Genomic DNA, 287,219 nt, shown 5'->3' with positions numbered 1-287,219 from the left:
GGAGCGTGCCGGTCAGGGTCAGGGTCCGGGTCCACATCGCGCACATGTGGCCAGGTCCAGGAAGAATGGCCAGAGCTGCTCACGAGATCCGTGGGAAGGGCCCACACGGCGGCTGGAAACCACAGAAACGGAGGCTGTCCAGCCACGAGGTCCTGAGGAGGTGAGCTGGGTGCTCCGCCCCGAGATCAGGAAGCGCCTGAGGAGTGGACCTCAGGCCGGACGGGGCCACTTGGGTAAAGCTGCCGACCCCCAGCTGCAGCTCCGGGGGTGGGAGGAAGAAGGCGGCGCAGGCAATGGTCCAGCAGGAGGCCTCAGGCGCGTGTGGGAGACGCCGAAGGGAGAAGCAGTGGGGCAGGGGCAGGCGAGCGGGTGAGCCGACGGGTGGGGCCACCCCAGAGGGCGAGGGGCATGGTGACTCCCGGAACACACGGATGCCACCCCTGCGGGCGCCGGGACACTAGGGAGAATGTGTCACAAACTCTTAGCATCTTTTGTAATTATCTCCAAGGTGGAGACAAAACAGAATGATCGTCGGCTCCCGTGAGACTTTATTTCGGGAAGGTATTTTGTGAATCATCAATTAGCGATCTTAACTCCCCTGCTAAACCCCGGTGCGTAGACGGTGTGCCGGTTGGCAGCCTGAACGCAGTCGTTAATAACCGGGCGGCCGCGGACACTTGCCGAGCAAAGTTCCTGGGAGGGAAGCCCAAAAGCGCACGTCCTTAGGGTGCTCGTCATGAAGGGAGGGGTGACATCTGACGCATAAGTCACCGCGCAGACAGCCAGGCGCGAGGAAGGCTGTGTGGGTGGGGGGGGAACAGACCACGTGATTCGGAAGAGACCCCCCCCCCCACTGCCCGTGGCCTCGGACAAGGTGGCAGTGAGGACGTGGGATTTGAGCCTGGCCTTGGAGAAGGGGCCCCTGCCCGGGAGGACGTGGGGGTGGCATCGCCGCCGGCGCCCCCTGCAGGCGGAAGAGCAGCACGGCACGGAGCCGTGGGAGGGCCGCAGCCTGTCTGTTCCGGGCAGACAGGGGAGAAGGGGCATCTCTGCCTCCTGCCATGCCCACGGCTGTAGAAACGGGGAGGCCCTGCTGGATTCAGAGGCGTGTGCCAATTTCCTGGCTGCAGGTTGACTCCTAGTGAGTTATGAATAGCTCTCGTTCTCCCACCGCCATTCTAAGTGAGCTTCATCTCACTGAGCCCTTGCAGCCACCCTAGCGGCAGGTAACAGGGCAAGTCCCCTTTTGTATGGGGCTCGCCTAAGGCCACATGGCTGCTGAGTTTCAGACTCAGGTACAAACCTCAGACCGACTCTCGAGTCTGGGCTCCTGACCTCCATCCACGGCTCCCCGCGCTCGGATCTACCCGAGGAGGGTTGGGATGTGTCTGCAGACCGTCCTCAAGTTTATGGCGGATTCTGTTTTTGGAAAAGACATAAAAAATCAAATAAAGTTCTGTGTTTTGCATAGAAAAATGGGCTATGGCATCAAAGTTTGGAGAAAATTACCTTTATTCTCTTATTTCATCAACTATGCCGGTCACTGAAATGTGCATATTGTTAGTTCATTCCAAATAGCTAATCTCCTTTCATTCTATTCATTTAAAAAAATGGAGCTACGGGCTGAGGGTGGAAGGGGTTGGAGCCCTGGGGAAGACCCGCCAGGTCCTTCCGACGGAAGAGGGTCAGGTCCGGGGAAGGGGTGCTCCAGGGGGCACTGGGTGGTCTGCAGGAAGGGGACCCCGATGCGTCAGGTCTGCAGACGAGGAGGGGACGTAGCAGCAGAGCCCCAGCGTCCTCACGGTGGACAAGGGCCCCAGAGCCTCAGGCGAACTTTCGGAGAGCAGATGAGTAGGACTCGGGCTGTTGTTTCCAGCGGGTCCCGCCCTCCACTGCGAAACGCCGCCGACTGATTTTCTCCGACGATGCCTGGTTGTTGGCAGGTGGCTGCCAGCCCCTCTGTGTGCCCCCTCGATTAGTTTCCACATGTGAGTTTTAACACAATCGGCCTTTTCCCGCATGTACTCGGGCCAACCCCGTCTGCCCAGTCTGATAAAAATCTGAGCCCAGGCGCTACAGGCTGGAAACGTCCTCACAGCACACAGCCTGCCGCCGAGGGCCTCTGTTCTGAGCGCAAAGGGCACACCCGGCGACTGCGCCCGGACAGCCGAACACCTGCGCTCGCGGGCTCAGCCTGGGGGTCTCCAGCCCGGGGCTCCGTCCCCGTCGCTGGGTGAGTCTACCAGGCGCCTCCAGTGCACAGAACCGGGACTGCTGAGAGCTGAGAGTCGTTTGGCCCCGAGCCCAGGGCCCAGGAGCTCGGCAGTGGGTGGCACTCGGAGCAATCGCGGCTCAGTGGCGCAGGAGGCGCCCGCCGCTGGGGCCCATTCCGTCTGCTTCTCCGTGGAAGTTAGGGTGCGGAAACCAAGACTTCAGGAGGGCCCCGTGAGCACTAACGAGGGGGGTGCGGGTACGACGACCTGGGCTACAGATCCGGGGCTACGAGCTGCGCAAGCTTAAGCCAGTGACACGGTCTCCTCACCTCCGTCCCGTTGGAGGCTTTGATGAGGACCACGCAGTACCTGTCATATCGCAAACGTTATCTAGTGCACGGAGTGTAGACACTGTTTATTTTACAGGATTTAAAATACCAGAAGGAGCCAAATGATACAAACGAAAACAATTCTCCTGTTTCATTGCTTCTTTTTAAAAACTGTGTATAGAAATTTATTATAAGTATATTTTTATAAATGCAAAGATGTGGGATTTCATAATACTGTTTATTGACTTACAAGTATACACACACACGGCATCCTTCACTATGTGAAATCTCATTATCTGAACTTGCTACCTGAACTCAAGTACGAGAGGCTGGAGAGAAGAGTATACATAAAAACATGTACACGGTGTCCCGAAACGGCACACATGCGCAGACAGCTGATAACTCACTTACTTTTCACTCCTTTTCAGGTTTAACTGCTTTAAAATAATGGGTGAAGCCAGACTAAGCTTTGAACAAAGAAAATTTATTCTAATGGGCCACTAGAATTTTTTATGGGGACACATAAAAGATAAAGTTTATGGTACAAAACCGACAGCAGGTGACGCATTGAGGGCACAGACACCGACGAGATGGCTCCTGATGTTGGCGGTTCCATTGCTTCGGGTCATCGGCAGGGCCTGGAGCAGAAAGGTCGTCCCTTAGAAAACAGGCGTTGGCAAAAAATAATTATTCATTTCTCTAGATTCTTCTAAATGTTGAAAATGAACTGTATGTTCATAAACACTGACTTTATAGTCGTTCGAAGTGTCTGTACGTTTTTTGGGACCCCCTGTATATATTATACATATGCATAGTGTACATAGCTTTAGTGCTATTGTTTTACAAAAGAGGGATGTTCTACATATTTTCTATATCTTGTTTTAATCAACAGCACTTCCTAGGACTCTTGCTGGGTCAGCTGATACATTGTAATTAAATTTTGTGTCTGTTGGTGGCGTTTAAGCGTTTACACTGTTTCCAGTTTTCTGATACAAACAATGCCGCCAGAATCGTTCTTGTACATACATGCACTGTACTGAAGGTTTACGTCTCTAAGTGAAATCGCATTTCCAGCCTCTAACCGAATTTCATTTCCCATTTTGTCCAATCTGCCCCCCCCCCCCAGTTATTCACACTAAGTGTTTTTGTTGTCACACCTTGGATACCTCCAGACGTCTCTATATCTACTTCTTGAGTAAGTACCTGATGAAGGGGGCAGGGGCCAGTGTTTCGGGGATCATCAGGGCCCCTCCTGAAGAAGCCCAGGTAGGTTCTCTGGGGACCTGCAAGCGTAGCCGGGACGGACCCCCCGGCCCAGTGACCACTAGGGCCCTGGTGTCCTCACCTGAAACTCTTCCAGGCTTAGTAACAGTTTAGCCAAAAGTCAGCTTTACTGAATAATTTCATTAGAAAACACTGTTTTCCAATAAAATAGGTAAATTACATGCAGAATAGCCACTTTAATGAGAGTGTCGAGAGACGCGGCCCGGTGTTGCCTTTACTTGACTTGGAGACTTAACCACATTTCTGCGGTTTACTCAGGGCTGCCCGTGACTGTTGATGAATTCAGCTCTGCGCCGCGGTTTCATGAAGTCAGCGTCCGATGGCACAGCTGCTCCGGCCGTGTCCCCGGTGGTGGGGTTTGGGGCTCCTCCTACCTGGCGCTTCACCTGAGTCACCGCGTGTACGCAGTTGTGCCTCAGGGCCCCAAAGCTCGCTGCTCAGTTCATGGAGGGGGCATGTAATACGTTTAGACCTTTTCCGTTGTTGTTAATCCTCACGGAGAATATTTTTTCCATTGATTTTTAGAGAGAGTGGGGGGGGTAGAGAGAGAGAGAAACATCGATGTGAGAGGGACACATCGATGGGTTGCCTCCCACACGCATCCAGACCAGGGGTGGGGAATGAACCTGCACCCCAGGTACCTGCCCTTGACCAGGAGTCGAACCCCTGACCCTGCGGTGCACAGGCGGACACTCTACCACTGAGCCACACCGTCCGGGCCTGTGTTTAGACTTTCGAGACTACAGCCCAGCTGTTGACTCCTGACGTGTTTATGGAGAGAGGTGAGGAGGGAGCGACTGACACGTGCCCCTTCTGGGGGCGGGGTCTGGGCAGATGCCTGGGCTTGTGTATATATATTTATTATCAGGCTCCCGGCAGCAGGAGCTGGCGTGCAGGGCCCTGAATTTAGGCATTGACAGGTAAGAATCTCTGAAATTAGCAAAAATATTTTGATTAGCACTTATGAAAAAACCAGTTTGGCTTCGAGCAAGGAAACCCTTGTATATACTGTTTATAGAACTTGGGTTAATGTTGCTTTAAAATTGTGATTTCCTGCTCTTGACAACCAGCTTTGTGTAACTGACAGCCGCTCGCTCTGAGCCTGTTTTTATCTGTTCGCCAAAATGCCTGCTCGCTGTTCTTTCATTGAATAAATACTGTTGGCTCTTCGTGGGCCCAACAAATATTTATGGAGTCCTACTGTGTGCCAAGCACGGTGGAGACTGTAGCAGCGTCTGGACGCGTAAGCTGCGCCGCTCTTCCATAAATACGTCTTTTATAAGTTGTAAAAAAATATTATTCGGAGGCATAAAAACAAGAGGGACCTATTGACAGGGTTCTGTTTTTAATATGTAAGTTTATTTTGGGTGCCACGTGAGCGCGGATTCCAACCCAAAGCCGGTTTACGAGAATATGCGAATCTCGCTGTTTGAGTGACTTAGGAGAAAGCTACTCCGGGAGTCAGCAGAAGCTCGACAAAAAGACGGTTAACAAAGTCTGAATGTTGGCTGATCTGTCTTATCTTGTGATTTGGCAAAAAAAAAAAAAAGGCAAATTTTTAGGTCTTATTAGGCCTCAAGCAGGTGCCCCCTGGATGCTTCCATCTTGAGAAGTGGATGGACGCGGGGCTGGGGAGCCCGAGGATGAGCCCAGGGGGTGAAAGGCCGGGCTGTGCCCGAGCTCCAAGGGGCTCCTGAGGTCCCAGGGGTGCTGCTGGGACACAGGCACCCTGCCTCCTACGGGGCGAAGGAGACCCTCGAGTTGCCCCTCAGTGTGCAGAAGAAGTTTGTCCGTGCGAGTGAGTGATCTTCCTAAATTTGTACAAACCACCCCCCGACAATATCGGCTATATTTAGCCCCAACCCAGCACCCGCCAGGTGACGGGAGACGTCCTGTGGCACCTGCCTGTCCCTCCTCAGCCCGGCAGGAAAGGACCGAGGGACCCGACCTGAAGAGCAGCCGCGGAGCACAGTTGGGTTGAAACGAGGTCCTTGCCCATCGGCCTGACCCTTCCGTCCCCATCGTTGGTCAAATCTCACCCCTGCAGCTGAAGTTAAGACGCCCGTTCCCCTGGGGGGCACCCGCCTCGCCTTCCTTTCACGGCCAAGAGTCTCCTGGTCCCCAGTCTCTGGTCTGCGCTGGCCCCTGCCCAGCTGCCAGCCCCGCCACACACGGGCCAACTGAGCCCGGGCCACGTGTGGCCGTCGGGCAGGCGGGTGGTGCTGGTCCTCACCCCCAGCTCCCCCAGGTCTCCCCTGGACAGGACGTCGCTGTCCCTGTTCTTGCTCCCGCTCTGTGTCCCCGGCTTGCTTTCCTCTGCCGCCTCTGAAGTGAAGGCGCTGCCCAGGGCCCTTTGTCGCCTGTTACCTCGCGCTCCACGCCCTCCCCGTGGTCCATCGCCCGCGCGGAGTCCGATCCCGCCGCTCCGCGGGGCTGCCCGCCACGGCCCCGTCCACGCGCTCGCTCGGAGCCCCGCCTGCCAGGCCCTCTTCCCGCTCCCAGGCCGCCAGCTGTTCCCCTTCCCGTGGTGAAGTCATCACCGTCCTCAGCATCTCGGAGCTGGAAACCTGGGCTTCATCCCGTGGCACCCACGGGACCCACCAGACCCTGGAGTTTCGACTGTGGACAAACCTCTCAGGCGCACACACCGTCCCTGCCTCGCGGGCGTCCTGCCAACGCCTCCTTCCTTGGAAACCCGCCTCCTTTCTGCTGTAAAACTGTTTCCAAATTCAGATTTGATCCCGCGTTTCTCCGGGTGAAACCTGTCCGTGGCCACGAGATAAACTCTAAGCTCCTCCGACTGGTGCCAACACCCTCTGCCATCTCACCCGCCGCTCCCCGCATCTCCCGCCCGCCCGCCCGCGCGCCCGCCTGCTGGGCTTTGGTGCCCCTGGACCCTTGTGCACCCCCTTTCTTCCCGGGGAACGAAGTCCGCCCACCTGCCCTCCTCCCGAGCCAACCGAAGGCCTGGCGTCCTTCAGAGCCCCGCAGCTGGCTCCCCCGCAGAGCCGCCCGCCCGCAGTCCTCTCGCTGGCGCTGGCTCCTCCCGGCCCCGGGCAGCGTCCACGCGTCTCTGTGCCCTTTGCGCTCCGGGTCGTTGGCTCACACGTCCGCACCCCAGTGCGCGGCGAGCTCCGGCAGGGGCCGCGTCCCGTCCGTGTGTAGCTTCCAGGTTCGGCAGCCCCAGAGCTGCCACCCTCTTCCGCGCGCCACCTCGGGGACGTCGCCTGCATGTGTGTTTCCCGCCGTAACGTACTGGGGACAGTGCTGCCTGCGCCGTCCGAACGTGGGAATGTGCGCGACACTTCCCCAGACTGACGTGTGTATCCAAAAGCCAGATGTTATCGCTTCCTTGTCTCGCCGCCCTCCTGGTGCGGGGGCCGCCCCGGCATCGCGGAGAAGGGCGGCTGGGCTGAGCCTCGCAGGCGGGTCGGTGGCCCTGAGCACCGGTCGGTGGCCCTGAGCACCGGCTCCGCGGCCCTGAGCACCGGCTCGGCGGCCCTGAGCACCGGCTCCGCGGCCCGGAGAGAAGCATGGTTCCTGGGCAGGGTGTTTGCGTCACTTTCAAGTAAGCGTGGGCTTCGGTGGCTACCCATCTCCGGCAGTTCAGCGATGCCCACACAAAAGCAAGATGCGGTGAATGCAGAGTTCGTCAGAAACGCGGGGCGGGGGAGTGCAGGTGAGTGAGAAGGGTGCACCGAGAGTTGGTTTTTGCCATTAGCTGTGAAAATTGATGGCGTGGGCAAGTCGGGAGGGAAGCTACACTTTTCAGGCACAAGATCAAGTTCACGCTCGAAGCCGTGGGTGTGACCCCTTCCCATCTCGGTGCAGCCGGGGACCCCTGCGTGGTGAGGTGACAGCAGTTATCCGGGGGGGCGGGCATTGGTGTTGCAGCAGGAAGACCCGTCGAGCGGAGCTTCGCTCTGCCCCACACTCGTGCAGGGACGTCCTCGTGCTGTGCGGCTCCCCCGTGGTTCTGAGCTGCTGCCGACCGTCCTCGGGAGGCACCCGAGCTTTCTCCCTGCGCAGCCTCATCCCGAAATGCTGTATTAAATTTTCGTGCGTAAACACTAGCCTTAAAAGGTTGCACAGAAAGACCTGTGCATTCTGTGAAGCCTGGGCTGTAAGAGCCAAGAAGTGCTCCGTGGGGTTCCTTGCACCCCATTTTCGTCTCACGCTCCAGCAAACCCGCCAGAGTGCGACTGAGCACGATTTGCATGCAGAGCGTCTGCGCCCTCCCTTCTGACCCATGGAGACCCCACGGTGTCTGGGAGGGTGCCAAGCGCGGACCACGCGCGCCGTCCACCCACATGGACCACACGCGCCATACACACGCACGGACCACATGTGCCGTCCACCCGCACAGACCGCGCTTCAGTTCCACCCACAGACGAACTTCCCAGATGTTCTCCAGGCCTCCCGCAGAGAGCCATTTATACATTTACATTGTTTCCAAAATAAAGTTTTGTCTCTAATGTTACTGTCTACAAACTGCCTTTAAAAAGAGTTACTATATCAGGGTTATGTTTCTGCGCCAATGAAACGCTGTAGCCAGTCTTCTGTTGTTGGCTCGCAGGCTGTTTCTAACAGCAGCCCCACGAAACCCTTAGGGCCGAATCTCTCTGCGGATCTTAATTATTGTCTTAGGCTGAGTTCCTGGTACTTAGTCCCGGCTTCTCCTCCTGGAAGGGTCTTGGTGTCTTTCCAGGATGTTCGTCTCCGTTGCCGGTAGTGGGGGGCACCCAGCAGCCCTTCCCTGCCCTGCGCCGGCCGTCGTGTGACTGCGGCACTCTGCTGATAGAAAGTTACGTCCTTTCTGATGTCAAGCAGGGCGCCTGCATTAGGGAATCATTATTTTCAGTGGCTCTCCGCGGAGACCCAGGAAGTCGGTCAGGGATGTGGGGAGCGCGGCCGTCTGGCCCGTGGACATGGCTCTGGCCGGGCGGTGTGGAAAGTCTGAGGCTCGCTGGGCGGGAGGCTGTGTTCTCATCGCCAGGGCTGGGGAGCCGGGCTCCTTCCTCCCTCCTGTTGTCCGGGGCAGAGACCTGCAGAGGGAGTGTGAGGACCGGGTGTGTCCCGTCCCACAGCCTGATTTCCAAATTTTGTCAAGGCTACCGGAACCCTTTGTGATGGATTTTCCATTTCCAGTCCTTGCATTGGGCAAGGATTTAGACATTGACATGAGTCCTACGGAAAAAGCCGACACGGGAGTGTTTTCTCAGCACTGAAGGACACAAGCACACTTAGTTCCAGATTAATGGGGCTAAATGGTGTCTTTTGCCCAATAAGAAGGGGCAGGTTTAGCTCCAAACAAGTCCTGGGTGACTTCTTAGCACAAGCGGCTCTGTTGGCCCAAACCTCTCCCAGCCTGGTGTGCAGATCAAGTCAGGGGCTGCACGCCAGCCGGGCCCAGCCGGCCCTGCACTTGGCTCTGCCAGGGAGGGGCAGGTGGAGCCCAGGGCACAGTGTGTTGGAAAAACAGTGTCTGGAGCCAGCCCTCCTGGGAAAACACATGCACACGGGCCGTTGGATGAGATTTTTAAAAAACCTTTATTTTGAGATATAGATTTTTCATGCACTTGTAAAAAAATTAATACAGAGGTCTTCTGTGGCGTCCACTCAGTTTCCCAGGCGGTAGCATCCTTCATGACGACTGTGCAGGTCACAGCCAGGACAGACAGTGACAACGTCCCCAGAGACCACAGGGCTCCCCTGTGCTCATTTGTGCGTCTGTGTGTGTATTTAGTTCTATGCACTGTTTTTAAAAAATATATATTTTTAAATATGTTTTTATTGATTTTATAGAAAGAGGAAGAGAGAGAGACATAGAAACATCAATGAGAGAGAAACATCAATCGAGTGCCTCCTGCACGGCCCCCACTGGGGATCGAGCCTGAAACCCGGGCACGTGCCCTGACTGGGAATCGAACCAGTGACCTCTTGGTTCATGCGTCAACGCTCAACCACTGAGCCGCACGGGCCGGGCAGTCCTGTGCACTTCCCACAGCTGTGCAATCACCTGGCCTCCCCACCAATGCACAGAGCCCCCTGCGGCCTCCCACAGCCCCAGCCCTGCTGCCGCTCGCTCTCCGCCCTTGACGACCGCTCCCCCGCTCCCCGTCTCAGGCCTTGTCACTTCAGGTGCTGTCGGAGTCCGCTGGCCTCGGCCCCCCTCACCCGGCACGTTTCTCAGGAGGTCCCTCCAGGCGTGTGCGGCTGTGAGCGGTGTCCCGGGTGTGGATGGGCTGGAGTTTGACACTCACCTGCTGAAAGACGCTGGATCTTTCTAGCGCGTTTATGGTCGTGAAGAAAGCTGCTCAGGCAGGTGTGCGCGGACTCTGCGTGAACGGAAGTCTCCCTTTCTCTGGACAGATGCTCAGGAGTGGGTGCAGTCACACCTGGCCGAGGGGACGTCCCTTCTGCAAGGGGACCTGGGCAGTGACCGGGGCTGGCTGTGGCCCTCCGCCTGAAGAGCCTGGTTGGTTCGGGGAAAGCAAGGACGCGAAAGACGTTAACACGCACGCGGGCTGCTGTGGGAGGGCCCGGAGCTCCCGCCTGCCCACGTTTACCCCAGAATGGAGTCCGCCTCCGAACTGCGACAACCGGCCGTGTCTGTGGGCAGGAAGCGCTTCCCGGGCGGGTGGGATCTACACTCACGCCCTGCCACTTGTCACGCGCAGGTTCCCGTCACCTGCGGCTGAGGGCAGCTCCCCTTGTCACAAGGCTGCGAACGCATCCACCGAGACGAGGTGAGAGGCCGTGTCACTCGTCAGCGCCCGCGTCCCCAGGGGCCGGCTGGTGCTCCCCGAGGGAAGCCGCGTTCCGGTGTCAGAGGGCAGAGCAACCTGGTTTAAAAATGTAGAGAAACGTGCTCTACGTCTCACTCTAGGGAAACGTGCGAAGACAGGATGTTTAAATCTGTTCTCAAATGTAAAGGGTTTGAGTGCCAAATCGGTTTGTCATCCAGGTAATTCTATGAGAAAAAGCTGTAAATCTCATCGAGCTGTTGGCTGCTGAAATAACTGTCTTGGAAAGGGTCTCTGGCCCGCCTCCTGCAGGCGGGTAGCAGAATTTATAGTCCTTTAAGAATCAATGACATTAAATCTCAATTTGGTGGAAGTTGTTGGTGGCTGGAGGTATATTCTGAATGGAAAATAAGCCAAAGCACTGATTCACTTTTTAAACCTGAAAGTGCATATTAGATTTTAATTATAGATATTTTCAAGACTACTAGTAATTGAAGAATACACGACGGGGGGCGGGGGCGGGGGGGATGGGGCATGTATGAGGCCTGTATTCCCAGTCAAGTTCGCTGTGAACCTAAAACTGCTCTAAAATTAAAGTTTATTTAAAAAAACCCACATACGCCCATGTTTGACCCGGCTTTCCGGAGAAGCCTATACATCGTGGTTACAAATTTCTATAGCTTCTAATATATGGCATTTGAATTTCCTGGGCTCACCCTGTGTTTTCTTACACGACCCCGATATTGTTGAATTTACAAAGTCTTGCTCCTTTGTGGAGTACAAAGTGAATGGGTTTCCGTGGACTTTCTGCATTTATGGGGCATTTACTGGGGGTTGATGAGAAGGAACCGGCTGCGGGTCCCTCCCTCGGGGTGGTCAGTCAGGAGCCCAGCAGGAAAACACAATTTGGAAGGACGCGCGTCCCAGCAGAGTGGGAGTGTGAGCTCCCGGGCTCCTCGGGGAGGAAGCTTGTGGGAGCTGGGCTGGGCAGGGCTGGGCAGGGAGGGGCTGGGCTGGGCAGGGCTGGGCAGGGCTGGGCAGGGAGGGGCTGGGCTGGGCAGGGCTGGGCAGGGCTGGGCAGGGAGGGGCTGGGCTGGGCAGGGCTGGGCAGGGCTGGGCAGGGCTGGGCAGGGAGGGGCTGGGCGGGGCGATGGTGCTGAGACAAGAAGATGGGAGGGACTGGCCTTGGTGAGCTTCGGACTTAGCCAACCTTGGGACCACCGACTCTACAACTTCTATGTGAAATAATAATTCCAAGATCTAAACCATTTTTCCCGGGACAGCCCTCTGCCTGCGCTGAGGACACCCACCAACGCAGGACTTGGACAAGAGAGACGACTCTGCCCATCTCCACGTGGTGGAGGCAGAAGTGGACAGTGTCGGCTAACAGGATGCGGTGTTTTTAACTTATTATAACGGCGATATAATAAATATCAGAGCAAGTCAACATGGAATTTGTGTGACAGCCACAGAGAAGAGACAGAATTGCTGGTAACTGCTGAAGACGCGAAGGGACCAACCAGTGTTTTGTTTTGTTTTGTTTTTACAGTCTTTTACCCAGAGCCACGCGCCCCGGCACGCGGTGCAGAGGAGAGTGGAGGATGCGCGTGGATCGGGCTCGGAGAGGGCGGAGGGGCAGCAGGCGGAGGGAGTGGTCGCGAGGCTTCCTCTCCTTCGTCCTTGGCGTTGGCAGCTGGGTGGTGGTGGAAGAGGCGGCCAGCTGGGGCCGGACCTCACGGCCGGGTCTGAGTCTGAGCCGGTCCTGACCCAGCTGCAGCAGGACCGAGCACGTGGGGCTCGAACGTGGATTCCGGTGGCTGCAGAGTCTCCCGACGCTGACGAACATCTTACCTTTTTGTTACGGGCAGGTTTGGCAGAAACACGTTTGGATCAACAGATTGCAAATTAGGAGCCGGCGTTAGCTCCTACCATCACCGGTGACTTTTTAAAAAGCATATCTGAAGTGGGAGCATTCTATATCCCCAAGCTGATGTTCCCATAGCCATGCTCGCACAGCCACCCTGTTCAAAAGTGACCCTCACTGGCCGCTTTGGTTCTCACCTCAGTTAAAGACCAGCGCCTGCGCCCAGTGACGCGGCTGGGTGAGGCGTTTTCAGGAATCCCTTCATGTAAAAATGTCTTTCCCAGGTGGACCTGAACATTTTAACTCCAGGGTCATCCCAGCCTTTGGATTGCTTTAGAACTACAACCAGAATTAGAAAGTAAAGACAATGACCCCCCAAAAGGTCAAAAATGCTTCTAGATCTGAGCGCGCTGAGTGAGGACGGGAGGTGGGGACCCTCTGAAGCGAGCTCACGGCTGTGGCCCAGGCTTGGCCGTCGCTGTCGACCCGGCTTCCAGGAGAGTGAGGGCAGAGGACCCGGGACCCCGGAGCCCAATTCCCAGAGTTGTGTTGTCTGATTTAACGGCAGTGCCCTGGGGGCTGCAGAGTTGGAGGCTTTGGGGCTGGGCTGGCCCCTGGAAACAGAAGCGGAGGGAGAAACAGAGGCCCCCGCACTGGTCAGGGCAGGGGCCGGACACCCCTCATGTAGAGAAACGGTGGCTGAAGGAGACAGGTCGCGGCCCGTGTGGGAAGGCCGCCCTCCTGCCCCAGCCCTGAGATTTGTAACCTCTCATTCGAGTCCTCACAGGGACCGGAACAGCTTGCAGGATTTCATTAGGTTTTCTTGTCTTATTCTCAAATTATTTCTTATTTTATTATTATTATTATTTTTAAAAATCTGCTTTAAAATTCTTACTGTTTGAGAGAAGGGACGCCTCCTTGGCCTTCTCTCATCCTGGGCCTTGGCTCTCAGTCCCGTCTGGGCGGCGGTGAGCCAGACCTCCCCGCACAAGCCGGGCTCTCGTGCTCCCGGCTGCACACAGGGCCTTAGATAGAGGACGTGTTCTCTTTTTGCAAAAGAAAATAGGTTGTGGACACATGTTGTACGTGTACATTTTGAGGTCGGAGCTCCCTGCTGTTGGTGCAGGGCTCTTTTTTGGTTCATTATATTTGATTATTTTGGGAGCAACATAGGCATTTGGGACAGTGTTGTGTCTTGAAACCAGCTGAATGGTGTTCCATTCTCTCGTTTTCACTCTTGCTCAGAAGCATCCTGTAGCGCACCTGTCCTGTGGCGCACCTGTCCTGCGGGGCACCTGTCCTGTGGCGCACCTGTCCTGTGGCGCACCTGTCCTGTGGCGCACCTGTCCTGCGGGGCACCTGTCCTGTGGCACACCTGTCCTGCGGGGCACCTGTCCTGTGGCACACCTGTCCTGCGGGGCACCTGTCCTGTGGCGCACCTGTCCTGCGGGGCACCTGTCCTGTGGCACACCTGTCCTGCAGGGCACCTGTCCTGTGGCACACCTGTCCTGTGGCGCACCTGTCCTGTGGCACACCTGTCCTGCGGGGCACCTGTCCTGTGGGACACCTGTCCTGTGGGGCACCTGTCCTGCGGGACACCCGTCCTGTGACACACCTGTCCTGTAGTGCACCTGTCCTGTAGTGCACCTGTCCTGTGGCGCACCTCTCCTGCAGCACACCTGTCCTGTAGCACACCTGTCCTGTAGCACACCTGTCCTGTGGGACACCTCTCCTGCAGCACACCTGTCCTGTAGCACACCTATTGTGCAAACAGAGCAGCTGTGAGAGGACTGGGGAAGGCACATGGAGTCCCCTGTCCAAGTCCCAGTGTCTGGTCTGAAATGTGTGTTAAAATGCCCTGGCCCACCTGACTACATCTTCCACACATCTGTGCACGTGGGACGCCTTTCCTTGTGGGATCGGACACTTATGGGAACGTCGACGGGGTGAAACAGCAGTGGGTGTATCTTCCTGCAGTTGAGCAATCAGTAGGATTGAGAAAACAAGGCTGGCCTTGGAGCCCTGGATGGTTCATGTGTCTCACTGGCTGTTTCTGGAGTGGCTCCGGCTGAGCTGGCGACAGTGTCACCGGATACTTTCCCCGCCTCCCCCGAGGTGCCGGGTCTTCGTTTGTGTATCTGCTCAGCAGCTGGGAAAATCTCCACGGACGACAGGGGCGACTTGCCCGCTTAGTGCTGTGAACCCCGTGAAGATGGAAGACAGTGTCCCGGGGACGCCCTGGGACTCTTCACGGCATGTCCTCGGGACTGTCCAGGAGGCTGCGCTCGGCCCCTCCGCCCGCTGAGGCTTGGAAGTGACTTGGAGACCCGGGGGCCCAGGAGGAAATGGCCGCTGGCGTTCTAAGTTAGTTTTAGCTCATTGCTGACGTCATAAGATCGCTGTCACCTCGGCAACGGAACACGTTGCTATGGGAACCTCAAAGCCGTATGATAACACTGCCTCCGAACGCCGACAGTGGGGAGGCCTCTGTGCTGCAGACCAGCAGGGTGTGTATATGGGGGGGTGTTCTGTTTGGAGTATTTGCGTTTAAAGTTTGTTATGTAAACTATTTGGAGAAGAGTCATTTGTGACACTTAAAATATTTAGAATATTGAAGTTTTTGGAGAACTGTTGCCACCCAGCTGCACTAAGAGGAGCCCTTGAGTGATGGGGTCGGAGCCGTCACGAGAGACACAAACTCTCTTCACAAAGCTGGGAGCCACAGGCAGGTGGGACGGCGCCTCTCGCCCGCGTCGTCTCCGAACCGGGGCCGGCGAGTGTTCTGCACGGACGCGGCACAGCCCTTCACGCTTTCCCATCCCGTCCCCTGAGAGTCCTCAGCCTCACTGTGGAGGTCGGAGTCAGGGCCGTCTCCTCTCAGGAAACCGCGACCTAGCCACAGGCCACGGCCGCTCTTGTGCATTTCTATATTTACACGCGCACGTACGCGCGGGCCTGGGCAAAAGCAGGTTAATAGTAATAACAAATAATACAGTCATTAATAAATAATAGAACAAAATTAAACTGTTTCACGCACTCACAACTGTAAACCTACTTTTGCCCCCGTGTGGGGGTGGGTGGGGGTGGGGGTGGGGAGGTGGGCACCCCCATTCCTGGTACCGGTCATGCAGGCACGTGCGAGCACACACACACACCTGTGCCACCTGCAGTTGGTCTCGTCACTCATGCGGCTCTCGTTTATAAAGTCACCGCAGATACTGAACTGGTGAGACCCAACCCTGGCTCTTAGGGGGCCTCAGGGTCAGTTTCCTGCAGGCTTCTGGGCCCACGTTTCTGTCCACTGACCAATGGGTAACTGTCTCACGTGTGTTCGTGTAGAGACGCCTTGTTCACTGTTGTTCGCTGGTTAACACAGCACACGGCCGGCTGCACCGTGACTCGAGCCTGAACGGAGCACATCTGACTTGGTTTCTCCGTGAAGCACTGGGCCGCACTTCAGCAAAAATTCTTAAAAAGCACAAAAACGTGGCCGACGTGGCGCTAAACAGACCACAGAAGGGACACACTGACAGTGTGAGAGCTGGGCCCAGATGGTGACCGTTGCCCTGCGGGCTCGGCCAGGAGGCTCCGATGTCCTCGCTGGGCGTCTGCAAATGGGCCCGGGCACCGAGAGTGCTGGTTCGGGTCACCAACAAATCTTAGTGCGGAGCTGAAGTCACACCCCGGGGACCTGTGGGTGATGCGGGCCGACCGTGCGAGCTTGTACAGAAACTGTCCGTGCCCGGGCACTGGGTGAGCCCTGTGGGGCTCCGGGGCTGACCCCTCCCGGAGCCAGCACCTCTCATACGCCCTTGGCCCCCAGAAGCTCCCGCCGAGGGCGCCCCGGGCGCGAGCCCTCCTCTCCTCGGCTCCATCACTTGCTCCCCTCCCCACAGGGCCCTCGCCACCTGGACGCTGGGGTCACCCATCTCCCGGCGCGAGTCCTACCCTCCCTCCCGGCCGTGTGGACATGGAGGGCGGGTGAAATGTCCCTACAGGGCGGCCCTGGGGGCACACGTCGGCAGCGAACGGCTGTTCCCGTCAAGGACCCGCGCTAAGGCGGGTGAGCCTCAGCAGGAAGGGTGCTCAGAGGCCCGTGTCGCGCATTCGCCGGGTTTACCAGCCGCCCCCGCCCCGGAGCCGATGACACCGCCCTGGTTAGAGCCTGGAGACCAGGTCTGGCTGCTACAACCAGGCCAGAGCTGGGTGCCAGGCTCTCATTTATAGGATGAGGTCATTTGTTTAAGGGAATTCTGCGTTCCAGAGCCCTTTCTGAAAATAAAAGTTCTTTATTGTGCCCCTCTGAGGAACTCAGATGGGCTCACACGCCTCCTAGGAGCCCTGCGCCTGTGAGAGTCCGGGGGAGAACAGAAGATTTATTATTTTTATTTCTCTGTTTAAACGTAGACTCGTTTTATTTATTTATTTTTTTAACCCTCACCCGAGGATATTTTTTCCATTGCTTTTCAGAGAGAGTGGGAGGGAGAGAGAGAGAGGGAAACGTCGAACCCGGGACCCTTCAGTCCGGGGGCCGACGCTCTAACCACTGAGCCGCAGGGGCTAGGGCTGAAGACTCGTTTTAATAAGAAGGATTGTTTGAGGCTCGTGTTGGCGTTTTGGGTTTTTTAAAGTTGTAAGAATCGTCGAGTTCTTGAAAACATCATGATTCCTAAAAATCCTTTCACCACGTGGAGATGAGCGAGGCCGCTGTGTGTTCTAGTAACTGGGGGAGCTGCGCCTGCGAGTCGGAGCCTGTGCGGCGGGGGCCCTCCACCGGGTCCCAGCGACTGCAATCCCATCGGCTCTGCGGGGTGGGGAGCAGGGTCCCGGCTCTTGGACGAGCCCAAGGCTCAGAACAGACACTGAGGATGTGTCCGATCAGCACCTCGAGTCCAGCGGCACCTGCTCCCTAAATCTGCTTTCTTTTTCTTTGGCTTTGTCAGCTGTGACACTCTAAATATATATTAGCTTTTATCCGCATAAGTTGGAATTTTTTTTCGATTTTTTAACTCCAATAGTTGTCGGATCTCCCAGTAGATGACAGTAAGAAATTGAGGAGTAAATCCATTTTACTAGGACCTAAAGAGCTTCGTTTTCCCGCAGAACCAAATTAGACTTCCAAAAAAACACACCCCGGGACGTTATTAAAGGAGATTTTCAAATACAGCTTTCTTCTGGCAGGATCACCGCTAAGCTGGGACACACGCTATGTATGGGCCGCCTGGTGTCTTCCGACAGAAAGCACCGTGCTGAGCACATCCGTCGGCGGTTTATTTAGACGCGGTTCGGCCATCTGATGAGCAATGAAGACGTGCCCGCCCGTTCCTCACGGAGGGGCTGGGAGCCACTGCACCTTCCCCACGACCCGAGTCCTCCGGCAGGCGGGCGGCTCCTGACCAACATCTCGCTCCTTAAACTCCAGCCCTTTCCTGAGCCCTGCCCCCCGGCGGCGGCTTCGTCTCTCCGGGGCGGGATGGTCTCCCTCATGCCATCGCTCCATCCGCTCACCGTGGGTTACTGAGCGTCGGGCTCCAGCCAGGCTCCAGGACCATGGCGCAGAGGAAACCAGACCGGGGCCTGCGGTCTAGTGGGCGGGAGAGAGGGGACGTTCTTCTCACAGTGACGTGTGCTAAGGAAAAGTAGGGCAGAGAAACGGGGTGGGGGCAGGTGTTCCAAACCAGGTAGGGCGGGAGCAAGCGACGGGGACGCCTGGCCTTGGAGTGGAGCCGAGGACACCGATTTGTCCTGTGACCCTCGCCGTTTTTCATAACTGGCCGGTACTCCCTGGGTCTGGACGGAAAGTCTTCAGCGTCGGCCTCGCGTCCTGTCCAGCAGGTGCGTCTGCACATGAGACAGTGGCGGCCCTATGCCCCCCGGTCGGACGTCTTGACTCTTAAGTGACACTGGGGTGGCCCCAGGCGTCTCCAGAAACCCTCCTGTGGTCCCCTCCACCTGTCCTCCTGGCGCAGGAAGGCCCGGCTGCCACCCAGGCGACGTCCCAGTCCTACCCGTGTGACCTATGGGACTGTCCCGACCAGTCAGCCCCCCAGGCTAATTACCCGAAGGCCCAGCGAGGAGCTGGCGCAGGAGGCGATGCAAGCCGACAGAAAGGGAAGAGGCAGGTTGCTGGGCAACCCGGCTCCCGGCAGAGGGGATGCTATTTTTACACCGGGTAGGTGGCTGAGGTGATTTTCCAACAAACTCCCCGGAGAGCCGCGTCCTGCCCCAGCCGGTGCGGCGACCTCCTCGGAACGGCCACGGCGGGCGCGGGGCGCACCCTCGGGTCCCCTGGGGCTCGGCCCCGGGACCCTGCCTTGGGCTCCCCTCAGAGCGTCCTGTCCTCGTGCCGCGGAGCACACGCCGGAAGGTGTCACTATGAAGGCACTTGCGACTCCTCCCCGGACGGGAAGCGCACTGCGGGCAGGAGCGTGTCCCCCGTGTGGACGCCCCAGGACCTGTGGCACCAGCTGCCCCCAGCGGGCCTCGGCCGAGGTCCGGAGAAGGAAGTAATTAATGAGCAGTGAAAGCTGCGGCTGGTGTTACTGTGCCGAGTCTGTCACCAACCGTCAAGTCAAAACGTGGTGGGGAGGGCACATCGCTGATGGCAGCTGTTTCTAAGTTGCGACGAAACCAAAAAACACCTAGATCCCGGCGGCCACGGATTGAGCGCGTCCCCCAACTGGCCACCACACGGCATCTGCGCCACACGGCGTCACGGACCACGGCGCCCTGTCGGACAGTCTTCCAGGCGCAGGGGACAGACACGAGCCCACAGAGACCTTGTCCCCCTGGAGCGCGTGTGGGGAGGAGAGCGTGACCGTGGACGCAGGAGCTGCAGGTGCAGGGCGGGGGAGCAGGCGGGGGCCGGGGCGCCCGGTCAGGCTCCGTGCGGCCAGGAGGGCCTGCAGGCCAGGCGGCCGAGAGAACGCGGAGGGTGCGGGGTGGTGCTCGCAGGCCCAGGGCCGCCCGCCCGCTCCGTCTGCGCCCCCTGCCCCAGGCCCTCCTGTCTTCCCCACGCTGACGCCCAGCGTGCTCTCCCTGCTGGCCACACGTCTCCCAGGCCTCGAGTTTCTAAACACAGCCCTGCACGCGCCTCCCGAGGCTGTGTTATGATCCCCCAGCGCTCCTGTGAGCTCCGGCTTGGAAACCAGCCGCCCGACGCCCCGGCCGAGGCGGCTCTCCCAGCCCGAAGCTCCCGGACAGAGGCCTCGCTCTCCCCCGCAGTCCCTGCCGCCCTGGGACGCCCTGGCCATGAGGAAGGCGTTTGCTTCTCTGGGCTGGGTTCCGGGACCACAGAAAGGGCTGCATACGCGTCCAGGCGACGGTTGAGTGTCTCGGGTCCCTGCTGCATCTCTGTCCGTTCCCGCCTGCGTTCTCACGCTGTTCCAGGCAGTTACTGAGCGTCCCCTGAACGCATGTTGTGTATAAAGCATTGTGCCCGGCGGTTTGGCTAAAACGGGGGCCGTGGAGCCTGTCCTCGGGCACCTCCCGGTTCAGGAGGGAGGTCAGGTTTGTCCCATATTAGCTGGGAGAGGGTGAAATGGCTCCAGCCCAGAGACCCCAGGATGCAGGGGCTCGGACAGGACGCGGGGCACTGCCCCGGGGTGACCTCCGCCCGCCAGGTTAACGCCTCTGAGCCTCGCGCGAGCCGTCAGCTGAGCCGACCGGACACGACGGGGTGAGCGCAGCGGGGGCCGCCCTGCCCGCCTGCGGGGAAGCGGGGACCCGTCACCGGGCTTGTGGTTCAAATAATTCACACACTTTATGTTTTTAGAGCAGTTTTAGGGTCACGGCGAAAATGAGCAGAAAGTACAGATTTCCCCCGGAGCCCTCCCCGCCCCACGCGGGCCCCACCAGCACCAGGCCGTCACCGTCGCCGTCCATGACCCCGGCGGCACATCGCGGTGGCGGCTTTCATGGTTTTGGGATCAGCAGAGGGAAGGGCAGCGACGGGTGACAAGACTCTCAAACTTCCTGCGAGGTCTGCAAGTTTCAAGTGGAATTGAAACTCGACGATCTAGAAGTTGAGTTAAAGAGCTGGAGCCGCCATCCCGGGGCCCGTGGGTTTGTTATTTGTTGTGCCCCTGCCCTCCCCATGTATCTAAAGTTTCCCTGCTCAAAAGCCAGCGCCAGCGCCAAGCACCCTCCAGCTGCCTTTCCTGAGGTGCCCTAGTCAACGTTGGCCTTGGCGTTGGCCTTGGCGTTGGCCTTGGCATTGGCCTTGTTGGCCTTGTTGGCCTTGGCGTTGGCCTTGGCGTTGGCTTTGTTGGCCTTGGCGTTGGCCTTGGCGTTGGCCTTGGCGTTGGCCTTGTTGGCCTTGGTGTTGGCCTTGTTGGCCTTGGCGTTGGCCTTGGCGTTGGCCTTGGCGTTGGCCTTGTTGGCCTTGGCGTTGGCCTTGGCGTTGGCCTTGTTGGCGCCAGTGTCTGCTGCCACCCAGTGGAAGAAAGACCCAGTGGCCCGTCCCAGGCTGTGACACGACTTTTACCGGCACCATGACAGCACAGAGCCGCCCTGGCGTCCCTGGGAGCGATTCCTTAAACTGCATGCAGCTCAGGTCCCAGGGGACGCAGGCAGGAGACCTCGCCCTGTGCAGCCGTGGCCACCATCTCTGAGGACACACCACTGACCCCAGTGCCCAGCATGGAGCCGGAGCTCAGGACAAGCCCATCTGGTGGGTGAGGGGGCACCGAGCAAAACAACTCCACGCCCCCTGGGCCCCTTGTGAGGAAACGTTCCTGGGCCTTTGGGTCTGGAGGGTCCTGAGCGCTTCTCAGTACCTGACGTGGTCCTGATACGGGGAAGCTGGGGGGTTAACAGAGCATGTCCGAGGATGTTACTCACGAGGGGTAGGGACAGAGAAGTCCAGGGCACTGCGGCTTTAGCTGCACGTCCTACTGTGCGCCTTGACGGGGTCAGAGGCTCAGGAAACATCTCGTGAACTGAGGCAGCTCCGCCCAGGCTGGGTGGCTCCCCTCACCCCCGTCCCAGTGTCACCGAGGCAGAACCATCTTTCATTGTCTTCTCTGGGGACCGGAAGGTTTTACAAGAAGTGGAACATCATTGCTGGGCACGTGCCACACAACAGGGGACACGTCAGAAAACAGCCACGAGAGTGTCCTTGGCGTAAACAGCTGTGCAAAGTGGCCTAGTTAAGGCTCCTCTCCTTCCTGAGCCCCTCTCAGCAGCAAGCGGTGCGGCGGTTAACCCCACAGATCGCGTGTTCTCAGCAGGCCCATAGCAGCCCAGGGGCAAGCGGACTAGATGTTACTATATACGTTACTACGCGGCCATCCTGGGTATTTAATGCTCCTGCTGGGTTTTCTTGGGTGTCGCATAGCAGCGCCGACCTTGAATTCCTGGGAGGGACAGCGGCTTGCGCCAGGTCAGGGCTGCGACACTGCGAGGAGGTGTCTGGAGCTGGGGGACTGGTTTGTCGCTCGGTCTCCACCGTGTTAGTGCGTGAGGGTGTTTGCGTTGTATACACGTCCTAACACTCAGGCGCAATGCCTCTCAAATGCTCAGCTAGTCTGTCAAGTCTTTCCTCTCCTTCTGGAACCCGATTAGCCGCGTTAGACCATTCATGCCACCCTCCAAAACTCTTACCTCGCCTTTAATGATCTTCACTTGACTTCTCGTCGCTTGTTGGTGCTACCAATCGGGCAACACTTTGAAACAATATTTGTGTCCAGTTTGTGCTCATGGTGTCGACCAGAACCCAACCAGCCCAGTCGGGGACTACAGGGTCTTGGCAGAGGCATGTTCCTCCCCTCAGAGAACCGAGGCCAGAGGCTGCGTTTCCCTCGTCTCGCTCTGTGGGTCTGATTTTTGCCTTGTCTGCACCCTCACTGAGCACCCTCGGGGTTCTGGCTTCACCTGAGGGCCCCCGTTTCCCACCCACTTTGCAGAGGCAGGCCCCCGGCTCGTCCCATCTCCATCGGGAGCCACAGGCCCCCCTGAGGGCTCATCCAGGCTCCGGGCCTGCTGGGGACGGCATGCCCACCCCCCCGCATGTCACTTATATTCAGCTGTGCACTTTAAAGGACTTAAAAAACATTCCCTCTAACAGTTTTGGTTTGTTTGCAGCAAGTGAGTTTTTAGGCTATTTACACTACAGTCCTTGCCAGGGATGGCTGCAGTTTTATTTATCTGCCCCTTTTCCTTGGCAAAGCGTGCGGCTTATTATAGGCATTCTGTAAATATTAGAGGAGATGGATACACACAGTTATATAAAATACATAAGTTCCCAAGCTTACACTTGGCCGCGCGGCTCCCCTCTCTACATGCAGATACAGTGCACAGATGTCACACTATGAATACGGTGTGCCTGTGTGTGTGCAGCCTCCATATGGCCATTGCATTGTCTTCCTGTCCCTCCCTCTCGGCACACGTGTGCTCACCTGGGTCTACAGTTCACACGTGCACAGGTCTAAAAGAATGGGACATGTTCATTTTGCATTTTCTATCTGCTAACCGCACAAGATATAAGAGCTGAGGGCCCATCGGAATAACCCAGGAAGCTTAATAAAACTGTGGCCGTCTCCACCCGCCCCTTCAGACCCACGATGCTACCTCTCACTTAAAGCTAGTCTTCACTCCCTCCAGGGGGCTCCCAGGGGATTCGGGGTCCCCCTCCCCAAAGCTCCACCATCAACCTGGCCGTATGCACAGGCCCCCCAACAACACGTTTCTGGTGACCACGTTTCTTTATTGCAGCCCCCACTTATCCTCGCCTACATTTCCAACGTTCATCAAAAGAGATACTAACGTGCATTTTAGAATCTTAATACAGCTGGAGAATCACAGCACACACTGTACCTGAGATGCCAAGTTCTGGCCCCGGCCTGGCTCTTGATTTGGTGCGTAGCTCCCTCTAGTGGTTCCCAGCGGCATTAGCTTGCGGACTCGGTCCTGCGGCACCGTCCTGCGAATTCAGTAATTACACCCCACACGACAGGGTCTAAACCTGCAATTACAGCGCCTGCCTGCCACCAGCTTCCCTCCCTGACGGTCTCCCTCCCCTCATTCTTTGCTGCATTCTTTCCAATTATCCCCTGAGCCCCACAAGTGAAAATATTTGCAATAATTTTCCCAAACAAAGCCTAGGGTTCGATGGATCTGACCCATCCTCATGGTTGTTATCAGGACATCAGTGACACTCGATGCGGTTCATTCCCGTGTTTCTCTTTAATTGTTTGAAGAAACATTTTATGTAAAATTCAGTGTAGTAACATCAAGACTAAGTTCTGTCAAACTTTAGATTTCCTCCTGAGATTCCAGCAAGCCCATGCGATTCAAATGGACTGAAGTTGTGGGTTGGTGCATGTTCAAGACACAGTATATTTGGGAATTTCAGAGGGAAGCATGCATGACGGGTGGGGGAAGGAAGGACGCTTAGCTCCTGGCTCCAGCTCTGCCACTTACCCTCCGTGTCCCCCAAACTGTGTGGGACCGAATCCAGACCCAACAGCTGCATTTCTCTGGTTCCCTAAGCAGTAACGAGATAGGTGTCAAATTTGGAAGTCAGAAATTAATGAAAGGGCCTTTTTTTCAATCTAAGTTTTATGAACCTTTTGGAGGAAACGGGATTTTTCAAGTGCACGTCCCAAGGCTTCTGCCTTCGCCCCCAGCCGGAAATGAATGCCACATGTGGGTGAGTGACGTTCCCCTTTCCCAGGAATCCGGCTCTCCTCGGAGTGTCTGCACGCACCCCATCGGCCCCATCACCGTGAGGTCAGGACTCGGGTGACTCCCTGTTCATGCCCTGGGTTTGGGGTGGAGGGAGGGATCGTCCGGGCACACAGATGCTCTGGCTCCCCGCTGGCTGGCTGTCTGTGGCCTGCCCTCCTGGTTGCCTGGCCTGTCCCCTCCTGTCATGGGATTTAGGGTGGGAGATGTCAGAGCAGGGGGGTGGGGGTGGCTGCCATTTTAGGCCTGGGGCTTTCAAAGCTGGAGTTACATCTCCTGAGTCTGCAGGGGGACATAGCACCAAGTGACGCCAGTCAACCTCTTGCATGCTGAACATGCCACGCACCACCTGCAAATTTCTCTCGGTGGCCCACCCACTCCATGTTGTTACAGAACCCAGGTGTTCACCTAAACGCAGGTATTTCTAGGATCAATTCCACGTGCACAGGGTTCGACTATGTACACCTAGGGGACGGTCAGCGCGCCCTGGTCAGAAATTGTGCGGGGGGTGGTCTGGGGGATCACTGACTTCCTTCTGGCTGGGGCAGCAGCTGGGCCTGACAGCAAAGCGAGCTCCAGCCCGTCTCCCGGGGGTGGCACACAGGCTGCAGCTCCGGGTGCCGCCTCGGGACTCTCCCCGGGATGTTGTGACCGCGTGGCCCTTCTGCTCCAGGACGCACAGAGGTTTGGCAGCGGCCCTGAGGCCTGGGAGGCTGCTGGATTTTAACCACTGAAGGCCCCAAATAACTGAGATCTCGTGCGGCGCTGGCTCTAACTTTGGGGAGAGAAAGTATCGAACGGCAACGTCTGGGAACGAGTCCTTCGTGGGCTCTGCTGCCCCCCGTCTGTGTTCTCCAGCTGAGAAAACACCAATGTACTCAGCAAGTCCCCGGGAGGTCGGACTCCACAGCTGGCCCAGCCGTGCCAACGACCGCCAGGGTGTCTCGGTGACTCTTACCCTCAGTGGGGCTCACACGCTGTGCCCGTGTCTTTGCTTCATAGAGTTGTGTTGTTTTCTAGGAAACTGACCACCCGCCTAATGCTCACGTCCCTCCCGACCCTGACCAGTGGCTTTGGTTGGACCCAAGAACCTGGTTGGGTTTGCGCCCCAGGGTGGGAGAGGAAGGGCCCAGGGTCGCAGCACCTTTGGGAGTTCGGGGCCTGCCCTGGGGGGAACCCGGACACCCCAGGGCGCGCCACGGGCGTCACCGGGCATCGCAGAGGCACCGCTGAGAGCTGGACGGAATCTATCAGCGGGCTTGAGACAGTTTAGGTTTTTCCCCCACTTCCTAACTTCAGTCTCGAACGCTGTGGGCTGTGCAGACTAGCAGGTCTGCTGGGAGAGCGCATACAGTGCGCTAACATCCGTCAGCAGCTCCGTCGTGTCCACAGAACTTGCTGACTTTAGAACTAATCTGTAGTCACCCCATAACCTTTCCGGGCCTGGCACCAGCACCTCTTCCATCTCGCGCGAAAGGAGAAGCGCATCCGTAGGACACGCTCCTGCCCAGCCGGCCTCAGGAGGGTGGAGCTGGGGCGCCCCGCGGCTCCGGAGGAATTGCTTTTATTTTTAACGTGGGGGGCAAGTGCGCCGCCAGGAAGACACTGTACCTCCCCAGGCGCCAGCAGGGCTCGGCGCCCAGCCGCGGGCTCGGACGGCGGCTCCTCCCGGGGGCACCGGGTTTCGCGAAGGTCAAGGGCACACGGGGGCACCTGAGCGCTGGGCCTCGGCGCGCAGCTGCGCCGACTCCGGCTCCTGAGCACGTGCGCACGTGAGCTGTGACGTGTGCAGGGCACGTGAGGCGCGGCTCAGGCTGCGTGAGCACGTGAGCTGTGACGTGTGCAGGGCACGTGAGGCGCGGCTCCGGCTGCGTGAGCACGTGAGCTGTGAGTGTGCAGGGCACGTGAGGCGCGGCTCCGGCTGCGTGAGCACGTGAGCTGTGACGTGCAGGGCACGTGAGGCGTGACTCCCACGGTGAGCACCTGAGCCGTGATGACGTCAGTGAGCACGTGAGCCGGGAGGTCCGTCGTGCAGCTGAGCAGGACGCCGGAGCTGTGAGGCGCCCTCCGCCCGCCGCCCGTGAGTAGCCGGCGCCCGCACGTTCTCTCGCCCTGGTTGCTGCCGCCGGACCCGGCGCCTTCGCTTTCTCACAAACTGCTGCTCCCGGGCGGGGTCAGAGCGCAGCCAGGCCCTCGGGGGCAGGGTGATGACGGGATCCTTGGCGCTGTTTCCCGCTCATGGAAGAAGCGGAATTTCCGTAGCTCTCCGCGGAGTTCTAAGGCATGCACGCTTTGAATTCCTACGTGCCCGGTTTTAAAAAAACACCTCAGAATAGTTTATTTTTAGGTACGTATTCTTTGTCCTTCCTCGTATGTGTTTTAATAAATTGGTCAGCAAAATAAGCGGGGAAACACCCACCTTAACTTCGTCATTCAAGTTCAGGAGTATTTTTGCTAGGTGTTAAAATGCACCCTTCGTGTCTCCTCTGACAGCGCGTGTCTTCGAGATACTATGTCGTTATAGTAAGAATTTTGTGTCGCGTCCAAGCACCGAGCTTAATCCTAAATACGGGTGATGTTTTGTTATAAGGAAAGTCCCCTTTTTCCACGTCTTTCTCAATTTTATTCTGTTCGGGCTTAAAGTTTCATTTTCAGTGACGGTTGAGCTGCAGCGTTGCATTAGTTCCCGGCGTGCGCCCCGGGAGCAGACGTTACGTAACTGCGCCGTCGCCCCGGAAACCCGGGGCCCGTCTGACGCCGCGTGTGGGCGTGGAGACGTCGCCGACCGTGCGCGCCGCGCTGCGCCCTGCAGCCCGACGGTTCCCGACTACCCGCCGGTCCTTCCCAGTCCCTTTCCCTTCCGCCGGCCCCCACCCCGTCCCACCCGCAGCCTCAGGATGTTCTCCTTGGCGTCTGCTTCTGTTCCACCTGCTCGCTTGGTTTTTAGACTCCGCGTGGAAGTGGCATCGCGTGGTGCTTGTCCTTCTCTGGCCTCGCTCAGCGCGGTGCCCTCTAGGTTTAGCCCTGTTGTGGCCGATGCGAGATCTTACTCGTTTTTATGGCCGAGTGGTGTTCTGTTGTACATACAGGGGCTGGCGAAAGTAGGCTTGCAGTCGTTCACGTGGAAAATAACACAATAATAATACTACAAAAATAGACTCTGTGTTTTGTGTACTCAGGACTGTAAACCTGCCTTTTCCACCCCTCCGTGCACCGCTTCTTCTATATCCACTCACCTATTGACGGACAGTCAGGTTGCTTCCACATCTCGGCTATTGTAAATAGAGCCGGGATGAGCATAGGGGTGCATGGGCCTTTTTGATTTAGTGTTTTGTTTTCTTTGGACAAATACCCAGAAGTGAAATTGCTGGGTCTTTCTTTGTCTCTTGTTATAGACTTTGTTTCAAAGTCCATTTTGTCTGGTATAAATATGACTACCCAGCTTTTTCTTTGCTTGTTTCCGTTTTCGTGAAATACATTTTTCCATCCCTTTGCTTTCAGTCTGTGTCTTTCGATCTGAAGTGAGTCTCCTGTAGGCAGCATCTGTAAGGGTCTTGTTTTCTTACCCATTCAGCCTCCATATGTCTTTTGATTGAAGCATTTAATCCATTTGCATTTAAAGTAATTGTTGATACACATGTATTTATTTCCATTTTATTATTCATATTTTGGATCTTTTTTCCCTTTTTTCTTTTTTAGAAATATGTTGTTATTGGTTTCAGAGAGAGGAAGGGAGAGAGATAGAAACACCAATGATGAGAGTCATTGATCGGCTGCCTCCTCCACACCCCCTGCTGGGGTTGGAGCCTGTTACCCGGGCTTGTGCCCTGACTGGGAATCCAACCTTGATCTCCTGGATCCTAGGTTGATGCTCAACTGCTGAGCCACGCCAGCTGGGCTAGTAGCTTCTTTTTAATGTTTCTTGTAACACTGGTTTGGAGGTGATGAACTCCTGTAGCTCTTTCTTGTCTGGGAAGCTCTTTATCTGTCCTTCAATTCTAAATGACAGCTTTGCTGGGTAGGGAAATTTTGGTTGTAACATTCCAGGAGGGCAGAACCCCTCCCTGCCCCTTCCCAACACCTGCCCAGGGCCTCACACATAGTGAGAAACACCCATTTATAAGAGGCCCACATTGGACAACTGACCAGCTGTGGCCAGTGCACCTCTCTCAAGTGGGTGGAGCCACTGGGGGAACATTTAAAACGGTTCAAATATTAGCTGACATCTGATGGAACCAAGTCGAGTCTTGCTAAGTTCGAGATAGTTCAGTTGCTTTTCTCTTTTGTGGGAGATCATCAGTGCAAGCTTATCCAAAACCTGAACAACTCTTTAAAAAACTTTCGTACTCACATTGTACCTGCATGACTATAACTCTCCCTGGTGTGTGAGGACAATAATAATTACCTGTATCAGGGTAGAGATACAGGCAGGAAGTCCTCTTTAATGTGAATAGAAAGTTTCCTTCCAGTAATCTTTCTTTTACTTGCATCTACCTGTTCACTTTCTTCCTCTCTCTCCACACACACTTGCATTTGCACATGCACATGCATGCACACACACATGCACATGCATGCACGCTCAGTAGGAACCTGACCAGATGCCTAGACCTGCTACAGAAACTTGAATGGCACCAAGTATTTTTAATCATGTTTAATTCTGACTACATAATCTCGATTCTTTAAAAACATTTTAATTATTGAAATTCAATAAATTATTTAGTTGGGGGGAAAAACAGTTGAAAGCCTTGAATCTGGCCCTAGCGGGGTATACACTTGATATACGGAACTGTGAGCGGACAGCTGGGCGGGTCCTTCTCACGTGCTGCCCAGCCCCCTGCTGACCAGCAGAGGGCGCTGTCCTCCAGACGCTGGCACTTCCCAGGAAGGAGAAAAGCAAATCGGTCCCAGGGAATAAATTGCATTTTGAGAACGTATCATATTTATAGGAAGGCTCGTATAGGTCAAGTTAATCACTTTTACTGTGGTTTTACGGGATGTGAGGGGCATAACAGACTTCTCAGCTATTAATAAGAAACTGAATTCTGCCCCATACTGGGGTCCGTGGCCTGGGGAGCCTGGGACACTCTCGGGGGGGTTGGGAGGTCAGAAGTCTTCCAGGAAATGCCAGGACATTATTTGATCTCTCAGTAGCTCGACATTTGCACCAATAGTGTAGAAGCAAACTGGGTGGAACGCCCTGTCTGCCATGACTCAGGGTCTCCACCCCCTGCACTTGGTGTAAATAAAAACACAGATGAACATCTCACTTAACAGTGCCCATGAGGAAGCAGCGAAATGATTCACTTTGTTTAACCTCCACATTTTGCACATCTTTTTAAATTCTGTGGGATGAAACTGGGACCCCATGTGGAGCCCTTCAGTTGCTGGGGGGGAGGGGGGGAGACAGAGTTGGAGGTGTCTGTTGAACTAGCTGTTTTACATAACTTGCCATTTTTACTTGAAAACAACTGAAAAACTCTAGTCATCCAAACCTGGGTATTTGGCGGATAGTTTCTCAAAAAGCATAGTATTTGTAGTCAGTGATCAAATTCAAGATTTTGAGTGACAATGACAGTTTTGGAAACTTCTATCAGCCAGCCTGAGCTTGACCTTCTCAGTACTTCACAACTTTCTCAGATAAGAGTGGTGGTGATATTAATGAATGGGAGCTTTTTATGTCGTATAAACACATGTCAGTGAACCAACACTTTCCAAATGACCAAGGAATGTTACAGGTCAGGAATGGGGTGAGGTGATTCTGGGTTTTACTGTACTGGGCGGGGGGGAAGGCCATGATATGGGTTCAGAGTCCACACTGCACAAATTTTAAAAAGCTCCCACGTCCTGCGTCCTGGCAGAGTATCAGAGAAGAAGACCCACAATTTTCTGAAAAGGCTATAAATCCCTTTTCCCAAGTACATGTCCTTCTCAGGCAGGTTTTCTTTATATACTTCAATCAAAGCAACATTTTTTTTTCTTTTAACTGCTGTCCAAAAGGCCCCCCAAACAAACACCCCCCCAGGCTTACAGTGTGGGGAGTCGTGTCAGCTTCCTTTAAAGCAAGACCCTTAGTATCAGTGAAGTCAGAGGCAGGCCTGCGTGATGGAAGAAGTCAGCCAATTTGCATGTGTTTCCAAACTTATTTAAGATTACAGCTCCTTGTTTGATCCTAAATTTATCTTCCCAGCTGTTTTTTATGTTCACTTACTTGTTCCCAATTGTCCATCAGTCATTTTTATAAAAAGCAGGGACGTTGCCAGATTTTGTGCTATCGGAAGTGTTGTTTATATTATTGTGCTATAACAGTGAGAGAGGAAAGTTCTCAATGATGATAACAAAGTAGCTAATTGGTCATTAGCCACCAGCCTTTGATACTTTGTAGCCACGTGTCAGCTTCAGTACAGATACTGTGTCGGTTTAAAGGGCCTCCACGCTGTCCTCTAGTAGCCCTGACTATGGCCCTGGTGTGAGCAGCTCCGAGCAGCTTGCCTGAGGGTCCTTGCTCAGTGTCAACATAGTTCTGTGTGAATCCCAAGGGGCAGGAAGTGCCTGCAAACACACCAGGTCTACCTGCAGTGATTAGATTTATATGGGAGAAAAAGAAAATACTTATTTGAGAAGCTGCTGTCAAAACGAGGAGTACTGGCATTGGCAAGTGCCCTGCCGTCTTCTGGAAATAGCTATGCTCAGGGGTGGTTCGGTGTCTCCAGCCTGTACCTGTTACTCAGACGCAGAAACACTGTTGAAACCTAGAAGCCGTGGTCTGATCCTTATGAGGGGCTGTCGAACCCTGGCCTTGTCACCTTGTCTGGACAAGCTTGCAGCTCGGCTCCTCCTGGGGAAGGGAGCAGAGGAGTGCGTGGCTTCGCTGTGCTCCCAGGGTTTGTGGCGTTTATTTCTCAGCCATGTTTGCTGTCATCTGCTTTCCAAATTGTTCATCTCAATTGCTCATATTTCCTCCTTCCACAAACCGCTGAAAGGAAAAACAACCCTCCTTTTTGGAGTCCCTCAGGGAATTTCCTGTCCTTTGTTTTTGAATTGAAACAAAGCTCAGCAACTCCCATGGGCTGACAGTGAACACTAATGAGAAGGGCGGGGGGCGCGGGGCAGAAGGCAAAGGAGACCCCCCTGCCCGGAGGAACAGGGCATCCTTCTCATCCCCGACCCACTCCCACCTGCCAGCCAGGCGATGGGCAGCCAGCGCTGTCTGGGTGGGCATGTCTGCAAACTGAATAATGTGCCGCGTGGGAGCATTTCTCTTTTGAGGACAATTTCCTGGGGTGACAACTTTGTTTACTTCTTATAACTACATCACTCCACAGTGCTTCTGATGGAGGGGATGAAATGCTAACCATGGGCTTCTCTCAAAACCTGACTGTGCTTCCTAGAGCTATAAATGGGGTGTGTTCGCCCTACACACAGATCCCAGCTCCCCGACCTCTGGGTGAAATCTCAGCATACCTCCGACAGTCTGACCTGCTTAGGGACATTAACAGCTCGAGGAGCAAGACACAAAGAGTCCATTCTCTGTTGGATCCCACAAGCCTCAGCCAAGACAAGAGATGAATGATGGGTGGTCGTGCAGTCTGGAAATCTCCCCGAAAGATCACCCCTCCCCCAGAGCGAGTCCCCAGACCCAGACACCTCTTTTCGCGTTTTTCACCTGCAGCCAGCACCGTGGGGAGCGTCTCCTCATGGAGACACAGCTGTCTGACTAATTAATGGTCTGGAGGCCACCTGCCCGCTCACTGGCCAGAGCTGCAGTGTCCTCCAGCACTGAGGAGAGCGCAGGAACGCAGGGAGCGCCGTCGGCTGATTTACGTGCCATGGAAGTCGGATGTCAAACGATACAATTTAGGGCTTGTTTTCCGTATGTTCGGTGGAGTCCAGATAGCATGAACGTTTTCCTCACGAGGTTCAACAGCACATAAATAACGTCCACAGGCAGCCTGCTGGTTAAAAGACCTGCACAGCCCTTGCTGGACCGGCCGCTGCTGTTGGAAACAGTCCCTGGGTCCCGACAGCTCTGCCGGCTCCAGCGCCTCTTCCAGATAAGACAGTTTGCCCAGCAGCGGAGAGGGGAGCCAGCTGGAGGGGTCGCACTGGCGGTTCTCTGCTTTCAGATGGGTGGGGTTAACCCAACGGGTGTGAGCACAATGCTTTGGGTTTTTTAATTGGTTTCTTTTCCTGCTGCCCGGTGTTGAAGGCTGGCCTTTCGTCTTGTTTTTTATTACCCTAATTTCATTTCTTCTCAATCTTTTCTCATATCCGCTTGAATTTCATCTCCTGCCCCCCCTCCCCCCCCCGAATGCGGCTTAAGTCCCTCCGGTGAGGTGCCTCATTCAGAAATCCATTAACACAGCCAATAACCTTCACTTTTGTCCTTGGGTTGTACATTGTAGAAAACATGTAAACGCTGTTTTTCTCTTTTCTTTCTGTTTAGACCGGTACCTTTTTTAAATGTAAAAGTTTGTTGCTAACTCTGTATCACACGGTCCCACTTTTGCATCTCGGGCCACGGGAAGCTCTGTGGGTCAGACCCGGTGGTGCTCGCACCGTCCCTCGCCGTGTTTCAGGAAGGAGGCCGCCTTGTTGGCAGCACAGCGGTGACTCAGGGCGCACAGCCCACGTAGACAGCCAGGAATGCTGAAGCCTGCGGGAGTGCTGGGTTCGTGGTGATGTCTCATGTTTATGGGATAACTCTGGGATAAGCCACCCTGATGTTTAATAAACATCAAAGGAGCCGCACCGGCCATAACCTGCAGGGCGTGGGACCCATGAGCCAGCTTTTTAAGGAGCTCTCGGGCCACTTTCAGGCCGGACTGCAGGCTCCCTGCCCTGCCCAGCGATGCTGGTATCATCACCATGTTACCGCTTTACTGCAGCTCTTTTCAACCCCCCCTAAATTAGGATTAGGAAGTGAAAACCAGAATTGGGGGGATAGTGGGAGGAAATGAAATTAACAGGTCAAAATGGACAGGGGTTAAAGCCATGTCTGTCCTGCCTTATGGTTTTAAAACACGTGGGACTTTTTAAAAATATATCTTTATTGATTTGAGAGAGAGGAAAGGAGAGGGGGGAGAAAGAGAGAAAATCAATGATGAGAGTCATTGATCGGCTGCCTCCTGCATGCCCCCAACTGGGGATCGAGCCCGCAACCCGGGCATGTGCCCTGACTGGGAAAGGAACCCCGATCACCTGGATCCTAGGTCGACGCTCAACCACTGAGCCACGCCCGGCCGGACAATACGTGGAACTTTTAACTTTTCTGTAAAGGACTTCAGGTGTTAGCCTTGTGGTAGCTGATGACCTTTCCATGCTCCTGTTTATCAAGAGGGTGTTCGAGGCTGTGTGTTCATTTTTGGGAATGGGACAGAGTGACTGGAGGTGCCTCAGCTGCCCCCCGAGAGTCACGGTGAGCAGCCTGCACACTCCCCAAGTCTCAGCCATGAGCGCTCACGGGACAGGCTGCCCAGGGCTCCCGGGACTGCAGCCACGGGACTTTCCTCCACCCCTTTCTGCTCGCCTTCCTTTCCGTGACCTGAGGCCCTTCGACTTTACCTGTGACCGTGATATGAGTGTCTTTCAGCCCCACAAAGGCCTGTGGGCTTCTCCCCCCAGAATGACCTGTTTGAGGAAATCAGCCACACACAAGCCAACAGCTTTTGTCTCCCTCCTGCACTGTGCCCCATGGAAGCCATGGGCAAGCTGCTCCACCTCTCTGTGCGAGACGGTGATGGCGATAAAAAGAAATGATCCTGCCGTCCTGGGCTCATAGAAAACCTGAGGCACATGTGAACGAAGTTTGCTGACATTAACATTAAAACCGTCAGCTCTGGGAGGAGGCCTGAGATGAGTCTCCCGAGTCACTGAGCATCCTGCCTGTCATTCATTTTAACCCACCTGGAAAGTGAAGGTGGGTGGGTGTTCCCTGGGCGTCAGGCAAAGGCGTTGGGTTTGAACACGGATGCCTGCACTGCTTCAGCACATGCGAAGATTAACCACCAGCTCCTCACACTCCTAATTACAGAACCGATGAGGGACTCTGATGGGTGCATCCGTGGCACTAAGTGGCTCATTTAATGGAAGTCATGTGGTTACCTCATCAGGCTCGGTGACAATAGAGATCAGGGTTGTCATCTCTGCCTCTGAGCTCCCTGGCTTTTGTCTGCTTGATTGATTGTGACAATCTTAACATTTTTAAAAAAGTGTAAGTTATCTTTGAAGTTTTAATATGCCAAAGTTGAGCTCCTTAAAATTTTGTTTAGATGAAACTACCAAGTGTATATAATTTGAGGGGGAAAGGACCCTACTTACGTTATACAAGGTCGCTTTTTTAAGAGCGTCTATAAAATCTTTTCCAAATTGTGCATATATATTTTTTTCTGCTTTCAGAGTTTTTTTGAAGTAGTTACAAGCAAGTGAGAAGTACTGGGCAGTGGCAATATCACTTCCCAGTGCGGGTCAAGCCAGGGGCCCCTCCCTGGGAAGGTGGTGAGGAGTGGCCTGAGCCGGCCCCGTGGCTTCCCTGGGGCTCTGTGGGGTCCAGTGCTCAGACCAGCTGGACGAGAGGAACTGTCCCAGCAAAGTCCCAGCTAATCCTGTCCTTGCCCCTGGAGTGGGTGCATCTGAAATGCACAGTGACCTCCGAGAGGTAAAGGACAATTGCTGACCTGTGGCCAGCTGAGCAGGGACCAGGGCCTCCTAGACCAGCCACACTTGCCAAAGCCCCATTTTTCTAAAGGGCTATCTCGAGGCAGCCAGGGAGGAGATGCAAAGAAAAATAAGAGTTAAAAACCAAATTCCCATCTCATAATTGCTCAGATAGACTTGAGGTCCCTGGGGCCGGTGGGATGGGCATGGCATCTGGATGAGCTCTGTAATGACGTGCTCAGCTGCTGACACATCCCAAAATCTTCCATGCTGAAGACATTTGTGCCCCCCCCCCCCCCCCCGTGCTCACTCCCATGTCACACCCCTCTGGCCCTGGTGCTGCCTTGGCCACCTCTGTCTGCTCCTTCAGCCCATGTGCCCTGAGCTCTGGCTAGGCCTGACTCCCCTCCCCAACCCTGGCTTCTCCGTGGCACCTCGCACTCGGGAGAGGGACCTGAGTCTGCATCCAACACTGTCTTAGGAGAGGGTTCTTGTTGGGATCCAGTCCAGGCTGCACTGAAGACCAGTGTCTGCATTTCGTGACAGTCGTCCACGTATGTTGTGACCCTCTGGGAATGTGTCCACCGTCAGCATGAGGAACGGAGGAGACCTGAAGTCTAGCCAGCTCTTCATTCTTAGGTGCTCAGCTTGCCAGACAACGTACAGGGCTCACATTTCTCCTCAGGGGCAGAGGTGGGCCTCCCCCCACTGCTGAGCATAGGAGGGCCCACAGTGCGAGGGTGCAGGACTCCGAGTGGCTTCCTGACCCCATGTGGAGGCCTGTGCGTGGCCGTCCACAGGAGTAAGTGGCTCTGCAGCATATTCTAGCAGAGAGCGTCCCTCATATATACTGTAGAGGACTGGCGCTATTTCCGCTGTTTCTCTGATTGTACGTAGCACGGGTGCAAGGTGGAGGCCCCGTTAGAGCTGAAGGAGCCGTGCAGACATTTCTCCTGAGCACCTGGTAATGACCAAAGCTGGTGGGTCCTTCGTCCAAAGCCCGATTCTGAGGCAGCAGGGTTTTCGCAGAGAAGAGTTTTTTTCTGTGAGGCGGCCAGTTGGGGAGAGAGAAGCGGAGAAGACCCAAACCCTTTTCCACAGGCCAAGATCTGAGCAAGGTGTGGAGGGCAGTGTGTATTAATTTTAACCCAGGAGGTAGGACTGGACAGTCCTGGAACTAAACCATCTAAGGCAAGGAACTGAAGGGGCAGGCGGAGCCAAAGTGATTCCAGTGGGCAGTTTGCTTGGTCAGCCCCCTCTGAGCCCATGTGGCGTCGGGGCCCCGGATCTTCCTTACTGACCAGCCTCTGGCTTTTTAATGGGCTCCGATGGCAAACGGCAGGCCTTCTGTTACTGAGTCTTGCAAATCTTAGTCCTGCTATGCTCCCAAGGTCAGCTCAGGGCGCTTGGGCTGCTAAAACTTCTGCTCCAGCCTCTGGGACCAGTCTGACCTGCTGGTCTGGGGGTCCCCGGAGTGCTGTGAGGAGGCCGGGGGCTACTCCAGAAAGACACACACAAAAAACAGCGTAGTTGGCGTGGCTCAGTGGTTGAGTGTCGACTATGAACCAGGAGGTCACCGGTTCGATTCCCGGTTGGAGCACATGCCTGGGTTGCGGCCTGATCGCTAGTAGGGGGTGTGCAGGAGGCAGCCAGTCAATGACTCTCATCATTGATGTTTCCATCTCTCTCTTCCTCTCCCTTCCTTTCTCTGAAATCAAAAGCGTATTTTAAAAAATAAAAATTAAAACAATTTGAGAGAAAAACCCCATTAGGGTCTGGTTTCAGTGTTGGGTCCCTCGGGAACCTCCTGGATTCAGAGCCAGGGCTCGACTGGTCTCACAGTTACTACCAAACCCAACAGGAGCTATGAGACAGTGTGACGATTCTATTTTCATTATAACTTGTCTGTAAATCTTACTGCCATACCTCCAGGTTTGACAAACCATTTCTGCCCCCAGATGCTCACCAGCTTTCCAGCTAAAGGCACCATCTGAACCTCACGTCTGATCAGTTCATCTGTTCGGCACGTTTTCCAGAGAACTGGGTGGGGGTCTGGAGGTTCCTTTGTCCCCACTCCCAGGGAAGCAGGCCCAGCATCTAAAGCATCGTGCTTACCACTGCCTGTGCGGACTTCCTTCCACAAGGGCGCCCACCTGCTATGTGGCTTGGGTGGCCTTCTGGCCTGTGGCCCCGAGCTCTGGAACCAAGGGTGGGCCTTCCACCAGCTCCTGGTGAGAGGGTGCAGCACCCACAGAAGTCCCATCAGGGTGACCATCCTTTTGCTGGAGAACAAGGAAACTGTCCCCTTCACGGTAGAGGCGACCAGGTCTGCCAACAGAGGCCGAGTTCGGGGAAGCGTGAGAACAGGCTCTCGCAGTAAGACGAGACTCAGTTTACCTCTGATTTGGTTGCAGTGCTCCTGGGGAAGATTCCATGTTAGGCGCTCACGGGGCAAACAAGCCGTAGCTGCTCTGTGAGCTGTGTCTGCTTTCAGGTACCATGTAGCGACTTCCTGACAGTGAAGACTCCCTGTCCCTTCGGACAGCAGGACCTCATCTTAGCAAAGTCTCAAGAAGGGAGCCTGTGAGTGTCTCGGGCAGGAAGGATGTGAACCCAGTTAGTGAGTTCTGCGGATTTCTTTTCCCTGAGCTGTTAACACAGGGCTGTTCCCACCTTCCCTGCCGGGCACAGAGCTTGCTGTCACGATGCGGTGGCTGCTCCATGGAATTGCTGACCCCTAACTGGGGACGAAGTCTGGGACAGATCTGGGAAGAGCTGGCAGCAGTGTCTGGGCAGCTCATGGAGGAGCAGTGACATCAGGGCCTGGGAGTGGGCTCTGGAGAAAGGCCACTGGACTTGTCCCAGCTACAAGGACATGGGGGTGCCCCAGCGTCCTGGGGGTGGAGCCTATGACACATTCTTGCCCTTGGACTCTCCTCCTATGCTTTCCTCTTTCTGTGGGGACCCACCACGGCACCCCCCTCCCCTCCTGATCTCTGCTACCCCCGCCCTGACCAGCACTAACCCAGTTAAAGTCTGACGTATCTGCTATTTTTACAATACCTCCTTGACTGACTACCTTGAACTCATTAGCATTGATGCCTTACCTCAAATAAGCCTTTTGTCTCCTGCAGAGTGAGTGCTTTCTCTCTTTAAGGAAATGTCAGGCGTTGGTGAGTAGGGCGATGTTTGGGGGGGGGGGGAGGGAGGGCTGGACTCCTCACCCAGCCCTGAATGGAAAACTGCCCCAGTGTTTAGGGTGCTGCGGCTCTCAGGAGGGTGCTGGGTACCCCTGCCCCCAGCTGGCCTGCTCCCCTGGGTATGCTGAAGGTTTAGCTCAGACTTTGCAAGTCTAGTTACAAGGGACAGGTGTGAGGAATAGACAAAGCTGTGTTCAGATCAAAGGGCGTTTTCTGTAGCTGTGCAAAGTGTTTTATTTAGAGCTTTAATCTTGTCGTGAAGTGGGAACATGAATGTCACCTCAGAGTTGATGCGTGGACATATAGACAGCTCTAAACGGGTGCATATACTTATAATATACTCTACATCTCCCTGCCTTGCCACCTTTAACCTTCCTTAACTTTTGTCTCAGGACCCCAGAGAGCATATTTATTTTACAGACTTAACTTGCTCTCAAGTTGGTGTTGAATGGTTTTCACGCGCTGTACATTGGAATCCCCCAGCAAGGGGTCCACTCTTCTGCTCATATCGCATGTCGACCGCAGGGTCTAGCCCGCACTAGTAGGTGTTCAATTAAGTAAAGGATGATTGTTTCTAACCAAGGAGTGTGCTAAGAATGAACTGCTTTTTCCAGGTAGAACTGTTCATGCCTGGTTAGGGTCCTGTCTGCAGCCTAATTTGGATCATTTCTGGTCTGCCCGTGGGTGAGGGCTGGGGCCACGGACCAGCGTCCTGGCCACCTGGCCACCTGGCGTGGGGTGAGGTCTGTGTGCTGGCCATGCTTGTCTGGATCACATTCCTTCCTGTGAGAGCTAATGGACAACCAACCGTTCTAATTGATCTTTAAAGTGCATTAGAAAGAAAATACACATAAAGCCAAGTATCAAAATAAGTAATATGTGTTTAATACCAGCAGCCCAGTTTTTAGCAGCCAGTGAAATTCGATGGTACTTGGATCCACTGAGTGACTTCAAATCTGTCCCCAGTTTAAATCTATCTTTCTGTAGGTTGCTGGGTGTAGTCCTCTTTGTTTTGGGGGAGGTGGCGTAGGAGGCAGGGATGTGCGTTTTCGTGGGTTGGAAAGGAATGTTTGCGTGGTTTGTGTGGGAGGCACGGGGTGGAGACCCAGTGTGGCCTGCCCAGCTCTGGCGGCCACGCTGTGGGGGGTGATTTGGGCGGGGCCCTGATCTCATTACTGCTTCCTCCTGTCCCAGATGGTGGGGATCTCCTCCAGCCTGGCGCTGTGACCTCGACTAGCCTGGGTGGGACGTGAGCGCTGCCCCTGCCCTGCCCCAGCTTGCAAGGCCACTTCTACAGGGGGTGGTTGTGTCACTGGCCAGTTCTTCCCTGCACCCTCAGTGTCCCTCCCTTCCCTCCTCCTCTTCCTGCCCCCCTATCCCTTTCTGCCTCCCTATATACCCTCAGACCTGTATTCTGTGCCCCCCAATCCCTCCCTGACCATGATGCACGTGCATTCACTGCAGGTTCTGGGCTCACTGTGGGGCCCACTCAGAGCCAGGCCCTTCCTCTGAGTTGACATCAGACACAGCAGGTGACCTTGCCCCCGCCGCCACGTGTGTGACCAGTGGGGCGCACTCAGAGCCTAGGTCCAGGGGCTCCAGCAGGACTGTGGCCAGGTGGCAGGTGTACCCGAGGGCATTGTGGGCTGGATACAGGGACGGGGGGCCCAGGCCTCCCTTGCGACCCTGGGAGCAGCAATGTGCCCCGTCTGCAGTGATGTGCTTCATTTTGAGGGAAAATAGACCAGGGCACCTGTCAGCTCTGTGACTAAAGAAATAGTCTCCTGAGCAAGATGAGGAAAGAAACTAGACTTTTCCAAGGCTGGCGATGGAAACCATTCTGTGCGATGCTGGCCTTGCGGGAGGTGGGCTGAGGGTGTGGGGTTGTGTCTAAGAAGCTTGAGAAGTTTCTCTTTTAAACTGTATCACTGATGAAAATTATGTCTCAACAATTATGTAATCAAAATTATGATTATTAATTACATTTTATATAATAACTGATTATATAATTAATGGCCATAATTTTTATTACATTACTGTTAATCATAACTTTATTATTATTTATGACTATTAACAGTTATATTTTTAGGATTTCTTAGGAAAAAAGGAGTTTCTTGATATTAATTTTAAAGAAAATTGTGGAGATGGAGGACTGGTAGAAAGATAGGCTGCAGTGGCTAGTGTGCCTACCAGTTAGGTTTGAGTCTGACTCAGGTCTTGGTAGGTGGGGGGCGGGTCTTCCTAGTGGGGGCTGTGGGTGCAGAAGGTGGCTGCCCAGGTGCATCCCACCCTGGGGTCCCCAGGAGGACAGACCCCTGCATGCAGAAGGCCCAGGGGCAGGACCACAGGCCGGAGGGACTCGCTGACGTCCCTGGTGGCCGAGTAACCAGCAGGGCCACCAGCGGGAGGGACCTTGGCAATCGTGGTCTTGCTGCTTGCCCAATGGGCCTCAGGCCAGCCTCTCGGGCGGTTGTGTTTGTTCCTCTTGACTGTGGCTGCCCCGATGGCCGGAGGAGCCGAGCTGGAATCTTCTCAGACCCTGTGGAAGGGAGGGGCTCCAAGGGCAGAATCCGGTTTTCCTTCCTCAGATGCCAGGGAATCGCGGTGCGGCTGGACCACGCTCAGTGGGGTTAAATTGGGGCTTGGAGACCACACAGCTTGAGGCCCTCACATCTCTTTGTCCCTTCTTGTGCCACTAAATCTACTTTCCCCTGAGAAATGAGAAAGAGCCCCTTGGCCGTACCCTGAGCTACTTGAGGAGAAGGTTCTGCCTCTGGGCCACTGGCTGAGTAGCCCATGCACAGGTGCCAAGCCCTGCTCCATGACACATGTGATTTTAGGAGTGCAGCCATGAGCAAGTGGGGTGAAGGCCCTGTGCCCCAGGCTCGCAGTATCAGAGACCAGAGGAAAACACAGAGCTAGTACTATACGATGCATTGTCGGCGCTCACAGGTATCATGGACAGACTGGGGTGAGGGTGAGGTGGGGGAAGGTGTTGGGTTGTTTGCATGGTGTTTGTGATGGGAGGACAGATAGGTGACATTTGAACAGAGGTCTGAAGAAGTGACTGCACAAGTCACGTGACCCTCTGCAGGACCAGCATCCCAGGCAGAAGGAACAGCAAATGCAAAGGCTCTGAGCCAAGAGCAGGGGGCCCACTGTGTCTCAGTGGTGAGCAAGGGGGTCAGGAGGTCCTGGCTGCCCAGTAGCAAAGGGCCTGCAGGGCTGGGGTAAGGAGGGCAAGGAGGTTGTCCCTGCAGCATCTTGGGTAGGTGGAGACGGCCTAGACCTGGCTGGTAGGACATGGTGACAGTCACTCAGATGTGTCATGTTCCGTGGTGCTCCCCCTCCGGTGAGACTCACAGCCCAGCCCGGCCAGGAGAGCTCACGGTTTTGACAGTATCCCCAGAGGCCCATTAAACACAGGACACAGCTCTGATTCCATAGGTGTGAGACAGGTACTTAGAACACCTGTGACTCTAATGCAACAGTGTCAAAAATTCAGTCATGAGAGTGAAATAAAAATTACTTTTTTGCAAGAAATAAAGGACAGTAGGTTGTCCTAAAAAAAAAAAATCAAAATATGAAACTCTTCCCAGGAAACACCAAGAGGGCACCCAGTGCTCTGTGAGGTTGACATGGTAACATGTCTCTGACCGGGGTGCTGTCTGGAGACATGCACAGCAGGACTCTGTTCTGAGGTGAGGGCTGAGGTCAGGTGACTTGCTTCAGGCCTGAGTCATACATGTTTGGGAAATTAAATGAATGGGCCACTGGAAGGTCCAGACAAGATGAGGGTGAGACAACATCAGTTGTGAGGAGAGCGCATTTTGAGAGGTTGTGCATGTGACTATAGACCAGTTACATACTTTTCCCAAAGCAAATACTTCTCAGATATTACCCCAATCAAAAGCTCTTTCATAACTGGATCATGCTGATAGTTTTGAAGTTGAATTTTTTGTTGCAAGACATTTTTTGAGGGGGGTGGGTTCCACCTTTATCAAATTTAAATTTGTGACCCTCTGGGGAAAGACTTGAACTTTTTGAAAATTCAGTAACTATTAAACATTTAATTTTACTGAAATGAATCAGTCATGGGAGTAGACCTCCTATGTGCCAGGCACACACTCTGTCTCCTCACGCTGCCTCCCACAGTCCTAAGAGGGGGACACGAGCCACCAGGAGAGGCAGGGACTCTCTAAGGATCACAGGCCCACACATGTCACCCAGGCGGTTCTGAATTCAAACCCCGCAGCTTGTGGACCCGGCAAGGGGACAAGCAGTGTGTATGCAGGGGTAAGAAGGATCGCCCTCCGTGAAGGAGGGCATGTTGCAATGAACACGTGTCACTGAGTATGGAAATCTAAGTTTGGAGGTGTGGGATTAACAGGGAAAGGTTTTGCGAAGTTCAGAAACTACAAGCTCAGAACACGGTCAGGTGTGTCCAGAGTCAGAGCTGACCTTTCTGAGGTCATCTTGCTGCGTGGCCAGTGACTGTGTGCTGCTCCTGCCACCCTTCTGCACGAGGGCGTCACCACTCCTGTCACAAGGCAGAGACACCCAGCAGCTCCTCGAGTCCGTGAGCTGACTCCAGATTTTATACTCTGTCAGAAAGCGATCATAGCGGGCGCATTAGCATAACTCACAGCTCTCTCTCACCTCTATGTTCCTCTGCCGTCTAGTAATTATCAGTAATTAAAATATTAAATGCTTCATCGTCAAAGCGGTTTCCATTTCTTCTCTGTGCTGTCAAGATAATGGCTGTTCGCTTTTGTCCTGAAGGGGCAAAGGGCAGGGAAGGGCAAGAAAGGGCAGGGGAGAAGCTGAAAGGTGAGGGCGGAGCCCAGAGAGGAGAGTTCAGGCTGCCGCAATGCCCTTAGCCTGGGTCTTGACCCCGCTAGGGATCCACTCTGGGATCTGAGCTTCTGGTTGGAAATCAGCTGTGGGTGCTCTGCCTCCACCCTTCATTTCAATTCTGAGAGCTGATGGAGCCTGTCGCAGGTGCTCAGCCTTTCTTCCCTGGATAGCGGGCGCTTGAGCCACTGCCTCCCCTGGCCCTGCCCAGAGCCCTGCCGGTTGCGTCCCTTCTAGGGAAGAGAGAGAAGGAAGGGAAATTTTGTTGTGAGTTTGGAAGAAAGAGCACAGATCACGCTGTCTAAACCCACGGTGCCCACCGTCCCTCACCAGTATTATTTGAGTGCTGGCCCTCTGCCAGGCCCTGGGACTCTGAGCTCCCGCTTTGTTTTCTGAGACCTAATTAGTGAGCGAGGCAGTCGCTGTCCCTGCATCGCACGGTCGTTTGCTTGTGTGTTTCGTGGTTTCTGCAGGGGGAGAAGGAAGCGCTTGTCCCCATTCCAGGTACACCTCTGCCTCTCTATTGGCACAGACTTAACCTCAAACATTTAAAAAGTCTGCTCTGATGGGAAGCTGAGGACCAAAAAGATGCTCAAAGATTCTCTGGGTGGTTCACATATTCATGGGTGCCTGAGTGAGACATCGGGTCTTCTCAAAATAGTCTCCCATCTACGTTCGTTTATGCAGCCATTTATTGCGCATCTGCTGTGTGCCTTGCTCTTTGAACCTGCTTCTGATATGACCTGAGTAAGACCCAGGCGCTTCCTGAGGGGACATCCTGTCGGGGTGTGTGTGTGTTGGGGGGTGGGGGTTATAGGCTAGAAAGGAAAGAAGCACTGATGATGAAGAGCAGTGTTACTGGGGCCTCCTGGTATCGTCTGGGTTACTAATTAAACTTAAGTAGCATCAGCAGAACAAGGAGTCCCTTCCAAGGGATCTCATTGCAGTTTCGCTCCATGTGGTTAAGTACTCGTGTTTCTTATGAGTATGTTTATAATCATTTTGGGGCAGCTGGCTTTATTGTAGAAATTAATAACTGAATACATTTCCTGGAAGTTGGGTGAATGCTCTAGCAATTGCTTACTGTGGGACTGAGATTTGGTTTCTGGGTGCTGATTTCTGATAGGCATAGTTGTAAATCAAACGGGTTTCCTCTTCCACGCTAATATAATGTTTCCCCATTAAAGGCTGGCTCTAAGATTCTATTCCGTACAAAATCCACTCGCACAATATTTTCTTAAGCTCTGTATTTTGAGTGTACTGCTATCTGCAGGCATTACATACTCTTAGCTACGTTTCAATTGTCAAAAGCATGAAGAGATTTACAGTACCAGATGTGATCAATATTTGGTTTTAATCGGTTGAGTTGATCAGCACTTAATAAATAGCTTTTAGCCACATCTGAGCAGCCTCTGAGGTTAAATGCTGACAGTGCCATTAATTTGATTTAAGCCTAATGGAACAATATTATAATGGGTATTGATTTCAAATCATGGACTGGGCTGTCAAATTTATTCTCTCCACTCCTTGGATGTTAATATTTACCTGAATTTTAAGGCTATGGAATGTTAGTGAGTATGAATATTGTGGCTATTACAGGGATTGATTTGGACAAAATGTAGCCCAGTTCTAAGAGCCTGTTTTCAGGGGCAGTTCATCTGAAAAGGTGAGCAGATAAATGACGGAAGCCCTGAGGTTCAGGACTCTATCATTCAGCTTCCTTCCTGTTAAATAGTGGTTTACGTTTTGCTTTTGGTAAAGTAACTTCTTGTGCGAATGCGGCCTTGCATGGAGTTCAGCCTGCAGAGGGAGAGATCCTGGGGCCCTTGGGTCCTGCACCTGCTGGGTGCCTCTTCCCTGTGCGAGGCTCTGAGCCCCTGCAGGGCTGGTTCTCTCTCACATGCTTCCACACTCCATCCAAAAGCACCAGGGAGACTCAGGTTCAAGGTTTTTTTCCTTTTTTTCTTTTTTAAAATTATCTTTATTGTTGATAGTATTACAGATGTCCCCTTTTTTCCTGAGCTGGTAAGACTCACTTGTAGGAAGCATGGAGAGAAATACAGAACTCAGAAAGTCTGAGGAGGAAGGAGAGGAGACAGAGGGTTATTTATGATGAACTTGTGAAGTGATCCTGCTAATATGTGGCAGAAGTTTACAAAAGACTCCTGTGCTTTCTATAAAAATTAGTACATGTTCACTCAAAGAGATTTTGGAGATATAAAAATTTGTAAAAATAAAAATGCTTAATTTGACATTAGTGATAATAATCTTATTAGAACCTTTTCTATAGATATTTGTGGTTCATTTATAAGTATATTTTTCAAACAAAAATCAATTAAAACTACATATGCTCTTATATTTTAATTAACATAGTATCAGAAACATTACATCATTTTTAATGGCTGCATTTATAATAACAGGCATACATTTTTGCCAAGTATAATTTGTAGAATTCAAAAGAAATTTCCTTTAAAAAAATCGCCTCCCAAATTTTATATTACCAACTTGTATTTGGGGAGTTTAAAAGAATTAGTGCCTCTGTGTTACTAAATGCAGTATTAACCACAGAAGAGTAAATGCAAATAGAGCTAAATAACATTGAATAACCTGGTCAGCGTCTTTAATGCTGTTATTTCAACCTGTCATTCATTCACCTCTTCACTCGAGAAACCTTTCTGGAGCCCCCGCCCGTCCCCCATGTAGCAGGCTCTGTATGGGCCCCAGGGTGGGGGAGGGACATGTCTCCAAGCCCCACCTGGATGGGCCCACAGCCCAGGGCGGACAGCACGCAAGGACAGCCACTGACCTGCAGCCTAGTAGGAGTGTCAGGAAAGGTTTGGGCCAAATCCTATGGAAACAGAGAAGACTGATGGGTTTCCAGACAGCTGGGGCGGGGGTCCCGCGGGATACGCAGATGACCACCCTGGGAGGTGTAAGCAGACTGAGTGGTCCCTCGGGCGTGTGAGCACGTGCACAAGTTGTGGGATCTCGGAGAGGGAAACCGTGCTAATGGCAGTTAGGGTGCACGGAGGGGATGGAGTCTAGAAGCAGGGGAAACGTGGGTGGGCACGGATAGTGAGAGGGTCTGGATTTCCCAGTGCATGTGGCATTTTCAATGAAGCCAGAAATACAGGGAAGAAGCAGTGAGACGGGCAGCAGAGGAAATGTGGATTGTGAGAGGAGTGAAAAGTCCCACCAAGTGTGCCGATTGGGTGGGCAGGTGCTGATAGGAAGCACAGGTGAGGGGGGCCGTTTAGAGGAGGAGAGGAGCCTGGTTTTGGAGATGCTGAGTTTGAGGTGCCCGTGGAAACGTGGGACTCCAGCCGAGATGGAGCTTCATAAACACACACAGGACCGTCTGTGCTACTGTCGGCCACACGTGGGCTTCTTGTCAGGCTGACACTTTAAACCTGGAAGGAAAGAAATCATCAAATTCACCCTTGCTCAGGAGTTTAGGTTGATTGGAAACAACATCTGCTGAACAAAACAAATGGAAACGGGCGAACAGAGCGGAAGCAGGAGCAGGGTTGAGTCCCCAACCTTTTGGAGACGTTCCCACCATTGGCTGTAGATTTGCTCCAGGAGAGCGTTCACCAGCCATCCTTGGAAGCACTTCCGATTTTAAAGGACAGGCTCACATGAAATCTGCTGCAATTCCGAGTCTGAAGTGATCACTCATAAAATGTCACGGTGCGTGCTTCTCAGTATGTGAACTTCATCCTTGCATTTCCCACAGGCGGACTGATTGGATGGGCCTCCTTCCCACCTCGAATCTAGAGCAAACCACAGCTAGCAGAACTGTGCGTTTTTTTGTCGACGTAAATTAGCCTACATTTTGCTTTGTTTACATTTTGTATTTGTTCGCCCAGCCTTCCCCTGGGATTGAGAAATGCTTGAACTTATAGACCTTGACTCTGATTTTCGGATTTCATTTCATCGCTGTCGCCAACCAGCCATGTCACAGGAAGCCAGGTGTGTGGGTAGGCAGCCAGATTTGCAAATGTGTGACATCATGCTGCTTTTCTCTCCCCACATGGAAGGCTGCATAGGCCCAGAGCCTGTGTTGGCCTTTACATAAACCTCCCGTGAGCACAGCAGAGTGGGGATGCAGTGAATGACCAGTCAGTCAGTGTTAAACTGAGCGGTCATTCAAGTTTCCTCATCAGGGGCTGGCTGTGCTCTGGGGCGCGGCAGTGTTGAGAGGGCTGGACCTGGAGGCGGGAGGTGGGAGGCGGGAAGGGGCCTGTGTCATAATGAGCTCCAGCCATGGGAGGGCAAACGATCCCTCAGACCCCAGCGACCACAGCTGCCCCCAAACAGTGTGAGAGAAAACAGAATGGGAGAGTTAGAAACTACCCTTATTTTTGTAAGTCCAGTACGTCTATCAGTCTGTGATCTAAGGAAATTGAACTTGAAGTTGGAAAGGCAAATACAATACTCAAGACCAGTCTCTGGTGATGTCGCACTGCCAGGACCCCAGCTCCTTCTTTTGGGGTTTCCTTTCTCCCATGCAGTCTGCCTCTTCTTGGAGTTGAATACTTTGGTGACATTCAAATCCCAAGCCAGGTGACTCAGGGCTCCTGATTTCCCACCTCCCGCCCTTCCCCTTCCCTCTCCGTGATCCATCTTGTACCCTCCCCTTTCTGGGCAGTTTTTCTGCTGTGCTTGATCCCTGTCAAATCCGAGATCTAGATTTCCGTAAAAGATTCCAGACACAGCCAGTTCAGATGTCCCCTTTAGAATTAAAACATCCCAAAGTCTGTGATTTGGGGCAGAACAGCAGGGAAGAGATTTTTTCCCCCTTTGCTCTTGTCAACTGGTTGACTCAGTGGGCCACCAGGTTCTTACTGAGCATGCCCATTGTCCACCAAGCTGGGCGCCGGGCCCCGGGGGGCAGTGACTTAGAGCCCCACCCCCTGCTTATGGTACCTACTTCTCCATGTGACTGTGATGCTGACGGTGTTGATTGTTGTTTGAACAGGCGTTTTTTAAACCTTTCATCTCCTTTCAGAATAAAAGGTGCACAGAATGTCCATTTTCACCCTGTGGTTTAGCCGTCTTTTTGGAGCCAAGGACCAGGGACAGAAACAGCACAATGAGCCTCAACATTTGACTTGGCAGGTCCCACATCAGAGCAGGTGACTGGTCATAGGCAGAGACACAGCCTGATGCCTTGCACGTGGGACCTCAGTCTCCGTTCTGTTTGTCCTGGGCTGGCTCAGTGTCCGTCTCACTATAGTCATTTTCCAGATGGATTTGGCACTGCTCTGAGGTTTCTGTTTTGTTTTTGATTGTAGCAAATAAGAACAAACTGGAAATCATGAAGGAAATGGTTATGAAATAACTTATCAACATAAATATGACTCCTTTTTTTCCCTCTCCATTGGACCCATCATTTAACTTTGGGGTGAAATCTTTTCAGAAATTTATAATCTTTCAATAGGATTTTACCTGTTATTTTATTTGATAATCATGATCATCTTGCATGGAAGGCAGGGCTGGGCTCTTTCATCTCCGTAGGGCCTCCCGGTCAGAGCCGTGGTTTTCTGCCCCATGAGCTGTGCTCACATTTCAGTCCCGTGGCAGATGCTGCTGTGGGTGAGAGAATGTGCCTCAGAGTCTGCGCTATGCTGAGACTTGAGCGGGGCTTACGACAGGAGTTATTTGCCTCTTTAACTGCGCCCAGCGTGGGTAGTGTGTGTGGGGTGGAACAGGCCACTGTTGTCTGGTGTCCACGTTGCTGGTATTGTGTCAAAGAACATTAGCAAGCAACCTTGTCTTTTACTGCACATGATAGAAAGGTGGCAGCCTGCATTTTAAGACGCGGCCTTCGTCGTTGTAAGTGGAGTGGTCTGCTTTCCAGTGGATTGAAACAGCCTCTCCTACGTGGACCGTGCAGAGGCCGTGGTATAAATCAGCCGACTGAAGTGGTAGCTTCGTGGTTCTATTGCCGTGGGCGGGCAAATAAGGACAGGGTCTCTGCCCTGCCAGGAGAGCTGAGCACCGGCGTTTATCTAGAGCTATCCCTAACAGCAAGTCCTGAACGGCACGTAACTGGAAGGAGCAACCTGAATAATTCCTTATGCCCCGCTGAGCAGGAGAGAAAGACGGCAGTCACGAGCGGGAGAGGGTGGGTCATCTAATCTAACTGTCAGCTTTCCAGAGAGAGCAGGCAGGGCCTCGGACAGTTCAGAGACCCCGGGAAGGTGCCCGGGTAGTGGGAGAGGCAGGCTGGCCTGGCCGCCTTACCCCCGGCCCCCTCCGTCCTGGACATCATGCTCTCCCAGTGCAGCTTCTCATCACAGATCTGTCAGTCCATGACTCACGGATGACCCAGAGGAACAGGGTGCCCTTGCAGTAAGTGTGCGGGGCTTCTGGGGGGACAGAAGCCACAGCCTCAGTAGCTGTGAAAGACCTCACTCCCCACAGCAAAGACTGCTGCTCACAGCGTCCAGCTCAGGAGCGACCCCTGACCCTCTGCAGACTGTCCGGGGCAGGGGGAGATGCAGGCTTCCCCCGAGAGAACTGAGCCGGAGGGGAGCCTGGGACCCCCCAGCAGCGCAGCTCCGCAGGGAGAGGGGAAAGGAATAAGGCAGTGGAAGGAGGGAGGGGAATGTGGCCATGCACAGTGGGGTCCCTCAGACTCCTCCCCGCAAAGGCCTCACAAATGGCTTTGAACTAGGAGTCTCCTTTGTAGTGAGCCCTTCCTCTCTCTGTCCTGCGGAAATGCTCCTTCTCCTCACACTGGTGCTTGGATTTGGTGGCAGAAAAGACGTGAATGTACATTGCAGACATGTGGAGCCAGGTACCAGGCACACCTCCCTCCACCCACAGCTGAGCTCAGACCAAGCGGAAAATGTGACTGTCCCGACTCCCACCACCCCAGGCAGGGACCTTCCTGCTCGAGGATCCGTCCCCGCCGGGGATGCAGGTGCTCGTATCTGCAGCCTGAGTCTGAATTTCTCAGAGGACTCCAGGGAGTTAAGCATCGTCTTTTCAAAGGTGTCAGAAGCTTCGAATAAACGGGAGGCGGACTCTGAACCTACCATTTCTCCTTTCCGATTATTGGTCAGTGTTTCCGTGAGCCGGACGGAGCCCTCTTGACCTCACCCCGCCCTGGTCCCTGTCTCCCTGAGGCCTCCGCCCTGAGTCCCCTCTCCAAACTTCCCTGCCTGCCTGGACATCAGATCGTCCATTCGGCTCGTCCTTGCGGCTTCCCTGCCAAGAAAACAGGTTGTAATGCAGCCCAGGCTGTGCAGACGGGGCGGGAGGCAGGAAGGGGGCCGGTGGAGCCCAGAGTGTGGATACAGAGCTGACAGTTCAGCTTCCTGTAAGTGGGGCGTGGCAGGGGCAGAGCAGCGATCGCCTCTGTCACTTAGTGAAGGTCCAGTGGATGGGTCCGCAGGCAGGTTGCCAGTATCCGGAAGGGCGACACGCATGCCAGCCTGTTCCTGTAGCTTTGAAGGTGAACACTGTGGGTTTTTAATGTTTGAGAATCAAATGCAAAGTTAAAAAAATTAGTAGAAACTGACAGAAGGTTCCTCCCACGTCTTCCCCTCAAGTTCTCTCTTCCATGAAATGGGGACAGGCCTCAGGCTCTGGGCGTGGACGCTGGTCCGGAACACTCTGCATGATGAACTGTGTTGTTTTGGACACTGGGATGTGGGCCTCGCTGCCGTGTGTGACACACCCCAGGGTGGGCAGGCCGGCCCCGTAGCTGCGGAGAAATGGTTGTAGGGGACAGTGGAAGCACCTTGGTGATGAGAATTCCTGTTGCTTCACAGACTCTCCTTTAAAGAAAGTGTCAAAACATTTCAGGGTGATAAAGATGGAACTTTCCAGAAAGGACAGCAGTAGCTTTGCCCGACAGCCCCAAGTCCACAGGAGCCGCAGAGCTGCTTGTTCTGTTGCCTGAACTGAGTGGAGGAGGGGTGGAGGCAGGTGCACGGGGCGGGCCTTCCCCCTTCAGCCCATTCAGGATCCCTCTCTCCTGTCCTGTCGCCTTTCGGAAATAATTTTTTTTTTTTTAATGTATCTTTATTGATTTCAGAGAGAGGAAGGGAGACGGAGAGGGAGAGAGAGATGAGAGAGTCATTGATCAGCTGCAGCCCGCAACCCGGGCATGTGCCCTGACCGGGAATGGAACCCCGATCGCCTGGATCCTAGGTCGATGCTCAACCACTGAGCCACGCCCGGCTGGGCTCAGCAATAATTTAAATGTGCCTGTAACTCGAGTTAGGAGAGATGCGGAGCATTTGTGGCAAGGATGGAGAGGAAGGGCTGGGTCTGGAGCTGGGAGGAGCCCTTTGGAGGAAGGCAGCCAGGCGGAGGCTGACCCAGGGCCCCGGCTGGGGGAGCCTCTTCCTCTCCACGGGGGGCTTCGCTGTCATTTTGTCCAGGCATGTGACCCTCTCCCACTCCCCTCCGCCTCGGGGCCTGCCAAAGGGCCCAGTGCAGGTGGGAGGAGATGCCCACGAGGACGCTGGCCCAGGCCCCAGGCACTCACAGTCCGTGCACCAAGTGCTTCCCTTAGGAGCCTTTTCTTCCCGGACAGATGTGTCTTTGTCCTGGGCTCTGTGGTTCACAGCTCCCTCCCCCTTTAGAAGGGGGTCAGGGTTTGTGCACCTGACCCCTGCTCCCTGAATGGCCCTCCCACCTACACCCTCCACACACTGCGTCCACCCCACCACCACCTCCCGCCCTTCGCTCCCCTGTGACCCAGCTCCACTCCTCCCCACGGCCCCACCCGCACCTCCAACTGCCCGCACCTCCTCTGCGCACCCCAGGTTTTCAAGACCCACTGTGCGGATAGGTTCATGCCTATTCAGACGAAACCCAGCCTTTGAGCACTTGGCCAAAGGTCCCTTCTCCCCTGCTGCTTCCCGGGGTGGCTCAGTCGTTTGGTTCCCTTCTAATGGGTGGGTCACTGCCCCCCACTCCTTTGAGAAAACAGCGTGATCGTTCTTAGTATACAAGCAGAGCTCAAACAGGGGAAAGCCGATGGGTGGATGGAGTGGGGAAATGATAGTATCAGGGTGGAGTCTGAAGCGTGTCCCTGTAGCAGCTGCCAGCATCTTAACGTGCACGGGGAGGACACTGCTACAATCGGAGGACCCTGAGTACAGGGTGGGTCATTGTTTTGATGAAATATTTCCCATGAAGTCTTTCCTATCAATCTGCCCCACCGCCCACCCTCCAGGCACACCCGTTTCTGTGGTTTCTTAGTAGTTAGCTTTTCAAACCAATGTTTTCGCTCACAAAGTGAAATTAAGTCGAGAGTGATTCTTGGTTAAACATAGGTTAGTTTCTCCCTTTCATTTTCAAAAGCATCTACCTTTCCATTCTTGGTGTAAAAAAAATGATGGTTCTTTCACTTAGAAAAGGAAAGACAAGCAGAGGCCTGGGATCTGTTGCATGAGGCATGTGGGGTGTGTCCCGAGAAGGCCCAGCTCGGCAGGGGCGAGGGCAGGGCAGCCTCCTGAGCAAAGTCCTTCCCTGGAGAGAAGGCAGAAAATCCCACTAATTCTAGTGACATCCTGCATGCACGGGGCTGGGGGGTTGATAAACTCTCTGTCCAGAGACATCTTGGCAATGGAACATATGGCCCCACACACTTGATGTGAGTTTTACAAATAAAATGTCTATTTTCAGCAATTTACTACAGGAAGCACCTCATACTTTTACGCATTGCTCACTCACTCAGAGACTCATGAAATCCCCACTTTGTTCTGATTAGGTTGTGTGCTGAGCATCTAAAGATGAACAAGGCTCATTTCTGCCTTGGAGGAGCTTCCTGTCCAGCACAGGGGAATTGGCATGAACACGGTCTTTACAATATTAAATTTTTCCTTCCCGCAGATGCACACCTGCATTTGGTTGTCCAGCTTCCCTAGAGACACAGGGACAGGAGGTGTGGTGAGATATATGAGTGGGGGGCTCGGGAAGGTTTGGAGCTGGAAATGCCTATCGAGGTCCTGACAGGTCACTGACCCAGGAAGACGAGAGGATGGAGCAAGGGTGTCAGAAAGATGAAATTTGGGAGGGTACCAGTTCATATTCAAGGTGACTCATCTGGTAAGATTGGAAACCTTGTAAAAGTGTGTCCTTGGCAGGACCGAGCATCGGTTTCAAAGGGTGGAATTATCAAGTTCCGTCCCTCCTTCCAGCTGTGAGTGAAGCATCCGTGACCTTTAACGTGCGCCATGCACCACGGCGCCAGAACCACGAAACAAGCCTGCCCTCTGGGAGCCTGTGACCTACTTGCTGAAATAAACGTAACCTGAAACTGTTGGCAGATTCTGAGATGCCGTGTGTGGTACAGGATCACCATAAGCTCTAGGGCAGTGTGGTGTGGACTGAATTATGTGAAAACCACACAGCTGGGAATATCTTTAGGGAGAAAGTGGGGTGAATGGAGCCAGGTCCGGGTGGGAGAATTTGGGCAGGGAGAGCAGCTTGCAGGTGGAGCATGCAGATCAAACCCTTCTGAGCAAAATCAAAGAGATGAGGGGTGGTGGTGAGGACACCTGCCCTGAGTCCCTCACACCTGAATCGCACCTGGAGGCGGGTGGCCTGTGGGGTCCCCTTTGGGGCTTCATCTGCCGTGTGGGGCAAGAGGAGCTCCCACTCCTCCAGTACCTGGCGGGCTGTGTGGCTGGTTCCTGCAGACGTCCCCAGTCCCCCAGCCACTGCCCGTCTATGTGTCCCCCTCCCATGGTCGTGTTTCCAATTCACAGTGTGCAATTTCCCAATTTCCACACAACTCGGGTCCCCAGGCTCTGGTGACATAATCTCGTCTGTGAGAAGACAGCCTGGCCTGTGTATCTCAGCCCAGGACACATGCCAGAAGGACAGTCTGGGGTGGCTTCTCCCTGCTCCAGTTCCGGGCTCGCAGAGCACTCCTCCTGCTTGGGGAATTGTGTGCACACTGGCTGTTAAAACGTTCCTTAGCCTAGTTTTATGGAACCGTGTGTGAATCCTGGATTCTGAGCCCATCTGCTCAGAACAAAGAGCCAGGGATCTCCCTCTCGAGCAAGGAGTGCCTGACGTCTATTCCTGGGAAAGGAGAAATCCTGGGACCTTCGCCGTCTGTCTTTAGCACAGAGAAAGGGAACAGGAGTCTCCTGCCCGACACCCCGGAGGGGCTGCCAGTTGCACCGAGAGACAGAGACCCAGTTAACTGTGGAGTGAGGGTCGCGCAGCGGGAACAAATGCTGCTGGTTTGTGGGGTCCTCACATGGAGGGGCTCATGGTCCCCAGAGCTGGGGGCTGTCAAAGGTAATAATACCTACAGGAGAGGGGAGAGGCGCCCCAGTCAGGCGAGCTGTCGTCTCATCTGCCTCACAGATGACAGAAAGTGTTCCTCGGCTTCTGAAGGTGGGTCCAGGTTGGTGGGTGACCTCGTCGTGAGGAGTAGTTTGAGGGGGACTGTTAACTTCTGTGCGGAGGCGCCTGTTTGCTGAATGGATGAACTAGCTGCTGAGGGAAACTGCTTTGTGAATTGCGACGCAATGAATTCTGTATAATAGACAATTCAAAACAGAAAATGCTTTTTCAAGCCCCTTTTTGGGAAGTCCCTCCACAGTGAATGGACATAACTGTCATTTGCCTTTTAAGTGGAGGCGGGGGGCGTGGGGTGTGATAAGATGGGGGACACTGTCAGCAGGGAGCAGGACCAGTGGATTATAAAAGTTTTGGCCCTGGCCAGTTTGGTTCAGTGGTTGGAGCGTCGGCCCATGGACTGAAGCATCTCGGGTTCGATTCCAGCAAAGGGTATGTTCCTTGGTTGCAGGCTGGGTCCCCGGCCTTGGTCGGGTCACTTGCAGGAGGCAACAAGCTGACGTGTCTCTCTCCCATCAATGCCCCCCCCCCCCAAAAGGTAATGGAAAAGATATCCTTGGGTAAGGATTCAGAAAACAAACAAAATAAAAAGTTTTAAAAACAAACTGTTGCTCTAACTTTGGCTTCCCTGTGTGGCTTAGGAACCCTACCCAGATAGTCATTCCTTTTGTAAAATTTCAAACCACCCCGCAAACCCAAACAGCCAAAAAAAGGCCTGGCCACTGGCCGGAGGAGGCGAACATTAGTGGGCGCGGAGACCCGCCCTCTGTCTGGTTTTCCGTTCGCTGCGGCCTTTCCCGCAGTTTTTCATTCACTGCGAGGCTGGGTCGCAGCTCCCGATGGGAGGTGGGCTCTGCCAGTTGCCAGGGGAATTCCAACTGTGGGTTTGGGGGGGGGGGGTTGTTTGTTTTTGGGGTGGAAATTGAAATTGGAGTGGCTCACGTTTCCATGGAATTTGCTGTCATTGGTTTTTATCTTTAATCATCGCCTCTTCACCGAGTTAATTCAGCACCTTGGGACAGGCTGCCGTTAAATCAGCTTTGATGACTGATGGCAGTGACACGTTGTAGTTTCCTGTGAGGATCTGCGCATCTTCCTGTCCGTGGTGGGGCCGCTCCGCGCGTGGCGGAGAATTCCAGATGCTGCCCACTGCAGCCACGCCCCTTCCTCCGGCCACCCTGTGAGGGATCACTGCTATTTTGAGGCTCTGGACAATGGTGTGGGTTCTGTCTTCTGCCGTCTTGTGAGGTCCAGAGGTGACCAGAAGGGCTGTGCTGACACTCGCAGGACAGAATGACTCAGCTCGGACCTGCTGGGTCTGGGGACAGCAGCGCACAGACATTCCCAGGCTGCGGCGTGTGTACCTGTTCCCATCACGTCCCTGCTGCCGTCCTGACCTGGCCTTGTCTCCACAAAGACCCAATTCCACAAAATCCACTTTATTTTGTTATTGAGGCAAATGGGCAGAACACAGGAATTTCACTGAGAATTTATAACTCGTCTTGACGATTGTGATATTTTGTGAAATGTAATATTAACAGTTTTAACTTTAAGAGTGACCTGTTTTTGCTGGGCCGGCCTCGCTCAGTGGTTGAGCATCCACCCCATGAACCAGGAGATTGGGTTTGATTCCCAGTCAGGGCACATGCCCGGGTTTCGGGCTCCATCCCCAGGCGGGGGAGTGCAGGAGGCAGCTGATCGATGGCTCTCTCATCACTGATGTTTCTCTCTCTCCCCCTTCCCTTCCTCTCAAATCAATAAAAGCAAATTTTTAAAAAATAGTTACTTTTTTTTCCGTCTAGGCATAGGTGTATTTTTGGTGACGTATATTTCAGCATGTCCTGCAGGGTGGTGTGGTTTCTGCCACACTGAGGGATGTTAGTGATTGTTTCTTCAACTGAGAGAACAGAGGATACAACTCCCGACAACTCCCTAAGCCTTTAACATCAAGCTCTGCCCAGCAATAGAACATGACCTGGGTTTACCGACACCCTTGCCTACCTGGTCTGCTGTGGCCTCAGAATAATTAGATTATAAACTATTAAATGTAGGAGAGAAGGAGCAACACTCACCAACAGTCGTGACAGATGAGCCCATTGTTCTGCGCTCTGCTCAACGCAGTAGGTGTGTAAACATGTTTATCTTCCACGATTTCAAGATCACACTTGAGGAAATATTCTAAATGCTTTAGTCATTTGCAAAATTTTCAGACTGCAATGCACCAAAATGTCTGGTCACATTAAAAACATGCTTGCCATGAAAAGAATAATTATAAATGACTGTAGATAGTGCACTAAGACGGTGGAAGGACAATGCATTGCTCCCCAGCCAAGGCGACTCTTGCCCCCAGCCCTCATCGTGAGCACTGTCCATTAAAGGGAAAGAAGTGACCCTGTCTCCGCAGCAGGGACTGTCGTTTGTCCTGGACAATGAGGGGAAGCTCTTCTTTGTGGAAAAATGCAAGTTCTAATAAATGTCGGATAAACAGTAGATTCAGGAAAGAACCATTTTAAAACTCTTCTCCCAGGGAAATAACAGATTTGACAAGGATCACCGACGGGTTCTAAAAAATTAAATGAAAGGTGCTGGACAGCAAGATATTATCAAGGTAACCCCCCCTCCCCAAAATAATCACCCCTAAATTACTTGTTAATTGCAAGTGGTAAAACCACCCAGTGGTCACCACTTACCCAGGTAGTCAGCATGGCATCGTGATGATGTGGAGCGCACAGCACCACCTGAGAGGCCTTACCTGGGCGGCTCACCTGGACTCAGTGGAGCCTCTGGACCACGGGGCTCTATGTGCCCGTTTGCTGTTTGCACCTGCTTTCTGTGCCCTGTCTGCTCTCCAGGAACAATGGCTAATAAGGCCCCTTTCACCCTCACGTGTTTAGATGACAGATTTTATGGTTACCGTTTAAATCTATCTCGTACAGGAAATGCAGGGGATAGAATGAGCCAAAGGACACCAGGAGGAAACAACCAGTAAAATCCAGAACGTGGGGCATTCTACAAAAGAACCAGCCTGTTTGGAGTAAAGATAAAAGCTATAATAGAAGACATTAGGGAAAATTGGGGAGATTTCATTTTAGATGACGATAGAGAACTATTATTATTTTGTGAAATACATGGGAAAGGGAGGAGCATTGTTGACCTGAGCTGGCCGTTCCCGCCCTCTTCTTACCCGTGATCACGTGGATTTATACCCACCACCCACACTGCGCACTGGGCAGGCTGCTGGGTGAGACTGGGTCCTGCTATTTGGGGAAAATCTCCACTGGCCCAGATGGGTCAGCAAATGGGCCACGGGTGCTGAGGATTTCTCTTCCCCAAGTTTCAGGCAAGTCCAGGAGAGGCGTGTAAATTCGGCCTAGTTGCAGGCACTCCCCTGGGCAGGACAGCCCGTCTGTGCCAATCCAGCAGCTTTCTGAGGGAAGACTTCCTTCAGGTGGACACTGAGAAAACGAAAGCACTCAAGTGCCTATTCAGAGGCAGGCCTAACCTGAGGAGTGGCTGGGGGCGGTGAGAGGGTGCAAGATGGGGTTCTCGGACCTGGTCTGTGTGCCCAGCTCACTGCGAGCAATTTCCAGGGCAGGAGAGTGACTCGCGTCAGAGCTGCAGGCCGCTCACCTCAGCCGAGGGCAGTGGCTGGTTTCACCCCCAGCTCATTTCTCAGACCCTGGAGGAGCCAGCACGGCCCTGGGTCATTAGCTGGAAAATCACTACTGGGGATAAATGTGCTCAGACAGAAACGGCCCATGCAAAGGGCAGGAAAAGTGGGAGAGAATTTCCAGGAAGCAGAACAAGGGAAAAGTAGAGCAGAGAAAGGAGGAGACAATGGCTTTGGCAGGTTCCCCCCAGAGAGGTGCCTGCTCAGCCTCTTCAGAACCACCTCCGGAGAAGTCTCTCAGGTGCGGGCACAGGGAACAATAGTGGGCAGGCCCGGTGGGCCGGGAGGTGAGAATCAGCTCCCCTGACAGGGAGTGACAGCTCTGTTTGAAGAGCTAAAATAAACCGTGTCACCTAAGGTTCTCTTTTATAACAGCGTCTGCGTGGCTCTAGCTTTTCTATTACGGGACTGTGTGCAGCTCACAGTCGGCACACTCATGTTTATTCATCAAGAATCCTGTAGATCTTTCCCATCGGGCTGTAAGTTCCTCCTTCCAGAAAGTTCCCCTTACTCCCAAGTTTTATAAAAGTCAATGATCAGATCATCACTTCATATGTGCCCTTTGAAATATGATGTGGCCGGGGGACCGTGCCTCAGAGACTGTTTCAGCATCGCGCTGCCTTCTTAAGTGAGAAAAAGGCTGTGTGAGTGTTTGAAAATGGGCACTTGAGCATGCTGGAGAGTGTGCTGGTGCGTGTGTGAGAGCATGTGTGAGGGTGCATGAGTGTGAGCACTGTGAGTACATGAATGAGCATTGTGAGAGCTTGTGTGAGAGCATGAGTGTGAGCATGTGTGAGTGTGCATGAGTGAGCATTGTGAGCATGTGTGTGCATGAGTGTGAGCATGTGTGAGTGTGCATGAGTGAGCATTGTGAGAGCATGTGCGTGCATGAGTGTGAGCACTGTGAGTACATGAATGAGCATTGTGAGAGCTTGTGTGAGAGCATGAGTGTGAGCATTGTGAGTGCATGAGTGTGAGAGCATTGTGAGTGTTCATGAGTGAGCATTGTGAGTGCATGAGCGTGTGTGACTGAGTGTGTGTGAGAGCAGCAGGCGCTCGCGGTGGGAACTTATCGCTGGTAGCCTCCATCTTCAGTTCTTAACACTGGGAGACAACATCATTCCATTTCGTTTCTTGTAAAAATTCAGTATTTACTACCACTCACAACTGGGCCTTTTATCTTCAGAAATTATCTTTCATGTGGGTTTAAACGACTGCTTATTCGTAACTTAGTGGCCATAGTGTTTTGTTACACTCCTGTGGGGGAATTTATTGCACTTTATCTTGCGTCTCTAAGAGAAAGCTTCCATTTTATTCATGTTTGTGTTTATTATGTCACCAGCTACGGGGCCTTGTTCATTAAGTGGAGTTTTAAAATACCCATTGAGAACAAGTTGCAGCTAGAGGACTGTGTTGCTAAACACTGAGCTTCAGAAAAATCACTAACATCGTTGCCATAATTACTGGATATGAAGATTTGAAATGAGTGACTCAGCTTGAAATAAAAAAGTCGTATTAGTAGATGTAAAATACGTTTAAAACAGAAGCCACCCGTAAATGTGTAGTTTATGTTCAAGCTGTTATGACTCTTGGGTGTATCCATGTAGAGTTGCCTTAGTCTCCCACGGTCAGGCCGAGAAAACCCGCGTGTATGTTTCTTCTGATGAGGAGAAATCTGATGTTGGTGGCACCAGGTGTCACTGAACTCGAGGAACAGAGAACGAGGTGCCACCTGTTGAGATTCGTCAGCCTCACTAATGTAAGAGTCTGTTGTTAAAAAAGCCGCTGTTTTCTATCAACAATTGAATGGAAAATAGGTTTTCTTTATGCGAATAAAAAAGGATCTTTATTCCTACACATCAATTTAAATGACTGATACTCAGTTCAGGGTTTGCTTCCTGTTCACAGTGAATCAGTTTTGGGAAACCATGTGTCTTTGCCCAAAACCTCATGATTTAGAGTTGTGATTTAGAAGTAATTACGTGTGCAATGATCACTCGCACAGATGTGCCCTGTTTTAGAATCCGAGATTAAACCTTAAATAACTGCTCTAGTCCCCGCATATCAGATTCTCAATAAACTGATTATCCGGCTTGAAATACTGTTCTGGACTGTGTCTCACTAGCCTGTATTTTAGGAAGTTGAAAATCATTCTAAACGTTGAAGAATGCCATTCATATGAGGAGCGCGGCTGCCGCCAATTAAAGTTACTGAGCAGTTTTGGAACAAGTTAGGAAGATGGTGTGTAAAGATTTTGGTGAGAAGCTGTTACCGTAAAGGCGCTTGCCCTGAGCTGTCAGTGGCCCCCGAACCTGTTTGCTCCCCAGAACCTCCTTGTTGAAACACCAGTTAGGGGCTGGAGGGTGTGTGAGCGCGTGACGCTAACCTGTGTTCTGAGCGCCCCCAGTGTGACGCTCGTGCGCAGCCGTGGCGGGAACCACCGACCAGGGCCTTGCTTCAGCCTTAATTCTGTTTTCCTTCCTTTAACCAATGCGACTGTGTTATCAAGATCTTTGAGATACTTTGATTTTGAACGAAATCTCTTTTACGAAGTGCATACATTTGATAAAAGGTTATTTTTTTCCATAGGGCAGCAGATTTAGAGACTGTTAAATTTTGATAATACCAAGTGGATGAGAATTTGTACATAAAGTAACAGCAACAGCAACAATAATTTTTATCACTAAGACTTAAAAATTGAGTCTAGTTGTCTTTGTGAGGATATCTGTAATGTTAATTAAGAACTCTCTTGAGTTAGACTCTAAACTGTATTTGATCAACTGGATATAACTATGGACTCAAAGAGAAAGCAGAGTTCAAAGTATCTGCTTTGTCAGAATTTATGCTCCCAATCTGGGGAAAAAAAGGTAGGGGGAGGGGGGAGCTATTACTGTTTAGAGTAGCTGGGGTGTGTTTTGTGTTAGGCATTTAAGGTAAATAACCTTCCTCAACTTTCACAACAAAACTAGGAGGTAAGTATCTTATACCCATTTTACAGATCAGGAGGCGGGGCTCCCACACTTGCATAAGATGTCTAATGACACCTAACTTGTGACAGAGCCGAGATGAAGAAATTGCGAGTCTGTTTGGTGGTTACAGGAAGGGTGAATTCTCCTGCTGAGTTTTCCATCTTGGATTTTGGAATTGGACTTCTCATAAGACTTCGGGCGACATCTGCTTCAGGTCCCCCCCACAGTTACCAATCCACCAGGAACTCTCCCCGATACTGAAAAGCCCCAGCCCAACTCTACCTGATCTCTTTTTTTTTAAAATTTTATTTTATTATTGACCTTTTTTTTGATCTTGTCTTAATAGAACCTGACGAAAGCAATTGTATCACAACAGTTTCCTCTACTTGTCTTCAAACCCTCTTGTCTGCACACAGTTTCCCACCTAATCCTGTTTCCGGTGATGGCCCCTCTGACGCACCAACCTGGTCCCAGTGCCTCTGGCTGCCCCATGTCCATTGCTGCCCCCCTCTGACCAGCTAGCTTGGCCTTCATGGAAAATAACAAAATGAAAACAAGATCATCGGAGACATTTGAGCTCCATCAGAAGGTGGTTATTTGGATGATGACTTTTCCGGTGTACATTTAAGTAGGCCATTGGGTGCTGCTTGCTACGTTTTTACATTTAGCTCTTGTGAGCTGTCCTGTCTATTGTTTCATAATCCACTGTATTGAAAGTTGGAATTACTTACATTTTTTCAATTGTCCGAACTTCTTTCCGTGTGTAGAAAGGGCTAAAAAATTAAAAAGTGGAGAAGGGGTTCACTCGTCATGTAGAAAGACTCGTGCCGTGAGAAATAAGCAGGAGGTGAATGTGGCTGTGCGGGTGGTTTGGCGGGTAAATACCCCAGACAGCCGACGCAGCGGGTTTTGTTGGACTCTGAGGTGGAGCGTCGAAGTCGGATGAGCGAAGGACCTGCATTGCCACCCCCACAGCCTCGCCCCGCTTTCTCCTCTGATACCTGTCCGCTCATTTCATATCCTCAGACCTGGCTGGCTCTCGGTGGTCAAGTTAAGAAACAGTTGGAACTTGACAAGTCACGTAACCTCTTTTGTTCCAACTTCTTCCGCTCTAAATTGGAACTTAATTGTATGGGTTCTCCTCTCATTGATCTCAACCAATGTTGTCTTTTAGAGTCTTAAGCTGCCCTGTCAACAGCTAGCAAGGGTTTATCAAGCACCCATACTATGACACTTTAGTTCCCAGCGTGAGAGTTCCCTGAGCCAGTCATCTCACCCCACCCTGGGCTTTCCTTCTGGGCTTTCGAGGGGAAAGTGTCTCCTGTCTGGAAAAGAATCGTCCTCTCTTCTCTGCCCAGTGCCTATGACCACTCTGGACACCTGGTTCAAACAATCACCAAACTACTAAAAAGCCTCAGCCTGGAGAAACTTCCTTCTTTTTAGTGTACACATGCATGTTAATATTTTTAAAATATGTTTTTATTGATTTCGAGAGAAGGAGGGAGAGGGAGATAAACATCCATCAGCTGCCTCCTGCACAGCCCCCACTGGGGATCGAGCCCACAACCCGGGCATGTGCCCTGACCGGGAATCCAAGCTTGACCTCCTGGTTCATAGGTCGATGCTCAACCACTGAGCCACGCCGGCCAGGCCACGTGTATGTTTCTCAGTTGTATTCACTCATTCTGTAGAAACGGCATGAATGAGAACTACTGCGCCACATGCATGCCGTGGAAGAGAAAACTCTGGAAGACCTGCTCCTAAACTTGAAAGAGACCGTGTCCTGGTATGACCGGGGAGACGCACATTAAAAGATGGAGACTAACATCCTGACTGGTGGTAACTTGCACTCTATCCTGTAACGGCCGCCTGGGTCTGTGCACCTGGACAGGTGTGATGAGACCCTCTCCTTGATGACTTCACTATGTCCAAGGAAGGGTCTCGGGTAGAATCTATTCCACGAGCACTTGTTAACCAAATCAAGTATTGGAAACACGATTTCGGATTGCCAAGCAGCCATCAAATAGCCAGTGCCTTTGAGGACAACAGGATTTTTTGAGTATGTAAGTCTGTGCTCATTTATTTGTAAGGTGAGCAGTGTGGGGGGACATTTATTTGTAAGGCGAGCAGTGTGGGGGGACACCACAACGTCCGAGTGAAAGGACTGCTGTCCCACGAAGACAGCCTACAAAAATCTGTATTTCTGTAGAGCATTCTGTGCTTTTCTTTGTATTCAGCATCATTTAAAAAATGGTATGTAATTCGGACACAGAAATTGAACTTGGCTTTTGAAATCTGATAATATGACTCCCTGCTCCACGCAGTGCGTGTCGGTTCAGTGGGGCTGTGCCTGGGGAGCCGGTCAGCGGCCGGGAGGCGTCGCTGGGCTTGAGGCGGATGCTGTTCCGATGCTGCTCCAACGGGCGGGCGGCTGTTTCCAAATCCACTTGTGACGGATGTGCCGTTACGTGTGGCCCGGGGGACGTCTGATGACCTGAGTGAGCAGAGTTCTGGGCTCCACAGGAAAGGTCAGGGGAGGGTTGGGCAGTGAGTCCAGTGTTCATCTCTGAAGTTCAAATGGAAAAACAGGGAAACCGCGTCCACTCTACCCCGAGCGTAACGCGCATGCGAGTCAGAACCGCCACTGGGCTCCACCTGCTCGTTAGGTGGCTTGTAACCACTTACTTGTCTCCCCACCTCCGCTGCGCCCTGCCCCTGCCTCGGCTCCCGGTGTCTCCCAGTTGGGCTGGTCAGTTGAATTCCTGTAACTTGGAGTGAGGTGGGGTGTCACCGGCAGGGCAGCCTTCAATTAGCAGCGTGACGTCTCTGAGACGGTAAATCAGATTCGTGAGGATGACAGTGAGATCCCAGAGGACAATTAACTTGTCAGGAATCCACGTGACTGAGTCCTTTTACTGAGCTATATGCTAACTTTGTGATTAGATGTTGAATTATTAAGAAACTTTTGATTTAAGGAATTCGAGGTGAACCCACTTTAATTAGAACTTTCAGATGACACGTCGCTGAGGCTGCAAACCTGCTACTTCACTCCCACAGCCTTGAGGATTTCTCCCCTCTGTGGATTTTTTTGTCCTTAATATTTGGGCAAATGTTTGGGCAAATGACCAAAAATGTAGTGGCCTAAGGCGACATGAATCGATCATCTTGCAGTTCTGTGAGTTTCAAGTCCAGGATGGTCCCTTGGGGCTGAGATCAAGGTGCTGGCAGCTGCGTCCTGGCTGGAGGCTCCGGGGAGTCTGATTCCTTGGCATCTCCAGCTTGTGAAGACGGCCTGCATTCCTGGCCCATGCCCGTGGCCTCATCCCCGGCCTAGCCGTCAGAGCCAGCACTCTGGTCCCGTCTTTCGCACGGCGCCACCCTGGCCGCCTCTTCCGCAGTCACATCCCTCCTGCCTTCCTCTGCTTTGAGGACCCCTGTGATTGCGTTGAACCCCCCTGGATAACCCAGAATGAGCTCTGCACCTCAAGATCCGCAACTTAGATCACATCTTGAAGCCCCTTTTGCCATGTAAGGTAATACCCTGAACAAAAAGAGAAACTGCAAATACGTGTTCTCGGAATATAAGTGGCCCCAGTGCAGGACGATAGGGGGAATTTTAACAAATGATGGACAGGCGCTGGTAAGGTGGGATTTGTTAAGGCTGCAGTGGCTTCCTCCTGAAGCTGAGCCATGGGGGTACTTTGGGAAGTAAACCTGCGGCCTTGAGCCTAAGGCACTGGGCCCGGTAGGCCCACCGCAGGGCATGTCCGGCACGTCTGAATGAGACTGGGTAGGAGGGAATGGTTTGTTTTCTTTTTTTTTCCAGCTCAAATTAATTTTATTTTTTTAACTTTATTGTTGACACTATTACAGATGTCCCCACCCCCCCTTTGCCCATGTCCCCCCATCCCCCTTCCCTCTGGCCATCACCACACTGTCGGTGCCCAGGGGTCATGCACATCAGCTCTCTGCCTAATCTTTTCAGCATCTTTCATCCAGGCCCCCTCCCTGCTCTGACAGCCGTCAGTCTGTTCCATGTAAAAAAATGATTTGTGTCCAAAGAGCTTCATTCTTTCTGTTAGTAGCAAAGCAACACAGTGTAGGCGATCCACACTGGAACTTTTTTCCTAATATCCCCAAAATGAAATTTCATTTTCCCATTTTTGAAAAATCCAAAAAAGGGTGTTCGTTATATTTTCCTCAATCCATTGAGTTTTTTGTTCAGCCCGATGGGCAGCTTTCAGAACTAGCCACCGGGACTGGGCCGTCCAGTCGGAGGAAGCAGGCTTGTTTCCAGCTGATGACCTTTGAAAAGTTCACGACCAGCAAATATTCATCCTGTTGCCAAAATAACAGATGATTTCAAAGAGCTGAGCGAGTTGCTAAGGAAGTGTAGGGGGTGCTATTGTGTGGCCGCAGAGGTTGTGTCCACGTTAGGGAAATGTCCCATGTCCTAAAGCTGGGTTCTCACCTGGCGTCGCTCACGGCCAGGGTCGCATCCACGACTGTTGTAGCAACAGGCAGTTCTCGCAAAGGTTCCTGATGGGGGCTCCTGCTCTCCCACGGACGGTATTCTTAATGGTGCTGCTGAGAGAAATGAGAAAACATTTCCCTAGTTGGCCAGCTGGAAGTATTCACACTTCTGTTTGCTAGAATGTGGGTCGTTTTCAAAGATCACCAACGAGAAGTGTCGGCTTCCATGTCCCTCAGCCGACAGCACCCACAGGTGCTGTCTTCTGTCTTTGCTAAGTGATGACACAGGAAGATGCCAAGCAGTTTCTTCTGGCCTTGGGGAGACCTTAAAATCAGCTCACCCTGCAGTGTGCCCCAGCCAGTGCTGAAGGCTGCTGGCTCTCTGGGAATTACGTTAATTTTTGTAGAAGCTTTTTGCCAGGTTGAGAAAGCTCCCACCCACTTACTGTTCGGAGAATGTTTTCAACATGAAAGGGTTTTGGGTTGTGTCAAACCCCTTTCCTAAATATATCTAGATGACCACATATTTTGGTCTTTTTTTATAACAATATAGTATATTGCATCGATTGCTTTTTAGATGTCAAATCAACCTTCCCGTCTTGCAAAAACTCAAGCCTTGCCCAGCCAGGTGTCACCCAGTGGTTGAGCGTCGACCTAGGATCCAGGCGATCAGGGTTCGATTTCCAGTCAGGGTACATGCTTGGGTTGCGGGCTTGATCCCCAGTCAGGGGCGTGCAGGAGGCACCTATCAATGACTCTCTCATCATTGATGTTTCCATCTCTCTCTCCCTCTCCTTTCCTTTCTCTGTCCTGCTTCTCAATAGACTGTTACCCGGGAATTCTGAGAAGAAACTGCTTAACCCAGACTCTCTTCCGATGGGGAGGGGGGGAAGGTCTTGCTCATCTGGTGCATAAATTTGAGTCAGGGGCTCCTTTGTGTCCTTGTTGTGGTTCCTGGTTGTGTCCTGGTCAAACGTGAAGATCTGAACTTTTCTGACATTTGATTTATAAAATAAATAAATATTTGGAAATTAGAATTTTTTAAATTTTATTTTTAAGTTTCTCTTTTATTTTAAATTTTTTTAATCTTCACTCGAGGATATATTTTTTCTCATTGCTTTTCAGAGACACAGAGAGAGAAACATGGATGTGAGAGAGACACATCGACTGGTTGCCTCCCTCACACACCTCACCCGGTGCCAGGGGTGAGCCTGCAGCCTCAACCCAAGACCCTTCAGTCCGACGGCCGACGCCCTAACCACGGAGCCAGACCGGCCGGGGCTTAAGTTTATATTCTTACTCGAGGCTCCGAAATAAGCAAGGAAGCAGCAGGGATCAGGTTGCCGTCACAAAATACAAGAACAGCTTTCGAATGCTGCCTCTCAGCAATGTAAAGCAGACTTTCTGCGGAAGGTTATTTCGGACGTGGTGACTCCCTAAGATAACTTGTGGCGTCCACGTGCCCTTCTCAAGAGGAGAAACAAGGGAAACGATAATTCCAGGAAAAAAACACTATTCTTTTTGCCGAAGATGGAACAGACCAGATATGCATGTGCATATTTTAAAATAATCACTTGCGTTATTTGAGGAGAAATAAGTAAAAGCTCATTAATTTGAACCAGAAGTATTAGAACATGAAAATTCAGGGGAAGACTCGCTTTCACAGGTCATTCTGCGCATCTTCTAAAAATAATGATTTGGCCCAGAAAAATGGTAAGAACAGAGTGAGGTCGGTTGAGCTTTCTCCAGCCCGTTACCCTATAATTCATCACAGGCCCTCCCGGTGTCCTTACCATCTAGTAAACACAGACGTGACAGGTTGGGGCCCCTGTCTGTCTTTGGGGCCATAGACTGCACTGGGAGCGACAGAGAAAAGTATGAACATATCCTGGGCCCCGCCCACTGCAGTGAGTGTTAGGTTAAGAGCATGAGACTGTGGGCAAAGAGAGGGCGCGCCCAGCAGGGAATGGTGACTGTGGGCTGGGCAGGAGGGCCCATCAGCAGGATGGATGGGGGGGAGGTTCTAGACGGGGGCCTGTTGGGGGCACCCAGGCAGGACAGTTGGGGCCCAGGGCACTGCTCCATAACTTTCTCCTGTAGGTGAAGTCATGACGTCAGGTGGTTAGAGATGCAGTGACACACCATGTTTCAGAGTCTTCACTGTGCGGGCACACGGAGGACGGTGTAGAGCCCGGCCTCAAGGTTGATAAGCGTTTTCAGAGCAGAGGTGATGACCCCCAGCCGGGACAAGGACCCCCTGGGAGGAGAGGCTGTGTGTTGTGAGAACAGGAGGGGTGGCGGGTGGGAGTCCAGGGTGACTTCATTGTTTCCAGGGCAGAAATTCTGAGCAAGGTCTTCAAGCTCCTGATGCCTACATACCTTCCTGAAATAGGAGGCTATTTCATCTAAATATCTGCACAGAGAACTTTCTGGATGGATACAAGGGGAAGCGATTTAACCAGGCAGCGGATGTGGAGACGGGGGCTGGTAGGGGGACTGGCACGTTTTATTTCACACCTTTCTGCACGTTTGATCTCTGTAATAGAGCAAACCCCAGGTCCCGGCACCGGGAAATGTGACGTCACTCAAGGGGATGCTATTGATTTGCTGCCGATGGACTAGGTTGAAAAACCCTGATTTAGTCCCGAGAAAGAAGAAACTAGCATTTTATTTTTCTACTGTGTTTAGCTCTGCTCCTGTTTGCTTTCATTTGGTGATATTTCCATCGTGCTGTTTGCATTTCTGTGCGTTACGCGGGAAGTAGACGTGGAAACTGGGATCTTGCCAGGACTCATTTCCGAGTAAAGAAACTGTTTTCTTTAGGTGTTAGTACACCCATTAATATTTTCAGAAATGGCATTACAAGGAAAAAGCAAAATCGCATGAAAGATTAAGGGTGGCCTTTTTATCAACGAGGAATTTGTGTTTGCATGGTCCCTCCCAGCTCTTGGGTAGCAGCCCTCATTTCCTAATTTGTATACAACAGGGAGAAACGCCCCAAGGCCCCTGCTGAGGGAGTGGGCAGGATGGTCTCAGCCGAGGGCCCTGAGGCCCCTGCCCCTCTCTCGCCCGCCTTGTAAATCCTCGATCATCTCTGTTTATTAGACACTGTCTCTGCTCACGCACCGGCTCATGTTTACATTTCTATCTAAACGTGATTTCCACGATTCTGTGCTTTCCAAGATTTTCACAGGATGTAAAAAAACTATTAGCAGTTAACATTTTTTCTTAAATTTAGTTGCATGGTTGGCAGCGTAAGGGGCCTATTCAGCCAGAACTCTGCGTATACGCTCTTCCTTGGCAGAGAGGGAGACAGTGTTTCCAGCAATATGCCTCACTGTTTAAATTAGCCAACACATTACCTCGGGAGCTATAGCTCAGCTTTTCCTTTTCTGAAAGAGGTAACGATTTCACTAGACTCTTGTCTGCTCCAAAATCCACATGTGCATTTTTAACGCAGGTTCTAGACACCAGCTGAGAAAGCTTAGCAGCCACCAGTTACCTGTGGGAATTTAAATTTAACTTAGTTAAAATGAGATACTATTAAAAACTTAGTCTCTCAGCTGGACAAGCCACATGTCACCACTCAATAGCTACATGTGGCTGATGGCCACAGTAGGGGACACGAATCACCACAGAAAATTCTATGGAACGGCATTGGTCTCGAAAATGCATGTTTTACACAGAGAGTTTAAATGGAAAATTTCTGTAATTTGTAAAGTGTAGTGAAGGTAAGGGTGCAGTTTTATGTGTAGTCTTCACAGAAAGAACATGAAATACACGTGAAAACTAGACAGTTTGCTGTGGCCATTACTCAGCAAGTTACACATAGAGACACGCTGTGACCCAGCAGTTCCACTGCTACATGCATACCCGAGATAACCGAAAGGTAATATTCACATAAAAACTTGTATTCCAGTGTTCATAGGAGCAGAATAACACTAGCCCCAAAGTGGAATCAACCCAAACGTCCATCGACTGATGGGCAGACAAACAAAAGATGGTGTATTTGTACCATGGATGTTACTCAGCCGTGAGAAGAATGAAGCACTGGCACAAGCTGCAGCAGGGACGAACCTTGAAAACATCATGCTAAGCGACAGGCCAGTCCTGACTGCATAGTGCAGGATTCCGTTTATTCAAAATGTCCAGACCAGGCAGAGGCACAGACAGAAAGGGGACTGGAGGTGTCCTGGGCTGGGAGTGGGTTCCCGTGGGCACATAGTCTCCCTGGGGGGTTATGACGCGTCGTGGACTTAGATCCTGGTGGTGGAAGCACAGCCGTGTGAATATATTAAAAACCATCAATTGTTCACTTTCCCAGAGTAAATTTTATGGTGTATGTATCATATCTTAATAAAACATTTTGAAATAAATGTATATTTTTATGAACATAATAATTCTTGGTTTCTACTTGTTAACCACCTAATCTACAACAAATAGTTTTTTTTCAGTGCTATCTGACCCAGTCTTTTGGGAACCCAAGGCCAAAAATAAAAAATAAAAAAAATCTGATAAGACCAAGTGTCAGAGTAAAATGATTTAGCAAAATCAAGTGCATGTTTTATGTAACATAAGAAGGCATCTCTTTTCACTTCAGCTAAAAGTACAGATGAGAAGTGGAGTGTGTTATCTGTGAGCCAGAAAATTCTATTATAAAACAATGAAAAGCTGAGAATCATTAGCATCTTTTTTAGTTGAAATTGCATGTTATATAATCTTTCGGTGACTATATAAATAGAGCTCTGAGCCTCGCAGGGTTTTCGTAGGTCTCTGAAGTTTTGAGTAAGCGGAACAGTTCTGAGAGCCCTGGCCAACTGTTGGCCACGTTTAGTTCCTGCGACCCGCCGCTGTCTTGCGTGTGCCCTTACGTGTCCCTGAAGTGGCTGCTTCTCTCAGGAAGGGAGGCGGCGCCCGGCCGAGCCTGCAGCTCTGGCGACTTCATTTCCTGGACAAACTGCCTGCAGGAAGCGTGTCCCACAAAACAAATAAACAATAAAGGCGGGGGGGCGGGGGTGGGCACAAAAATATAAAAAGTCAGCCAGTCTGCAAAACAGTACAGCTGCACGGAGAATTGAACTTAATTTGTAGACACTTTGAGATTATCTGCTAGGGTTTCCAGTTCATCTTCTCAGCTGTCTGTCGAGCTTTTCATCTGGGTGCTAAACCTTGGTTTCTCTGCCAAATCAGGAGCGAGGAGAGACCAACAGAACTTTAAAACAGCATTCTTGCTGTGAGGCCTTACAAGCGATGTGTGACTAGGTAAGAAAATCACATATAAGGATCGCTTTTTTTTAATTTTTGTTTTTTGGCTTTTTAAATTAAATGTATTGGGGTGACATTGGTTAATAAGATTATATAGGTTTCAAGTGTAGATTTCTATGCTACATCATCTGAATATCGCCTTGTGTCCGTCACAGTACATTTGAACCCTTTACTGTCCCTCCCCTCTCCCCTCTGGTCACCACCACACTGTTGTCTGTGTCTGTGTTTCCTTGTTTGTCCACTTGTTGCTTTCAGTTTTATATCCCTCACATGCATGAAATCACATGGTTCCTGACTTTCTCTGGCTAATTTATTTTGCTTAGCATGATGTTCTCAAGCTGGTGGGAGTGGGAACTGCTGCAGCCACTGTGGAAACAGTACGGAGTTTCCAAAACAATTAAGAATCAAGTTACCATATGACCCAGCAACCCCCTTTCTAGATATCTTAACCTCCAAACTTGAAAACACTTATTCCCAAAGGTATATGCACCCCTGTGTTCATGGCAGCACTGCTCGCAGTGGCCGAGACATGGAGACAGCCCAGGTGTCCTTTGATAGACCGTGGGATGGGTAAAGGAGGTGTGATTCATACGTGTATACGCTGGAACACTGCTCAGGTGTAGGGAAGCGAGACGCACTGCCACTCGCGGGTCACTCTTTCTTGATCAAGGATAGCTCGCTCTTTCTAGGCTAAATGTTTTATTTCAAGTAAATATGAGTGAATATCAGCGTCATACGCAGGATGCATAAAGGAAATAACCCCCCTCGCAGTTCCGGTCACCACGGCCTGTCGATGACGGTTGCTCACAGCTTTCTCCCACACCTGTCCCTTTTCGTTCACAGGGCGCGTCACTGTGGGACAGCAGCTGAGAGGACAGGAGGTGACGGAGGTGGCCACTGGCTGTCGGGAATGAGGGAGTTCGCTGCGTTCACTGATGGGTAGTCTACTGACTCGGTCCATCAAAATATTTTCCTGCACTTTTAGAGGAAATGTTTTAGAAGAATGCGTTAGGTATTTTTTAAAAAAAAAGAAACCAAAGTTTTCAGTGAGTTGCTCTGTTGTTTAATGTAATTGCTCTAGACTATGACAAAGGCTGCATTTGAACTTTGTAGATTTTTCCAGAAGAGGTAATAATTGGAGCAATATCATCCCATCTGCATCCGATCCTTTTGCAAACAGATTTTTAACACTGGAATCTATTAAAACCAGTGTGATTTTCTAAATTGGTTTTAATAATATCTCTCATTTCTGGGGTGCATATGAGGAGAGTGCTAATGTTATCTTCACTCTCCAGATGGTGGAACAAGATTTTAAAAAACATAACTGACAATCCCACGGGCCACAGCTCAGCGTCAGAGAGCTCAGAGCCCAGGTCTGCCCAGGGCGGAGCCCAAACGCTGCCACCGCGGAGCCCGAGGTGCTCCGGCTGTTCTCCCACAGTCTGCCCTGAGCGGAGCAGGCTGCTTGTTCCACCACGTGCCCCTAGGCATCTCGGGCCTCAGTTTTTTTGTGTGTAAAGTGGGAAATAATAAAACAAAAATGACGGTGACCTTTACTGTATGACTGTCGTCACCAGGAAGTGAATTGCTGCAGGCGTCTTGCTCAGAACAGCACCTGGGACGTAGGGAGCGTTCGGCGAGGGAGCTGCTGCCACACGCAGACGTTCTCCATGCCCGAGGCCTAGGCAGACGGAGCCGGACGCACAGACATCGAAGCTGTGCCGCTCACCACAGCGCCTCGCACCCATGACCAGTGCTATTGCTTAAAACCGCGTTATTCAGCCCATGACCAGTGCTATTGCTTAAAACCGCGTTATTCAGCCCATGACCAGTGCTATTGCTTAAAACCGCGTTATTCAGCTGGACCGATAGGACAGAAGCAGGAGAAATGACCAGTGATAGGAAGAATTTAAACAGACTCCCAAACATAGAAGGGGTGTCATGCTGGGGTTGTCAGGAAAAGCACTGTGGCGGCCCCTTTGGGAAGGAGGAGATGGGGGAAGCCCAGGGCCCGGCCAAGGGTGGATGGACAAACGGCGGAAAGGCCAGTGCGGAGCCTGTCTGCACGCAGCCCTGCATCGGTGGCCGGGTCGCCCCCAGCTGCTGTGGGCACATGTGGGTCAGGCAGTCACGAGGTTTGGGACCAAGACTTGTGTTGTTCTGGGGCCAGTTTTCAGGGGCTGAGTTGAGATGATTTGTCTTTTGATTTCCTTTCCCCCCCTTTTCTTTCCCAGTGGCCGAGTCAGTGGCAGAAAGAGAATTGGAGGCCAGTGGGCTCCGGACACGTCCATCCACGCGCGTCTCCACTCCTCTCCCAGGCTTTTCAGAACTGTTGGGTGCAGGTCTCATCCCCGGTCCTGTGACTAAGTGAGGGAACCCCGGGGCTCCGTCGTGGCCCCGAGAGATGCATCTGCCCGGGGCACAGTGTCTGTGTCCAGCCTCCTCCGGATGGCGCTGTCCTCTCCTCTTCCCTGTCGCATCGTCCACCAGCCCCCCCCCGCCGACCCTTTTCCCGCGCAGTCTTCCAGCGTCAAACCCCATCGTTCCCGGCTTAACTCGCTGTTTGTCAGCTGTTCTCCCAAATTACCGGGTAAAGAACAGCTTGGAAGATTATTTCATAATGAAGACGAGACACCTGCGTCTCGTGCTGGATTTTGAGGAAGGGAGTGATTTCAGTCGCGCTGTTCAGGAGCGATGGTGGGTGACGTGTGGAGGGAGGGCTTCTGCGAGTGTGTCACCGCAGTGCGCGCCTCAGATGCCCCCGGGCCCCCCAGAGCAAGTGTTTACTTTAAGTCTTATCAGTGGTTCAATTACCCACTTTAGAGCTGAAACTTGTAATTATTATTTGCAGTGTGTTGATAGTCGGGGCCCTGTTAGCATGAAGTAATAATTGCTACCATGCGATTTCATCAAAAGTGCTCTTTCTTGCGAAAATGCAGGCGGCTTTAGAAAGCGCAGGGAGATTTGGGCCCGGGCCTCCCAGCAGCAGGTCCACACCTGCCCGGTGGACGGTCAGCCTCACCTGGTTTCCTCTTTTCTGTTGTAGTTTATTTACATCCGGTTTTCTGTGGATGGAGGACATGGCCACTTCTTAAGAGGAATTTAACTGAAAAGGAAAAATATCTGTGGGACTTTATTTTTCCTTTCCCCGCCCCTGACAGAATCCCATCCAGAGTGGACGGCGGGTGGGCAGGGGGAGGGCTCCCTCTTTCTGCTTCAAGAAAGAACATCTGAGATGAGTGTCTGGGCTTTTCCTCCTACCACCCCGAACTAGGGGTTCATATTAACACCGGGAAGATCACACAGGTATTCTCAGTGGGTGCTTTACATTACTATTTCAGTAGGTAGAGATACACAGGGTGTCTCCAAAAATGTATACACTACACTTTGAATAATTATAAAGTCGGTGTTTATTAAAACAGATTTTATTTTCAAAATGTAATGAGATCAGTTGTTAAAAGTGTGTATACATTTTTGGGGACACCGTGTATATTTATATTTACGTACATTACTTGTATGAATAAGTTTAATCCCTACTTTACAGATAAGAAAATAATTTTTAAAAGATTAAGTAACCTTCCCAAGATCCCAAAGCTACTAAACGATGGGTCCAGGACTAATGTGCAGGGGCAGGAAGGGCCTGGACGTCAGAGCTCACAGATCCAGGTTTGAATCACAGTTCTGAACACTCACCAGCCAGGCGTGTGGTGCCAACGACTCACCCCTCTTGGTGTTGGCACTTTAACTGGACAGTGGAGACCCCCCATGGGTGTGCGGCTTTGATTGAATTAAAGGAGATTTGGTCTAATGGTGTCAGGGACACAGGAACTTAATGTTTTATTTCCGCTATAAGAAAAATAAATGAGGAATGAAATCCAAGTAAGCCATCCTGTTCCTGGGCATGGTCTTCGTGGCTCCTCAAGACCAGTTTGCTCTTGCCAATGGCCTCGAGCAGTCCAGCCATTGCTCAGCCCCTAACCCCCAGTATGAACGTAGAACTGAAAGAAAACTCCTCAGAGAGAAAGTAGCATACAGAGTGCTCCCTACGGGGGGAAGTGTGCATGTGACCCCCAATCCTGTGCAACATCCTAAGCATTCTGCGCTTGAACATGCTCTTTTGAGGGTTATTTCTTATGAATATGCCTTTGAAGACATTCCCCAAATAACTTTCCTTTAATTGCTATTTGTAAAGATAGTTTTTCACATTTTGACCTTTACGGCTCTTTCATTCACATAATTTGCACATTTTTTTAATTCCTAGAAGCAATACCTATATAACATTTCATATTAAGTAATTTGTAAGAAATTAAAGAGGGTGTTTTTTCTAAGTGACCATTAATGAATATTGTTTGTTGAGACTTCTAGGAGAGCTCCCTCACCCCTCACTGACTGAGAAACATCGGCGTCGATGATTAGATGCCCCTGTTCTCAGAGACCGAAGATGTGGACGGTTGTGGCTTCACTATCATAATATGGCTTGAATGTGTAATTCACATCATTTAAAAAATATTTTCCTCCTGAAATGGATTCTCATTAATAACAGCTCTAAGGAAACAAGGCTTCTGAGACTGCTGTGAATTCTGATTGCCAATTATACTCCTTACAAGCTGCTCCATGGTTTTATCAGGACATAGTCTTTACAGAACTTCAAATATTGTGCATTAACTATGCATGCTTGTCTCTATAAAACCGTAGTTTACTCCTTGGAGCTTTTGTTCAATTTTAACAACAAAGTTTTATTATTGAAACAAAAATCTACTTTCTATAATATCTCTTAATAAAATTCAAGATATGAACATCTGAGAGAAATTTACGTGATTCGATGTAAGGCAGGTGTTCAGATGGGAATGAAATATCTATTCTTGACCCCATAAAAAGTGACCAGCTAGGTGCTTTCCATGTTTTATCTAATTACAAGAACAACATGCATATTGAATCAGGGACTGTTATTGTTGCCTTTATGCAGATGAGGAAACTGGGGCTAAGTGACTTGCTCGAGCTCACTTGGTAGGTGGCGTGGAGATGCAGCTCTCCAAATCGAAATCCATGTGCTTAGCCACCAAAAGTTACATACGTATGAAGTACCTTTTTCTTGCCCATACCTGTAGAACTGCTATGTTAACATTTATGTGTGTGTGTGTGTGTATATAAAATGTATGAACTCTTATGTTAACATTTTATATAAAATGTTAACATAGCAGTTCTACAGGTATGGGCAAGAAACATTGGGGTGAAGTTGGTTAATAAAATATATAAATTTCAGGTGTGCAATTCTACAATAAATCATCTGTATACTGTTATGTGTGTTCCCCACCCCAAGTCAAGTCTCCTTCCATCACCATTTACCACCCCCTCCCCTCTCCTACCCCTCCATTTCCCTCTGGCAATCACCATATATTGTTTGTGTCCATGAGACTTTTGAGAAGAGTGAAGGGATTAAGCAAAGAAAAAAATAAAATTTAAATATTTTTTCAAAAACTACTTCTAAAGCAATGTTTGTGTTTAATAGCATCCTCATTAGTATTCATCTTATTACTAATAAGCAGTTGTATTAGGAATACTAGGTCTTCATTCCTTCATACCAGAAAAATGATTTGTTCTTGTTTGTTTTCTGGGAAGATATTTCTGATCTGTGCTTTAAAAACATTGGAGTCGATAATTTAGAAAAGAAATGTTTTGAAACACTAATAAGAGTGTAAAGAAACTAGGCTTAGAAGTGACCAGAATTAATTTATAAGTGTTCCAGTAGGGAACTGTGTAAAAAGGTACAGCTAACAGGAAATATTAGAGGCCTGAACGATATTTTAGGAGCTTTGACTGTTACCTATTTTGGAATTATTGTTTCTTAATAACTTTACTTGAAGAAATAGTCCATAGAGATGATGATGATGATGATGAGGGGGTGGGGGTAGTGACAGTTGGTGGTGATAGTGATGATGGTGATTACAATGGTGTTGGTGATGACTACGATGATGAAGATGATGGTGATGAAGATGAGGATGGTGGTGATGATAATTATGATGATGGTGATGATGGTGATGTGGTGATGGTGATGAAGATGATGGTGATGGTGATGATAATTATGGTGATGATGGTGGTGACAGTGGTGATGATGGTGATGGTGATGGTGATGACAGTGCAGATGGTGATGATGGTGGTGACAGTGGTGATGGTGATGACAGTGCTGATGGTGATGGTGGTGACAGTGGTGATGACAGTGTTGATGGTGGTGACAGTGCTGATGGTGCTGATGATGGTGACAGTGGTGATGGTGATGGTGGTGACAGTGCTGATGGTGCTGATGATGGTGACAGTGGTGATGGTGATGGTGGTGACAGTGCTGATGGTGCTGATGATGGTGACAGTGGTGATGGTGGTGACGGTGGTGATGATGGTGATGAAGGTGGTGGTGGTGATGATTATGATGATGATGGTGGTAATAGTGTGTGCTTAGATTCCAAATCCATGCTAGGGGCACGTATCACAGTTTTACATCTCTGAGACCTTTCTTGTTACCAAGAGAACAGAGAGAGATCTATGGGCCTTTCAGTCTGTCTTTCCTAGCAGAGGGCTCCTTCTAGGGTCCTCTCTCCGTGGGGGTGTAGCCCTTGAAGAGTCCTGGTTCTAAGCTGATACCCATCTTAGACAGTTAGCTTGTGTGAACCCAAAGCTTCATGCTCCATACATGAACGGGAGTGGAAAGTTGCCTGCACATAGGGTGTTGCATTTCGGATCCTGCATCTAAGCAGGGCTAAGGTGTGGTTATGAACAACAAGCCCCAGTTTCCTTTTCCCCTGGATTGTCTTTTTTGGGTGAACCTGCACAATAACCTTTCATACCTGGAACTTTCTTGACTTCCGTGAAAGTTTGGTGCAGGAGGAGAGATCGTGGGGTACAGTACGTGAAAAGGGAGCATTATACCTTCTGAGACAAGAGAACAGTTTAATTTTCTCCTGTCAAACAACTGGGTGTTTTAATCATCTCAGCCTTTTAAAGTCTCAGACTTTCAAGTTCCCTTACATCTCTGACATGATTTCTCTTTGCAATTCCGCCCACTCCTGGTGAGGATAATAACACGCTAATGTTCTATTCTGCGCCGTGCTTTTTATTCAGAGAACTCCGAGCACTTTATAGACTTTGCCAGTTATCCTGACAACACCTCTGCACGCCCTGGAAACCAGCTTGTTAGGAGAGAAGCCTGTTTGATGGAAAGTGAGGACCTGGTAGCCTGACTCCGACAACACGGGAAGCGTGTTCGCAGGCGTGCAGCCAGCACTTAGGGAGGGCCTGCCCTTTCCCAGCCCACGGTAGCTGCCTTCTAACCTAAGTGATGTATAAGAAAATAAATCGCCGCCCCAGATGTTCAAGGGAGAGGTTCGACATGCGTGTCGTACACTCTTGCTTGATTCTGTTTCATGTTTTAGGTGTTTTTGTCAGTCCTCACTGGAGGGTATGTTTCCCATGGCTTTTCAGAGAGAGTGGAAGGGAGAGTGAGAGAGAAACATCGATGTGACAGAGACGCATCGATTGGTTGCCTCCCGGTTGGGGCCGGAGATTGAACCTGGAACCCTGGTGCATGCCCTTGATCGGAACCGAACCCAAGACCCTTCAGGCCGCGGGCCGATGCTCTAACCACTGGGCATGCGGCCAGGGCTATATTTTAGGTCTGGATGCTCACGGCTGGCGAGGTTTGCAGCGGGCTGAGGACGGGGCCTCGGGGGGTGACTGCAGCGGGAAGGAGGCCGGCGCATCTCCGGTGCCGACTGACATGGTGCAGGGCGAGACAGGCGCGCCATTTCTTGAACGATGCAGCCCGGGTGGCGGTGGGAACCTTTGGAATTTGGAGCAGGTGGTAGTTAGTCATCCAGACAGGCAGCTGGCATCCCAAAGAGCTGCCACTGGGAACCAGGGACGTGAGAGCAAAGCTGCCCATCAACTCCTGTAAAGGGGCTTTCAAAACGTGAGCGACCGCCGGGCGTCATTTGGCGTTGGCGCGAACCTAGGAAACCTTTCGGGCAGGGGGCAGCACAGAGGTGCCGAGCAGCCCAGGCGGCCTTCCAGGGAGCCGAGCCCCGCTGCTCCTGCTGTCAGCTGCCTCCCTCCGCGTTTCCGAAGCCACAGCAGGGGCGAGCGGGACGGCGGGCTCTGGGCAGGGCAGGGCGCTGGGCGCGTGGCCCGTCCCGCGCGGGGGCTGGTGCGGCTGTAACTGTCTCATGAGCACTGGCGATCCCGGCCCCAGCGCAGCCCAGAAAAGCTAGTCTGAGTTTCACACAGAGATTCTGGAAACCACAGGCACGTGCGTCTCCCACAGCAGTTCTACCAGAGATACGGGGATATCTGCTTGGCTGCTTCCTACATCGACCCTCGATTTCAGGTGACACTTAAAAGACTGAGTTTTCTGCAGATCGAACTTCCTGTGGAGACGCCGGCTGACCCTCTGAGCTCTTGCTGCGCCCCAGGCGCGGTGCTGGGCGTTCCCAGGCCTGAGCGCACGCGGTCCCCTCAGCAGCACCGCGCCGGGCCCTCAGAGTGCGGGTGAGGAAGCGGGCACAGGAAGGCCCGAGGACTTGCCCACAGCTGCACCGTGCAGGCGGCAGGGTTGGGGCTCACGTGGGAAGTTCGGGCTTCAGAGGGCGGCCTCTAGCGTTTCCCGGATGAGTGCGGCGAGGGTAGAGCTTCGAGAGCTGTCCCTCCGACGCACCCGGATCATCAGGACGTCACATTGGTTTGCTGTTTCTGTCGTACGGTGGCTCCGGTGTTGTCTGTAAATGTGATGCATGTTGGCGTTTTCCTGCTCTCCAGGTACTGACGTGGCACCTTGGCGTCGTCATCTCACTGCGGATTGTCCTCCAGCCACGCAGTCTTTGCTCTGACTCCCCCACACCAGGCACACCCCAACTTCTGGATTTACTCTTGGTGCTTCTGCAAACCCTCCTCCCCAGATGTTCACGGGGCTCCCTCCTTTGTTCCCTCCATGCCTCTGTTCAAATGCCCACTTAGTCACGGGGGCTCCCGAACTTCCCTGACACCTCAAAACTCTCCTCTCCAGACCGTCCTGTGCGGCGCTCACCACTGTGCCTCACGCTGACTCCCGTATCTCCTGACCGCCCGTCTCTCTGGGGGCCAGGCTTTGCCCCTCATGTGCTCTGTCCCCAGGACCCAGGACGGTGGCTCCCCCAGGGGACACGTGAGGGGACTCCGGCAGCCTTTAGGGTGTGGAGTGTTTGTCCTGCAGCTGGCTTGGGTTCCTGGGCTCTACATTACTGTCATCTTTGCAAATCACACATGTGCTCACATTTCGTATGTATCCTGGAGCTCAGGATAATGCAGAAAATGCTCTGGGATTGCAGGGAGCGATTTATGTGACACGGGGACCCAGGCCTCTGGGAAGACTTCAGAAAAAGTGATTCTTGAGTTCAGCCTTATAAAAATGACAGGAGGGGACTGGAAATGCTGGAATGAGGTGACTTTCACTGAGCTCTCGGTTTACTGGGTCTCAGGATGCCCTACTGGTTTTTGTATCCTGTCTTGCGTTTGGGGTGGGTTTGTGTGTTTTTTGGTCATCTTTACAATGGAGTGCGTCTTCTAGTGATTTTTTTTGAGAAACATATACAGGTGGCATATTTACTGAAAACATACATGCATATATGACTTTTATGTATATATATAAAAGCTAACTGCATAGGTCATTCTATTGCAAACAACAGAAATGGTCCCACTATCTCTGGCGTGTAGGTTACCAGGTGTCTGAAGCTAGTCTGTCTGCCTTTTCAAATAACCTGGGCTTTTTCCTGCCTAATAATCCACAGCCAGTATGGTTGTTTGAGAACAGATATGAGGACTTTCAAGCTCATTCTGCCCTTTACAAAGGGCCAGCTCTGACGTAATTACTACTGTCGGCCTCCTCGAGCAGATGTTTTAAAAAAATCTGAGTCTAAGGTTTGCTAAGACTCTGAATGATCCCCGGGAACCTTGGATCCACGGGGTGGGGACCCCTGGTTACCATCTGGGCTCCCAAGTGAGCTGAGCATTTGGGGTACCGCCCCCCAGTGGTGGGAGCACGTGAGGGTGATTATTTTGTTACCTTTATCTTTAAGTGCCTCCCAACACAATCCTTTTCTGAAAATGGGTTTCCCGCCTTCCGAATCTGAGGGCACTGTAAGTAGTTTACCCCCATATCCTGATGTTCTTTCCATCTCTTCATGTCTGTAAGTTAGAGAACAAAATCAGGGTGAAAAAATCCCTGCGTGTGTCTGGGACTTTCCACGTGAAGGTGGCTGACACTCAGCTTCACTGAAGCTGCATTTTAACTGGAGAGGTTTAAATGCATCCATTCTTCTAACCTCTCTTTAATTAGCCTCATTTCAAATGAAAATTCCTTTTCTTTTTCTGTAACTCTTCCATAGTCTAGCTAATAAAGACTGAGGACCTGGGCCCAGGAGTGGTTTCAAGTTCATCTGGGGACACCCGTGCCCCTGGAGGCCGTAGTGTCCCTGAGGCCGAGGCCACTGCTCCCTGCTGCCTTTCTCCAGGCCACTTTACACTTTAACCATCTACCCATACGATGGACGGCTTAGAAATGCACTTTCACCTAAAAATACCTTCATTACACCCCCCTCTCTTACCACCCCAGCTCTTCCAGGACTCTGACCGTCCCTGTCACGTCACCATCCCGGGGGCAGTGGGAGTCACGCACGATTCTTTGTCTTCAAACCATCACATTTTCCAACATGTGTATTATTTCCGACAAGCTCCAAGTGGAGCAGGAAGACTGATGGTCGCCCTGGGTCAGCGCCCTGCACCCCAAGTCCCTGCCTCTGGGGTGGAGCCGGCGCTGTAGCCGCCGCGCACACGCCCGCCTCTGCGCGGTCAGGATGCATCCAGAGAGGCTCTGCAGGTGCGCCGCAGAGTAAAGGAGCTCGACGATGACGATGGCGCTGGCTCGGACGGGAAGCACCGGGACAGAGCTGACCGCCCTCCCGGAGAACAGACTCGCCTGGCGGGCGGGACGCGGGAAGAAGTCACGCAGCAGAATCCCTGCTCACGGTCCTTGCAGCACAGCGACGGCCTCTTGACCACGTGCATGGTGGGCTGGGTGGGTATTGCTGGCACAGTTGGATTTTTCACTAGTTTTCAGCTAAACACCAAGACCTCGTTGTCTAAGAAGAAAAAAAGTAATTTCTTTCCCTTTTTCCTTCCCCCAGTCTCAGTTTTGCAAACTTACGAAGCAGCTTTGAGTGTAGGTCTTTCCACAGTCCGAGATGAAGAGCAGCTGGACAAAATAAAATGTCTTCATTTTTCTTTGGAAACGATTATTAAAGTCAGGTTTCACTGTGTAAACAAGCACACTGGATGGTTCCTTGTAATAAAGCAGGCGACTGGACGAAAAAGACACGGCTGATTCCTTTCCTGATTTCTGATCTGCTGGCCACCCTCGCCGCTCCTCCAGATTTCCACAGACGTATCGCGTTCTTGAGTCACCACCGTGGCTCTGGCCTTGGGGAAAACAGCCGGAGAGCCGACCCACGCACGGGACACTCCCCGGGCCGTCTGTCACTTAGGGATCAGCTTTCCTTCTGTGACCCCTCCCTGGACCCAGGCAGACGACAAAACATTTTTGGGGAGAGGACGAGAGAAGATTAGGAGCCCAGGATTGTCCTTGCAAAGAGCCCCTGGGCTCCTGGAAGGCCCCTCGTGCTTGGCAAGGGCGGGTCTCACGGTCCCCTGGGTGGGTGTCGGCTTCTCTGCGAAGCTCATCTCGTCGACCTCGAGGCCGGCTCCTGAGTAAGAATCATGACCTGGGGTAAAATTTGGCTGCAAATTTAGTGATTCTGAGGAGAAACATCAGCTGATCCACAGTGCGGTTGGTGTGTGGTCATCACGGCTGGAGGTGCTCTCTGTGGGCGTGGGCCTGCCGCGCAGATTCTGGGCCCGAGAAGGCGGATGGAAGGGAAGGGCATAAACTCCCGGCTCCTGGGCCCTCATACGGACCCTTGCCACTTGGACTTGGCAGGATGGTGCTCTGACTTCCAGAAACAGCCCTGGGCTATTAGCTACCCGGTCACAGGGCCCTCACTCTGGCTGCCCAGGTGTCAGGAACCCTGAGCTTGACCCACCACAGGGAGGTGAGCTTTAACGGACAACTGCGATGTCGGGGTCCCCTGTGTCCCTGGAGAGGGAACCCGCCCCTGCTCCAGTGAGAGGTGACCCTGGACTCGAGGCTGTCCGGTGAATGTTGGGCGGCCTGCTGACTTCCCAGTGGTCACCTGCTGACCGCACCTCAGATTTTCACTGCGTGTTTCCTGCCACCGCCTGTTGGCAATATAAGTAAACCACCTTGGATTACAGCCATTTCCAGTGAGCGTGAAAGTTGGAGCAAACTTCCATTAATTACCCTGGTAAGCAGACCTGAGAGGAGCTATGAGGACCTGGTCGGCAGGATGAAAGAAACTCTGAAATTACACGTGACATTCAGAGGCTAAGTGGCTCTCACGAGGACATCAAAGAGAAACAGTCCTCATTTCAGGTTGGCAGAGACAAGGCTGCCAGCTGACTTTTAGCTGATCTTTTCCTAACCGTCCAGCTATTTACCTGCCAGCCTCCCACAGTGATGATAATGCGGGTAATGACTTAACTGCGTTTACAGAGCTTTTCTTATCTCACCACGCTCCACATCGGTGACACTCTGTCTCAAAACGGCCCAGAGGAGAGCGGGAAAGATTTTGTAGCCTCATTTTATAGATGAGAAATCTGAGCGCCTGGGAGGTTAGACTAGGTGACTTCTACTGTCTTTTCCAACTGCAACATCATAAGTCTGTGAGTTTACATAAAGTCCCCTGGTTTTGCACAGCGACTATCTGGCAAAGTCTCCTGGCGTTAAATCTTCCCAGGCGAAGCCGTGAGCGTGCACCCAAACAAAGCTGATTTCTGGGCAGTGGTTCAGTGACCGCCGCTCAACCCTTTCTCTCAATGTTGATGGACTACATGCTGCAAACCCAAACCCGCAGCGCACAATGAGACACCCCAGCAGCCCTGATTCCGGGATAGTTCACATAATTCAAGGGGTGCGCTTCTCACTGAAATGAAGTTCCTCCCCCTACTTCCCAGCAACTCCGAGAGAGATTTTATTATTGGAATAAAATTCACAGACTAACCTCCGAGGGAAGATAGAGAAATAATCAAACCTTGATTTTCCTTGCTTGTGTGCACACCTTCGATGTTGGCTTAAAACTAAGGGACTGACCGGAGGCAGCAAATCAGAACCAGCACCTGGGTGTAAACAGAGCCCAAGATGAGGGGTTTAATTCCCGGCCTCCCTTTCTTCTCCGGAAAGGCTGGGGGTGGTTCCTTCCCCGCTGCTTCGAAAATGTAGAGTTTTGGGTAAGGAATTGCCAGCAATTCTAGCACGGTGGCTCGGGCCCGGCAGGCACGACTTGGAGTTGCCTGCGCGTTGTGAGCACAGCCTCTGCTGTGCATGAGCAGGGGTTGCATCCGGTGAGGCAGGGCAGCGAGCGCTCGCTGCTTCTGCAGGGTGTGTCGGTTATAAGCATAAAGGCCTTGGCGATCTTTTTCTGCCAGGTAACAAGCCCTCTCCCCCTCTACTGAGAATGCAACGGGACGGGGGGCAGAGGAGAACCGAAGGGAATTGGGGACTGTCTGCAATAAATCTCAGAACTGTCACTTCGATCCAGGTCAGAGTTTCACAGCCCGGCCTGCCTGGGACACTCACCTCCTCAGACCCACTCAGCAGACATCACTGTGCCCCTCACCTGTCCCCTCTGAAGGAATGAGCTGTGTTCATCTCTTGCCCCGGCTGCAACCAGAGACCTGTGGGTGAGGCCTAGTCCTTAGCTTTACTCCCCAGAGCTGAGGGTACCTGGGGGTGTGCTCACATTTTGGTTTATATTGAATTTAGAGGGAGTGTTATGTTGAATTCAAACAAAAGTGCTGTTCAAATTAAGCTTCTGGGGGCAGAATATATGCTTACTTATTCTGGATCAAATGTTAACAAAGAGTTCGTGGCTGGCCTGCATGGCTCAGCGGTTGAGCATTGACCTAGGGTCCAGGCGATCGGGGCGCGATTCCTGGTCAGGGCACAGGCCCGGGTTGCGGGCTCGATCCCCAGTCGGGGGCGTGCAGGAGGCTGCCGATCAATGACTCTCATCATCGATGTTTCCATCTCTCTCCCTCTCCCTTCCTCTCTGGAATCAGTAAAGACGTATTAAAAAACAATACAAAACGAGTACTTTCTATAACAAGTTAAAAAAAAAAGAATTCCTAAGTTCGGTAGGCTATGTTGTTTTACCTGCAGAGGTGTGACAGGGTGTCAACCCTGATTTTCCGAGTGCTCAGTGCCGGTAAAGACTAGGGACTTTGTGCGTTCCAGACGCCCCAGGGTCTCACCACCTGGCGGTCTTCTGGCGTGAGTGTGAGTTAACCCTGACCCCTGACACTTCGACCCGGCTGCACGCAGGCAGAGCAGGGTCAGGGTGGAGGGAGGCACCTCAGCTCCCCGCGGACGGTGGGAGGTGGCAGAGCCGTCATTGCTGCTGCCCAGCACTGGCCCGGCCTGGGAAACAGGCTCCCATAAAGTTTATCTAATACCAAGATGAGATTCGTTACGTAGAATTAGCTGACATACTCGTGTAAATTATTCTGTTCCACTCAAAAATTTGGGGAAGAATATATTCACTTCAATATACAAACCTGTGGTTTTAGTGATTTGCGTCCATCTAAGGAATCACCTTGGCATCCCTAGGCTTGGAAGACGGTGGAATGCCATGAAATCCGTAATTTCAACCTGGACAGTTCATAGCTAGATGTGACGAGATCATCGTTAAGTGGTTCTTCGGGAATTTTCAGCAGCTGCGGGAATTTTATTAAAGCCTTAATTTCTCTTAGTTTATAGATCAGTATCGTCTCATAGGCTGTACTCACTATGAGTCATTTAAAACATTACAGTCAACGAATTACTTAAAAAGGAGAGCAAAATGATTTCTGAAAGTGCCCCCCCCTCCAAAAATAAAAATAAAAAAGGAGACCAAGAATATGAGATGGGCGGTACCTGCAGGCGGGGCAGTGTGCACAGGGGCTGCGAGCTCACGGGGTGCAAAGGCACAGGGCCCCCGTGTGGAAGTAGAGGTCTCAGCGTTGATGAATGTCCGTCCTGCTCCGTGTATTTTCCCGACAAAGGACCTGTTTACCAGAGTAGGCATCTGGATCCCATTGCTTTTCTCTTCACTGTGGACACCGATGGAATATGGAACCACTTAGGACGTCAGAGTCCCTAAGTGGCAGTTAGCGTTGGGACAGGAAGTGAGAATGACAGGCGGGCTCTCGGAGCAGCCGAGGAGTTCAGGTCCACCTTCCTTCTTAGGAAATGTTCTTGGGTCTTAATTCATACCCCAGAGTGTCACATACCACAGAGCAAAAAAGAAGCAATGCAGTGTTTTCAATTTAGGGGGTAACGCGTTGGATCGGGGACGAAACTGTTCTGTCCCAAGCACCCGATGCGAGATCTTTGGCGCGTGCTCTCCTCGGCGAGGTTCAGGGGAAGAGGAAAGTGCCTTCATCATAAACCCTTCACCCCGGAAAGCCAGGGCCACAAAGCTCTCACCAGCCTGCCCTCTGTCCCACCCGCAGGGGCAGAGTCCTAGTCCCAGCAGTGAGGCTAGGGCCCCTCCTCAGGGAACCTCCGCCGCCGAGACATCCCCTTCGATTTTTACCTGCCACGCGTGGGTGTGAGACCAGCCTGTTCCAAGTCTCTGGCCCTCCCGTCAGTGTCCATGTGGCTGCTGCTCTAAATCCTTAGTGGCAGGACTTCCTTTCTGCTAGATTTCAGGCGGTTCCGAATGACGGTGGTGCTGTAGTTTAGCTGTAATTTTCGCACGGTCGAGGGGGGATTCGAGTACCGCGTTTACCTACGCCGCCAGCTTGACCGGAACTCCACATACGTCTGAACCGAGCCCTGTGTCATCTCTAAGATTATTTCTCCTGGGTCACTACTCTAAAACCTCAGCGCCCTGCGGAGTTTCCCTGTGGGCACCGGTGCCGTCTTGATGGACACAAATAACAGGGAGGGTCTCCCAGCCCTTCCCACGACCAGATCGGCACCGCTCGTGTGAACTCACATCCCGGGTGCCTGGTTGCAGGTTCGATCCCCAGCCCCGGCTGGGGCTTGTGTGAGAGGCAACCAATCGATGTTTCTCTCTCTCTCCCCCCGTCCCTTGTACTCTCTCTAAAATTAATGGAAAAAATTGGAGCCACTCTCAGCGTCCACGGGCAAGGTCTGCGCAGGTGTCCTAGCTGACGCACGTTCCTGGCTGTCACGGCTCCGAATCTGTGTGTGTGGGGGTTTATGTGGGTTTGTGTGTGTACCCCCACATCAAGGGTCAGCGGCCACCTTGGTCACACGGTCTCACATCCATAAAGGATCTCTCTGTGGTTGGAGACTCCGGGGAGACCCCTGATTACAATGGGACATTTCTGGAGTAGGTGACATTAATACCACGTCCTGTTCTCTCCAGGCAGCTGCCTCCCCTTCACACTGAAAAGTGGGAGCAAAGGACCCGCCTTGCTGACCCTGAGAAGCAGGACAGACGCCCGGGAGCAGATGAGCAATGAGCCCGCCGGAGGCAGCCTGGACTCCCGCAACGCCTCAGGTACCCAGGGGTCGGCTGGGACTCTGCCCCTGGCTGTTCCCGCCCTCCTGTGACCTTTGTCCTCGCTCTGAGCAGGGGCCTCCTGGGCCGCGGGGAGGACACTGTCCAAGGTGGGAAGGCTGTGGGTCCTCTGGGTTAGAAAAGCACCCGGAAACGTAGAAGCGGCCGAGCGTGAGTTCTTGAAAACCCGTATGGCTGCTTTTCTTTAATTTTGTGTATTTTGAGGGCTTCTCTGACGGATCTACTTATCTCTGTTATTTGTGAGGTTAGGTCAGGCACCTGGATTAACGTCAATGCCAAGTGAGTCATTTAACACAATGTAGTGTCGTGTCCGAGTCCCCACCAGGCAAGAGTGCTTCAAATGCCAACAGTTTCATATTTCTTTTATCTGATAGTTCCTATGGCTAAACAGAGTAGCCAGCAAACAAGTTCCTGTTTTATTTAAAATTATTTTAATGAAATGAGACTATTCATATGTTGGCAACAAAGTTGCTAATATATGAAACAAATGTGCCTGTCCCTGTTTCTAACCTAGAGAGGGTGGTGACCCTCTTTAAAGGTGGTCAGTCTGTAGGTGAGGTACGGTTGCAACAGGAAAACACTTGCACCTTCCGAGCTGTCTGTTTCTGTTATGTTCACACAAACCAGAGGGACCGAGCCCAGGGCCGGCGGAGGACCTGGGTAGCTGGGTCTGCTCGCGTGGCCGCCTCCTGTCCTCCCGCTGCACACGTCTCGCAGCTCCTGCTCTGCGCTGGTTTCACTCTTGGCCCCGAGAACCCAATTAGGGCCAAGATATGGTCCCCGTCTCCACAGGCTCACCTTCTAGGTGGGGCGTAGGAAATACAGAAGCCCCCACATTAGGCCGGGCACCATTCTGAAGACAAGGTTGGTGGGTCTTGCTGACAGGTTGGAGGGGACGTGCAAAGAAAGAGAAGACATGTTCCCGGTGGACTGTTTGGTCTGGTGGTCTTTTTGTCCCAGGTCCATTTGTCTTGATGGGACGAGCAGGCAGGGTGCAGATGTGCAGAGCAGGAGATCTGAGAGCTGTTCTCTTGAGGTGTTAGGGCGAGGAGCCCCTTAGATGGGCACCTGGAAGACGTTGAGTAGACAGTGAGAGGTGAGACTCGGGGGCTGAGGGGACCGACAGGAGCCGAGGAGTCCTAAGAGTGGGGTGTTTGGCGTCACTGTGCTGGTTGCCACGCCGAGAGCGAGCAGTGTCAGAGCAGCCGAGCCCCAGCCGCTGCACCGGAGCATCTGGGATTCAGGCAGCAGAGGCGTCCCCATGAAGGTGAAAGAGGGAGGGGACCAGCTGTGCAGTGGCCCAGAGACCAAGGGGAGGAAGCGTTTTAGGGAGACAGTGAGCAAGTGTGACAAGCCCAGGGGACATGGTGATGGGACGTGGCTTGGTGAATGCCCTGTGACCTCCAGTGTCAGTTTGTAGAACGAAGAGGCGGGATGGTGGCTGGCAGGGGGGTGGCGTCGGGGGGTCTGTTCTTTGTTTTGAACATGGGGCTGAGCCTACCAGCAGCAAACCGTGGTGGCCTCACAGCCGGTGGAGAGTCTCTCCTGCAAGGGGGTGGAGAGCAAAGTGAGGGCGCCTGTTTCAGCCATGTCCTGGGGAGAAGGCTGCGTGTCCCTCCTCACAAACCTCAAGGGGCACCAGGAGTTACACACAGGCAGGAACACACACAGGCGCACACGCACACTCAACCCCAATGTCAAATTCAGTTCCCGTGTGGAAACCAACAAAATGTCCCATTACTGGGTAGCCACCTGCCCTGTGTGCCCGTTATAATTGAAATTTATTAAAACTCAGTGGAATTCCGGTCAGCTTCGCAGTCACACCACCGCATCTCCGGGGCTCGGCGGCCGCGAGTGGCGGGTGGCTGCTCGTGGAAGGCACAGGCGCGGCTGTTTCCACGTCGCGGCTGCCGGATGCCCCTGCTCTCGGTCCCGAGGGGGAGGGGATGGTTCAGAGACCAGCCTGGGCGGAGAGAGATGCTTGTCAGAAGCGGTAACAAAGTAAACAGAGAAAAACCGTCAGTAAAATCCTGGAAAAATGTAAGAGGAACATGCCAAAAGCAAGACCATGCATTTGACGCATTTAGGAAACTGAATCATAGGTCGCCTGCCCGTGAGAACCGAAGCGAAGGCCACGTCAACAGCTACGAACCAGAGCTTACCATCAGGGAAACAGCGAACCCAGAAAACAGTCAACATGTGGTAGCAGAGCTCCAACAGTTATCTTTCAAAATCTAATCTGTAATTTAATTCTTAGCAATGAGCACGGATTCCCTGAGACTGATTTACAGAGGAGCTTTCCACCCCCACCCTCAGCCTCCTTGACCCGTGGCTGGAGATGTGACTTCTGAGGCTCGGAGAGGCTGCTTCCTAAGAGGGAGGACAGCCTGGGGCTGGGTCGTCGAGTCTTGGGCCAGCGCTCTCTCAGGACCTGTGACCAGGGCGTGGACTGCAGTCCAGCAGAGACGGGGGGTCAGTGCCAGCCCCACGTTGGAACAGGACCAGGGCAGGGCTGGGGGAGCCTCTGCGACAGGCTGGCTGCAGGTCCCGGGACCAAAATGGGACATTTCATCACAATTTCAGTTAGCACCATTTCAACTACATTTGGGGTCCAATAGGATTGCCTGGGCTTCCCTCAGCAATTCCTGTAATTTCAAGATCACTTTTTTCATGGGGAAACATTTTCTATGTTTTAAACAACTGATTTGAAGCAAAATTTTGTATGCTAACACCCCTAGATAGGATTACAGGGTTGGCGTGTTTCAAAGACTTCAGTAAACTCGAATCCCCTTACTCTGATAGGAATAGCCCTGGGGTTGAGGCTAAGAGGAGTGTTTCATCTTCTAAAAATTCTTCTCCAAGCTGCTCTTCCTTGAGTGAAACCATGTGAAATTGTTAAAGTCTCTTTGTCCCTAAAATTCAGATGTTAAATGAAAACTAGATCTCAGTATTTTTTAATACTGGTTCCCAAAGGATCCCTTTATCAATAATGAGAATTAATTACTTAGCTTTCCCCTTTTGTCTTGGCTGCCAGGAAGCTCCTAGCAAAATGTACTGATTTAAACCTAGTCTTTGGAGTTTTAATGGAAATGAAGTGTTAACACTGAGGCCAAAGGGAATCACTGGGGTCCGGGGGCAGGATCGGGGGGGGGGGGGGGGCAGTGACTTTGACTCTACCAGTGTCGGATCAGAACCTGAACTTTATCAATTATCCAACAAAATATCAGGCTGCCACCTTAAGTATTCGTCAGAACATTAATTTATTGGCTTATAAAGGCAATAATCCCTTTCTAGTAACCAGAATGTTTCCTGTCTGTGATCATGGAAACCTCTTCCCTGATCTTGAGACACCCAGGACTTCGAAACAATAATCAGGATCTGCTCAGGGAACAGAGAAGGAAGGCGGACAGAAATAGATCCTTGAAGGATGTCTCATCCAGAAAACGGTAACGTCACTGAGAGGCTCTTGTTACTGAGTCAAGAACATTTTTCTAGTGACAGGGATGCTTTTGCTTCTCAGACTGTTCTTCCCGGCTCTACAGAGCCAGACGCTGCGCAGATGTGCCCGAGTTGCCCTCCCCCTGCATTCTCCTGGGAGTGTTTCTGCACCAGCAGGGTTAGATTTTATACCAGGAGGACAGCTGCCCCACTCAGAGGACAAACACTCCCTTTCCCTCCAAGTTCTTGGAGGACCGCGGCCCTGTCCACTCCTCCTCTCTTTGTACCTGTGTTATTTAGGCGATCACGACTGTTTTTGGAAGGAGGGGGCAATTTTGAGTGCAAATAAACAACACTTGCAGTATTGAAATGAAGGCTTCACCATCAGCAAATGATTGCTTTAGTTGTTGTCCAAATAGTGCAGACAGTTGTTGTGTTTAAGTTATGGAGACGTTTTAAAAAATAGACTCCGAATTTTACCCTTCATCAAAATGATCTGTTACTTACATTATAACAGTCGTCTCAAATATCAAAAGAATTACACCCGCCCGGCCGGCGTGGCTCAGCGGCTGAGCATCGACCTAGGATCCAGGAGATTGGGTTCGATTCCCGGTCAGGGCACAGGCCTGGGTTGTGGGCTCGATCCCCAGTGAGGGGCGTGCAGGAGGCAGCTGATCAATGACTCTCTCATCAGTGATGTTTCTCTCTCTCTCCCTCTCCCTTCCTCTCTCTGAAATTAATAAAGATACATTAAAAAAAAAATTACACCCCAGTTATTCAGTTGAATAATTTTCCAACTGAAAGTCTACTTATAGTCAGTCATATTGGAAGTAACCCAGTCATGTTACATTAAATTATTCGAACAATCCCTTGGATTCATGGAATCTGCCTTCCCACCTCGAGGGTAGTTTTTGAAGACCTGGTCTTCATTGAGGGCCATGCTATTGGGAGACATAATGAAATCCAAAACCATCTCTCTCTCTCTGGCTGGGAAGGTTTTGCCTTGGAAAGCTTTACAAGAACTCCCGCGTGTCTTCCCCATGGGTACCTTCTTGGGAGTTTGGAATCAGGGGAGTTGACAGGCGGCTCGAGCTCTCTGTGCTGGGAAGGACCACACTGAAGACCGCAGTGCTGGGTGCTGGGGATGTGGCGAGACCCCTGCTCCGGGATGGAGCTTTGCCCTTGGAGAAGGAGCGCATGAGGACAGTGTGGTTTGCAGTGAGGGGAGGAGCTCTTAGAAGAGACCTAAAGGGTACAGACAGGAGCGAGTTGACTGGAGAGTGATGGGAAGCCACAGATACACACCATAACCGTGTATTTAGCTCTGGACTTTTATCAACCAATGATGGAGTTAATTGGTTGTATTTCTTTTCGTTTTAAGAAAATATATCTTTATTGATTTCAGAGAGAGGAAGGGAGAGGGAGAGAGAGAGAAACATCAATGAGAGAGTCATTGACCGGCTGCCTCCTGCATGCCCCTCACTGGGGATTGTGCCCCCAACCCGGGCCTGTGCCCTGACCGGGAATCGAACCGAGATCTCCTGGATCCCAGGTCGACGCTCAATTGCTGAGCCTCGCCAGCTGGGCTGTATTTCTTTATAGTACGCCTTTTCTGTTTTCCTTGACCAAAAGTATGAGATGGTCACGTTCATAGCAGGAAAGATGTTATTGTTTATCTGTTTGGTTCTCCATCTCTTTGTGTGTTTATTTTAATCTCTCATCTCATATAAATCTGCAGAAAGGGGCGTTCCCTGGTCAGTGAAACCTGTTCACAAGAACTAATCAATGGGGTTTTTTGCTGTTGATTAAATCTCATAGATTCTTCCTTTCCCTCTGTAGTGGCCAACGCTGGTGAATTTGCAGGCGTGATGCACGGTGAGGACAGGAATGCCTCTGGGGGGTTCAGTGGTGACAAATAAGATGATGTGGGTAAACTCCCTGAGGACTCTTCTTGGAAAGTACCCCATAAAGAAGCCAAGGCTGCAGGGAAGTGCCCCTCATTGTTGTCCCTGGGCCAGCTTTCCTGGGCTTGTCTTAGGCACACCCCTCCCTCCGTGGGCTGGGCAGCGGTGACGTTGGCTGGGGTACAGGTTCGGTGGGTCCCCTGTTCTTCCTCCTGTTCTTCTCTCAGGCTGTCTCCCTTCCTTGGAAGGAGCACGAGCGGCCCTCCAGAGCTGTCGCCACTGTATGCATCGCCCGCCTGGCAGCGGGTATCATTCGAGGACCGCAGCCAACAACACCCACAGTGTTTGCTGGCCCCGAGCCTGTGAACTCGAGCCGGTTCCCAAACGTATACAGAGCTTCCCTGCCAGGGACAACGCACTGTGTGTGCCTGCTGCAGCTGCGCCCCTCCCTGCTTGGGGAGCCTGTGTGAGCATGTGGGGGTGTGAGGGAAAATGCTAGGAGCCACGTTTGCCATGACTTGGCTACTCCCACTGCCGACTGTTCCATTCCTTTTCCTTGGTGATCTGATTTGTGACTTGAGAAGTGACATCCTTACTACTATGGACTGGCCACCAACACTCCTTAGAGGATCTCAAGGGATTTGAAAATGAGGAGACCTGGGCCGACTGGGCCCCAGTCGCCTTCTCGGCCCCCCTGCCATCCTGTAGCCATGGGTGAGGGTCAGGGAGGAGGGGGCCAGAGGGGGGCCAGGCATCTGCTGGGAAGGGGTGGTGGTTTGGGGGCACTGAAGAGGCCAGATGGAGACACGAAGATGAGGTCCCATGGAAGCTCAGGTCGCATTTTATTGCTTGTGGCCTAAGACCAAGTTTTACTGAGCAAAGAGCAGAGTGCAGCGTGGTCTTTGGAGTAATTCAGCAAATTGACTGAGTTTCAGAGCTTTCAAGCATGTGATGCTTCCTAACTGTTCTCAGCAGACAGCGTCCAGTCGAGGTCCGTGCTCCTTCGCCTTCACATCCAAACAACTTGTGAACTTTCCTGTGAGAGCTCTGAGCTGATAATTCTCCGCTAGGCATCTGGGTGTCTTTCTTTGGGACTCGCGAGTGGGTCGGGGGAGACTTGGTGAATCAACGTGCGTGAGAGACAGGAGGCAGCCCAGTTGTGCCTCATCTTTCTGGTCTTCGTATGGGTTTCCCCGCAGAACCCTTCGCGGCTCCCTAACCCAGTGGGATGACCCACGTCTCGTCCCGCGGCCTGTGTCTGGAGGTGGCTGAAGCATTAATGGCCCAGCATTCCCCTCCAGTCTCTTTCAGTGGCTTTCTTAAGAGGAACACGCCTCTGCTGTCCTGGACCCCACCCCGGTGTAAGACACCGTGACTGCAAAGCATGAGCTACACTGTTAGACTTGGGGATGGTTATAGTTCTGTCTCATTAGAATTAATGATCTGCAAGGTTGCAAACAACCCGAGAGCCTGGCATTGACAGCAAACCCAGCCTCCACTTCTCCAAAGCGAGTCTGAGTGAGCGAAGTGCGTACCCTTTGCCTCTGAAAGACATGGTCTCCTTGTCGCTAAGCTCTCTCGGCCTGCACGGAGGGCGGGGAGTGGTGGGCATTTGGTGACCACAGGTCCCTGTAGAGGGTGACTGTCTGCTGGTACATTTTCTGTATTTGACGTCTGTCTCCCAGAGCGGGTCCTGGTGAGACTGTCAGAGCCCCTGGTTCCCTGGCTCTCGTGCAGATTAGATAAGGAGAGGGCACGTTAATGTCGGGCCGCCTTCATTCCTCCGATGACGTGGGGACTCTGGCTTCCTTGGGGGCCCAGGGCCCGCTGCGGGCTCAGGTTACTCCGGGCATACCTGAGGGCGGCTGCCGTGTTCTGCTGTTTGGATCTTGGGATTTTGCATGCTTGTCAGCTCAGGAGTCCACACACTGTCTTTCACTCTGCCACAGAGAATTAGTGGATCCTAACAGTCTAGTTCACGGCACTCAAATAGAGTTCTAAAATGTTGTTGGAAATTTCTCTGCTCTTGGCGGGGGGTCTGGTACGTACAGGTGTCCCCAGAAGGGCAGTTCTGTTGCAGTGCAGCGTGTGCTGGCCGGGGGAGCCGCCAGCCACGTGCCAGAGATTATAATCAAGCCCTGAGGGGCGGCCGTGCTGTCCTGGCTCCGGCAAAAAGCCCATTGACGTCAGGGAACACGGTCTGCCTTCATTGTGACACAGAAGTGGACACCGTCAGGAGGAAGTAGGGAAAGGGCAGGGTGTTTTAGAAATTAGTTATAAAGTGTACCTGCTGCCTGCTTTGCACCCACTGGACACAGACTTTTCCTTAAGCAGATGGTTTTGGGGGTGTTTTGGGTTCACCCTACCCTGACCCTGACCCCGACCCCAACCCTGAGGACACTCCATAGTCAGGGCTCAAGCATGGCTTGTATTCGAAGGGAAGTATCTGTAACATAGCTGGTAGGGCCCTGCGCACCTCCCAGCCTCACCCTCCTGCCCTCCCTGCTGCACCTGAGCTGCAGTACCCACGGCCCCACCGCTTCCTGCCCCCCCACATCCTCTGAGAGCACGTGAGTGGCCCTCAACCTGGGGAATTTCTCTTCCCTTCGTTTCTCTAACAGTCACTCTTTGAGACTGGTCCCAAGGCCAAGGCAGGAACGTCTTCCCCAGCCGCCCCCTCCCACACAGGAGGCGGGTGGTCCTCCCCGCCGACACCACAGCAGTTCTTGTATCTCTTGTATTCTGCATCTGTTCCTCCCCCTCCTCTCCAGACTGTGACTCTCCTGGTGGCAGAAGCCAGCTTATTACCAGCGTGTGCCCAGCACCGGGCAGTGCTGGAACAGGTTAGAAATTCACCAAAGCAGTGTTTGTGGAATCAGAGCAAATGGCACGGGCACAGAGCAGCCCAGCAGCTTGCACTCTCGGGCGCTCCTGGGAAAGTACAAACAACAGTGGGGCCACCCATTGTGCTGTTGGGGTCCTGCTTCTGCAGAAACTCAGAGGACAAAGGAGACACACCTGTGAAGGCGCAGAGCCACCCGTGACGGAGGTGGGTGGTCTGCACCCACCACCTGGACAGGATGGAGGGGCGGGCTCTGCGATAAGCTCGCCTGTTCCCGGGAATCCACACTCGGGCACCTGAGTCAGGGCCTTGGTCTGAACGTGTCCCTCCTTCTGTCTGCCTGTAGGATGGCGAGTGCTCTGTGACAGAGCTGTTTATTCTAAAGTGCAACACATTTCACTGTGTACTGTCAGCTACGAGGCACACAAACAATCGAAATTACAAACAGGGGCTCTGCCTCTGTCCTGCAGAAATAATCAGCTGAGTATCCCACAGTTTCCGGACCAGAACTGCCCATCAGCTTGCATCCAGTTCAAGTGCTTTACTTTCTCTCATCCTACTACCTGTGAGATCATCTGCATGGTCATCTCCTAAGAGGAAGGTGATTTAGTAAAAAGCAGTGACTTTTCTCAGAGGTCCTGCTAGGGCACAGAGAACCTAGTTGCATGATTTAAGTGTTGTTTTGGATTCAGAGATAAGCCGGTGATGGAAGACTGCTCATGATGGGCACTTGGTGAGTACTCTCACCACTGACCCCTGGAAGACGGGTTTCATTCTAAGTCCCATGAGTCACGAACCTTATTCTAATAAACCAGGCGTAAAATGGCACAGGACGCACCAGGTAACCAGTTACAAAGTTCATTAAATTCAAACCTGATTGATTAATTCTCTCCAGTTCTGAATCTACACAATATATTGGGTAACAAATGGCATTTTAAGTTTTTTTCCTCCAAATTCCCTTATATCCTGTATGATGTTACCTGCAGACAGGTGAATGAACAGGACATACTGCTAATGTGAGGAACCACCTGCAAGAGGGGCGATGATTTTTTAAAAAGAGCTTTTTTGAACTATAATTTACCATTTGAAGCATAAAATTTCATGATTTTGGGCATAGTCACAGATGTGTGTGATGGTCACCACAGTCCATCTTAGAACATTTTCATCACTTCAGAGAACAGCCTCATGCCCTTTAGCGATCTTTCTCTGCACCCCTCCCCATTTTCCTCCCCAGCCCTAAGCAACCATGAAGCTACTTCCTGTCTGCATGTAGAATTTTCCATTCTGGACTTTCACATGAAAGGGACCCCATAGTATGTGGTCTTCTGTGACTGGCGTCATTCACATAGAATGATGTTTTCAAGATCCATCCATGCTGTAGCCTGTATCAATGCTTCATTCCTTTTTATGGATGAATAATGTTCTATTTTACGGATATGCCACACTTGCTCATCCATCATTAGCTGATGGCCATTTGGTTTTTTTCCACCTTTTGTCTGGTGTGAATAGTGCTTCCTTTCTTCTGCACTTTAGGTTTGGTGTGCTCTTCTCCTCCTAGGGTCTGAAAGTGGAAGGGTAGGTTATTGATTTGAAAGCTTTCTGCTTTTTTAATATAGGCATTTACAGCTATGAATTTCCCTCTACAAGCTGCTTTATCTGCATTACATAGATTTTGGCATGGCATATCTTTATTGTCATTTGTATGGAAGTATTTTCTGATTTTTTAAAAATTTCTTCTTTGACCCATCAGTTGTTTAAGTGTGCTATTTAATTTTCACCTGTTTGTAAGTTTTCCAAACTTCTCCATGTTACTGATTTCTAATTTCATTCCATTGTGGCCAAGATAAAACACTTTCTATTATTTTTGTCCTATTGAATTTATTGAGGTTGTTTTATGGCCTAGAATATGGTCTGCCCTAGAGAACCTTCCATGAGCTCTTCAGAAAAATGTGTATTCTGTTCCTCTTAGGTGTGGTGTTCTATAGATATTTGTTAGATCAAGTAGGTTTACAGTGTTATCCCAGTGTCCTATTTCCTTGTTGATCTTCTGTCTCAGTGTTCTGTTTATTATTGAAACTGCGTATTTAAGTCTCTATTGTCGAATTGTCCATTTCTTCAGTTCTTTCAGTTTTTGCATTATGTGTTTTGGTGCTCTATTGTTAGGTGCATATATTTGTATGGTTTTATCTTCCTAATGAATCGAACTCATTATAAAATGTCCCTCTTCATCTCTAGTAACATTTTTAAAAAAATCAACTTTGTCTGATATTAGTCTAGTCACTCCAGCTTTCTTGTGGTTGCTGTTTGTGTAATATGTCTTTTTCATCCATTTTTTTACACCTGTTTCTATCTTTGGATCCAAAGTGTGTCTTCTATAGACAACAAGTAGTTGGATGTTTTTCTCCCCAAGTCTGGCAATCTCTGCCTTTTGATTGGATTGTTTAATCCATTTACATTTAATGTTATTATTAACAGTTGGATTTATGTCTACCATTTTACTTTTTATTTTTTGTATATCTCATGTCTCTCTTGTTTTTCCACTTTTCTCTCCTTTACTGCTTTCTTTGATGTTGAGTGAATATTTTCTAATGTGATGCTTTAATTTTATTAATGATTTTTTCACTCTTTTTTTGTCTTTCTGATTTCAAACCCCTCTCTACTACATCAGGCCACTTCTCACATTCATGATTACAATTAATGTTCCCTCTGTATGTCCCCAGTCCAGGTGTCTTGCCTTCTCTTCAGTAGCAGCCTTTATTAGGATTGTTTATCCCAGTTTTCATTTTTTATAACAATTGACTAGAATTGACTAGAATTTAAGGCTTAACCTAAGTGTTTCTGCAGAGACAGAAGAGATTGATAAATAAAACCAAGAGGTCCCCTGCTTTTTCTGTGGCTGCTCAACCAAGAGTACCTTGAGCAACTAGTGGTCTTACTGAGTAATCTCCCTGATGTTTGGGGGAGGCATTCATATCACTTAAATTAGCACTCAGGGACTGAGGGAATGTGGCCTTTTTTTTGTTTTTTGTTTTTTAACAATAAGAAGTTGGGACATTGAAGGGAAAGGAGGGATTCACTTCATGAGGTTAACTTAATGGAACCAAGTCTGAAGAATAAAATAATTTCCTGAGGTGCTTATTCTATGGTTAATAGGAACCTACACTCACTGCTCTCAGCAGGAAGAATGACTAACACTGGGATGTTTTCTCTATTTTCCCCTGCAGTCACAATGAATTCCCTCTTATTATGGTAAAATATACATAACATAAAATATACCACGTTGACCATTCTGAATACTATTCCATTGACTGTATAGACCTTGATTTTTTAAATCCATTCATCCATCAGCAGACAATGAACAAAGGTTCCAATTTCTCCACACCCTTTTCAATATTTGTTATTTTCTATTTTTTTTTTCATAGTAGCCATTCTAGTGGGTGTGAAATGGTCACTGCATTTTTTAGTTACTTTTCTGTGATTACTGTTTGATGATATACAGCTTATCAGGAGTAGCTTCCAATTTTTACTAGCTTAAGTAAAGTGAGATATAGAAATGTTACTCCTCTATAGCTCTCTTTTCCTTTTTATTGTATTATTGTCATACATATTGCATCATCTTTATTATAACCCTAACAATACATTCTTTTAATTATTAATTTACTCTCTGTCATTTCCTTAGCAATTACAGCTTTGCCCACATTCACTTACTTTGTGCTGTTATTGGCAAATATATTACACGTGTATTACATTTCTATATGTTATAGGCCCAACAATACATTACACACATTATTTTACATAATTCTTTTAACAGTTGCTTTTTAAGTGAGTAAAGAAAATAGAAAAATATGCATGCATAGTGTCCATAATTACATAATTATTTTTACTGGTGGTCTTTGCTCATGTGGGTTAGAATTTGTCTTCTGCCTGAAAAACTTCATTCAGTATTTCTTATATAGGAGATCTGCTAGCACCAAATTATTTCAGTTTTTGCTTAGGAAAAAGTGTATTTTCTTTCTGATTTTGAAGTATTGCTGGCTATAGCATTCTTGTTAACAGATTGTTTTCTTCAAGCACTTTGAATATTTTATTCCACTGCCTTCTGGCCCCCAGTGTTTCTGCCGAGAAGTCAGCTGTTCACTTACTGGGGTTCCGACGTGCATCACTGTTCTCTTGCTGCTTTCAAGATTTTCTCCTTTGATTTCAGCATTTTTTACTATGATGTATCTATCTGTCTGTGGGTCTCTTAGGGTTTATCAAATTTTGAGTTCATTGAATTTCTTAGGTGTGTAGATTATTGATTACTGTTTCTCAATAAATTGGGGAAGTTCGGCCATTACTTATTTGAATATTTTTTCTTCATTTTTCTGTTTCTCCTGGTTCTTCCATTGCATGTATGTTGGTATGCTTAATGGTATTGCACTTTTCTATGGGGTTTTGTTCATTTTTAAAATTCAATTTTCTCCTAAGCTTGCCTAATCTCTACAGTATCTTCAAGTTTGCTAATTTTTTCTTCCACTAGTTAATATTTACTGTTGACTCCCTATAGTCAATATTTTATTGTACTTTTCAACTCTATAGTTTCCACCTTTTTATTTTTCATAACTTTTCTCTTTTTATTGATATTTCCTATGTGATGCAATATTGTCATCATACCTTCCCTTACTCTTTAATTAGGATTTCCTTTAGTTTGAAATATTTATGACTATTTTGAAATATCCTGTTAAATCACACATCTGGTCACTCACATAGGCTGCTTCTGTTCCCTTTTTATTTATAGCTTTTCCTCCCTACCCGGTGTGTAGGTCATATTTTCCTGTTTCTTTCTTTTTTTTTTTAATCTTCACCCAAGGATATGTTTTTATTGACTTTTAAAGCGAGAGGAAGGGAGGGAAAGAGAGAGAGAGAAACATTGATGTGAGAGAAACAATGATCAGTTGTTTCCCGTATAATGCACCCTGATCAGGGATCAAAATTACAACCTAGGCACATGCCCTGACCAGGAATCAACCCCACAGCCTTTTGGTGTATGGGATGTCACTCCAACCAACTGAACCACCCAGCTAGGGCTCCTGTTTTTTTATATACCTCATAATTTTTTTTTTTTGTTGGAAACTAGAAGTTTCAGATAATATCTTGTAGCAACTCTGGATACCTGTTCTTCCTCCACCCAGAATTTGTTATTGTATTTGCTTATTTATTTGTTCTGTTACTGGCTAGATTATGTTAATGAAGCCTATTCTCTGTCTCCCTCTCCCTTTCTTTCTCTTTCTCCCCCTCTCTCTGTCTCTCTCACATACATACACACAGCATAAGCCTCTGCTGTTGTTCCTCAGGAAAGCACAGCTCTGGGTGTGCCCACAGTCACCCTGGGGTGACAGTGGTACCTACGGGTGGGGTGGAGCTCTTCTGCTTTCCTTGAGGACACACAGCTGTTAAACTCCACTAATTGCCTTGCTGGCTGATAGTTCATTTGTTCTCAACAATGCCCTGGGCCATGAATTGATTTCCAGACAGATCCAAACAGATTCTGGCTACTTGGATTTCAAGCTGGAAATTCTGACCCTAGGGGGGGCCCTGCCAGTGTGTCATCCCGTGTTCTCTCTGTGAGCTAGCTCTAGGCTGTCTCTTCCTTAAAACTACCGTTCTTGAGAGTGCACTCAGGTGTCCATTTCTCCAGGCTGTGTTGTGAAGGAACCAGTTCCTGTGGGAAGACCCTGGAGCTATTTGTTTTACAGCCTGCTTCCCTGCCCCCACCCTACCCCAGGCTCCTCTCTCTCTCACACCTCTGCTCTAGGGGCTGAGCATGTGAGGGGCAGGAGGGACAGGCAGAGAGACGTTCGGTATCCTCTTGGCTTCCCTGTCCTGCCATAGATCTACCGCCTCACAGCTGGGGGAGAGTGATAAGGGCCCAGTATTCCCAGAATGCTACTCATTCCACCTCCCTACTGCACTCACCTGGACACAGGTAGCAGGGGGACAGAATAGAAATACTAAAGTCTGCTCCTCCCAGGAAGACAGCCCTGTAACCAAGAGCTGGGGACAGTGAGCCCTAAGGTCCCGACTGCAGCCACCTGGAGTGGGGTCCCCACCCCGCTGAGCTGGGAGGAGGGAGCGAGGATTCCCTCTCAACTCAGTACCACAGGCACTGCCGTTCTTAACAGATTTCTGTGTATTTTCTTGAATAGCTTTTTCATTTGCTGGTCGCCCTCAGGACCTTTTCCAGGAGCTTTAAGAGTTTGTTCTTTAAAAACAGTTTTCCCCAGCTTCCCTGGGAAAGGTCCTCACTGCATGCGAGGAGCCGGCCTCTAAATGACGTCCTCTGTATTATGCAGTGTTTGTCTGGAGGGAACCCCTCATTTATGTTTCAGTGTAGAAATGTTTTTCACTTCAGTGGGAAGTGTGTTACAGGAATGCGGCCCAAAAGCAAACGTTGTTTTCCACTGATTTCATTTTCAAATAAGATATTTGTTTGGGGGCGGGGTGTGGGGGGCTCCGTAGCTGCTGTGCTGACGGCTGTGACAACACAGGGAAGCTGCCAGCTTGTTAGAACTGTGTTTCCAGGGCTGGGTGTTCTCAGTGACTAGGTTCCTGTTTTGTTTCGGAGCCTGACTCTGATCTGACTTTGCATTTCACTACCAACAAGCACGGCTCCGTCCCAGTTCCAGAGGACCACGGGCTCCTTGGACTGTGGCTGCGGTCATAGTGTGAGCCCCGTGGGGACGGATGCGATTCCCGGACCCGTGATCCAGAGGGCAGAGGTCCCTGTAATGGCCAGTGACAGTGACTTGGCCGCGTGCCGAGGCTTAATGGTGAATCCCGCCCTCAGACACGGGGGCCTTTACCTCTTCATGGTGCAAAGTCTGCTAAGAAGATATGCCCCAAAGTCCAAGAGAAATGTCTTCCCCACTCCCGGAGGGGAACCCTGGATCCGAATACTGGGAGAACACAGCAGGTGTCCCTGGCCTCAGGCTCCTTTGCAGCCCCACCTCCCCCTGTGAGGCTGGGGTTTATGTCCCCCTCCTGTGAGCGGGCAGATCCGGGGGTGCTGGGTGTGCGTCCCGCCTTCCTGTATCTGACGCGCCCTTGCGTCTCCCTTCGTTGCTTCCCGCGCTTTGGCATCAGTGGACTCCAGGGAACGGCCCAGGAATCAGATCCCTATTGGAGGGTGAGTCTTGCTACTAATTAGGCTCTTTTAAAGATCCCATCTGCTAACCTGAAATCGCTGAGCAGAAGGGGATCCACTCAAGCGATGATGCATCCTGAGGACTTCGGGTGCTGTAAGCTGCCTGCGCATTCAGAGAGCGTAAGGATGTAATTAAAACCCACTAATGCAGTGGGCACTTATCTAGTGCTTGTTTTAAAATCTCGGGATAAAATAGTAAACAAGACGACTGGGAGTTCACAGCCAGCAGGGCAGGTGGCCAGGCTGCCTCAGGGCCCCTTTGGGAGGGAGCTGGGAGGTCAGGGCGGGGGACCCAGGCGAGGCTTTCTGGGGAGTCCTGGGCTGACACAGGAGCGAGACCTGGCCAGTGAAGAGCCGGCGTGGAGGGAAGCAGGAGGCAGGAAGAGTCTGTGCAAATCCCCGGCGGTGCCCGGGCGCTGGGCACAGTTCTGTACTTTCGGGGTCCGTAGGTGAGAGGGGAAGAGGCAGGAACTTGGCATAAAGACCCTTCAGGTGGCCAACAAGTCTGCCCTTGCCCCGGATATCGAGAGCCAAGGCGGTGGCCAGCCTGTCACCTCCGGAGCTCACCTGGCTTCATCAGGGAAATGGACTGGAAAGGAGCAAGGCTGAGGTGGGGACACCAGGAGGCAGGCGGTGAGAAGGGCCGCATCTGTACGAACGTCTGCTGTGGGAGCCTGTGGAGACACCGCCAGGAGGGGGTGACGGAGCAGCCGAGGCCGAGCCTGTGCATCTTCTCCTGGGGCGAGAGAGTACGATGCGGTGAGTCCACGGTATGTTAGGCATGGACCCTGCAGGCAGCCTCAGGGCTCAGGTGATGCTGTGTGACGCTGGAGGGAAGAGCGGGTGGCTCGTGGAGGAAGAATTGAGAGCTCTGGTGTGACACAGACCTGGGTTCAAATCCCACCACTGCTGATTCTGCTGTGACCCGCGGGAGACGACAGGCTCCTCACGGAGCAGACACTCAGCACTCCACACCTCGTGGGTGCCTGACAGACGCCTGTGGAATTTCCTCACCGGTCGGTGGAGCTTGAAATTCCACCAGGGTGAGCGTTCTCTGCGGAATTAGCAGAGGACACACCGTGTGCTGAGCGCCGTGGAGACAGAGCCTCGCGGACCAGGCAGCAGCCCGCGCTCAGTGCTGCTCTAGCCGCCTTCCCCGTCAAGGCCCTGACCTGAGCTGTCACAGAGCTCACGTGGCTCCTCCAGGCCACACGGAGTAAGTGGAAAAGCCAGTGTCAGACCCAGGTCTGAGGCATGTGCCACCTGTGTGAATTCTACGTAAATGCCACATTTAAATGTCCTTAATTCTGCATGCGTCCCATCTGTATGCTGCACGAACAGTGCCGGTGGGGGACTTGCTTTTAACACATGACTTGACATTTAAAAACCTGAACTGATCAGGATTTAGGTAAGGACAGCATCGACAGGGACACTCGTGACATGGCCACCTGGCCCGCCACCTTCCGGCCTCCGCAGGGCTCCGGTCTCACAGGGGCGCTGGGGCTGAGGCCCTGAGGGCGAGCCGGCCGAGTCCCTAGCATTTCACGCCTGTGGAAAGAACCCTTTCAAGGTGGTCCCCTGGTCCCGCTACCAAACCTGAACATCAGGTTGCTAATGGACCTTGGGGAGGGTCCGATCGTATTTAGAGTTTGTCCCACTGTAGGGGCGGCTGTTCTGAGCAGAAACCTTTTATTTCCTGAGCTGCTCCATCTGGCAGTGCTCCAATTCTTTTTTCTTTTTAAGCTCACTTGATATGTTTTTCATTGATTCCGTAGAGAGAGGGAGGGAGAGGGAGAGAGAAACATGGATCAGCTGCCTTCCGCAGATGCCCTGACTGGGTGCCAAACCCGAAGCCTGGGTGTGTGCCCTGACCATGAATCGAACCCTCAACCCTTCGTGCACAGGATGACACACCAGCCGCTGAGCCACTGCAGCCAGGGCGATGCCTCTTATCAGAGTGAAGCAGGAGGTCATGGTCCTTGTCTTTGTTTAAAGAACCACATCAGGGCTGCTCAGTGAGGTGCTTTTGATTCCATAGTTCAGAAATCTTCATAAGGAGCTTGGACATACGCCTTCCTCACAGAGCATGGCCCCTGCAGCCCTGCCCCGGGCGTCTGGGGGGGGGGGGCACACAGGTGCAGGAAGGCGCAGGCGGGCGTGGGCGCACCTGGGGCCGGCAGAAGGGAAGCTGAGCCCTGGGAACCGGCCCTGCTCTGAGTTATTCTGGGTGTGCTAAAACTTTGAATAGAGAGAATTTTATGACATTTAAAAGAACCGTTGATTTACTTCTCGTGTCATTCTTGTCACTCTCCTTCACATCAAACTATTTTACATTTTCCAAAGCCTCCCTGAAGCGCACGGAACAGCGCTTACTGGAAAAGGTGGTTCCTTGCTCGGATCCTGCGCAGAGGCAGAGGGGGTGCTAATGCGGGATGAGCTGCTGAGGTCCCGCCTGTGAAAACGCTAATGGCCATTAAAGCCGCAGGCGGCCCACCTGCTGACGCTCACATCTGCGCTCTACCCAAATGGCCAGCGTCTAGTGCACTCTCTAAGGGTTTCCCAAAAAGCACTTACCAAAAATGCAGGAAACGGAAGAACAAATACAAATGCAATTTGTGACTTGATTGGAAAATGGCCCGCTCTCTTCCTCCCACAAGCATATGACATTCCAGTCCTTTGTGTTAGAAATGGTTGTTTTCTGCCCTCTTAGTATGTGATTTAAAATGTTGTCACTGCAGGAATTCAGTACTCACTGTAATGTCCACAACAAAACCAGGGAGCCAGACCCTGGGGGCCGCTGCCAGGCCGCCCCCCGAGCGCCCTCGCGGTGATGCTGGAGCCTCCGGAGCGGACCTCAGACTGCAGCTGCAGCGGCGGAGAGACGGAGAGACGCAGCCGCGTTTAAGGAGAGTGACTCACGGAACCACATCAGGATCTACTCAGTGGGCACCATTATCCACCAGGCGCAGGGACCATGCAGAGGACCGAGACTCAAACGCCGGCTGTCTCAGAACCCCAGGGCTCACGGCAGAGCCGAGGGAAAGGTGTGTTCACACCTCGGTGAGCAGAAAGTGCTTTCGCGGGTGGAGCCCATTGAATGCGGAGACCCCGCCGGCCCCGGTGCAGGAGGGCACGTCCTGGGTTCACAGAAACAGTTAGGCTGGTGGGGTGGATTTCCTCGGTTCAGCCTTACCCTCTTACTGTTTTTCTTCTTAGTGGCTTCTGTCCCCACCTGTCTAACACTGAAGCAAGTGTGTCCTATTTAGATTCCACTATTACACTTTATGTATCAAAATGTCAGAGGCTCCACAGAGAGCACCGTGTGCCCTTCGGGCACTTTTCCCCCTGACCGTGGAGACGCTCTGCCCGCTGCCGCTCGGAGGTGGCCCATGTTGGCTGGTGCGGGCTGGGCTCTGCTCTCCCCCCACCCGCCCTGCCCCAGGTCCTGAGTCTTGGGTGCGCCTCTGTGGGACTGGTTCACTCGCAGTGGGACCTGCGCCTGCAACACTGGTGCGTAGCACAAGGATGGGACAGGCCCGGCGGAGGGTTCCAGGAACTTAGCGCAATAAACTTCCCAAAGAAAAGCATGGTTCTGTCTTTGACCAGTGCCACCAACAGGCAGGCGCTTCTTATTTGGCTTGCAAATCACAGTCAGTAGGCAGGCCTGATGTTTTAAAATTTAAAACTTAAAATTTTAAGATAGGTGATGTTTTAAAAATTAGATGACAGCATGGTGCTCAGTATCAGTCATCTGTAATAAAAACCACCTCAGTTTGTTCAAGCAGGGTCTCAATTAAGGACACCCGGATGAACCCTCCCACGGACGCTCACAACACGTGTGGACAGATGTGACTGCTGAGTTTACTGGGGTCTGAGGAGGGGGCGCGCGCGCGTGTGCATGTGTGTGCGCGTGTGTGCGTGTGTGTGTGTGTGCGCGCGCACATGCCTGTGGTCCTCTGCCCTCCCTTCCCATCCCACTGACGGCTGATTCCCAGGAGGCTGTGTTAGTGAAGCCCAGCCCAAAGGTCTTCAGCGTGTCCTGAAACGTGTTCTTTCTGTCCACCCTGCTCCTTCCACTTATCCTCTGAGATCTGTGTCATGCTCTGGTAATCGATCCGTTTGTGAGTCATTGTCACCACCTGCAGTCTCCCTTCCTTCCTGTCATCCATCCACTCGGCAGTGTTGTTGTGAATACTGCGTGTTGGGGGCTGCGCTCAGCGTCAGATACACAGTGCACGTGGACCTGGTGTCTGCCCAGCTTTTCCCTCCCGTGGTGCTCGGTGAATCCGGCGTCGAATGAGCAGAGATGTGGAAACTAGCCTGGCTCCCGTATGGAGAGTCCCCTGGGCATTCTCTCTAGGGGCTTTCATGAGTAATTTACAGAGTAATTCGAGAGTCTGCAGAATTACAGGTTTCATAGTAATGTAAAGATGTTAGCACAGCCGGGCCGGGCTGGGCCGGGCCGGTGTTGCTCAGTGGTTGAACGCTGACCGGTGAACCAAGAGGTCGCTGGTTCAATTCCCTATCTGGGCACATGCTCGTGTTTCAGGCTTGATCCCCAGTAGGGGATGTGCAGGTGGCAGCTGATAGATGCTTCTGTCTCATCACTGATATTTCTCTCTCTCCCTTTCCCTTCCTCTCTCTGAAATCAATAAAAACATTTTTAGAAATATATTAGCACATAAGAGCATGTTCTTCATGTCACCCCCCCCCCCCCCCCCCCGAAACACATAGCAGGAAGCAGATGCACTCAGGCAGGAGGTGGTATTTTGAAAGGAATTATTTTCGTATGTATGTGTTGCACAGTTGTGGACATTTTTCAAGGTTCCTTTATCTAAAAATTATCTGCGGATTATGACTCAAGTTCAAGGTCAATTTATGTAATCAAGGCTCCATGTCCTGTTTCCCTTATTTACCTGAAAGCGGCCCATCTCCAGGGAAAGCTCCTCGAGTTGGGGTTGGAAGTCTGCCTTCTGGTAAAGGGGAGAGTGAACGATTTTCCAATTTGTGGGCTCAGTGGAGGTCGCTACAACTGACCTGGGATCCTTTTTGGCTTTTTTTGGGGCAGTAACTCAAACTTTAGAACTTGCAAAATATTATCTTAGGTCTGACATCTCTTTTTAGTATATTACTCCCCAAACCTTAGAGAAGAAATTTCACATCTCCCAATTAGATGTTAGATTCCTTGAGAGAAAAACCAAAGAACAAAACCCATGATTGTTTTTGTTTCGATCCCAGTGCTTAATGGTGTACCTAACAACACCCAGTACTGCCCATCGTAGGTACCAGACAGCACCCAACAGTGCTCACTGTAGATACCCAATCGGACTAAACAGTACCCACGATGGGTACCCCAATAGGGCTCAACAGTACCAACCATGGGTACCAACCAACCCCCAACAGTACCCAACCGTAGCCACCATGGGTACCCAACAGTACTCAACTTTGGGCACCAAGTACTCAGCAGTACCTGCCATCAGTACCCAGTATTACCCATGGTGATTAAAAGATAGAGGCTATTCCAGAAGTGCCAGTTCCCACCTTCCTCTCTGCACCCTAAACTGGACACATGGAACCTTGTGGCCCCGTGTCTTACAAGGAAACGGAAAGAGGGCATAGCTGTGTATGAGGCTGAACCATGTAAAAATACCATTTCTATAGGTCAGACAGCTGAACACCAGCAGTTCCATGGGTCCACCTTTACTGTGCAAATTGTGCTGACTGTGAATGGCACAGCTGAATCCGCAAGAGACTGTGAGCACTCCCTTGGCACTGGCGAGCGTGGACAGCTTTGGGGGCCCAGCCTTGCTTGGTCGACAGCAACTTGAAAATGTTTCTGTCGGGAGAGGAGGAGGCAGACCCCCAGCCCCGCAAGGGCTGGGAGACGTAAGAGCTTCATCAAAACCCAGACTTTCCTTTTCCAAATAGCGTCTTCCAGCCCAGCTCCTCTCTGGGGTTGGTAGGAAGGTTCTTCACAACTTTTCTGTGTCAACTTCGATGCTCGTATTTTTTTCCTGCCAACACCTAAGGCTGGTACCTGCAGTGTAAAGACGTCAAGCTAAGGCTCAGGTCATCTGGGTTTAAACCAAGGGTGATCTGCTGAAATAGAGCCAAGCTCCCTCACCCCTCTTTTGGGCCCACCTATGAAGATAAACAGACGGTTGGCTGCAGGCTCAACCCCGGCCCTGGTCGGGGTGCGTGTGGGAGGCAACCAGTCGGTGTGTCTCTCACTTCGCTGTTTCTCTCTCTATCTTTCCCCTCCATTCTCTCTGAAAAACAATGGGGAAAAATAATATCCTCAGGCGAGGGTTAAAAAAAGGACCACTGACGATAAAGTGAGGTGATCGGTACGACAGCCCCTTTTCCTGGACACCCCAGGCCACCGTGGCCTGAACCGAACACGGGCTGCCTGCTCCAAAGGCCTTCCATGCCTGGTGTCAAAACACCCTTGGGAAATTCAGGACCCCAGACAGGTCATGTAACGGGATGTTTTTCTCGGCAACCTCTCGTCTTTCACCTCATGATGTGCACGAAAGGACGTGGAGCGGCCTGGCGACTGTTGCGAGTCTCTCTCTGGGCGGAAACAGACCGGATCCTTGCGGATGACAGTTGACTTGGTGGCTGTTGCTAGGAAAGAATTTCTGCCTCGTGGGAAAAGCACTGTGCCTGCTAATTTATCATTCACAGGGAATTTTTTTTCCTTTTTGGTAAGAGCTAATGTACAAAAACTGTTAGTACAGAGAGGGAGAGGGAGAGGGAGACGCGGAGTGTGGGCGGCGAGGGCTGCGCTCCGGCGCTGAGAGGACCGCAGAGCCTCGCCGACAGCGACACGGGCGGGGGCCGGGTTGGCACGGAATCGACCACGTGAGAGAAGACGGTTTCCAAAGGCCAGCAGAAGAGGAAATGGAGGGGGCAATTTTTAATAACTTTATTTTGGAATCCACGTGAAAGGGCTGTGAGGATCTGAGCTTTCATGACTGTAGTTAGATTTGAAAAGGAAATCCCAGAGTGTGATTGATTCTTAAGGGGTCATAGAGGGTATTTCTCTCCCAGAAAGGTCTGGATACCAAGGCGGTAGCTTGACAACATAGAAGGAACCCTAGGGACGTCTGTCTGTTAGTCAGGGTTCTCCAGGGAGACCACCAGAATCAGTGGAGTGGAGGGAGGGGGAGAGCGAGGGAGACGGGAGGGAGGGGTGTGCACGCACAGACACAGACACAGACACACAGACATACAGAGACAGATACAGACACAGACACACAGACGCACACACAGACACACACACACAGAGACACAGACACACAGACACACAGAGACACAGAGACAGACACAGACACACAGACGCAGACACACAGACGCACACACAGACACACACACACAGACACACACACAGAGACAGACACACAGACACACAGAGACACACAGACACACAGACACACAGAGACAGACACACAGACACACAGACACACACACAGACACACACAGACACACACACAGAGACAGACACACAGAGACAGAGACACAGAGACAGACACACAGAGACACAGAGACAGACACACAGACACACAGAGACACAGAGACAGACACACAGACACACACACACAGACACAGACACACAGAGACACAGATACAGACACACAGACGCACACACAGACACACACACAGACACAGACACACAGACACAGACACACACACACAGACACACACAGACACACAGACACACACAGACACACAGACACACACAGACATACACACAGACACACACACACAGACACACACAGACACACACAGACACACACACAGACACAGACACACAGACACACACTCACAGAAACATCCGTTTGCTGTTCTGCTTACTGAAGCATCATTGGTTGCTTCCTGTATGTGCCCTGACCAGGGATCGAACCCACAACCTTGGCCTATCAGGATGATGCTCCATCCAGGTCAGGGCCATTGTTCCCAGCTGTTGATTGTGAATCTGTGCTTTTACTTCTGGCTTCAGATTGACCCCCACGGAGTCGCCTCCACCTGCCCTTCCTTCACCTGGCCCACCTGCAGCATGATGCTGTCACGGGGCCGAGGACCTAGGACTGCAGTTCCTTCACTCCAAGATGTTTTAAAATGTGAATTTTATAAACCAAAGATTTGAAAAAAGTGTTTAATTTCATTAATTACATTTTCTTCTGAGTTTGTGCCTGGTGACTCATTTCTGGATGAGCTCCCCTGGAAAGGACAGTGCTGGGACCCCTTGGGCAGTGAGCCCCAGGCTCAGTTGCTGGGAGAGGTGGTGGCCACTGCTGTTATCTTATTTTAATCCATTGTAAAGGGTGGGTGATACTCATACCCAACGAAGATGGGTGACCCTGGTGGACCCCTGTGACTTGCTGGAGTGGGTGAAAGGCTTGGTTGGGCTGAAGATATTGCCTCACACCATTGACCAGAGACATACAGATAGTCACGGGCACCTGATGTGATCCATGATAAGCTTTGTGGAAGCTTTTTTCTTTTTTTGTTTTCTTTTTTAGAGACAGGTCCATAAATAAAAATTACTCTAATTATACAATGTCAAATTGCTAAGATTCCAACTGGTTGGGATATATTTTGTTTTATTTTAAATTTATCTTTATTGTTGAAAGTATTACAGATTCCCCCCCCTCCCCGATTGACCCCCTCCACCCCACTCCCACCCCCACCCCAGTGTAGAAACTTTCTGATAAGCTTTGTGGAAATCATTTTTTTTTAAATAACTGGAATCAGGTTCTAAATGCAGGATTCAAGGGAATATTTTAGTGAGCCTGCTTGTGTTATCTCTCTTCTAAAAACTTACTTATATTGGATTTCCTTAAATCAGAGTTTAAGAAATAAAAGCATACTCTACCCGTCTGTTACGGTAACTTAAGACATAAAGTGCGACTGGAGACGGGTGGAAGGTGTTCAGAGCCTGCGTGCCCGCCGGGCCCTGCAGCGGGCCGCGTGGCGTGTGAGCTCGCTCCTGCTCCTGCGTGGGAGAGCGCTTTTAACTGCGCCCTGTAAAGTGACCTCACCTCAGTAAACGGAGCTCCGGGAGTGCTGAGTGTGAACGTCCAGCCGTAGAGAATCACGCACAGGGCGTCTCAAGGGGAAATCAAAAGCCCCAATTTGCCTTCGTAGCTGCTTTTTTGTCCGGTTTATAATCCATGTGCAAAATCTACACCACGGACCTAAATTCTAGCCATCGAGGCTGCCTGGGAGGGCTGTTCCGAGCATTATGAAAGCAAAGTGAGACTTCTGGGCGCCGTCCTAACGAGCACGTTCCTAGGGAGCTACACGAGTCCCCGTGAGGGTGGCCAGCGAGCGACCCTCCCCTCTCCTGGTCGGCCTAACCCCCGGGGACTCCACGTGGAGGGGCAGAGGGGCCTGAGCTGCACGCACGCCCTGCGGTGGCTCCGTGTGCTCTGCAGTCCCCTGGTGCCCGCGGTCATTGTACCCTGAAAGATAAAATTATCAGGCTTACCAGTCTCGGGGGGCGAAGGCTAGGAAATTTTCATCCAAATAGTTAAAAACAGAAGACGGCTCTACCCTGGACTGTCACTGTATGAGAGTCACAAAATCGAGTAGACCTGGGAATTTATAGCAAGGATGGTTTACTCTTTATATATATATATATATACACACACACACACACATATATATCTTTTCTTTTAATTAAATTTATTGGAGTTACACCGGTTAATAAAGTCACATAGGTTTCAGGTGTACGATTCCGTGCACGTCGTCCGTATACTGTGTGCTCCCCACCCAAGTCTCCTCCCGCCCCTCCCTCTGGTCACCACCACACTCTTGTCTGTGTCTGTGAGTTTTTTGTTTTTTGTGTTTGCTTAGTCCCCCCACCTGTTTCACTTAGCCCCACCACAGGCTCACAGAGAACAGCGCGGAGCACAGACTCACGGCTGCCGGGGGCTGGGAGCTGGGTGTGGTGGGCGAGGGGTTGAGCAACAAGAACAACAGCAACGGGTGGTTCACTCTGCATTCTCCAAGAGAGCGTGAGCTCCTCCCCGCCGAAGGGCCACCTGAGGCGACAGGCCGGGAACCGGCGGGGTTTCCCGCCCCACCAGGCAGCCTCTGCTGAGAGGCGGGTGCGGAACCGGGGCATCGCTTGGGAAGGGCCCGGCGGTGGTGGAGGAGGCAGCGGAGTGGGGCCGCCGGGCTGTGTGGTCAGTGTGAGCGGTGTCTCCGTACAGGCCGGGGCAGCCGCAGGCTTACCGTCGTGAGCACGTGCGGCAGAGTTGATTCTTGTGTTCCTGTTTATCAGCGACTGCATTATTTTCCATGCAAACAACTGCAAACCTGTGTATTGGGGCTGTACCATAACCCATCTAAGGGGTCCCCATTCCACTGTCATTTCTCAGTTTGTTTTTATATGTTAATCCCATTCTTGGCGCTCACCTAAAGCATGTGTGATACCCCGAGTTCAGGTGTTCTGAGACCCCAGACATCGTCAGCCCTCTTTCGCCTCTGACCGGACCATAGGAAATATTTACATTTAAGTTACAGTGATTATATCATAACTTGTATGTCAATTACACAAAATAATTACATCAGAGTCACGGTCATTTTTAACTGGGTTTTAGTTGTTTGGTTCCATTCCTTCTAATCAGGTAGGAGAGTCTTTCAGCGTGCGCAGGCTAACATTTCTCAGCTTGTTATCAGATGGGTTGCAGGGAGTTGATAACGTCATTCTGTTTCCAGTGACCGAGGCACGGCCTTTACACTGTGGACAGAAACCAGCTGCTAAAGGGTAACCGTGACGTGATTGCCTTAAAGCCACCCTGCGTTCTCTGTATGTCACTCAAATGCATATTTGGGTGATTCATGTTAAGAGTGGTATTAGGAGAATGTCACCATAAACCACAGGTCCTGGGCTCACATTTCAGGACCAGGGGCCCTCCAGGAGGGCAGGGCGGACAGGTCTATGAGAATGCAAATTACTCGCCATCGAGCCCGCACCCGCGGTTTCCCACGAGCCACCCCACCATCCCTGTGTGGTGAGATGATTTTCCTGGTCCCCTGCCAGGTGGCCCAGCTCGAGCAAGTGCAGATGGTCCCGTCCTGCCCAGTTCAACCACAAGTGGACAGACTTGGGCTGGGGCCAACTGGGTCCTTTAAAAAGTGAGCAATATGACATGGTAAGCAGAACCAACCAATTATTGATGCCACTTAGCTTTGGTGTGTTTGTGAAGGTGGCATTAGCTCCTCGGCCTGAGGCTCCCAGTGCAGGACAGACTAACAGAACGGACAACGAAGGTGTGATGGAGATTTCCCCTCAGGAGAGCATGGCTGGCTTTTCAGTATATTTTTCAAGTCAGGCTGATACACTAAGCTTTTTTTTATTACTGATAGCAGTGGGGGGGTTGCCTGAGCAGAGCTGGGTCCTCACGGAGGGTGAATTTGGACACCCCGATGCACAGTGCAGGATAATGGGGGGAGCACAAGTCTCCTGGGTGGAGATTTCTGGAAACATTCCGGGAAAGTGTCTTCCAGAATGGAACGCTGGAGGGAGAGGAGAAAAGTAGACTTTCTCACAAGCTGGTGGTCACAGGATTCTCACTGGAGACCTGGCCCAGTGCAGAGACCAGACTGGCACTCAGGAGGCTGCCCAGCGCGTGGCCAGCGCCTCCCTCGCTGGCTGCAGCGTCTGAAACCGTGAAACCCTATCAGGTGTCTGCTCTCACACCAGGAGCGTAATGCGGCTGCAGATGAGCTCCGGGGGGAGGTCCCGCTCTTCTGACAGTACCTTTATTGGTGACTACAGTTACCGCCTGCCACACAGGAAAAGAAACTTATTAAACCGCAGCGTGTGAACCAACAAAATGGATGTGTCCAGAGATCACGGGATACATTGTCCCAGTGTCTCCTTCCTTCAACTGCCTGATCGACGTGGGCAGGTTTCTCTGGCTCTCAGTCAAGTCACACAGATAACAAACGGGCTGAAAAACACAAGGCTGCTTATCATTTGGCTTCTGTAATTTTTTCTCATAAGCGTCCATTTGGGTGGGTGGGTGCGATTAACCAAAGAACTGATATGCATATATGCATAACCCACGGACACAGACAATAGTGTCGTGAAGGCCGGGGGGCAGGTGCAGGTGCAGAGGACAATGGGGGGGAAAAGAGGGACATCTGTAATACTTTCAACAGTAAAGATAAATATAAAAAAATATTTAATATACAAAGTTCTAGTTGTAACTCACATGCAACATAGCTTTCACAGGTGCTGGAGGGCGTGTGGGCCAGCAAGGAAGACTGTCACCGTGTAAACAGGGGACTCGAAACATGTGCCCAGGCCCCGTGGGTCCAACACTGCCCAGTGGACGTCATCAGCCTGGGGCGCTGGCTGACTGCATGGAGCTCTCTTTCCTCCTCTGGACACAGAAAGAAACCTGTCTTTCTAAGTCATGGACTGACGTCAGAACAATTCAACCCTGTGAATGAACCTGACCTCTGCTGCCCACCCTTCGATGCCCGCCCAGTCCTGGTCCAGACCGGACAACATGGAGACCCACTGTGCCAGGCCAGGCCAGGCCAGGCTTAGCTTTTTTTTTTTTGAGATGAATACAAAGGAATACATTCTCTGGATTAACTTCGATCCTTGTCTGAGACAAACCTGTAAGACCCAACAATTTTTCTTTTTCCCATAACTGCATCCAACCCCATGTGTAAATGCCAAGGCTCATTATAAAAACATGGCTTTTAAAATAAAATACTGTTTGCAAGAAAAAGATCTCCAAGCCACCGATGGAGACCTGCTTATCCCAAACAATGTCAACAGTATGCCATTCAAATACCACAGGATACTTTGGCCACGGAGGCACTCACCATGCTGGGCAGACAGGAGGAATTTCGAAGGCAACCTTTCAGGAAACGCTGCGCTCGTTTGTGCCTAAGGCGTTCCCAGGGATCAGGACATACCACCTGCAGTAACCGAAGCCATTCCCAGACCCCAGCTTTCTGTGCCTAATGCTCCTCTGAGTTCACATTCTACTCAAATGCTTTAACTGGACGTTGGCTCTCTCAAGGAAACTTCTCTCTTTTGGGCCTATTAAATATACAATAGATTTGCATATAATTCTATCATACTGCTTTTAGCTGACTCCTAAAACACAGTCTTAAGTGAAATCGGAACATCTGACCAGTAAAAGTTTGGTGAAAGAGTGACCACACCTCATGGCTCTGTTCTGATTTGCATGTTTTTAATAAATGAAAACTGCTTCAGGACTCCGCAAGCCTCGCTGGGCTCCCAGAAGGCTTTAATATTTCTTCAATGGCAACATCTCCATTATTTAGTTTGGTGTCATAACAGGGCAGTGTTATGTAAGAGAGCCAATGCTCACTTGGTTACCACAAGAATTTAGTATCGATTATGTAACCTCAGCAGGGCTTTTAACAACAGTATCCTCAGGCTCGATACAGCCATTAAGCAGAGCTTATTTCAGGAGGGAATTAAATGTTGTGCATTTGATTAATGAAAACGTATACTTGGATCTTATTATTTGTCAAACACACCTAGTCCCCTTTCTGGAAGGTATGGAGACTTAAGAAGATTTATTTGGAATATTAATGTTTTAACAAAGTACCTATTATCAGTAATTTCATTAAAAATAGAACACTATTCTGATGTTTTAAAATGCAGAATAATTTATAATGGTTTTAGAACACAAAGCAGTAATGAAATTGTAGTTGGTTTTATAGTTAATTTGAATCATAAAAATAAGTGAAATCAAAGCTCTAGAAATATTTGGGGTAGCTGAAGGAGTTTTGAAAAATCATCTTTGGTCTACTTTCAAGGGTATCTTAGTGGGTTGACTATAATATTTCTCTTACTAAAATGATAATAGCCCCACCCCCTTTAGGCTTGGCTACAGCAATACCGTAAGAATGTGTCCCTCAGTTTACCCAAGACCTGTTAACATCAACACAAATAGCAGTGGGTAACCAGTTGGCACAAAGGTGACCGGTGGGCAGCAACCACTGGGTGCCTGTTGCGTACCAGCCTTTGTGAATGGTTACAGGTGGGTAGACAAGCATGCCCCCTGATACCTATCTGCTTAAAATGGAACTTGTAAGTCAGTGAAATTTAGATGTACAGAACATTTCTTAGAAAGAGGTTTAATGTAATTTGTTCACATGTGCAGATAAAATACATCAGTTCCAGGAGTCTAGACAGCAAAGCTATGACGATGGGAGTTGAGAAAAATTGAAGGATGCTTCCTGGGAAGACAAACATGGAACCTGCAGCGAGGGACTCGGTGGCTGTGGGAGGAAGGGAGTAAATGCCTGGCCGCTGAACTCCGTTCATCACGTGCCACAGGGTGAATCGGTGGTCTTGTTAGAATGCAGAGTCTGTGCGGTAGGTACACCGCACCCAAATGCCGTGCGCGTTGATAACTTACTAGCAATTAAATCAAAAAGTCTCACATGTAAACCCCACCTGTTTCCATTGTGCTTGGGGACAGTAGCCACTTGCTTATGAGTTATTTTGCTCAGACGACTGTATTTTAAATAAGTCGCAAATATGAAAATCAATGTAAAGAAAATGTGGCTTTTGTATAGATTTTATCTGTATAAGTAGACGAGTTTATCATTTAATCAACCTTTGTTTGATATTTTATAACATTTATGAGCATTTTAAAAGAAAACAGATTATTCAGGAATCAGTTAGCAATGTAGCATTTACAGCTGAAAACACCAATATTGAAAGTTGTAAAGTAAAATCAATTAAAACACAAACCTGCTTGTTGGCCAAAGGGTTCATAAAAATGAATGGCATTTATTGTAAATCTCCCTCTTAGGCTCTTAAAAGGGGTGTGTGGTTAAACTGTAAAGAAATTTCATAATTTGATGAGGAAAATCATTTTAAAATTCCTTGGGAATCTACCTTGACCTTTGTTTTAAAATGTTTTTAAGAACATATAATTCAAATTAGGTAATAATCAGGGATTGTTTTCTGTATAAATGAATTCCTCTGCATAAAATACTAAAATACAGAATTAACTCGATTTTAAAGTAATGCATGAGAGAGTGTTTGGAGAATTTAAGTAGCTCGTGGCTGCACAGACGGGCTAAGAGCAAGGTGCCCCTGCCTGTGCCAGGCTCCTGGTAGAGGGCAGGGGCGCACGCTTTATGCTCTTGGAACGTTCGGCCGCTGTCATCATCAGTCTTGGCACTTTCTCTGGTGTTAACTGGCCTCTCATGTTCCTCGAGTTTTCCTTCTTTGCAGGCGGCGCTGGCATCTCCCCCAGGACCGTCCCGTCCTTTATCCCACAAAGAGGGGCGCGCGGCGGGAACCGAGCCCCGAAGCCACAGCCCAGGATTCCCGCCCCGCGCATCGCGCGTCGTGGGACGACGCCCGTCCCTGGGCTGGACGCGGACTTTCCGAGGCGACGGGAGCGCCGAGCTCACCAGTGACGGGCACTGCTGCTTCCCGCAGGCTTGGCGGAGCCAGTGTGCGGGCCGCCTTCCCGCCTTCCCGCCGCCTCCCGGGGAGGTCAGAGAGCAGGAGGGGGTCCCCAAGAAGCGCCCCGTGGGGCTCCCCCTGGGCACCGCTGCGTGGCCGGCCTTTGCGCCCGGCGGTTTGTGATGAAAACCTCCGACTGAGCGAAGTCCCGCGGAAGGGAAGGTGGCGGAGCGCCCGCTGCACCCGCCTGAGCAGAAACGCGCCCCAGGACGCGGCGCGAGCGCGCTGAACCGACGGGACCCACGGTCGGGAAGCGCCCGCTCCCCGCGCCCCTTTTCCGTTGTCACGGTTTTTCTTTCTCGCGTGTCCAGGAAGCCTGTGCCTTCCCTCGGGCGCTGGGGGGATGCGAGGACGGAAAACAGAAGTTTGATTCCAGAAAAGGTTTCGTGACGATTATACGGTTGGCGTCCCGATTCATCAAACTCCGAAGACAAATATTAGATGTTTTCTCCCCGCCCAGCTATGGAGGCTCCTACTCAAGTTAACTGTAAGTTTATTTGTAGCTGAAAAGCACTTGAATGACTCCAGAAAGGCAGCTAAGGAAACAGTCAACGGCAAGAAGAAACTTTTGGCGTGTGGAGGAAGGAGCAGCGGACACGCGGAGGAGAAACGCCCTCCGCAGCCCCGTGGGCACCGTGGGCACCGCCGAGACGGCGCGAGGGGCCGGGGCGCAGCCGGCGCGGAGCCGCCGCCTCCAGGGAAGTTACTAGCGTCGGGCGTGCGCTGCCCACGCGCGGCAGCCGGGAGGCCGCAGCAGACCCCACGGAGTACAGCCGGTCGTTCCCGTTCTTTCCTGCGCGACCCCCCCCAACACAAAGCAAAACGGCACCCCCCCTGAGTAAGATGAGGGCACCGGGTATTTTCTCCATCCTAAGTTTAGGGACTGCGGTCTGTGAGCGCGGGGGGCTGGCGCCCCTCACCCCCGACGCTCAGAAACGCCTGGGTCTTCGCTGCGCCCCGGAAGCCCCACCTGCCCAGCGCGACTGGACACAAATATGCCCGGTTCCGGTCCGCGGTGGGCGTTTGCATGGGAGGGGGAACCACGGACCAGGGACGAACCTGGGGCAGTCATCACAGTGAAAACTCCGAGACCTGGTCCGAGGAGAAACGCGGAGGGGAGCGCGGGCCCAGCCCTGCCTCCATGGCGAGCGCCTCGGCTCTGGCACAGCCTCGCCCTTCGCCCGGGCTGGGCTTTGGCGCGCGCTCCATTCCTCAGAAGGTGGCCTAGTTCAGGGGGTCCGGGCACCCGGCCCCACCCGAGCCCCCGAGCGGCGGTGGCCCCGCAGCGCGCTTGCGGGCCGGCGCGTGGAGACCTGCGCCTCTGCGCTCTCGCCTCGCAGCCTCCAAACTCGGCCCGCTACTACTTAGCGCCCTTTGGGCGGCACTTTTAGCTACGGACTGGAGGCAACCCTGGGAAAGGAGGGGGTGGGGTTGCTGAGGGATTCGCAGGGTGGGCCTCAGGGCCTTGGGGACAGGATCTCAGCTTTTCTCTTGTCAGCCCACATTGGTTCTTCCCATTCTCTGACCCCCCGGGGAAAACGGGGCCGTGCACACGGGGCTGCTTCTGCGGTGGGTGCCCGAGAGGCAGCGCCGGGGTGGACCGGCCGTCTGAGCCGGTTTATTGGACGCTCTGCACGTTGATTTAAACCCCGTTCTAACGTCCAAGTTGGATTTCCTCTCGGGGACCTCAGGGCTCAGCTCAGCGGGCGGTGCTGGCCCCCCTCCCGGAGGGTCCCCGGCTCGTACGAGGGACGGGCACGGGGGGCGCGCGGCGAGCGCACAGCTGTGGGTTTAGGGTCGGGAACAGCGGGCACGGGGGGGGGGGAAGCCGCCCCCCAGCCGCAGGCGCCCCCCGCGCGGCCGCCGGGCCCAGGTGCGCGCTGTGCGCGGAGGTGCCGGAGCCTGCGCGGCGCGGTGCGTGGGGAGCGCTCGCTCCGCCCGTGGGCGTCTTCTGCCGCCGCCACCGCCTCCCCGGCAGCGGCATTGCGGCGCCTTCCCCGCGGCTCTGGAGCCGGGGCCGCGGCTCAGCCTCCGGAGCGCGCGCAGCCCGCGCCCGCCGGGGACACGCGGATTGTGGGCGCCGCCGCGACGCGGGTCCTCTCGCCCCCGAAGTGGAATCACGATGTGAAGACCGGGCCGCGAGGGGCGCGGAAGCCGCGAGAGAGGCCGGGACGGACGCTCGGCCAACCGGCCACGGAGGGCAGGTCCTGCGGGGCGGAGCCCGCCCAGCCGGCCGGGAGGAGGGCCATGGCCAGCGCACCGCCGCTCGCTCCCCGCCCCCAGGCCCCCCTGCCCGCGGCCCGCGACCAGCTCGGCTCCGGCCCCGGCAAACTCCGCCCGGAGCCCCCGCGCGGCGCGGCCGGCGGGGGGAGCGCGGGGGGCCCGGGGCAGCGCGGCGGCGGCGGGACCGAGCGCGCCGCCCCCCCGCGCCCGGCCCCCTCCGGCGCAGGCCGCGCCCTCCCCGCGGGGGGCCTGGGCGCCCCGGCTGCGCGCGGCTGGGTCCCGGCCCCGGCCCCCCCCGCGCCCGCCCCCCCCCGGCCCTGTCCCCTCCCCCTTCCCGTCCTCCTTTCACTTCTGGCCGCCGCCCCCGCTGCCCCCTCCTCCTCGGGTCCCCTCGTCTGCCGCTCCCGTCCCCGCGCGGCGCCCAGCGAGGGAGGGCGCAGCGGCTGGCGGCGATGCCCGCGGGCCCCCGGCGGCTCCGGTGAGCAGCGGCCGCGGCGGGCGGCGGCTCTCGGTCCCCCCCGCGCTCCGGGGCTGGCTGCTCCCCGCGCGCGCCGGGCCCCCGCTGCCGCCGCCGCTCCGGCTCCCGCTCGGCCCCGCCCGCCGCGCGGGCTCCCCCGGCTTCCCGGGCGCCGGCGGGGAGCGTCCCGGGCCCGGCCCCGGCGGACAGAGCCCGCGGCGGCCCCGAGGCGCCGGCTTCGCGCTCGCCGCGGCCGCGCTGCTCTCCGGCGCCGACATGGACGATGGACCTTCCAGCCGCGCGAGCTGCTTCCGAAGGCTGACCGAGTGTTTCCTGAGCCCCAGTAAGTGCCGGTCCCGCGGGGCGGGCGGGCGCGGGCTTCTCGGGCAGCGCGGGCTGGGGGCCGCGGGGCGCAGCGCGGGTCACCCGGGCTCCGCGCGCGTGGGACGAGGGCGACCCGAGGGCTCGGGCGTTGGGGACGGACCCGCCGTCCGCCACGGCGCCCGGCGCGTCTTCACCCCGGCTCCGCGCCCGGCCCGGGACCCCGGCTGGCGGGGCGAACGCGCTGCTTCCCGCCGCCGAGACCCCGGCTGGAGAGGGCCGGCCAGGGCCCCGCGCCCCCGGAGGTGCAGGCGCTCGTGGTCCCCGGGGTTCAGTGTCGGCCCCCGGCCCCCCACTCGTGACCCTGCTCCGGAGCGAGGACGAGCCGGGTGGAGCAGCTGCACCCCCCAGGGGACGCACCCCCACGCGGACTCCACTTTCTGGACGGGGGTAGCTGGCGCTCGAGTTGGTGACGGCGAGACAATGGGCGTCAGGGAGGAGAGGCGCCGCCGCCGAGCCGGCCCCCGGCCCCCGGCCCCCCCGCCCCGGCCGGGCAGGACGCTGAGAGGCGCGGGGCCGGGGGCAGAAGGCGTGTCGCGGGGGGGCGGGGGGCGAGCCGAACCTCAGGCCGAGGCTCGCTGGAAAGCAGAGGCGGGAGATGTCGAGGGAAGACGCGCCCCGCGCGCAGAGGCGGGGACCGGCTTTGTCGGGGATGGAGGGCGAGCGAGGTGAGGCCGGGGGCGGGGCGGGGCGCGGGGCGCCGGCGACTGGGGCCCGTGGGGTCGGGCGCGGCCCTGGCGCGGCTCGGGCGCCACCGTCCACCGCGTGCGCACCGCGCCTTTGTCTGCGCCTCGCGGGGAACCGCGTTTCCGCGGCGCCTTCTCGCGGCCGCGGCTCGGGGCCGGCTGCCGTTTCGGTTTCCTGATCTGCGGGCTTCCCGGCACCGTGGACCCGGCCCCTCCTCGGCTGGAACTTGTCCGGGTGCCTTAGGGGCGCGGCCGGGGGCGTGGGAGCCTGTCCGGATCGCCGCCCGGCCCCCCACACCCCCGTTCACCGCGGCGGTCCTGCCGCCCGGGCTCTGGGGGACAGCGTGGCCCCGGTGGCCTCTCGCACCCTCCTTCGCCGGCTCCAGCCCCGCGGGCTCTGCCCCTACTGGCTGCTTGACCCGGTCTGCTGGGCATGGGCCCGGGCCTCGCAGCTGACCCCCCATCCTGCGCCCCCCTGGTCTGATGGGCACAGCGCCCCAGCATCTGCAGCCCCCCGCCCCACTGCAGGGTTGGTGCTTTTGGAGATGCTGCCGCTAAGGAGGGATGCTGTGGTCTGGACAGGGCTGGCCGCCGCCCTCAGGTGTGGGCCGGGCACCTGGCCCTGGGTGGAAGGCTGGGAGGGTGGCGCCCTCGGCACACCTGGCACCGCTGGGTAAGCTGCAGGCCTGGCCTTCCTCCCACAGGTGCCAGTCCTTTAAAAGTGGACGTCTGCTTTTTAGGGTCGTCAGCTGTGGGGGTGCCTGAAGCTGCCCCGTCCTGCCTGTGACAGCAGCTTTGGGGAGAGGCTGGTGCTGAGGAGACCGGGGTGTAGGAATCTGGATGGAGCCTGTTTCCTAAAACCGTGGGACTGCTGTTCCCAGGTTGTCCTCACTGCCGCCTGTGAGTGTGTTTGGGGCAGGCGGCCAGGGGAGTTGTGGAGCAGAGGAAAGGGGGGCAGGGCAGGTGGGGTGAAGTCGTCCCAGGGAACCCCAGCAGCCTGGGCCTTCGGAAGGACAGAGGACCTGGAGGAGACGGGCCGTTGGAAGGGCCAGGTAAAGGACAGGGAGAGGCACCTTCGAGGGGTGTTCTGTTTGCTTTTGTCCCTGGACCCAGTCAGCAGAGGGTGGCTTGGTGTTTGGGTGGGAACATAGCCACGGAAACCTTCCTTGGAACGTGGCTGAGGCAGCAAGTACAGAGGCACTTCTAGGGGCAACCCCGTGTTATTAGACTCACCCTGGGAAGGTGAGCAGTGGCCAGATGGGTGCTCAGGGAACAGCAGCCAGTTTCTGCTGCAGCGCTTTCCTCTCCACTTCGGGGTCTTTGTTCCTGTCCGTTGCTGCATGACAGGCCGCGTTTGTCTGCATTGCTGGAGTCTCTGAAGCTTGACAGACTTTTTTAGGTATTTGGCAGTAAAAATGAGACTTTTTGGAGAAAACACACACAAACAAACCTAGATACTCTAAGAACGTGCAGATGCCGGAATGCGTACAGGTGCGCCCTAAATGTCTCGCGTTGATTCCGGAACTGTTTCCCTTTCATCGCGATCTCTTGGTCTGACAGGCACGTGGTCGTGCAGAGGCCCTGTGGTCAGTGGCTGTTTAAAGGAATGTCTGTCTTATTTAATCACCATCAGAATGCACGTCCTGTGTGGAAGCTACAACACCCTCGTTACCCTCCTGTCCACTTGGCCCTGCATTTGGTTCACACCAATTCCCTGGTCCACTTGGTCATGGGTGGAACAAACTCATTAGAAGCCCCTGACGCATTCTAGGCGCTGCCCTAACCAGGCCTCTGTCCCGGAGGAGGTGACCAACCAGGAGGAGAGCCTCCTACCAGTGGGTCCAGCACTGGTGCCCAGAGCTCCCAGGGTCAGTGGTCGCCCTCCACCCTTATCATGTCTGACTTCATCTCAGTTCTCCATCTGCTGTGAAGTGCTGCCCTCTGAACTCTTCAGAAAGTTGTTGATTAGAATAGAAGATCTCTGCACAGGGACAGCACCAGTCCCCCGGGAGGGAGGGTGCCAGCCGAGCATCCCCTTTGTAAGGCGTGGGGTGTAAGGGAAGGCCAAGGAATAGTGTGCAGTGAGGCCAGCAGGAGCTGTGTCCAGCCTTCTGGAAAACCAGCCTACCTGTCCCCCTCGGTGCTGGGAGGTGTGGGGCATGCACCCGTGCAAAAAGCACCTGCAGCGTTGAGGTGAGAATCCGCCTTCAGGACTCTGAGCGTTGCTCTCCCTCTGGCCAGTCTGCATCTCTCTCCTCTCCGGGGTGTGTGGAGAGCGGCTGGCTGCTCTGGGTGAGGCGATGCTGTAGAAAAGGAGTCCCGGTGGTCAGGGAGGGGGAGAGCGCAGGAAAGTGAGATGGGACGGGTTTGTGAATGCAGGCTGCAGTTGCTTCTCCAGGCTACGGTTTTTTGTCTGTGTCTCAAATATTCAAAATAGGAAGTGTATGTTTCCAGGATTTGTGGATTTGAAATTTGCTCAGTGCACATCACTCTTGCTCTGCTCCTTGAGACTTAAGATACTGTGTGGCCAACCCTTGAGCAATCTGAGATACATATGATCGATCTCTTTTAAGAGCCAATGTGACTAATGCATAGACGCTACACTAGACTTCACATATAACTTCTTTTTATGGGCCTGGCGGGACTGAGGTTGCCAGGGCTGCGAGGGGTCCGAAGGGTGTGAGGCCAGCAACGCAGCAACAGAAATGGGTATAAGTCCATTAACAGTCAGCTGGCAGGCAATTGTGAGGACCTATTCAGTGCACATTGTTTGAGGGAGATGGAAATAACGATGACTGTCTCCTCAGAGGACCTGAGATGCAGATGTGGACACCTGCCCAGGTAACCAGCAGAGCCAGGCCAGGTGCCAGTGGAGATGTCAGTGACTCGAGTCATCAGAAAGGACTGGCATCCAGAGGGCAAGCTTTTTGAACTGGGTGGAACTATTTAGGTTCATTAATTTACATTTCATGACATTTCTCTTTTAATTAAAAAACAACAACAACAACCCTGTAAGAACAAAGAAAACCCATGAAAGTTTGAGAGAAACAGTGGAAACGGTACCAGATGATGTCTCCTGTCATCTCAACCTGATATATTCACCTTAGATGATTTTACACATAAAACCTTTACTACCCCATAAGGGGAAAATATGCAGTGCCGTAAAACGGATGAGTCCTGGGGGGGTAACGCACAGCGTGGGGACCACAGTTCACAACCCTGGACTGCGTATTTGGAAGTTGCTAAGAGACTAGGTCTTAAAAGTTCTCATCACAGGAAAAAAATGCATCCTACTGGGTCATGAAACGAAGGTGACGGCTGTGTTTACCATATAGCAGCCGAACGAACGTGGCCGATCTCCAATTAATACCTTGTTAATGTTTGTTTGTTTAAAAACAACTCATAAGTGTGATAAGGAAAGAAAAAAGCAATTCGTATGGAGGAATATTTCTCCCTTAAAAGGAAAACTCTCTTAGTTGTAATTCAAAGCATTTTAATTTCCTTTCAAAACGTAAATGGAGCTCCTGGAGGTGGGTTAAGGGGCCCTCGCTGGTGCTGCTCAGTGGTCAGCGCGTCCCCCGTGATTCTGGGTCAGGGGCACGTACCTGGGCTGCAGGTTTGATGCCTCCCCCTGGGTGGGGCACGTGCAGGAGGCAACCAGTCCATGTATTTCTCTCATACCGATGTATTTTCTCTCTCTCTCCTTCTACTCTCTCTTAAAAAAATTAAAAAGTCAGTGGAAAAAACATGCTCAGGTGAAGGTTAACAAAAAAGTAAAGTGGGCTAAGGGATGGCGCAGTGATCGCCGAGGGCGTGGGTCTTGGTGGAAACGGGAGACGCCCACCGTCTGGCCTGATTGCAGCACTGACCGCTCTGGAATCTGGCTCACTCGCTGACCTGCTTGCCTCCTGCCTGCCCCTGTGCGCAAGGCAGGCTACGGAGGGCCTGCGGCTGGGCTCGTCTCTGTCGGGTGGGGCCCTGAGCCTGCAGCACCGGCCGACACATGGAAGGTGAGCAGATATTTGTGTTGGAAACTCACAGATGAAAAGAAACAACCAACAACCTGGTGCTTGTCTTCGCGGAACTTGGAGACGGAAGGCCACGCACTGGACACTGGCTGTGCCTCCGCGCCGGGAGCCGGGGCTCGTCCCCGGGGAACCCCCGGTCCTCTCCGGAGACACAGGCAGAGCTTAGACGCATCACTGCCCTGGTTCTTCCAGCCAGTGGGCCTTGGAGGGGGCGACGCCTGGGGAAGCCTCCCGGCCAGACCAGCGAGGGCAGGTCCAGAGGCTGCCGTCAGATAGCAGCCTGGAGAGGCTTGGGGAGGGTGGGCGGTGGGACCAAGGGAAGATGCTCTGAGGCTAAGGCTGAGGATCTTACAGTTATCCTGTGCCGCGAACCCTTGGAGGACCCGGACAGGTAAGATAGAAAGGCAGGCAGACCACGTTCTGCCGTGGAGCCGGGCTTCCGTGGCGCTGCAGGCGGAGGCTGGTATGTGTGTGGAGTAGCCCACCAGGTGAGAAGTGGTGGATGTGCAGGAGAAAGGGAGAGGCGGGGGTGATCCTGATGGGTCTGGGTGGCTGGATAAGGAAGGTGCAGGACAGATAGCTGCTCAGTTTCTGAGTTGAAAGGTGTGTGTGTGTGTGTGGTGGTTCTGTGTCCAGAGATCAGCAGTATCAGAACACGAAGTGTCAGAACTGAGCACCTACTGTGTGGCGAGCTCAGTTGTTGGTACCAGGATTTCTGCTTGTACGATGCCCACACCTATGGTGTAAACACTAACCAAATGCACACCAACCCCAAACTGCAAATATGAAAATATCGAATGCCACAGGCCATGCGGTGAGCCGAGACTGAGAGTTGTCTGTGTGGCTCCTTTAGTCGGGGTGCACTGTGCAGGCCTCCCTGGGGAGGGCGGTTACGCTGGGCTCTGAATGACCAAGGGCGGCCAGCCGAGCGGACGTCAGGAAAAGGGCACCGCTGACAAACGGAGACGCAGGTGGGGGATCAGAGTGAAGGGTGCGTTGCTCGGGCCTGGGAGCTGACCGGGACGGGTGTGGGATGAAGCCGCGGGTGCACACGGCCGGGTCAGGGCTTCGTAAGTCAGAGGACAATTGCGTTTTCCTGCACGAGCCAGGGGAAGCGGCTGGCGGGTGTTCCGCAGGTGGGTGATAAGTGACTGGTAATCTCAGGAGCTCATTCTGGCTGTGGTTTGGGGAGTGGATCTGGGACACAGCACCTGGCGGCCACCGCGGCAGTCGGGGTAAGAGGCAAAGGTGACTTGGGTCAGGGTGGCGGTGACAGAAGTGAACGTGCCTTCGGGAGGTGCTTGGAGGCAGGTGTATCAGCGGCAGGTGGGTCGGTTTGTGGAGTGACGGCCAGGACAGGAATCAAGGCCGTGCCCAGGTTTTCAGCGGGAGGGGGCTGTGGCCGGGCCCCCCAGGAGCGGCGTTCTGCTTGGACCGGGAAGTTGGGGTGCCCTCTGTGGAGCTTAGCGGACACGGGAAGGCAGCTGGGTGAATACAGTCTGAATATCAGAGGGTTGATGGGTCAAGACGACAGAATAAAGGCTGTAACCGCGGCATTAAAACCATGGGGTTGTGTACCCCCATCGAGAGCAAGTAGGCGTCACGGAACCTTGGGATTTGGGGGTGTAGATGGAGTCGCTTTCTCAACAGCGGTGGTGTGAGAGGGTGTCCCAGCTCTGCAGGTGGTGGTGGGGCCTGCAGGGAACAGTGGGAGTGAGGAGAGGGCAGAGGGCAGATGTGACAGGAGAGGAAAGGACCGCGGACCACTCGGAGTGGCCTGGCCAGAGGAAGGGGATGGGACTGCGCCTGTCATCGCGCTCGGAGGAACCTGAGGACGGAGGGAGCCAGGTGCCCCCGAGCTCAAGTGAGTGACCGGCCAGGATGCCCCGTGTGACCGCTGTCCCGGGATGCTGAGCGCGGAGGCTGAGACGGAAACCTGCTTTTAGTGGGTCGGGGCCGTGGAGAGGCTTCGGGGCATTTCACTCAGTGAACCAGAGAGGGACAGGCGCACAGCCACCGCGAGATAAGAGCGGGCTTTTCTCCCGGTTGCGTTACCTCGAGGGCGTGTGTTTGTTCTGGGACAGGAGTTTGGAGAAACAGCAAGAAGGGGGGAGGAAACCTTCGAGGAGACAGGAGGGGGAGAGGGGAGTGGACACGGAGCCGTTTCCTCGGGAACTGTGGGGACCTGGGTTCAGGTGGACAGGGAGGTAAGACACCCGGGGCGTTTCCGCAGGATCCTGTCTGGGTGGCCGCCGTGGCCGCCTGAGAGTGAGTGGAACCGGGGGCCGGCCGAGGGGGCCGGAGTCGAGGCCGGGGAGCGGGAGTGAGCCACGGAGGCCTGGCAGGATGGATGGGTGGGCGGTGCAGTGAGCGATGGCGGCCCAGACTCCTGGGGGGGGGGCTGTGACTGTGGTTTCAGGAGACAGGGTATCTGTGCTGTGTAGCGGGCCCGCCGGGCAGCTGGCCCAGCGTAAGCGCAGGACTCTCTGCACGAAGTGCAGGGACCAGGGAGTGAGACTCCGAGCCCTCGGGCACCCCAGCACTGCGGCAGGAACAGCTGGTGTGGGGAGCGCAGGGAGCCAGTCCCCAGGAGGTCCTGGCGGAGCCCCGGTGGGAGCCTGCGGTGGGGACTCAGAAGGGCCAGCGGGTGAAGAGCCGGGGCCAGGGCTCCCGCGGAGAAGTGGAAGGGGAGCCGCTGGGGTCGGGGAGGGGCCGGGTCTTCCTCACAGAGGTCAGGCGTTTGTGTGGGGCCGGCGGGAGGGGCGAGAGCGCCGCGTTCCTTCCGAGGGGATGTCACAAGCCACCCTGCGTTGCTCTGCGTTGCTCTGCGTTGGTTGCTGACGTAATTACCGGCCAGCGGCGTGTCCAGACACACCTGTCCCTGCCTTCAGGGGGCCACCGTCTGATGAGGGACAGAGACAAGACCCACCGTGCTGTTGACGGTGACAGTGGTAGAGGAGCGCGTGGGCGGGGGACAGAGCACCGCTCGTGGCACCCGCCGCCCATGGGACAGCCTCAGCTCCTCAAACTGCTGGTGTAACTGTCCACGCAGCCCCCTCGGGTCCTGCCGCGTGTCCCCTCCACTCCTGCCCTGGAGCCTTGCCTCCCAGTTGCCAGCCGAGGGCCCCGAGTCCCGGCCTTCTGCTTGCTGGGGGTGCCCTCCCCTGAGCCTCCCCAGTGCCCGGCGCTGCTCGTTTGTGGGTGTCCCGCTAGCGTGCGGCGTGTCCCTTTAGTTCACTGTCTTGACCTTGGCGCCCAGCGCTGCTGAGCACAGTGCCTGCAGTGAGTGAGTAAGGGAAGGCGTTTGGCTGGGAGAGTGTGATAGTGCCCTTTGAAACCGCGGATTCTCCGGAAAGGAAGGAGGTAATGAGGCAGCGAGCGCCCGCTGCATCCTGGCGGCAGAGCCTGCAGCTTCACGGCACTCTTTACTTGTCATGGGATCCACATACGCTGTTCGGGCCAGTGACCAGGGCCTCTGAGTCTCAGGGAACACAACAGGTTCCTGCGCCTGAGCCGGGCGACGCGAGGGCAGGAGGTGAGTGCTCAGGGCGTTTGGGCGCCTTGGTTTTACCTCCTGAGGCACCAACGAAACGCTTTTCACCTGGACGACGTTTCCTGCACCAGAGGGGAGAGCGATGCGATCGGAGGCTGGAAGCAACGTCATGTGTTTGGAGGTGATGAATTATTTATAAAAACACAAGCCTTTTCGGACTTTCTGAAGTCGGCAGGTACCGTGTAAGAGCAGTTTCGCGTGAAGAGCTGGCCGCTGTGCCGGGGCGAAGACGAGAAGGAACCTTGCGGAGCTGCGGGCGGGCCCTGGGAGGCGGCGGCGGGGGCCACAGCAGCAGCGCCCTTCCTCGCCCGGGACGCAGTTAGGCGTTTCTGTGTTACAGCCCCAGCAGCTTCCAAAGCAGGCCTCACGTGCCCGCCCTGTCCTTGCTGTCGGGGCTTCGTGCATCTTCACACCTCCCTTCTGTCCCGAAATCAGAAGCCCACTCCCAACAGCTTTCTCATCGCCATCATGCCCTGTTAGAATAATGCTGGTTGTGTCTCGTGATTAAATAGATCCTCTAACTGTTTTGAGGCACATTGAAGACCTAGCTGTAAAACCTCAACAATTTAAAAAACCACGTGGCACTGGCACGAGAGTAGACAGGCAGACGGATGCACGGAATAGAGGAGCCTCAGAGCAGACACCTAAGGAGCTCGGTGTGTGCATAGGGCCGTCTCACGTAGGGGGAGTGAAGGCAGAGCACAGGAGACATGTTTGGGGACACCTGTGCAGTCACCTAGAAAAAAGTAAAATTAGGTCCTACTTTAACTACAAATCCCGGGTAAGTTCCAAATGAATCCAGTGTTTATATATACGTTTGACCCTGAACGGCATGGGGGTTAGGGGCACTGATCCCCATGCAGCTGAAAATCCGTGTCCAACTTTTGACTCCCCCAGAACTTAACTACAGTCATCTCTTCACCCCTCGGTATCCGTGGGGTGGGTTCCAGGAGCCCCTCGGACACCCGAGCCTGGGGGTGCTGAAGCCCCCGTATAAAGGGAGGAGCTGAGCCTACAGCTGGCCCCGCGTCCTCGGGTTCCCAACTGCGATGGGCAGTGTGGTTTTGGATTCGCGGTTGGTTGAATTTGCAGATGCAAAACCCAGGGATAGGGAGGGTGGGCCGACTGTGTATTTATTTCTAAAAACCCGCATGTAAGTGGGCCCACGCAGTTCAAACCCGGGCTGTTTAAGGGTCAACTGTATATAGAAAGAAACCCTGAAAATGTGAGGAAATCCCTTTGTAGCCTTGGAGTGGGAAGGGGCTTTACATGTAACTCAGAGTCCGGAGGTAATCAAAGAAAAGATTGATGTTAATCATCATGTTAAACCCCAGCCTTTTATGGTCCTAAGTACCAGGAGCCAAGAGTGACGGCCCCTGCGACAAGCTGCGCGGGGGCCCCGCCCCTGCCCCCTCGTCCCTCGTCCACTTCCTGCCGCGACTTTGAAGCCGGGGCTGCGTAGACTGAGGGGAGTTCTTGAAAGTCTGCCCTAGGAAAGGAAACGGGACGCTCAGGTCCCAGCCCAGCGCTAAGCTCCCGGCGAGGGGGGCGCCGGGAGCGGTGACGACCAGAGCGACCCGGTAAAAAGTAGTGTAAGGGTGTGGACACACAGTGCTCAGGGCTGCGAAGAAAGAAAGAAAGAGCCCGGCCTCCTGCGTGATGAGAGAAATGCAATTTAACGTACCCGGGCACCACTGTCACCCGCTGCTTGCAGGAGTAACTGAGCTACATGCTCTGCTGGCAGCCCTGAGAGGAGGCAGGTCCGCGGGCCCGTTCCGGAGGTCCGGCCGTGTCGGCCGATCTAACAATGCAGGTCCCCGTCGGTGCAGCAATTCCACTTCTGGGGCTTTGTCCTTAGATCTTCTCACACAGAGGCAGAGCGACTTAACGAGGTATTAACATATGGGGCGTCCCCCCGAAATGGACTCACGCTTTAACAGCTGATAACTCGGGTTTCACTCCTCTTCAGGTTTCACTGATTTGAAATAGTGGGTGAAGCCAGACTAGGCTTTGAGCAAGGCAAATGTGTCCTAAAGGGCCGCTAGACCTTTCAAAACAGGGACACAGAAAAGATAAAGTTTACGGTGCAAAACCGACAGCAGGTGACGCATTGAGGGCACAGACACCGCACGAGATGGCTCCTGATGTTGGCGGTTCCATTGCTTCGGGTCATCGGCAGGGCCTGGACCAGAAAGGTCGTCCCTTTGAAAACGGGCGTTGACAAAAAATTTGTTTCTGTAGATTCTCTTAAATGTCAGAAAGGACTGTATGTTCCTAAACACTGACTGTAGTCGTTCAAAGCGTCTGTACATTTTTTGGGACCCCCTGTGCTGCATTGGCTGGGAGAGAGCACCGGGAGCTGCGCTGAGGTCTGTGCACAGGGATCTGGCCAAGGAAGTTCACGGCTCTGAAACTAACGTACTGAAGCTACTCCAGAAACATTCCCGTGTGGAAGAGTATAAAGCAGTGCACACCACACACGTTTGTGTCAGAAATGAGCCATGAAAGTACTTGTGTCTGCCTGTCGTGGCCTAAAGAAGCTGGGCAGAAACCACGGACACGCTGAGCACTTACCTGGCAGTGGGGTAGCCACGGAAGCCACGGAGCCGGGGCCTGGGGGGCTGGGGGACAAGTGTTGAGAGACTTCAGTGCACACCTTTCTGCATTTGGGGATTTTTGAATAATTTATTACCTATTCAAAAATTAGATTTAAAAACAAGAATTTGCTGAGATGCCACTGAGCTAGTCACCGGCTGCTCTGCCGTGTGGCTGATGCGACCTTTCTTGCCGAGTTTTTTACCGTCTGCCTATTGAGATCATAGTTGACTTTCCAGCCCCTGGAGTTTGTTCACTTGGTTTCTGGCTTCCTCTGGCCTCCCACTTACTGCTCCTACACAACAGCCCCAAATGTCAAACCATGAATATTAGAGAAAAACCCCACCCGACACGCATCAATACCCCTCATACTTACCAACCCCTTTCTACGTCACGCACAGATTTAGAAATGGAAAGAGAAAACGTCTCCTTTAATGTAATTTCTGACGCTGACGGTCTGTGGCTTCACGCTGGAGACGTGAGCGATTGTTTAAACTGCTGGAGAGCTGCCCAGCCGGCTTCGTCGGCTGGAAATCACTGCATTTTGGCAGGAAACGGAGTGTCTTCCCTGTGAAAACGTGGGCTTTACATTCTCGTGCTTCTCGAGTGAGTGGCAGTGCAGCCTCAAGTGGTCTTGCCACCTAAGACCACGCACGGGCCACGCCGTTCTTGATAATCTGTTCTAATGTCACGGCGATGGGGGCGTCCACCCGGAGCGGGGACAGTGTGAGCTGCTGCGCTCATTCACCCCCGGCCGGCGCTGGCCCAGCCGCTGTGGGCGTCCTGCTGGGCAGACCGGGTGAGGGACGCGGGCCCCTCGAGACCAGGCCGTCCGTGAGCCGGGACGGCCCCTTCCTTGGCTGTGCCTTTGCGGTGGACCCGATTCTTCAGATCCTCATGTTTGATCTCGTCGCTGGTTTTATTTTGGGCCTGACGTTGACACAGTGTTTCTCTCAGCGGCTAAGTGGGTTCCTTTCCTTTTCCCTCCGTGTGGACATCAGCCCTGGTTATTTTCCTGTGTTCTGTTTATAATGTTGACATTTTTCTTTGTCTTATCACTTATTATTTCCTCCCCGTCCACCCATTGGTTTTATTTTAGCTGCCGCTTCCTTCCCAGTTACTGGATTTCGTGAAAACCCTGTCCTAGCCTTCCACGTCGGCCCCCAGGCCCCGGCAGGCACGTCCGACCCTGCGTCCCTGCTCCCGGGCCTCACGGGGCGGGCGGGCCACGCGCACGCGAGGCCGGGCGAGGCCGGGCACGGACGCTGTTGCGAGCGTGGACTCGGCCTGTCCCCGAGGCGGTTTCCTCGTGGCAGCCTGGGTTCCGGGAGGCCCTGGCGACTCCTGCTCAGGCTTTCTGAGGGGTCCGTGCGACGGGGCCGGGAGCGTGGGCTCGCGGTCCTTTCACTCCGTGGAGCAGCAGGTGCCGTTGGCGGCCTCCTAGGCCCCTGGGAACGTGCTGACGTCTGAGGCCGTTCCTCGTGCCAGTGCTCTTTTAGCAAGAGTGTCGCCTCGCAGGCGACCACGCCGCTGTGGGGCTTCGCAGCGTCTGTGGCCGTAACTGTCCTTTTCATCAGGCGGGCCGTCGAGAGGAGGTCTGTCCCTTTGTCCTCTACAGGAGTTTTGGATTCTTTTTGTTTCGTGTCGGTGCAGTTTTCACTGTGTCCTGGGCAGGCTTTTGAGAGTCAGCGTTACGATGGCGTCTCGTCTCTGGGTTGCAGCGGGAAGCACCTCATACTGCGGAGACGGAGGCGTTCAGCCTGGGGCTCTGGGGTGACCCCAGCTTTGCACGGATGCCATTGTTAGTCATCTGCCTTGGAGACTGTGAGTGTGTGAGTGAACGTGAGTGTGTGTGTGTGTGTGTGAGTGTGAGTGTGTGAACGTGTGTGGGTGTGAGAGTGTGAGTGAATGTGTATGAGTGTGTGTGTGTATGTGAGTGTATGTGTGAGTGTGTGTGAGTGTGAGTGTGAAGAGATGCAAACCGTTTACTCTGTTCCTTCTCCCTTTGCTGATCCCTGGCTGTCCCTTGTCCGTACTTGCTAGCGTTTCAGGCCTGGTGACTTCTTGGTCAGGAAACAGAGGACCTGAGGTGCTGAGAAAGGGGCCTCGGTCCCTCTTTGTTGCATCTGGGCCCCTGTGAGACGCGGGGACATGGGCTTGGAGAGGGAGCCGCGGTGAAGGTGGAACGAGTTGCCATGTGTCAGTGTTGACAGCAGTGCCCTGAGCAGGGCACGTGCCAGGCCGCCTGTGTCGCTGTGGCCTGGACACCCAGGCGCCCTGCGGAACGGTCCTTACGGAGGGGCAGCTGCAGGCCCTGTGGGGCCCACGTGGCGGGAGGTGGCCGGTGGTATGGGAATGTCACAGGGCGGCCTCAGGTGTCCTCCTGGGAAAGGTGTGTGTGTCCCCGCAGGTACCGGGAGCCCAGGTTCTGGACAGGCTGATACCAGGAAATGCTGGGGTTTCACAACAGTCCCTCTTTTTGGCAAGAAATGAAAGGAAAATGTGTTGAAAACAAAAGGGGAGAATTTTTGAAAAGAGAAAGACTGAAGAAAAAGTGGCTGTCAGCAGAGTTCTTCCATTTTGGGCAGCGATTTTCCACCTTTTTCCTCTCACGGCACATAAAATACTGAAATCCTGTGGCACACCAAAGAAATATTTTTTGCCAATCTGACAAAAAATAGGTATAACGTTGACGCAGTCACACGGGACGGCTATTGCTGCGTTGGCTGTGGTCATGTTTTGATTTGACGACCTAAGGAAAGGAGGTCAGTGCCCTGACTGAACAGGTAGAGCATGTTTTAAACATTCCTGTGGCCCACGGGTTGAGCATCGCTGCGCGGGGGGAACCTGTTTGTTGAGCGGCTGAGGGCCCCCTCCCCACGGTGGGAGCCTCTGCAGCCCCGGCAGCTTTGGCCGCTGGTCTCTGTGCCTCTGGATTGCACCCCCCTCCCCCACCCGGCAGACAGGCACCTTCCCACTGGGGCTTCCAGGGGACACTGTCACTTGGATTTGGTTTCTGGGTGTAATTTTTCCCCTTTGTAATTGGTTGTTTATCTACTTTAGAATTTTGTAGATGGTTGGCCTGTTTCTTAATTATCTGCAGGAGTGGCCTCAGTTCCAGATGTGTATTACTTTTTTTTATTTGTAATTTAATTTAACTAGAAGAAAGGAGAGAATGTGCCCGTCAGCAGTTCTCTGTAAAGGTCAATTCCGAGGTTACATTTTAAACCCCGTTAAAATACATTCTACGTCTGGTTTGCATTTATCAGAAAGAAAACTGTCAGTGTCATATCACTTTAATGTAAAACTCTACAGGTAATTTGAGGAATTATGCTTTTATCTGTTATGATTTTTGGAGTCATCTAATACTATGTAGTGGACATGTATGTATTTTTATTTATTTTTATTATTATTTTTTAATCCTTACCCGAGGACATTTTTTCCGTTGCTTTTTTAGAGAGAGTGGAAGGGGTGTGGGGGGAGAGAAAGAGAGAGAAACATCGATGTGAGAGAGACACATCGATTGGCTGGTTCCTGCTCGCACCCTGACGCGGGCCGGGGATCTAGGGGATCGAGCCTGCAACTGAGGTATACGTGCCTTTGGCCGGAATCAAACCCGGGGCCCGTCAGTCCACAGGCCAGTGCTCTAACCACTGAGCAAAACCAACCAGGGCTGTATGTATTTTTAAGTTACGGAGCTGGCCCCTGCCTTTCAGGAGGCGAAGCTCCTCAGCATTAGACGGAATTCCAGAGGGCGCCCCACTGCGCGGCTCTTCCCCTCCCTCTGCCCTTCCTAGGACGCACCTGGGTGCAGAGTATGTGAGGAGGCCAGAAGCGATCGCCTGTCCGTCTGTCTTTCCTTGACGTTGTAAGCATGGGGTTGGCTAAGTTTATATCTCAGCCAGTGAACAGTGTCCAGCAGGGCTCTCTCGCTAAGTGTGCATTGACGGAAAGAGTCCCGAGAAGCTGAGGGGTGCACTGGAAGCATGAATTTTGCTGTGAAATTTGCGCTCAGGTATCAGCTCTGCCAAATTTCTGAGAATTCCAATTTCCTTATCTGTAGAGTGGGTGTAAATGTTCATTTCCCCTTAATACTTTTCCTTTGAACTAGAATTAGCACATCTGTTTTAAGTCACAGAATTTCAGGATTTTCTCGAGTTGTAAAAATTTTACTTCTGTGGTATTTTTGTTTTGCTTTTATATTAAGTATAAGAGGCTCAGCTTATTTTTTAATATGAAAGGAGAAAAAATGCAGAGCAGTTTTCAAAAAATCCTTAATGTATAGCTTTTGGTTTTTTTTAATATGTCTTGATTGATTTCAGGGAGAGGAAAGGAGAGAGAGAGAGAGATAGAAACGTCAATGATGAGAGTCATTGATCGGCTGCCTCCTGCATGCCCCTGCTGGGGATCGAGCCCGCAACCCAGGGATGTGCTCAGTATGGGGATTGAACCGCCACCTCCTGGTTCATAGCTTGATGCTCAACCCCTGAGCCACACCGGCCGGGCGAGCTTCTGATTTTTAAAGGAAACCGTGATGACCTCATGAGAGGTCCGTGGAGAATGTCTTCGAGGTCCCAGCTGTGTGGGGCAGACACAGCGAGGCTGGCCACCTCCCGTCCTGGTGCCACCGGGTCCCTGTCCTGTCCCAGTCTGGCCCGTTTCCTGGGAAGACTCCGCAGGCTCCTATTTTAGGACCTGACCTGCCGCTTGGCTTGCTGGCTGCTTCTGCCCCCCTCGGCCTTGCTTCCTGGCGTGGACACGGACGTGTCCTCCGGCGGGAGGCTGAGCAGCTGTGCGGTGGTGTTCAGTAGCTGTGAGCGGCTGAAGTCAGCGGGCTGTTGGGGAGACCTCGCCCGCTACTTGAGTAGGTTTTGCCAGATCTGAGTGTGGCTGCATTTCTGAGAAACGAGCCTAGATCAGCCCTCCAGCTCCAGTGTTCTCCTGATTCCTCGGTGTCCCTTGAAGAAAGCTTTCCACAAACCCTAGGCTCTCAGTTTGGGTTTCCCTGGAGGCAGAGCCTGGTGCAAGGACAGGTGGCTTCCTGGGAAGCAGGTTCCAACAGAGCGGAGCCAGGCAGTGAGGTGAGGCTCGCAGGCAGCAGTTACAGCCAGTGGAGGGCGGGTTACTGACTTTGCAGTGTGGGCAGTGGGGCTTGATTCCAGCAGGACCTGCCCCCAGAGGACCTGCCCCCAAGAAGACTTGCCCCCGGAGGACCTGGCCCGCAGCAGGGCCAGGGCAGCACGTTCGCCCACCTGGTCCTTTCCCCACTGGCTCCGCTTTCCCACCGCCTCCCTGCTGTGGGCCCACGCGGGCTCTTGAGAAAGCAGGGGCGCAGGGCGCACCTGAGCGGGACGCCGTCGGGAGTGTCACCTGCTGGGAGCAGGCCGTGCCAGAGGCAGGAGTGGGCCGGGTGGACGTGCGCCGGGCACTGGAGGCCCGGCCGCCGACGGCCCTCGGCCGAGACAGCTCTTGCTGACTCTTCCACTCAGAGCGTCTGAGGCACAGGACTTCTTAAAGAGAATTAATTTCTTAAGTCCCGAGATTTTCCTTGAGATCGGCCTAAACCCAAACAGCAGGGCTCGCTCTGCATCCACATTTTATTTCAAGGTGGAATTGTGCGTATCCAGAGGCGTTTTCTTGTCACGGAGAGGCCAGCGCATGTGTTGTGGGCAGTGTGGAAAGGCGGGAGCCTGGACAGGACACACTGTGAAATGGATTTTAGCAGAAATCTTGGAAACAGAAAGGGTTTTCTGGTTATCTCACGTTAAAGAGAATGTTGAGTGATCCAGAACATTCTATCCAGAGAGCACGCAGGTTCCCGAGAGTCTCCGCCGTTCTGGGGTTCTGGTCTTCTGCTTTTAAACCCCCCAGGGAAGGTGGCTTTACTGGTACATTCGGCACGGATGGATTTTAGTTTAGTAAAATATACATATATATATTAGGCACTAATGAATATTCTTTTTTAAATGAAGAATTTTATTTTTACTGTTGACACTGTTACAGATGCCCCATCCTCCCCCCTTCATCTCTCTCCACCCTGCTCCCAGCCCCCCTTCCCTCTGGCCATCACCACAGTAAAAAAGTACTTTTATCATTGTATTTTTCTGAATTGGAATAGTATAAAGTAATTGATTAAGTTATTAATCAATACTATTATCAGTCAACGTGGTGACCACATAAGACGACATAGACTGTTTTAAAATAAATGCTGAAATTAGCACATTTTATGAAAACATCTGTATGAAGCTATTGTCTTTGAACAGGGACAGATTTTTCTGCAAAGGGCTCGATAGTACATATTTTAGACTTTGTGGGCCTTGCCGTGGTTTCTTTGGCAACAGTTTAACTGCCTTGTGGAGGGAAAACTCAGACCGTGCGTATAAGAGTGAGCTTTTTGGTTGTGCTTCAATGAAATTTTATTTACGGGAACTGGCAGGGGTCCCTGCTTTGCGGAGCGCTCCTTGTGTTAGAGGAATATATTATTATTTTCAGCGAACAGAAATTTCTCCCTTTGGATCTTTAGAAAGCCACTGCAAGTCCATAGTTCCCGGTTGGGGACCGTGGACAGCATCTCAAGCCCTGTGGCTCGCCCGCTCTTTGCCCTCGTGACCCACTGAGTGCGGGGCAGGGCCCTCTGCTCCTGGTCAGTCACCTTCGGGGGGAGGTTGTAAGGGCAGGGTTTTCACACAGAAGGAGTTTTTGGCTTTTCTCTCTAGAGTTTGCATCATTGATTTTCATGTTTTTATGGTTTTTCCTTCCTTTTTTAGCATCTCAGTCTTAAACCCCTTCGCGAAGCGTAAGACAGACGTGAAGAGACACGTCAGTAAACGTGAGCTCGGCCTGGGGCGACGTCCTGCGGCTCCTTTGGCAGGACACCTTAATTCTTGAGGTGCGGCCGAACCCACTCGGACGGAGGCCGCTGCGTTTCGTGCGGACGAGAGACGAGTGTACGGAGGTCGATGACGTGGGCCGGAGCGCGGCCACCCCCGTCACAGACGTGCTCATCGCTCCCTTTAGTTCTTGGAATATCGATCACTGCATCTTGTGAGGGTTCAAGTAACGCATCCTTGCTACTTAGAAAATGTTAGGAGAATCGCAGCAGGTTTATGTAATGAATGCGTGTGTGTGTGTGATGTGGAACAGTGCACTGTGTGCATGACATGTTCCTGTCGGAACACAGCCGTGCATCACGTGACGACGGGGACGTTCTGGGAAACGAGCCGTCGGGCGATGTCCTTGTGTGAACACCGCGGAGGGGGCACACGCAGGCCTGGGGGGCACAGCTGCTGCCGCAAGGGCATGTGCTGAGCTTTTGTGGGCCTGGGGCGCGGCAGGTGTGCTCACCCAGCGTCGCCGCAGACACGGGACACGGCGGGGCGTCGGGACTGACCACGGGATGATGTCAGGAGGTGACAGGAGTTTTCCAGCGCTGTTGCAGTCTTACGGGACCGTTGCTCACGTGCTGTCCGCGGGTGACTGGAATCCGGTTAGGCGGCTTGTGACCGTAGGTCACTGTGGGGCGAGGCCTGTGGGATGACGCGTGAGTGAGGTGACGGGCGCATCGAGGGAGAGGCCCGGGGAAAAGCGCACGCAGCTTCCCAGGCGCGTGACGCAGGGACAGCCAGGCTGGCACCGAGTGACGCGCCTTCGCCTGGCGAGGGTGACGGGCAGATCCCAGGCCTGCGGGCGGCTCGGACTGGGGATTCCTGATGATCTGCCGTAGCGGGATGCCCGCTTTCAGGAGGGCGCTCGGGCAGAGGTGATTTTATAAGTCAGTTCCGTGTCCTCACTGTTCCTGTAGACCCTTTGAAAAATGGAATTTCCCTCAGTTTTCCGTTGTTCTGACTCAGGTAATGGGTGAAAAGTCATCAAGCTGCACGTTAATCAAAGGTTATCATCAGAGCGGAATGTGTGGACCTCGGCACCGCCCCCAGGGGACCGGAGTTGCAGGAGCGGGCAGGACGCCGGCCCCCCACCCCTGACGTGGCCGCCTGGCTTCTGTGGAGCGCCCTGCCCCCCCCCTTTTTGGTCCAGATGAAGGTGAAATACTTTATGTGGAAGGTGAAGTACTTTATGTGGAAGGTGAGATACTTTATGTGGAAGGTGAGATACTTTATGTGGAAGGTGAGATACTTTATGTGGAAGGTGAGATACTTTATGTGGAAGTGCTCCTTAAAATTCTGCACAAACCCGAGACATTGTTGCAAAGTCTGGGGACCCAGTGTGAGGGTAACGGGCCCCCCGGCTGTGTAGTGCGAGTGGCACGGCCCTCCCTCCTCCCTCAGTGTGGTCAGTTGGCATCGCCGCTCCCTCCTAGGGAGGCTGCCGAACGCCCAGCGCACCTCCCTCCACAGTGTGGGCATCCTGTGGGCGACTTCACTTTGGGAGGACGAACTTAACTTTTCTAATTTTGACTAGTACGTGGTTAAATGATCAAGTTTTAAGATTTAATAGTACATACTTCTTAAAAATTTTAATTTTTTTTGCATTTACCTGTATAGTTATGTTGTGCCGAGCACGGGGATAGGAACACGTGCCTCCTTGCAGAAGACAGCTCAGCCCTGGCACTGACTGGTGGGGACAAGGAAACTCCGTTTTTCTTTAAAGCTAGATTTTTTTTGATATAAAAATGAGTGAGTCCTTCCTTCTTCCCTCCCTCCCTCCCTCCCTCCCTCCCTCCCTCCCTCCCTCCCTCCCTCCCTCCCTCCCTCCCTCTTTGTTAAAAATCCGTTAGCATTTAGCTTTTATTTGCACCTAGTTTTGACTCCTGCTGAGCTTGAAGTAATCAGAATTATGAAGTGGAAGTAAAAGGGAAGGGTGGGTGTGCTGCCAATTAAATCATTTCCAAATAGGAGAGGTTCAAATAGGTTTTTTTGCTAAAGTAGGAGCCTTACACTGAGGCATTTAACAAAAGGCCTAACCTTACAATCTGATTGGATGTCCACTTGGAGTTGGACCCTTTCACCAGCGTAAAGAAACTGGGACTCATTTTTAGAAGAGATGTTAGTTTTCATTTCTTTTTGAAAATCCTCACTCGAGGATAGCGAGGCACATTGATGGGTTTCCTTCCACCAATCGACCAGGGCCGGGGATCGAGCCTGCAGCCGAGCGAGGTACATGCCCTTGGCCGGAATTGAACCCGGGACCCTTCAGTCCAGAGGCCACCGCCGCAGCTCCCACCCCGGCCCGTCACTGCCGCTCGGGAGAGCTGAGTCGAGGGGCTCCTCTTAGCCTCGCTGGCCTCGCCTGTAAAAGGGAATGCCAGTAACAGCCCCTTGGCCGTAGGATGGCAAATTAGGCACGTGGCGTAGTAGGCGCACAGGACGGCGCACTGCAGTAGTTCCCAGGAACCACGCCAGGAGCGGCCGCGGTGAGCGTGCTGGGCAGGCGGGTTTGGGGCGTCGGCTGAGGCCCACTCGCTGCGCCCCCCGCAGGGACGCTTCACCTCGCCGCGGGGGGCGCGGGGCCAGGCCGGAGGCCGGCGGGAAGCAGGCCGCTGGGTCAGCAGCCAGAGCGGCGCCTGACCAAAGCGTCGGCCGCTCACTGTGGGGACATTTTCCTGATAGAAGTACAGTCTTTGGTTTTCACTGAGTGAACACATGACATATCCCTATTTTTTGTTCATAATTTTTGCGCAGGTGGTTATTAAAGAGGTCTTTTTTCAGTCCTCACCTGAGGGTATTTTTTCCATTGCTTTTCAGAGAGAGTGGAGGGGGGAGAGAGAGACATGGATGTGAGAGAGACACATCGATCGGTTGCCTCCCGCGCGTGCCCCGACCAGCGCTCGGGATCGAGCCTGCAACTGAGGTACGTGCCCTTGACCAGAATCGAACCCGGGACCCGTCAGTCTGAGGGCCGACGCTCTGACCACTGAGCCAAACCGGCCAGGGCAAGATACCTTTTTCCTTGAATGCCCCGAATTACGCCTCTCCCCCAAAACAAAGATAATGCTTTGTTCACGATGGTCTTTAAAATTTTTGACTGGAACAGACCAATTCATTTGGACATAAATGAAACTGTTCTCTAAGCAGGAAATCCAGATCTCTGGAAAAAGTTGACAAAATGCATAGGTAGGGAAATGTTCAGCCTTGTCCCAAGCCCCTTTTGGAATACGTTAGAACAGGTGTGCGTGTGCTCTAGCCAGCACGTCCGCTGGCTTTGCTGCGGAGCGTGGTGCCAGACCTGGCCTGAGCCGCGCCAGGTTAACTGTCTACAAGGTGGACACAAGAGCTGCTGCAAGTCTCTCACCCACTAACCAGTTTAAACGCCAGGCACCTGAGTGGACATTCAGCAAGAAGCTGTGTGTTTTCCAGCGACAAGGAACCTACCCCCGCCCCAGCCCCACGCACTGGACGTCGTGGCATGAAGACAGATACAGTCAGCGACGGTAAAACCGTTGCCTCCATTCAGCCCCAGGAAACGGTAAATAACCACCATTGCTCCTCACAAATGATACGAACGAGTGGGATCCTTTTGGGGCTGTTACCCTCCTCTGATGCGTTTCCTAAGTCCAGTCTCTGTGCCAGGCAGGCACCGTAAACTAGTTCATCTGGGGGCCGTGCCGGCCTGTTCACCCCCCCATTAGAGTGAGAGGACCCTGCCCGACTCGGGGCGCCCACAGGCGCCCCTGCATACGGTGGGGTGGCTTTTGCTAGAGCTCGACCCGGCTTCCCTGCCATCGTAACGGAACATCCCCTCTCCCTCCTTCTCAGCTTGTGATCGGGGCAGGCAGGGCTCTGGCGGGCACCCTGGAGGGGTGCGGTCACCGCTTTCCAGGAGGGGTGACGGGGCTGACCGCCACAGGGAAGCCCGAGTTAAACCAGCGGGGACCCATGGACTCAGCTGGACCGTATCACGTTGAGCCGGTCGGCGGGGAGCATGACTGTCTTGGGGACATTCTAAGCGAGGCTGTGTCTACAGAAGGTTTCCTGTGAACGTCCGGCAGTTGGGGGCGTGCTCATTCCCTTAACACCAGGGACAGCGTGTGTTTCTCCAGAACGAGGGGTCAGCATTTACCGTCCGGGCCCCGCGTAGTGCAGGTGAGCAGCTCCCGCCGTCACCCTGACGGCCCGGCGGCCTGTGGCGTGCGTGTCATTTCTTGTACACGCCTTGTCTTACCCTTTTCTGCCGTTTCCTTTCCGTTATTCCCCCTTTTGTTTCTGTTCAGCGTACACTGTCTCGTTGGCTGGCTGGGCTGCGTGCGCACTGGAACGCGTGCTCTCTGGGGCGAGGCAGGGCACCCCGTCTTCCTTTACTCGTTATTCGGGGCAAGCCCGAGTCAGCAGACCCTTGTTTACGTGGGAGACGCAGCGTTTCGTGGTCAGGCAGCGAATGAACTAAGTGGCCCGAGTGGCAGCTGCAGCCCCCCCGGGCTCCCTGCAGGGGGACCAGCGGCCGCCCGGGATCCGCCACAAACGCCCTGAGCCTCACCGCCCACTGCAGACCCCCGGCCCCCAGGCCTCCGGGCACGCAGCTCAGCTGAGGCGGTTCTCACAGCGCAGGCCGCGGAACCCTGGGCAGTGCGGGCCGGGCCGCACCTTCACTGCGAGAGCCGCTTAGAGGTTCGTTTCAGGAACAGGAATTGTTTTCCTGATGGGATTTCCTTAAATAGCATCCCTTCAGGTCTCTCTGCTCTAGAATTCAGTTGATGAGGATTTCATTGTATGTGTAGCTTTAGGAAAATGCATAATTTTGTGGGAAAAGGGGGACTTTTTTTTAAAGTAAAAGTGATGTAAGTTACTTAGATTCCCCAGTTCTCCTCCAGACTACCTTTCCCCGCTTCCTTTGGAGAAACAAGCCTGGGTTTCCGATGCTCCTTTGTGGGCTGGTCTCCGTTTCATCTCCTGCCCTCTCTCCCGAGGCGAGTTCTCCAGCTTTCTCAGCCCGCGCCTCTGTGACTGTAGAGTCAGCCGGGAGGGAAGATCCGCAGTAGGAGGCCCCGCGTCAGAAGGTGCTGAGCCAGGGCGCGGCCTGTGGCTGGAGTGGGAGCCGACATCCTGTGTGCTCTGCTCTGGGGGCCCCGTCTTTTCCTGCGGGAAGGGCCGGGCCGGGCTCTCCTGCTCCTCACTCCGGGTCCACTTCTGCACAGAGGAGACGGCTCCTGTGTCCTAGGAGCCTCCGCGCCTCTAGGAGCATGCGGGCCCTCAGCGCGGGGGCCGCTGCTCAGCTGCATCCGAGGAACATCAACCTAATGAAGTGAGCCCACGTGCGGCCTTTACTCGTCATTCTTTAATATCTCCCCGATGCTTTGAGGCAGCAAAAGTGCCCGGTCTTGCCAGTGGCTTTGCTTTGATGCCCAGAAGCGAGTCAACATCCCACAGACGTATAAACCAGAGGCACTTGCTTTACTCTGCAGTGTTAACACCCGACCAAGACTTTTTCTACAGAGTGACTGTCTTCATTCTCAGAAACGAGCATGGTGTGCTCTTTACCACGGTCATGAAATAATCTCTTGGAGCCTTTTGATTGACAGAAAAGTACACACAGTGATGGTGATGTTTCTTTGCCCTGTGCGTTTAAGCCAGAGACGTGTTCCTGTCTTGACATTACTGGGTGATTCTTGGGTGTAAAGCACCAAAGGGCAAACCGTGTTTTACAGAAGCATTTGGATGGCCTGGAGCTGGTGTTTCACAGCCCATACGGTCTCTTTCTGTTTTGGGTTTATGGGCCCGAAGGGACACTGGCTCTCATGCTTGTGATTACAGCTCTTGGACACACCCATCTGTCCTGCTCTGACGTGTGTACCAGGACAGCTCTCTCCACGGCCTCTTCACCCAAAGGCGCATAATCTGGGTTGAAATTCTTTGACCAGTGTTTACCGAGATGCTTGGCTCTAAGTCATAGTCCATCTTTTTTGTTCTTAATTTGAAATCACAAGATTAGTATTGAAAAACAGCGACCAACCCTTTCCTTGCAGCTTCTTGTTGACCGGGTGCTGAGTGGCCGGCCGACTGGGGCTCCAGGAAGAAGCTGGGCGGGGCCTCTCTTGCTGCCTGGGTGCCGATGTCTCTATGAAGCTCCTTGCAAAACTGTTTTCAACTTTCTTTTTTTGCAGAAGAAAAAATCCCTTTGGATCTGTTACATGAAAACAGTACTGATATAGCTCTTTCCCCAAAGCTAAGTGGTGTAAAGAGAAACTTGCAAAATGTGGGGGAGACCGGTAACATGGGCAATGGATTCTATAGATGACACCAGAAATGCGACAAAAGAAACAATGGATAACCTGGACTCATCAAAATTAAACACCTGCGTGTGTCAGGGGACACCATCAGGAAGCGAAAAGACCAGCCCACAGGGTGGGAGAACATATTTGCAAATCATGCACCTGCTAAGGATTTACTGTCCATACTGTATAAAGAACTACAATTAACAAAAGGACAAACAACTCAGTTAAAAAATGGGCAAAGGACTTGAATAGGCATTTCTCCAAAGACATACAGGTGGCCAGTAGGCACATGAAAAGATGCTCAGCATCATTAGCCACCAGGGATTCCACGACGAGAGACCACTACAATAGCTGTAATGGAGAAAATGGAAAATTAGTGTTGGTGGGATGCAGAGACGTTAGGTCCATGGTACAGCCAGAGGGGAAGCTAAACATGGAATTACCAGGAGTTCCACTCCTGGGTGTGTGTCCAAAGGAACTGTAATCAGAACTCGCACAGATCCTTGCAGACGAGTGTTTACTGCAGCATTTATTCACAACAAAGGGTAAAAACCACCCAAATGTCCATCAGGTGAATGGATAAACAAAAACGGCCTGTACACACACTGGAATACTGTTCAACCTGAGAAAGGAAGGATATTCTGAACCGTGCTACAGCGGGCGTGGGCCTTGAGGATGTTGTGCCCGACGGAGAAGGGCGAATACTGAGGCCACTCGTACGAGGTGTGTGGGCAGGTTTACCCAGACAGAGTGGAAAGGAGTGTCGGGCGGGAGTTGATCCTTAGTGGTGACTGCTCCTGTTCGGGGCGATGAAAAGGCTTTGGAACTAAATAGAGGTGAAGGATTGAACAGCATTGTTTTTTCACATTTACTGCATTGAATTGTACACTGAAAAATGGTTAAAGTGGCAAATTTGATGTTACATGTTTTTACCACAATAAAAAATTTTGTATGCCAAAAACCATTGAATTGTACACTTCACCTGAATTAATTGTACGGTATGTGCATTATATTTCAATAGTTTTTTTAGAAAAAATGAGCATAGCCCTGGCCAGGGTGCCCGGTTGGCTGGGCTTCGCCCCGTGCGCTGAAGTTCGCCCGTTCGATCCCCAGCCAGGGCCCAGGCCCACCCCTGGGAGGGGGCATTCAGGAGGCAGCCCATCAGTGTTTTGCTCGCTCTCTCCCTCTCCCTTCCTCTCTCTCTAAAAATCAATTTTAGAAAATCTTAAACCCCACACAAATAATATGAATATTTCAATGGACTTAGCCGACTTTACAACATTCATCTGTCTGTAGAAGAAAACTCATCACGCCCTGAAAGGAGGCTTGAGCCCACTGACCCCACCCTCACTCCGCCCCACTTGGGAGCGTTTGCCGGATGCTCATCCACACGCAGGCCTGGAGAACTTTCCATTTCATCCCAGCCTGCCTCCCTTAATAACTCGTTTAATAACGGAGAGGAGGGGAGGGGAGGGGAGGGGGAGGGAGGGCGAGCCCGCGTGCTTCCTTCAAGTCCCTGCAGTTTATTTTAAATTAAATGGGTTGGGATCACATGGTTAATAAGATTATATAGGTTTCGGGTGGACAGTGCCAGGACCCACCAACTGTGTATCGCACTGTGCGCCCACCGCCCGAAGTCAGGTCCCCTCCACGCCTCAGGGCGGACCGTCTCCCCGGCACTGCCCACCCCTCCGCTCCGGTCACCGCCACGCTGTGTCCGTGTCACCGCCACGCTGTGTCCGTGTCACCGCCACGCTGTGTCCGTGTCTGTGAGTGTTTGCGTGTTTGTCCGTGTGCCGCTTTCAGTTCTTTACCCCTCGTATGAGTGAAATCACATGGTTCTTGACTGTCTGTCTTATTGAAATTGTGGAGAGTCACCGAAACCCATTTCCGCCTGATTGCAGCCTTGACACGCGCGCTGACGGGGCTGGCCCGGCCACGCGTGGCTCCTCTGCCTGTACGCGCGCTGGGAGCTTCCAGGGACCTGCGGGTGCTGTTCTCGGTGGCCAGTGTTTCCCTTAAGATTTTTCCTAATTGTGGCTGGATCTTTATATTGACAATGGTGCTTAATTGAAACCAAAATGAAACCTGTACAGTAAAAATGATTCAGTGCCATAACAATTTACTCTGGTTGGTGTTTACGTTGAAAATGATTGCTACTCCTCAGCTCATTAAAATTCTCTTGTGTGCTTTTAATTTAAAACACCTTGTGACTCAAACTAGGCTAATTGAAAGTTGTTTTTAGTACTTTTTTCATGCTTTAGTTGGGCAGTTTGTACACTGATTTATATCTAGTTAAAAAATAAAACGTTTGGATTTGAAAATGTCATTAAATGACTTGTTTTCTGGCTTTCTGAGTGTGGGTATCATGCTGTTTAAACACTCTGGGTTCGGGGAAGCGGTTTTCTGTGGAGCCTTAACGATAGGCTATTCAAGTCGTACCTCATGCGAGAGCACAGCACACAGCCTTCTGGGACCCTCCTTTCCCAGTCCTGTGGTCACCTCGGCACCTGAGAGAGGAGTCCGTGCTCTGCGCTGGGCCGCTTACAAATACGTTTCCTCTGAGTTTTGGTCGGCTCGGTCTGAGAGTAGCTGCGGCTAAGCTGCCCTGCTTCTCGCACCCACAGCTGAATCCCCCACCTTAGAGCCCTTCAGAGTTTCTTCAAGGCTTAGTCATCCCGCCCTCCCACACCGTCTGCCCACTTGCACATTAAAAATCCCGGAATAGTGTCAAGCCATTTATCTCTGTGTTAAAAAACAACAGAGCCCCTGAGAATCATGCCACTGAGATCCTGACGACTGCGATGAAAGCCTGTGCTCCTTCACCACGGGATCCGCTGCGTAAGGAGCTTCCTCAGTGTCTAGATGGTTTTACGTCCAGCGCTTTGAATATTCGGAACATCATGGTCCTGTTGACCGTGAGGAAAGTGCGGTAGCCACACCTCAATTACCTGCCATCGGGGTTCAGAGCAGATTAGGGGTGGGTGAGTTTCACACCACAGAAGCACCGAACTTGAAAAAACGAACCATTTTGTGTCAAAGCAGCATGAACAGACTGAGGAATCTCAGAGATAAGGCGGGTGTGCTGGGTGGGCGGGGAGAGATTAACCAGAGAACTTAAGCCGTGGACAGACGATAGGATGGGGATGGCCTGGGGGCAGGGGCAGATGCGGGTAGAGGCGACCAATGGGGAGGAAAAAGGCGGACATCTGTAATACTTTCAAGGATAAAGATAAATTAAAAAAAAAACACACAAAAACCCTGCTGGGCTGGTGTGGCTCAGTGGTTGAGCATCGACCTATGACCCAGGCGATTGTGGTTTGATTCCACTTGGGGCACGCGCCCGGGTTGTGGGCTCGATCCCCAGTGGGGGGCGTGCAGGAGGCAGCCGATCAGTGAGTCTCATCATTGATGTTTCTCTTCCCCCCCTTCCTCTCTGAAATCAGTAAAGACATATTTAAAATATATAAATAAATGTAAAAAATAAAATTAAAACCAACCATTTTGGAGGGAAAAGTCTTTCAAATGTTGCTTAGAAAATTAGGCGCTACTCTGCCTTCCGACTAGTGTCACTGGAGCTTTTCCTGGTAGAAGGGACGTTGCTTGTTCGCCGGCCAGCAGGCGGTGCTTCTGGTGGCTGTGTCCCAGCCCGGCCCTCCCGGTGAGGAGACTGGCACTGAATGCGGGGAAGGGAGTCGGGGGACAGCTTCAGGACCCTGCGAGCTGGTCCCGGTGGGGCTCACGCTGTGCTCTTAGTTTCTGATCGTTGGAGTTTATTACTCAACTAGGTTCTTTGTTCTCACGGTTTAGGAGCTTTGTGGCTTAGAGCCATTTTTGTTGGTTACGCTCATGTGCCTGGGGCTTGGTTTGTGACCCAGGTAAGCTCGGTGTAGAGTGACGTGTAGAGCAGGATAAACTGAGTTCGGAGAGGGGTGGGCGTCCGGCCTCCCCTCTCCCTGGGGGACCAGCCCACCCCCTCTAGCCACCTACTTAACATGGCTTTTTACATTGTTTCTTTTTTTAATGCTCACTCGACACATTTTCCCTCTCATGTTTCGTCGGCCTTGCACTAACTGCGACTGTCCCGTGAGTAAGACCATTAAAGACGAGGGAGGCCGGTGCCAGCGCCGGGGTCTGGCCGCAGGGAGGGGCGGGGGAGGGGACGGGGCAGAGCAGACTTGGCTGCGTATCAGCAGGACTGTCCTTGCTGGAGGCTTGAAAAAATTGGGGGGCGAGTCTCCGTGTGGTAAAGGACCATGTAATTCTTGGATCCCAGGCTCAAGTGACTATTTCTCTGCCCCTGGTCCCCTCACACAGGCCACTGTCTCAGGATGGTGGGCCGTGTGCCCGAGTCGCAGCAGGTTTCCTGCCCGACGCTGAGGTCGCCCCCTGGGTGTGGGATGAAGGCTCACAGAAGGCTGAGGAGACCACCTCTGTGGGGCCCTCATTTGGGGGGGTGTTCCTCATGGCCAGCCTCAGGGTTTTAGACCCAAGAACTTTGAGCACCGTGAATTCTGCCCTGTTCTCGCCCGTGTCGCCTGAACGTTGGTTACATCTGTTATGCTAACACACCGTGAAAAAGCCCAAATTCCTGCACACACACGTTGGTCTAGGTGGGTTTTAATGCACTGGTCTTATCAGTGTAACAAATACTCATTTTAACAAAACACACAGTACACACACACCCCCCCCCCTGTATATACTATATATTATATATGTCAATTATTTTTGCTGTCAGGGAAGCAGGTCACTGTATTCTTGTTTATTTTATTGGCTACTTTTCCTCACATTTGACTAACGTGTAATTTATTTGGGGATAGGGAAGTCTTCATTTCTGGGTAGATTATTCCACCCCGACAGTTGACCTCACTCCTGAGAACTGAGCGAATATACGGGGATCCCGACAGCAGCAGGTCGGGGCGGTTTACTCTGCTTGTCACGGCGATTTTGCATTCGGTTGACCTTTATCTTTGGTAAAATCTCCACTGCAGCTACCTCTGTCCCGGGCAGGCTGACCTCGTCAGGAGTTGGCCTGGGACTGCCCAGGTTTGGGAAGGGACCCCCACGTCCTGGGAAGCCCTCAGTCCCTGCAGGCCAAGGGGGTTGTCTCCCTGGTGCCGACCTTCCGAGGAGCTAAGGTCGCTGCCCCCCCCCCCCCCCCCGGCTGCCCAGAGGCAGATGCTCCTCTCAGCTGTTCCCGTCCTGAGGGGTGGACTGCAGGGCCCGTCACTCCCAAAGCTGCCCCGTGCCGACTTCTGGGCCCTGCTCCCTCGGACATTCCTTTGGCATTTGCTAGGGGTCGGCTGCCAGTGCGGTCGGACGGCAGGCGGGGACTCCTCCCGCACTCGCTGCCGCGGAGCTGCTCCCGGCTGCAGCCTAGCATGTGATCGGGACCTTTGCTCACCACCAGCGTCTCTACTAGTGACACAGGTTTTCTTGAAGTGGCGCCCGAAGTTTCCATTCTAGGCATCTGATGGGGATCACATCGATTCATTCTACACACACTCAGGAGCGGGCTGCCGGCATAACTGAAAATAAGCTATTTTCAGTAAAATACATCGAAAAAATGATGTGTTCTCAAGTGCTGGTGTGGAGAGGTTTAAGGTTTTGTGAAAATACCGGTAGGATACCACGTATGCGTTTTGCTCTCTTTCCAAATCAACTCTGTTTTCTCTTTCTGCATAAGAAACTGTAGTGAGACTCAGGAGAAACTGATTGTAGTACATTGTCTACTGAGAAAATAATCTGCGCTGGAAGGAGCGAGTCGCTGGGATGCGGAGGCTGTGGAATGACAGGCGGGACATCCAGGCCGAGGGCACGGCGTCGGCGTTCCTCTCTCAGCCACACAGAGCAACTTAGAAAAGTCCACAGAAGCTCTGCCTCCTCTCGGCTGTCTGCCTGAGGACAGTGTTTCTCCAAAGGAGAGGAAGCTACTTGGGGAAACACGTAATTATTTTTTAAAATGAGTTTGCTACCGCCTGCCACGGAGCGGCCTCTTCGTGAACTCGGGCCGCGGCCGACGACGGTGCTCCGGGGACCTTCTGCTGTTTCCTTGCTGACGAGAGGCAGGGACGCCCTCCCCTTTGAAAGCCGGCTCTGTACTAAGGAGAGCATTTAATTTCAGAGTAATGTCATACATCGGTTCCCAATACGAGAGAGCAGTTAATTTCAGAATGATGTTATAAATTAGTTCCCGATAGGGTTCCGGGGAAAACAGAGCACACAACAGCCACTGCTCCCGTTTAGTCCTGTTAACTCATGTACTGTGTCACGTGCACAGGGCCAGCTAGGGGACAGGAACCCATCTGACCTGGAAAGTGCCTTTGGTGCATTTGGAAAGAAAAACAGAGGAAATGAAGCCCAAGAACTTACTAGAAAGCCAGCATTTCCAAACTGCAAACCAGGTGTCAGACTTCACAAAGAAAATGCAAGCTTGTGGGCAAAGCTCAGGGTCTGAAACTATGCATCAATGGACACAGATTTGGCTGGCTTTCCCCGGGTTTGGTCTGGAGGGTGTGGGTCACGCATTCCCGGGCAGTGACTGCTGCAAACCCAGGAGGACTCGCTGAGGTCATAGGAAGCGGAAAACAAAAGTGAGCACAGCAGGGGGAATGGTGTGGGCTCAGGGTGGGTGCCCAGGGACAAGCTGCCCGGGAGGAGGCAGTGTGTGCGTGAAAAGGCACTTGAATCTCAGTAAAACAAACTGAGGAGTAACCTCATCACGTTAGTCTAAACTGACCAGATACATTCTTAGGCATGAAATAACACTTGGCAAGAGGAGTTTTAAAATAAAACTTTCTTTAAATATTTCGATAACCATAGTCTTTAAAAGGCTCTCAGACTCACACATTTAATGTTTCCTCATTAAAAAAAAATTTCTTTAAAAAATAACCAAGTGACCATATCTCCTTGTTTCATTGGAGCCAGGTAATTATTGCCTTTTGCTTTTGTCTGTCTCACCTGGAAAAAATCCAAACCTGTCTTCATCACTGTGGAACCAGAAACATTTGGCACAGTTTGCTGAGACTATCTGAATAAAATATTTCAGAAAAGAGACATTTAAAATGATAGGTTTTACCTAATTGTTATCACTTAATTGGTTACCGTATCAAATTTGTTTTATCTTAACACAATGAATAGAATAAACTCTCTGTGTGCACTGTTGTGAGTTCTGTCCAGGGAGTTTCACACTCGGCACAGATGCCCGTTTCTGTTCTTTATAGTGGGCCACGCCCCTCAGTGCTCCGCACTCCTGTTCCGTTAGGAAGCTCACTCAACCTGAGTGAGGATTTTAACTTTTTCTCTGTTTGAATTTATTTAATCAGTCCTTCAGATATTTACTAGATGACCCCTATGTGCCAAGAACCCGGCTAGCTGTGGAAATACGGCAGTGAACAAATTAAAAACAAGTCTTCATTTGAAAGGGAATCTAGGGAGCACCTCTTCCAGGCTCGGTGTATTGGGGAAAACTGGACTGGAATTAGTCACATCAAAGTGAGGCTTAAAGATAAGTAGGCGCTGAGCAGGCTGGGGTGGAGGGGTGCGAGAGGGAGGGAGATGGGAAGAGGGGAGAAGCAGCTGGTGTGAGGCCAGGCGGGGGACCTGCGGTGGCCTGTCCACGGGGTCCAGTTAAGGAGTTAATTAAGGTCAGGAGGCCAGTGGTGGGAGGTGGAGCTGAAGAGGTGATTTGGGATCGGAGATTTGGAGGCTCTGTGAACCACGTTAATAGTTTTAACTTCATCTTCAGGTGATGGGGAATAAAGGTTTTTAAGGATGGGGGTGTGAGGAATAACATGAAATGAGCATTTACAAGATTATTTGGTGTATCTGAGCAGTGGTTTGGAGGGACACGACTTAAGGCAGAGAGTAACTGGCTGGGAGGGGGGGGGGAATAATGCAGCAGAGAGTGTAGGATCCAGAACCTGACAGAAGGTATGAGGCAGGTGGAGATGGTTGAGAGGTCTGCGGCTTATGGGTGCTAGTGATGGAGATGGGCGCATAGCCCGGAGCCCAGGGCCCTCAGGTATCGGGCGTGGGCCAGGAGAGGGGGCCCCAGGATGAGGGCCCAGCTTGGGGAGGGAGAGGTCAAGTCCAGTTTTGGGCCAACTGAGTCTGAAGTACACATTGGACGGAGGAGGAGAGATAAGGAGTTGGTTATAGTCGTCAATGGAGGCGTCTGGGGCTGAAGAGGCGACAAATAGGACGGGAGTGTAGTTGTCAAAGTACTGCCCGTCTTTCTAGCTTTTATGTTGCTGTTCGGGAGGAACTCAGTGCTGCACATTGACTCAGATAACTTCACACTTAGCCGTGACTAATCATAAGTTGCATGACCTCTGCTTTGCAGTTCTGTGGGCTTCCGTGGTGTCCACAGGGGCAATTTCCTGCCTGTAATCAAATAAGTCTTTGGTTCATTGACGACTGGGCTACGGGGTGTGATGCAATAAAAAAATCCAGTCACATGCAAAGAATTGTAGCCTTGCTCCTCAGAAGGCTGCTTCTGTGGGAGAATGGTCATTATCACCTGGTTGACCACATGCTACGAGGGACATGATGCAGGGAGAGGTCCGTTCTTTAGTGTGAAGTATGAGTATATGACGGGAAGTCAGTAAATATGAAGGAGGAACATCTCCTAAGGAAAGAGAACATTTTGTTTTTCACTGTTTTATATGCTGGATCAGGGCATATTATTTACCTTAAACATTGTTTCTGACCGCAAAGGTAGTAAAGGACTTGGCTGATAGGTCTTACTTCACTCTGCTTGAATTTATTCACTATTGGTTACAGTGGCAATGTGTTAGTTTTTGATGTTACTTTGCTGTTACAGTTATTGAGAAAAATGTTGGGAGATGAGACTCCTGTTGGAAAAGATGTCTTGTGTTCCCCTGGCTGGTGTGGCTCAGTGGTTGAGCACCAAGAGGTCACCAAGTTTGATTCCCAGTCAGGGCTCAATCTCCAGTAGGGGGCATGCAGGAGGCAGCCGATGGATCTCTATCCGTCCCCCTTCCTATCTCTCTAAAACCAATAAAAAAATAAAAAGAGAAGAGCACAAAAGAGTCTCACTTTGCAAATTTCACAAAAATAGGCAATCGTGTGAAATTTTGCGATTTTCACAAAAAAACTCCTATATACCAAGCCACCTGGAACGCTGCCGAGTCCACAGCATGCGCCTGTTAGGTGTCAGCAAATCCTGTGTAACACAGCAGAAGAAAATGCCAGTGTTACGACGTTTGGGTAGCCAGACAAAACACACTGAAATCGTACCTGATGTAAGCCGTGAGCCAGGCTTGGCGGCGGATGCTTAGCATCACTGTGTGTAAAGGATTAATTCCCATCTGTGAGGCTCTGGTTCAAGGACTAGAGGGGAGCAACATTTGAAACACCGGCTGGCTGTACTTGATATAATCCTGGCAGAGGGCGAGGAGGCAGTTCAGCGGGCCTGCAGGCACTTCTGTGGACAAGGGCTTCTCTGTGTCCTTGATTACCTAGCCTTACACCTTTAAGGAGCACGCATCGTGGGAGCAGAAGGTCTGGTGAGGAATCTATGGGTAGGAATCTGCCAGTGGGAAGATCAGTGGGAAGTAGAGAGGAAAAGAGTGCAGAATTGAACACAGGGAGGCTGGTGGGATGGTGCTGGAGCAGCCGCCAGTGGAGACGGGACCTCTGAGTCCATAGTCAGGATCCTGGGACAAGCGTTTGTATACTGTGAGTCAAAGGACACCGTAGAACATTGATGTGAACCCGTGTGTATATGTGCGTGTGCACACACACAAAATTTGGTTTCTTGAGTAGAAGCAAAGACCCTCAAAAGATGACCCCCTTTTCCCCTGGATGAAGTTTTACCCTGACCTTGAAGCCTCACTTTACAGAGGACTCGTCCACGGCCATTTTCCTAGACAGTTGCTCCTTGGAACTGTGCCCCCATCTGGCCACCGTCGCTGTGAAGATGCTGTCCCCCAGCATCCGGGGGAGGCTGTGGCCCCCTCAACAATGCATCCCCGGCAGGTGGCAAAGGAAACGCAGCCAGTCTTCCCTGGGGTCCTGTGAGGAGTGAAGGTGACCCATTGCAAGGTGGCACACTCTCACTGGGAGGGAGTGTGACTGAAAGACAGAGCCTCTGGCTGGGGAGGGCTGTGTGAGGTGTGGAGATGTGAAGATTCTGTGGTCCACTGTGATGTAAGCGGCTTCCAGGGACATGCCTGTCCTCGGCCTTGGCAGTTGGAATCTGTTGGAGGCTGTTGGTCAGTCCTGGCCCTGAGAGAGTTGGGCAGAAGACCCCACTGGTGTGTCAGCTCTGCCTCGGGTAGAAAGGAGGTGATCTGGTCCCAGTCCAGTTCCTGTGCCAGGCCGGTTTGCATGCTGATGCCAGCCCTGGAACTCGGGCTGCCCGACAGGCCAGGTGTCTCTGCTTAGAGGTTCCCTGCTGCGGGCTGGACAAGCGCTCCTGCTGGTACCTTCGACCCTGGCCTGTCCCTGATTACGTACTCTATGGAAAGATTATATGGTGAGGCGGGTGTCTGTTCAAATGGCATAGGGATGAATGCTTGTTAAGCTGTTACTGTGGGCCCGGGTTCTGCTGAGGCTGTTTAAAGACCCTGAATTCCTAAGTGGCTGTTTGATACTGTGCTAATGTAACGGAGGCACACCAATATGTTACTGGTCAATGTGGGTTAAGTGATGGAAGCAGAGACGCCCATGGTTCCTCTGACTTTCATTATTCCAAGAGGTCAGGGAGGCACTGACAAGAAAACAGAAAGGCTGATTGGCATGGGATTTATTGGTGAGAAGCTGCGAAAGAGGTGGGACTGAGGAAGAGAGAAACCGTGGAGGCTGGTGCATTTTTGGGACGGAGAAACTGACCCCTGTGCCAGGGAGTGAGTGCAGCTGGGCAGGGCTACACAGAGATTTGTTTGCCCTGGGAAGGTGAGGGCCTCCGGTTCCATGATCGCCACTGTGTGTTTCCTGGTGTATCCGCTTTTGTTTCCAGTGGAGCCTGTACTACCTGCCAGAAACGCTGGCAGCCCCAGTCGGGGAGGAGTTGGCATAAAATTCATTATGATTGTTTGCATTCTTGAAAATGCCTCCATAATTTTCCTATGACCTGGCAATTCTAAGGTTACCAGAGTGAAGTAGATATTAGACTGTATGAGCGTGTTGATCAGAGTTAAGGCTAAGCCGGAAGCCCTTGCTGCCAGGGGTGTTTCTTGCCTCTTGGGAAGGGTTGAAGAGGCACAGCCAGGTGAGGTGGAGAGTGGGAAACAGGGTGCATTTCGCAGACATTCCTGGAGGTTGCTCCCTCCCCCTTCCTATCTCTGAAATCAATAAAAACATATAAAAAAAAGAATTTTACATCATTATCTTCACAGTAATCCTTATAAGACTGCATGGTTATTGTTGCTATTTCACAGATCTGAACGTTAGGACAGTCCATTTCTCAAGGCAACATGGTGGGGACCATGCCATTTTTACCCAGATTATCAATGAAGAGGAGAACTTTCCTTTCATAATACTGCACCAGTGTCTTAAGTTTGTAAAATTTTAAGCAAAGTTTTGCTAAAAAGTATGTATTTTTCCTGTTTCAAAAGATACTTTGACAATGAGTTGCCAGTGCATTCCCATGTAACTCTTAAAAATTGCACTTTTCAGATTTCCGTGATATTGTTAGTCTTTTGGGGCTCTCTCTCCCCACTATCTGGAAGTAAGGAAAATGGAAGTTAAACATGAGTTGTAAAGTTTGCTTTCAAGTTTTTGCAACAATGTATTTTACCATTCTCAGATGCAGTTAAGTAATGGCTAAAATGTATATTGGTATTTTAGGATCTAGCCAGCAAATTGACAGGTTTGGGGGTTTCCTCCTCAACAAAAAATAAGTGGGGAAAATATTTTTTTAAATGAGACTTATGAGTGGTGTGTTGGTCTGACGTATGACCTTGAGTGAGCCAGGAGCCAGGGACCAGAATGTTACTTGTGCTGGGACAGTCCTGCTGCCATAGTGTTTTTCTCGTGCGTGGGCACCTACTCCTTTGCTGTGACCTGCAGGCCACACACAGCCCTCTGTTGCCCTCTTCCATTGTACTAGCCTCACAGTCGTCCTTCCATTAGCTTCTAATTACAGTCCATGATACGTAGGTGGGGTTTGCCGGCATAGGAAGGGCACAGTCAGGACTGCACGTGAACCTAGTCCCACTCATGATTTCCCACGTCTGCTCGAGCTCACCGATGCTGAGGTCTCGTCCACCGCTGTTGAGCTCTGGGACACATCGTTGTAAGCATCTGTTTGTTTCTGTCCTAGAAAATTTCCCAGGTCTTTATGTGCTACATTTGGACTTATTTGAGGGACTATTTCCTCTTATCAGTTTGTCACATTTAATATCATACATGAGTTACCTGAACACTGTTTTGCAGTCAACTCAGATAACCCAAGGAGAGGAAACATTTTAGTGCCAGAAACCTGATTCTATAGAGGAAAATACTTGGGTACAAATACATCCAAAGCCTTGTTGGCTTACTTTTCTACGGACAGTTTATTTTAGGAGTTGAGATAACTTCAGGACTAGTTCAATATTAAAACCGGGCTTGGATTTAGTCTTCTGTATTAGAAGAAAGCGGCCCACAAGGATACTTTCCTTAATTCATCATCTGAATGTCTGGGTTTGTCATATATTTATTTATTCATTTATGCAACAGGTATTAGGTGCCTACTGTTTTTAAAATTGCGAGTACAGCAGCGAGCAAACAGATTAAGAAGAAGATCTCTGCCTTCCTGGAGAGCTACACTGGCGGGGGGGGGGGGGGGGGGGTGTCGGTAGACAGAAAGAAACAAATAGTGAAACACGTGGTGCCTCAGGCTGGTGGTAATTACTATGGAGCTAATACAGCAGTGGAGGGGATGTGCCGTGTAGTTACACTGCTACCTGGTGAAGGCAGGGAAGGCTGTACCAAGAAGGTAAAATCTGAGCAAAGATTTCAAGCAGGGGAGCCACGCAGACCACTGGCTGGTGACAAGGTTTTCAAGCAGAGGAACAAACAGCAGGTGCAGAACCCCCACCTATAGCATGGCCGGTGTATATGGGGGCTCAGGACCCCATTATGGAGTTTGTCTGTTCTCTCAGTAACATAGGAAGCCACTGAGGGTTTTAAGCAGAGGAGTGGCCTGAAGTCACCCCGGCTGCCGAGACAGGAGGGAGAGGAGGGGCAGAAACGGAGACCAGTCGGGAGGCCAGGGACCAATCCAGACAAGGGTGGTGGTGGCCAGGACAACGGTGAAGGGGGCAGACTGGATAAGTGGTGGGTGGGGTTGTGGATGTATTTTAAAGGTACAGCCAACAGGATTTCCTGATGGATGTGCGATGAGAGATGATGACACGGGTGACGGAGATGATCTGACTTTGGGCTATGGGTCCACAATGCAATAAACAGGTCCTGTGTCATAGAAATAATCGTATTACTCAATGGCATTTAATAAAGAAGAAAAAGTTTTGGCAAGTTTTTCCCCCATGAAGTTTATAAAATGGAGGATCAGGTTTGTAGGAAAATCAGGTGTTTGTTGTTGGACATGTTAACTTCAGGGACTGAATTGGCCTTTGGCTATATTATGATAGAGGTCTGGGTGTTGGTGTTGAAACTGATTAAAATAAGCACTGATTTTCATTTGAGGCTGTTATAATGGATCGCAGGCAGGATTTCATGAATACGTCTCATGGTTGATTGTATTCGGTCATTTAAATTGACCAGAACAATTAAACGATAGTAATCTTTTAGTTTTGGTTGTTCTACAGGCATCTCTATTACTCCTGCAGCACCCATCCGTATGGTAACTGAGCCTTTTCCCGACTGATGCACCGAGACGTCCAGCCTGCGCTGCACAGCACAGCGCCCTTGCACGGCTTGTTGAGGGATTGTTGTTGGTTCTCACAAGGACTGATGTAGGTCAACTAATTTAGGGAACAGGAGGACTGAGATGAGGGGGGAAAGCTGTAGGGCTGGCCCCTGAAGGAGTTGGCCAGGGTTTAAGGGAGCGATCTACACTTGGCCAGACCCAGACTTTAGGCCCAATGGTGGTTTAGGGATTCTGAGCTCCTGCAGCTGAAGAATCTGGGTTTGAGAATCAGACAGAGTTGGTCCATATCCCAGCTTTGCTCATCACTAGAGAACTTGATGTTGAGAACGTCACCTAGCTTTCCCGAACTTCAGTTTCTTCATCCGCAGATTGGAGGCAGATCTAACTTCACGATCCGGGTCTTGTTTACTGTAAACACCAGCCTCATTTGCTGCCATCCCTTTCTGTGCAACTTCTCTTTCAAACTGTGCAGGATGGTGCACGGTTCTCTGGTTTAGCACAAACCCTCACTGTGTCACTTAGCGTCAGTGCTATTTTGGATGATGCTAAATTTGCTCACTAGGTTCAGACGGTCCCTGCCAGATGCCTACTGTAAAGGCATCTTTTCTGCTTTGTAATGAGGACTCAGTGGAATGGCAGTTTGAGATGGTGTGAATATCCTATTTCTGGTTTTGACATTCATTACCTTTGCTTGAATTATTTTGGAGGGTGGGGCTTACAGAATGATGGTGTTTGAAAAATTCTCCTCTTCCTTCCACGTTTAAACCTTGCCTTATCTTATAAAGAGCTCCTCTCCCCTTCCCCTCCCATCTGTTTTTGACTTTGCTTTGGTATCATTATGGACTCATGGGTCCCTTTGGTATCCAATGTTACAAAAATACATTCCCATATTTACTCTTTTCCCTTTTATATTTAATGTGTGACATGCGCTGCTTTGCTGTACGTATTATTTCTGGTCCTCAAACTGCCCCAATTTGGCTGGCGTGAATTCTTTCAGAACTTTTCCTTACTCCTTTCACATTGTCTCCATTAGCCTGAGACACTCACTTGCCCTTCTTCTGGAACAAAATTTTCCACATTTACTGTACGCTTTCCTACCTCAGACCTGGAATGAGGCATTTCTCCAAGGAGCCCTGGTCCTGGGAACAGTCTTTAGTGATTCGGACCTCAGCACTTGGTGTGCTCACTGCAACTTGGGTGATTTTCTTTCCTGGTCCTTTTAGTTTACAAAGCTAGGGGACGTATATTCATAAGTCCCTAATTCTAGCACCAACTGAAACCCACTACCATAGGATCCTTTCTCACTAGCAAGTGGAATTAAAAAATTACAGCAAGTAATCAGCATAGGAAGCAGTTATTAGAAAGTTTGTGTATTATGGGCTTCTGTGATTCGGTGAGTCTCAGCTTAGGGTAAAAGTGTTAATATTGGTGATTTGGTTCACTTAGAGTAATTCCCTTGGTGGGTGGGGTACGCTAGAGTGAGAACTCTGGGGAAAGCCCTGGTTATCCTTGGAATTTTAACTTGATACTCCTTGAATCCTTAACTTACTCAGAAAGACGTATGTGACCAGTGATAATATTAGTGTCCTTCCCAGATGGATAGTCTAGGAGTACATTTACCATTTTAAAATATCTTAGGTTATATAATAAAAATCTCCTCATAGAAACGTGAATGTTTACTATTAAATATTTAAAGAAGTTAAAATGTGGCTAATGACCTTCATATACGTTAGCTGTGCATGTTGCTGATGTAAATTCTGAATCCCGTGATTTATTTCCTACCTTGGACATGTTGAACTTTATCATATAAGTATTAAGGATTTGAATGGAAACATACTAAGCTGCGATGAAATGTTTTTTAATCCTACCATGACATCCGTGTCTACTGGTATTTTAAAATATATTTTTGATCTTTCTGTTATGAACACATAACATTGTCCTTTAAATAAGAAGCATTGGTGAGTGGATGGGTCGGCTTTATGGGTTAAGTTCCTTTCTTCTGGCAAACAGCATAAAATCCATTAAAGGCAATCTCAGATAGGTTTACATTCCTAATTTATGTCAGGTTAATATATATTCACTTAAACTTTCTGTTTTATGTCTTTTGAAGAGCCTTGTTGGTGTGTCTCAAGTTTGAGGTGAACTTGACATTGCCTTTTGGCTGAGTGCAGGGCAGGGCCAGATGAGTAATGCTGGTGCAGCTCCCATCTCTGACATGCCGTTCCGTCCAGCTGTGCTTCTTGATGGGAAACCTGGGCTTTGAGTGAGGGGCAGGAGCTGGGATTGGCAGGTTTACTCCAACAGAGCAGAGCAGAGCAAACATACCCGCAAACCAGTGATTTCTGTATCGACACCCGCTGCAGCGCACTGGTTTTATTTCAAGTGCAAAACTTGACCCTCATTCCAGATTATGCCTTATGAACGGTAGCAGACAAAGACACACTGAAAATCCTTGTCAAGGAAAAGGCTTGAAGTCCATCCCACTATCTTAGGGCTATGGAAACAGCTCCCTTTGCGCTGGCAGCGGGACTCGCAGGAAGGCAGCAAGGTGATCGATTCCTCTGTGACCATGCTCTTTACAGTGACACGTGCTTGCTTTAATTTTCCTTTCATTCCATCCTCTGCTCCTCCTCTTCCTAATAAAAAGTCCGCCTCTCTTGCTTTACTGCCTTAATAATCCAGGTGACCAATATGATATGAGAAAGTATCTGGGCAAAGCAGCTCTTTCCCATTTTTGGATTTATTTTGATTTAAACACTTTGTTATTTGAAGGGAAATAACTCTGCAAACAGAGCTCTTATTGACCTGAAGTTGTTATTTCAAATAATTTTACCAAAAACACTGTTTCCCTGGGCCTTGTCCTGTAAACAGAATCAGCAGCTGTGCACAGACCTGCAGTATTTTACTTAACCCTCACCCCAGGGTACGTTTTAAAAAAACTGATTTTAGGGAGGGAGGAGAGGAGAGGGAGAGGGAGAGAGAGAGAAACATTGATGTGAGAGAGAAACATCGACTGGCTGCCTCCTGGATGTGTTCCAACCAGGAACCAAACCTGCAAGCTTTGGTGTACGGAACGACACTTCAGCCCACTTGGCCACACTGGCAGGGTGAGACCTGTGCTGTTTTAATAGCTCTGCTCTGTGTATTTGCAGTTGATTAGACTTCTATCTTTTTACGTTTTGGACTTCAGCAGTTTGTAGAGAAATGTACGAGTTCATAAATGTTGGCAGTGTATTAATCTGTGTTAAATATATGAGTCTTCTGGCCATGGCTGATTTGAAAGGAACTGTGTAAACTATGCTTTCTTAATGACTGCATTGCATACTAGAATATTTTTTAAAATGACAAATATTTACATATTTGCTATGTGAAAATATTTTTAAGTATTTGTTGAGTACTTCCTATGTATGAAGGCTCCACTAGAGCCTTTACATAACTTATCTCATTTAGCACTCACAAAAGCTTTGTAGTGTAGGTGGGGAAATTTTTCATAGAGAAGTTATGTATTAGTGGCTGAGTTGAAATTCAAGCTCATATTTGTCTGATCCTAGATGCCACGTTTTCTCTACTATACTGGTAATTCAGAGACTTGTAGATTTCGTGAAGTAATCACATTTTTCTTAAAATGGCTAAATGACATAGGTTTGCCCTTTTATTGAAAATAAGATCATCATTTAGTTAAAAAATAGTTTAATGCCTCAAATGTAATGAGACACCATCTTAGCGTAAAGGACAGTCCTTCAGATGGAATAAACTTGGTTTTATGAACACTCATTACTTTGAGGGGAACATCCTATATGACTTCAACACCCAGACCAAATTTTCTCCGTAAGGGAAGGACTTTATTGAGGTTGGTGGTAAAATGACAAATGTAATAGATACAAACTTCAGAACCCAGAAACTAGAGGCTGTTTCATAAGCACTGACGTCTGTGTCCTGTGTACGTTTCGCCTGTATGTACCACCCCAGCCTCAGGAAGATACCCTGTGAGACTGTGTTCATTTTGATTCATGGGTTTGCGTTATTTTTAGAAATTGCTGAATTGCTGTGGTGAATGCTAGAGCATTATATTTTTGAATTTCCCACATTTTATACATTTTTCACGGAATAGAGGTTGGAAACATGAACGTATGGCATTGTAGTTCCCTTAAAGAAAGAAGGTGAGAAAAGCTGTGGTTTAACTAGAGAAGCTATAGACTCATTTCCCTGTTTATGAAAAGACTGTGCCTTTTCCTCTCATGCCTTCTAACAGGGGAGAACAGGTAGCTAAATAAAGGCTATTTACTTTATACGCATCTTGGACTATACTTGAAAGTACTGACCTGAGGGCAGGGACCAGTGAAATCGTAAAGCTCACTTTATTTCCCTCACTCCCCGGAGTTTAATGCCACCAAGATGTTGCTCTGATAGGAAGCCAGGTTTCTGTGGGGAGGTATTTCCCCCTAGTAACACAGTTTGAAATGACGTCAGGCCAAGATTTAAAAAATGCATTTTTAGAGCAGTATTTAGCAACTTTTTAAATTCCCTTAGGAGCAGAAGATGAATTTCTGGTTGATAATCAGAAAAAAATATAAAGGCTAATTAATACTAGTTTAAAAAAAGAGACGAACCACCTAGCTTATTGGAGCGGCGGCAAAAGCGAAGTGTAGCGGCGCTGCCGCCCGGGAGCAGGAGCGTGGCCCGCCCGGCCCGGCCTGGCTGCGGCTGCTGAGCCCCGGCCGGCAGGGGGCCGCCCGCGGCGTCTCGGGGCGCCCCCCCCCGCCCCCCCGCAGACCCCTGGGGAGCCGCCCGCCCCCACCCGGCCTCTGCAGGGTGCGCCTGAGCTCTGAACAGGGAGAAACGACTGTTTTCTCTCCTGGAAAGATGTGGAAGTCATATCTTGCACTTGTTCTTTGGTAAGAACCTATTTTTTTCCGGGAGAGGGCGGGCGCGAAGCTCCGGCGCTGAGCCGGCCCGCCTGCCCGCCGCCCCCGGCTGGACCGGAGGAGCCGCGACCCGCTGGTCCGCAGGCGGGCGCTGGACCCCCGGCCGCCGGCTGCGCTGCGGGTTTTGTTCTGTTGTCTTGGCAACAGCGCTGTGTGGCTCAGGCCCTCAGCACCCCGTGAGCCCGCTGGCGGGGCAGGGGCACCGCGCGGCGCCGGCGGCGGGCAGCAGGCGGGCCTGAGGTCGGCCTCCCAAGGCCCCGACTTACGGTCACCGAGGGCGCGGCGGGAGGGTCCCGGGGCCGCGCGTCCCGCGGAGCGGCGTCCTCCCCGTGCTGCTCGGGAGCGGCCGGGCGTTCGCCGGGCTGGGGGACGCCGCTGGCACGGCTGAGAAACCGCGACGCGGCCCGTCCTTCCGCCGGGCTGGTTTCCGGGGCTGGCTGCTGGGCCGCGCTTCCGTTTCCGGGGTGCGCGTGACGTAACCGGAAGTGCCTCGAGCCTTCCGCCGCATGCGTGCAGAGAGGGCGGGAAGGCACCTGAGGGGTGTGAGGCGGCCTCCACGTGCGCGGGGCTGCGATGCGCCCCCGAGGCCCGCGGCAGGCGCCGGGGCGAGGCCTGGGCAGGGACCCGGGGAGGTGAGGCGCTCGGTGGGTGACGGGCTCCCGGTGGACGCGGCGGCTTAGCGGGCCTGCCCCGGAGCTGGGGTGCGAGGCCCGCGAGGGGGGCGCTCCGGAGCTCGCGCCGGGGGTGGGGGCAGGTGTGCGGGGTCTCGCCGGGCCCTCGGGGCGGGACAGTCAGGGGCGGGCAGGAGGGTGCCCGCAGGGCTCGCCCGCCGGTGGCCACATCTTGAGGCCTCGAGGCCTGAGGGGCGGAGAGTGGAGGGTGCGGTGGACCGGATGGCGCGGGCAGGGGGCTGGGCGGCTGCCCCGAGGGCGCGCACGGCAGGGCCTGGCGCACGCTTAGGCGCCCGGGATTCCTCCCTCTCCAGAAATGCGCCCCTGCGAGTGGAGCGGGCGGGGCGACCCCGCTGGGGAGACTGGCGGGCGGTGGGCCTCTGTGCGTGGGGTACATGCTGCTGCAGGAGAGAATCCCGCTCCCACGGGCCTGAGGCGGGAGGAAGGCTGGTCGTCGGGAACAGCCCCGGGCGGGCTGCGCGCCTCTGACGACGTCTGGAGGCCCCGCGGCCTCTCCCCGCGCTGCGCAGGGTGGTGGCTGCGCAGGCGCCGTAGCTGCAGGCCTGGTGTTTACAAGCCATTGGGAGGAGAGTGGCCTTTCCTGACGTCATCACGTAGGAAGTTATCTCCACGGTTGACGCGTCCCCGTGAGGCTTTGCTCTGGGCTGGGGGCGGGTGGCCCTCCCTGAAATCAGGCGAGGAAACGGTGGCCCCCGTGTCCGGAGCAAAGGCGGTGACCGTGGGAGCGGACGGGACTGCAGGGAGGCGGAGACGCCGCGGCGTGACCGGGACTCGGCCCCTCTCCGCGTCGCAGGACTGCAGGGGGCAGCGGTGCGCAGGCCGCGGGGCGGGGCGGGTCTGACACAGAGCAGGCGCGTGCGGGAGAGGGAGGAGTACAGTGGGGAGGGGTTAAGGGGACAGTGGTCTGATAGCCGCCTGGCTTTTTCATTTGGAAGCTAAAGGTATAGGTGTGGAAGTCACCCGCAGAGGTGTTGAAGGCATGGGGTGGAGAAAGCTTGGGCGGAAGAGGGGGACTCAGTGTTTAGCAGGTGGAGTCTCGAGGTCAGCAAGAGGAGCTTGGAAGGTGGGACGCACAGCACACGAGGGCGGTGCAGCTCTGAGTTTTAATCTGCCAATTTATTAGAAATAGCAACCGACTAAAGTGTCTTTCATTCGTACATTGAAAGCTTTGGACATCAGCCCTTAATGAAACCCTCACAGCATCCCTGGAAGGGTTTTATCGTGTTAAAAAGCGTACAGCGTTTTACACTGGATGGGTTAGTTTTAACAGCTTTTGATGATTCCTGTGAAGTTCTACTTGGCTGTTTCTCATCTTAGATTTTATAGAGTGATTACTCTGTTTCATAACGTATTTGCTTTAGGCAAATTGATTGTTGGGTAACCTGACCTCCTTTGCTATGTCGTGGGAGAAAGTCTCAAGAAAGCAAGGAATTGGTTAACAATATCTGATATTGCTGAGACTGAAGAAGATGAAGACTGAGATAATCATTAAACCGAGATTATGGTGTTTAACTACTCAGGGAAGTTGGCTTATATTTGGAAAAGCAGTTTCACTGCAGTGCTGGTGGCTGATCTCATAGTGGGATGATTAAGGCGTAAATCGGGATTAAAGACATTAAAGTACGCACCGGACTGCTATTTTGACTTTGATGGTGAAAGAAATAAATATAGAATGTCTGATGAGCTCACCAGGCTTGAGGAAGGTGGTGGTGGTGGTGATGGTTTCAGGATTGCTGGAAGCCTGAGCATGGTAGAAATCTCTTAGGAGATGGAGTGTGAAGATAAAGAGAGTTAGTGAGAGGGAGAGGGGGAATAATTGAGTGAGTGAGGCAGAGAAGGAATCTCCCTCCCTTGAGGGAGAGCTTGCTGAGTTCGGAGAGAAGACAGAAAATGAGTAAAAGTTCAGAGAAACATGAAAGAGGAAAAATGAAGGATCCTCTGAGAAAAAAAAAAAAGGAGGTCAAGTCCTGTGCTGGAGATGATGATGTGTGGGTGCTCTAGAGCAGGGGTGGGGAATGCCCGGCCGTGGCCGTGATCACGAGGGCTGACCGTGCCAAGGCCTCTCCAAAGAGAAGCGGTTCCAGCTGCCACATTAGGGGTGACTTAGTTAAATATTTGACCAAATACAGCAGGCTAATTTTTAAGTTAATAATTTTGTATGGCCCTCAGATGATGTTATAAATATCCAAATGGCCCTAGGCAGAAGAAAGGTTCCCCACCCCTGCTGTGTAGCATAATGGAACAGCCTTGGTTCAGCTGCTGTGGGATCAGGATAAGGAGTCTTCTGGGGGGAAGTAAAGAATTGGCATGACTGTGCACTTTTCTCTAAACAGAGAATTGCCAGGGAAGGGAATTGAACGGTTGAGTTTACGTAGTGTTGGGGATTCTGTGGTGGTAGCTAAGTAAGGCATTATTGCAATAATTGGCAAAGGTTTTCAAAACCAATAGGGAGGCAAAGTTAATTCAGATGTCAGGGAAACCAGAGGAACAGGAACCAGAGTGTACAGTTGAGGGCAAAGATCAAAGTCAGTGGAATGAAAGGAAGAGTGAGGCATGAGGGCAGGAAAAGGTGTCTTAGCCTGCTCCGGTTGCTCTAATAAAATACTTAGGCTGTGGGCTTAAACAGCAGGCGTTTATTTCTCACAGTTCGGAGGACTGACAAGTCTGAGATCAGGGTGCTGGCTGCTTCTGTTCCTGGTGAGAATTCTTTTCCTGGCTCCTCACCAGAAGAGATGGCTCTCTTCTTGCTGTTTTCTCACCTGGTAGAGAGACATGGCACCTTTTCTTAGGAGGGCACCAATCCCATCATGACAGCCCCATTCCCTTTACCTGATTACCTACCAAAGGCCCCATTTCCAAATGCCATCACAGTGAGGGGTAGAGCTGCAATATAGAATTTTGTGGAGACATATTTCAGTCCATAGTAAAGGTGTGGGCAGAGAGGGGAATTTTGTCATGGGAAAGCAAGAACAATTTTTCTACTTATTCATGGTTATGACAGCATGACCGCCAAGCTGTATAGAGGTGTATCTGGGTTCAAATGAACTGTATTTTATTCTAAGTTTAGAGGTGAGTGGAAGAAATAATAAGTGGTGGGTTTAAATGTAATTTCATGAGTCTCTTATTTTGTTGGCCATATAACCAGGATGACAGTGTAGTTGTGAAGTGTAGTCTTGTGAGACAGTTATAAACATGGTATAAATACCTACCTTTTTAATGGAGGACTATTTAACATATACATTGAATTGACACTAGTAATTAATAATCTTTAGTTTTGGATATTAAAAATAGAAGTTTATTAGATTAGAAAATTAATTTTTAATTAGCAAGTGTGATGTTGCTCTAAATATTTAAAGTTTCTTTTAGCCCTGGCCGGTTTGGCTCAGTGGTTAGAGAGTCAGCCTGCAGACTGAAGGGTTCCGGGTTCGTTTCCAGCCAAGGGCACCTAGCCTGGTTGCAGGCTTGATCCCTGGCCCTGGTTGGGGCTCATGCAGGTAGCAACCAATTGATATGTCTCTCTCACATCGATGTTTCTCTCTCTCTCCCCATTCCACTCTGTCTGAAAAAGCAATGGGAAAAATATCCTGGGGTGAGGATTAAAAAAAAATAATAAAATTTTTTTTAAAGTGACTTTTAAATCAACTTTTAAAAATAAATTTTGAGTAGCTTTTATAAGGCAGTTAAAAATTTTTCTTTTAAAGTGATTTTTAAATCATTTAAAAAAGTTAATTTCTGGGTAGTTTTTATCAGGCCATTTCTCTCTTCAGGAAACCCTCAGTCCAGTTTTGAGTTATGTGACTAAGCCCCACCTGGTCATTGAGTGTCCCTCTCCCGTCTTGCTGCAGATCTTACGTTTAGAGACGCAAACATTAGCAAACATTTGAAAGCAGTTTTCATCTTACTCTCAACCTCTCAAACCCCCCCCCCCAAAGAATTGTTTTAGTGGAGCTAATGTAAGAGTTACATGTACATTTTCTAACAAATGGCTTTTTCTTTAACTCTTCTAAATGGAATATAATGGAATCACTCTTTTGGAAGTATAATTTTGACACACGTTTGCGTAAGTAGGAGAAGTGGTTGCCGTATAGAGCTAAAGCACTTTGTTTTAAACTCTCTTTTAAGGTTGGGTTTGAGGGCAGAAACTTTCATTACAATTAATGTGTTGGCCTGTTTGTTTTGTTAATAAGTGGCGAAAATCTGCTTAGCTCACAACTTTAACCTACACCCAAACAATTACACACCTTCCTTCCTCTCAGGTTCACAGTAATGGTTGAAGTGCCAGACACTATAACTGATAAGATAAGGAACACATGGTCCATTGCCATAAGCCAGGGGTCCCTCCTGGGCCGGCTGACGCACGCAGTCCCTCTCTGATGTCAGACAGCTGATAAGTAGCACCTTGGCTCCTTTCCCACATTCTGTGCCGGAGTGGGAAAAGGCTCTTTGTCTGAAAAAGCAGCTCTATTGAAGTGTTTTTTAAACTACGTTATTGCTTTTCTTGACTGCAGGCCAGATTCCTGTCTGTTTAAATGGTTCAGTATTATTTCTGAATTGTTGGCGGAAATAAGTGTTTGCTGTCAAAAATATGTTTAATTCATTATGTATGATATTCTGTGACATGTTTGTTACCACTTACAAGTCTTCACATTTGTTTTGTGTGTGTGTGTGTGAAAAAATAAGTGTGACCCATTTGATGAAAGGAGTAGTGTAGTAGGTTTCATAAACTCTTACATGCCCGCTCTGTCTGTCACCAGTGCCTGGGCTCACTCTGATCTTAATAAACCTGGAGGAAGGGAAAACAGTATGGACCAGGATCCAATTAGCAACACTTACATCCCACAGGCTGTTTGTCTCGACATACTTATTGGCATTTACCCGGAAATGTGGAGAAATATTAGGTTCATGAGATTGAACTCTTCAAGGCTGGTGATAAACTGTGCATATGCCCAACATACTCTCTCTACTGATGAAAAAATCCGATAGAACATGCCCTAGAGCAGGGGTGGGGGACCTGTTTTCTGCCAAGGGCCATTTGGATATTTATAACATCATTCTCGGGCCATACAATATTATTGGCTTAAAAATTAGCCTTCCATATTTGGTCAAATGTTTAATTGAATTTATTGCCTTCCAAGTCTTGCCTGCTGTTGCTTTGGCAGGGCCAGCCCAAATGATTATGGCCTGTGGTCCGGACATTCCCCACCCCTGCTCTAGAGCCAAGCTGTCTCGTAGTGATAAAGTATGAGCAGCAGATTGTCTGGTACAGTGTCTGCTTCACTGTATAAGGCACCTTATGAAACCCTAAAGGGTAAAGGTGACTTCCGCCTGCAGCCTGACGCTCGCCTTGCTGAAGAGGACTTCATGGTGCCTCTATCAGAGTGAAAGGTCTGGAAACCTAAACAGCTTGCATGTTATAGATCCCAATTATCAGTTGCTATTTCTAAGACCAGCTCAGGTTAGTGAAATTAAGGTTTTGCATTATCATGTAAACTCTACATCTCAAAATACACACTAGTTAAATGAAGTTAGCAGCGAGAATTGTAGATTGCAGTAATAAGCTCCTATAACCAATTAGAACCATGAAGAATGGTGAAATGCATACGGAGACATTGAAAAATCTGAGCATGACTTGTTTAATGTCTAATTTTTGTTACCAGGGAAACTGAAAAGGAGTGTTTTGGAAGTTTAGAAATGCCTCTCGATTACCCAAAGTCACATTTTTAAGCTGTGATATTCTACCGAGGCCACTTTTCTAACAACTTAGTTGTGGCTTTTGTTGACTGTTACATAAACTAATGTATTTATGTGTTAGCAATAAATAACATTTACTGAGCACTATTTTAAGCAATTTTTATCTATTATTATTTATCCTTAAAACCATCCTATGAGGTACAGATACTATTATTATCTCCATTTTACAGATGGGAAATTGAGGCCCAGAAAGGTTAGATAACTTACTTGGTAAGCCTGTATGTGGTAGAGCTCAGAGACAAGCCCTGGAAGTCTGTCTTCGACAAGTAGAATCTTATGCTGTAATTAAGTGATGTCATTGTGACCAGAAAAATAGTGCCCCTTCTCTTTAGCTGCTAACTTTTTATCATTAAGTGATTAAGTACTGAGAAAGGAAATTGGACATTCACAAAACTTTCAAGAAAAGATGTGCTTTGTTTATATTTAACTATTTCTCTGCTAGAAAGATAAGTGAACACGATTCCGTGCTTTTATTATATCTGTGCAGCGAGTGTGTGTTAATAGTGTGCAGAAGAGATGAAGATATTCCCAGTCTCTCATTTCTTAGTCGCCAGGGAGAGTTTGGCTCAGTAATTGTGAAGAAAGAATTGGCAGCTGTTGTGGGGTTGGGGCAGGCTGTTTGACAGACAGCACAGCAGCAGGTTGAGGGCTGGACATGATCTGAACTGGAAAAGGTGGAATGCAAGGACTTGCTTGAAAACTTCTGTTGTACGTTTTTGCTGCACAACTTGAAACAGTGTAGAGTGACTGCGGATTGTGAGGAAGTAAACATAGCAGGCCGACCAGCTGGGACTGAACACTGATGAATGGAAACTTTTTAAAGAGCAGAATCAGCTTGTCCAAGAGCAAGGTGTGATGCTTCCAAAGGGCATCATGCATTTTCAGATGGCTCGAGTCACAAATTAGAGAACTGTCTTTCCAAGAACACAGTGTGACAGTGCTTGCAGGCTGTCAGCCTCTGGCCGCTTTCCCTCAGAGATAATATGATCCGCAGCAGTGATACTGACTTGTGAGCTTAGGAATGTTTTTAATACCTCAGTGCCGATGCCTGAGCGGTATGTAATTTCTTATTCTAGCTGTTGGAAGGACTAAATAAAGTCCTTAGGTTTCCCAACAGATTGGATGGCCTGCACTGTTTCAGATGTTTCATACTTATCAGCGAAAGTGCTAGTAGAATAAACAAAATAACTGGTGTGCTCCCTCGGCAGGGCAGGAGACTTCTTTCCCACAGACTCGACCTGGGCCACAGCAAATGCTGCTTTTTGTCCAGGTGGGTTCTGTGCCACTTGGGTGTGTCTTAGTGGATCAAAATGATGAAGTTACTGGAAGTTGGGGAGCATCTCTGTGATGATTTTGTTTACTTTCTCTTTACTCCGAAAGCACTCTCCAAATGCCTACTATGTGAAATAGGCTGTCCTTATTACTGTGGGTTCTGTACTCCCCGAAATGTACGTGTAACCCTGGAATCCGGACCCAGGGTGCTCTCGCTGTCGTGGGTGCACGTGTACATGTGTGGAGCAGTGGAGAATGTCAGTCATCCCATATGCATGTTCCCCACTGAGGCCACACAATGCAGCTCTCTGCCTTCTTGTCCCAGCTCTCATGTTCCAAACAGAAGTCCTTTCTGTGGTGTAGTTACTACCATGTTTTTCTCATTTCTGTACATTTTATTGGTAATCTTTGTGTTTTAAGTGGCCCCCAGGCCTAGTGCCGAAGCTCTGTCTAGTGTTCTAATAAGTGTGCCCCATGGAGAAAATACATGTGTAAGATAAGCTTTGTTTAGGCCCGAGTTAGAGTTCAATGTTAATGAATCTACGGTATATACCAAATAAGGTGACTTTAAACAAGAGCACACGTACAACAAGGTTATGTAGTGATCAGTTGATGAAAACGTGACTGGGGCAGTGGCTCAGTACTGACTTAGTGCTCGTGTTGACTTGGTGGAACATAAATACTGCTACTGACAAGGATTGACAATAATTGCAGGCTCTGGGGTTAAGAAAGTGAGTAAAATGTAGTTCCTGCCTTTAAAGACCATGCTGGTGGTGGAGTGAGACTTCATGTTTTGAAAATTGGTTTACTAAACTTGCGACACAGAATAAATCTTTCAGCAGATGCTTTGAAGATGTTTTTGGGTTGAGATGCCAGTTTATTCCTTTATTAAAGAAAACCGAGTTGTTCCTATTTAGAAATTAAGCAGTACTTGAGGAAATTGGTTTTGATTCTGAAAACATCATAAACAAAATATGCTATTTTCTTGATATTAATATACTAAAAGAATGTGAATTGCTGTAATTTCCTGAATGCATATTTGAAAGCAGCTGGTAAAACACATTATTATACGCATGGCATTAATTCCTACTCAAGGACCCTCTCATTTATCTCGATTGTTTTTCCTGGTGGGTGCAACTAAATGTAAGCATTAGAAAGACCGTAGTCATACATTTGCATGTTATCGATATCAGATCAGATTAATAGGGTTGTGTTTTTTTTTGCATGTTTATTGTTTCTTGATACTGTGCAATTGTTAAAAACATGAATTCTGTTCTTTAAAAGTATTTTAGAGCCCTGCCGGCTCAGGGTTAGAGCGTCGACCCAAGGACTGAAGGGTCCCAGGTTTGATTCCGGCCAAGGGCACGTACCTCCGTTGCAGGCCCAGTCCCTGGCCCTGGCCGTGGCCTGTGTGGGAGGCAGCCAGTCGACGCGGCTCTCGCACACTGATGTTTTTCTCTCCCTTCCAGTCTCTGAAAAAGCGATGGGAAAATATCCTCGGGCGAGGATTAAAAAAAAAAAAATTAAAGTATTTCAGAATAAGGGTAAGATTCTCAGAAAGGAGTGGATATTCGCTTGTGAGGGCTGCTATCGAGACACCAGTCACGGTGGATGACACATCGTTTTACATGATCTATTGCGTTTTAGTGTTTTTCAGCATGTAAAATGCAGTCCCCAGTCAGTGACTTCTCAATTTATTTCTTGAGCCAAATTGCCTCTAAGACTGTCCTCTTGATGGCACTCTTCTCTTCTCTGTTTAATATTTTAAGGAAATGTGAGCCAAAAGATATCTCAAGATCAACAGTCACTCCAAAGACTAGTCAACATCATTGTGTAAAGATTGCCCACAAGTGAGTGAATGAGCTCTGGTTTAGCACTATTTGAAGAAAACAACGCACATCTACATTGTGTGTGAGCCCAGCTTGGCGAGTCTAACCGTATTCTCTCGTACTTGTGGCATGCATTAGAGTAGGAAAAGGGTTTTGATAAGTAAGAGTGCAACTTTGCTCTCTTTACGCGATGTGCTCTTTTCATGAAGCATTTGTTAGGCAGAAGTCATGCAGAGCAAGCCAATCTTTAACAGAGGTTTGCAGATTTGGTACTTAAGGTCAACCTGTATGGTGAATTCTTTTGTAAAGCACATCACAACTCACCCTGTTAGTAATTTCAGGTGTTTAAACGCCAGATTTACTTGTGGCCATGTGTAATAGATGTGTGCTTGGCTTTCTGCAGGCCACTCTCTCTAAGGTAACCCCCTGTTTCATTTCACTAAGGCATAAATCTGAGAAAGAAGTAGGCCCAGGAGCCAAGGTGATACACAGTGTTATTACTTTCATCAAATAGAATAAAACTGAGACCTAGGGAGATTAAATAAGTTATCCAAAGTCACACAATTGGCAACTGGAAGAGCCACTTTTTGGGTCCAGTTCTGCTTGACTCTAAATCCCTACTCTTCCCCTAATCAGCACAGTTTTTACATTCCCTGGAACAAAAGCCAGGGCCTGTGAACTGGAGGACAGAGCCAAGCTGCTGTTCTGAGCAGTGACTCTGGGGACTAAAGGCAGGCAAATGCAGTGGATTAAGTGTTGCCCCCCTCCAGCTATGTGCCCCCATCCTAAACTCAGAATCTGTGAATGTTACCTAATTTGGAGAAAGCCTTTGCAGATAGCAAGTTAAGGACCTTGAGATGAGTTCATCCTGGATGACTTGGTTGGGCCCTAAATGCAACAGCAAGAGTCCTTGTAAGAGAGGCAGAGGGAGAGATTACACACCCCAAAGAGGAGGAGGCAGTGTGACCTGGGAGCCAGAGATTAAAGTAATGAGACTACAGGTCCAGAGATGCTACCAACCAAGACAGCGATTCTCCCATAAGGGCCCCAGAGGAAGGGAGTGCAGCCCTGCCTGGTTCCAGGCCTCGGCCTCCATAACACACAGTGAATTTATGCTGGGTTAAGCCCCCAGTTTGTCGTGATTTGTTGTGGCAACCACAGGAAACTAATACAAAGAGCCACTGCTTATTCTGAAAACTGCTGAGATGGGTCTGGCGATCTGACTTGAGTCTCTCCTCGGCCAGTGACTAGCCATGTATTCTTGGGCAAATCATTCATCTTTGTGTGTTGGATGTTTCATCATGGAAGGGGGGCTAGCAGCCCTGACTACCTCAATGCTTCTATTATAATCACATGGAATAGTGTACTAGGTGAACTATAATGTTTTCAAGATAGTGATATACCTTACTTTATATAAATCAAGAGAGCATTATCTGTTTTACATGTGATGTTTAGTGACATACAAACAGTAAAGTCAAAATCAATTTTTAAGTAGATTGGCAAAGTTGGAACATGTCCTTTGAATACTAACACAGTCTAATAACACTCTTTCAGGAGAAGAAAAAAGAATAAATTCACTTCTCTGTGCGGAACCCAGGACAAAGGGTGGCCGCTGAGTGGGCTGTTGGTTTCCACTGTGCATTTTAATAGCCCAAGTTAGGGAGAGAGAGATCTTGAATAGGCAGGGGAAAAAAGTGGACTTTAGAGCAGTGCTGTCCAATAGAAATATAAAGCAAACCACATATGTGTTAACATTTTCCAGTGGCCACCTTAAGAAAATAGACAAGCTGAAATTAATTTTATTAATATATTTAATTGAACCCCAAATAGAAAAATATTAGAATTTTAGCATGTGATCAGTATGAAAATTACTTAATGAGATATTTTACACTCCTGCATGTGTTCTATTGTCTTTGAAACCCAGTGCATGTTTTACACTGACAGCGAGTCTCGCTTGGGAGTAGCAGCTTTTCAGGTGTTCAGTAGCCACGTGTCACTAGTAGCCACTCTGAGGGGCAAGCACAGCCCTATAAACTTTGCAACAAAATAGTGTGGTTTTCATTCTTTCCCCAGAAAAATGTCAGAGTTTCTGGAGCATAGGAGGCACTTGGTGGATATTTGTTGAGTGATCTGACAAGCGCCTATATATTCTAATTGAGCCTCCCCTTTTTTTTAATCTTCAGAGGAAATGATGCCTATTAATTATGTAGTTCTTTTAAAAATCTGTATCGTGTGCCTGTTATGTGCAAGGCGCTCTGTTTAGAGCAGATGATACAAAGGTAAATAAGCTAGAGACTAGACCTTCAGAGAAATTAGAATCTTAAGGTCAAAACAGATCACAAGATCAGTAACAGTAAAATAAAGTGAAAGATGGACAGTAGCAGAAGGTAGAGCTTCAATTTAGATGCAGGAAGTGTTGGGTTTGGGTCCTAGTGTTAGTGCTTTTTATTTAACATTTGAACCCCTGTGTTCTTACTGTGCAAAGGCTGATAAAATGCCTGGTGTTTCTTAAGTCCTCAGTAAATGAGCATATTAAAAATAAGCATTTAAAAAGTAATTTTATCTTTTAATTTTTTGTTGAAGTATAGTTGATGTACAGTATTAGTTTCAGCCGTACAACACAGTGATTCAACATTTAAATACTTTCTAGAACGATTACCCCATAAAGTCTGGTAACCATCTGTCACTACACAAAGTTGTTACAATAGTACCGACTATGTTTCTTTCCTATTCTATACATTGCACCCTCTGACTTACTAATTTTATGACTGAAGTGTGTACCTCACATCTTGGCCACTGTGAACAATGCTGCAGTGGACATAGGGGTGCATGTGTCTTTTCAAATTAGTATTCCCTTTACATTCCCACGAGCAGTGCACAAAGCTTTCCTTTGACCCTCATTCTCGCCAGCACTTGTTCTTTCTTGTATTTGTGATAATAGCCATTCTGACAGGTGGGAAGTAATACCTTATTGTGGTTTTGATTTGCATTTCCCTGATGATTAGTGATGTTGAGCATCTTTTCATGTATCTGATGGCTGGCTGTATGTTATCTTTGAAAAGAAGTCTGTTCGTCTCCTCTGCCTATTTTTTAATGGGATTGTTTTCCTGAAGTTGAGTTGTAGGAGTTCTTTATATATTTTGGATATTAACCTCTTATCAGATAAATCATTTGTGAATATCTTCTCCCATTCAGTGGGTTTCCTCTGTGTTTTGTTAATGGTTTCTTTTGCTGTGCAAAACCTTTTTATTTGATGTAATCTCATGTGCTTATTTTTGCTTTTGTGGCCCTTATCTTAGGAGACAGATCCAGAAAACAAGTATTGCTAAGACCAGTGTCAAAGGAATTACTACCTATGCTTTCTTCTAGGAGTTTTAATGGTTCAGGTCTCACCATTAAGTCCTTAATCCATTTTCAGTTTATTTATATATATGGTGTAAGGAAGTAGTCCAGTTTTATTCTTTTGTATGTATCTGTCCAGTTTCCCTGACAGCATTTATTGAAGAGGTGTCTTTTCCCATTATACAGGGTGGGACAAAAGTAGGCTTACAGTTCTGAGTATGTGAAGTACAGAGTTTATTCTCGTATTATTATTTATTAACTATTGTATTATTTTCCATATGAACAACTGTAAACCTACTTTTGCCCCATGTCTTGTGCTCTAGCTGAAGATAAGCCTAAAGAAGTTATTTGTCTGAGGAGTGACTACCTACCACGACCTGCCCAATTAGGAATTCATCAGATCACCCCATGAGATTATTTTCTATAGGTGTTTTCCTCTTTGGTCTACACTTCGGCATTCTTGGCTCATAGCGCACACCCCCACCCCCACCCCTGCTCGGTATTCAGTGGTGTTCTCTCTGTGTGTGTCTGTCCACATTGCATTCTTTTTACAAGGACCTAGTTGTACTGGATCAGGGCCCACTCAGCTCCAGTAGCAGCTTATCTCTACAAATCACATCTGCCATGGCCTGTTTTTAAGCAAGGTCACAGGTACTGGGGTTAGTACTTAAATATATGGATTTGGGAGGATGCGGTTCAACCTATAATATCCCCTAAGTGGTTATTAGTTCCCATAATTTCATATCAACATCTCTAGCTACATTTCTTTTAGCACATCTCCAAAAGCGGAACTGGGCTACTCTTTTAAAACCCGTCTCTCCTTCATTTTCTTTATTTCTCTCTCTTTCCCCTCCCTCTCTCCCCCCTTTTCTCATTTGTTTGTTTTTGTTCTCAAACCTCTACTTGTGGAAAAGCTGTAGTGTGGATTCTGTCAGCAAACACTCAGTGGACTGGGACTGCTCAGCCTCTGTACTGTGGGCATCTGGGTGCATAGTTTGTGTTGTGAGCCTTCTTTGCTTCACAGGATGGGGAGCAGTGTTCCTAGATGCCAGCAGTGCCTCCCCTCTCCTGTCCTCCCACTGTGATCTATGTCTCCAGACTGTTAAATGTTCTTCTGGGGATAGTCACTGATCTAAACTTCCTATGTGCCAGGTCAGGTCTGGGTAATCCAAGGATTTGACTGTGACAAACTCCTGTCCTCGAGTGACTTAGGTCACTTATACTGGTTACACAACATGGGCTGTGCAGGGCAGCAGGAGCAGTTTGTCAAGGAAACAGGGTGATTCAGGTGGGTAAAAACGGGGGACACAGGGAATCCAGAGGCTGAACAGAAAGTCATCATCCTTAATCGTTAGGACTTTTCCTTAATATTCTCTAGAGTTTTTGAAATCTTTATCTTAAATTGTAGTTCAATTAAATATCTTAAATATTTACCTTAAAGTTATCTTGAGGAAGAGCTAATGTTAATGCTTTAATATAAAATCGTTGAGACCTTTCATATTGATTTAAGAAGGTCAAATTCATTACTCTTCCCCAGGCACATAGGTTCAATAACAAAGTATGTTCTATTTATTAATGAAACTACACCCTGTGAATGGACATTTGGTTTCTGTTTCTTGAACTATCTTAAACATTGTAATTTTTCGTATTAAAATGAAGAACAGCAATAGTGCGTCTAATAAACTGACTACCAGCACTGAGTTAGTTTCTTAGTTCTGTTGCCAGGCACTGCTTCAGGAGATCAGCTGTTGTTCCTGACAGCAGCCTCAGAGAGATCACGTCAGTTTTGTTTTATTTTATTTTTTAATGCAATTACATTAGGAAATAGATTTTCTTATTGTCAGTCTTTCTGATATAATTAAATTGCATTATTATATTTAAATTGTTTACTTTTTTTTAAGTTTCTTTATCTTTATTGTTGAAAATATTACAGATATCCCCTTTTTTACCCCCATTGATCCCCTCCACCCCACATCCACCCCACCCCTAGGCCTTCCCCAGACCAGTGTCTGTGTCCATGGGTTATGCTTATAAACATGTAAGTACTACATTTCATATATGTTTACATTTGTAATGTTGGAATTTTGGAACAACACACAGTGGCACTAAAAATTAATGGAAATGACTTCACACATGATCCAGAAAAACTAATTTTAATGCTTCATAAAACTTTATGTTTTGGGGAGAGATTTTTCTGGGTTTAAATATAGATTTGAAGTTAATATGATTAATCTTTTATGAGTTCCTGTTGGTTAATTATTGACCTAGTGTCATTTATCAGTTGTTGACATGATGTTTGAGGAGAATTATGAACTTGTCATTCATAAGTATTAAGAGCTCTTTCAGCATTGAAAGTCAGAGACCTTTTGACCTTTATTATCCTGAATGGACCTGTCAGTTTTTGTTTGGATTTTCTACTCCGTTTTCAGACATCACTGTGTTAGGGCTCCTGGGCTCCTTGCTCAGTCCTTTCCAATAGGGAGGTGTTGAAATGTGTGAGCAGGCTCCAGAGCAGAGGGACAAGGACTTGCCGAGCAACAGAAAGTTAAGATTTGGAGACAAAGGATAAAGAAATAAAATTGTGGTCTTGGATGAGCAACTTTGAAAGACAAAAGCAGAGCTTTTATTTCTTATGGAGTTTTATTTTTTTTCCTTTTAACTACATGAAGGAAAAAATAAAGCTGTCTTTGTTCATAAGCACCATACATAGTACTGTAGGTAGAAAACCCTGAAGAATCTCCAAAAAACCTACTAGGACAAGTAAGGCATATGTTGTATGCTACAATAAGGCTTATTTCTATGGCACTATTATTAGCTTTTTGGTTTTTATTTTACATTTTATCAAATGCATTACTGAAAACCTCCTTATATAGTGGGAGATTTGAATTCCCCTTGTCATTGTTACTTTAAATGCGTAGGTGGTCCTTGTTCTTTGGTAGCTGCGATGTTTGTCCACAGATTCACTGTATGCGCTGGGGCTGAGGTGCAGAATGTACTCAGTGTGCGGCCTGTCTCCCTTTAGTGCTATTGTCCAACATTTGAGAAATCACTTTCACTTTCAGGTGGCAGAGTTTGATTTTAGCCATTTGGTTGTAGTTACCATGTGGGCTGTATTAAGAACATATTGGTTCTATGTGCTTTTTCTGAAGTCAGTGACTACTCAGTCCTGTGCCTTTAAATCCAAATCAGTTACTTTGGCTCTTCAACCTTTTGAACCATGGCACCATCGTCCAGAAAGAGCTTTGTCTGTCCCGCTGTGTTCAAGGCAAATGCCTCAAACCTTCTTGGATTACTTCTGCCTTTGCCTCCTCCTTTCCCGTCTTTACCCATCTTCTGATTTATCGACTGCTTCCTCCAGGATAGCTCCTCAGTCACTTACAGGTTTTCCTTGCTCTCAGTTCACCCTCTGTGCTCTGCAGGGTGCTGGTTTGTATGTGCCCTTGGACTCCATAGTCTTTGCATGTGTCTTATCCCTACAATTATTGGCCCTGTGGTTTTGGTGTGAGAGAGAACAAGAGGCTGAGATGGGTGAGTGATTTTCTTAGGGAACACAGCCTGTGTTTGAGCATGCGTCTGGTGACTTTGAACCTGGAGGACCAGGACGGACTGTCTCCCACCAGGACCTTGGATGTGAGTGCAGTGCCGAGAGGATTAAGTCCTTTACGCTGCACAGCCCGTGTCTAGACTCCACTCTGGAGATATAATTTTCTGAGTCATGAAAAGATAAATTTGGCGTACTTAAGCTGACTCTTGTAGTTCTACTCGGAAAGCATTGTTGCCATCTTGATCCTGTCACTTTGAGGAGCGTAACTTTTTATTTGGCTTTCTCAGTTCAAGAAACTTTCATCAACATCCTCAGCCAAGGGGAAGCACATAATTAATTTCATGTTGGTGTAGAAGGGCAGCAGTGTGGGGTTCACTGTCTGAAACATGCAAACTGCGAGTGTTGGGAGCACTGTCCTCTCTGCAGCCACGACGCCCCTCCGAGGTGTGCAGTCCCTGGGAACAAGGAGTCAGTTACGTGGCTTGGAGTCCTGGTAGCATGTCCAACCAGGGCTCGTGAAGGGACCGCTTTTTAGGTCATAGACAGATCTTGTTTCAGTGGGAATGTGCTTGAATGGGAAGAAATTATTTAGGCGAGATAGATGGGAAAGTAGAAGGCAAGGATAATTATAAGGCAAAAGCATTTTTTTCAGCTTTACTGAAATTATTGACATATATAACATATGTAAGTTTAAGATGTATAACTTGGTGATTTGATACACATATATATTGAGAAATAATTACCCCAGTAAGGTTAGTTAACACCCCCATCCCCTCACATAATTACCTCTCTTGGGGGGTGATAACTTTTAAGACCTGCTCTGTTAACAGCTTTTAAGTATATAACGCAGTATTGTTGATTACAGTAGCCGTTCTGGACATTAGGTCTTCAGAACTTATAGCTGGAAGATTGCACCCTGTGACCAACACCTTCCCACTTCTCCCCACCTCACTGCACCCCATCCTGGCAACCACTATTCTACTCTCTATAACTTTGACTTCAGCTCTTTTAGATTTCACATGCAAAAGTGTCATGGACTCACCATTATAGTGTCATGCAGAATAGTTCCATCTCCCTAACAGGTGCCCTGTGCTCCACCCATTTGTTTTTCTTCCTCCCCCTCAAATACCTGGCAACCACTGATCATACTATCTCTTTCTATAGTTTCTCTTTTCCCATAATGTTGTATAATTAGGGTTATACAATATGTAGCCTTTTCAGACTTTGCACTCAGCAGTGTGCATTTTAGAGTAATTCCTGTCTTTTCATGGCTTGTTAGCTCCTTCCATTTTATTGTTAAATCATACTTAATATCATGGATGTGCCACAGCTTGCGTATCTACTTTCCTATTGCAGGACACCTTGGTACTTACTGTTTTGGGTCATTGGTTATGAATAGAGCTGCTATCAACAGCTTATGTTTGGACATAAGTCTTCATATCAGTTAGGTAATTACCTAGTAGTATGACTGCTGGATCATATGGTAAGATTATATTTACCTTTATAAGAGATTGCCAAAAAGTCTTCCAAAAAGACTACTATTTTGCATTCTTACTAGCAGTGAATGAGTTCTTACTACTCTGTATCCTTACCAACAGTTGTACTCGATTTCTTTGATTATAGCCATTCTAATAGGTATGTAGTGAAATTTCATGTTTTATTTTACCTTCAGTTCATTGATGAAAATTGAGCATCTTTTCATATGCTTTTTTGCCACACCTCTGTCTTCTTTGGGGAAGAATCTGTTTAGGTCTTTTACTCACTTTTAATTGGGTTGTTTTTCTCCTTGCTGAGTTTTAAGCATTCTTTGTATATTTTGTCAGATAATGCAATTTTGTAATTTGGCAAATAAGGCTTGTATAACAGTGCACTAAGATGAAATGAGATGACAAGGAGGGATGAGTCAAATACGACTTTCTACTTTCAGCCTGAGTATCTGAGAAAATGGAGAATAACGGAAAAAGGAAAGTTGTTAAAATCACTTCGGGAAGAAGTGGGAAGGAGATGGATCATTTAGTTTTGAGTCAAGATGGAGCTTGAGGTGATGGAAGGCTATCCAAGGACTAGAGATCAGAAACATATTGAGATTCCTGATTTAGATTTCCTGTCATCGTCATTGGTTATTGGAGAGAAAGCAGAAGTAACGCACAAATGGGAAGTTAGGGTAAGAACTGTGTAGCGTTGGGTCACAAAAGTAATGGGAGGAAATGTAAAGAAGGAATCAGCTCTCAGATGTCTGCTATATTATGGGGGAGATAATCAGAGAGAGTATGAACGGTGCATTGTCTGTCTGCTTGAAGGTCACGTCAGCTGTCAGTGTCCTTCAGCACCCTGTGCCTTTGGCGTCTGGGACTGTAACCTGCTCTCTTGGGAGCTCTCTCTTACTTACTGAATCTCTTATGTTTAACACCTTGTGGTATTTCTCAGATAGAATTTTACATCATTGGAGCTCTTTTGCAGGGTGAACGTAGACAGGGGCCTCCTTTTAAAAGATCTATTACAAATATCCAACTCTCTAAGTAAATCTATATCTCTGTATCTCTATCTTTATCTCTATCCATGTATATATATATATATTGTTTAAATTGACTGTGTAAGTACTGAATTCATTGAAAGAAATCATTTGCCTTCTCAGTTACACTATTCTGTGGTACAGTCATAACCGCGGTGACTTTTGTCCCTTGTACAATCAAACCCATGACTTCTGTGCCTTGTTTGGTGGGGAAACACACAGCCTGTTTCCTAGAGTCACAGATATTTGCTTCCTTTCCTTCTTTATGCATCTCAAAGTGTAATTTGTTTATTGTCTTTTTCATCTAACCATCCCCAAGGATGGCAATTTTATTGAATCAATTAGAGAGAGGATACAGTCATGGAAACAGTTGCTGTTACTGAGTAATAATTGTGGACAGCTTGTTGTGATTGGGAGTTTATGAAGTGGCACAGCAACACGAAGCACCAAATGCAAAACGCAGTTTTATATAGTCAGTGCAAAGACAGGTGAAGATACTTTGAAAATCCTGTGTGTATCAAAGCACAGTTATCATTAGACTGCAAAAATTATTTCAGTGAAACACTACATACATAGAATATCAGTGAACAAATTTAACATTATTGTGAGCTGAAATCATTGGAATTAGGACCCCTGAGGAAAATAGAGTTTGTGTTGTAAACAGTAAGTAACAAGAACTCATTCATTAAACATTTTTAGGACCTGAAATGTACCAGTGGTACATTCTCCTGTTTGGTACGATTGTTGCAGTTTCATTTACCTTGAGTATTCAATCTATGACAGCTGTTTACACACAACAGATAAGTGCTTTCTAGGGTGTGGCTGCACAGCTGGAGCAGCACCAGTTCAAGTGTAACGTTGACATTTACTGTCGGGAAGCAGCTGCTTCATGACGTAATGTCTGTGGTTTCAAATCACTGAGGTTCTAACTTCTCTTTCTACTGTTTTTTAATAGCAGTAACATATATAACAGAAAATTGCCATTTTAGCCATTTCAAGTGTACAGTTCAGGGTTATTAGTTATTTTCACAGTGTGTGCAACCATCAGTTCATCTTCCTAAACATGCCTTCACTCAAGGTGAAAAGTATGCCTGTTAAGCAGTAATTCCCCATTCTCCCCTTCCTGAGCCCCTGGAAACCCTAATCTGCTTGGTCTCTATGAATTTGCTATTCTAGACATTCCATGTTTGTGGAATCTGATGGTAAATATTTGCCCTTTGTGTCTGGCTTATTGGACTCATTTTCAAGTCTCCTTCATGTTGTACATATGTCAGAACATCATTCCATTTTATGGCCGAATAATATTCCATTGTATGTATACACACTTTATATTCTTTTTATACTTACTACGTTTTAAATCAATCAGTATAATTTTATCTTTTATGTATATGAAGATACCGTATGAGCTAATTTTATTCCTTCTTATTCTTTTGCAGGTTTGACAGATGAAAAAGTGAAGGCCTATCTTTCTCTTCACCCCCAGGTATTAGATGAATTTGTGTCTGAAAGTGTTAGTGTGGAGACGGTAGAAAAATGGCTGAAGAGGAAGAACAACAAGCTGGAAGGTAAGATCTCACTCAGGTTGAGTATGGACAGTTTCCTGTTTCCTACTTTATAGTGACAGAAAGCAGGCATTTAATACAGACTGGAAAGTAGAATGAATAGACATATTAGAATTTTAATTTTGTGGTAGCTTTATTCTGTCTAAAGAGATAAAGTCAGAGGGACAGTGAACACAAAATAAAGATCATTGACTAAAAAAACCTTGGCAAATCATTCTTGAAATTTTATTTAGATATGAACACATTGAAAAATGCAATATTAGACTTGGTTTGATTTAATGATTATTAATGATTCTAAAAGTATTGTTTATATTGTGAAGGAAGCATGGCCTGTTCTCTGACATGCAGAAATGCAAGTTAAATGTCTTTGTTAGTGGAGTGATGGGTTAGGAAGTGGTCAGTTGAAGTATTTGTTTTTCTTCTCTCCCTTCCTCCTCTGTGTTTTATTTTTTATGGCACTTGTTTATTCATTTATTTTACTTTATTTTTATTGCTGAAATATTGTGTTCTCCTCAGCTAGCCCTTTTCTTCTTCTACATCCTTTCAGTGAACACCTCTGAGGAAGACAGTTTTGTGGAGAGGATTTTCAGGGAGTGTTTGTGTTTCCTGCGTGGACATGTAATTGTTGAACAAGCAATATATAAACTTGTTCCCCTCAAGGTCATTGTCTTATAGAGAAGACAGATAATAAACAATCAAAAATAAGGTTATTTCAGACTTGCTGACTGGGTATATTTGAAACTGTGTAGCATAACGTCCAGCAAATAGAAATTGTTAGTGGAATTAAATTTGCTTGACACACTGGTTTGGAGGTGCACTGCATCCGTACACAGCCAGTCAGACTAGGCCTGTGCACTAAGCACCTGAGCCTGGCTGTGCCGTGCTCTGGGCTCCTTGTGAGTCACAGGAGCGAATTTCTTGTCTTTACTGAAGGACTTGTGGTGAGGAAAGAAGGCATGAAGATGTGAAAGTACAGAAATTGACAGCATATGTAACCAGGTGTTAAATGCGAGGTGTAAGTTACCAAGAAAGAGCCAGGAGGGCCCGTGGGGGATGGCTTTGTGGGGCGCTCTGGAGGAAGAGGAGGCAGAAGTCGGCAGGGACTGGCCCTCGCAGGCCTTTTAGGTCCTGTTAGGGCTTGACTTTATCTTAAGGGCAACGTGAGGTTTTTGAAAGGCTTGAAGGAGATTTGATAAGACATATTTTGAATGGATTTTTTCATAATCCCTAGTGTCTAGTTCAGTATTAAAAAATCAGTGAGTGAGGTTGCCTGTGAGTCTGTACAAGTGTTGCCTCCTGGAGCTCATCACACACTTGTTTGGAGGTGTCGTGTGTCAGTATCACTGGTAACATACTTGCAGATGTCTTAACACAGTAGCTCAGTCTTAAAATTGAAACAAAAACTGTTTCCATCAAATGTCTGTGAAATACCAAGGAATAAAGTTTTGCCGGAAACTTTTCATAGAACCTGTCTGACCTGTATTTTCAAGTGGAGTAAATAATTGTCCCTTTTGGTTTTGGCACAGTTTAAAACCCAGCGGTAAAACATTGAATATATGTTGGCAAAAGTGCACGTTAAGTGAACAAGACTCAGGAAAGGGAAAGTGTCCAGGTCTCTAGTCTGTGCGCATCATGAAACATCATCAAGGGTGACTCAAAAAGCCCAGGACAGCAGACAGACACAACAAAGTAAGGACTGTTTTCACATGTCCAAAACCATCGGACAGGAAATGATAAAAGTGATGAAAGGAACAATTCATCTTGGAGTAATTATAAGTGTTTTTGAAATTGATCTTAGGCTAAGGGTTTTAAAAGTCCAGGGTCCTTAGGTCAATCCTAGTCAAAACTCTTCATTTTGGAATTTATATAATGTTTTCCATTTAGAGAGTTTATCTAAAACATATATCAACAACCATATTTACTTTCCTAATTAAATATGTATGAGAATTATTTGAGATGGGCTTATTAATAATACTTCTCTCAGCCTTAAAATATCGCTAGATAGTGTTTTCTAGGAATATTATAATGTTTGGTAAAAATATTTCAGTGCACACTTTGGAATCAGACAACTCTAAGTTTAAATGTGGGTCCAGCTACTGAATACTTAGCAGAATGTGGTGCCTGTATCACTTATTTGTCCCTTGGTGCTGCTGAGTGATATTTATCCCATTTTTCTGCTAAAGCACATTTAGTTATTTTCAGCTTTGGGAAATTATGAATAACATAAATGCTATTTTAAGTAATACCCTAGAAAGAAATTTCATGGGAAATTCTGGATTATAATTGCTTTTACAGAAGTATTTTTCTGTGTTGACCAATCTTGTCTTGTGTTTTTGTCTCTTTGGTGAGATTAAAAAAAAAAAAAATGTTTTTATTGATTTCAGAGAGAGGAAGGAAGAGGGAGAGAGAGATAGAAACATCAATGATGAGAGAGCCATGGATCAGCTGCCTCCTGCACGCCCCCTACTGGGTTCTGAGCCCACAACCCAGGCATGTGCCGTGACCAGGAATCGAACCGTGATCTGGTTCATGAATTGATGCTCGGCCACCGAGCCACACTGGCTAGGCTCTTTGGTGAAATTTGAATCTCACCTCTGATAGATTGAGGTCTGTGAGCCTGCATCCACCTGAGACTGGTGTTAATACGTATGGAAAATGTCCTCTGTCTCATGCTTATCCTACTTTGCTTTCATTTCATAGATATTTTATTTACTAGTTTTTAAATTTTAAGAAGGAAGCATTTAGAGCTCTCTGTGCACTGACTGAGCCTCTTATATCTTATGCAGTGTTTGACATACGGGCCACATTAAATACTTACTGAATAAAAGATTGAATGAGTGAATAAGTAATTTAAAAGCATTCATGTGTATCATGAGATTAATTCTGACTCATGGTATGATAGCAATATAAGGTTGTATTTCTTAGCACATTATGTTAAAAACATAGGTCTTTATATTAATTGGAAACTAGTCTTTAGAGTTATTTATTGCTTACCATAGAATATGAGTCATTTATTAGTAACTAAGTATACATTGTCTAAAGGTAGTTATTTTATTCTACTATGGCCTTGTTGCTGTTGAACACAGTAAAGGGACCAATTATGTATGTAATTTAAAGAGAACTATTATCATGATTATTTTAAATATTACTTTCAATTGCTAGATGTTTCCCCTAATGATTTTATTTGGATAAATGATAGAGATGCATGTGACTCTTTACAATATTGTCTTCCAATCCATGAATGTGGGATGTGTTTTCATTATTTATGTTTTCTTTAATCTCTTTCATTAATACTTTGCAGTTTTTATTGTATAAGTCTTTCATCTCCTTGGCTAATTCCTAAGTATTTTATTGTCTTTTAAGCTATTGTAAGTGGAATTTTTTTTCTTAGTTTTCTTTTTGAATTGTTTATTGTTAGTGTATAAAAATGCAACTGACTTTTGTGTGCTTGCTTTTTATCTTGCTACTTTGTTGAATACATTCACTTTGTTGAATTCTAACAGTTTTTTGTGTGTGAAATCTTCAGGGTTTTTAGAGATCATATGAGATCATATCATCGATAAACAGATCATTGTACTTCTACTTTCATATTTGGATGTCTTATATTTGTTTTTCTTGCCTAACCACTCTGGCTAGACCTTCCTCTGCTGTATGTTAAATGGAGGTGTTGGAAGTGGGCATCCTTGCCTTTCTCCTGATCTCTTTCATTTATCCAAATAAAATCATTAGGGGAAGCTTCTAACAATTGAAAATAATCATGGTAATATAATATTTCTCTTTAAATTACATACATAACTAATCCTTTTACTGTGTTCAACAGCAACAAGGCCATAGTAGAATAAAATTACAGCTACCTTTAGACAGTGTATTCTTAGGTACTAAAAAATGACTTATTTTCTGTGGTAAGCAATACATAAATTACTCTAAAGACTACAGGCCACACAAATACACTTTCTTTGGGTCAGAACCAGTGACCTGGGCATGGTACCCTCAGAACCAGTGGGCCTCAGGTGGAGTCTTGGCCAGTTTGTTTCTTGTACCCTGTTAGTCATGCAAGTATATTCTTGCCTTGCAGCCAGCTCCACAGGGAGGGCCCTGCATGCCTTGACCAGGGTGCCACTGGGGTACATGTCCTATTTTAGCAAATGGGAAGCGCTGGAGTCAGCCCCTATGGCACAGTGTTCATGGGCACTTGAGACAGTCATGTAGGTTGTGTTACTTGGAGTATTACAAATGTTACAGACCTTTTTCTATACATATATAGGGTGACCCCCTAAATGTACACACACTTTAACAGCTGATAACCAATTTTCACTCCTTTTCAGGTTTAATTGATTTGAAATAATGGGTGAAACAAGACTAAGCTTTGAACAAAGAAAATTTATCTTAAAGTGCCACTAGATTTTTTGGGTGGGGGGACACAGAAGAGATAAAGGTTGCCCTGGCTGGGTTGGGTTTCACAGTGGTTAGAGCATTGGCCTGTGGACCAAAGGGTTGCAGGTTTGATCCCTGGCCCTGGTCAGAGTAACACGTGGGAGGCAATCAATCAGTCGATGTGTCTCTCTCATGTCAAGGTTTCTCTCTCTCCCCCTCCCTTCCACTCTCTCTAGAATCAATGGGAAAAATATCCTTGGGGGAGGACTTAAAAAATAAATACATAAAAGTTTACGGTACAAAACCGTCAATAGTCAACCCATTGAGGGCACAAATACCGAACAAAACGATTCCTGATGTTTGTGATTCCATTGCTTCCTGTTATAGGCAGTTCCTGGACCAGAATGGTCATCATCTGGAAAATAGGCATTGACCAAAAAAAAAAACACACATTCATTTCTGTAGATCCCTCTACATTTTGAAAATGAACTGTATGTTAATAAACACTGATGTTATAATCATTCAAAGTGAGTGTACATTTTTTTGGGAAACTCTATTTGAATAAACCACGGTGTAGCCATATTTGCAGGCACAGCCGTTTCATAGGTGATCTTGAAATGACCAGCAAGTTGTGTTGTTATATGTTCCTCCAAAATTAATATGTACATCTAGCTCTAAAGCTATTATGTTTAACCTTTATTTACAATTTTAATAACCAAATTCCTAGATTTCACAAGAGGAAGTGTTACAGAGAAGCCTTCTAGTTTATTAGAGTGATGTGTTGCGTGTTCCAGACCCCACTCTGAGTTCTAATTGTGTTTTCTCCCCTCCCTCCCCCTCCCCCAGATGAGTCTACCCCCAAGGAAGTCAGCAGGGTAAGTACTGTGAATGTCTTCTACCACCATATAAGAAATACATCCTTTTGTGTATTTTCTCGATATTCTAGCATGTTAGAGTATCAGACGGCTAATGACAAAAACTGAGTGCCCTCCAAGAATAAAGTCAGTAGGGAAACATGTTGCAATGTGGGAGAGAAAGGGAGCAGTGGGAGGCGGGTCAGACTGATAGACATACACAGCTGGTGTGTGAGGGTCCTGGGGATGGCAGTCCATTGGCAGTACTTCATCTTTCTGGGATGGTAGCATTAACGGACATTAGTCTGAGCATTTCTGTCTTTCTGTCTGTCTCTGTCTCTCTCCTTCTCTGTGCCTCTCATTTTTTTTCTGTTTCTCTATCTCACTGTCAGAGATTACGTATTTTCTTTATAGAGTCTAGTTTTATCTGGATGAAGTCATACTGCTTTGTAATAGTCAAGAGTTGAGGTTGTAGCATGCATGTTTGAGTTCTGACACACTAACACCAGAGGGGCTAGGACCTCATTCAGCCTGAGAGAGCAATGCTCAGTTTTACATAGGAGGGTGAAATCTATAAAATTGAGCATTTGCTGTATTTGAGGGATATGTTGATAATTTCACACAAGGAATTCTCTCCCTGCTATTCAGATGTTTTGCATTTAATTTGTACTACCTTTATACTTTCTTCTTTGAAACTTAAAATTTCTCTTGGTCAACATTTTTGGTAAAGAGTGCTGGACCCTGAGGGGTTGGATGGTAGGATTTTCTTAATCCACATGTGCTCTTGACATGCTGCATGAGGTCTAGGGAGGGACAATTCAAAGCCATCTTCTCTCAGAAAGGAAGAGAAAACTCTGTAAGAGACATTCCCCCAAACAAGAGGACTGGCATAGTCTGTCCGCCACATCACCTGACTGAAGTCACACTTGAGCAGCATCTGAAGGATGTCGCCTGGTCGGGCTCCATGATTAACAGTCCCTGAGTGTAGACTTCAGAATTTTCACCTGCTCCCATTCATTTTGTCCAGAGCTACTTTTACTCAGTCAAAATCATTTATACTTGCACCTTTAAAACATCAGAGCTTTGTTTCTGAAATAGTATTAACATCACCTTGATCCAGTCAATGATGTCAACTAGGAATACTTCCTCCTAGTCTTTTTTTCACATGAACATCTTTACATAGTAATTATACTGCATATACTGGTTTTTAGTTTTGCTTTTTGCTTTGTACTGTGCCATAAGTATTTTATGATATATGCAGTCTAATATTATCTTTAATGAGTACAAATACCCATCTGTGTGAGAATTTTTTACTTTCTCATTCTGTTGTTAGATCTTTAGATTGTTTCTGATTGTTCATAGGCTGATTGTCTTTATGTGTTTAGAAGTTTTATTCCTGACACAGAAACTAGAGCATTTGGCCAATGCAGTGAGCCTGTTAGTGATGAGGATGACTGGGACTGGAAGGTGATCCGGAGGTGGGGAAAGTCCTTGTTGTAGATGGAATTCTACTTGTATCTGGGAGGTGAAGTTGATAGGAGTTGCTGATTAATTGGATGTGTGGTGTAACAAAACAAAGAGAGGAGAAATGATGGCATCAGGGTTTTGCCTAACAGATGGAAGAATGGGTGGCCATTACTTGGATGAGTGTGTTTGCAGGAGGAGCAGGTCACTCAGGTACTCGATGTAGGATGTGCTAAGTTTGAGATACTTCACAGATTTTTAAATAGAGATGCTAAGTAGTTGGCTGGATTACGAGTTGACCTTAGGGGAATTATGTGATTTAGAGACATAAATTTGAAAAATTTTAGTAATGTGGGTGATTTAAGAGTCATAAATATATAGCTGGTATGTAAGTACTGAGGTCAAATGAGATCACCTGGGAAGTGAGTGGTTGGAAGAGAAGAGAAAAAGTCCAGAGACAGTCTTGGGATGTGACGTGAGAAGTCTGAGCTGGGAGGGAGGCTTTCAGAGAAAGCTGAGAGGATGTGTCCAGGAGGCAGGAGGAGAAGCAGGGGACACGAGTCTAGGGTGGAGAAACACTCCAGGAAGGGCGTCCTTGGCTGTGTCAGATGCTGCCAGTGTGCCCAGGGAGAGGACAGGCACTGAACGAGCACTGGCTTTTGGGTTTGGCAGCATGGAAGTCGGTGGTGACCTGAGTAAGAGCTGTGTCACTGGAACAATGAGGAAGAGCTGGAGAGTGAGATGAGGGAAATCGTAGGCAGCAGACTGCAGACTAATGTTCTGTGGAGTGTTGCTTTAAAAGGCATAATAGAAAAAAAGGAGGGAGGGAGGGGAGAAGGGAGGGAAGGAAGAAAGGAGGGAGGGAAGGAAGGGGGAGGGAAGGAGGGAGGGAAAGGGAGGGGAAGGAAGAAAAGAGGGAGGGAGGGAAGGAAGAAAGGAAGGCTGGCTTATTGAGAGAATGATAAAGCAGATAGGACAAAATGTAAATAACTGATGGCATGCAGGAGTTTCCTGTCCTTTCTTGCAGTTTTCTGTAAGTGTGAAATAATGTCAACATAAAATGTTATAGAAAAAGACAAATACAGGAAAAATTTAAACAATGATGAGACGCTCCTATTCAAAGACTGAGGTTTCTACTAACAACCAAGGGCTATTTTGTGTGTTAAGTATTGATTTGCCTTAACACCATCTCACTAGGTTTGCTAGTTTATTGCTATAGCCTTCAAGATGAGTCAGTGATGCCTCAGAGCCTGGGTTCTCTGGGCTGACAGACAATGGTCTCTGTCTCATTCAAGCTGCTGCTCATTCTGGCTTTGCTCTAAGCTCTTCTGGTGAGTGCTTTACAATCCACATTAAATACCTAGTTCACTTTACCAGGTCTGTGAGACCAGCTCCCCACTTTCCTTCTACACCCTGGACTGCCATGTGCCTCACAAAATGCGATTTCCTTCTGGGTGACAGAGAGGCTGTTTCCTGGCTCACACTTCCAAATGCCCTGAGGCACCATAGCAAACTCATGGGGTGAATTGACAGTGTGCTGGGGCTCACAGTATTAATGTTACACTACTCCAGTCCTTTTGATGAAGTCGTATCTGCAAGTCCCTGTTCTCAGTGGTAGTTCTGGTGAACCGCAAGGGTTGCGTGAGTCAGTGTGGAACAGAAGTGAGGGTCTCGGCGTCTAGTTCCATCCTAAGGCTTAAGGAGTGGTGTGTTGCTAGTTCATTCATGTTGAGTTAGGCATGTTGAGTGGTTCTCAGTATATACTTTATATGGGTTCTTACATGTATTAAACGCAGCAAAAGGACTTTGTGAAGTTAAAAACAAACAAAAGCTCATAGACATGACAATAGTGTGGTGGCTCCCAGAGGAAGGGGGTGGAGGGTATTGAGGGTAAAGGGTTAAATACGTGGTGGTGCACACAGTGTAGTAGAAAGACCATAGAGATGTGCACTTGACGTCTACATAATCTGATTAAACAACACCACCCAATACATTTAATTAAAAACTAAATAATGCTTTGAAAATACACGTTCTCAACAACCTTATTAATATACTGTGGTAAGTTTCCGTTACTCATGCCACAGAATTGAAAGTTTATGTAACTGAACTGAATTATGCTATTTTCATAAGAGCATCTTAGAAGTGCATGGTTTGTATTTATCTCCATTTGTTATCTCTGCCTCTCCTCTCACAGCCATACTCAGCAGTAGCAGAGGTTCATTATTTCACATCTATATATATAATTCTGAGTGTTACAGTATGTGTATTATGGCTCAAATGATCCACCGTGTAGATAGGCCTTTAGTATTTGAGAGTTAATATTACATTAGTATGAATAGTAATTCTAATAAAACATTGCTCTGATGATATTTATGCAGTTGTCATTAATAATCACAGGATTCAGGGTGCACTAACCCAACCATTAGGTTAAAGATTAGAATTTGAGCTTAAACAACAACACAAAATCCTAAAATAAACTGATGAACAAATAAATCCAGAGCCATAGAAGCATGGAACAGACTGAGGAATCTCAGAGGGAAAGTGGGGGTGGGGGAGTGGGTAGGGAGAGACTAATCAAACAACTTATATGCATATATGCATAATCCAAGGACACAGACAAGAGTGTGGGGAAGGCCTGGAGCGGAGGGATGAATTTGGGGTGGAGGTGGTCAATAGGGGAAAAAGGGGGACATCGGTAATACTTTCAACAATAAAGATAAATTAAAAAAAAATAGGCCATAGATTATCATTGCTAGTGTTGCAAGGTATTTTAAAGACCATGCATTCCAACCTTCTTGTTATACAAATGAGAAAACTAAAATCCAGAGATGTGGTTAAGGAAACCTTATGATAAACTGCCCATATCCCAGGTGTCTCTGGTTCTCACTTGTGTGTGAAAACATTTCCGTCCAAAGGAGATGGTGGACACCTAGCCATTAATCTCGGCACTGCACACAGGTCTCAGCAAAGGCCCAATTTCTGTTCTCTCTGCTTGGAGAGCTGCTCCCCAGATTTCTGTAAACCTCCCTTCCTCACCCCTTTCCAAGGTAGGGGCCCTTCAGTGGGATCCTGCCGGATTTTGAGACTGTGAGTTCCAAATGTGTATCTAAAACTGTAATTACAGCAGGAGCTTGAGAACCTGCTGGGGCTCACTGTTGAGATAGACCCGAATTAAAGCTTACTGCTCACCTGGTGTCCACAAGCCCATGGGACTGGTCCTGGTAGAGGTGTGTGGGTCTCTGACAACAGTGTCTGTGTGAGGCTGAGGCCTAATGGTCCCCCAACGTCTGCCCATTTCCCTGCACCCAGAGCACTTGCCCAGTGCAGGTCGCCATCCGGGGAGAGGGGAAGATCTCACTAGACACTGGGCCATGGGTTCAGATCCTTCCTCAGAGGACAGGGTCTCCCCTTCCTTATTCAGGGTCGCCCATCAGTACCTCATGGAGGTGCTTTGAGATGCTGCTGTGATGGCTGTGAGATCCATGTTCACTTAGCCCAGACTCCTGCTTAGATGGATGAGAAGACAGCAGGAATCCTGCACCAGGAAGCCAGTGCTGGCGCTCCCTGCTGCAGGCCATGCTGATGGCAGGCCCGTCTTTGGTGAATTCAGGGCAGCCTGTTGGGGGCACTAGTTCCCACAGTCCTCCCTGGCCCTCTCCATGGAGCCCTGCACATAGGCCAGTGGCCTCAGGAATGCACATCTCACGCCTTGGTTACAGACCTGTGTGGGACATGGATGGGGGCTGGGTAGACAGGTCTCACTGAGTAAATCCACTGTGCATTGCAACCTGGCTGAGACTGGAATATGCTTAGGGAGCTCTGGTGTTTCAGCTGCATATAGTGTCAGCCACTTTGGGGACCGGCTCTCAGCCCACTGGACAACAGGCACATGGAAGCCAGTGTTTCTGCTTAGTGCGGCCGCATCAGAATGCCTTGTCCAACGTTACCCTAGCTCTGCCCTGCACCAGTCCCCGAAGCTCCAGCCTCATCGTTTGTTCAGATGTCACCCTGCTCTGTGGCGTGTGTTGAACGTCCCATTCCTGCAAGTCGTCCTCTACAGGAATTTTCTGAGGTGCCTGCACTTGAGTCCCTCACAGGTCAGAAGCACAGAAAGCTGGGGGGTGACCAGCAGGCCCCTCCTGGGTATGAGGCTCAACTGGGTATGAGGCTCCAGTGGTGTCCGTCCATATGTCCCATGCCACTGAGCCTGCCTTCCCTGGTCACCTGTAAAGAGTCCAGCACCCCGTTGTGCATTGTGCCTGTGGCCCCTGCCACACCATGCAGTTGCCCCTCCTCCGCCAGTGTCAGCTTCCTCAGGACAGGGATTCCATCTCATTCACTCCCTCGTGTGCCTGTGAGAGTGCCCACGTGGAACAGGCTGTCAGGATCGCCGGTACATAGTTGTGGCCTGGTGACCGGTTCATCCACTCTTTTGTTTATGCATTCATTCCCCATATGTTTATTGAGAACGGTACTCGGAAAAACAGCAGGCAGGCCTTCAGGAGCAAAAGGTATCTGGGAGGTCAAGAAAGAGAGAGGTGGCTTGTGGCTTGAGAGACCGTTTCTGAGGCAGAAACTACCTGCATTGTGTATGGAGGAGGCCATCCTGAGCAATTTGCCTGTTACTCTTAAGTGCAGAGGGAAGCTCAGGCAGTTTTGGAAGCCAGTAGTGACAATTTCATTTTATTTCTCAAGTTCCCCATGGCTGGTGTTTGGAGAAGAGGCCTGGGAAGGTGAGCTCAAGTGCAGGGAAGCTAATGTTAGAAGACTGCTTTTCAGTAATTTTACACAAGATCCAATGTTGCTTGTGCTGGGATTCAGCTGCCACCTTCTCAGACCCTATCCGCCTGCTGCAGCATCCCTGGTATCTGGATGAAGCCCAGTGGCTAGACCTGCTGTGGGACTGCTGTGACCACAGTGGCTGTGACAGTGTGAGCCTCCGGCTCTGTTCTGGTGGCAGAGTTGGGGTGCAACTAGGGTGGTAACCACATTGATGCAAAGGACGGGACAGGGATGCACTTGGTCTTCCCCAGTGCAGTACATAAGGTTGACTTTTCTAGCATCTTAGGATGTTTCACTAAGTGAAATTTTATACTATTTTTACTGATCAAGTTGCCTGCTATATTATATATAAAACGTTAGAAACACAGCTATAATTTGTAGCATTTGATATTTAATATAAATAGGTGTGCATAGAGTCTATAGATATTTTTAAGGAAGTCATAGCAGTTTTACTTGGCAATCTATTTTATAGTGGAATATGTTAAGTCATGCTCTATAAAAGGATAATGAACAGCTAGTATATAAAATCACAGAGAGAGAGGTATGTTTTACAAACTAAGGAATTTTTATTATATTTAATTATGCCCCCCCCCTTTTTTTTAATTCAAAGTACCAAGATACGAACATGCAGGGAGTTGTGTATGAACTGAACAGCTACATAGAACAGCGACTGGACACAGGTGGAGACAACCAGCTGCTGCTGTATGAACTGAGTAGCATCATTAAAATAGGTGAGAAAACTGAGCCAGAGATTCTTTTATTTCATTGCAGAAAATGGCAAAAATAATGTACTTTCTAAGAGGCAAATGAAAGTCATTTATTTACTTCTATTCTTGGGCTAAGTTTGAAGTGAAAATATTTTAATACGAAAGTATGAGAATTCCAAAAAAAGCAGCTGCCTGAAGTTTAAGTGGAATATACTATACCTTCTAATTAAAACCTGGGTTTCTTCTTACAGTCTTACTGAACTAAATCACATTTATACAAGGAATCATTAATTTTAAGGAAGAAGAAGCACTTTATTTTATTTGGGGAGATGACAACTTTATATACTATTATCCTCATCTTACTGATGAGAAAGCTGTGGCAGAGACAGGCAGATACCTTCCCCAAGGCCACATAGGCGGGAAGGAGTTAAGCTGGTTAAATTCAGGTGATTCCTCTAAGACATCTGTTAACTGCTAGGCATTTGCCTCAGCCAGCCCTGGAGCAATGTTAGAGAAGCTAAATCCTGTTCTCCTCTGGGGCGATAGGTAGATGCAAGCAGAATTCTTTTTGGTTGATGCTTATATTTGTTATTCAATATTATGAATATCAATTCTAATAGTTTTTAATACTTTAAAAATTAAATACAATTCTCATTTTAAAAATGTTTTTCAGTAATTCTGATTTTAAAGTTTGACAAATATGTTACTACGTAGTAAGTACACTGACCTCTATATGATTTGAGGATGTTACACCTTAAAATTTGCAGTAGCTGATGAAAATGAATGAACATTATGTAATTGAGTAAAGCCATAAATTTTGTTCAATTTACTGCATGACCTTTAATTATGTCAGCAAATCCGTTGAAAAGTCACAATTCTGGGTCTCACCTTGGAGAACTCATGCGTGTTGTGTTCTTCTGTTCAGATCAGTTTCTTCCTCTTTTATTACCTTGGCAGCCACGAAAGCAGACGGATTTGCACTGTATTTCCTTGGAGAGTGCAATAATGTAAGTATCTAAACTTAGATTTTGGTGTTCTAGTTAAGAAAATGTCATAAGCTTTTTAGAAAAGATAAACTGTTACATTAACAACTTAATAGACATATTGTAATTAAGTACTTTAAACTCATCTTGTAATTTGTTTCTATATGTGGTTATTACCAGCCAAGAATTTTACCAACATGGCAACATTTAGGCATAAAATCTTATAACTGATGGATTGTTTTGGTTTGTGGTACTCTATCTTACAAATGGCATTTCTAGATTTACCATTTTGTTTATTTCATCACTGTGGACAGTCTTTGCCCTTTCTACACACACTCTGTAGTAGAATGAAATAAGAACAAAATTTTAGCAGTTCTAAAATGTGATTTTTTATTTTATTTTGCCCTGGCCAGTGTGGCTTAGTTGATTGGGCATCATCCTGTGCAATGAAAAGTTGCAGGTTCAATTCCTGGTCAGGACACATGCCCAGGTTTCAGGCTTGATCCCCAGTAGGGGGTGTGCAGGAGGCAACCCATCAATGATTCTCTCTCATATCAGTGTTTCTCTCTCTCCTCCCTTCCTCTCTCTCTAAAAAAAAAATAGTAATAATAAAAATTTAAAAATCACTAAAAAATATTTTTAAAATAAGTAAAATAAATTGGGATTTTTTTTTTAGATTTTTGAAGAGGACTCAAAGTTCTGGGACAGAGTTACTAAGAAGTAACTCCCTGAGCTGTGGTGGCTGAGGGTCAGACCTTTGCATGGCGGCCCCTCAGGTGTGCCTGCCCTGCCTTCCTTCAGTGGTCCAGGTCAGCTGGAGTTGCTGGTTTACCTGGTGTAGAGTGCAGCCCACTGTCCAGTGCAGCCTTTGCAGGACGTTCAGTTACCCATCTTTCAATGTTGTTATGGCATTAAACACACATACATACTTTAGAATGATATTCTGAGCCAATGACACTTATGTTCATAGTGTAAATATATAAAACTCAGTTATAACTTTATTTGGCAAACTCTTACTGTGTATTTCTTGCTTGTCAGGCCTTGTAACTTGAGATTTGGGATGCATTTTTGCAGTGCAATATTTAGGTTTATATGCTCTTCATATTATATAAAATGTTCATGGGAGCAGAGACACAGTATTCTGAGGTTTTCGTAGTTGTGTGGATGTAGAGTGGCGCAGGCAGGGAAGGGAGGTGCACACAGCGTCCACTGCTGGATTCCATACCTTGTAGGTGGTCCCTTGCATGCCCTTAGCCCTGCCTTCTCTGCTTTGCAGTGACTGTTGCAGGACTGGAGGTCTTCAGGGCAGGACCTTTCCTTACTTGTTTCTGTGTTCACCCAGCTTCTCTTCTAGTACCGGTTATATAAACAGTCACACCAGAGGGTTTATTAAATTGAATTATTCAGATGTTACTGCTGCTTCTGAATGCTCTGTATTTCCCACACTGGTGGTACTTGAAGATGGCGAAGGTACCACGGTAACAAATAGATCTATTTTCTCTTCGTTCTAAATATTTATAAAATTTTGGGATTTTTTAATTAAAAAATAAGAATTCCTTTAAGAAAATTCTTACATAATTTGCATTTATTCTTATAATTTACTGCCATGTATATTATCTCAGTGTAATAGTGAAGGGCAGCGGGTAGACCTAGTTAGCAGAGCAGAGAGGGGATGGGCGCCTCAGGAGGGCAGGACTCTCAGAGCTTGGATTGAGATTCAGATCCCACATTCTTGATCACGTGGCTGTGCTTTCCACTTTGTTTGTAGACTTTTTTTATACATTGACGTGGGTGAAGTAGCTTCCTGTATATGATTTAGGAAAAGCTTTGTGTAATAGCTGAGCTGTGATACTATGTATGTCAGTTAGAATCTCTCACTGTTACTTGTCATCCACGTTTGTAACTTAACCCAGGGGATGACCTCATGTCCTCTCCTCCTTCCTCTGGCCCCTTCATTAAACTCCTGAGGTCAGCTGTTGTGCTCTATGTTCTCTCTTGGTCGCTGAGCCTCGCACCTCTCTTCCCCATGCCCCAGGGACAGCAGCTGCTGCGTGCCACAGTGTGACCCTGGGTATAGCAGCAGGGGTCACAGCCAAACTGTAGCTTCTCTGGCCTTCCTGAGTCGGATTCCGCTGTTATACTTTCTTAATGTCACGTTACCTGTACCCAGAATTTGCCCAGTCCATCATTACACGTTTATCTGTGATTTGTGTGATAATTTGCTTATCTGGCTTCACTGCAAGGTAAGCTTCATGGAGGCAGAGACCATATCTCCCTGGGAAGATAATTTCAGGGGATAGTTACTGTATTTTGTTGATTGTGTTTTTACACTCACACGTGGGTAGCGAGGCCCTTACTGTTCATCAGACTGGCATTTCTGTGGGCAGGAAGTAGACACACTGTTTGAAGTTCTCTGAAGTGTTTCTCTAGATGTATCCATAACTACCACTTCGTGCTTATGTCCTTGTACATCTCAGCTTGCCTATTTGGAATCCTTTCTCCTCGGTCCTATAGGATTTCCCTTAACAAGAATCTGTGATGGGAAAGTCAGGCTATGTCTGAATATGTCTCTATTTCACCACTTTCTTTAAGATTCTTTTGCTACGTAAAGGGTTGAGATTGATATATATTATTTCTCTGTATATTGACTATACTTTGTTTACTTTGGTGGTTTTCACTTTGTCTCAGTCGTTCATTACAGTTTTTCATTCCTGGGGCTTATCTTTTATTTCTTGAAGTAGATGAACTACATCTTTTTATATTGTTTTATATTCTTTCTGAGTTTACAGGTTCCTGGCTTTTTTCTTCCCTCGTTCATAGATGGTGGCTTATTTTCGCACATGTTTCATGTTTCCCTTTTTTAACTGAATCACGTTATTCCTTGGGCTTTTTACAGTGAATATTCTGAGTCTGTGTTGAAGTTCCTTTCCTAGAGGATCTGTATTTGTTTTTGCCAATCACCTGAGGAAGGCTTGGCCAATCCAAGATTATTTTAATTAAATTATCTAATTGAGTTTTTGTGGACTGCAGAGTGGTTTACATTCCAGCCTCAAACCAGGTGATGCACAGTTGTGGCTTCTCAGAGGAGACTTATTCTCCCTCCAGCAGCGAATCCTAGATGCTCCGGTCCCCTTGTAGAGCCCTTGTGGCTGTGAGTGTGTTCATCCTTCAGCCTCAGGCAGGGGACCGCCCTTTGCTAGTCCTGGCCCCCTGCAGGGCTCTCCTGTTAGCTTCCCATGGTGAGAGGCCCCAGGTTTTGCCTGTTGTCTCCCAGTCACCATGCGCTTTCCTGAGGAGACATCAGAGTACCAGGCTTTGGTTGATACTTTCAGGTTTGGGGTTTGCATACTGCAGACTTCCTGTCTATGCTTCCTTTTAGATATTAGTGGATTCTTCTATCCTCTCAGCCCAGCAATTTATTATAAAAGATTTGTAAATGACACTTTACCTAGCCTTTAAATAACTTTAAAATAGTTTTTTTCAGGAGTGTCAAATTATCTAATCTGCCACATTGCTTGCAACAGATGCTGACATACTTCTGTGTAAACTAGCCCCTAAAAGAAAATAAAACACTGTTCTGGACAGATGAGCAGATACATGTATATTTTCTCACATTTTTTCCTTTTGTACTTGAAAGCATATTATATATATTTATCAATGTTTTTAAAAATTACCTATGGATTTTGAATCCTAGTTGGAAAGCTTTTCTTAAATAACTTTCAAAACAAAATGTATGTGCTTTAGTGACAAAATTACAATATGCAGCCTAAATACACCTAGATACAATTTTTAGTCTAGATCAATAAATGCCATGGATTAAGGTAGAGATGGAAGGAATTATAAAATTCTTATACTTATAAAAGTATTCATTTCTTTTTTTCATGAATGAGAATGAGTAGAAATAATTAATTTTCTGAGATTAATGTATTGAGAAACATAATTTTAAATAATATTTAAATATATCAAAAGTTCCACTAGTAGAATTAAAAATGAGCATTAATATTATCAGAGAGGAAAAATTTAAAGAAAACACAGAAAGTTACAGAAAACAAACCAAATAGTATTAAAGCACTAAGACTAAGAAAAATCAAGTATGATTATGAAACTCATAATAAATGTCACAACAAAATTACAAGTAGAATAGGTCCACCTATTAAAAGAAAAACAATTGTAAATCAGGTTAAAAAACCCCACAGCTTTCTTTTGTTTTATAGAGGGACATATAAACAGAGTCACTGGGAACTAAATTAAAAAGGAAATTTTAATTGGAGCAAACCTACTCCAGAAAGATGCAGACTAAAGAGAGCTCATGCCACAGGATCAATAACAAAGTCAAATTTAGGGAAGAAAAGCTCTAACTTAGAAAAGGAGGTTACCTGATTCCTGAGGGGCTTAATCTGCAATGAAGGTTGGGTTCTCCTGAAGTTTATACAATAAATATTTGTACATTGAAATTTATAAAGCAATACAGTCACACAGAAGAAAATGGACAGAAAATGCAGTAGTATTTTTAGTTACTGACAGATCAAAAAAATTAAGTGCTCAACTCAGTATATTATTTTAGGATTTACCAGCCTGGGGTTCCCTCTCTTGAGGTCATGTCCTACTTTGATACATTTAGCCCCCATTTAACAAACTCAGGTCCCCATAGGGGCTGAAAACAAGGAAATTAAACCTTGATACTTAAACATGAACAATGTGTCAAGTAGCTCTTTGAACAAAGAAAAATATCAAATACAGTTAATGGAATGTTTAGAGAACAGTGTTGATGAAAATGACTTAAATGTTGCTGAAGCCGTGTACAAAGTTCTTAGCAGTGGAAGATTCACATTCTTAAACATTTTATATACATTTTGGAACATCAATAAATAAGAGAACAAAAATGAGTGAGTTTATTAGTCGGACACAGTTTTATTGTCTCGATCACATGACAGTGTTCTGGGTACCAGAAGCACGGTTGGAAATGAAAACCCCTGCCTCTTGGGATCGACCAGTTTACCTGATGATGCAGAAAAGGAAAATCTATATATACAAGGAGATCTAAGTACTTTAAAGATAAGCCATTGCTAACCAAACAAAAAAGAGAAAACACAATTATATATCCCTAATAATTTTAAAAATAGTAAAACAATAGATATAGTGAAAAGGACAAATTATGAGAGGATATTTGGACTAATAAAAGTGAAAATCTAAATAAAATGGACAGTTATCAAAGGAAGTATAAGTTGCTCCATTTAATGCAAACAATGATAAAAATCCTAGTTGACCAGTAAAGAAAAGAAATTGAGAAGTGTTAAAATAATGCTTTTCTAAAAAGTAGTAGGACATTCATTCAACACTGTGTTTAAATAGCTTTTCACAGGAGTTTGATGCTCGAGTCAGATTGTGTGAGTGCAGTTCACTACTTTGTGACTTTGACAAGAGTCTTAAACTTTCTAGAAGTTAACCTCCATTGCTTAAATGTTGTATCATGAATGTTATTCAACCATTTTAAACACCTGCTATGTACCCAAAACTGTGCTAAATTGCAGAGTGTACAAAGATAAATAACAAATCCTTTCTGCCACCAAAGAATGTACAACCAGTAGGGGAAATAGAGAAATCCACACTAAATTATGGTAGTCAGAGCAATCAGGGAGGAGCCCTAGGTGCTCCGGGATCCTGTGTTTGATGAGGGTGCTGGGGCAGATCACATTGAAAGTAGCTGGGAAGATTAGCCCTGTTTGAGCAGAGCTTGGAAGACCTCTCAGTAGATAAGATGGGACAGTGAAGGACTTTTAGGAGGAAGAAGCAATTTGTGAGGAATTGGGAGCTTGGAAAGGAAGCAGGTACCTCTCTGTCCCGGCCCAGAGTAGCATCTAACATGTAACTGTGACAGGTTCTCTGGAAATGCTTGTCAAACAAAAAACAATTGTTTCCACAATTAAGATCTTGCCTAAACTTTTGTTTTTAGTTTTTCTCTTTCATACTTACTCACATACTCCAGCTGATTGGTCTGCAACACACTTTATGATGTTATCATTAGTTTTCTTGTGTTATCCATGAGCTGTATGTAAAAGCTGAACACCTTGTAGACTCTAATAATACTTAAAAAAATTTAATATGTAAAGTTCATAGATAGCTTTTCACATGTTGGTTTTAGAAGACAGTTTAGAACCAGTTGCTTACAGTAATTGTGTGACTTTTTCAGTTGTACAATAAATTTCAGTAGATTTATTTTTAAGAACTATGCAAACAAAGTTATTCATCTCCTTCGAGTTCCAGGTAGACGTGGGGCTGCCTGCTCACGCCGGCTGCATGGACCGAAGTTCATTTACTACCTAGCGCCACCTAGTGTCTGGTAGGAAAAATAATGGCGCACCTAAATAATTTTCATCTAAAAAGTATTTCTGAAACTTAACTGATTGTGAGTTAAAGCCTCAACATAAAAGTGAAGTTTCATTACTAAGTTGATCTTTGAATTGTGTGTGGTAAGAAAGGTGACAACAAGCGTTCACCAGGGGAAGCCCAGTTGTCTATTTAGTTGATGTTAATGAATCACACATTCCCATTTCATTAAAAAATTAGGTTTTTAAAACAAATTGTGGTAGTCTATTCTGTTTTCCACCAAATCTTTTTTTTTCAAATTTGCTCTTTTATAATTTGAATGCTCTTTTATTTCTTCACTGAGCCAACCTACTGGTTGTTACCACTGTTACCGCTCTTGTCCAGTTCAAGTTACCTAACTTAAAAAATACGAATGAACATTTGTTGTTATTATAAAATGCTGACTAGTTCACATGAGTTTCTTTGAAAAACTGAAAAGCTAATTCAGCTGCACTGTGTGGCCTGTCCCTTGGTACTGTTGGAGATGAGGGGCTAACAGTCCGTCACTGCAGAGCCTCCAGCAGGAAGGAGAACTGCAGCACCATTGGTCAGGTCGCTTACCTCTCAAGTGCAGTAAACGTCACCCCTGGCAGGGTTGAGTGGCGAGGGGGAAACGTCTCCCCCGGACACTGGAGTGGCGAGGGGGAAACGTCTCCCCCGGACACTGGAGTGGCGAGGGGGAAACGCCTCCCCCGGACACTGGAGTGGCGAGGGGGAAACGTCTCCCCTGGACACTGTGGAGTGGCGAGGGGGAAACGTCTCCCCTGGACACTGGAGTGGTGAGGGGGAAATGTCTCCCCTGGAGGGTGGAGTGTTGAGGTCCGAGTCTTCGAACCTCTTCCTTGCTTTTAGTTTTTATCTCTAGTCTCTGAAAAATGTTTATGCTAATAAACTTTTATTTCATAGATTTATACAACATTAGAGCAGCCATCAGTTTTAGAGACTCAATTCAATGCTAGATTTTAGTGGCAAATTAGATATTGTAAGCATATGCACAGAGTAGTCACAGTACATTCTAAAATATTGGGTAGTGTTTTTTTCATAAAGAGCAGTTTTCATTCACCCTTTATGAAAATAGTGACTATAATATTTTTTATCTTATTAATCTGGACATCCCAGTCAGATCGTTATGTCAAAAATCATGATTGATTTTGAAAAATAAGGTTCTTACTTTCTTTGTAAGTTTCTTCAGAGCTACATTGCCCCCATTTCTTCATGCATCAATGCAGGCCTTCATCCATCCAAATGCAAGATATATCTTATAAAATGAATCATGGTTATATTCAAACATTTAGAACCAAAGCAAGACTCACCTTGCCAGATTACTAAATGTACTATAAACTTGCAGGATTGAAAACAGTGTGGCTGGCAAATCAACCAGAGGGTACTGACTAGAGAGTTCAGAAACAGACTCTGGTGTATGGGGGCATTTAGTGTATGATGCAGGTGAAGCAGTGGGGAAAGAAGACTTCAGTACACACTGTCTACTTGATTATTCCCAGGGGATAAGTAAAGGTGCATTTAACGAGCTTCCCCACCCCTGAATGCATATAGAGTTCAGAGGTTTGTTACTGAGGTTTTCTGTTTGCAATGATAGCTGCCTGCCATCCCCTTCAACTACAGAGATCATAAAATTGTGACTTAGAGACCACACAGTGCAAACCAGGGACTGACCTTCTACCAGCAGTGGGCATCCTGAAGGGAGTTTTACACAGGGGAATTTTATGGAGTAAAAACAAAAATCCTAAAATAGTGTAGGAAACTACTAACACAGAGGAGCAAATGTGAGGCATATCAGAAGCAGGTGCCTGTCTTACAGGTCCTTGTTTCTGCTCCTTCCTGATTTGGCCTTTATATTACAGTGTGACATTATTTCATATTTTGATAGCTCTTACCCTCAGTTCTCATCTGGAAATATTTCTGTTTGCTAATTAAGATAAAAAACCATGAGTTAATTAGTAAAACAAGTATGAAGTTTCCACTGTAAAGAATTATTTAATTTTTTGATAATTATCAACAAAGAGAAAGTTTTTCAGATTCAGTCAAGTGATTGAAAGACTTGTAAGCCATTTATTTTCAGCCTGATGCGTAGAACAGTTTTTCATATGCACTGGGTCCTGTACCTGCTCACCTGATTTTGTGCATCATATAGAAACTCCATATAGAGATGATAAATGCTTTATAATATTAAATAAGTGATCTAATTAAATGATCTAATAATATAGGACTGTATCAGCTCTCCTATCATTGAATTCTGATTCTAAGTATAACTTGGAGATATTAAATCCAATTTTAATGGGCATATAGCAAAGTCATTCAAAAAAGATGTGTTGTATATATTCCAGCAACAAAGTCAACAACTATAATAATAAATAGAAAAGCTGCTGCTGGGAGCTTGCTCTGGAGTTTACTTCCCTCTGTCACGGGAAGCTCTTCAAAAGCTATCTGCACTGCTCAGTTCACTTGGAGTTCATTTCCTGCAGTCTGTCTTTGGTAGAGAAGGGAACACTGCCCAACATCCTCCTCATGATTAACCTCCTCATGGTTTGAGAAAATCATCGTTCATTCCAATTTATCTTCAAGCTAAATATACCATATCCTTTACATTTTTGTCTTGACATCATCTCTCTTCCTGTTCTTGATTCATTTTTCTGCTTTCCTCCCAGCCTTAGTACACACTGAATTGTATTGGGACAGTGAGATGCTAATCCTAACAGAGGTCTTTCTTCATCTGTGCTGTGTGTAAATCGGTGCAGAATAGAATTATAGAAACACTTCACATATATTTTCACTGGCATGTACTCAGTAGCAAATACTACGTACCCACTGTCCTATAACTGATGTAGATACTCTTGTGAGTGAAAAGGATGCTTCTCTTGAGAGGATGATTTGTTTAAACACCCAGGGGAGCACGCACACTGCTTTCCTGGGCCCGGTCCCAGTTGGTTGAAGGAGTTCAGGTGTATAAGGCTCACTTTCTTGTGATTATAAGTAAGGTTTTGTTTGAAAAAAGGGTTCTTTGACATCACAAAGCTTGAAAACCACTCAACTAATAAGTTAATAGATACACACTGTGTTTACCGGAGCTCACTTAGGAATGGCAGGAACTAACAGGAACATGCCTAAGAGGATGGTCTAGTGCTTATTGCTCCAGAAAGTCTTCAGCTTTTAAGTCACAGCAATCCAATTATTCTGTGTGCATGAGGATGTGAGAGTTTCACCTCACTGCAGGCTGACCCTTGAGCACTTTCCCCTCTCCTGTCTGCTCCTCCTTGGTGCCCTGACTTTCGGGACTCTTCTGTAACACCCAGGAGTCTCTGTCCCAGGGGGCCACTGTGCAGGGAAGTCTACAAAGCATTTCTTTCTTCTTGCCAGAGCCTGTGCGTGTTCACTCCCCCTGGAATCAAGGAAGGAAAGCCCCGGCTCATCCCTGCAGGCCCCATTGCACAGGGCACTACCACCTCTGCCTACGTGGCCAAGTCTAGGAAGACTCTGCTTGTGGAAGACATCCTCGGGGTATGTGGCTTTTCACTCTCTGTGCTGTTGTCATCTGAAGTGTTTAATTAAGAGAGATGACTTATCATGTTGGTGTTATAATTTAAGCCATTTTATTAAAGCAGGACACAGGCCAGTAAATGAATTTGCAAGTAAACAGATTCTTTGTACTTAGAAACCGTATTTCAATGTATCTGCTAAGAGTTAGATTTGAATAGTTTTTATTTGAACATGTGCCAGTATAGGGAAGCATAAAAATGTCTGTTTATCCTCATGCAGACTAAATGGCAATTGTCTGTGCTTCACATCCTAGCAGGATATACATGAATGAATAGCCATTCCTGTGTGACAGACGACCCCGAATTTCCGTGTTACACAGCAACTGCCTGCTAGTCCCATGATTCTGTGCACCGGGCCCTCCTGCTGATCTGGGGTGTGTTTGGCTGGTTGCTTCTTACACATCTGGCATCAGCTGACCACCACCCAGGAGCTGGCTGGTCTCAGAAGGCCTCAGCTTTCCACATGTGTTTCCCCCACCTCCCCAGTAGGGAGCCTGCATGCTCTTATGGTGGCAGCAGGGGGCCTAGAGAAGAAGTCAGACATGCCAGTGGGTCTTCTGGCCTATGCTCGCATCAAATTTTCTACCCTCCCATTAGCCAGAGCAAACAGCGTGGGCAGGCCCAAGTTCAGTTTTGGAGGGAACTGAGGAAGGGCATGGGTGCAGGGGGCATGACCACACGGAGCCCTCAGAGCAGCCTTGGTCTCCCACAGCATGTGAGTGTCCTGGTAAAGTGTCACTGTGTGAGCCTAGCCTTTAAAAGTGACAACTTATATAAACAATTTTCCAGGTGTAATGCATTTGCTCTGGAAAATTACTGAATTAGACTTATGAAGTCTGGGCTTTAATTGTGGTTCTGCCTCTGATTACCTGTATGACTTGAACAAATCAGGTGACTAGTTTTATTAAAAAAAAAGGAAAGTGGTTAAAAGTAAATGTTGTCTAGTGTGAATATAGACAATGATACTGTGTTATAATTATCACACTTGTTAACATACTAGGTCTTAATTATTCCACCACAAGAAAAGGTGGTTTATGTAATAAGTGCTGACTAAAGGGGGCAGTGGCAGTCGTAGCACAGTATATACATGTGCCAAACCAGCGTATAACCTGGAACCCGCACAGTGTTACATGTCAAGTGTTTCAATCTTAGAAAGGTTAAAAATAGATACTCTATAAGTTGTCATTTGAAAATATTCTATTGTGTATGCAAACTTTCAGAAGATCTGTAAATTTTAAGTACAGATTAGTGCTCTTCTAGGTTTATGGAAAACATCCCGCGGGCAGCGGAAATTGAGCAGATAGAATTGGTGTTTGACACTAATCCATTTGGTCCCTATATTCTTAGGAGAGATTCTGCTAAGCTAGGAAATTATTGAAGTCAAAGAACCAATTCCATTTCTTGTGATAAAAAATTGACAATTGTATGGTTTGAATATTTAATACCAGTTTTGAGGTTTAGTTAAGATAACTATCATTAACATCCACTTTTGTGTTACCCTAATTTTCAGAATAGAAGAGAAACATTTTATATATAATTTGCTTCATATGGTATTTACATTTGGAGCAGTTTCCACTTGTCACATTGTGCTTAAAAGGCCCTTGTAGAAGTTCTGGCACAATAGGAGGTGATGAATAATAGATGTTGGCCACCATAATTATTTTTATTATTGCATGAAATTAATGTATATTGATTAAATCCTGCTCAACAGTTAAATATTGAAGTGGGATTTGCCTTTAGGTGCAGCATTGCTGAAGATAAGCATTTTCTTAATGTTTACAGTGGCCATGTTCATTTGGTTTCTCCTTGAAAAGGTCTGCTTATTGTTGATTACAAATATTAGGCAGTTTCTTATAGAAGTAAGAATCATAGGTCCGTTATTCCATTTCTTTTGCTGAATTGATATCTTCTCCCATTTTGTTTTTCAGGATGAACGATTTCCAAGAGGCACTGGGCTGGAATCAGGGACACGGATCCAGTCTGTCCTCTGTGTGCCCATCGTCACTGCGATCGGCGACCTGGTGGGCATCCTTGAGCTGTACCGGCACTGGGGCAAGGAAGCCTTCTGCCTGCGCCATCAAGAGGTGAGGCTGCTCTGCTAGGTGGACTGTAGCTATACTGGGCCCATTGAAGGTGCTCAGTAATAGTGTTCAGTGAATAAATTAATGAATACTTAAAACCACAATTTGCTTAACAGTGTTTTTATACTAATACTAATGATTTTTAAAACTTTTTTTGTTTTGCTATCATTTAGATAGGGGACTGATTAAATTGGAAATATAGGCATTTTTTAAGTAAGAATTCATTTTAACAGTAAAAATAAAAGTGTGTCATATTGTAAGTCAAATACAGTAGTAGATGACTCTGGGGAGTTTTCACAGTCTGGTAGTTTTTATGTTTTCTTAAAATTGTCATCTCCCTAGAGCGCATCCGGAATAAAGGTCCCAGCATCAAATCCATGTGGAAAACAATGAGTTCTGTCCACTGTTCCCTGAGTTGGAATTGCCTGATTAATACTGAAATCAATACTAGTGATGCCTGGCACACGCAGTATATGCCCCAGTCCCTCAGTGGCCGTCCCCTGCCCTGGATGACACAGCCCTGCTCTGCCACCCTCCCTTCCTACAGCCGTCTGGTCCCTTCAGCAGGGCTGCCTGGCCCCCCGTGTGAGCCCTGTGTGTCCTTGTCCTTCCCATCTCCAGCCCCTCTGCAGCGGCCGCCGATGTGGCCCTCTCACGAGGCCTCCCTGCGCCCTGTGTGCAGGCCTGCTTCCTCTGCAGGGTGCTTTTCTCTAAGCTTGTCACCAGCTGACACACGGTGTACTCACTCTCCTCCCCCTTCTCTGTCCCCACAGTCAGCTGCTCTGTGATCATTGGTGCTCAGTCTCCAGCACCAAGAACAGTGCCTGGCACCTAGTGGGCACCCAGTTAATATTCGCTAAAGGAATAAATAACAGAAGAGTAGAATAGTTTGTAACTTGAGAACTTCTCAACAAAGCTTTAGAAATATTTCATCATTTGAGAGGTCATTGAAGGCCTTTTTAATATTTTTTAATTAAAAAATAATTTTATGTTAAAATCATTGGACTCTAGCTCTCTTAATCTATTTATTTTCCTTTTTATCCAAAATTAAGAGGAACAAGGAAGCATTCAATTCAATTGTAAAGGAAGGGGGAATGTAAAAGAGAAATCTTGCCCATAGTTGGTGCTTTCTTTGGCAAAATATTCAAAAGTGCAGTGACCTCAGAAAATTTTTTATACACTTTTATGCGAGAGTCCTTTGTGAGGGGTGGGGTGCACGTGGTTATTAACAGTCTTTCTTGCTGCTGCTTTAGGTGGCAACAGCAAATCTTGCCTGGGCTTCAGTCGCAATTCATCAGGTGCAGGTGAGTGGGGGTATTCCAGGGGCTTCCTGCAGAGGGGCCTAGAGCTCAGCCTCGGGATGGAGGCAGGTGAAGAAGCAGCCTCAGGCTTTATGTTTGTGTCTTAGAGATTTTATTTCTAAAATTTTTTTTAAAAAAAAATATCTTTATTGATTTCAGAGAGAGGAAAGGAGAGGGAGAGAGAGAGATAGAAACATCAATGATGAGAGAGTCATTGATCAAGCCCGCAACCGGGCATGTGCCCTGACTGGGAATCGAACCCCAGTTGCCTGGATCCTAGGTCAACGCTCAACCGCTGAGCCACACCTGGCCGGGCTCTAAAATTCTTTATCTATTCACTTATATTTACTTACTTTCTCCTTGAAATATCTTGCCAATATTTTGACATATTTATATATAGTTGTCTATCATTTATGCAATAAAGGGTATGTGTCCTATTATGATTTTTGTTTTCTCCTGAAAGCCCGGGAACAATATCCTACTGGCAGTAACACTGATGTTTTTATGACTCCCTTTCCTGAGTAAAAGCATCCTCTACACCAAATGATGCATGAAAAATAAGTCTTAAATCTCACATCCCTATTGCTCTAGAAAATATGCTCTAATTTACAAGCTGCACAGTTTTCCTGGGAACTATACTTTAAAGTTCAGGGACACAGTGGGATACAGTTCTGCTTCGTATCTTCCACTTCTTTTTGTTGCTGTTTTGTTTCTCTAAGTCCACTTCAGCCAGCTAGGGTTAAGGAGGAACCATATGATAGAAACAGAAAAATCCTAAGTGTAGGAAAACAGTCTGAGGAGCAGGACTTCTGGGCTCTGACAGGCGACAATGTGGGCAGAAGATGTGCCCAAGTCAGGTTTTAAGTGCAAAGTGGTTTTGAGGAGCTCTCTGCTGGCTCTGGGACCTGAAGGAGGTTCTAAATTCCTTTGTGCCTGAATTACAGAAGTAAATCCCAAACCCGTAGTGTTTGTGGTGATCAAATGCAGTAATAAATAGGAAGTACTTAGCGCATTTGAGCATTCAAGGAAAAAATGAATTGTAATTGATACTGTTATTATATTGTAGACCAAGTGATTGTGCTGTACCTTTTAAAATAAAATATGGTCAATACTATTGTGGAATTTTTACTTTTAAATAAGCACAAATATCTTATAATGAATAGCCTTTATTTTATGTGGCAGGTATGCAGAGGCCTTGCCAAACAGACTGAACTGAATGACTTTCTACTCGACGTATCAAAGTAAGTGTTCACTTTAGAGATGGCAGCTGTTAGTGACAGGGCCATCACTACAGCCAGTGACTTCACCTTGCAGGCATCAGTGAGAGCTAGAGGTACATTCTCACCTGTGCTCACTCTGCAGGTAAAGAATGGGAGGTGTTTATATGATGATTCTAATTTGCAGCTTGCTGTGTTTTTCTGAATAGACCCACTAGAACCCGTTAAAGACACCAGGTGTTTCTGGGTTTGTGGCAGAAAACTAACAGCAGTAGGGAGGAAATGTTCTAGTTTACTTTTTTCCAAGAGTCCTCTCTGGCATTTTCTACAAATGTCACTCAATTAAAACCTATTGTTAATATTATTATTTTAATTTTCCTGTGTATAGTAGCTCAGATACAGTTTTAGAGAAAATGTCCTATTGCCCCAAAGCTTGACCGGAGAAACTCTGGGCTGGTAGTGAAAGCAGGTCCAGGTACTGAGTGAAACACTGGGTTCACAATGGTTCTGCTTGGCCGGGAAATACCTGTTATCTGACCCACGTACTTACCTTGAAACCTGAAGACTGCTGCAGGTGTGTCAGGGTCACATCCTCTGAGCTCACACAGGAGGAACGTGTCTGCTCGGACCTGCTCCCTCCCAGCATCCATGACTCATAGTCAGAAGTTGCTGCTTTGTGTTCCACTTAATTCTTAAATATAAAATTTAGAGAATTATGAAATTGAAGGAGATCTCTTTTGATCCCCTAATCCAACTATCTTCTTTGAGATAAAATGAAACAATAGCTGTGGGACACATGATGTTTCAAAACACATAGAAAGGGAAGCTGCTCACCTTCCCTTGTTCATGTAATTCAACCTCTTGTAAGTTTTCCAAAGTCCAGTTCTGTCCCTCATGTGACACTTTCAGTTCATTTTGCAGGGAAAATCCACTTCCTTTGCTGTCTTCCTCGCCGTGTATTCCTCAGGGTGCAGGGCTGTGAGCATGTTCTATGCCTTAGAGCATTCAAGCTAAATAATTTGCCTTTAAATGAAAGACATTGTTTACTTACTAAGTGATCTTAATTATGAGCATATTGCTGAATTTACACAAACCTGTGCTGAAAACACACTAGCCACTAGTCCACATTGAGGACACTTCTTTACACACTACACCCTACACTACCTGCCCACGGATTCACCTATTTATCAGGCTTACCTTTTCACATGTATACCAGCTACCTCCAAATATCTACTTGCTGTTCATATTAATGAATATATAGTTTACTGTGTAAAGTCATTAAGCCCTTATCATTATTTGTGTTCTGATGTTTTTTTCTCAAATGAATGGTGTTGCTTTCTCAGTACATTTAAATCACATGTGAACTTTTCAGTGGTAATTTACATTTTAACCATATTAATGAGCTTTAGCAAATTTAAATGTTTTTATTTCAGATCAAAATTATTGCTGATAATACTAAATGCGGTGAACCCAGCTTTATTCCTTCATGGTTTTAGTTAAATGCTACAAACTTCTGGCATCAGTACTTATCAATGAAATAGTGACTTAATGCATCCTCTGAATTAGAGTCCCTTATACTAAAGTTAGTAATGAAGTTTCATTTATCTCTTTAAAATAATATTATTGACTATTCCTCAAGATGACAAAAATCAGACATACAGCTTTATGTTTCTATTACAACGTAGACAAAACTGGGAAGTATAGTCAGAATTTGCCTGCTCTGAGTTCTCTCGGATTGCTCACAGTTTTCTCCTGTTTTCCAGAACATACTTTGATAACATAGTCGCAATAGATTCTCTACTTGAACACATAATGGTAGGTTGCCTTTTGTTTTAAAAATGCTTTTATTTAACCTTAGATTCATGTCTAGTATATGGTGGAACATTTTAATGTATTAGACATACAAACTTTTAAATGGATGAGAAGTGATTAGGGTTGTTGCCTTGATGTTGTTACTTCTGTGTATTTTGGAGGGTTTTTAATAAGGTTTTAGGAAGTGAGCTTGGAAAACATACTTTAAAAACATTTAGTTTCTTTTTATAGTCTTCAAAATACCTTTACATAGAGGCTGTATTGGGAATTCCCAGGAGAGTCTCCTGATGCTGAGGTTCATTCTACTTAGTTTCAGTCCTAATGACTCTTGTCTGCTAATTGACATCAGGAGCCAAAAGCCACACAAAGTGGAGTTTTACCCACATCTCCCTGTGTGGCTGCTTTGTTTGATGCTTTGGTGAGATTCCACTGACGAAGTGGCTTCCAATAGTCCAAGTGACTTGTCTGGGCCCCATAGGTAGCCAGGCCATTCATGCCTGTGGTATGTTTTGATAAATGGCCTTTCTCCTTCCCATTTTCCCGGTCTTTCTCCAAATATAGTCACTCTGTCGAATAAGGAGCTCCCTCGTGTCAGATTTCCTCATGCTGTCTGACCTGCTTCTCTAATTTCAGGGCAGGAGAGTATGGGGTGACATGGTCAGTGTCTAGTGAGACAGGAAGTTGACTGGGTGGTTAGAGTAGCTTTAGGGCTTCTTGCTTTCAGCACATTTCTTTATGTAATTTGTTATAGTGATGGTGTCATTTGGACATGAAAAGAATTCTTCATTGCAAGGTAAAAAGTAACTTGGTTATGACAAAATTCAAGGAATTTGTGAAGAAGTGAAAAGTAGTAAGAAAATATAAAAATATAAATGTATAATATAGACTGACAGAGCTTGTACTAGGAATACAAGAAACACTGACTAGTCCTTATGTTTTTCATGTTTTTAAAAACATCCTCACTGAGATAATTCACAGACCATACTACTCGTCAGTTTCACATGTTCAATTCAGTGGTTTTTAGTAAATCCAGAGATAAGCAACATCACCAGTTACTTTTTGAACATTTTTATTACCTCAGAAACACACTGTGTTTTACCCTTTACCTCCTTATGTCCCACCCCCCTCCACCTCCCGGCCCTAGAAACCACCGCTTTCTTTTTCTATTAGACATCCCACCTGGGAGGGACCGTGTAGCGCGCGGCCTCTGTGGTGCTGGTGCCTTGCGCTTAGTGGGTGTTGCGGAGTCTGCCGGTTGTAGTGTGGGTCAGTACCTTTTCCTTTTTCATAGCCGAGCAGTGTGCTGCTGGGGAGAGCCACAGGCCACGTTTTTATCCATCAGCACTGATAGGCATGTGGGCGGTTTCCACATTTTGGCTAATGTGTAGAATGATGCTTTGAATGTTGGTATACAGTTTTTTGTTTGAATACCTGTTTTCAGTATATACTTAGGAACTGCTGAGTCACGTGGTAATTCTGTGTTCAATTTTCTGAGGAGCAGCCAAAGTGTCTTCCATGGCAGTGGCGCCGTTTTACATTCTTACCAGCAGTGCCCATGGGCTCCAGGTTCCCCGCATCCCCACCAGCAGTGCCCATGGGCTCCAGGTTCCGCACCAGCAGTGCCCATGGGCTCCAGGTTCCCCGCATCCCCACCAGCAGTGCCCATGGGCTCCAGGTTCCGCACCAGCAGTGCCCATGGGCTCCAGGTTCCCCGCATCCCCACCAGCAGTGCCCATGGGCTCCAGGTTCCGCACCAGCAGTGCCCATGGGCTCCAGGTTCCCCGCATCCCCACCAGCAGTGCCCATGGGCTCCAGGTTCCGCACCAGCAGTGCCCATGGGCTCCAGGTTCCCCACATCCCCACCAGCAATGCCCATGGGCTCCAGGTTCCCCACCTTCCCACCAGCACTGGTTATTGTCCAACTTTTGATGCTGCCATCATAGTGGGTGTGAAATGCCTCTCATTGTGGTTTTGATTGGCATTTCTCTGGTGACAGTGACAATGAACACCTTTTCCTGTGCTTATATGATAATACATCTTGTTTTAACTTTAATGTCTTAACCTCAATGGGGTGGTTCAGGTATTTTACCACCTGGTGTAAAATGCTCATTTCCCACCCAGTTAGAGTATAGATTAGCTGAAATTCATACTTATTTCTGATGAAGTTTACCTGTAAATTCTTTGAATTTCTCATCGGCTTACTCTTGTTTTATTGTCTTTAGATATATGCAAAAAACCTGGTGAATGCAGATCGCTGTGCACTCTTCCAGGTGGACCATAAGAACAAGGAGTTGTATTCAGACCTTTTTGATATTGGAGAGGAAAAGGAAGGAAAACCTATCTTCAAGAAGACCAAAGAAATCAGGTACAGCAGGAGGTGGCCTGTCGTGCACTGTGCATGCAGCTGTGCAGCTGTGCTGTTACCCACTGTTCTGTGCCTTCTGCAGGTGCGCTGACAGTGCTTGTCATACTGTGATATCATTCCCACCAGGACCCGCCTCCTGAAGGTAGTACTTCTGGGAATGACATTGCAGTGCCCGCGAAACCGCCTAGGAAGCTTTAGCGTCACTCCTGGAAATGCCGTCTTCCGGAGGCGGTCCTTTTGGAAATCATGTTGGAAAAACTTACTAGTGCTCCCAGGTAGGTAAAGGTGCACCAACCTGGATGGAGTCTGCAGGTTTTCCTATGTCTAGGAGCAGGGCATACTTAAACAATCAGGTGCCCACTCTGCCCCAGCCAGTGGGGTGTCTCAACGTCCAGACCAGGGTGGGAATTCACCTGCTATATTTCATGACTTCAGCACATTATTCTATAACTGGGCAGTCATCTAATCAATCAGTTAACACACTTCTGCTGGGTCTTGAAACTAGAGCTGCGTTTGTTCTGTAAGTGGCAGCTTTTGTCACTTAAATTAATAGAATAGGATTTGTGTGGCCGGTGGTGTTTCCACCCTGTCACAGTCAGAACACCTGCAAGGAGCACTGTCACAAACTTTTAAGAATCAAGCTTAACATTAAAAACATGAATTTTTTTATACATTTGCATTTTTAAGAACTTTGCTTTGTATGCCTTGTTGAACCACTTTCCACATGATACTCTGAGGTGCTTCGGTTGTCACAGCCCAGTGAGGCAGTGTCCCTATCCACCAAGAACTTCTGTTCCTTTGCGCCGTCTCCCCAACGAGGGACCTAACCAGGTGGGAAGGGGACAGCATGCACCTCACCACTGTCCCCCCACCGGCAGTGCTGTTCCAGGTCCTAGGGCGATAGGTTCTGTATCTACAATTGCAGGAGTCTGGCTTGCAGGCACTGTTCAGTTTTTTTAATTGTTATAGTTGGTGGTTTTTAGATCTGTCAGTCAGTCAGTGAGCCTAGATATAGTCACTTAGGTGAAGTCCTTTCTCTTGTGGAAGGCTCTGGTGTCCCTCACAGTGCTGAGAGGTCTCATCTGGAGCCCATGTTCACAACACTGGTAACTGTGAGGGGCACGTGGTTGCCTGTAGCTCTGGCAGCCGACTGGGGATCCAGCTGTTTATGTGGGGTAGCCACCTGGAATAGGAATAAAGTGACAGACCACCCCCAGACCAAGGCATCCAGCACAAATCCTGCAGTGGATCCTGACTCTGCTCACAGTGTCAGATCTGTCGTGGTCACGCTGTTCACAGCCCAGGAAAGCTAGGGTAGAAATGACCGTGTGTTTTATGCAGCGCTGGGCTCACTTTCTAGTGCTTTTAGTGTTGGTGTCCATTCTCTTTTGCATTTTGTTTAGTGCAGATCCCTGGGGTGGAGCTTTATTTCAATAATGATCATCTTCTATAATATTGAAAATGTAATGATATGAAAGTTATCTTTCAGCTATGGAAAGATGACAATACTGTGGATTGCAGACATCTATGTTAACTAAATTTCAAAATGAGTGTATGGCTGATGATAATATTGCAGTCAGAAGACTATGCATGAGAGAATGTATTTATAATAGGAAATGTGGATGTTAAATATAAAAAATATTTAAGTATATTTATATAATGCCTATGTTTTGACTATTTTAAATTTAACAAATTAGAGAAGTAAAATTAGTAGAAATTTTAAATTATTATTTTTATACAGTGCTGTGTTGTAAATGCCTTAAAATTCCAGTCGTGTGTCATATCTCAAGATCGGACCTAACTTGCGATTTTGGCTCTATGTGTGGTAGAAAGTACATTGCTGTAGATTGTGTTCTTGTTTTACTTGTACCATTAATATTTTAGAAATTTTAGCAAATTACTGGACTCATATGAGCCTCAGTTCACACCACAGTGAGAATGACTCAAAAAATGTATGTTGAAGCATGCTGTAAATTATAAGGTACTTTGCCAACATAAAGCATTGTCATTCGTCAGTGAGGAGAGTGCTAATTGATTTTTCAATTTCAATTTGTGATTCAGTGTAAGTTCATGTATTTTGAACTGTATCTTAAATTGAGGTCTCAAGTGATTACTGCACAGTGTTTTTCTGCTTTGCCTTTGCATATTTTATAATAATAAGATGATTTAGGGTATGTAAATATGAAGTTAATTCAAGCATTTAAAATACAGCAGTGCGTTTCCATTCAATATTTGGTGGTAGTAAACTGTTTCAAAGTATGTTACGGCACCTGTATTTTAATGAGCATGTGACTCTCTTTTATCTGTGCAGATTTTCCATTGAGAAAGGAATTGCTGGCCAAGTAGCAAGAACGGGGGAGGTACTGAACATTCCAGATGCCTACGCAGACCCACGCTTTAACAGGTACAGGTAGTTCATGGCTCCCTTAGCTGCTGCCTTCCTGTCCCACTTGGCTGAGACCACCGTGCAGCCCAGTCCTCCTGTCCTAGCTCAGTGCCCTTCCCCTCCGTGCTCTGGGAGCTGTCTTTGCAGCGACTCTGTTATCAGGAGTCAGTGTTTTCAGACATTTACACAATAATGGACACCAAATCATTAGTGATACCCAGCTAGAGGAGTTTAAGATATTATGAAAGCAACTGAAAAGCTAAAGTTTAAATTTATGAAGCTACTTTTTTTTTTTTTTCATTATAGTGCCATCATTTTGTCCTGAGCACAGTCTAAAGGGCTTATAACACACAGTGATGAAAGTGCCCACTTGTGAATCACTGTTCTGTCATTTATTAGCTTGAGGGTGACCTGGAGTAAGTTACTTAATGTCTGAGCCTCAGTTCCCTCATCTTTAAATTGGATACAATAATGCTTATTTTGTAGTTTTGTTTTTAAGATTAGAGAAAATACTTACGGACATCTGTCATCTTTTCCTGACATATAGAGTAGGAACTGAAAGCATGCTTTTATCAGATTTGAAGTTGGATTAGGAGAGCTTAGAAAGATTTTGATTTGTGTTTCTTTGGAGAATGAGAAACCAAATTATATAAATGTAATTTTAATATATGTGTAGAAATTGAGTCTTAAGATTGATGCTATGAATATTAGGGAGTAATAGTTCAGATATTTTGACCAGAGTGTTCAGTTAAATCAAACTTTCAGTTTATTTTAAGAGACACTTAAATAAAATAATAATAGGAAGTTCTACCAGATATTTGATTGTCAAATATGCCCAACTCGTATATAAGCACAGATACACCCTAGTAACATGTTTTATCAATAGTGTGCTGAAAATAATAGTGTATGCTGAAAAATAATAGAGAATATTCAGAAAACCTGTTGTTTTTTAAAAAAACAAATGCTATTTTAGTGCTTAAATACTGAAAGTACTTATATATCCTTTTATAAAACCTTCATATAAAAATATGTAGGTCAAGTATTAAGAACATGAAAAGATGAGTGACAGATTGTAAGAAAGTATTTATGAAACATGTCTGACAAAATACTTGTATCCAGAATATATAAACAACTCTTCCAACATAATAATAAGTTAACTCAGTTTAATAAATAGAGCACAGATTTTAACAGACATTTCACAACAGAAGATATGTGAATGGCCGTTAAACACAGGATGAGATGTGTGACGTGAGGGATGTGAACTTAAATGACAGTGAGACCCACTATACACCAGCTTGAATAGTTAAGATTTTTGAAGACTGACATTAGCAAGGGTTGGCAGGGATATGGGGAACTGGGAATCCCATGCTTTGCTGATGGGATGTGTAATGGTACCACCACTTGGGAAAGCAGTTTTGTAGTTTCTTATAAAGTTAAGTAAACACTGATTGCTCAGTCAGCTGCCACTCCTAGGTATCTCTCCAGGAAAAATGTTAACATCTGTCAGCACAAAGATGTGTGTGCAGGTCTTCAGAGCAGCATTTTCACAGTTGCCACAAGCTGACTGTTACCCAGCAGTAGTGTCCATTAATGTGAATGGACAAGTAATAGGTGACATCCATACCACAGAGTCCCATTCAGAGTCAAAGGGCTGGGCCCCGATACACCACAGCAGCGTGCTGTGTCTCAGGAACATTGGCCTCTGTGGGAGAAGCAGGCACACAGACTCCCATCCACTAGCTGCCTTTAGTTACACGCTGCCTCTGTGGAGCAGAGCCTTACTTTCAACACGTATTTCCTCTAAGTCAGAGTCAGCAAAGCTTTTCTACTGAGAATCAGGTAGTAGTACTTTTGGCTGAATAGGCCACAGCGTCTCTGTTGTAGGCTGCTGGCGGTTTGTTAAGGGTGGTGCGGTTTATTCCACGAGAGCTCTGTTTACACACAGGAGGGGTGGTTCGGACCCTGCTCTGAACTCCCACTTCTGCTTGCTGAGCAAGTTACATCTTTTATGAATGTAACTGAGTTCAAAGGAACATGACCTCTTACCACATTTATTCTGTTTTCCCCTGAATCGACAGTTTGTGTTTTCTTAGTAATGCTGGGTACTTACCTGTACAGAAGCTGAAGGCCCCCTGGATACTGCTCTGAAAAGCTGTTGAAAACAAAAGAACAAACTGGTTAGAATATTTTTGAAAAGGTTTTAAAAACACTTTCAAATGCCACATGGTCCTCGAATTCAGAAGCTAACAGTTCTGTTATAGGTGTTTGTAATAGAAACATGTAAATTGCAAAGCTGAGCTGAGGTTTATGATAGAGTAAGTAGTTTATCTTCTGTTGATCTTTGTTTCCTTGTGTTGTTGCTGGCTCCTCCGCTCCGCAGGGAAGTGGACCTGTACACAGGCTACACCACCCGGAACATCCTGTGCATGCCCATTGTGAGCCGGGGCAGCGTGATCGGCGTGGTACAAATGGTCAACAAGATCAGCGGCAGTGCCTTCTCCAAGACAGATGAGAACAACTTCAAGATGTTCGCAGTCTTCTGCGCGCTGGCCTTGCACTGCGCCAATGTAAGTGGTGCTTCTAAGCTCCTTCCTTACTCTCAGCAGCAGCTTTAAACCTTTCAAGTAACGTAGCGTAAGGGTGTTTTTTCCATTTCAGTTTGATTCATAAACTAAAAACAGTGATTCCTGGTGGCTCATATTTTAGAAAAAGCCTTAAAATGCTTTGGAAGAAAAAAAATCTAATATTTTTTATTTATTTAAAGGTGTGAATTTGTTTTTAAAAAACAAAGTTAAATAAAGGTAAAATGTTCAGGCATCAGGTTCCTGTTTCACAATGTCTGCTGACAGGCACAGGAAGCGTTTTAGGAACCCTCACTGTGTGTCACTTGTGCCGCCCGCATCTGCGAGTCTTATGTGGAAGGAGCGAGGGCTCGTGGGGAACAGCAGCCAGAAGAGGCTCTTCCTGAAGAAGCCAGGGAGCTCTCCGCTGGGCTCCCAGCTGTCCTTCAGAGCTTCCCTCGGAGCCCTCACGCAGCCCTGCTTGCTCACCAGCACTGGAAGGAGCGTCCATTTGCCCTGTGGAGTCTCAGTTCAGGATAGTTGAACTGACCATCTTCCTAAACTTTTTCATATTCTAAATGAGTTGGACATTTACTATGCTCTGAGCTCTGTGATGCCTTTCCTGACATTACTGGGATTTCGAAGTTAGGGAACATTTTATTAACCTTTTTATAAAGCTCAATCAGTAGAAGTGGGAGTTACTGCCTTAAGAAGTTGCTTTTTTGGAAACAGAACCAAGTTCCTCAGGATTAACCACAGAACTCACAGGAACAGCTAACGTTAGAACTAGGAACAAAATGGCAAAAAGGAACATTTCAGGGCCTGGAGAAAACTCTGCAGCTCCATTAGTGCTGTTCCCGAGAGCACCCGGCTTCCTCTGTAGCACCAGGCACCCTCTCCTGGGGACACTGGTGGTTACTGGGCTCATTAGAAAGAGTCTGTATCTCTCATAAGAAAATACTGACAGCTTGTATTTGTGTAGCTTACAGGCTACAGTGGGTGTCATTCCCAGTGTGTCCTGAACATTTATTTCATTTATAAATGAAGTCAGTGGACTCTAAGTGCTGTGGCAGCTGGATACCCATACAGCCCATTAAAATAATGGCCTGGCCAGCTTCTCAGTGGGTAGAGCATCATTGGGCTGTGGACTGAAGGGCTCTGGGTTCGATTCCGGCCAAGGGCACATACCTTGGTTGCAGGCTCAATCCCCGGCCCAGGTCAGGGTGCCTGTGGGAGGCAGCCAGTCGATGTATCTCTCTCAGATCGATGTTTCTCTCCTTTCCTCTCCCTCCCTCCTCCTCCCACCCCCTTCCTTTCTCCCTCTCTCCCCCTCCCCTCTCCCTCCCTTTCTCCCTCCTCCCCTCCCCCTCTCCCCTTCCCCCTCTCTCCTCCTCTCTCCCTCCCCCTTCCTCCCTCCCTCCCTCTCTCCATCCCCCTTTTTCCCTCCCTTTCTCCATCCCCCTCCTTCTCTCCCTCCCCCTCTCCCTCCTCCTCTCTCCCTCCCTCTCCCTTCCTCCTTCCTCCTCTCCCCCTCCCCCTCTCCCATTCCCCCTCTCTCTCTCCCTCTCTCCTCTCTCCCTCCCCCCTCTCGCCCTCTCGCCCTCCCTCTCTCCATCCCCCTCCTTCTCTCCCTCCCTCTCTCTCCCCCTCCCCCTCTCCCTCCCTCCCTTTCTCTCCCTCCTCCTCCCTTCCCCCTCCCTCTCCCTTCCTTTCTCCCTCTCTCCCCCTCCCCTCTCCCTCCCTTTCTCTCTCCCCCTCCCTCCCCCCCTCCCACTCTCTCTGAGAAGCAATGGAAAAAATATCCTCAGGTGAGGATTAATAAAAAAAGCAAAAAACCCAAAACAGTGACCAGCTCTATGACTGGAAAATCTGTCCATCATTCTTTCTTTCTCTGAACATGTGTTTCTGTTGCCCCTTAACAGTTTATTCTAATACACGTGGTCTTTCCTCGGTTCCTGTCTGCTTTCTACTCTCTTCTCCTTATAAGAACTAGTTACATCGGATGAGGGCCCCCCGTCGACCTCGTTTTACCTTTCTTACCTCTTTAAAGACTCTGTCTATTCAACATCTGAATTTTGGGAACACCTTCAGCCCCCCACAGGTACTAGGTACTTTACTTGATCTGCAGGCCTCCCTAGCCTCCATGCATCTGGAGCGGTTCCTACTCTGTCTTGCGTGGCTGGGTGTTTTTGAAGCACATAGGCCAGTTATCTGAGGAGGGTACTTAATTTGGTTTGTCTGGTGTGTCCTCTTGCTTGCTTTGAGCTTATGATTTTGACAGGACTATCACAGATGGTATGTTCTCTGAACCCCTGCAGGCAGGCACCTCCCATTCCTGGTGATGGCAACACCCATTGGTTGAGGTCTCTGCACTGGAGCGTCCTCCCTTGTCTCACTGTTTCAGAAGAGAGTTTACACAGAAGCCTCTGTGTGTCTCTCTCTCTCTGTTTCTCTGCATGTTGGCAGCTCCAGTCTAACCACAGACCCCTCCCAGCGACTCATTCCCAGATCAGGAACCTTGCTCTTTGACACGGAGAAGCCTGGGTCCCAGGATTAGCACCACTTGTGTTCCTCGTTGTCCCTCTTACGTTTAAAGGGCCATGAGAATTGCTTCCTCATGAGGAGGTGGAAGCAGGGAGAGCTGTATTGTGGTAGTTTCTCTGAAATTGACATCCAGTAAGCTAAGATGCCTAAAAGTGCTGATAGTCACATCACCAAAATTATTTTTAGTCATCTGTTAGCTGAAAACTTATTTAGGTTGGTTCACAAAGCTTCAGAAAACATGACTAGACCTCATCAACACCAATATTTTAAATTGCCCCTTTGTGTTATATTAGGGCAGTTTTAGAAAGGAGTTATTTTGAAATGGGAGGTGGAGAAGACTCATTTTTAGTTAAGAGTATGTGTGAAAGTTCAGGAGGTAGAAATGGAAGCTCCTAAAATGTACCCTGTTCCGACATATCCCTTGAAGAATGATTGATTGTGCATTTTCAAGAAAATGCCATTTAAACACTGCTGAGTTAACCTGGCCATTCTCAGAGGGGATGGCCCAGGGCTTTAGAGCCCTTCTGATCCACTGGTTGTTGCAGCATGAAAGCCGGGTTCGATCATGATTGAGTGATTACACCAAAGTAAATCCCAAACTAAACAAAAACAGCACTGCTTCTGCGAAGTCATGACATAGTTAATAGACGTTCTCTTTTTACATTGATTATTTTAGGTAAGTTATTTTAGGGTAAAATTATTGGAATTTTTATAAACATACTGGAAACAACTTCAGTTTTTCTGAACACTAGGAAACTATTTCCACTCTCCAACAGGGACAGGTGGTGTATGTGCCACCTGTCAAGCCAGGTTGTCCCCAGGCTAGCCAGCTCTGGATGGGACGCTCTCCTGCCCTGGTTTTTGTAGACCCAGGGGCCGTTGCCTTGAAGGTGCATGTTGAAATCCATACAATGCAGCCTCAGCTCTCAGAGTTCCTTACCATTTCATTTTTACTACAGTATTTATTCTCCTTGATGCTTAGAAATCACATTGTTTTCAAGAGTTTCTCCCACTGAAAAACGGAGTAACTGCCTTCTTGTCCTGCCTTCCCCACCTCCCTTCCCTGGCTTCAGTCTGAGGAAGACTGGGTCCTGGGTTTGTCAAGGCTACTCCAATTCAGAAAAAGACCACATCCCATCTTCTTTAGAGTAGTCCTTGCTTTGTTGATGAGTCAGCATCCTCCTAAATACAAAGATGCAGCTCCCTGCTTTACATCTGTCTCAGTAAGATGGCAGCTGGTCCTTACTGCAGGATCCCCAGAGCCTTCCTCGGTGAAACATGGTTCAGAGAGCACTGGGGTGGAGTTCAGGACCTGAGCTCCCATCCTCATTGCAGCTTACGTGAAGTTTTCTCCTGAACAAGTTCGCTTTGCTTGGTTTGAGCACTTTCCCCCCAGCATCCTGTGACGATGAGGAAGACCTCCTTTAATGAGCATCGTCCCAAGCAGTTAGTCCCATCTGCAGACTATTGCCTTTCCTTCAAATTCTTCTTCTTTGTGGAGAATGTACATCAGTATTTATGAAGATCGTAAGTGTGAAAAGCCTTTTAACTGCTGGCTGTCTTCCAGTCAGAGTAAGTGTTGGTCCTGGGAAACTCAAATATTCCTGCTCCTTAACACAGCATCATGTCCTTGATAAGAGCATGTTTCCTCCATGGAAATTGTTTCTGGTCCTGATTAGGATCATGTCACTTTATTATTGCTCGCGCCATGGTCTGGTCTGATTAAGAGGCCTGTCCAAAAGGCCAGGCACGTGGGCTAGATCAGCACTCACTGAGTCTATTCTCTTTTGTTTATCTGTAGTTCTATTAGGTTTTACCCCTTTTATTGGATTAAAGGGCCAGCTTTCTGAACGACATCTCTATTTTACTTTTAATACATAATTGTTGGCACTATCAATGGAAGGATAACTATTAAAAAAGACTGAAAGTCTTTTAAAACTAAAACAGCCCATTAACTTACTCCTGCGTATTACAGTCTTAAGGAACAACTTAGGTGTGAGTGCAAGAGCCAGCAGGACAGTAATACCTGCTGTGGTTTGTGCCTGAAAGAGAAGTCCTTAAGAGCAGGTTAGCCCTATACACTGTGGGTCAGAAGACATTGAACCTCAATAGAATGTGGACAAAATCATTGTTAGGGTGAAACTAATTGGCTACGGACAGATTTAATAAATGGTTCAACTTTAATCATTCCTGAATTCCTCACCCAAGTATCGAGTACCTTTTCAGGGCCAGGTGGTGAGTACAAGGTGACCATTCTGAACACTGCCCTCATTGATCTGACACTCGCTCCAGGATAGGTGTGGTCCTGGACATTTCACATCTAAAAACTCATTTAGCCTCACAGAAGTGCTGAGTGAGGTTCTTATGATTTCCATTGATATAAGAAAATATGGACACATGAAGCTCAAGTAACTTGCCCAAGGTCACACAGCAAATAACATTAACCTTGAACAAAATAACTGCTTTTCCAAATAAACTAATGTCAGGAAGAGAGCACTCTGAAGATAGATGTTTGCACGTTGTTTCATTGTGTCGAGCCTGTTAGATAATACAGGGTGGGCAAAAGTAGGTGTGCAGTTGTTCATACTGAAAATAATACAAAAATTAATCACTAATAATACAAGAATAGACTCTCTTTCACGTACCCACAACTATAAACCTACATTTGCCCACCCCTTTATGTAAAGATTCAGCTGATCTGTTTTCAGGATTAACTGATTGACATTAGTAAAAATAGAAATGTTTCTGAATTTCAACCAAACAATTAGCAGTTAGGGAACAAAGTTATAAGTGGATGTCTAAGAACAAGCAGGACTACTGTTCCATTTGGATCTACCCACTTTCTTTGGATCTACCCACTTTCTGGCACTACCTTCTCGAATGCTATAACTGAAAGTCAGACTATTGAAATAAATTAAACTGAGCCAGACATTGATGTCACCATCTCACAGAGTATTAAAGAAAAAGCTTGACAACTGATAACATACATTAATTACATGTTTTTATTTTAACATGTATAATTGTTTAATAAGAACAAAAGGTCTTGTTCAGTAAGATACAAAAACATATACTTTTAAAAATTTCTCTTTTAGTTTGTGTTTTATAACATAAACTATATACTAGCACAGTGCGTGTGCACCTAATTGCTAAAGGAGTGTACATTTATGCATCTCCAAAATTCTTCACTAACCAAGGACTTCATAGTCATTGATTGTAGAGACTCCCTGGACTGGCGGACTTTGAGATTACCAAGAATTAAGCTCAATATTTTAAAAGGAGACAGAGAGAAAATATCTTAACTCTAGGCTCACTTAGTCTCTGTCTATATCCATTCAGGCTGCTATGACAGACTACCAAAACAGACTGAGTGGCTGATAAACCACAAACAGATTTTCATTTCCTATAGCTGGGAGTCCAAGAATCTCTTCCCGGCCTGGAGAGAGTGGTGAAAAGACACATTACAGGATTGCTCAGTCTTTTAAAACAGTTAGCAATCTCACTTTTATCTTTAGTGTCACCTGTGTAGGCATCTCCAGTGCTGGTGGAAGTGGTAGAGATAGGAATAGCAGTTAATGGGTGGTAAAGGTAGTTTCCATTGCATTTCTGATTCATTTATACCAGATCCTGAACTTTAACGACATACCGTTTTCTTTATGGGGTCTGCCCCCAGATGTACCACAGGATTCGGCACTCAGAGTGCATCTACCGGGTGACCATGGAGAAGCTGTCCTACCACAGCATCTGCACGGCTGAGGAGTGGCAGGGCCTCATGCGCTTCAGCCTGCCCGGGCGCCTCTGCAAGGAGATCGAGCTGTGAGTGCTCACCTGCGCCGTTTCCTCAGGGACAGACTTGATCGAACTTGAAGGGAAATGGGTTATAGAATTATAGTTGCAAATACCAATCATATGCGGTTTCACGCTGCCATTTTCCCTCCCCAGGTGATTCCACATCTTATGCTACAACTTGTCCAGATCTCATTATTTTTTAAAAAAATGAACACAATTTTGAAATGAGTTAACCTAAATGTTAGCATCCTAATTATTTTTTGTACACTTTACACTATATAATATTTAAATAGCATTTAATATCAAATATCTAAAAGTCTTCTGTATAAATTTAAATTTACAAATTAAGTTTGAGAAGTTAATAATAATTAATTCAACTTTCACACTGTTTTCCAGTCCTATGCTGTACATGCTAATATATGCTAATATATGTAATTACTGGTGGTAGAACCACTGATAATTTGTATACCCATTATCAATACAAGCTAACACTATTTAACTACATAGACAATTTTCAGAAGTGACCCAGAGCTGATAATTGCCGTATAATAAGGAAGATAGTGGTGTTAAATTAATTAAACAAGGAGGCCATAAGTCTGAGGTCACCTCACTGCCCTGGTGGCCTAGGTGGGAAATGGAAACACTGAGGACAGCCCGTCCCAAAGAGCTCTCGGCTTCACCTGCAGCCAGTCAGTGAGCTCCTCTCTCGGCTGCCCCTTCTCTGTGTCTCTCCGGGCTCCTGGGTGCAGCCTTCCCAACCACGTCGGGTTGGCGCTGCCAGATTGAATTAATGTTCACTCAAATCAATTCTTAAAATGTTAAATATGCCTTAGTCTATCTTTCAGTGGTATGTATAGTATAAATTGTATTATAATAAGAAATACATATATTTGGTCTTTTAGCTATTTCCTGGCAGGAGTTCTTAAAACCCTTGTGATATGGGAGACGGGGTGCCTTTCCTTATTTGTAATAAAACTCTTTCAACTCTACAAGGGTTTGTGTCGATGAAAGACTCTTAGGGGAAGGAGTCTGGTTTTCAGGAACAAGCCATGTGATAGAACTTCTGGGGGGCAACAGGAAGTAGGGCTGAGGTGTAATCATCAAAGCCCAGTGACTTAGTCAGCCGTGCCTGGGGAGTGAAGCCTCCGGAAACCCTGAACAGGGTCGGAGAGCTGTCCAGTGGTGTAGCGTCAAAGTCCTGGGAAGGCCCTGGGGAGCCTAGAGCAACATGAAGCTCTGTGCCCCTGCCCACAGAACCTGCCCACACACCTCTTCCACTTGGCTCTTTCTGACTTGTATCCTGTATAATAAACCCGAAATGGTGAGTGAAGCTTTTCCGAGTTCTGTGAGCTGCTGTAGTGCATCGTCAAACCTCTGCTGTGTAGCTGGTGGGCCAGAAATCTGGGTGGCTGGGCTGCAGTTGTGATCTAAAGTGAGGTCAGGCTTTAGGGCTGAGCACTTAGCCTGTGGGGTCTGTGCCAATTCCAGGTGGTGTCAGGATTGACCTGGATTGTAGAGCATCAAGTGGTGTCTGCAGAGGACTGGAGAACTGCTATGTGGAAACTCACACCTTTGGTGTCAGAAATACTGTGACTAGAGGACAGTGGTTTCTTTTAATATTATACCATTACCACTCTTTTATTCAGGTTACATGTTAGTAACTAAATTAGCAAGTGAAAAATGGGTTATAATTTTGGATGCTTATATTTGTGAAGTTTTTCTCTGGATTTAAATAGGAGAAAATGATTTTCAACTCTGTAAAATTGTGGTAATTTTTTACAATTTCCCCCTTTACCTATAAGCTGTGTGATGTGTGTATTATTCATAATATAGTTTAACCACCACATTTTTTTTTTTTTTTTACATATTGTTTAACAGAAAATTAAGCAAATAGTGATTTAAGTTCCTAAAGGAATGTGAGGAATTTCCTCTGGGAACCTTTAAATACAACAGAGATGTGACTGAAAAGGCAGGGAGAGAGATGGCTGAACTCCCCGTTTTTCAGTTTCTCAATAGACAAAAAGTTACATTGCTTTCTTTACTTGTTATGTGTATATTGATTATATTTAGGAATAAACTGAGCCTTCCTTTCATTTCATTTCATTTCAGATTCCACTTTGACATTGGTCCTTTCGAAAACATGTGGCCTGGGATTTTTGTCTATATGATTCATCGTTCCTGTGGGACATCCTGGTATGAATGACCTAAAACTTCCTTTTCAAACTATTGAGTGAAATGGCCTCTTCCTCCCCCTCCCCATATGGCCTGCCACTTTCTTGTTTGGGTATTAAAATATGCCATATGTTGCCCGGCTGGGCGTGGCTCAGAGGTTGAGCGTCAACCTAGGATCCAGGCGATTGGGGTTCGATTCCCGGTCAGGGCACATGCCTGGATTGCGGGCTGCAGCCGATCAATGACACTCCCATTGATGTTTTTTTCTCTCTCTCTCTCTCCCTCTCTCCTTTCCTCTCTCTGAAATCAATAAAGATATTTTAAAATAAAAAAATAAAATATGCCATATATAAATGATTTTTTCTAAGTATTTAAAGTTAAGAAGGCTAATACCCTTGTTGGACAAAGCTACAGACCTTTCGTGTTTACCTGAGCGGCTGTGAGCTCTCTGGCTGTATGGCTGTTCCCACTCACAACCACGCACCTGACCAGGTGATCATTAAAGGGTAGGCCGAATGAACTTGGTGACTGTTTAACTGAAAGAGATAGAGGTTATCACTCCACATAATTGCATACTATTTTGAAGTGTGTTTGGGAATATATGCATACATTTTGCATCAGCTTTCAACTTACATTATAGATCAGTCAGAGTAGGTGTGAAAGAAACAAGTCTTATAATCCACAGTCTAGAATTTCATCAGTAATGTAGTGGTGACCCTGCTTTCATTGCCCATCTTTCCTTCTCACTGTGGCCTGTCCTAGAGGAACAATTTTCTTCTCCTGTCTTCTCCCTTAGTCCCTGGTGGCTGGTGGAGGCTCTCAGTTTCCCCAGAACTACTGAAGCCTGCATTTTCTCTTATACCTACTACTCTTTTAAAAGGATGCACACAGGGTGACTAACTCTAGCTAATTTTTAGATATCAACTGAAGGTTTGACCATTTGGAACTCTTAAAATGACATGCCTTATACTTTAAGGATGTGAACATTTTCAGTGGAGAAAATACAAGTTACATATTTCTAGACATTTTTTGAACTCTCATTTCTTTGATATTCGAAAGAGCCCTGTTTAGTGTTGATGTGCTTTTGTTTTCAGCTGCCTTAAAATCCATTGAGAAAGTTGATAAGCCGTTAAATAAGTATAAATACATGATACTAATATAAAATATGATAACCATATTGTATAATGAAAATGTCATTTCTGTCACGTACTGTGTTGGGATAGAGTCATTTGCACTAGTAATTTGAGTACCATATCATTTGGATTCATTTGAAAAGATAATCACTCGTCTAGAAACATGTGGTACACGTTTGTAGTTTGCGAATCTGAACATGCTTTTTGGGAACTAATAGTTCAGAATACTCTGCATCAGATGGTATTATGTTGTCTGTGAGCTCTGTGGGATGTAGGAAATGCCCGCCAGGTGAGGAGGAGGATGGGAGTGAGTGATGGGGAACCGCAGGCCCTCCTGGTCCCTGCTCCCTGGTGGGCCAGTTGGTAATTGGAACAGAAGCTATTAGAGAGCCTCCTCCCTGAACTGGCCAGAGAGTCAGAGGGAAGCAGCGAGTGAGGCTCCAGTGCCCCTGGAGGTCATGTGGGTGCCAGGCTGTGGTACATGCTGTGCGGACATGTGTGCCCAAACCAGAGGCCTCTTAGTGTGTATTGACTGCCGGTTTCTGTCACAATTTCTTTCCACACAGCTTTGAGCTTGAAAAGTTGTGTCGTTTTATCATGTCCGTGAAGAAGAACTACCGGCGGGTCCCATACCACAACTGGAAGCACGCGGTGACCGTGGCGCACTGCATGTACGCCATCCTGCAGAACAACCGCGGGCTCTTCACTGACCTGGAGGTGCGTGCGCTTGCGCCTGGGTTCTCATGCGAGTAGCCTGAGTGGATTTCATGCTCTGGCTGGAGCAAAGATGTGAATATGTGACATGTTCCAGGACAAATCCTGGTTCTGTAAATTAATGGAAGCACATTTTATAGAGGGCTATTCCCAGGCATGTATCATACTGTTTTGTATTAAGAAGTATAATGCACAAATTCCAACTTCACTAAAATATTCCCTAGGAAAAAGTCATTTTTGTAGCCTTTCCTTCTTAGCTAGTCTTCTAAAGGGACATAACACAGTGATTTTCCCATGGCCCCATGCCCTGGGTATGTAGGCACACCCCACTGATGGGCCACCCGAGCAGGAAGTACAGCTCAGACCTATGCGTGCATGTGATCTCTCACAGAGGGAAACAGAGGCTCCGAGGTGTTTCACTGCTTTACCTGCCTTCCCATACCCAGAGGTGGATCCAGTCTCAGAGCGGGAAGGTTCCAGGACAGCCTTGGCTGTGTTCATGCCCTGCTCTTCACTGGACAATCAGAGTGCCTTGCACCCCCCCCCCCCCCCCCCCGACACACATCCCAGGTCTGGAGCAACCTGACCACCAAGTCATCTTGTCCACCTGGTCCCAGTGAGACCTGAGCAAGCTCTCACTCAAATCCCCTCTCTACTCCTCTGTAACTGGTGTCCTGCTTCAGGGGATATCTAACCATGGAGAGAAGGGAGCCATCATCTCTGTGATAAAGTGCCTTGTCATTCTCTGGTTCATGCAGGGTATAAGGCCTGTAAGGTCTTCAACCTCCCCTCCTGTCTTTCTCCGTCCCCGGGCTACCTTCCTGACCCTCTGACTCGGGAGGCCCACCTACAACCATGTGGTTTAACCACTTCCCACCCACTCCTCCCAGAGCCTCCTGCCTCATCCTTGTCTTCAGGTCCCTGCCCTTAGCCTGCCTCCCACTGTCCCTTCCAGCCTGCTCTGTAGGTTCCCCTTTTATGTGACTTGCCATTTTGCACATGTCGTATGCTTTAGTTGCTACATTCGTGATTTATAACGACCATGACATTGTTAGAATTTAACACCAAATAGATGTTAGTGAAGGACTGAGACTATCCTCTCCTTGTGCAATTTGCTTGCTCTATAATTGGGAACATCTGCTCTCACTTGATACCACCTACATTCTTCCCAGAGCTGAGGAGGAAAACTCAGGAATAACTTGACTCTCGAGTTCACAAGCAGCAGAGCAGAGAGGTTTAAATAAGTTAGATTATTTAGAATTTCAGAGCTTCATAGGATGCTGCTGTGCTAATGCAGAGGCAGTGTGGCAGGAATGATAAACTGTGGGTCTCGTTGCCTGTCCTTGGTTCTGAACACCTGTGCACTGTGTTGTTTTTTAAAGCGCAAAGGGCTGCTGATCGCGTGTCTGTGTCACGACCTGGACCACAGGGGCTTCAGTAACAGCTACCTGCAGAAGTTCGACCACCCACTGGCCGCCCTCTATAGCACGTCCACCATGGAGCAGCATCACTTCTCCCAGACCGTGTCCATCCTGCAGGTGGGACAGCCGGGCCACATGCGCCAGCTGTGGGATGCTCTTCTCAGAGCATCTCTAAGAGTAGAGGGTGCTTTCTTTCCAGAACCTCGTATTCAGCATTAGTAACTGTGGATTTGGGTCAAGAATCCTTCATGAAAATATTGAACATATTTTTGCAATCACATTTGATGCTTAAGTACATGGTACCCTACACTTTCTAGTTCCAGACTGTTTCTTAATGCCATGCCATTGTCTCAGTTCCCTCTGTTTGTAGTCCTGCCTTTCTGTGGGCAGCTTCTCCTTGTCCTTAAGGCTCAGCTCGGATGTTCACTCCTACAGGAACAGTGCTCTGTGACACAGCTAGGCAGCAGTGTGCCCCTTTGGCATGGCCCCGGAGCCCCTGTAACCTACACATATCTCAGTTGTTTCACTTTGTACTAAGGTTTTTGTAGTTGAGTGAGCTCCCCTCTGCTCTGAGTCATGGCCTAGGGGACAGTCCCTGCATTTTACTGGTCTCCATAACTGCAGGCTGCTGGGCCTGAGTCTGTTGATGTGGGCACATGGTCATGTGAAAGCAGAAATGGGGAGTGTCAGAGACCTCAGATTTGGCAAAACAATGTATGCCAAGTTCGGAACTGGGAATCGCAAATTTTATTTAGGGGAAAGTGAGTAGATGAGTCTCCCTGGGGCAGAGGGTTTAGGTGGCTCAGTGGGAGTATGTAAGTAGAATGCCTTCAGATAAGGAGATGATTTTGTGTGGACAGTGACAGCCAAGAAAATAGCTAAGCTTCATTTTCTTATCTAAACTCTGTACTCACTTATTTTCAATAATCGCGATAGAACCATTAGTGTTGGGGTATTAAACACATTATTCTCTTGTGAGACGTTAGTGATTCTTTTCAAAACTGAAGCTACCCCTTTTTTGTTACTTGCCTTCTGTAAATATCCCATGTTAAGTCAGAATTTTAGAAAACAGACCAATTAGGAATGATTATTCTCATTATTAAGAAAAATTTCTCAGTATTCCATTAATCTTGAATCATCTAGGACTTTTGAAATATGTTCAGATTTGAAGAGAGTTATCTTTATGCCCAGCATTTTGGGATCCCAGGACATTTTCATTCCTGTGACACAGTCAAGTGTTCTTCCAGTTGTCTGTACTAGAGAGAGTTACTGTTGTCTGTTGCATTTATAACGAAATTGTTGCACTACACCCGACACTGCCTTTACTAACAGCCTGACATGTATGACACAGAGGCTGACTAGAATCTGTCCTTCCCTGCAGATGTGTTCAGAACAGAAATGGTCTCTGGCTACCAGATTCATTTCTGGGCATATCTGTGTGTTTGTTTCTCTTTCTCTCCCGCTTAATTTGACTCCAAAAATTATACTGGTAGATTGCATCACCACTGTCACGGTCACCATCATCATCATTTCATCACTTACTGAGTACTCACTATAAACCAGAAACTTAAGATTTTGTACATATTCATGGTTTTCATTTCTGTAGTGTCCTGTGAGGTAGGAATTACTTATTTCCATTTCACAAATAAGAACAATGAGCTTCACGGCAGGTAAGGAACTTGTCCGTTGTCATGGAGTTAGAAGTGGCAGAACGGGATTAAACACTAGAATTACTTGATCCAGAGCTTGTGTTCTGAATTACGGTCTGTCATGCTTTTTAGTGAGTGGTTCCATGCAGCAGGTGACTAAATATCAGAATAAGCATTAGGCATCTTTGCATCTGAACACTCCGAGGGTTCCTCCCTGTGCCGGGCTGCAGTCCCGCCTTACCACTTCCTCCCCGCCCGCCTCCTGAAAGCTGCTCATGAAAGCTGTTTCAGTGCGATGGCTTCCCTAGAAATCACAGGTGACCAGGATTAGAAGTGTTGTTAAAGAAACATCCCATTAATGTTTCAGCAAATACTTCAGATAAATATCAAAGACATCTACATTTTGTAATTTGAAAGTGAAATCATGGATTTGAAAGTGTTTTCCAGACTTACTGTTAGGAACACAGCCAGCTAGAACTAACTCTATCTTCTGCATCCATCGTAGGATGATTTAAATATTTATGAAACCTTAGAGTCAGTGATACAGGAAGACTCTGATGGATGACAACAGACAATGCACAGACAGCTTGACTTCAGAGTGAGAGGGAGCAGACAGTGTGCTACTGAGATGTCTGATTTTGTAAGAAATACACTTTGATAATTTTAAGTTTTAATGTATTTTATCAGCCAGTGACTGTAGCTTTATGACAAACAAAAACACTTAAAAATCAATTTGTGGCCCTAGCCAATTTTCCTCAGTGGTTAGAGCATTGGCCTGGGGACTGAAGGGTCCTGGGTTCAGTTCGGCCAAGGGCATGTACCTCGACTGCAAGCTTGATCCCCAGCTCTGGTCAGGGTGAGTGTGGGAGGCAACCAGTTGATGTGTCTCTCTCACATGGATGTTTTACTCCCCCCCGAAAAGCAATGAAAAAATATCCTCGAGTGAAGATTTAAAAAAGTCAATTTGTGGTAGGACTGTGTGACTGATACTGAAATCATTAAAAAATAATTGATGAGCCCACAGATTTAATGCATCTTAATTATCTCAACCTTTTCTGTTTAAACAAAAACAACCCATTTTTATCTCAATTACAAATAAAATCTTAAAATTCTCAGAGGGAGAAATTACTGTGGAAAGTTATAAAATGATTCCCATACAGAAGAATTCTGGGACTAGCATCCAGATGACAACTGTTTGGGCCTTGGTGGGAGAGGCTCTGCTGCGCCCAGCTTCCTTGAGGACAGAAGAGAGGGCGGCCCTGTGGTTTCGCACCTCGGTGTGTGTTTGCATGAAAGTTCTCACCTGTGGGGGGAGTTTTTAATGTGATGAAGTTCACTTTATTTTGAGGTTGTGGGATGTTTTCTTCTGGGATAAAGACACAGGATATTAGTGTTCATTCGGCTTGCTGACGTGGACAAGCATATAGATGACTTCTAAGCCCATTAATTTTCAGTATAATATAAACATTACTACTGTGCTTAATTTAAGAAGAAAAGTTTTTTACTTAAATATTTCACATTTTCCAGTCCTTTAATTACTTATTAGAAATATCCAAAAACTAGTTAAGTCACTGGGATTTGGTGATAACAAAGAATGTTACTATAGTTTTTTTAAGTAGTAGCTTCATTGTTGTAGCTTAAAGAGGAACCAAAACCTTAATTCCATTAGTTGTTTCAAACTGTCCTTTTGTTCCCCCCAAACCTGTCATTTTTGTGCCAGTGCATCGACTGACTGTATTGTTTCAAGTAACTGAAAATGCCACAGGTTCGAGCTGTGCTGTATTGGTGGCATGTGTCTGTATTTCTCTGCAGTTGGAAGGGCACAATATCTTCTCCACCCTGAGCTCCAGTGAGTACGAGCAGGTGCTTGAGATCATCCGCAAAGCCATCATCGCCACAGACCTTGCCCTCTACTTTGGGAACAGGAAGCAGTTGGAGGAGATGTACCAGACAGGATCGCTGAACCTCAACAACCAGTCACATAGGTAAACAGAATTTTCAAATGTTGACAAGCCCAGGAAGTGTTATTTGTGGTAAATTTATATTTAAAAACAGAAATGTAATTTGGCATAGGTTTATACTTGACAGTAGAAATGTAAACATGCAGATATATTGTCATACGTGCACTTTTTATTGACTCTGGATTTTTTTATTTGACACAGTTTCTGACAGTGTACTGTGAGAGTATTAAAATGGGAACTGGAATTTTAGTTGGTCACACAGAGTGGGTACTTTTTAAATTTTTAAAAATTTTTTTCAGTTGTAACTTTTTTATTTTTATAAAACTTTTCAAATGGAAAGAATCTCCTCACCTTTTTACATAAGTAAATTTTAACTTCACAGTATGTTCATGTTGAAGTATTTATAATTAACCGGAAGCTTAACACAGTAACGTATCAGACAAGGAAGAGGGCATTAATTCTGCAGGCAGGCAGCAGTGAAAATGCTAACCCCGAACAAACAGTTCCTGACCATTTCCTTATACATTTTGAGTAAAAGATGTAGACTACAGAATGCAGACGGAAGTGAATATAAAATGTATCTTCTCCAAATGCAGCTCTACTTTATACAGGTCTTGAGGTTTACCTGTGACATCAACAAAAAGTTAATGCGCTGGAGTTAGCTCTCTTCCAGGAGTTGGTACTTTTAAAGGGAAGCCATTCTACAGGAAGCTTCTTGAGTTGGTCACAGTCCTCAGAGGCTCAAAAGCCAATGAAATAGGTTCCTTTTTCAGGATCCAAACTGTGTTAACCAAGCTGAAATGATCAATGCGTGAAACTGGGATTTCATTTTATTGATCTAGAAATACATATTCCAGGTACACTCACGCGCATCGGGATATTGGCATTCTGTGTGGTCAGGAAACAAGTGGCCACCAAGGTTTCATGCGCATAGTCAGAATGAGGAGATTTTGATCCCTTCACTGTCCTAATGCATCAGTCCAAGTGGGTGATCCCTTCCTTCTGAGAAGGCACCTCACCTAGTAGATCACATACGCACCAGGTGTGTTCCTGTGGCCTGTCCCCCCATCAGGACGTGGGCTCTCATCCATGGCAGATCGCAGGTGGTTACTGCCAGCTCCCTTTGTTAGGACCTCCCTTCAGCCATTTCCATGTCTGACCATGTCCTTCCTCAGTGACGCCATCTTTACCTTTAGGTAGGCTTGTGAACATTCTAGTCTTGCTGAACTTGGGTCTCTCCTCTTTGTTCAGGTGCTTTGCCTACCTCTGTGATCCATTAAGTGCAAATCATAACATTCCTTTCTAGAGGAGGCTGCTTTCAAGTTCTGAGAAACAATTTAGTCAGGTGCCCCCCAACACACAAAATTAGGGTTACAACTGACTACGGACATGTGATAAAGTTCACCTCTTCAGGAATAAGGCACTCGTGGAATGGAATGATGTCTGCGCCTCTGATGAAGCAGCAGCTGTTTGTGATTTGCCTTAAAACTTACACAGGGGAACCTTCTTCAAGGGAGTCACGACAAAGATAGCTATTTTCACAAAGGGCAGTCCAAGCACAGTGCTGGGGCCTTGCAGGGTCACAGAAGGGGTCCCTGTCCTCAAGGGCCCTGAAGGTCTGTCCCTGGTCCCCCGGATGTGTGAGGTGCAATCTCAGGTCTGTACCTTGTACAGGTTCTTGCATTAGCACCTGTACAAGGAAGTGTTGGCTCATAGTTCCTTCCTCAGGCAACTGTAAGGTGGGGAAAGGGTTCCCGTGAGTGTCCTTTGCCTGCTGAGGCCATTTGGATGCATTTATACTTAGATTGTAAATAAGAGTCACGTGACCGGTATCAAGTCTTTTGCATATGCTTTTTGTAAAGTGATTATATAATAACTGTTATTATAAGAAAATTTAAAAATATAATTGCAGATAGTATTTGGTGATTAATGCATACATGTGTGAGTGGTGTACACAGTCTAGTTATGTATGATTAAGTCATTTTTCACAGTCAGTAACTAAGGGTAATGCCTATTCTAGCACTTCTAAGTGCAGAGGTGTATGCAGGAAAGAGAACATCATCTGGTTTTCTGCTCCAGTATCAACGGCCTGTTTAGTGTAATCAGATCCCGTGCACATTTCTGTTTGTTCAAAGCTCTGTGTGTGTGCAGTATATAAACGGACACACCTCTTACCTATTTTAAAACAAAAATGTGACTTTGCCAGATGCATTTATTTTTTCAGAGTTATATATAACATTTGGTATGGAGTATTTATAAAGACTTATTAAACCTCTCACATACAGATACTTAGATTTTTCTATAATTTTGCATTATAAATAATGCTGCAATAAACTCTTGCCTATATAGTCTCACCTACTGGCCCTTTACAGAATATACAGCATATACCTATGGTGCTAGAGATGTATACCTGTTACATTCTCTAGAAAGACAGTGGAGAGTCACATGCTTCCTGACATGTGGGTGGAGACTGTTTCCATTAAATACTCGGTTCTCTGACAGCTCCCTACACTGAAGATCCTTTCATGTCTGCTGACCTTTCCTTGTGTCTGCGTCTATGTGTTTGTCTGTCTAGCTCTGGCTGGTTTTTGTTGAATTGTTTACTTTTTTATAAATCAGTTGGCAATCTGTACTTTTGTTAAGGATATTAAAATTTTCTCTGTTATATGTTACAAATACTTTCTTTAGGTGATTTTCAAAAATTTTATTCAGATTTTCTTTTGAATACAAATAAATTCAATTTCATGAGGCCAAGTCATTTGTTTTTATCAAATCTGTTTCCTATCTTGCTTAGAGGATCTCTTTAAGGTTATATAAGTGGTGCTTAAAATTTTCCTTGTGTATTTATATAGTTTTAGTTTTTATTGTTAGATCTTAATTCTCCGGGAGTTACAGTTTTGTAAATATAACTATTTCTTCTTGATGTGTTGAATCAATACCACTTAATAATTCATTTTCCCGCTGTATTGAATTTATTTTTCATGTAAACTTGATCATTTCTTGGGACTCCTTAAGCCATCTAAATGCTCATTATCTAATTCTTAACTGTAATCATACTGCTTAATTACTGTAACTATTGAAATTTATCATCCCTATCTGCAAAATAATCTTCATCTTTCATTTACTTTCCAAATATTTCATGGAAATTGTGACTTAGTAAATGTATGTTTTATGTTTTTATAGGAAAGTTTTCAGAGTTACAGAAGAAGTAGAAATTATGCTCAAATGTACACTCATACCTACATTCAAGAATTGTTAAAATTTCATCATAAGTTCTTTGCTGTTTTTTCCACTTTTTACTTCAGTGTAAATCATAGGCATCACAGCCCTTTCCCCTCATCATGATTCTCAGAAAGAAGGCGGCTGTTCTGCTCTCAGGTTTGTCACACGCACGTTGACATTTTGATGCAGCTGCATTATGTTTTATTTCCTCCCTTGAAGATGGAAGCACCTGTCTCCTCATCCAAAAGCAGGGGCATGACTCTGGTGCTGAGGAACACTTACATTTTGTTTATACAAGTCCTGTCGCTTTCCTGGTAAAGTTATGATGGTTCCTCGTATAGGTTTTATTACTTGTAAATGTATTTTTCCCATTTAACTGGAAATAAGGATTTCCAGTATGAATAAAGTTGCGAAGTTTTCTCTGTCAGTATTTGTCAGTTTTGCTTCGTGTTTAAGAACGTGCTACTTGGTGCTCTCCGGGTTACGTTTGTTACGTCTTCCCCATGATTTGCCCCCTTCTGAGTATGAAACGGCTTGTCTTGTTCTTGGTCATACTTCTTGTCTTAACGTCCTCTGTGTCTGATAGCCATTCACACCTGCTTTCCCAGGCCGAGTATTGGCTTCTCGCCCTCCTTTCCGGTTCCCTGTAATCCTGTCTTCATCTTTATATCTAATGTGTCCCTGGTGACCAGCAGCAGTTGAGACCTGCGGTCACTGCTTCTTCAAGGACTGTCTAGTCAGCTTTACCTTAATGTCATCATATTTACGTTTGTCTGTTATCTTGTTCCTTTCCCCCCTCCTGTCTCCTCTTGTGTTAATGGAATGTTTCTTTAGTGTCTATTTTATGTTTTATGTACTGTTACACCTATTTGTATTTTCAGGTGGTTGCGCTTTAGCTTACGGTGTACATTTTTATTAGCCCACTTTGAAGTAATTAATATTCCATTTCTGTACAATGTAAAAACCTTAAAAAAACAGTTCTTTATACTCCTTTTTGTTTTTTGTGCTGTTATTAAATATTGCACTGCTACATGTTCTATTCCCCACAGATTGCTACTATTTTCAATTAAGTAGTCAGTTGAGTATTGAAGTTTTTCGGAAGTAGGAAGAGTAAGTCATATTTCCTCACATATGTACCATTTCCAGTATTTTGCATTCATTCCGGTAGATCCAGATTTCCACCTAATACCATTCTACTCCCTTACAGAGAACTCCCTTAAACATTTGTTAAAGTTTTCGGCAACAAACTCTCTCCTCTTTTGTTTATCTGAAAATGTCTTTACTTTGGCTTCTCTTTCAGAGATACTTTTGCTGAATTGAGGATTCTAAGTTGACAGGCTTTTCTGAGCATTTTAAAAATGTGGTGCAGTTGCCTCCCGGCCTCCGTCTTTTTCCTGCTGAGAAGCCAGCAGCCAGCAGCCACGCTTTCTGTTACTCTTCCGAATGTAGAATGTGTCTTTACTCCGGCTGCTCTTAAGGTTTTCTCTCTGTCTTTGCTTTTTGCTTTGTCCACAGTCGGCCTCCGTGTGCTCTTCTCTATGTTTTTCTTGCTTTAGGTCTTGAGATGCTGGGGTCTGCAGGCTGCTGATTTTAATGAAATTTGGAAAAGTTTTGATTATTACTTTTTTTCTTTCCCATTTGTCAGTTTTCTCCTGCACCTCTAATCACACACCGTGTAGACCACTTAACTGTCTCACAGTTATGGGGCTCTGTCATTTTCAGTGTTTCCCTCTCTGTGCTTCATTTGGGCACTATGGTGGGACCCGACTGAACTCTCACTGATCTTCTCAAATGTTCTAAGAGAACATTGTTGTTGAGTCCATTCAATGTTTTGTTTTATATATTTTATTTTTTCAGTTCTGAGATTACTTTTTGGTTCATTTAAAAATATTTTTTTTAATTGATTTCAGAGAGAGGGAGAGAGAGATAGAGACATCTATGAGAAACATTGATTGCCTCCTGCACACCCCCTACTGGGGATCCAGCCTGAAATCCAGGCTAGGAATCAAATGGTGACCTCCAGGTTCATGGGTGGATGCTCAGCCACTGAGCGACACTGGTCAGGCTGGTTCATTTTTATAGTTTCTATATCTCTTCTAAAATTTCCTATCCACCCATTGCAGCCAAATATATATGTTCCTGAAGATTCCTTTAACATGTTTATCAGTTATGTAAAAGTCCTAGTCTGTGAATGGAACCTGCAGTATCTATGATGTCTGCTTGTACAGAGACCTGGGACAGTCAAGTCAGTTCTGACAAAGCAGAACCCAGATTTGCATGCCCTACCTGACTTGAGGCTTACTGTAAAATAACAGTAGTCAGACAGCTGTCTCGGTGTTTGCATAGACAAGCGGCGAACAGACTGCAGGAAACTCACACTTAGGCAGCCTATTGATTCCACCCAGGGTGCCAGGTGATTTTTCGGGGGCATGGACAAGTCTTTAAAACAAATGGCTTGAATGACTGAGGCTTCAGTTGGATGATAGACCAAAATGTAAAAGGTGCAATAACAACATTTCAGAGGAAAACCTAGGAAAGGGGTCTTCACGACATTGGAGTAGGTGAACATTTCCTTTAGCACAGGACACTCATGTTCTGAGGCAGTGGTCGGGGACACGGACTCTCAGTTGTCAGTTGAGTAAATATGGGTAACTGATGTATAGCAAGGTGGTTATAGTTAATAAGATGTATTTTATACTTGAAATTTGCTAAGATCGTAAGTCTTCTCATCTCACACAGGAAAAACTGAGGCAGTGGATGTGCTAATGAATTAGGCTGATGGTGGTAATCATTTCACAGTGTACACGTATCGGATGTCACATTATACAGCCTAAACACGTACAACTGTTATTTGTCAGTCTTGCCTCATTAATGTTGGAGAAAACAAAACAAAACGGGCACTAACCTTCAAGCAAACAAATGTTAAGATTGGATTTCATCATAATTAAAACCTTATGCTCTTCAGAACAGCCTTTTAAGGAAATGAAAAGACAAAGCACAAAACAAAATATTTGTAATATTTATATTTAATGAAGATATTATACAACTGTTACAACTTAGTAATAAGACAAACAACCAAAGTAAAAATTGCATGAAAAGTTCTTTTAAAATTTAAGTAAAACAGTGAATTATGTTAAGGGAGATTAAACAAATAGTAGTACAAATGACATACAGTGAATTATACTACATATATATAGTATATGGGATAAAAAGTGACATATTCTCAACATAGGATGTGGAGTGTGACTGGAATGTGGACATCCTGGATCAGAGGCTGCTGAGGGACTAGCTGGTGAGAGACCTTCAGTTCCGCAAGACAGACTTAGTACCTTCATGTCCCAGGCCTGGGCCAAGGGCTGGCTATGCAGCAAAGACCAGGATGGCCACCAGCCCTGCTGCCCCAGGGCTTCTAGTCTAGTGGAGATGGTCCTTCATGACATGTTATTGAATTACCGTGGCGGCAGTTCTGTAAAGGATACTGAGGGCGATAGCCATCATCAGAGCGCCTGGGAAGGACTTGGAGGGTTTGAAAAAGGAACCCACACTCACCCAGTTCAGCTCCGGGCCATGAGTGTCCTTCAGATAAACTTTTGTTCTAGAAAGCTGATATGGGCTGACTTATTCCCCCACCCTCCACCCCCTACCCCATTCTGAGAAGTCCTAATTCCCAGAATGTTAACAGTATTTGGAGATAGGACCTTTAAGAGGAAATTAATGTAAAATGAGGCCATATAGGTGGGCCCTCATCCAATACAACTGCTGCCCTTAGAAGAAGACATTCAGACACAGACACGGCAGAGGGAAGCCCTAACCCTGCAGTGGCGGGGACATGTGCTCTGGTCATTGTGGCAATAGGGGACAGTGCCTGACGTTCTCACAACTATAGCCATGCCACTCTTTAACCCACTCTTTCCTTTCTGCCAGCTGCACCTGCCCCTTCAAGAGTACCACCTGCTTTAAAGCCTCACTCCTGAAATGCAGAACCCTGTTAAGTCCCTATTATAATGTGCAGGTGCTGACCGGCTCTGTGTCCCTGTGGTCTAGAGACCGTGTCTTACTATAGATGAGCAGAGCTGACCAGTTCTGTCTCCATGTGTTGTAGAGACCACACTGTATTATAGATGAGCAGAGCTGGCTGATTCTGTGTCCCTGTGTTCAAGGGACCCTGTCTTGTTATAGATGAGCAGAGCTGACTGGATTTGTGTTCCGGTGTTCTAGGGACCGTGTCATTGGCTTGATGATGACTGCCTGTGACCTCTGCTCCGTGACAAAGCTGTGGCCAGTTACAAGACTGACGGCAAATGACATCTATGCAGAATTCTGGGCTGAGGTATGTTCTTGATTTTTATATGATTATAGATAATGTCAAGAAATGGGGCAAATGAAGAGTAAATATATGGATGATTTAAGTAATAGTATGCTAGTTGTTTGTGTTGCAAGTTATTTCAAAAGACTGCAGTTGATCACACAAGGATGAATTTAGCATTTACACAGCTGGAAAATGAGAACAGTTGTGGCCTCTGACTTGAATGTGTGTCAATTCTCTGATCTCACCTGGAACAGCCCAGGGACAGCTTCACCAAACAGCTGTGCAGCAGTTTTCCTCACTTAATAGTTGGTCTTTGGTTTATTCACTCAAGAATGATCACTGCTCACCTACTTAGCATAGGTGCTGTCCAGGCCTCAGGAGGGCCCACAGTCAGGGCTGTGCCGGCAGTTAGACATGAGAAAGAGTTGCCTTTCTGTACCACGGCCCTGGGAGCCTGAGTCAGTGCACCAGCCAGTCTAGCAGCAAATTCAGGACACTCCCAACATGGAAGACAAACTGTAAATCACTTGTTTTCTGAACACTTTTTTTGGACTGAGTTATCTAAATGGTCAGAAATGTGTTTTACTCCTTAACTTTCTTCCTGATTTTCCATGAGTAAGTAGAATAGGATTCTCTGGTTCACGCTGTTCCACAAACACCCAGGTCCGTAAGTATTCGAACGTTACTGTAACTCATGGTATTTCATGAGAAGGGAATGATGTGATTTACAGGTTACTTAGCCCAGGGCCTGCAGCACAGTCAATCCATGGTGAACGTCTGCAGTTACGCCCTTTAAGATGGTTCATCTTCACTGATGCAGTCTTGATGTGCACTCCCCTCTTAGGCCCGGCCTCATCCCGCTCAACAAGTGAGAATCGTGGGAAAAGCCAGTAGGGAAAAGGCCTTGAAGCTGTTCCATGTTTTATTCTCCTTTCTCTTCACTATTTACTGCATCTCCTCTTAGGATAACTTGTAACTTTTGCAAGTGAAGCCCAGAGACAGCTGGGTTCCTGGGCAGGCAACGCAGAGGGACCTCAGGATAAAACCCAACTGATACATTCAGGTTTTCATTGTTCTGACTTCTTGTTAATGTTGATCTCCAAAAACATGATTCCTTTAGAAGAAAATTTAAAAGGGAAGAACTCATGAGTATAACTGTTTACAAATTGAGAAGGCATGATTTCCCTCTTCTCTCAGGGTGACGAGATGAAGAAGCTGGGGATACAGCCCATTCCTATGATGGACCGGGACAAACGGGATGAGGTCCCACAAGGCCAGGTAGGAACTGTCCAGTGGTTAAGGGGATCATGCACTCATACGTGAGTAAAAGCACACGCTACCTGTGTTTTACATGCAGTGACGGCTCAGACGCTTTATAGTGCTTTACCTGGGAGGGGCTTAGGACTAGGAAGGACCACCAGGCGCTGAAACAAGCCTGCCTGTGCTCAGATGCTCTCAGGCATCCCACTAACAGTGACCAGTGACAGGAAAGTGGATGCTGGCAGATTCTGTATTTCTAAGCTGGTGTTTCTAGCCTCTGATTCTGTTCCCAAGGCTGCCAGCTGACCTTGGAGGCTTGAGGGTAAAGCTGTGATGTGGACTTGAAATGAAGTAGGAAAACTGGAGAACTCATTCAAAACCGTCATTCTCTGGGGATTTTCTGAAATTATTTCTACCCTAAATTCCATGTGATAATTATTTGTTCATAACTAACTTCCTTATTGTGATATTAGAAGATTGGGAGTTTAAAAAGACTAGTGGTCAGAGGATGGAACCCAGAGCCATGTGAAACCCTCTCCACTTAGATGGAGTTTGGGGATAGTAAGACCAAGACTGGGAAACCCTTATTCACACCCACCATGTCAGCAGTTCTTCGTGCAGGTGTAATTGCAGTAACAGGTGTTTTCTTTTCACTTGAGATGGGGTAGATGAGTGTGAATTGTTAATACTTTTTTAATAAGCAGAAAGTATGTTGTCACTGAATATACAAAGATACTTTTTTGGAGTGTAACACTTTTTTGGAGATTTTAATTAGGTCCACTTTTCCTAACAAATAATGAAAGTATTTTAGTACATTCTGAGTTTTGTCTCACTGTAAATTCACATTAATTATTCCCTTTCCAGGGAATGCACAGAAAATTATGTAACTTGTGCTAATTTTTATGTTTTGAGAGTTCTTGCGCCCTGTTAATTTTCCATGTGTACACATATGGTGTAATGAATTTCTCAAGATTATAGTCTTTTAAACTCCCAGTCTTCTAATATCACAATAAAGAAGTTAGATATGGACAAATAATTGTAATATGGAGTTCAGGATAGAAATAATTCCAGGAAATTCACAGGACGATGATTTTGAATGAGTTCTCCAGTGTTCCTACTTTCTTTAAAGTCAGTTTATTGACTATTAACGCAAACATCTGTGCATCGAGGGGGCGGGCACAGTGAGAGGCTGCATGTTCTCTCTTCACCACGGCCTTCAGTGAGCAGCTTCCCCGTGTCCTTAGCCAGGTGTTCTGATGGGATGCTCGCTGCTGCTTCTCTGTGCACCCAGCACACCTGGCATGCACGTTGCTCAGATGCTTTGAGCTTATCTGCTTTTCACTGTTGTTCATGGCCCTTTCCCCGTGTGTGGTCATAGCAGTCAGTCTCTCTGGTCTGGTGTCTGCTCTGCGCGTCCTACAGGGATTACATCACACTGTCCGTAACACCTTTATCCATACTGTTTCATCACTTCATATTTGTTTGTTAATTTATTTGGAGTTTGTCTTGTTATATAATTTGAGTTAGGGACCTAACAGTGTTTTCTCTCTGCATAGTTAAGCACAGACCCAGCAGAACACACAGGATAGCTGAAAATATCCCTGGAGATGGGGCTGTGTTCTAGTGTGACTTAAGGGAATATTTTGTGTTTTTACAAAATTACAGACTCATTTACAGTATGAGAGAGTTTTAGATAAAATACTTCTGTGGTCAACTAGTATATTACCAACTACATTGCTTCTAAATTGTGATTGCCATGAAATTATTCTCTGCTACGATCATACAATACTCTACTTTCTAGTGCCTAATCTAGTGCCTCATGGAGATCTTGGCTCCATGAGGTCTGCCCAGTATTAAAATGAGCACATCTCTGCATGAGCCATAAAGATGGAGATGCATGGGCATGGTCCTAGTAAGGTTGCTGTGATGGTAGGCTTTGCAGCAGGAGAAAGTGGAAGGGAACGAAGCAGATTTGAGCTTTCTATATGTTTTCACAACTCATTGAAGGTCATTTTTCAAAGGAACTGGGAAGCCATGGTTTAGAGTCAGCTCAGCCAAGGGCCAGTGTTATCTTGTCCATGTTGTCCCCCACTCAGGCTGCTGTCTGCAGCTCATTAGTCCGTGATGGCTACTAGCCTGCAGGTCTTCTAGTCGGCCAGTCTGAGCTGGCACTGTTTATTTGCATAGTAGCCCAGATAAAATATCAAATACCTAATAAAGTATTCTTTGATCTGTTTTTTAAAGTGCCACAGATGAAAAACAGTAGAATTTGACATATTGAGAGAATTGTGACAAAGTCAGTGGGATTTGTTGTAGGTCAGAAAAAGGTAGTGGGGGGGATCAACACAGTCTCATGGAGAGCAAACAAGGTACCAAAAGTCAGCAGGTTCACAAGCAAACGAAACATCCTGCTGTGGTTCCTGAATGTGAAGTTGGAGAAGGGTCATCCCTATGTAGAGGCAGGTGCTTGACTGACATGTCTACGGTGGACACCAAATCTGACCAGAGATGAGAAGAGCACCTGGAATACAACTCACGTCATCTAAAGTAGATCTCATGGAGTGTTGTACTTGGGGTTTTATAATAATTCTTTGTATATGTTTAAAGTTTGTCTGCATTTCATTTCTAGAGTGTGTTGGATGCATTTGTAAACTTATTTTGTGGCAGTGTTCATTGAGCCCGATATCACATCGCAAACCTAGACATTAACGCAATAGTCAGGCTTTAGGCACAGGAAATTCCTGTGAGGAATACTGTGCTGCAGTGGCTAATGTACAGTGTGTTTCTTGCCGGTGGTTCTGTCCGCAGCTTGGATTCTACAACGCGGTGGCCATCCCCTGCTACACCACCCTCACCCAGATCTTCCCGCCCACAGAGCCACTCCTCAAAGCCTGCAGGTATGTTCAGTGTTGGGGGAGAGACTAAGACTCTGAAGGATTTTTCCATATTGCAACACTGTTACAGATGTAGTACCCCACTTATTGTTGACACTATTATAGATGGCCCCCTTTGTGAAACTCCACCCCCACCTCCTCCCACCCTCTGGCCATCACTACACTTTTGTCTGTGTCCAAGGGATGTGCATATATGTTCTTTGGCTAATGAATTCACCTTCTTTCATCCTGTACCTACCCCCCAACAGCTGTCAGTCTGTACCATGCTTCCATGCCTCTGGTATTATTTTGTTTATCAGTTTATTTTGCTCATTAGATTTCACACATAAGTGATATCATATGGTGTTTGTCTTTCTCTGACTGGCTTATTTCACTTAGCATAATAATCTCCAGGTCCATACATGCTGTGGCAAAGGGTAAGATTTCCTTTTTTTTTTTTTTTTTTTAACAGCCGCATAATATACCATTGTGTAAATGTACCACAGCTTTTTTAACCACTCATCTAGTGATGGGTACTTGGGCTGTTTCCAGATCTTAGCTATTGTAAATAATGCCACTGTGAACATAGGGGTGCATATATTCTTTCTGATAAGTGTTTCAGGTTCCTTAGGATATATTCCTAGAAGTGGGATCATTGTGACAAATGGCAGTTTCATTTTTAATTTTTTAAGGAACCTCCATACTGCCTCCCACAGTGGCTGCACCAGTCTGCATTCCCACCAGCAGTATACTAGGTTCCCCTTTTCTCCACATCTCCCCAGCACTTGTTGTTTGTTGATTTGTTGATGGCAGCCATTCTTACAGGTGTGAGATGACACCTCATTGTGGTTTTAATTTGCATCTCTCTAATGATTAGTGACATTGAGCATTTTTTCATATCTCTTGGCCATTTGTATGTCCTTTTTGGAGAAGTGTCTATTCAGGTCCTTTGCCCATTTTTTAGTAGGGTTGTCTGTCTTCCTGGTGTTGAATTGTATAAGTTCTTAATATATTTTGGAAATTAACTCCTACTCATGTATCATTGGAAAATATGTTCTCCCATACAGTGGGTTCCCTTTTCATTTTGTTGATGGCTTCTTTTGCTGTGCAGAAGCTTTTTAATGTGATGTAGTCCCATTTGTTTATTTTTCCCTTTATTTCCCTTACCCTAGGAGATGTATTGGCAAAAATACTGCTCTGATAGATGTTTGAGATTTTAATACCTGTTTTATCCTAGGATTTTTAATGGTTTTGTGACTTATATTTAAGTCTTTTATTGATTTTGAGTTTGTTCTTGTGTATGGTATAAGTTGGTGATCTAGTTTCATTTCGTTGCATGTACCTGTCCAATTTTCCCAACACCATTTATTGAAGAGACTGTCTTTACTCCCATTATTACCTCTGTTGTCAACTATTAATTAACCATAAAGAAATGGGTTGGTTTCTGAGCTCTCTATTCTGTTCCACTGATCTATATGCGTCCTCTTATGCTAGTACCAGGCTGTTTTGATTACAATTTCTTTGTAGTATAACTTGATATCCGGTATTGTGATACCTCCAACTTTGTTGTTCTTTCTTAAGATTGCTAAGGCTCTTCAGGGTCTTTTTTGGTTCCATATAAATTTTTGGAATATTTGTTCTAGATCTGTGAACTGTGTCATTGGTATTTCAATAGGGATTGCAGTGAATCTATAGATTGCTTTGGGTAGTATGGACATTTTTAATTTTGTTAATTCTTCCAGTCTGTGAACATGGCATGTGCTTCCACTAATTTGTATCTTCCTCAGTTTCTTTCTTCAGTGTCATATAGTTTTCCATGTATGGGTCTTTTACCTCCTTAGTTAAATTTATTCCTAGCTACCTTATTATTTTTGTTACAATAATAAATGGGATTTTTTCTTAATTTCTCTTTCTGAGAGTTCATTATTGGTGCATAAAAATGCCACCAATTTCTGAATATTAATTTTGTGTCTTGCTACTTTGCCAAATTCATTTAGACCTAGTAGTTTTTTGGTGGAGTTTTTAGGGTTTTCTATGTACAGTATCATGTCATCTGCGAATAATGATGGTTTTATTTACTCCTTTCTAATTTGGATGCCTTTTATTTCTTTTTCTTGTCTGATTGCTGTGGCTGAGACTTCTAGTACTATGTTGAATCAGAGTGGTAAAAGCAGACATTCCTCATCTTTAGGGAAAGCTTTTTAGTTGACTGTAGGTTTGTCATATATGGCCTTTATTATGTTGAGGTATGATCCCTCTATTCCTAATTTGCTGTGAGTTTTTATCATAAATGGGTGCTGGGTTTTATTGAATGCTTCTACTGTATCTATTGATGTGATCAGGTGATTTTTATCTTTCATTTTTTATGTATTACATTTAGTGATTTACAAATATTGTACCGACCTTGCACCCCTGGAATAAATCCCACTTGTCCTAGCATATGATCTTCTTAATGTATTGCTGGATCCTTTTGCTAATGTTCTGTTGAGGATTTTGGCATCTATGTTCATCAGGGATATTGGTCTGTAATTTTTTTTTTCTTTGTAGTGTCTTTTTCTGGTTTTGGAATTAATAAAATGCTGGCCTTGTAAAAAGAGCTTGGAATTCTTTCCTCCTCTTAAATTCATTAGTAGTTATCAGTCTATTCTGGTTTTCTAATTCTTCTGATTGAGTTTTGGAAGATTGAATACTTCTAGGAATTTATCCATGTCACCCAGGTTGTCCAGGATAGGATGTTGGCATATAGTTGTATTTGTTGGCATGTAGTTGGCATATAGTATTTTCTTAGAATCCTTTGTATTTCTGTGATGTCAATTGTTACTTCTCTTTCATTTCTGATTTTATTTATTTGGGTCCTCTTTTTTTCTTGATGAGTCTGGTTAAGGGTTCATCAATATTGTTTATCTTTCCAAAGAACCAGGTCTTGGTTTCATTGATCTTTTGGGGGTTTTGGCTTTTTTTTTTTTTTTTTTTGGTAGGTTTTTTTTTATCTCTATGTCATTTATTTCTGCTCTGATATTTATTATTTCTTTCCTTCTACTTACTCAGGGCTTTTTTGTTGTTGCTTTTTAAGGTCTTTTAGGTGTAGGGTTAGGTTGTTTATTTGATATTTTTCTTGCATCTTGAGATAAGCCTGCAGTGCTGTGAACTTCCCTCTCAGGACTGTTTTCTCTGTGTCCCATAGATTTTGGGTTGTTTTCTGTTCGTATTTGTTTCAAGGTCATTTATTTGTTTCAAGGTCATTTTTTATTTCTTCCTTGATCGCATGGTAACCCATTCATTGTTTAATAACATGCTCCTTAGCCTGCATGTGTTTGAATGTTTTTGAGCTTTTTTATTGTAGTTGATTTCTAGTTTCATTCCATTGTGATCCAAGAAGATGCTTGATATGATTTCAATATTCTTGAATTTGTTAAGACTTATTTTGTTTCCTAACATGGTGTCTGTTTTTGAGAATGTTCCATGTGCACTTGAGAAGAATGTATATTCTGCTGTTTTTGGATGAAATTTCTGTAAATATGAATTAAATCCATGTGATCTAGTGTGTTGTTTTAAGGTTGCTGACTCCTTGTTGATTTTTTGTCTGGAAGATCTGTCCAGTGATGAGAGTGGGGTGTTAAAATCCCCTACTTAACTGCATTGCTATCTGTCTCTTCCTTACAGACCACCAAGACTTTAAAAAACATATTTAGGTGCTCCTGTATTGGGTACTTACATGTTTACAAGAGTTACATCCTCTTGTTGGATCAAGTCCTTTAATATTATGTAGTGACCTTCTTTGTCTCTTGTTAGGGTCTTTGTTTGGAAGTCTATTTTATCTGATATAAGCATTGCTACCCCAGCATTTTTTTCATTTCTCTGCATGGAATATTTTTTTTTATCCTTACACTTTCAGCTTGTGTGAATCTTTTGTTCTGAGGTGGTCTCTTGTAGACAGCATATATATGGGTCCTGTTTGCTTATCCATTCATCTACCCTATGTCTTTTGATTAGAGTATTTAATCCATTTAAGTTTATTATTGATAGGTACTTATTTATTGCCATTTTTTTCCCCTTTATATCTATGTTCCTTTCTCTATTTCTTCTTCTTAAAGCAGTGGATTGGTGGTAATGAACTCCTTTAGCTTTTTTTTTTTTTTGTGTGTGTGTGTCTAGGAAACTATTTTGCTTCAATTTTAAATGATAGCCTTGCTGGGTAGAGTAGTCTTGGTTGCAGGCCCTTGCTTTAGATGACTTTGAATATGTCATGCCAATCCCTTCTGGCCTGAAGTGTTTCTGTTGAGAATCACCTGACAGCCTTTTGGGAGCTCATTTGTATGTAACCGTCTCTCTCTTGCTGCCTTTAAGATCCTTTCTTTGTCTTTAACCTTTAGCCATTTTAATTATGATGTGTCTTGGTCTGGGTCTCTTTGGGTTCATCTTGACTGGGACTCTCTATGCTTCCTGAACTTGTGTGACTTTTTTCACCAGGTTAGAGAAGTTTTTCTCCCATTTGTTCAAGTAGATTCTCAATCCCTTGCTCACTTTCTTCTCCTTCTGTAACCTCTATGATGTGGTGGTTATTACATTTCATGTTGTCCCATAGTTCCCTTAAACTATCCTCATTCTCTTTAATTCTTTTTTCCTCATGCTTCTCTGATTGGGTGTTTTTTCCTACTGTTTTCCAAATCGCTGATTTGGTTCTCTTCTTTGTTCCACCTACTTTTTATTCTCAGTGTATTTTCGATGTCAGATACTGCATTCTTCATTTCTGACTGGCTATTTTTCATGGTTTCTATATCGGATTTCATGCTGTTGCAGTTCTTCCCAAGTTTCTTGCGCATCCTTATAACCATTACTCTGAACTCTAATTCTGATAAGTTGATTGCCTCTACTTCATTTAGCTCTTTTTCTGGAGATTTCTATTGTTCTTCCGTTCGGGGCCTGTTTCTTTGTCTCCCCATTTTGGCTGTCTGTCTGTGGCTATTCCTAATGTCCCTGGATGTTCCCATTTCCTCTCCACTGACCCACAGCTTCCCCAGCATTAACCTGATGGCACATCCCCACTTTGTTACGCTTCTAAATGGTTGAGAATGATCTGTCCTGAGCCTAGCTCGCTTTCTGCCCTTGCCGTCTGGGACCAGGACCCCCCCCCCCGGCGTAGGTGGTTTGAAGCTCTCCTGGAGACACTAAGCTGTGGTGTCTAGTCAGGTAGGAGAATGGGAACCTGCCTGACCGAGCAAGCTAAGTATTATCAGAGTCAGAATGGCACCATAAGCCCTGGTGCTGAGCGATGCCACAGGGTGGCACTCATTTTTGAGAAACAGTCCAGAAATCCTCTTTTAAACAGCGCCTGTCATGCATATTTTATCCTAGGAATAACCTCAACCAGTGGGAGAAGGTAATCCAAGGGGAGGAGAGTGCAATGTGGTTCTCATCCCAGCCGGTGGCCCCAGGGACCTCAGAGAAGCTGCCTGTGAAGATTGACGACTGATGGCCCTGGTGAGCTGTCCCACCTGCAGACGCTCGTCTTGCTTCTTTGACTTTTCTTCCTTTTATTTTCATGGGGGAACCTATACCTGGTGACGGGATGCCAGCCTCTCCCAGAAGGTACCATCAAGTAGAGCCATCCCACAGATGACTGCCTGCCCGGCTCATCGGTAATGCATCACAGACAGTGGCCTTCCAGGATGCAGGGCCAGAACCCGCTGTTCAAGGCTCCACTGGCCTGCAAGCCGGCCTTGTCCTACAGGCTTATGTTGCTGAGGCCTCACTGGAATGACAGACACTGTTCACAGGGGGTACTTTCCATTGTCTTTCTAGTGAGGGTTTGAAATGGTACTATTTATGATATTATACTTTGGCTTTAACACCAGTGTTGCTTTGATGTTGTTGGTTATAAATAGGAATTTTTACACATTACAATTGTGAATGTCTGTGTGTGACCTACTTGTAATTAGCGTGACTTGTAGCAGGCAGCCGCAGGCCAATGTCACTGAGGGTACAGTGAGGAAGTGTCTTTCTGCAGTTAGTAGTGGAGATGGGTTCTGGTCTCAGCCTCATGAATCAGAAGCCAGGGGTCTAAGTGTGCTCCCTTCATGTGTGCCAAGGGCTTAGGTGAGTAACCTTAACACTGAAGGAAGGAAGTAGACTTTCTGTCCGTGAGAAGAGTAGTGTCATGATAAGTCTCAGAAGTCCCAGATTCAGCTCAGAAGATGTCAGAGAATATTAACAAAGATTTTCATGTCAGTCTTGGCAAAATCACTAACCATTTTGCATAAAGAACAAAATGAAAACAAGGCATAAAAAATATTTTTAATAGGCAAGTGTTATGGGTGTAAAATACAAATTTTGAATAATGATTTCTTTATATTTTCACTTTGTGTCATTGCAAATTTTAGATTCACATTCCAAATGAAAGGTTTATTCTACAAATTATTTCATTACCATTTATTTCTCCTAAAATCAAATTAAACCATAAACTTGAAGTCTTCTGTAAGTTTTCTTTCACCTGCTGCTCCATCTCCCATGTACCCCTTCTTCCTGCTACCCAGTCCTGCATGAGCTGCGTGTCCACGACAGGGAAGGAGAGGAACCCACAGCAGTGGACCGGAGCTGATTTCTGTCTACTCTGCTCACCATGCACTGTCTACATGGAGACTGTGGTTTGGGGAGTTTCTTCTGTATATTTATGGTGAACTAGTGTTACTCCACGATGTAAATGTTTTGAGAGAATATACTAAGATAATAGTCTGTACCCCTTCCTATGAGGATAAGCCAGGAGTATAATTCTAGGGCACATTAATGCTGTAATGGTTTTTAGCACAATGACACAGTAACATTGAACCTGTAACCTGTGGTTAGTTCTGACATGGAGGAATTAGCTAGAGGCTCACAATGTGACAGGCTGGTCCGTAGCAAATTGCTAATCCACTATTCATGTGGCAGTAAGTTGGAATAGTACTTTTAATAAAATGAATTTTTAAAATATTCTTCTACATCCTCAATACTGTACACATTGTTGTTCATATGAGCTTGGTTTTTCAAAAAATAAATCAATTGTTTCTACAACATGGTTTATTTACATTGTAGCGAAGAGAGCTATACGTAAACATTGTTCTTATTTTAAAATTAACACTATGTGTTCAACTTCCTTCTGGGCTTCTGAAAGTTGCCACTTTACCTCCATAGGGCCCCTTTGCTATTGTAATTATACAATAGGAAATAAAATGAAACAGCCAGAGAGAGAAAAATGCCACTCTGGCTAGATATACACATGTATGTAACTGTACACACATGTATGCATGTAGGTATACATATGTATGAGCGAGAGAAGCAGACCCATCTATGAAAAATAAAAATTAGCCGCATTCTTCAAAAACAGTGAATTTTTTTCTCTGTTGAAAAATGTGTGTTGTTTGATAAAGAGCTGACTAGAATATGTCCTTTCTCATATTAGTGTTATGTCATGGAAGTTACTTTATGAAACTACCCCACCAAATTCAACTTCAATCACAAACGGGAATGTAGGTTAAGTTGGAGACTGAATTGCAAGGGGGGTTGAATATCACTTAAGATTGTTGTCTGATGGAATATGATATAAAATTATGTACAAATTCTTCCCAATACAGAAAACAGTTCACGGGGTCCAATGGCTCTTCTGCATTTGAAGGTTGCTGTCTGATAGATTGTTATAGGATGTTCTCTTATTTCTACAGAGCAGGTGTATCATGTGATATCTAAACAGTTTCCAAAAAGAAAAAAAATGCGAATGGGTTTATTGGTTGGTTAATTCGTTGGGAAATATTGTCACAGTAGAAATAAAGTGTGAGCAAAGGGCTATATTCTGATGTAAACTATTCACCCTGCTTTTCCCACATGTAAGATTTACGTAGGAATCATAGATTTGCCTAAAATCAAAGGTCTTGGGGTGAAGTGATATTTAGTTAACAATCTGGTTTTTGAAAAAGAAATACAGTTAGGAGTATTTTTCTGTTTTGGCAGGTATATTTAGCAGACAAACTTTCGAGTTCTGTTGTCATCCTTTCCCCAAACCTTTCCTTAAAAGGGCAGATGGTTTTCATTGCCAAAGGTTTTGATGATTTTCTCATTAGGGTGGTATTTTATGTCGGTCCAAATTTTCATGGTCAGTGTGAACTTGGTAACTGGCTGTGAGCAGAGGCAGGATGCTCAGTTTGCAGACATTATTATTGGTTGTGCCGTTTATAATAGACCAGTTTTATTATCAAACACCATTATTCCAGTATCTTCCCAGAGATCGTGAATGTATTTGTTAACTAGAGATTTCCTTGGAAATGCATGCCAGCAGCCTGGAGTATGGGACTGGGCAGTGGAATCAGTTCTAAAAATGCAAGCTCCTTATTCATTAGTGGTCCGCTGTGCCTTAATTAATTGGGAAAACTTTAAAGAAATGTATTGGGTTTGGAAAGTAGTCCTCAGAAATGGCTCTTTTCCTGGGGTAGGCAGGATAAGGACCCGTTTCCAAAAGTGATGGCTGTTCCTAAGGAGCAAGTGAGAACCTTGTTCTCTGTCACTCCCCACAGAGGCCAGAGCCCCTGTGCAGACGCCCACAGTGCCCCTTGAAGTGACTGTCCACAGCAACACGGGTACGTGTATGAAGTGAGAGCGTCCAGTGTAGGTTTCCTCTCTCCAGCATGCTTTTCAGTTGTTTTTATTTAATTTGTACAGTCGGCCTCAGTGGATTTTGCTTTATTGGAATGTTCAGGCACATGTATATACATGATACATGGGATTATATAAATCCTTAGCTACCTGGATATTTTAAGTACATTTAGTTTTGCATATTAGGTTCTAGTCGTTGAACTCAGAATTAAGATCTGAGCTTTAAATAGGACTAAATTACTCACCTCTCCTTGGGCCTCGCCTTTATTTTCAGTGCTGAAATTTCTCTCTTCCATTGTATGTTCCTTCTCTGCTTTTCTTCACTGTAATTAAAGACATTTAAAGGGACACACCCATGGCTAATGTTACCAAGTTGAATGGGTAGGACCTTTACTTGATTTTATTGGCATATACCCTGATGGCTCCCACCCACAACCTGCCCGGTCAGCCTGTTTTGCAGCTTCCAAGAACTGTGGCCCTGACTAGGATGTGATTTTTGCGGATTTCCGGTACACACGCATGATTTAGATTTTGAAAATCACTTCTATCTTTATGTATTTCCAACACGCTTTCTACACTCTGCTGATTTAGGGCTTAATTCTTTCAAGACACTGATTTAGTCCCATAGGTGTATTCCTTCCATTGCAAGTACTAGTCTGACTGTTAAATCACTGTAAAATGTAAACTAGTGGTAAACCAGCCACGGCTGCTTCTGGTCACATTCCCCCGTGCTTGACGGTGGCATGTGGCTGCTGTATTTTCACATTTGCATAAGTATCCTGATACACACTTTACTGATTTCTTTAGAGACTCATCCTCAGTTTGGATCAGTGATGCTCAATCCAGCACAGCTTTCCTTTTGTCTTTTTTTACCTGGACATTTGGTTGCAGGAAGCATGAGATGCATTTCTGTGATGATAAAGAGCAGAAAAGAAAAAGTTTCAGTGGTGTCCGGTTCTAAATTATTAGAAATGGAACAAAGAGAAAGACACAGATGTTTCCCAGAAAACACGTTTGAAATTCGAAGAAGCATTGCTCCTCCACTGACGCTCAGTGCTTCCTCCTGGGGAGCAGTGTGAAGCGGTGCTGCTCGCCTTGCGTGTCCTGTCCTGACCGTGCCTGACCTCAAGTGGGGGTGACTGGCAGCCCTCAGGCCGGCTGCTCTGTGGGACACAGGGACTCAGAAACTCACAGCCGGACCCAGACCGCTGAGTATAGAAGTTGGTTCGCACGGTCGGTTTTCAGCTGGTGTTTGCGAGGGCTGTGTTTGCAGGAGTGTAAGTGGACAGCTTGTATTGCTACTGTAAACTCAGAGGTGTCTTATCCTTATGCTAGCCCATCTGAAATGCCCTATGGGACGGGCATGGCTGTCCTCTGCCACATCTCAGGCAGCTGGCGAGAGTGACACACGGGATGTTACCTTTCATATGACCCCTTGTACAGTGTGTATTCTGTGTGTTCACTTAGTGTGCAGATCGGAGGTGCAATGGATTTACCTGTAGGAGGCATCACTACACAACGCCCCACCTGCCACCATACCAAGCCCAGTGACCCATTGAAATAACGTGCTGGCCCCAAACACTGTGAAACAGTTACCAAAATTTGAAGAAATGCAGCATTTTGAATCTTTCTGGAAAGGAAAGGTGACTTTCTTTACAAGTTCCTATGAACAAGGGACCCTAGATCCCCGCCGAGCTCAGGCACCGAGGGTCTGCTGGCAGCCATCCCCCTGATGACCCACAACTGCTGGAACTTAAGGTGGTGACACGTTCAAACCTGCTGGGGTCTAACTTGGTTACACAGCTCCAAGCTGCGGGGATGTAAGGTGGCAGGCTCAGAACTGCAGCTCGCCCCCACGGGTTTCCAGCCCGTGGATCTGTGCCTGATGCCCACGGGCTCTCTTTTGGAAGGAGAAGGAATTCCAAGTGAATAATATCCAACTGCATTGTAGCTGACAAGCGAGTAAACTTCAAAAAATTATTTTATATGTATAACACAAATCTTTGTAAAATGCGTGAGTGCAGTGACCTGGAGAGGTCTCAGCTCTGCATTTGTAAACTATACATACTGTACATGTGTGTAATTTTCCATGGGTTCATTTGCAGTCTTTGTATTTAAAAGAAACCTTTCCTGTCACATTTGTACAGTAAGACGGTAACCTTTTATTATAACCTAAGGCGAGCTGTAAATAAACCCGTAACGCGAGCGGCCAGCGTATATGCATATCTGGGTGTCCCGCTGCGAGGCCTCCCTGTGTTTTACGTGCTTCGGAGCGGCGAGGAGTCCTTTGTCGATATGTAATTATACATATAAAGTATATATATGTATGATACCTGAAATATATTCAGAGATGTTCATAATTTTAATGGATGCCCCTCAGTGTGAATAATTGAATACAGAGTTTTTAAACACCTCCTTTCGTGTTTATCCTGAGTGTCATTTGTGGGGAAGGTGCGAGGCGTTGTGCACTGAGGAGGTGCAGCGGCCGGCCGGGCAGGTTTGGCTGTTTGGCTGCAGGCTCCAGGCCTGGTTGCTAGGAGACACCAAGTTCCCGGGCAGGTGATGCCCATGTTGGCTTCAGCCAGGAGAGCTGGGACTGTTGGGGCATGGGGTCTTCAGAAGGACTGCTTCAGGGCGCAGAGCTGAGGAACCCCAGTGTCGAGCCCCAGGCTCCGGAAGCAGCTCCCCTGCCGTCGGGGCCGCAGCAGTTCATGTCCCGGGGCTCAGGGAAGGAGCCCGCGGCAGTGCTTGGTCATGTGAGCGTCGGGGTTCCTTCTGCTGTAGAGAACGTTCTAGGCCACACCTCGCTGTGCCCGGCAGAGGGCACCCTCGGGGCTTTACCGTCACGTCTCTGCTCACAGAGCTGTTTCCGGGGCTGCCCCTGCCCTGAGGGCAGGCACGGGGTAGAGTTAGGACCACAGTGAAAGCTCAGCTGCCTCCCCAGACCTGCACTAACCGCGAGCAAACCCGAGCCTCTCAAACCCAGCCCGTCACGCAAGGAGCCAGAGAGCCAGAGCTGCCTGAGGTGACCCGGTGGCCGGGCCCACACCTGCCCTGTGCGGGGTGCCAGCCCTAAGGTGAGCCTGAGCCAGGGAGCCAGCCACCCCACGGGGACTCGCGGGTGACGTGGGGTCACACTTCCTCTGTGAACCCCAACCCGGAGAAGCACAGACGGCTTGAGATACGGCTGAGGGGACGTGGCAGGGGACCAGTGGCAGGGGTCCAGAGCCAGGCAGCAGGGCCCTCGCTCGCCTTGCTCCTGCTCCTGCTCCTGCTCCTGCTCCCGCACCTGCGTTAAGCACCCGCTGTCCTCTGCTCTTCCTGGGAACCGTGTTCACGGCGAGATCACGGGCTGTCTGGTGAACGAGGCCCAGTAGATGTCCGATCTGTGTTGGTCTCTCCCTGCCTGCCCAGCTCCCCTTGGGCGGATTACCTGTGTCCTTTAGGTGGGTGCCAGATCTGGAAATGAATGTCCCCAATTCGTAGATTTTCAGCTTCTACCACTTCCACAGCCCCGTTCCTTGAACGTGCTCGCATCTGTCCAGTCGTAAAAAATAAACCAAAAAAAGCCCAACAAGCTCCAAACCAGCAGGCTCCACAGTCCAGGGCTCGGCCCCTGCCTGACCTCCGCGCTTACGGGTGGGAGAGGAGCCCGGGGACGGGTCTGCGTTCGTCTCTAGCAGTGCCTTCGCCTCCCAGCCCCTGCGCCGGTGCCGCGAGCATCCCGCAGCCGGGGAGAGAGTCTGCATTCCTCGCGGAGCCGCGGAGCAGATGGCTTGGTTTTCAGGGTGAAGGAGGGGAGAATGGGCGGGGGTGCGGAGCAGGAAGGATTATCAGCAGTTGCCAGGTGTTTCCACGTGTCTTTCAGCGCCACCTAGAGCCTAGAGGCAAAATATCAGCCCCTGCCGAGGCCACGGCGTGGGGAGCAGCTCTGGCCGTTCCCACGTAGACGTCTGGCCTCGGGAGGTCCCGTCTGTTTTTGGCAGATACATTCTTTGCACCAATAACATAGTAAGTCAACACGTTCCTGCCTCAAACACTTTGTGGAAACATTTAGAAACGGGAGAGTCGCAGGTGAGTTTTTAAGGCTCGAGGCCAACGTGACCACCGACGTGCTGGCCTTTAGCACCTGAGCAGGGAAAGTCTCACCGTGTCTGTGCCCCACCCTGAGGGCTGACTCGGGAGAAACAGGTGTTGGGAACAAACAAATTATTTTCTTCCTGATCTAAACGAAGACTCCACAATTTTATGTGAAATGAGCCAAATTCATTCTTGTGCCAATGAGCGGAGTGAGGGCAGTGTGGGCTGGACCCGGGAGGTGACCCAGTGGCCCCAGGGGCCGCACCTCCCAGGGCTGCCTGCCGAGGTCAGGGAGCCTGGCCCCTAGCCCGTCCGTGGAGGAAGGGGAGAACACCTGTCGCCTGCCTGCGCAGGGCGGAGGGTGCGGTTATTCCACGGTCTGGAGGCATCGCCAGCCGCTCTGCTGAGCTGCTGAGCAGTTCTGAGCAGAAAGGCTCATTGCTTCATCTTCAGTACTCGGTCCCGGGAAAACCTGGGTGCCCCACGTTGGATGCTAGTGTAAAATTGACGGAGGTCAGAGACAAGGCATGTCCAGTCCTGGGTCAGGACTTAGATCCCTCGCAACGCGGGCGTTCTCAGGTCAACACTCCTGGTTGTGGCCAGACCCCTGCACACTCAGCCCTGGAGAGAGGACATCGGTGAACACTTGTGTGTCTGCCTCCGGGTGACACTCGGGGACACCTCCTCACGGAGCCGTCCGAGCTCGCGGGGGTCGTGGCCACCGCATGGCCTCTGAGCACCCACGTTGACAGTGACCATCTGGCACCTCTGAGCACCCACATTGACAGTGACCATCTGGAAATAAAACAACGTGCCTGCCCGGAGCCTCCCAGGCCCGCCCGGTGTCATCGCGCAGCTCTGGGAGTGAGAGTTTGAGCCGAGCGGCGAGGGCTGCTCAGAGCTGGTCTCCCGGGAGCAGCTGGGTCGGCCCTGCCCTCGCGTGCTTCTGGCTGAAGGAGATTTAGACAGAGTTGGTTTCCAGAGAGGAAAGGAGAGACTTTAAGGTTTCCCCCGAGACTGGGCAGCCCGAGGAGAGAGCACAGGCGTACACTCTGCGCCTCAGCCGCGTCTCCCCGAGGAGGCGGCGCGCTCGCTCTGCTCCCCTCGTTCGCGGGCGTGTTGCCTTACGCCCAGCGCAGCGGCTGAACTCAGTGGTTGCTCAGTAATTCAGAAGAAATAACTGTGTTGCCCAGGAGAACATACCTGGAGCACGTGACAGGCACGTCCTTCCCGCACACAAACCAACAGTGAGACCCTCAGCGTTTAAAACATTTCTTAGGAGAGTAAAACCTTAAAACCGCGAGCTTGTACGTTTCTCTCCTTCCCCCTCTGACTGGCCTTGGTGGGCTGCTCCCCTTCCGATCCCCGCGCTTCCTACCAGGGAACCCCTGGGTCAGCACTGAGCCCACTGCACCATAGTCCAGTGACAGCACCTACTGCGTGCGAGAGCTCAGCCCCGTGAATGCACCTACTGCGTGCGAGAGCTCAGTGCCGTGAATGCACCTACTGCGTGCTAGAGCTCAGCGCCGTGACTGCACCTACTGCGTGCTAGAGCTCAGCCCCGTGAATGCACCTACTGCGTGCTAGAGCTCAGTGCCGTGAATGCACCTACTGCGTGCTAGAGCTCAGTGTGGTGACCGCACCTACCGCGTGCTAGAGTTCAGTGCCGTGAATGCACCTACTGCGTGCTAGAGCTCAGTGTGGTGACCGCACCTACTGTGTGCTGGAGCTCAGTGTGGTGACTGCACCTACTGTGTGCTAGAGCTCAGTGTGGTGACTGCACCTACTGTGTGCTAGAGCTCAGTGTGGTGACTGCACCTACTGTGTGCTAGAGCTCAGTGTGGTGACCGCACCTACTGTGTGCTGGATCTCAGTACAGGTGTCTGGGCTACGCACTGTGCAGTCTTTACCGCCCTATACAAGACGCCCAACCAAGGCCGGCCTACCAGGCTTTGGGGAGGGATTGTGAGAGTGCGGGGATATTTGGATGTTTTTTCCGATTACAAAAAGTGTTTTATTTTAAAAGGTAAAACAAGCGAGCGCACCTAGTGCTCCCTGCCAAAGATGGCAAGAGGCATAAGGGAAGGAGGGCCAAGGGGGAGACTGCTGGGGGTGCGCGTCCTCGTTGCCCGGCAGCGGGGAGCTCGGTGGGGAGGGCCTCGGAATGTTTGTCCGTCTCCGCAGCAACTCGCAGCCCAGCCGGGAGCCGGGGGAGGCGGGATGTCTGAGGACTCGGAGCCCGACTGTAAGTGGACACCGAGTGTGTTGTTTGTCTGATGTTGGGTCCCCTGGGAACCCGGCGTCTCTGAGCCCCACGCAGAAAAGGAAGACCTTCCTGGAGGCTGCGCTCAGCTGCTGCATCCCCGGGTTCAGGACTGGGTTTGCGGACGAGTTGCCAACGCAGAAAACCTAGAAACAACACGCAGAGGAGACCGATCAGGGCTGTGTGTGTGTCTTCGGGAGGAAGGGGGTGAAGGGGGAGGTCTCTGGATGCTGTTCCCTTATTATTTGTAAAAAGCCACACTGCAGGACACGTTCCGTGGCACACGGCCGTTCCACAGACCTTGCTGAGCAACCACAGGCCCCTGGAGTACCACGTGCTCCGTTTTCTCTTTAGTCTGTTTGTTTCGTCTGGGCTGCTGTTGTGATCTTACGAATGGGAGGCAGGGTGACATCACCCCGGGGCTCTGACCCTGAGGCCACGGCTCTCACACCACATAGGACAGTGCCGGGGAGACTGGGCTCTAGGCTGGGTGAGGTCCCTGAGGTGGCCCAGCTCTGGGATGGCCCGAGGTTCCCTGCCCCCTTGCTGGGCCACCTGGCGTAGTCCCCAGGCCTGTGGACATGAGGGGAGAGTGTTCCACGGTTGTGCCGTGGCCCTGGCACTGGTGACCTCGAGACAGGGACAGCGACCAACCACACGAGGCAGGTCCTAGAAGGGGGCAGAGGTTGGGCTTGGGAAACGTGTGCAGTGCCCCTGCTGGGTCCCAGACGGAGGGGCCGTGTGTCCAGGGATGTGGTGGCTCCCAGGAGCCCCGTCACCCCACCAACAGCCGACAAGGAAGTGGGGAGACCTCAGTCCTGCAACAGCAAGATACTGGGTGATGTCAGCAACAGGAAAGAGCCTGGAAGCGGCTAACCCACAAGGCTTCCAGGGGCTCCCCCAGCCCCACGTCCTCAGGCCCGAGGTGCCGCCAGAGCGGGGACCCCAGCGCCTCCCGGCTGCGCTCTGACCCGGGTCCCATGAGCTGGGCGCGGGCTTGGAGCTGCTGCGCGTGGGGTAAGCTGTTCGATGGCAGCAGGGGCGATGCCCCCTCCTCGGTTCTCTGCACCCCCGTTTCTGCGCTTAGGAGAAAAGCACGTGCCCGGCTCACCGCCCTTGCTTTGGGCGCAGATGCTTCTATGAAAGGGCTTCAACGGTTCCCGTCCGCGTCTGTCCCTCCCCGGGACCGGGTTGCGCCCCCGGCAGGCGCGCAGGGCGCGGAGTAGCCTCCGGGGAGCTGGGAGGCGCTCAGTGGCCCCTGTCCCTCTGCAGCCCACCTCCAGGGGAGACACTGCGAGCCCCCGGGCGTTCACACCCTGTGCAACCTCAGGACGCTCCTGGACAAGCTGCAGCGAGCTCACAGGCACGAGGTCGCCCTCTACACCTCGGGGCACCTGAACCCCAACAACCTCTACCGGCCCCCCGAGGTGGTCTTGCATCACTGGCGCAATGCCAACCGGCCGGCGCCGGGGCCCACCCCGGGGGCGCAGAAGGCCCCGGATAAGAAGGTCGCCGCCATGAGGGACGCGCTGGCCTATTTCACCGTCCACACGGCTGTGAGCCCCAGCGAGGCGCAGGGCACGCGGCTGTTCGGGTACCTGCACCCTCGGGCCCCCGGGCCGCCCGCTTCAGAGGAAGACGGGGCTGCACAGCCGGGGGCGGGGCGGGGGCCCCTGCGGCGAAGGAGGGAAGAGCTCAGGTGGCCGGAGCTGAAGGTGCTGCGGTTCCGGCCGCCGCGGTCCAGCCGGGGGTGCCCGCTGGCCGCCCCGGGCGGGGACGAGCTCTGCTACGTCAGCTCCTACCTGGCCGGCGTGACCAGAGCCGACAAGTACAGGAGGTTCTTGAGCTTCCAAAGAGACGTGCTGGCCGCGCGGGACCGGCTGCCGCGGGACTTCACGGGGCGCGGGGTGGCGACGGGCCACGAGAAGAGGCTGGAGCGGGTAAGGAGGGCGCCCGCGTGGCACGGGGGAGGCACTGCTGCAGCCCCGGGGGCTCGACGCCTGGCTTGCGGGTCCGGGCTGCCGGCCCTGAGCACCCTGACGTGTGTCACGTGCGTGATGACGGTCAGGGTGACACGCAGGAGGGCCGAGCCCGAGGCTCCGAGCTGGAGGCAGCGCTGCCGTTAGGGGTCAGGCCCACGTGGCGCCGTGGTGAGCGCAAGGCCCCGGGCGGCGGGAGGAAAGCGAGGGGGTGAGCAGACAGGGGACGGCCACGTCACGGAGGCGCAGGCGATGTCCCCCGAGGACCTGCCACGTCGGCAGAAGGTGGACAGTGTCGTGGGGGGGTCCCCCGAACGGCCCAGGGCTGCAGCAGGACGCAGTGACGGGTGGGAGGTGAGGGTGCGGGAGACAGGGCAGCGGGGGGCTGGTGCCAGCCGAGCGACCCTCGGTGAGACCTCCGGCCGGAGGACCGAGGGGGAGAGAAAGGCCCTGGGGACACGTGGGGGCCGAGAGTGAATCCTTGGGGGCGGGAGGCCAGGGAACGAATAAAGAAAAGGGAGACCCAGGGCGGGCGGCACTGTCAGGGCGTCGGGCACACCGGGGGCGTCACCGGGCTGGGCCTTGGGCGGGGGGAGCTGTGTCCTCGGAGGGAAGCCCCCAGGGGCTGCGGTCCCTCGGCCGAGAAGGGTCGGGGAGGACCTGGGTGTCCCGAGATGGGCTGGCGCTGCTTCTCCGGCAGGAGCTCCGGAGAGTGTGCCTCTGTGACCCCCAGGAGCTCGGCAAGCTGCAGGTCCTCAGCCGGGTGTTCGAGGACATCTGCCGCAGCTCCCTGGTATTTGGCGACATCCTGAAAGAAGTGAAGGTAAGAGACGCGTGGTTCCCACCTGACCGCTGAGAGCACATGACCTTCAGCCTCCCCGAGAGTCCGCCAGAGGTCAGGGTCTGGTCCCTTGGGCGAGGACACCCTCTCCCAGGGCCTCGGAGGGAAGCACCACCCGGCGCGGCCGGGACGGGCCCGCGGGAAACTCCCAGCCAGCTCGGCGGAGCCTGTGTGTCCGCTGACGGTCCCCCGTCGCACACGAAGGGAAACACCTGCACAGTGCGTCGTGAACCACCTGTGATGACGCACAGGGGGCTTCTGGGGCTCCTAGGAAACCACATCTGCTGTGGTTTCACGGGCCGACGCCGCGTGGGGTTCGGTCGCCCACCCAGCCCCCTCGTCTCCATGTTCCCAGTGACAAGGAAACCTGAAAGCAGCCGCAGGCGGCCAGAGCTGCGGGGACTGTCCCCAGCCCTGGGAGCGTGTCTGCAGGTCAGCAGGACCCAAACCCACGGGGCTGCTGCGTGGCAGGCGGTCACGTGTGGACTCGCGTCGGGGCGCTTAGGGCGCTGTCCCCAGGCGAGCAATAGTTCACACTCGGGGACCTGCCAGCGCGGTCGGCGTCCGCGCCTTTAGTGTGGACGCTGCTTAATACGTTGCTGATGTCCTTTGTGTTTTTTAAAATGACCCGACCCGAGGGCCGCGACCTCCGTGTCGTCCGGATCAGCGGGCCCCGGCGTCGCGGCGAGAGCGCAGAGCTCACCTCCGGGCCCCTCTCCCCGCAGGACGAGTACGAGCTGTACACGGCCATCCTCCTGAGCGCGCAGCCCACGGAACAGTACGAGGTACCCGCCTCCCGCGGCGCCCACACTCAGCCGCCGCTCCACGCACGAGCGGCCGGACGCGGGCCCGGGCAGACCCTCTGTGCCCCCGGCGTCATTCAGAGTCGCTGCGGCTCCCGCTGAAGGGCTGCCCCGGCACCTGCTGCCGACAGTGTGGAGAAGGAATTTACTTTTATCTCCTGCTGACGGCGAGGGGGGGGCCCACACACCGTTCTTGGTTTTTTCCCCCAATATCTCTGGCCGCCGATTCTTAGCGACCTTTCCTGCTGGCCTGTCCTTCTGGGGCCCGGCCCCCAGGTTTGCTCCGAATCGGCCTCTGCCCCCTCCCCCCCGTCTGTTTGATGAGCGAGGTTGTGTAACTGACCCTGACGTTTGTGTCACCGGCTCTGCATGTGTCACCGGCTCTTTCTCGCGAGTCCCGATTGTCCCCGTATCCCGCATCCCAGTGGATGTCGGCGCTTGGGCGTCCGGGGTATGCAGGTCACAGGCCTGAATGTCGGGAGGTTTTCTGGGTTCCCTGGGCGGGGGGGCCCAGGAAACCTAGTCACGTGCTCCCCTAAGAGCACAGCGTCTCCGGCTGGAGGCCGAAGGTGCGTGGCAGAGGGACACTGGCGAGATTCAGGCCTGAGGAGGATCCCGTGCCTGCTGGGGCTCTGAGATGGGGGTGCCGAGGGACTTTACGCTGCAGAGAAATGAGCTGCTGTTGGAGAGGATCACCCGGAGGCTCCGGCGGGGCCCCCCTGCCCCTGCTTGCTGAGGTGGGGTCACAAGGGGACCCGGTGCCACAGCCCCGCGGCCACTGGAAGGAAAGAAGCCCGGCCCGGGGCACCCGCTCTCGGCCCTGTGCCCTCAGCCGCGTCTCCCCGAGGAGGCGGCGCACTCGCTCCGCTCCCCTCGTCGGCGGGCGGCGTTGCCTTACGCCCAGCGCAGCGGCTGAACTGAACGGTCGCTCGGTAATTCAGAAGAAATAACTGTGTTTCCCACGGGAACATACCTGGAGCACGTGACAGGCCAACAGTGACACCCCCAGCGTTGAAAACATTTCTTAGGAAAATAAAACCTTAAAACATTGAAGAATCTGTCACCCAGATCTTCCCGTGACCAGCTGCCCGCTCCCTGGTCTTTCTGCCCATCCCGCAGTCTCCCCTTTGCCTGTTTCCCTTGAGTTTATATTTGGACTCAGGACAGTTTGCACAGTGCTCACCAGGGAGCGGAAATTCTCCCCCTGCCCCTGTCACTCCCTCCCCCGTGTTTGTCCCCCCAGATGCTGCTGGCTCAGGCCAAGGGGCTGGAGACGAGCTCCGTGAGGACGGCGGACGTCCACCAGGCCAAGGAGGAGCTGAGGGCGCTCGTGGCGGCCACCAAGGCAGCCCTGGAGCACAATGACGGGTGAGGAGTGACCATCTGATTGTCTGTGTCAGGCTCGTACTATCTCATGACATTAGAGCCACGTGACAGGCCCACGTTTACATTCTCCCTGTGTCACGGGGAGGCACTGCCATCCCCAACCAGGCCCGTCCTCCGGCCTCTTCCACAAGCCGACACGTCCGTGGCGAGGGCCTGTAAGGCTGGTGCGTCTATGGGGCGGGGAGGTTGCTGGTATCGCTCACGTCTTCTCTGGTGGTCCCTGAGGACTCACTTTAATAGGCGAGCGAGCCGCAAAGTCAAGACACCTTCTATGAAGGACCTTATTGCGTTTTGGGTTTTTTTAAAATTGATTTCGGAGAGAGGAAGGGAGAGGGAGAGAGGGAGAAACATCGATGAGAGAGAGTCATTGATCGGCTGCCTCCTGCACGCCCCCGACTGGGGATCGAACCTGCAACCCGGGCATGTGCCTTGACCGGGAATCAAACCCCGATCATCTGGATCCCAGGTCAATGCTCAACCGCTGAGCCACACCGGCCAGACAGCCCTTATTGTTTTTTTAGCTACAAAATCCATTTCACCTCGCTGTACGCTAGCCTTTCAGAAGGAAATGGTTTATAAAGGACTAAAAAAAAGTTAAAGGAAATCCAACGCACCCAAAAATCCTCAAGAAAACAGAACAAGAGACAAAAACAAAGAAAAATCTCCAACAAACCTGTAACCTCAGTGTAACTAGAAGACAGAAAACCTTGAAAGTTCAAAATGCCTGAAAATAGAGACGAGCCGTGCAGCCGGCGCCGTGGCCGCCGTCTCTGCCGACCTCGCGAGGGCCCGGGTGCGGGGGAGGGCAGGGCCAGCGGCGGCCTGGGGGCTGCGAAGACGGGGGACAGGATGCGCCTGAAGGCGGCGGGGAAGGGAATCAGAGTCTTGTAATGGAAGGAAGTCGAAGGGCACCCCCTGGATACGACCTCCCCTTCTCCCTTCCCCAAAATGCTGCCCAGGTCAAGGTCGAAACAGGAGAGGACCCCGAGCAACCTCGCATGGACGGTCGCCACTCTCAGAGCCTGTCCTCTCGCGTTAGGAGCCGCACCCGGGGCCCAGGCCACCCGCCTGCCCGCGGCGCGCGGGGGTGAGAATGTCTTGTCTGCAGAGTCCACTGCTCTCCAGAGAAAACAGAGAACGGGACTGGCCACGGAGCTGCCACGGAAGCTGCACGAAACCGAGTATTCCCAACGGGCACTTCAGGATACGAGCACAGCCCTGAGCCGGCACTGAAACCAGAGCATAGGCATCCCGATGACACGGGGAGAAGTCAGAGAGCAGCGAACGCGCGGAAGCCAGACGATGGGCCCCCCTAGACGATGGGCCCCCCTAGACGATGGGACCCCCTAGATGATGGGCCCCCTAGACGATGGGCCCCCCTAGACGATGGGCCCCCCTAGATGTGGGGCCCCCCTAGACGATGGGCCCCCCTAGACGATGGGCCCCCCTAGATGATGGGCCCCCTAGACGATGGGCCCCCCTAGACGATGGGCCCCCCTAGATGTGGGGCCCCCCTAGACATGGGCCACCGGTGGTGTGGATGCTTCTGAGCGAATCACAGCGCTTCCCCCGTGCTCGCAGCACCTGCTGGATTCCTTCCTTCCCTCCCTCTAAATCCGTTAGAAATGAGAGTCGACTGAGTTTTTTTCGAGCCAGGAAGAGGAAACTAAGCGGTTACAAGGGCTTTTATTTTTTTAATTGTAGAATCTCTCGTGTTTCGCTTTCCATTTAGATACAGCGGCATTTGTCGGCCGTGTCTGTGGGGCGCCATCCCGCAGAGGGAGACGCAGCCCCGCCTGCCTTCTCCCTGGCGCCAGAATGTGAGACGCGAGGGCTCCGCCTCCTTGCTTCTCGGGGCTCGGGGCACAGGGGGACGTCAGCAAACCCTGTGGGCGTCGTTCATTTTACCTCCACAGGCTCCTTTCCACAGCGGCTTCTGCGGCGGCCGCTAGAACGTCGACTTCGGCTTATTGAACTTGACTGACTCGGGCTCTCACTTTATGTACATCTTCTAATAATTACCTTTTTGTTAGAAACTGAGATTAGTTTTAATTTCTCAATGTTAAGAAAAGACCTAAAATACATAAGAAGTAAACAAAAGGAGAGACAGGAACAGGCCTCTAACATCTCTGTTTCTGCCCCCGCCCCGCAGGCTCAGGCGCGCACTCGAGGAGGAGCAGAGGTCGTTGCAGAGCGCTCGGGACAGCGCAGGTGGGCTCGGGACAGCGCAGGTGGGCTCGGGACAGCGCAGGTGCGCTCGGGACAGCGCAGGTGGGCTCGGGACAGCGCAGGTGCGCTCGGGACAGCGCAGGTGGGCTCGGGACAGCGCAGGTGCGCTCGGGACAGCGCAGGTGGGCTCGGGACAGCGCAGGTGCTCTCGGGACAGGGCAGGTGGGCTCGGGACAGTGCAGGTGCGTTCGGGACAGCGCAGGTGGGCTCGGGACAGCGCAGGTGGGCTCGGGACAGCGCAGGTGGGCTCGGGACAGCGCAGGTGGGCTCGGGACAGCGCAGGTGCTCTCGGGACAGCGCAGGTGCTCTCGGGACAGCGCAGGTGGGCTCGGGACAGCGCAGGTGCTCTCGGGACAGCGCAGGTGGGCTCGGGACAGCGCAGGTGGGCTCGGGACAGCGCAGGTGGGCTCGGGACAGTGCAGGTGCTCTCGGGACAGTGCAGGTGCTCTCGGGACAGTGCAGGTGGGCTCGGGACAGTGCAGGTGGGCTCGGGACAGCAGGCCACGTCCGCCCGCCTTCACTGTGGCTCGGGGAGTGGCACCTTTGGGTCCGGTCCACGGGCCGTGGTCTCCGGCCCTTAGTTAGCTCAAAGGTGTTTTGGTTTTTTTCAGAGAGGCTGTTACATTTTATTCATTTTCCCGTCAAGTTCTTTAGAAACACCGAGTTTTACAAAGTGACACAGGCAGCAGCTGACCTAAGAGCTCCGCTGGCTCCGTGGGTCTGGGCGGCCTTGGTGGCTCGTGGCTCTGGCAGCGAGTACCACGCGCTCCCTGTTTCGTGCTCCCTAAGCTCTGTGCGGTTTTAGGAGAACGTTGACGTGAGTCGGGGTCTTGTGTAGAGTCATGTCGGGCTGCGACCAAGACGTTGGGAACAGGTCCTGAGGAAATTGGCTGATGACATGAACGTGGGCTGAGCGAGTCCCGAGGGCGGCGCCCGCAGGCAGAGGGGTCGCAGTGGGCCCTGTGGCGGCCTCGCCCTCCTTTGGCTGCTTTGCCGCCAGTTAAAGGTTCCAGGTGGAGGCCTCCGGCGAAGGTTAAGGCCGAGATCAGAGACTTAATCCGGTCGTTTTTCTCGCGGTTTGTTTGGAAGGCTGACTCTCGGTTCACCGTGTATCTGCTTAACCCATCTCCCCGCCTCTCAGAGCTTAACGTCAAAGCTTCCCCTTCCTTCAGATCTGGCGAGGTTGAACGGTAGCAGACTTCGGCGTTATTTACGGTGCGTCGGTAAGCGTTAGGTCTTTCTAACCGCCTTTTTCCCATCAAAAAGGAGCCGTCGTCCTTTCTCAGAAAAATCAAGTCTTACCAACCCAATCAGAACCCACCTGAGCTGCTTAATAACAAAATACCCTTAGCAGGGAGTCACTCTCAACAACTCCTGCTCCTTTCTGTACCCTGTAAATACTGATATTCGCGGAGCCCAGCATGTCTTTGGTTCAATTCACATGTCTCGGATTTAAAATCTCTCCTCTTGCTGAAATCTCTTTTTCAGCCTTAGGATCAGTACATCCAACTGCCTAGTGGACCTGGTCGCTTGAGTCTCAGCTCAACAGGTCCAAGATCAATTAATATCTCCCTCTCCTCTCCTCCCTCCCGCCCTCCCTCCTGCCCTCTGCGCCTCCCTGCGCACCTCAGTGAATGACATCACCAAGCACCCTTCGCTTTCCTCCCCGCACCACTTCAACACGGCTCGTAGTAAGTGGCCAAGTTGGACTCGAACCCGGATCCCTCTTACCTCCCTGTTGCATTGAACCCGTTACCCCCTCCCACCAAGTCTGTTCCTAGCTACGACCAAGCTGAAGCCTAGAGGCTACTTGGGCACCTAGCTCTTCACTACACCCAGACCCAGCCAGTGGCCAGGTCCTGCCGTTTCCCTATTTGCCGAGTCCCTCTGGGTCTCGCCACTGCCCTTGAGGGCACGGGCGCTCTCCCGGCCGATGTCGTTTGAATGGCCGCAGCTCTCGCGCTGGTCTCCCTGGTTCTGGTCCTGCCTCTTGTCCTGCGCGTTTGGGGCTGTGCACAGAGGCGGTTCCTGCCCGGCTGAAAGCCCTCAGCAGCTCGGGCTGATTCCTCACCCGGCTCCGAGCCCGTTCCAGGTCGGCCGCCGCTCCTCCAGCATCCTCTTGACGTTACCCACCCGGCGCTCAGTGCGCCCACCCACCCGATAACCTTTTCTTGGTGAACGTGCCAAATTCTGCTCCCCCACCCCTTTCGCCTGTTTAACTCCTAGTTACCTTCCGAGTCTCACTCCGGCTCAGCCGTCCTTGCGTTCCCCGCACGGTGCCGGCCGCTCCCATCGGCCCCCGGCAAACGCTCATTGACCGCCCGAGGGAGCTAAAGGCGGAAACCCACTCTCCAGCCACGTAATTTTTCTTGATGTGCTTGGGGTTTGAGATGCACTGTATTTGACAGCTATACGAAAGGCATAGCTTTGTATAGCGCGGCATGGCTGATAACACATAACGTTATTCCTAAGGGCTGCGAAATTACGCACGGTAACGCTTTGCCTTTAAAAATACCTCCAGAATCGCCTGAGAAAGCTGTGGCCGAGGAGGAGGGGAGCCTTACTCTCAGCGACCAGGTGCAAAGGGCAAGGTGCGCGGTACTTGAGAAGCTGGACGGAATTCAGGCTCTTGAGAGAGAAGCGAAAACCACTTTGGTCCACACGGGAATCCTGCGCGTCACCGAGAGCAGGGTCAAAAGCATAGAGGTGCGCCGCTCACTTACGTGGAGGCTCATTGCTCTTTCCTTTGACGACTTTCGCCAACACACCACGCAATTTGATTTGCAATAGGGTAAAGAATTACGTAAAATTCGGTCCAAATGTATTTTTATTTCAAAATATTTGTCGAGAATAATTGAGAGATCTGGCTAAAAAACAAAACAAAAATGAAGCTGACATAGAAACGCTGTAGAGTTTGGTTAAGGGGGTCAAATATTTTTCAGGTCAATTTTTCAGGTCAATTGGTCTCTCTCAAAATTTAATATTGTGTGTGGAAAATCCTTGTTATAAAAAGAATGGCTGCCATCATTTAGTGCCTAATAAACACTAAGTAGTTTAAGCTGAAGCTCAGGGTAATTCAGTTACCTGCCTGATATGAAACGGTTCAGAGGTGGCAAAGCCGGGCTCAAGCTTAATTTCAGGGGCTCCACTGCCCTTGTCATTTCTATTGTGCACGTTGACTTCATAGTTAGACTTTGAGCTCAGTGTACAACTATGCAGATAGGAGTGAGTTACGGCCATCGAAAGGAGAGTCTACTGTGTTAACAGTAGTTTTTTACAATTATCGTAACAATTTCCCTGATGGACAATATATTGTAAATTATAATCTGTTTTGAAATCCTATGGTGCCTACTTTCTATATGTTATTATTAGTTCAAATCATGGCAGGTACAATAAAATTGCATTTATTACCCTATTAAATAGTTGATTTCTGGTTCTGAACATGAAATATATTATTTCTAACCCAACGAAAAATAACTAAATGTGTCAGCGATTAACAAGGCACCAGATACTGCTGCGAACATTTTAAAAATACTATTTCGTTAACTCTCAGCAACCCTTAGAGTCAGAGACACCTGCTACTACGAGCTTCCTTTTTCAGGTACGGAAACCAAGGCACGAACACGCTGTCACCCGATTGAGGGGACAGTGAAGCACAGAGTAGAACGAGAATTTGAGCACAGCCGAGGTTCTCAGTTACATATATTTACTGCACGGCTCACGGACGTAATGGCCAGTCCTTTCCAATTTGTTGGGTTCCTGGAAGAGCAAGTCTTTACAACCCCTGCTCATGACTATTTGCTCACAGTCACTTTGGACATTTTTATTCATAGTGTTAATTAATTTTTTAAGTCTCAGTAATAATACTCTTCGCATTTTTATTGGGCTTCCAATGAATTTATAGATTCATTTGGAAAGAAGGGGACAGTTTTACAATATTACCATTCCCATCAAGGATTGTTTTATGTTTATTTAATTTACATCTGTGCGTTGCTTTTAAATATTTTTGTTATGTTTAGTCTTGCGACTTTATGGCATCTGTTACTATTGTGCATGAAAACTAAAAAAAAAAAAAAAATGGTACATTACAGTTTATAATCATTGTTTGCTGGTATGTGTGTGACTTGTTGATATTTGTTTTTTTATGTTATATCCAGTCACCTTAACAAATTCTACTGTTAGTTCTGAAGTGAGGAAATCTTCTATTCTGAGATTTCCCTAAATCTCTCTAGTCTTTTACAACATCACTCCCCCCCTCTGGTTTTTGACCCCAGGGGCCTAGATCTGTCTGTCTTACATCATGTCCTACAAGTCATGCTTTGTTCATTCATCTGTTTTAAATGGTGTGCAGTTGGGTACTTTCGAAATCAGAATAACAGCATTCACGTATTGTTCCATAAATGGGGAAACTATTTAACAAATATTCTTAACCAAGTGTTTTTCTCCTAAAATCATTTTTCTTCCAGACTGAAACTATAAAATTGGAAAGAGCAAATACTATTTTGAAGGGGAAAATAAATGTAAGTTTTTGTGAATCAATGCTTTTCAATAGAAATATTTTCTCTGGTGCCTTCTTGTACTGTGCCGTAAATCTAATAAGAATATATGCATTAGCTTTCTAAATGATAACTTTCTGTAATGCCAGGAATAGCCGGCTACCTGGATGTTAGCTCAAAACTGGAGCTGTAAGCTAATGTAATTTTTTGATTTAATTTTTTTGCCAATCCTCACCTGAGGGTATTTTCCCATTGATTTTAGATAGACTGCAAGGGAGGGGTGGGGGGAGAAGCATTGATGTGGGAGAGACACACACCAATCGGTTGCCTCCTGCATGCACCCCGGCCGGGGCTGGGGATTGAACCTGCAACCCAGGTATGTGCCCTGGACCTGGAATTGAACCCAGGACCCTTTGGTGCACGGGCGGGTGCTCTAAACACTGAGCCACGCTGGCCAGGGCTGTAAGCTAATGCATGAGAAAAGCTTTCTAAACAGTTGAGTCTACCTATCAGAATTTACCATTTCTCTAACCCTTCCACATTTAACAATTAATTTTAATGAGTTGATTTGGTTACAGTAAATATAATGGACTGGCTCCTCGATCAACTCCCAGGATACCCCTCCAACATTCCTGCTAACAATTTGCTGCGCAGTTGGTTATAATTCTGTTTCTTTTATGTGTGTCCCTCTCTATATTATACATGGAATGTGAATTAGAATGTTTTGCCTGATTCTAGAAGCGTACTCTGCTTGGGTTCAATATTACTGCCATTATACGTGACCATGTGATTTTTAATTCTCGGTAGATTATTGAAAACCAGCTGAAGAACTTAATGGCAAAGAGTAAGATGAGTGGGGAGGAGTTGCGGTAAGTACACGAGAAAGAACTGGCGTGACCTCGGGCCGTTCTCAAAACTGCACGTTTAAAATTAGATTGGACTAGACAGTGCTTTGGAAGTGTTTACATTCATGAGTCTTAACTCTATTTATTTACTTACTTACTTATTTATTTATTTATTATGTTTTTATTGATTTCAGAGAGAGGAAGGGAGAGGGAGAGAGAGAAACATCTATGGTGAGAGTCACTGATCGGCTGCCTCCTGCACGCCCCCGACTGGGGATCGAGCCCGCAACCCGGGCATGTGCCCTGACCGGGAATCGACCTGTAACCTCCAGGCTCACAAGTCGACACTCAACCATTGAGTTACACTGGCCGGGCTATGAGTCTTAACTTTAAATATAAATGTTACACCCTCCCTGTGCTTAAGAATGCTTAGCCCAAGATTTAAACCTCAGCAATATAGAAATAAACTCTCTAGAAAAAGCTGAAGAGACAAGGGTTACTTCTCATGGGCAGAAATCAGGAAGGTGGGGAAGCTCGTGGCTGGGGGTGGGTGGCTTTTCCCCCCTCAAATTGTATGGCGTTTATTGATATTAAATCTTTGAAAAGCCCTATACACATATTACTGTAAAACTTTTAATTTAAAAATAAAATGGCTGGTTTATATTTCCTGTACCTAAGTTTAGACTTTCTATAGTTAAATTTCTTAGAGTTTGTAATATGGTTCAAATCTTACAAGTTGGTAAGGCTGGGAGCAACAGAAAACCACTTAGGATTTAAATATGGAAAGGGCTGTCGGTATCAACAGTCAAAAGACACTTAGTAAGTGGTCTAGGTTCAGCGACATCGTCAAACAACCAGGGCCCTTCCACCCCCTCCCCTGTTTTCCGTGAGCGTAGCTCCCCTCAGAGCCTCCAAGGCTGTGTCCAGGTGTTGGGTCCGTGTCCCACGGAGCAGGAAAGGGAAAGAGAAGAACAGGGGCAAAAGCTTCTCCTCACGAGGCTTTTCTGTTTCATTAGGGAGAAAAGCCCTTCCCAGGGTCTCCCACTCGTATCTCATTGGCCAGCACCACGTCCCAAGGCCTCCCTTGGCTGCAAAGGGGTCCAGAAAATAGAACATTTCAACACCAGCTTACACAGAGAAAGTCACGGGGAAAAGGGGTTAGAACGGGTGCCGAGTAAGCCATACAGGTGGATGCTGGTTTCCTGGGACCTGACAACATGTTCGGTGTCCTTAAAGGAAAACCATGTAGAATTACAAATACAAAGTTGGGAAGGCTCCTTTCGTAGCCTTGGCAAAGAGAACACACGGACCTAAAATTTAAAAATACCACCTTCGAGGTGCATCTGCCTCGGCTACCACACTGTCCCTCGTCTGGAAAATGCTGCAGGGGACTTGCCGCTCTATAGAGAGGCTCTTTGCTGGGTCCAAAGCCAAAGTTCTACTGAAAATATTCTCTAAGTGAACGTGGAGGTTTGCAAAGACTCACTTTGTGTTTTTGAGGACGTGTGTCCTAAAGTAGATGTTTATGTAGAAATTTTCTTTTATGCTTATTGTCCTTTCTCTAAACCATTACATTTGTTTGTTATGCATTTGAAGGAACCTTTGGGAATTTATTAATGAATATGTAAAACCAAAAGAAACAGAAAATAACTCTGAAGTGACTGGACAAGTGACCCATGAAAATTCAGAAGCACCGTGTGCATAGTGAGGATGTTTGCAGATGTATAAATTAATGGGGATACATCTCATTCTGTCACTTTCAATTTCCAATAAAATGAATGTGGTATATGTATCTTACTCAAGATTTTGAAATAAATACATGTATTCATGGGATTAATTTTACTTTTGTATCTATATTTATAACAATAGTCTGTGTGTCTTTTTTTATTTCATTCAATAGCTTTCTCCAGGGAAAAATATGTTCAGTCATTTGATGGGAATAAGAAATTCAGCCCTGCTGCAGTACAGATCAAACTTGTTTCTTATTTGCCAATGCAAGCTTATATATAGCCATTTAATAAAACGTCGTCACCTAATGTCCGTTTAGTTAAATAATCTTTGCTGATTGTACGTGATCCCGTGCTCCACAAACGTGAGACCACCAGCTTGGAGCTTTGCACTGCACATGGCTAAGCTGATTGACATTTTCCCGACAACACTGTGACAACATGGACAAGATAACATTGCCCCTTGGATGAGGTCACCCTACAACCATGGCTTACTGATTTCTTTTAAAAAAATGAACTTCAACGAGATGTGCCAAAGGACACAGAAGGCTCAAGTCTACACAGCCGCCCTCTGCTTCCTCCTGCTGTAAAGTCTGCCATCATAGTAATTTTTTTAAATATTTCTTATTGATCCATGAAATACTGAAATGAATTCAAGAAGTTATGAAATTAAATACATTGTACATATCATTTGCATCCCGTCGTTAAAGCCATTGACTATCTGAAAATGTTTGTTGTGAAGTCCCTGGTCAGGATATGCTTTGGGGGCAACATCATAATTGTCATCAGTAAGGAATGTAGGAACATGTTTATTTTTAGGAAAAAATTTTCAGCCTGAAGATGGAACTTTACACTAGGAGAGTCCTAGAGAACTTGGATTCTAGGGTTATGTTATTCCCTGGGGAATTTATAAGTGCAAAGAACCTCCAGCCTGGCCACTGGCTTTCCATGATGACCAGCTCGCTAGAGGTCATGCTTTAGAGAAGAAGGGATCCATCTTAGTATGAATTCAAGCAATACAAATAGATTGATAAACAATAAGGATCCTAAACAGCTATAATAAATATTGTAAATATGCACATAAAATTAGAGAAAACACATATGCCTTGGGGAAGAATATAAAACACATAAAGACCCAGTTTTAGTTCTAAATTAAAAGAAAAAAATACCATCTCTCTGGATGGAATGACAGCATAGCAGAGAAAAGAAAGCACTAGTGAACTTAAAGACAGAGAAATAGAAATATTCAAACTGAAGCACAGAGAGAAAAAAGGTTGAAAAACTTAATAGACCTCAATGATATAAGAAAATTCAAGTAATCTAACATACATGGAATTGAAGGACCAGAAGAAATAAGGGAAGTAAGAACATTTATTAAGGATGTAATGGTAAAAAATTACCAAATTTTATGTAAACTAAAAATACACATATTTAAGATGGTAAAAAAAAATCTCAAGGAGGATTAAAAATGCACACCATAATCAAATTGCTTAAAATAAGTTGTAAAAAGAAAATCTAATAAGCGGTAAGAACAAAAGACATGTATGGCCACCAAAACAAGAATTATTACAGACATCAATAGAAACTATGCAAGCCAAAGACAATGGAGACTCTTAAGATGCAGATAGTGCTGGGGGAAAACCCTGCCAATATAGTATCTACATAAAGTAAAAAGTTTTTTAGAAAAATAATTTTCATACAGAAAAAAAAAGCTGAGAGTACTAGTTCTCTGATGAGCTGAACTACAAGAAATGTTGAAGGAAATTTTTTAGGCCAAAGAAAGTGGCACTAAATTAGAAGTTGGATCTACACAGAAGAATGAACAACACTGGAAATGGTAAAGGTTTGTGTAAATAGAAAAAGCTTTGTTTTTTAATTTTTTCATTTATTTAAGAAATTATTAATTTTAAAAGCGTAACTAAAGGCAATGTACTGTGGAGTCTAAAGGATATGCAAAGTTCAAAGAAACAAGAGCACAAAGAATAGAGGGGGAAATGGAAGTGTGTGGCTGCAAGGTTTTTACACCGAGAGTGAAAGGTACAGTCGTGTCGAAGGCAGACCGTGATCATATAAAGATGCATATTATAAACTCTAGAGCAACCACTAAAAATGTAAAACATGAGGGCAAAAGTGCGAATCCAAGAGAAAGCATGGACAAAACAGGGACAAGAGACAGGGGACACTGGAGACAGGGACACTGTCAGCTCAAAACCAAAGGCCTGGCCTCGTGCGAGCTTTGAACAGGGCGTGTTCTGCGTGTGAGCCACCGGTGGCGGGGCAGCCTGCTGCGCAGCGTCTCGCGCTCCCCGGCGCAGTCCCTTCAGGGCGCTGCAGCTTCTCACCCGACCGCGCGACCCTCTGGGTGGCAAAGGCCTCCGAGGGCTGCAGGCTGCGGAGGCGGCTGTCCCCTCAGCCAGGGGCCCGCGGCCACCGTGCCGTCCGGAGGGCTGAGCCCGGACCGGCTGCGCTCCCACCTGGATCCGCCCCCAGAGCCGAGCACATCACTCGGGGGCGTCCCCGTGGAGACAGTCAGGCCCGTCGGCAGGCGGCTCTTAGCAGGCGCTTGGCTTGTTGACGAGCCAACACCTTTGAGACGCGGGTGACAGTAACCTGATTCGGTTCGCACGGAGCTGCTGCGTCTACAAGGCCTCCCGCAGCAGGTCGAGGGGCTGCATCCTGATGGGAGCTGTTGAGGAATGAGCCCCTCCACCGCGGCTGGGTGTCCCCGGCTCTGTGCCAACGCCTCCACCGCGGCTGGGTGTCCCCGGCTCTGTGCCAACGCCTCCACCGTGGCTGGGTGTCCCCGGCTCTGTGCCAACGCCTCCACGGCTGCTGGGTGTCCCCGGCTCTGTGCCAACGCCTCCACCGCGGCTGGGTGTCCCCGGCTCTGTCCCAACGCCTCCACCGCGGCTGGGTGTCCCCGGCTCTGTGCCAACGCCTCCACCGCGGCTGGGTGTCCCCGGCTCTGTGCCAACGCCTCCACCGCGGCTGGGTGTCCCCGGCTCTGTGCCAACGCCTCCACGGCGGCTGGGTGTCCCCAGCTCTGTCCCAACACCTCCACGTCTTCTGGGTGTCCCCCTGCTCTGTCCAACGCCTCCACGTCTGCTGGGTGTCCCCGGCTCTGTCCCAACGCCTCCACCGCGGCTGGGTGTCCCCGGCTCTGTCCCAACGCCTCCACGGCTGCTGGGTGTCCCCGGCTCTGTCCCAACGCCTCCACCGCGGCTGGGTGTCCCCGGCTCTGTGCCAACGCCTCCACCGCGGCTGGGTGTCCCCGGCTCTGTCCTTCCCCTGCGGCCACCTAGTGAGGGGGGAAGGCCGGGAGGGGAGGGGCCATGGCAGCGCCCTGTTCCTGGCCCGGCACCGACCGGAACAGACTCTGTCTCCTCTCCTACCAGCTCCTGCTGACGCCACAGACTGTTCCGCTTGGCAGAAGGTCAGTCACCTCCAGCCCACGCGTGGGGGGTGAGGCGTTTAAACAGCAGCAGGACACAACCAAGAACAGCAGCGGGACAGCCGCCCCGGAGAGGAGCCTGCAACAGGGAGACCAGCCGAGAGCTCCAGCGAGGGCGGGCCGGGCGCACAGGAGGCCCGTGGGATGGCCCCTAGTCAGACCCGCGGGTGCCTAGGCCCCGGGCCCCGTGGCCTGGCCCGGCCCCGCGTGGAGCCCGCGCAGGAAGGGGCTGGACACTGGACAACCGGCCACTCGGCAGGTTTCTGGTTCTTGGCGTCCTCTGCTGAAACAGCCGGCTGCAGGAGGGATCTGCAGGCGAGCCCGGCTCCCGCGGCCGGCGCTGTGTGTGCGGGACTGGAAATGCCCCCTCGCTCCCGGAGGGAGATGGGGAGCCGCTCCCCTGAACGTGCCGTTCCAAGGACGGATATAAATATATCAGCTCCGAGCGACAGCAGGTGTAAGTTTAAAAGGTACTATGTTCAGCAGCCGAGGGCGGTGCTTGGAAAGAGCGCGCCCGGGTGCGGCTGGTCACGGCAAGTGGCACAGACGCCCGGAGAGCAGTTTGCGTGGACGTCAAGGCTCAGACGGCGGGCGCGGTTTCCGCTCTGCGAGCTCGCTCTTGAGGATTTCTCAGAGGAAGATGATCGGAGATGGGAAAACCTGCTTAGGATGATATTAAAATAGCGCAGATGTTGCCAGGCCGGTGTGGCTCAGTGGTTGAGTGCTGACCCGTGAACCAGGAGGTCACGGTTTGATTCCCGGTCAGGGTACGTGCCCGGGTTGCGGGCTCGATCCCCAGTCGGGGGCGTGCAGGAGGCAGCTGATCAGTGACTCTCATCACTGATGTTCCTCTCTCTCCCGCTCCCTTCTGCTCTCTGAAATCAATAAAAACACATTTTAAAAATTAAAACACCTACAAATTGCTTTAAAAATCCACAAATGTTGCTTTTTAAGAGATATGTACAAAATAGATCTTTTTCTATTTTATACAGTGGAATATTGGGAAGCAATTAAAATCATGTTTTAGAGGAATATGTAATAATTGGGAAAGTAACACTTCCATCTCTGAGTGATGGCTTTTCTGTTAACTTTTTTTTTTTTTTTTTCCATTTTGCAGTTGCTGCCATTTTAACATAAGACTTTGGCAAAAATCTCAACCAGAATTAGACAAAGTTTCATCTTTATCTTACAAGGTTAAGAAGTCGAGATGTGAACATTTTGTATTTCTGAGCTGAATCCAAAAGACAAAACAAGATTAAATGAAATATGGCCAAGGAATTGGTTTGAAGTATTTAAAAATAAGAGCTGAAGACAAGAGATCGACTTATTTGATGAGCTTCATAAACTATTGGTGTTTTGAAGGATTTTGTATTTTTTTATCAAAATACTGAGTATATCTTTTAACTGCTTAACCTGATGGCAAAAAAAAGCATTTTATTTCTTCAACTAGATGGGGCCTTGGGTTGTGAATGTTTGTCTACCTGGAGCCCTCGAGTTTGAGCGTTTGTCTGCCTGGAGCCCTCGGATTGTGGGCATTTGTCTACCTGGAGCCCTCAGGTTTGGTCTACCTGGAGCCCTTGGATTTGGGCAATTGTCTACCTGGAGCCCTTGGATTTGGGCAATTGTCTACCTGGAGCCCTTGGATTTGGGCAATTGTCTTCCTGGAGCCCTCGGGTTTGGGTGTTTGTCTGCCTGGAGCCCTCGGGTTTGGGCGTTTGTCTGCCTGGAGCCCTCGGATTGTGGACATTTGTCTGCCTGGAGCCCTCGGGTTTGGGCGTTTGTCTGCCTGGAGCCCTCGGATTGTGGGCATTTGTCTGCCTGGAGCCCTCGGGTTTGGGAGTTTGTCTGCCTGGATCCCTCGGGTTTGGGAGTTTGTCTGCCTGGAGCCCTCGGGTTTGGGAGTTTGTCTGCCTGGAGCCCTCGGGTTTGGGCGTTTGTCTGCCTGGAGCCCTCGGGTTTGGGCGTTTGTCTGCCTGGAGCCCTCGGGTTTGGGCGTTTGTCTACCCGGAGCCCTTGGGGTGTGGGTGCTCGGCCGGAGGGTCAATGTGACCCCACCCCTGATGTTTCCAGTTCAACATGAAGTTTGCATTCCTTTTTTCAGCATATTTTGTTTTTCTTACAAAGGGCTGAAACTCAGCCTTTGATACAGTCTCATTTGCAGAAGGAAAAAAAAAAAACCCTGGGAAAACAGCACATTGGCCTTTAAAAATACACATCGATTTTACCCTAATTCTTTGCTGTGGGATCATTTTAAAGTTTGAAAAGTACCCCCCCGCCCCCCCCGCTCCAGGCAGGGGAAGAATGTGAATGAACTTGGCACAGGCAGGGGGATGGACCGGGGGAGGACCAGGGGCTGAGTGAGGCTCTGACAGGCCTTTCTTCAGCCTCGTGAGCTAATTGTGTCACTTGACACGCTGACGTCGGGAACCGGAGTTCTGACAGGCTAATTTGAGCTTGTGGTTCCGATGAAATGTGCATCAGGCACTTGTTATGGTTAGTGACAATCGGTGTCATTTTCTGTTTAGAGGCAGTCCATTTATTTGGTTGCCTGGGTGCAGCAGCCTTTGGAGGCGAATTAAAGGCTTAATTCGGGGTCTCGTTCCGGTTGAGACAATACGGAGCCCGAGACGAGAGGGCAGCGAGGAGGCCTGGCGATTAGGCGGCCTGGGTGAAGGGCAGGGCCTGAGAAAACCTGGGTCATGGCCACAGTCATGCATGTGACAGGAAAATGCGGCTCAGCCTTGCCTTGGTGAGTTCACCCCAAGTGGCCAGGCCTTCCAGATTTTCACTGGCAGAGACAAAAGGGTGATTTTATTTGATTATAAGCCTATTTGTTGTGGTTTTAAGTAGAAAGATAAAAGCTAAATCTTTATGGATTAGAGAAAATGCTAAGTGTTAGAAGAGGAAAAAACAAAAAACCTAGACGTGGAACAGCATATATTTCGCCAGTAGGTGGCGGTGTGAAACCACGCAGGGCACAGCAGCTGGCCTGGCGGGGGGGAGGGGAGGGGAGGGGAGGGGAGGGGAGGGGAGGGGAGGGGAGGGGAGGGGAGGGGAGGGGAGGGGAGGGGAGGGGAGGGGAGGGGAGGGGAGGGGGGAGCTGTATAAAATTTCCTGCCACACAGAAGGTGAAGTCAAGGGTTGTAATGAAGACCACCCGGAGTCTCTGGAAATGCCGCACGTCAGCAGCAAGCAGGGCCGGCCCTTCCACGAACCGGCTCAGGCGTGAGGTCGTGAGGTCGCGGGCGAGGGTTCTGCCGGTGTCCCGGCTGGATCCACGCGTGGTGTCGGGAGGAGACAGGCGAGCAGGCTCCGCGCTTATCGCGGCCCTAAAACTGGTCGCATTCGTTAGGCGACTGGAGGTTTCATTTCACTGTCAAAGAGAGGGAGCCGTTTTAAAATAAAATTTGTACAGCTTCTTTCTCACAAAGGCTAAGGCCGTCTGAACGACGCATTTCCTAGACCTTGCGTCCGTCCGCCGCCCCCTCCCGGCCCAGAGGCATGCCAGGGCCGGGAGCGCGAGGACCGTCGCAGGTCAAGGTGGTGTGTAATTACAGTGCCAGATGGGGACTGTTTCTGCCAACAGGATTCTGATTTAGTGCTAGCCTTTATCCAGTTCCAAATGGACTCTGCTTAATAGCGCCGCACGCTGCCAAAGCCTCCACGCAGCCTGGCCAGCATTCTGATTCGTCCTAATCTTGTGACATTTCGGAAAAGCCACATTTTTAGATTGAATGAAGATGACATAGCGCTATTATAAGAATGACTACGTCCCGAAGAGATTGCAGGAGACTCACGCAGCGAAACAGAAGCTCCACTGAAACGCAGCCCTGACCCCTAAGGCCTAAGGCCTGTACTGGGGGGAGGGAGGGTGTCCTGCCGATGGGAGACTTGTGGACCCAAGCTGCTGCTATTTTCTTTTTTGAAACCCTCGCCTGAGGATGTGTGTTTATTGATTTTTAGAGAGAGAGGAAGAGAGAGAGAGAGAAACATTGGTCAGTTGTCTCCCTTACTCTCCCTGACTGGAGATCGAACCCACAACCTCGGTGTGTGTCCCGGCCGGGAGATGGCCCTGCAGCCTTGGGCGGGGGGTGATGCTCCAACCAACCGAGCCGCCCGGCAAGGGCTAAGCTGCTATTTTCTTAATGTCAAGTTCAGACTATCCCCGCAAGGTTTTTTGCTCAAATACCTTTACTGAGCCAATTTATTTCCCCCCTTGCTGAGCGTGATCATCAGCTCAAGCCGTAGGGAAACCCCTCCCGCCCAAATCACTGTGGTTTCAGGGCAATGAAATGTAACCGGGTGACAGATGTGCCATTTTTCTAGAGCAGGGGTCCAGCGGTGAGACGTGGGCATCTGTCTTCTTCCCAGAGAGACCTGCTGGTTCTAGTCTGTTAGGGGAAAGTGAGGTGGGGGCAGAGAGGTGAGAAATGGACTCGGGAAACTGCTGAGAGAGGGAGGGAGCTCAGACGATCCGGCCAGAGGTACTAACTACCACCCAAGCGAGAGTCCTAGGGAGGCAACTGCGGCAATTTTCGGAGGGAATTTGGGTTCGGTCAACCCCACAACCTCCAGCAGCTAAATTCCCACCGTGCCCCTAGGGCCCCTCGAGGGAGCGCTACGTTTATCTGCAGATTCTGCGTTCACTCGGCCCCACTGCCTGCGAGCCCCGCTCCGGACGCAAACTCCTACCCGGCCTTCCTCCTGGAAAGCGCCCGGATGGGGTCGGAGGCTCAGGCCTGTCATGTGCCGGCTCTGGGCCCCTCGCGAGTCCACTGGCCCCGAGGCGCTGGCTTCCCTTCCTGGAGCGTCTCTCATGGGGCGGCTCCGTATTTTGGGTGCACTGGGAAAGGAGAGGAATTCTCAGGCTCCCTGCACCCCGTGTGCTCCTAGAAGTTACCCCACCACGATTCCTTAACAATCCCTATTCTTTTCAATCCGATTCTATCACCTTCTTGAAATGCCCAGTGGTGCTGGTCCGCTGACCTGCGGCGCCTTGGACACCTCCCTGGGAGGCTGCGGGCACCCTCTGCCCGCGCAGGGCCGGCCGGGGCGGGGTAGGGAGGGGGGCGGCCCTGGAACATCGGCCTCCCGGACGTGCGGCCGGCTCAGGCCTTCCCCCCTCAGCCCGCCCGGCTTCCTTTCCCCCCGCGGTGGAGCAGAGGGGCCTCGTTTCCCCCCAAGGCCGACCCTCCAACCGCATCTTTGTGTCCCCCAAGACTCTGCGTTAATTTTTTTGTCTCCCTTTTACCTCGGCCTCCCTCCCTCTGCCTTCTGTGCGCCCCGGACCCAGCTGTTTCCCGGCAGGGTAACAACAGCTCAGCGCTGCCTGGCATGTTGCCAAGGATCCCGCCTACCCCAGAATAAGGGCCTTTTTTCTGAACATCCCCTTAAAAATGTTGGTACCTTCCTCTGGAATTTGGGGGTGGTCCCGTATTGGTTTCCTGATGTCCATTCATGTCCCCCCCATTCTATTCATTCCTCGTGCATCAGCAAGAATGATTTTTTTAAAACGTAAGTTCATAAGTCAATTTCTGGCTTAAAATACTCTAATATGTTCCAATTACTCTTTGAATAAACACCAAGCTTCTCACCATGTTGTGCAAAACCCATCACCGTAGATGGTCCTGGCTCTGCTTAGCAGACTCACTTTGTGCTTTTATCCTTGTGTCCGCCTGTAGTCACACCGTCTACTCTTATTACCAGGTCCCACTGGGGTCTTTGTCTGCCTGTAGTCACACCATCGACTCTTATTACCAGGCCCCGCTGGGGTCTTAGCATCACAGAGCCTTCGCATCTGCTGTTCCCTCTCCTGGAATGCTCTTCCCCACCACTCAGTCCTATAGAACCCTGCTTCTTTCCTTTCCAGCAGGTAATACAACATATAATTTAATAATTAGGAAACATTTAGTTTCTTTCTCCAGTAAAATATAAGCTCCGTGAGGTTGGGAAGCATTCCCTGCAACTCAACAAGGTGTCTCATATATTAAACACATTCAGTAAAAAATTATTGAACTAGTGGATTAATACATAAACGGATAAATTAATTAATCCTATGACCTCAACTAGTCATCTGCTGTGTAGATGTACGTCCAGTGAGCCCTGTTCCCTCTGCTGTTATTCTGAGAGTATCCGCCCCCCTCTGTGACATCGATTCAACTCGAGCTATTTTTAGACACAGGCCCCTTCTCATCGATTCAAATCA

General features: G+C 48.9%; 2 protein-coding genes across 3 annotated transcripts; both read left to right on the top strand.

Annotated features, from left to right (window-relative positions):
- Positions 1 to 87,142: 87,142 nt before the first annotated feature.
- Positions 87,143 to 255,261, top strand: PDE10A (phosphodiesterase 10A). 2 transcript variants are annotated; one of them, XM_087817742.1, is made up of 22 exons: positions 87,143 to 87,206; positions 184,316 to 184,444; positions 189,662 to 189,690; positions 196,526 to 196,646; positions 197,580 to 197,629; positions 207,347 to 207,487; positions 209,454 to 209,609; positions 210,860 to 210,910; positions 212,090 to 212,148; positions 213,888 to 213,939; positions 216,159 to 216,301; positions 218,613 to 218,705; positions 221,068 to 221,254; positions 227,463 to 227,605; positions 229,688 to 229,771; positions 231,450 to 231,600; positions 232,980 to 233,135; positions 236,480 to 236,652; positions 244,069 to 244,180; positions 245,357 to 245,437; positions 248,228 to 248,316; positions 253,648 to 255,261. In XM_087817742.1, the coding sequence occupies exons 1-22, from the start codon at positions 87,158 to 87,160 to the stop codon at positions 253,763 to 253,765; spliced, it is 2,367 nt and encodes a 788-aa protein (XP_087673868.1). In that variant the 5' UTR covers positions 87,143 to 87,157; the 3' UTR covers positions 253,766 to 255,261. The 2 variants fall into 2 exon arrangements, with proteins under 2 accessions (XP_087673868.1, XP_087673867.1); XM_087817741.1 differs by lacking the exon at positions 87,143 to 87,206 and adding an exon at positions 120,972 to 121,110.
- A 7,953-nt stretch (positions 255,262 to 263,214) lies between these two features.
- Positions 263,215 to 273,285, top strand: C5H6orf118 (chromosome 5 C6orf118 homolog). The gene is made up of 7 exons (XM_087817788.1): positions 263,215 to 263,239; positions 264,530 to 265,197; positions 265,937 to 266,059; positions 266,803 to 266,862; positions 268,124 to 268,248; positions 270,419 to 270,477; positions 273,017 to 273,285. The coding sequence occupies exons 1-7, from the start codon at positions 263,215 to 263,217 to the stop codon at positions 273,283 to 273,285; spliced, it is 1,329 nt and encodes a 442-aa protein (XP_087673914.1).
- Positions 273,286 to 287,219: the final 13,934 nt, after the last annotated feature.

The sequence above is a fragment of the Miniopterus natalensis genome, chromosome 5, assembly GCF_054644295.1.
Source record: "Miniopterus natalensis isolate mMinNat1 chromosome 5, mMinNat1.hap1, whole genome shotgun sequence".
NCBI classification, from domain to species: domain Eukaryota; kingdom Metazoa; phylum Chordata; class Mammalia; order Chiroptera; family Miniopteridae; genus Miniopterus; species Miniopterus natalensis.
This window is presented reverse-complemented; position numbering and strand designations above follow the sequence as displayed.

Bases quoted from the DNA above. Each gene is read 5' to 3' on its own strand.
- PDE10A (XM_087817741.1), top strand. From the start codon at position 121,044: ATGGACGATGGACCTTCCAGCCGCGCGAGCTGCTTCCGAAGGCTGACC. The intron at 196,647-197,579 runs GTGAGAAAACTG...TTACCTTGGCAG, and splicing joins GAGTAGCATCATTAAAATAG to CCACGAAAGCAGACGGATTT. The intron at 207,488-209,453 runs GTATGTGGCTTT...TTTGTTTTTCAG, and splicing joins TTGTGGAAGACATCCTCGGG to GATGAACGATTTCCAAGAGG.
- C5H6orf118 (XM_087817788.1), top strand. From the start codon at position 263,215: ATGTCTGAGGACTCGGAGCCCGACT. The intron at 266,863-268,123 runs GTACCCGCCTCC...TTGTCCCCCCAG, and splicing joins AGCCCACGGAACAGTACGAG to ATGCTGCTGGCTCAGGCCAA. The intron at 268,249-270,418 runs GTGAGGAGTGAC...CCCGCCCCGCAG, and splicing joins GCCCTGGAGCACAATGACGG to GCTCAGGCGCGCACTCGAGG.